The sequence below is a fragment of the Cetorhinus maximus genome, chromosome 14 (genome assembly GCF_964194155.1).
Source record: "Cetorhinus maximus chromosome 14, sCetMax3.hap1.1, whole genome shotgun sequence".
Taxonomy (NCBI): Eukaryota; Metazoa; Chordata; class Chondrichthyes; order Lamniformes; family Cetorhinidae; genus Cetorhinus; species Cetorhinus maximus.
Window position 1 is genome coordinate 108,847,442 of NC_135892.1, and position 250,597 is coordinate 109,098,038.

General features: G+C 45.4%; 6 protein-coding genes and 3 long non-coding RNA genes across 15 annotated transcripts in view; 5 read left to right on the forward strand and 4 right to left on the reverse strand.

Moving 5' to 3' along the window:
- Positions 1-3,206: 3,206 nt before the first annotated feature.
- On the reverse strand, positions 3,207-6,802 carry LOC144689944 (uncharacterized). The gene is made up of 2 exons (XR_013578737.1): positions 6,568-6,802; positions 3,207-3,844 (listed from the first exon to the last, which is right to left on the reverse strand). It is a non-coding gene; the product is annotated as an uncharacterized LOC144689944 (long non-coding RNA).
- Positions 6,803-6,837: 35 nt separating this feature from the next.
- ccdc28a (coiled-coil domain containing 28A) lies at positions 6,838-37,372 on the forward strand. 2 transcript variants are annotated; one of them, XM_078557466.1, is made up of 6 exons: positions 6,838-7,215; positions 15,302-15,483; positions 32,100-32,263; positions 33,038-33,192; positions 34,062-34,084; positions 35,073-37,372. In XM_078557466.1, the coding sequence occupies exons 2-6, from the start codon at positions 15,332-15,334 to the stop codon at positions 35,125-35,127; spliced, it is 549 nt and encodes a 182-aa protein (XP_078413592.1). In that variant the 5' UTR covers positions 6,838-7,215; positions 15,302-15,331; the 3' UTR covers positions 35,128-37,372. The 2 variants fall into 2 exon arrangements, with proteins under 2 accessions (XP_078413592.1, XP_078413591.1); XM_078557465.1 differs by having other exon boundaries at positions 6,863-7,215; positions 32,100-32,278.
- A 4,893-nt stretch (positions 37,373-42,265) lies between these two features.
- Positions 42,266-85,061, forward strand: ect2l (epithelial cell transforming 2 like). The gene is made up of 22 exons (XM_078557538.1): positions 42,266-42,383; positions 47,205-47,479; positions 47,862-47,974; positions 49,224-49,386; positions 52,472-52,724; positions 54,574-54,710; positions 54,859-54,971; positions 57,217-57,340; positions 58,685-58,853; positions 59,742-59,870; positions 60,590-60,682; positions 64,135-64,317; positions 65,606-65,709; positions 69,010-69,099; positions 72,592-72,806; positions 73,159-73,306; positions 77,845-77,918; positions 78,025-78,181; positions 78,939-79,004; positions 81,956-82,044; positions 83,155-83,327; positions 84,608-85,061. The coding sequence occupies exons 2-22, from the start codon at positions 47,288-47,290 to the stop codon at positions 84,736-84,738; spliced, it is 2,916 nt and encodes a 971-aa protein (XP_078413664.1). The 5' UTR covers positions 42,266-42,383; positions 47,205-47,287; the 3' UTR covers positions 84,739-85,061.
- A 3,664-nt stretch (positions 85,062-88,725) lies between these two features.
- Positions 88,726-149,992, reverse strand: reps1 (RALBP1 associated Eps domain containing 1). Of its 5 annotated transcripts, none has more exons than XM_078557471.1 (19): positions 149,915-149,992; positions 132,367-132,566; positions 131,753-131,843; positions 128,304-128,428; positions 127,306-127,468; positions 116,926-116,989; positions 113,066-113,220; positions 110,312-110,433; positions 105,402-105,482; positions 101,852-101,939; positions 99,038-99,139; positions 97,817-97,889; positions 97,476-97,609; positions 97,161-97,225; positions 96,455-96,637; positions 96,268-96,351; positions 95,219-95,367; positions 93,309-93,414; positions 88,726-91,176 (listed from the first exon to the last, which is right to left on the reverse strand). In XM_078557471.1, the coding sequence occupies exons 2-19, from the start codon at positions 132,502-132,504 to the stop codon at positions 91,108-91,110; spliced, it is 1,992 nt and encodes a 663-aa protein (XP_078413597.1). In that variant the 5' UTR covers positions 132,505-132,566; positions 149,915-149,992; the 3' UTR covers positions 88,726-91,107. The 5 variants fall into 5 exon arrangements, with proteins under 5 accessions (XP_078413597.1, XP_078413595.1, XP_078413594.1 ...); XM_078557469.1 differs by having other exon boundaries at positions 128,367-128,428; positions 149,800-149,944; XM_078557468.1 differs by having other exon boundaries at positions 105,402-105,479; positions 149,800-149,944.
- LOC144689950 (uncharacterized) lies at positions 147,618-148,750 on the reverse strand. The gene is made up of 2 exons (XR_013578738.1): positions 148,513-148,750; positions 147,618-148,030 (listed from the first exon to the last, which is right to left on the reverse strand). It is a non-coding gene; the product is annotated as an uncharacterized LOC144689950 (long non-coding RNA).
- Positions 149,993-157,691: 7,699 nt separating the features above from the next.
- Positions 157,692-160,102, forward strand: abracl (ABRA C-terminal like). Its single transcript, XM_078557474.1, has 2 exons — positions 157,692-158,562; positions 159,701-160,102. Exons 1-2 carry the CDS (start codon positions 158,502-158,504, stop codon positions 159,883-159,885), a joined length of 246 nt encoding a protein of 81 aa, XP_078413600.1. The 5' UTR covers positions 157,692-158,501; the 3' UTR covers positions 159,886-160,102.
- Positions 160,103-175,199: 15,097 nt separating this feature from the next.
- heca (hdc homolog, cell cycle regulator) lies at positions 175,200-212,829 on the forward strand. Its single transcript, XM_078557473.1, has 4 exons — positions 175,200-175,484; positions 178,959-180,017; positions 210,147-210,301; positions 211,982-212,829. Exons 1-4 carry the CDS (start codon positions 175,316-175,318, stop codon positions 212,144-212,146), a joined length of 1,548 nt encoding a protein of 515 aa, XP_078413599.1. The 5' UTR covers positions 175,200-175,315; the 3' UTR covers positions 212,147-212,829.
- Positions 212,830-221,258: 8,429 nt separating this feature from the next.
- On the forward strand, positions 221,259-222,396 carry LOC144689952 (uncharacterized). Its single transcript, XR_013578739.1, has 2 exons — positions 221,259-221,843; positions 221,902-222,396. It is a non-coding gene; the product is annotated as an uncharacterized LOC144689952 (long non-coding RNA).
- Positions 222,397-222,437: 41 nt separating this feature from the next.
- The window catches only part of txlnba (taxilin beta a), a 40,433-nt gene continuing 12,273 nt past the window's right edge, over positions 222,438-250,597 (reverse strand). For both annotated transcript variants that reach the window (XM_078557475.1, XM_078557476.1), the window contains exons 2-10: positions 248,197-248,714; positions 246,378-246,469; positions 238,122-238,292; positions 232,049-232,243; positions 231,287-231,406; positions 230,311-230,385; positions 227,056-227,148; positions 225,300-225,395; positions 222,438-223,157 (exon numbers count right to left, since the gene is read on the reverse strand). In XM_078557475.1, the coding sequence (XP_078413601.1) occupies positions 222,546-223,157; positions 225,300-225,395; positions 227,056-227,148; positions 230,311-230,385; positions 231,287-231,406; positions 232,049-232,243; positions 238,122-238,292; positions 246,378-246,469; positions 248,197-248,698 (1,956 nt within the window). In that variant the 5' untranslated portion in view covers positions 248,699-248,714 and the 3' untranslated portion in view covers positions 222,438-222,545. The remainder of the gene's footprint in view (positions 223,158-225,299; positions 225,396-227,055; positions 227,149-230,310; positions 230,386-231,286; positions 231,407-232,048; positions 232,244-238,121; positions 238,293-246,377; positions 246,470-248,196; positions 248,715-250,597) is intronic.

A 250,597-nucleotide genomic window follows, 5' to 3' on the forward strand; every position in this document is an offset into this window, starting at 1 on the left:
AGTTCTCCCCAGTGTCTTGGTCAATCTTTATTCCTCAACCAACAGCACTCAAGCATTTGGTCATAACATTGCAGTTTCTGGGACCTTACTGAGTGCACATTGGCTACCACGTTTCCCTATATTACAACAGTGACTACACTCCAAAAGTGCTTCATTGGCTTCCCCTTGGTCACAAAAGGCACTATATAAATGCTTTCTTTCTTTCTTTCAAAACTGCACCATTTACCAATACATCCTATCTGTGCACCCTGCAAATTTTGGCTTGTGTAGGTTATCTGGGGCTGAGCAGGGAGAATGCTTGTCCCCCCCAGTTGCAAGTCTATCTCTGCAGGTCCAACCAGTAAGCCAGGCTTGCTGATCAACCATCAGTTTTGGCCTGGAGCACTGCAAGGCACTAGCTTATCTATTGCATTACTCAGTCTGTCACAGAGGGCTGACATCATGAGAGAGTGGCAGAAAAGACAAGGTGGAAGGAATAGGAAAAATATCAAGATATCAATATATCAAAATATCATTGTCAAAAATGATGAAATCGGATGCCTGTAGCTGACTTTAGAGGAGGTCTTGTGGTGTCCCTGCCTCTGAGCCAGAATCGCTGGGTTTGAGTCCCACCCCAGGACTTGATGGCCAAGGAAGGTGTGTTTATAACGATGCCAAACAGGTTCAGTATCAACTTGTAAATCCTTCCAATACATGCCAATGGCAGGTGGTAAGAACTGGAGAGATTCCTGGTCAGACACATGATGGAAAGAAACTTGGAGCCTCTACTATCACTATCCATAGCTCCAGCTCACAACATGCATGTATAAGTGCATGTTGCCTCAGCAACACTGAGTGAACCGTAGCACATCACCACCAGCTGACGTTTTAGCAAAATACCTGGAGAAGTACACTCACGCTTCCAGCCAGAACAACAAAAATAAATGTTAATATTGAAAATTAATATGGACACAAATTAAGTGCTGGACAGAGGCTGGCTGTCTCACCACAGGGATAGAGGAAATCTCAGCAAATCACAAGGTAAATATAGATTTACAGAAATAAATTTACATTCCCAATCACACCACCTGTGGCTCAAATTAATTCAGAATGATGATTTATTTGCCTCCAATGCCTTCCTAAAATTCTATTCCAAATATTGATCTTTCTTTACATGATTGTAAATTATCCTCTACTCTCTTGTTTGTGTGTCTTGGCTTACCAGGAGGTAGAGTTCTGGAATAACCTCAAACACCATATGATTTAATTTATCCTTCTGTATGGTCTCCTTCCCAGTTAAGGAAGTGTCAGCTGTGGCTCAGTCCATAGCACCCTCGCCTTTGAATCAGAAGGTTGTGGGTTCATGTCCCACTCCCGGAAACCAAGAACTGTGATTGTACTCGAAAGAGTTGCAATCTGTGACTGTTGATAACTCGAAAGAATTTCCCAGTTAAGGACATAGGAATAAGAGTAGGTCATTTAGCTCAAGTCTTTCCCATGATCAGTGAGATCATGGCTGATCTGTGACTAACTCCATACACCTGTATTTGCCCCATATCCCTTAATATCTTTGGTTAACAGAAACCTATCAATCTCAGAAATAAAATTTACAATTGATCTGGCATCAATTGCCATTTGCGATAGAGGGTTCCAAACTTCTACTGCCCTTTGAGTGTGGAAATGTTTCCTAATTTTGCTCCTAAAATGTCTGGCTCTGATTTTTTGACTATGCTCCCTAGTCCTAGACTCCCCAACCAGCAGAAATAGTTCCTCTCTATCTATCCTATCTGATCCCCATAAAATCTTGAAAACTTCGATCAAATCACTCCTTTCCTTCGAAATTCCAGGGAATACAACACTAGTTTGTGTAATCTCTCCTCGTAATTTAACCCTTATTTAACAGGTATCATTCTGAAAAACCTACGCTGCACTCCCTCCGAGGTTGATATACTTGAAGGTGAAGTGCCCAAAAATGCTTACAGTACTCCAGGCGTGGTCTAATCAGGGCTTTGTAGAGCGAAGGCATGAGTTCTTCCCCCTCGTATTCGTGCTCTTCAGATATAAAGGCCTTTTGATCATTTTCTTTGCCTGTTCATGAGATTTTAATGATCTATGTACCTAGAACTCCCTTGCCCCTCACCTCCAAACAAGTCTCTTTGGACCTTCTCTGTTCCTAACTTTTCACCATTTAGAAAGTACCCTGTTCTATTTTTCTTAGTAGATGACCTTACTTTTGCCTACTTCTACTCAAGGATAAAGAACCCCAGTTTTTCCCATCTTTCCTCATAACTCAACCCTTCAATAGCAGACATCCACATCTCTCCTTTGTACCATCCCCAAGGCTTAAGATTTGCCCCATGTCTTCTTATTTCCCAAAACAAAGCACAGTACACGGGGTGCAATCTGATCAGGTCACTGATTCCATCTTTAGTTTGGCATCTAACTTCCACTCAATGATAGTAACATAATTAAACATTCTCTTCACGTTGTCTGTTGCTAAAGCACAAATATTTGACATGTTAACCGCTGAATCTACGAACAGATCCCTTTCCACTTTACCTTTAGCTGTTTGCATATTGTCGGTACCATTCTGATTGCACATCCACTTTTCAGCCTAGTGTCAGCAGGTACGCGCACGCACATAAGTAATCAGGAAATGTTTGTCTCTTTATATTTTGCTTGTAATACCATGCAGTGCAGTGTTTTCCCTCACTGACCAATTTTCCCCTTGCCCTCTTCTCCTGAATCACAATGCACTGCCTCATTACATGGTCATTGTTTACGTATGAATTTTGACAATGAGTGTCAGCAAGCTATTTAACTACTGCATCACAACCAATCCCAGTACTTCCCTTGCCCATCGTTTGCACAAGCAGGGAGGTGTCACCAGTCTGTGGTTACGAGTGGGAGCCTCAATTGATTTTTTTTCCTCCTGCCCATATCCAGTGCTGACAAGGCCAAATTGCACACTTTTTACATCCATATATTTGTAGTCAGAGGCTAATCACATTGGTTCATTGTAGTAGCTTACCTACATTTATGGTTCTGCATTGCCCAATATTTAACTGTAGAGTGAGTTCTTATATTTACTTACTGTAGTAAGTTACTGTATATTCGGCTACTGTACTGAAGTATCCTACATCTAGTTCCCGAAGGACATTACCCTATTTCGAGTTGCTATGGTGAGTTAACCTATAATTTAATGAATCAACATGTGTGGGGCATGGCACTCTCACCAACATTTATCCTTCATGCAATATCACAAAAACAGATTATCTGGTCCGTACCACGCTGCTGTTGGGAGGATCATGCTGTGCATAAATTGGTTGCCTACAACAGTAGCTACACTTTGAATGTTTTTTTTTCAGTCATTTGCAGAGTTTTACTTGGAACTGGTGTACTTGGTCACCGCCTTTTGTCCCTTCTGACACGTCGTGCTTGGCTAGTTCCCCGGGCAGTAGCAGGCACACGGCGGTCTGGATCTCCCGGGAGCTGATGGTGCTGCGCTTGTTGTAATGGGCCAGGCGGGAAGCCTCACCCACGATGCGCTCGAAAATATCGTTCGCAAACGAGTTCATGATGCTCATGGCCTTGGAGGAGATGCCGGTGTCAGGGTGAACCTGCTTCATCACTTTGTAGATGTAGATGGAGTAACTCTCCTTCCTTGACCTTCGCCACTTCTTGCCACCCTTTGCCTGCCAGTTTCTTTAAGACATTTTTAGCTCCCTTCTTGGGAGCTGGTTTCTTCTCATCAATCATCTTCAGTTTCAGACACAGAGAGGACTTCGTGGGCTGTATAGTATTTTGGGATGTCCTATGGTGTTGAAACGAGCGATGAAAATGTTGGAAGAGAGAGCAAGCGAGTCTGGAAGGCACAGAAATTATAGGCCAGTTAAGGCACAAGGCAGTTTGGCAAGGTTGGACGGTATTTATTTTAATGCAAGGAGTCTGACGACTAAGGCAGATGAGTTGAGGGCACAAATTAACACATGAAGGTACAATGTCATTGCTGTCACAGAGACATGGTTGAGAGAGGGGCAGGGTTGGCAGCTCAATATTCCAGGATATAGGGTCTTCAGGCGAGACAGGGAAGGAGGTAAAAGAGGAGGGGGTATTGCAATATTGATCAAGGAATCAATTACAGCAGTAAGGAGGGATGACATCTTAGAAGGCTCCTCAAATGAAGCCATATGGGTAGAACTTAAAAACAAAAAGGGAGCAATTACATTGCTGGGAGTGTACTATAGGTCCCCAAACAGTCAGAGAGAAATAGAAGAACAGATATGTAGGCAAATTTCAGAAAAGTGTAAAAATAATATGGTAGTAATAGTGGGGGATTTCAACTTTCCCGACATTAACTGGGTTAGTCATAGTGTGATAGGTTTAGAGGCAGCGGAATTCTTAAAATGCATCCAGGAGAGCTTTTTAAGCCAGTACGTAGAAAGTCCTACAAGAGAGGGGGTGGTCCTGGACTTAAGTTTAGGGAATGAAGCCGAGCAAGTGGTAGAGGTATCAGTGGGGGAGCATTTTGCAGATAGTGATCATAGCTCCATTAGATTCAAGGTTGTTATGGAAAAGGACATGGATGGGCCAGAAATCAGAGTTCTAAATTGGGGGAAGGCTGATTTTAATAAGACCAGACATGATTTGGCCAGAGTGGACTGGGAGCAGCTGGTTTTAGGTAAATCTGCGTCAGAGCAGTAGGACTCATTCAAGAAGGAAATAGGGAGAGTACAGGGCCAACATATTCCAGTAAAGATAAAGGGTGGGACCAACAAATCCAGGGAACCCTGGATGTCGAGGGATGTACAGGATTGGATAAAGAGAAAAAGGGAGGCTTATGGCAGATACCAAGGGCTCAAAACAGTGGAAGCCCTAGAGGAATATGGAATGTGTAGAGGGAAACTTAAAAAGGAAATTAGGAAAGCAAAAAGGGGTCATGAAAAAACATTGGCAGGTAAAATAAAGGAAAATCCAAAGTTATTTTACAAATACATTAAGAGTAAGAGGATAACTATGGAAAGAGTAGGGCCCATTAAGGACCATAGTGATAATTTGTGTGTGGAGCCGGAAGGTAGGGTTCGAAATGAATATTTTGTGTCAATGTTCACAAGTGAGAGGGACAACATGGGTATGGAAATCAGGCAAAAGGACTGTGATATAATTAAAGAAATTAGCATAGAAAGGGAGGAGGTTCTAAGTGATCTGGCAGACTTAAAAGTAGATAAATCTCCAGGCCCGGATGAAATGTATCCCAGGCGGGTCCCTTGCTGTTTGTGGTATATATAAACGATTTAGACTTGAATGTAAGAGGATTGATCAGTAAGTTCGCAGATGACATGAAAATTGGTGGGGTGGTAAATAGCGAGGAGGACAGCCTTAGATTACAGGAGGATACAGATCCGATAGGCTGATCAGTGGCAAATGAAATTTAATCTGGATAAGTGTGAGGTGATGCACTTGGGCAGGACAAACAGGGCACGGGAATACATGATGAATGACCCTGGGAAGTATCAAGGATCAGAGGGACCTTGGTGTGCATGTCCACCGGTCCCTTAAGGTAGCAGGACAGGTAGATAAGGTGGTTAAGAAGGCATATGGAATACTTGCCTTTATTAGCCGAGGCATAGAATACAAGAGCAGGGAGGCTATGCTGGAACTGTATAAAACGCTGGTTAGGCCACAGCTAGAGTATTGCGTGCCAGAGGTCAGAGGCGATTTACCAGGGTGTTACCTGCGCTGGAGAGTTTTAGTTATGAGGAGAGATTGGATAGACTGGGGTTATTTTTCCTGGAGCAGAGGAGATTGTGGGGGGACATGATTGAGGTGTATAAAATTATGAGGAGCATAGATAGGGTAGACAGGAAGGAACTTTTCCCCTTGGTGGAGGGATCAATAACCAGGGGGCATAGATTTAAGGTAAGGGGAAGGAGGTTTAGAAGGGATGTGAGGATGAATTTTTGCACCCAGAGGGTGGTGGGAATCTGGAACTCACTACCTGAAAGAGTGGTAGAGGCAGAAACCCTCATAACATTTAAGAAGTATTCAGGACAAAAATAAAAATACCTGGAAAAACTCAGCAGGTCTGGCAGCATCTGCGGGGGGGAACACAGTTAACGTTTCGAGTCCGCATGACTCTTCAACAGAACTGTTCTGTTGAAGAGTCATGCGGACTCGAAACGTTAACTGTGTTCCCCTCCGCAGATGCTGCCAGACCTGCTGAGTTTTCCCAGGTATTTTTACTTTTGTTTTGGCTTTCCAGCATCCGCAGTTTTTTGCTTTTAAGAAGTACTTGGGTGTGCACTTGCGATACCGTGGCATACAAGGCTCCGGGCCTAGTGCTGGAAAATGGGATTAGAATAGTTAAGTACTTGTTCCACCGGCACAGACTCGATATGCCGAAGGGCCTTTTTCTGTGCTGTAGACTTGTATGACTCTTAATTGCAAGTCTCTTTATTAACCTCTTTATTTAGCTGTTGTAGTGAATTGCTCCATATCTGGTTATTGTAGGGAGTTCCCCATATTGTTGCTGCAGTGAATTACCATATGTAGTCATTGATGCTCCTCCTAGTTGCTGTAATGAATTACCTTATATTTGCTTTGAAGAATGTGAAAGCTCTGGGCCTGTTTTCTAAGTGCAAGTTGTAGCAGTCTCTTTGGTCAGGTTGGCTGTCTCTCCTTCGCTCTCTCCCTCTCTCACCTGTACCTGTCCCTCCGTTGGTCCATGGCCGCCGCAGTGTTCTCCGGGGAATGTAGTTCCTCTCCTCAGGATTTGCCTCGGCGCCACGCAGGCGGAAACTACAACCCCCAGCATGCCTCTCGGCCTGCGGCAAACCCTTCCGGGGCAAAGGGCCCAACGGAACGGGGATGGGAGGCGGGGGAGGACTGCGAAGCGGGCGGCGCCATGGCAACCAGGGCCCTGCTCTGATAACTAAGGCCTGTAATTCAGGGTTTGACGTGAGGCTCCGGGAAGGTCCTCCGGGTCTGAGAGATTGAAGACAGGCTGGATCAGGAAGATGCTGCGGTGGAGGCGGGCTCTTTCACGCTCTGATACTGCGAGAAGCCTCTCGGCCTAGGCCCGACTCGACCCAGTCGCCTCTTTCCCCCCACCCCCCACAATGACCATCCCTCTTGTGACCGCTTAGGCAAGTGACCCAAGGCCTCGCAGAGCCGTCATGTCCTCAGCCCCAACGCCATCCTCTGCAGCATAGCGACCAGAAGGTGGGGGAAATCCTGGTAAGGAAAGAACCTGTGTTTATTATCGTACTTATAAGCACATCCCTCAAACCACCTCCCATTGCTTCTTCTCCAGGATAAAAGCAAAATACTGCAGATGCTGGAAATCTGAAACAAAAAGAGAAAATGCTGGGGAAAAACTCAGCAGGTTTGGCAGCGTCTGTGAAGAGAGAGAGAGAGAGAAACAGAGTTCATGTTTCGAGTCCCTACAACCTTTCTTCAGAGCTCAAGAGAAGTAGAAATGTGATGAAATTTATACTGTTTAAGGGGGGTGGAGCAGGTGAAGCTATGGGTCAGCGATAGGTGGGGGCAAAAGAAAGGTGAGATGGATAAAGATGTCATGGACAAAAAGACAAAAGGGAGTGTTAATGGCGGTGGTAAGGGTTATCAAAAAGGTGCTGATAGTGGCATAAAGGCGTGAAAGCAGAATGTGATCGTGGCAGAACGAGGGTAAGCGTTCTGTGAGAGAACAACGTGGAACAAGTTGAACAGATGGCCCTTGTGGGGGTGAGGAAAAAAGGATAGAAAATGGGATATAGTGGGTGGATAAAAAAGGAGATCAAACAATGAATAAAAATGGGGGGGAAAATGGATTAAAAAATAAAATTGAATTTTGAGAAAAGGGATGAAAATAGAGGGGAGAGTTCATGGTCTGAAGTTGCTGAACTCAATGTTAAGTCTGGAAGGCTGTAAAGTGCCGAATTGGAAGATGAGGTGCTGTTCCTCCAGTTTGCGTTGGGCTCCACTGGAACATTACAGCAGGCCAAGGATGGACATGTGGGCGAGAAAGCAGGATGGTATGTTGAAATGGCAAGCAACAGGAAGGCCTGGGTCATGCTTGTGGACAGATCAAAGGTGTTCCGCAAAGTAGTCACCCAGTCTGTGTTTGGTCTCCCCAATGTAGAGGAGACCACATTGGGAGCAGTGAACGAAGTAGACCAAATTGAAGGAGGTACAAGTGAAGCACTGCTTCACCTGAAAGGTGTGTTTGGGTCCTTGGATGGTGAGGAGGCAAAGGGGCAGGTGTTGCACCTTTTGTGATTGCATGGGAAGGTGCTTTGGAAAGGGGATGAGGTATTGGGAGTGATGGAGGTGTGGACCAAGGTGTCCCAGAGGTCCTTATGGAATGCTGACGGGGGGGTGAGGGGAAGATGTGTTTGGTGGTGACATTGTGCTGGAGTTGGCAGAAATGGCAAAGGATGATCCTTTGAATGCAGAGGCTGATGGGGTGAAAAGTGAGGACAAGGGGGACCCTATCATGGTTCTGGGAGGGAGAGGAAAGTGTGAGGGTAGAGGCACGGGAGATGGGTCGGACACGGTTGAGGGCCCTGTCAACCAGTGGGTGGGAAATTTCGCTGAAGGAAGATATGTCAAACACCGTTTTGGAAAGTGTCATCATTGGAACAGATGCAACAAAGGTCTGTCTGCAAGCATGACCCAGACCTTCCTGTTGCTTGCCATTTCAACACACCACCCTGCTCTCCTGCCCACATGTCCGTCCTTGGCCTGTTGCAATGTGCCAGTGAAGCCCAATGCAAACTGGAGGAACAGCACCTCCTCTTCCTATCAGGCATTCTGGATTTAACATTGAGTTCAACAACTTCAGACCATGAACTCTCCCCTCTATTTTCACCCCTTTTTTATCCCTTTTTTCAAAATTCATTTTTATTTTTCATTCACTTATTTTTATTTCTATTTATTTTAATTTTTATTCATTATTTTATCCCCCTTTTAAAATACTATTTTCTATCCTTTCCCCCCCCCCCCCACAAGGGCCATCAGTTACTTGTTCCATGATGTTCTTTCACAAAGTGCTTACTCTTGTTTGGCTATTATCAGACTCTGATTTCTTGCCTTTATGCCACTATAGGCACCTTTTCTAGCCCTTACCATCAACATTAACACTCTCTTTGTCCTTTTATTCATGACATCTTTGTCAATCTCTCCTTTGCCCCCATCTATCGCTGGCCTTCTATCCAGCTTCACCTGCTCCACCCCCCTTAAACAGTATAAATTTCATCACATTTCGACTTCTCTTTAGCTTTGAAGAAGGGTCATACAGACTCGAAACGTCAACTCTGTTTCTCTCTCCACAGATGTTGTTAGACCTGCTGAGTTTTTCCAGCATTTTCTGTTTTTGTTTCACATTGTTTCTCATTGGATTACTGTCTTCAAGATGGCCTTTTTCTTATTGGAGGAGCAACACAGTAAACTCTCACAAGCAGCGAATGAATGGCAAGCTGTTTGGTTGGAGGGGGAATGTTGGCTGGCACACCCTGCTCTTTTTCAAAGTGCTCTTCAAATGGTATTCGAGTGCTATTCAAAGTGCTCAGCAAAAAAAAAATAATAATTTGTATTTATTTGTAGCCTTTCACCACCTCAGGACGTCTCAAAGCGTTTTCCAGCCGATTAGGTACTTTTGGAAATGTGGAGCATTTGGACATGGCTTCCTTTGTTAGCTGAAAGACAGCATCTCTGGCAGTGTAGCACTTCCCCAGTACTGCACTGAATTGGTAGTTTAGTTTCTGTGTTCCAATTCACAGTGATGCTTCAACCAAGTACCTGAAGAGTTGATGAGTGCTACCGACTGAGCCAAGTTGGTACTGCATGCCCTCCGCTCTTGAACCCACAAGGCTAATCCACAACCCCCCCCCCCCAATTTTGATGAGGTAGATTCATGTTGTCAGTGAAAAGTGCCTTATTCAAACAATTTTTCTAACTCTACTCAGATGGAGTGCTTTACATAGTATACCAGATTGGAATAATCACCATTGTATAAATTAATTCTTCAATTGCCCATTTTCAGGTGTGAAGCAGTCTATATTTGCAGTCTAAGAGATAGTAGCTACAAGTTTTTCCTATTGGTTTTAAATTTTTGGTTAGAATTTGTTTCTACTTTATTTACTTCAATTCAACTGGCATACAGGACAAACAGAGCCACCAGATCTTTAACCAGCTATTTCTTGAATGAAGACAGTATCTTAGCCTCAGTGACCTTTTTTGGGGGTCCCTTTCCAGCTGTTGATCATTTCCTGGTAAACGAATAATTGACATATGTCTTGAATATTCCCTTCACAACCATGAACATGTGCGCTCTTATCCTAACCTATCTAAAAGAATTTTGAGTTCGCTTTTTCTACCCTGTTATCTCACAGTTTGAAAAGAACTGATCTGAGATATTTGGTCAAGGCTAAAGAACCTGAACTGAAACAGTTGTTTCTTATTGCCCTTCCGTCTCGATGTGGTACTGACTTCCGCATAATGGGAAGGTATCAGGATTTTGCTGAGTTATCTGATCTCGGCTTGGCTGGCAGTGGCGATGATATGTCTACCCTCTGTGACCCTGAGTGGGCTGGAGGGCAAAAGTCACCTCATCTTTTTATTGCTATCAAGTGACTCCTGCAGACCAGTGACAACAAGATCAACCGATCTGCTTGTTATGGTTTACGCATGGACAGGCCCCACTGTACAGAGTGGCTGCTAGTGCCCTGATATAAGATCTCAGCATTAATCAGGAGCGGGACAAAGAAAAAGAATATTTTAGAGAAATAAATGTCCAGATAGTCTCATGGCTTAGAAAACTGCTTAAAGGCCTCCTCTTAGACAATGGGTTCAGTCTACCCCAGAACTGAATTGTGTTAACATTACAGTGCAGTATTGAGGGAGTGCCTCATTACCAGAGATGCTACCTTTTGAAGGGGTGTTAAACAAAAGCTTCACTGTCTCTTTGGTTAAGGTGGATATTAAAGATGCTGTAGCACTTTTTCCAAAGACCAGGGAGTTCTTTTCGTATACTGACCAAAATTTCCTCCCTCAACAAAGGCCACCAGAATAAATTAACTTGTTACATGTAAATTGGCTGGTGTATTTTCCTGCACGATAACAGTAACTGCACATCAAAAGTAATTAATTGGTTACGAATTTGTGATGTCCTGATTGTGATAAGGTGCACATTCAATTCAGGCAGTGACTAGTGGGGTACCGCAGGGATTGGTGCTGGGACCCCAGCTATTCACAATATATATTAATGATTTAGATGAGGGAACTAAATGTAATATCTCCAAATTTGCAGATGACACAAAGCTGGGTGGGAGCGTGAGCTGTGAGGAGGATGCAGAGATGCTTCAGTGTGATTTGGACAAGCTGAGTGAGTGGGCAAATGCATGGCAGATTCAGTATAATGTGGATAAATGTGAGGTTATCCATTTTGGTAGCAAAAACAGGAAGGCAGATTATTATCTGAATGGCTATAAATTGAGAGAGGGGAATGTGCAACGAGACCTGAGTGTCCTCGTACACTAGTCGCTGAAGGTAAGCATGCAGGTGCAGCAGGCAGTAAAGAAGGCAAATGGTGTGTTGGCCTTCATAGCAAGAAGATTCGAGTATAGGAGCAGGGATGTCTTGCTACAATTATACAGGGCCTTGGTGAGACCACACCTGGAATGTTGTATGCAGTTTTGGTCTCCTTATCTGAGGAAGGATGCTCTTGCTTATAGAGGGAGTGCAGCGAAGGTTTACCAGACTGATTCCTGGGATGGCGGGACTGACATATGAGAAGAGATTGAATTGGTTAGGATTATATTCGCTGGAGTTCAGAAGAATGAGGGGAGATCTCGCAGAAACCAATAAAATCCTAACAGGACTAGACAGGGTAGATGCAGAAAGGATGTTCCCGATGGTGGGGGAGTCCAGAACCAGGGGTCACAGTCTGAGGATACGGGGTAGACCATTTAGGACTGAGATGAGGAGAAATTTCTTCACCCAGAGAGTGGTGAGCCTGTGGAATTCGCTACCACAGAAAGTGGTTGAGGCCAAAACATTGTATGTTTTCAAGGAGGAGTTAGATATAGCCCTAGGGGCAAAAGGGATCAAAGGATATGGGGAGAAAGTGGGTGCAGGCTATTGAGTTGGATGATCAACCATGATCATAATGAACGGAAGAGCAGGCTCAAAGGGCCAAATGGCCTACTCCTGCTCCTAGTTTCTATGTATGTTTCTATGTATGCTATAAACGAGCATCTATCTCTCTTTCACCTCCTCTTCCAAATCTTTACTCCTTTGTATACAACCTGCTCATGTTTAAGGACTGAAGTACAGTATCTGGGTTCTGGTGTCTATCACAGTGTATGCATAGTATGTGGAGGAGTAACCCATTGCACCACAGCATGTAAAGCCTTGGGAAATTGAGAAGATGTACTTTGGTGATGTCAGTCTTGGGAATTGTCATTTGCTTTAGAAACATTGATGCCTACTTGTTTCTTTCTGGTCTGTCCGATCTCATTAAATACGCAGAGCCACAGTGATTATGGGGTTAGAAATGTGTGCCAGGCTAAACCGTTGCAGATTGTGTGATGGAGTGAAAGTTGAGTCTGACTAGCTTCACCTACTGACAGCTCATAGAGCAACATTGGCACAAGGTCAAAGAAATATTTGTAGGTGGGTGTGAGAAGGCAGCAAGTCAGGAAAATGGGCTAAAAATAGTGACGTTCAAAATTTACATTGGCCTATGTCGCAATAGACCGGGGGCAATGTGATTAATGCAACTGACCTTTGATTGTCTGCCAACACCCAAAACGTGCTCACTTCATTCAAAGAGGATGTTAATATTATTGGTCTTTTGGCCCAACTAGTCTATCCAGATGCGTATGCTCCACATAAGCCTCCTCCCACTCTATTTCACCTAACCTTATTAACATATATTCTTTCTCCCTCATGTACTTATCTTGCTTCTCCTTAAATGTATCTATGCTATTGACCTCAACTATTCCTTGTGCTACCATGTTCCACGTTTTTAGAGAGAATTTCCAATATATATGCATATATTATATATGTGTGGTATATTAAGTCAGTAATGAAACAGCAGCAATGCAGTGGGTTTTTTTTCAAACAGTCAGTGTTAACTTTCTATGTTCATTTGAATTTTGGTTCTTGTTTCTGTTACTGGAGCTTTGCAAGAGAACCAAAAGCAAGTGAATACTTGTAATTGCGGCTGAATCGTCAGCCAGAACATGATTCTGAGTGATCCAAGTGTGAATTTTCCTTACGGTTTCCAACTGGAGTTCATGTCAAGTCATGCCTGCCAGGTCAGGAACATATTGCACATATTTATTTGTTTCCTGAAAAGAAGGTAAGAATAGACTGTCATCAGGAAACCATGTAATCTCATGGATTGTGTGCAAATACTTGACTCCAAGCTGTGCATATATTTGGACTTTCTTAAGAAAAATGACATATTAGCATAGTTAACATACGTTACCCTTTCCTTAAAAAATATCTTATATATCAGCCAGGACAGAGGATTGGTTAGCTAACAGGAAACGGGGAGTAGGCATAAATGGGTCATTTTCAAGTTGGCAAGATGTAACAAGTGGAGTGCCACAGGGATCAATGCTGGGGCTTCAACTATTTACAATGAATATTAATGATTTGGATGAAGGAACTGAATGTATAGTTGCTAACTCCGCTGATGACACGAGGATAGTTGGAAAGTAATTTGTGATATAGATAGGTTAAGTGACTGGGCGAAAATTTGGCAGATGGAGCATAATGTGGGAAAATGAGAACTTGTCCACTTTGACAGGAAGAATCAAAAAGCAGTATATTATCTGAATGGAGAGAGTTACAGAGGGATCTGGTGGACTGGTACATAACTCACAAAGTTAGTATGCAGGTACAGCAAGTGATTAGGAAGGCCAATAGAATGTAATCGTTTATTGCAAGGGGGATGGAATATAAAAGTAGAGATACTTTGCTACATTTGTACAGGGCGTTGGTGAAACCACCTCTAGAGTATTGTGTAGTTTTTGTCTCCTTATTTAAGAAAGAACATAAATTACATTAGAAGCAGTTTAGAGAAGGTTCACTTGACTGATTCCTGGGATGAGGGGTGTTATCTTGTCAGGAAAGACAGTTGAGTCTGTACCCATTGGAATTTAGAAGAATGAGAGATGACCTTATTGAAACACACAAGATCCTAAGGGGACTTGGCAGTGCGGATGCTGAGAGGATGTTTCCCCTTGTGGGAGAGATAAGTACTAGGGACACAGTTTTAAAACAAGGGGTCTCCCATTTAAGAGAGTTGAGGAGAAATATTTTCTCCGGGTGTCATGAGTCTGTGGAACTCTCTTTCCCAGAGAGTGGTGGAGGCAGGGTGGTTGAATATTTTTAAGGCAGAAGTAGATAGATCCTTGCCTAACAAGGAAGTCAAAGGGTATTGGTGGTAGGTAGGAAAGTGGTGTTGAGGTCACAATCAGATTAGCCTACTCCTGCTCCTAATTCATAAGTTCATACGTTCGCTAAAAGTTGCATTTTTAATACTTTTCATGATCTCAATAAGTCTCAAAATGCTTCAGATACAACAAAGTGATTTTGCAATATAATCACTGTTGTAATTAAAGAAAGAAAGAAGAACTTGCATTTATATAGCATCTTTCACGATTTCAGGACATGCCTTACAGCCAGTGAAGCACTGAACTTCAAAATTGCTGTATTATTGTAAATGCCAATTTTCCGAAAGCAATATCCCACAACAGCAACCTGATAACCAGATAATCCTATTTAATGGTGTTGATTTGAGGGATAAATATTGGCCAGGACACCAGAGATAACTCCCCACCTCTTCTTCAAAAATAGTGCCATGGGATCTTGTCTGAGAGGTAGGCACGGCTTCGGTTTAATATCTCATCCAAAAGATGGCATCTTGGACAGTGCAGCATTTCCTCTGTACTGCACTGGACTGTCAGCTCAGATTTTTGTGCTCAAGCCCTAGAGTGGAACTTGAACTGAACAACCTGGTGACTCAGAATGCTACCAACTACACTATGACTGGCAGACAAATGTGCCAACTAATTTGTGCACTGCCAATAATTGTTTTAAACCTTGTCCTTGTGTTAAAATTGCCACTGCCAATTGCAAGAACCTAATTATTGTTCCTATTTTTTCTATTCTTTTCCCTGTGGATCAATGACTTTTGCTAACTACACATTCTCCACAAACTTAATTTGAACCATTGTTCGGGGGAAATGAAGTTGGTATCTAGGTTTTTTTTTTAGGTGTTGTAACATTTATTTAAATTGTCTTCCTGCAGGCAGACTTTGGCTCCTGAATAGCAGACAGAATGGAGGAGAAGAAACTGAAGCGCAGGAGCCCCAAGGCCGCTACACATCAGCACATGCCTCCAGTAAGCAACAAAAAAAACACGGTACCGAGTAAGAGTGTGGGCTTGAACACTGGCACACAGACAGCTGCTCCAAAACAAAAGCTGAAAAGGTATAATACATTATTTTTTATTATTCATTCTTGGGATGTGGGCATTGCTGATGAGGCTGGCATTTATTACCCATCCCTAGCTGTCCTCAAGATGGTGGTAGTTGTGAGCCTTCTTCTGTAACAACTGCTGTTGAACTACCTCAGAGGCATATGAACATACGACATAGGTGCAGAAGTAAGCTATTCGGCCCCTCGAGCCTGCTCCGCCATTCAAAAGATCATGGCTGATCTATTTGTGTTTTGAGTTCTACATTCCCACCTATCCCCGGTAACCTTTGATTCCCCTGCCTAACAAAAATCTATCTACCTCTGCCTCGGGGGTAGGCAGGAATGTAGGGTTGAGGTTACCTTCAGATCAGCCATGATCTTATTGAATGACGGAGCAGGCTTGAGTGGCCTACTCCTGCTCCTAATTCGTATGTTCGTATTCAGTGGCCCCGTTCCCTATCTTCTGAGGCAGAGAGTTCCAAAGTCGCGCAACCCTCTGAGAGAGAAAAATTCTCTCCATTTCTGTACTAAGAGAGCAACCCCTAACTTTAAAACAGTGCCCCTTGTTCTGGACTGACCCACAAGAGGAAACATCCTTTCCACGTCCACTTTGTCAATACCGTTCAGGATCTTAGATGCTTCAATCAAGTCACCCCTCATTCTTCTACATTCTAGTGGAAACAAGCCCAGCCTGTCCAACACATCCTCATAAGACAATCTCGTAAACCTCCTCTGAACCATCTCCAATGCATTTACATCCTTCCTTAAATAATGAGACCAAAACTGCACACAGTATTTGACATGCAGTCTCACCAATGTCCTGTATAACTGAAGCATACCATCTTTACTTTTACGTTAAATTCCTCTCATAATAAAGGATAGCATTCCATTAACTACCTTGACTACATGCTGTACCTGCGTGCTAACTTTTTGTGACTCATGCACGAGAGCGCCTAGATCCCTCTGCTCCTCGCAATTCTGCAATCATTCTCCATTTAAGTAATACTCTGCTTTTTTTATTCTTCCTGACAAAGTGAACAACTTCACATTTTCCCACGTTATACTCCATCTGCCAGATTTTTGTCCATTCACTCAACTTACCTATATCCATCTGCAAACTTCTTATATAAAAATAAAATACTGCAGATGCTGGAAATCTGAAACAAAAACAAATATTGCTGGAAAAAACTCAGCAGGTCTGGCAGCATCTGTGGAGAGAAAGACAGAGCTAACGTTGCGAGCCCGTATGGAGCTGCAGGCTGGCAAGTCTCCGGGTCCTGATGGACTTCATCCTAGGGTCTTAAAAAAGGTGGCTAATGAGGTAGTAGATGGCTTGGTGTTAATTTTCCAAAATTCCCTAGATTCTGGAAAGGTTCTGAAGAAGAGTCATACGGACTCGCAACATTAACTGTCTTTCTCGGCAAACTTCTTATGTCTTCTTCACAATGTACTTTCCTACCTATCTTTGAGTCGTCTGCAAATTTAGCTACCATGCCTTCACTCCCCTCATCTAAGTCATTGATGTAAATTGTAAAAAGTTGATAAATTGGTTAAATGTGATTTCCCTTTCACAAAGCCATGCTGACTCTTCCTGATTACCTTACATTTTTCTAAGTGCCTGCTGTAAAATCTTTAATAATCCACTCTGACACCTTCACCACGTCAGACGTCAAGCTAACTGGCTTATAGTTTCTTGTTTTCTGCCTCCCTCCCTTCTTGAATACCGGGGTTATATTTGCTACTTTCCAGTCTGATGAAACCTTTCTAGAATCTAGGGAATTTTGGAAAATGAACACCAAGTCATCTACTACCTCATTAGCCACCTCCTTTAAGATGGGATGATGTCCACCAGGACACGGAGACTTGTCAGCCTGCAGCTCCGTCAGCTTGCTTAGTACCGCTTCGCTAGTGATTGTAATTTCACCAAGTTCCTCTCTTCCCTCCACTGATTTACAGCTATTATTTTTATATCCTCTATAATGAAGACAGAAGCAAAATATTTGTTCATTTCATCCACCATTTCCTAATTATCTACTATTAACTCCTCATTCTCACACTCCAGAGGACCAACACTCACTTTACTACTCTTTTCTTTTAAATACCTGTAGAAACTCTTGCTATCCGTTTTTACATTTCTGGCTAACTTCCCCATATTCTCTAATTTCTTTCTCCTGATTGACCTTTTAATCATTCTTTGCCGTTCTTTATATTCTGACCAATCATCTGACCTGCCACTCATCATTGTGCATTTATATGTCTTTTCTTTAAGTTTGATGCTTTCCTTAACTTCTTTAGTTAACCACGGATGGTGGGTCCTCCCTTTAGAATTTTTCTTTATAGTAGGAATATATTTATTCTGAAAAATCCCCTTAAATGTCTGCCACTGCTTCGCTTTTGATCTATCCCGTAGCCTAGTATCCCAGTTAACTTCAACTAGCCCAGCTTTCATGCCCGCACAGTTGCCCTTATTTAAGTTTAAAATACTAGTCTTAGACCCACTCTTCTCCTTTTCATACTGGATGTAAAATTCAATCATATTGTGGTCACTGCTACCTGGGGGTGCCTTTACCCTGAGGTCATTAGTTAATCCTGTCACGTTACATAATGCCAAGTCTAATATAACCTGCTCTCTGGTTGGTTCCAGAACGTGCTGCTTTAAGAAACTATCTCAAAAGCATTGTATGAACCCCTCATCCAGGCTAGCAACCTGATTTTTGCAGTTTTATATGTAGATTAAAGTCACCCATAATTATTGCCATCATGGTTCAAAGTGAACCATGTTGGCATGGGACTGGAATCGCAGATAGGTCAGGCTGAGTAAGGTTGGCAGATTTTTTTCCCTAAAGGATATTAATAAACCAGTTGTATTTTAATCCTATTAGTTCATTTCATTTACACATTGTAAAGTTTTCTAGCAGCATATCCTGCCAAAAATAATATTTTGATCTGTCTTTATATTTTAATTTGATATATATTGTCACTCATCGAGGTGAATGAGGAGCACCCCCCCCCCACCCCAAACTTTTGAACATCAAGAACTCTCAGATGAGGTAGAACAGAGTCAAAGTGCCCTTTACTCTACCAACATTTCAGAAGAACTCCCCTTAGTGCATCAGTGTTGGAAGCATTTTATAAAACCCTGTGCCATTAACTTCTTTCAAAGGGAATGCCTGCTCTAGGACATACAATCATAACAGTGCCATACAGGTTTTGCTGAGGCTGTACAATGCACTGGTCTGGCCACATTTGAGCATTGCTTCGAGTCTGGTGATCTCCCTGCACAAGAGTTATGCAAACATTGGGCAGGGCACATAAAAGAGCACCAGAGTGTAAAGGAATAAGGTGTGAGTGAGATTGCTAATTTCCGCTCAGTCACAGGCAGTTTTGTGCAAGGGAGGAATCGAATTGAGAAAGCTCCAAGCTAATTATAAGACTGAACAAAGGAGAGGAAAGACTTGCATGATATCAATCTGACTTGATGATAAGCCAAATCCCATCTTGAAAGAATACAAATTTCTTGCTCGCTGCGCCATCTGATCTCCTGTAGGCTGATCTCAATAAGCTTTTAGTAACTGAAACTGTTCAGTTTACAGCATTGGAAAAATCTATTGCTGTTGCTCTTTTCAATGTACTTGTTCTTTCTAAATACTCACAGCCTGTACAACATGTGCGTTAGCCCCAGAAGCTGATGGACCTGACTGAACTACACACTTTGTGCTTACGACAAAAAAATGTAGCCAAACAGCATGGACTTGGAGATATTCCAATGTAAAGCTGGGGAAATGCAGACTGGGCTCATTTTCTTTTAAAAGAAGAACAGTAGCTCAATGACATCAGATGCAGTTTTGGGTTGTCATCAGGATTTGAATAAAGCCTAATTGTGGGTGTGGAGCTTTTGTCCTATCTCTACTTGTAATGCCGTGGTACAGTTCAATAATAGACTTTGTCCTTTAGGACAGTTCTGTGTCCGGCCACAGTATTTTGAGCTGTATAACATTGCTACTGATGAACTAGTTTGCATCATATGCTGAGAGGATTTTTCCCATCATGGGCAATCTAGAACTAGGGGCCGCAGTTTGAAAAAAAAAATAAGGGATCTCCCATTTGAGACAGAGATGAGAGGGAATTTCTTCTGAGTGTCGTTAATCTTTAGAATTCGCTCCCCCAGGGAGCAGTGGAGGCTGGGTCATTGAGTATATTCAAGGCTGAGTTAGACAGATTTTTGATCGAGTCTCTTGTCGAAGGTTTATGGGGGGCAGGCAGGAAAGTAGAGTTAAGGCCACAATCAGATCAGCCATGATCTTATTGAATGGTGGTGCAGGCTCAATTGGCTGAATGGCATATACCAGTTCTTACTTTGTATGATCTTATATGGATTTTCTAACATTGGCATCAATGCATTGAGCCCGACCTTCAGCAACTGAAGGTGTTAGGATGCCTCATTCCTGTTCCATACAACATCCGTGCACTTTGCATTGAGAAATGCACCTTTTATAGGTTTATCAATACCATGGAACAGTGTTGGGGCATAGATTTGTCCTGTGAATTCCAACGTTTGGAGGTCTTGGGTTTTTTTTTTGGTGGTGATAAGAGAGGAAAATATTGAGAGAACATGGGAATACGAGTAGACCATTCAGCCACTTGAGTATGTTCTGCCATTCAGTTAAATTTTTTTCTTTATTCTTCCATGGGATGTGGGTGTCACTGGCAAGGCCAGCATTTGTTGCCCATCCCTAATTGCCTTTGAAATGAGTGACTTTGCAGAGGACAGTTAAGCGTCAGCCACATTGCTGTGGATCTGGAAGCATCTGGGTGGCAGATTCCCTTCCCCACTGATGAGTTTTCAAAATAAACAATAATAGCTGTCACGGTCTAGCTTTTTAGGACCAGATTTATTAATTGAATTTAAATTCCACTGGCTGCCATGGTGGGATTTGAACCCACATCTCCAGAGCATTAGCCTGGGTGTCTGGATTACTGACTGGTCCAGTGACATTACCACTAAGCTACTGTCTCCCCTCATTGATCATGGCTTATCTGTATCTTAACTCCATGTATTCGCCTTTGCTCCATAGGCAAATCTGTTTCCTGAGCATGTGTTCCAATGTGCTGTACATTGATAGGCTTGAGAGCATTTTACCTCCACTCCTTGGCCTCTTAACCAAGATAATAGATGTCAGTAGGCTCTTTGAATTTGGAGGGCATCATAAATTGTGCCTGATGTTCCTCATATTTAAATCCCATCATGGCTTCAGCCTTCCCTACCTCTCTAACCTACTCCAGTCCTATCCTCCCCATCCCCCAGAGCGGTCTATTCCTCGGACCCTGGCTTCTTGTCTATCTGGGTTGTGCGATTGGCTGCCACACTCTGGAGTTTTATCCTTCACCCTTCATCTCTCTCTCTTCATGCAAGACCTTCCTTAAAATTCATCTCTTTGACCTAGTTCATGGTCACCTCTCCTTCATAACACGGCATCCCTTTTCTCTGAATGGGCCTCTGTGAAGTGCCTTGGATGTTTCCCTGTATCAAAAGCTTTACATAAATGTAAATTGTTACAGCGACAGATGCTGAAGTCACTTAATCTATTTAAAAAATACTCTGTCAACTAGAATTTATTTAACTATTTAAAAACCTTATTCAATTCCTTATTTGTGACAAATAATGAGTAACTGTTTTCAGTAATGGAAGGGTCGGTAACCGGAGGACATTGATTTAGGGGAACTGGCAAAAGAACTAGAGAGGAGTTGAGTTTTTTTTACACAGCTAGTTATGATGATCTGAAATCCATTGTCTGAAAGGGCAGTGGAAGCAGATTCAACAGTGATTTTCAAAAGGGAATTGGATAAATACTTTAATGGAAAACATTTACAACATTACGGGGAAAGAGCAGGAAGAGTGGGACTAATTGAATAGCTCTTTCAAAGAGTCAGCATGTGAACAGTGGACCAAATGGCTGCCTTTTGTGCTGTTCCATTCTATGTAAATACTGAATCCATGTTTGCAATCTGTGATCACAAATTATGTTGTTCTTAAATAAACAAACTGGATGATTATTTGGGTGGAATGGATTAATAGAGGAGCATGAGTGAGATTCAACCCATGAATTCCACTGAGCACTGGAACTGTAAGAGGCATTCAGCAGTAAAAGTGCAAATGGTGCATTTCAAATATTTTGAATGTTCTGACGATAATAATTTCTGAAAATAAAAATGCTATTAGTAATTTGGTTTAAGGATCTGCTTGTCTTCATTGTGTGTGGAGGAGGAACTTTCCAATTAGAGTTATAAATCCTATATAGTGCAATCAAAATGCCAGAATCAACAATACTGTCCATTTAAATTGAAATTCAGGTGCTGGAAACTCTTTCGAGTTATCAACAGTCACAGATTGCAACTCTTTCAAGTACAATCACAGTTCTTGGTTTCCGGGAGTGGGACATGAACCCACAACCCTCTGATTCAAAGGCGAGGGTGCTATGAACTGAGCCACAGCTGACAGCAGTTCAGCCGGGCAGGAGGTGCTAATGAGTCCATCTCCCTCTTGTGGTAGGATATCAGTATTGTAGCTTACTGTTCTCTTTTCAGGAGTCATTTTAGATCTGTGTGCAATGTTTAACCCTTTTGCTCGGACAAACCTAAGTGGTCTATGTTAATCTCACAATTGTCCATTTTTTAAAAAACCCACAAGTCGATTTGTGTTGTGATCTATTACTACAGGCAGATGGGCAGATTGAACACAGTGAAAGTCTTTTCAAGCATCAGTTAAAAGTGAGAAGCTTTGTTTCATTTCTTCTATAACATTCTTGCTTTATTCTGACTCTTGCTGGTGCCTTGACTGTACAAGCCTGAATGGTGATTGCCAGTCAGCTATTTAACAGTATTACTTCCAAGCTGGGTCCAGTCCTATCTTCGCTCGACACCCACGCATCTCACTTTCTAAATCTGTCTGTTAAACACTGTCGCCTGTTGCGGGGGCATCTTGCCTCAGTGGCCAAATGAGAGTCAGTGTGCTAGAACTCTTAACAGCTGCTGTTCCAGACCTTGGCTTCCTGAGAACAACTTGCTGAGTTTGGAAACACCTCATTTAAGCTATGTTTGTTATTTATTATTACCATTAATATTAGATTAGGTTTTCTAGTTCCCTAGTTAAGCTTATTAATGCTCCTTTCCACCCTTCCCAAGAAAAAGGTTGCATGTTTTGTTTAGCCATTTGCATTAAGTTCTTCCACCCTCAGCCCGTTCCCTAAATCCTCGTGAATTGTTTTAAAATTTGCTCCCAGCCCTCTATTTATTGCTGTACCGAGTCCTCTTGTGTTATTTCCAGTCTTGCTCCCTAACCCGTGGCCCTTCTCGTGTACCTGAATCCATTTTCTGCCTGCTCCGTGTACTCCCTGCTCTTCAGCTCCTAAGAGTGTGAGGCTAAGACCAGTTTTCACCTCAGTTTTGCTTTTTTCAGAAAGAAAAATAAACCAGCAAAGCTGGTGCAACTGCAAAGTGTCCACGATGAATTTTCAAATAATCAAAAATAAACACCAAAAATCCTGGGAATGTCAGTGGTTTTTGCCGGAAGAAGGGATATTCATCTGGGTTCTGCCTCACTCTTTAACTAGATCTCTGGAATTTGCCTGAAGGCTCAGTGGGTAAGTGCAATGCCTGGCTTGGTACTGACCAGAACAGACCCATTTCCAGACTTCCCTAACTGCCTTATGCTGATTTAGCTGATCCAGGATTTGGTGTTCCTGATTTTCCCCCCTGTCCTCTAAGTTAACAAGCTTCACCCCACATGATGATAGGGGCAGTACAATTGGCCTCAATTTCCCTAGGCACAGAATTGGGAGACCTGGATGGGTGAGGGGGGGGTGGAGATCAAATGGTGCCCCTGCTTTTCATTAATATGAGCTGATAGTTGCGTGGCGGTGAGCATTAAGTGAAGAGAGGATCAGACCGAGCTGTGATTTCCTTCCTGCTTTCTATCTGTCCTCCCCACCCCCAATTCCCCCAACAACCTCTTGATGAAAATTGGCCATTTGTGCAAATGGCGGCTGAGATTGTGTAACTGTACAACATAGTTAGATGACTGATTTAGGGTGTTGTGATGGGCTATAAAAGTCTTCGTTTATACAGTATGGTGCTTCAGAGCATTATTAATGGGATCATAAATCTATTGTAATAGGCAGGGGTGTAACCTTACCAAAAACAAAATACTGCGGAGTACTGGAATTCTGAAATAAAAACACAAAATGCTGGAAACTCTCAGCAGGTCTGGCTGTTGGAAAAGGAAACGGAGGTAATGTTTGAGGTCAGTGAGCTTTCGTCAGAACTGGAAGAAGTTGATGATTTAACACTTTAAAGCAAGTGAAGAGGCAGAGAAAAGTTGGGGGGTGGTGGTGTGGAGTGTTGATGGGGAAGAAAGAACAAAAGGGAAGATCTGTGATAGGATGGTAAACAGGAGTGATTAAATGGCAAAATACTGCTGAAAAGAAAGACATCTTGCCAAAGCTTTTCATCTTGCGCTCATCAGGACAAATGCAAGAATGCCAAATTTCAAATGATCACAACTATTTATACTGCAGGAGAAAAGGGTGCTGATTGGCAAGTCGACTCTGGCTGAGACGTTGCCATGGAGAATATGTTCAAAGTTGTGATAGTAGGAGATTTTAACTTTCCACATATTGACTGGGACTCCCATACTGTAAAAGGGCTGGATGGCTTGGAGTTTGTCAAATGTGTTCAGGGAAGTTTTCTAAATCAATATATAGAGGTACCAATGAGAGAGGATGCAATACTTGATCTCCTATTAGGGAACCAGACAGGTCAGGTGACAGAAGTATGTGTAGGCGAACATTTTGGGTCCAGTGACCACAATGTCATTAGTTTTAAGCTAATTATGGATAAGGATAGGTCTGATCCTCGAGTTGAGATTCTAAATTGGAGAAAGGCCAATTTTGTGGAAATGAGAAAGGATCTAGGAAGAGTGGATTGGCAAACGTTGTTTTCTGGCAAGGATGTGTTCAGTAAGTGGAAGGCATTCAAAGGCGAAATTTTGAGAGTGCAGAGTTTGCATGTTCCTGTCAGGATTAAAGGCAAAGTTAACAGGCATAGGGAACCTTGGTTTTCAAGGGATATTGGCGATCTGGTTAAGAAGAAGAGGGAGGTAAATAGCAGGTATAGGCAACAAGAAGCAAATGAGGTACTTGTAGAGTATAGAAAATGTAAGAAAATACTAAAAGAAATCAGGAAGGCAAAAAGAAGACATGAGGTTGCTTTGGCAGATAATGTGAAGGTAAACCCGAAGGGTTTCTACAAGTATATTAAGAGTAAAAGGATAGTAAGGGACACAATTGGTCCCCTTGAAAATCAGAGTGGCTGTCTATGTGTGGAGCCTCACAAGATGGGGGAGATCTTAAACAGTTTTTTTGCATCAGTATTTACTCAGGAAACTGGCATAGTGTATAAGGAAGGAAGGGAATCAAGCAGTAGTTTCATGGAACATATAGAGATTAAAGAGGAGGAGGTGCTTGCTGCCTTACAGCGAATAAAGGCAGATAAATCCCCCGGGCCTGACATGATATTCCCTCGGACCTTGAGGGAGACTAGTGTAGAAATTGCAAGGGCCCTAGCAGAAATATTTAAAATGTCCTTAGCCACGGGTGAGGTGCCGGAGGATTGGAGGGTAGCTCATGTTGTTCCGTTGTTTAAAAAAGGCTCCAAAAGTAAACCAGGTAATTACAGACCAGTGAGCCTGTAGGCAAATTATTGCAAGGTGTTCTGAGAGATCGGATATATAATTATTTGGACAGCCAAGGGCTGATTAAGGATAGTCAGCGTGGCTTTGTGCGTGGTAGGTCGTGTTTAACGAACCTTGTAGAGTTTTTCGAGGAGGTTACCAAGAAAGTAGATGAAGGAAAGGCTGTGGAAGTTGTCTACATGGACTTTAGTAAGGCTTTTGACAAGGTCCCACGTGGGAGGTTAGTTCAGAAGGTTCAGACACTTGGTATCCATGGAGAGGTTGTAAACTGGATTTGAAATTGGCTGTGTGGGAGAAGACAGAGAGTGGTAGTTGATGATTGCTTCTCAGACTGGAGGTCTGTGACTAGTGGTGTGCCTCAGGGATCTGTACTGGGACCATTGTTGTTTGTTGTCTATATCAATGATTTGGATGATAATATGGTGAATTGGATCAGCAAGTTTGCTGATGACACTAAGATTGGAGGCGTTGTGGACAGCGAGGAAGGCTTTCAAAGCTTGCAGAGCGTTCTGGACCAACTGGAAAAATGGGCCAGAAAATGGCAGATGGAATTTAATGCGGAAAAGTGTGAGGTGTTACATTTTGGAAGGTCAAACCAAGGTAGGACATACACAGTAAATGGTAGGGCACTGAGGAGTGCAGAGGAACAAAGGGATCTGGGAGTTCAGATACATAATTCCCTGAAAGTGGCGTCACAGGTAGACAAGGTTTTAAAGAAAGCTTTTGGCATACTGGCCTTCATAAATCAAAGTATTGAGTATAGGAGTTGGGATGTTATGGTGAGGTTATATAAGACATTGGTGAGGCCAACTTTGGAGTATTGTGTGCAGTTCTGGTCACCTAACTACAGGAAGGATATCAGTAAGATTGAGAGTGCAGAGAAGATTTACTAGGATGTTGCCGGGTCTTAAGGAGTTGAGTTACAGGGAAAGATTAAACAGGTTAGGACTTTATTCCGTGGAGCGTAGAAGAATGAGGGGAGATTGATAGAAGTTTACAAAATTGTGAGGGGTATGGACAGAGTAAATGCGAGTAGGCTCTTTCCACTTAGATTAGGAGAAATAAACACGAGAGGACATGGCTTTAGGGTGAAAGGGGAAAGATTTAGGGGGAACTTCTTCACTCAGAGAGTGGTGAGAGTGTGGAACGAGCTACCATCTGATGTGGTAAATGCGGGCTCACTCTTAAGTTTTAAGAATAAATTAGATAGATACATGGATGGGAGAGGTCTGGAGGGTAATGGACTAGATGCAGGTCAATGGGACTAGCGGAATAATATTTCGGCACAGACTAAAAGGGCAGAATGGCCTGTTTTCTGTGCTGTAGTGTTCTATGGTTCTATGGTTCAAGCCTTGTGCCTTTTTTTGAATTACCTGAGTGCTTGCAGAGCCTATAGGTTCCCATTGCTTTCTCCAGGGCAGCACCTCAGCCAATCAGTCGACTTGCCAACCAGTCGACTTGCCAATCAGTCAGCACCCTCTTCTCCTGTAGTATAAGTTGTTGTGATTGTTTGAAATTTGGTAATCTTGTGTTTGTTCTGATGAGTGCAAGATGGAAAACTTTGACAACATGTCTCTGTTTGGCAAAGTTCAAGTTCTATAATACCAAGCGACTATTTATATGACAAGGGATGATGGTACAAGGAAAAGGGGAGGTTAAAGAAACCAAAGGAGGGTCTAGAGGAGCTGTGAATGGCAACAGAAGAACCACTACTAGCACCTGTTGCCTGAGAAAATGGAGCGCTGGTTGTGAGTTGAAGTTATTAAAATCAATGCTGAATCCAGAAGGCTGTAAAGTTCCTAATCGGAAGATGAGGAGTAATTTTATGTAGGGAAGAAAACTCCTGGCTTGTTCCTTCCTTACACTTCTAAGGCAAAGGGTCACAAAAAAGCCAAGTCACCAGTGAGTGACATCACAAGGCCTGATAGTTTAATGAAATGGGTGTTTATTTATGAACTGTACCAGAAATTCTCAACTGTCAGCCTGACTTGGAGCTGCTGTTGATTAAGAGAAGCAGAAAGCACATACTGCACAGAGTGCAGAAGGATTTACCAAGGTAAATTGGAAGCCTGCTGTAATAAAACACAGAGTGATGGAAAAATCAAAATATTTCCCGTGTTTTTATGATTGTGGAAATGAGACAGTCCCTGTGGTGACTGCCTGGGTAGATGGAATAACTGGACTATGAGTTTGTGATGCTGAAGTGTTATTAGTAACCTGAAGCTAGGCTATTTCAGTCCCTCATTTTAGGCACTAGGCTCTGCCCCTGCAGGTAATGTAGAGTTTAACCATGCAGCTGTCAGCTCAAGATTTTGTACAGTGCCCAGTGCAACGATTCCTATATCTTCGTAACCCTACACCCTAGCCCTTGGCAAGTCGTGTCCATGATATAAGTTGTCTCCAGGGTCAGTTTTCAATGTGGCAACATTACAGGCCACAGCAGTCAATAGTTGCTCCATTTTGGAAATATCACTCTTTGGGACGGTGTTAGCTATGTGGACGAAGTCGAGCAAGCCAATGAGTGAATGGCTCAGAGAACTTCCCTTTTTGGTAACTGCCATACAGAAAGCTTCATATTTACATTGGGATATATACTGACCTCGCTAATTGTAAGCAGGTTAATGGTGATGGAGTTATGATTCAGAAATAAAACAACACCCTGCGCTGACTTTGAACCTAACAGACAATCTGGTGCAACCTGCAAGCTTATTTTTTTCCATTAGGGACTGAATATTTCTCTGAAAAAGAGCCCAGCTAAGTCGTAAAATGCCCTCACGCCAAATGGGGAATATAGGAACAGGAGCAGGCCATTTATAAAAACATAAAAATTAGGAGCAGGAATAGGCCAATCAGGCCCTCGAGCCTGCTCCGCCAGTCAATAAGATGATGGCTGATCTGATGTGACTTCTACTCCACTTTCCTGTCTGTCTCCCATAACCCTCGACTCCCTTGTTAATCTAAAATCTGTCTAACTCAGCCTCGAGTATATACAATGAGCCAGCTTCCTCCTCTTCTGCGAGAGAGAATTCCAAACACTAACAACCCTCTGAGAGAAGAAGTTTCTCATCATCTCCACGTTAAATGGGAGCCCCCTGGTTTTGGAACTGTGTCCCCTTGTTCTAGATTCGCCCACGACGAGGGTCATCGAGTCTTTATGGCACATACAGTCTATGCCAGCATTCTGCGATGCAATCCACTCAGTCCCATTCCCTGCTTTAGCCCTGCAAGCTTATGGGAATCATCCTCTCAGCATCTGCCCATCAGCATCATTCAGCACCTTCAGCTTCTTCAGCCATTCAGTGAGATCATGGCTGATCTGCATCCTAACTCTTTGCATCCTACTTGGTTCAATATCTCTTAATACACTACACTGGCATAAATCTTATTGCAGATGTAAAGTTATTAGTTGAGAGAGAGAGAGTTCCACTCTTCTACCACCCTTGGCTGGAAGAATTGTTTCTTAACTTCTGTTCTGAATGACCTGGTTCTGATCTTAAGGATATGTCTCCTCATCCTAGAATACCCTAGCAGTGGAAAATGTTTTTATCTATCTACCCTATTGATTTCCTTCAAAAAGCTTAAATTTGCAACAAATCCCCTGAACCTTTGATGTTCCAGGGGCTATAAGTTTATGCAATCTCCCCTCATAATCAAATTCAAAATCCCCTTCTACTTCTGAATTGATGTTGCGGTCACTTATATTTGTCCGAATGTCCACCATTCCTGATCAGCTTCCGCATCTATTTGTTTATCCTTCTCTCACTAAAAGCCCCCTTTTTTTGTATCAGCTTGAAGTTTCATCCACTTCTGCTGGGAAGGGAGAGGTGTAGGGGAGTGAATCAGTCTTGTCCTCTGCTCTTGGCTCTTATACAGTGAATTATTTTGGAAACAAGCTTGTGTGGACTAGATTGGGCTTGGCTTTGATAGTTTGATTGACACGCATTGTCCACGATCAAACGTCAAGGATCAGAAGTTGGGCTAGGTTTTGGGTCAGCCTGTACATGTGAAAGTAACTATGACAGAAAATGACAGAGAAAATTGAAGATGGAGTGGTGGAGGGGAATGACCCCAGAGTTTAAGCAGCTCAGATAAGGGAAGGATTCAGCAATAATTGTAAGGTTCATGGCTCTCACGCATTTGCTGGGAAAGTGGTGTCACTCCTTCCAAACCTCAATTCACTTCAGAGTTAGTGTTGGAGACTGCATTGGGCCGATTGTACTTAACTTGAATCCCTACCACTCCTACTTGACTGTTGCCTGAATCCCTGCCTCTCCCTTCTTGGCTATTGCCTCCTGTTTTGTTAACCCTTGTCTTGCCCACAGGCGTGTGTCTATCCTGCACCAGGTTGCAGTTTAATCTGCTAATCCAGTGATCACTTTTACGACAGTTTCTTTTTGATTTGTTACCACAGGCCAGTGGTGGTAAGTGATGCAAGAAGTAGCAGAAGGACGTGGAACCATGGAAAAGTAGCTATTCCACTGCCCCAATCTTTTCTTCAGCAGAGTGACTCTACAGAAGCTAGCAGAAATGGATTCAAACACTGAGCTTGCATTGTGCATTGAGTCTCGATGTGTAAATGTGGCATAAACTAGCCATTACTGCTCTTTCTGAAGTCCAGCAATAAAGGTTATTGGTGTTTAAGTTCCTACAGGATTCATTAGTGTTTGGCAAGTTTTACAGCATTCTTGATTTGTTTTAATGCAAAGGACTGCAATGCTGGAACTCGCTGGGTAAATATATCTGTGGTGTGGAATGTGACATGCAAACTAGGAAGCTCCCAAGTTCATTCCTTGATCTATATTTAAATGAGTTGATCTCAGTTTAGAGGGGACATTACGATTTACATTATGTCACTTGCTAGGTAAGGGGAGAAATCATGCAGGGTACTTTGTTCACTGTTCATACAATTTTGTCTCATTTGGGATAATAGAGATAGCAAGTGTGTATGTCTATAAGTGTGCGTGTGTGTCTGTTTGTGTTTATCCCATATTTCTAGCAGTGGGTTTTAAAACTATGGGGCAGCCTTCCATATGGTTCCTTAAGACAAAAGTTTGCACTGTGGTTGTCAGCTGTGTAGAGTGTTAAAACCAATTCCAGTGCAAAGCATGAGGTAACTGGCATAACGCAGATTGTTGGAATAGGTTTAACTTGATGTGTGAACCGTAACCATACGGAAAGTACAGAGGTGATCTAAAAAAGGGAATAACAAGGGCAAAGAGAGAATATGCAAATCATTTAGCAGATGACATAAAAGGAAATCTAAACGCTGCTGATAAACTTAGAAATAGTGAAAAGTAGTCAAAGGAAGGGCTGGGTCAACTAGGGACCCAAAAGGAGATGGATATTCTTTTTGAGGCAGAAGTACTAAATGAGTGCTTTCCATCTCACTTCACTAGAGAAATGGATGCTGCCAATGTAGCAGTAAAGGAGGAGGCAGTAGTGATATTGGTTAGGATCAAAATAGGTAAAGAGGAGCTTCTTAAAAGATTAGCAGTTCTCAAAATAGATAAGTCACCTTGTCTAGATGGAATGCATCCTAGGTTACTGAAGGAAGTAAAGAATTGTAGAGGCTCCGGTCACAATTTTCCAGTCCTCCTTTGATGTCAGACTGGTGTCAGTGGACTAGAGGATTGAAAATGACACAAGTGTTTAAGAAAGGGAGGGGGATAAACCCTGCAACTATAGGCCAGTCAGCCTAACGTTGATGGTGGGGAGCTTTTAGAGATTGTAATCCAGGACAAATTAAAATCAGCACCCATTTGTTAAGGGAAAATGTTTGTTACGGTAGAGACGTTGATTTTGTGCGTCTGGACTTCATAAGGTTTTTGACAAAATACTACATGATAGACTTGCTAGCAAAGTTAAAACCCATAAGATTACAGAAATGGTGGCAGTGTGAATACACAATTGACGTGGGGACAGACAACAGACAGTAATGATGGAATAGTTTTTCAGGCTGGGGGGGAAGTATAAAGTGGTGTCCCCAGGGTTTGACTTTAGGAGCACTGCTCTTTTTGATAAATGTTAATGAACTTCGTTTGGCATAATGTCAAAGGTTACAGGTGACACAAAACTCAGAAATACAGTAAACAGCGAGGAGGACGCAGGGAGACTGAGGAAATGAGCAGACTCATGGCAGGTGAAGTTTAACACGGGTGTGAACGGATAAATGTTAGTAGTAAAAATGAAAGGCAATATGAACGAAATGGTGCAATTTTAAACGGGGGTGCAGGAACAGAAAGATCTCGGGGTGTACATACACAAATCTTTAGGTGGCAGGACAAGTTGAGAAAGCTGTTAAAAAGCATATGTGGATCCTTGGCTTTATTAATAGAAACATACGGTAGAAAAGCAAGGAAGTTTGGCTCATTTAGAGTATTGTGTTCAATTCTGAGCACCGTTATGTAGGGAGGATGTCAAGGCCTTGGAGAGAATGCAGAAAAGATTTACTAGAATGGTACCAGGGATGAGGGACTTCATTTATTTGGAGAGACTGGAGAATCTTGGGTTGTTCTCCTTCGAGCAAAGAAGATTAAGAGGAGATTTCATAGAGGTGTTCGATAGAGTGAATAAGGAGAAACTGCTTCCAGTGGGAGAAGGGTTGATAACCAAAGATTAGACGATTAAAGTGATTAGCAAAGGATTCGGAGATGAAGAAAAATTTTCTATCTTCTTTTGTATGTACTTATGTTGACAAATGGCTCTAGCAGCAGGCCTGAAACTAGGATCTGAACAGAGTGGAGTATTCAAGCTGACATCTCGCCAATCTGACAGCACAATTCGGTGCTCTTGACCTTACAGCCCTAGTTTTCCGCTCTTAAGAATTGCAGATTTTAATCTATGCTTGCTCTCATTCTCACTTTCCCTCTTTTGTCCTTAGGGTAGTTAAAGAGAAGCCCAAACCACAGAGTATAGCTGGAAAGAGCACCCAGTCGGCCCCTATTCAGCATTCCTTCCTCACCGATGTATCTGATGTGAAGGAGATGGAGAGAGGGTTGCTCAGCCTTCTAACCGACTTCCACTCTGGAAAGCTTCAAGCCTTTGGTAAAAGATTTTTTTGTGACATTACAAGATTCTCCTTCAAAGCACAAGCTGGGTTTCACTACTTGATTTTTAACTTGGCTTGTTCTTCCCAGCACTGAAAGTTATTACCTCCAAGTGGTGTTGAGCTCTGTTCAGCAAGAACCCAGCTGGAAACGCGCTACACCTGATCAGAAGATTGTATATGTGTGCAATAGTATGTCCAAAATACCCCATCCTACCTTTGTGGAGATTTCTCCCCCCACTACTCCTTGGTTTGTATCAGCGTATGGCCCCTCATACGCTCCATTTGTGGGTCTTGACAGTGAATGACAGTAGTCTATTTGCTGGTGAGCCACCATTAAGGCCACTTCCGTTTCCCTCCAGCATCCACACACATAGTGATTTTCCAGCTAGGTCTCTGGATGAATCTTGGAAGTACAGGCACTGTGGCTGAACAGCAGATGTAATATACTTGGATTTTCAAAAGGCCTTCGATATGGTACGCATAATAGGTTCCTGGCTAAGGAACTTTCGGGAAACAAGTAGCAAAATGGATAGCAAAAAGTAACTAGAGGACAGAGGTAAGGGTTAAAAGAAATTAGTTTATCTTGCAGAAGTTGGGAACCATTGTTCCACAGGGATTAGTGCTAGGATCACTCTTGTTCATCATTCACAATGAATTAATTTGGCCCCACTCATCATCCTGTTCCCAGCTTCCAATGTTTCTGTTTTTCTAATCGTTGCACTCCACCTCTCTGACTCTTGGGGGCTTGTTTGTTTTCTCTGTTGTCGCAGGCAACGAGTGTTCCATCGAACAGATGGAGCACGTGCGTGAGATGCAGGAGAAGCTAGCTCGCTTGCACTTTGACCTTTACAGCGACCTCGACGAGCCAGTGGAGGAACAGAGGAACATAGCTCGGGACATGCACCTGGACAAATTGCTAACTAACGTAAGTCACGCTCAAAAGTGGCCAACTCTGCCGGGTTTGAAATGTTGGGGTCAAGCGGGAGCAAGGAGAGGGATGAAAAGAAAGAAAGCCCCTGCTGCCACACTCTCCTAGTGGATTAGCTAATTGATCCAATGAGTGCCTGAATCACAGACCCTGCAAGGTCACAGGTTTAGTAGGGCTAATTGATCTCAGCGATTGGATTGCTACAATTGGCACTGGTGTCCTTGAACTAGGGAAGGGGGTAAATCTCACAGGGCACTTTTCCCTATGCAGCATGGAGGGGTGCTGCCTGAGTTGTTCACTTCATCCGCTTCCCAGTTTTTCTAGTACAGTGTAGATAATTAGGGTAAAAACCCAATTGGTTCATTCTTGGGGAAAGAAACCTCCTGTCCTGATCTAGTCTGGGCCTATATGTGACTACAGTCCCACAGCCATGCGATTGACTCTCATCTGCCCTCTGAAGTGTCCTAGCAAACCACTCACTTGTGTCAAACCCTCACAGTGCAGTGGTTGAAGATGGTGGCTCACCATTACCGCCACCTTCTCAGGGTGACTAGGGATGGGCAATAAATACCATTGTTACCAGTGGTGTCCACAATCAAAGAATTAATTTTTATAAAAAGACAAACCTCCACTCTTCTCCAGCCACAATTTCAGCTGCTGTCTCAATCACAACCATGTTTGTGTTTTGTGCTTTGAGATTCCCACCTGTGCTCAGACTGCGCTGGGAAATTGCCCAGTCCCTGCTGCATGCACTGAAGAGGTCACATTTCGCCTGCGCACTGAGACCTTTGCAGGGTTTAGCCAGTCAGGGTGTAGTAGTTCCAAGTCCTATGATCAGACATTTGTTTTCCTTTTCTCTCCTGCAGTTGGAGGAGCTGAGCTCTTCGATGTATCCTTCAGCATGTGTGTTGAGCTGTTTTGAGTTACAAGGCAGCAGAAATGAACAAGATGGTGCCCAGGGCAGGGGAAAGAAAAGCTTGCCTTTCTATAGCACCTTTCGTGACCTCAGGATGTCCCAGAGTATTTTCAGAGCTTTAACACTTCTTAAAGGGCAGTTGCTGTTGTAAGCTAGATCCCACAAACAGCCGTGTGATGATCACCCCAGGTAATCTGTGCTGTTTACAGGATAAACATTGGTCAGGGTACTGTACTCCCAAGTGCTTCCCTCCCCAAAAAAAGGATCTTTTCCTGATGTCAGCTTCTTTCCCCCCTCTTTTAGCGGTGTTTACTTTTTTTCTCTTTTCCTCTCTGCTGTGTGGTATTCCAGGTTAACGTGAGCAGGCAGTCTGCTCCCCAGCCCCGCTCTGTAATTCTGTAATGCAGCTAGATCAGCTCAATGGGAACCTTGCTGCAGATTTGAATCGGAGTGCTGGAATTCAGACTGCAGAGGTGGGTCAGGGGGACGTTTAAGATGGTGGGCATTGGATCAAGTCTGAAGAGGGGAGACTGCAGAATGGGGACTGGGCTGAAGACCTGGAGGCTGAACCAGATTGGGAAGGGTAGGGGGGTGGGAATGGGATATGGTTGAGTTATACACTTTGTCTTCATGCTGGATAATCATTAGACCCAATATTAACGGAGAAAGCAAATCCTGGAATCACAGCTGTATTGCTGCTTCCATTTGTATGGCCCTGGGATCTTAATGGAGTTAAGATCCGTGTGGTGGACCAGGTTCAAGGGATGAATAGCCTTCTCTCATTGGCTCCTCTTAAGCACATGACATGATATCAAATGGTTACCAAAGACCAATACAAAAACCAGGAAGAACTCTACATTCATATATAGTCGTCAAAGATGGGAGAGGGATGGCTGGGGAAGGTGAATGTGAAGCATTGAATTCTTGGTCATATTCATCCTTAACCCACCATTTATTTCAGTCAAAAACTAAATTTGGCAGATAATCAAGATGTCCCAAGAGCATCCACCTCCTGAAGAACAGGTGGGAAGTCTATGTATAACACCATGCAAATACCAATTCACAACAGCAGTTGATTAGGAAATTGCAGCATGGTGCTCCCTTATTATGGACATTGTTCTCTGGATCTGCCCTTTTGCACTTAATACTTCTCAGTGGACGTTCTGGAAGCCACTTTTGTGAAGAACAGAGCAGTTCCCACCGATTATTACTGCTGTTGCTGTGCTCATCTTCACCCGTCTGGTCAGCATTGCACCCAGAAAAGCAACTGTTCTCAAACATGAGTGTGTTTTGCAAGAGTGGGATGAATCAGTTGTATAATAGTTGATCGTTGTGTTTAACTGGCTGGTGTACTTGGCAATGGTCCTCCTTGATTTTCTTTTGGAGTGGCTGGTGGATGAAATCTGCTGCTGTGGGAGGATGTGTGCCTCCTAGGGGAGGTGCCGAGCAGGTCTCTGATAATAGCCATAACGAGCAACGTGTTGGCAGCGGCTTCCAGGGAAATTCGAGGCAAATTTATGACAGGAAAGTGAAGTAGCACCGGACGGTTTGGAATATTTTATATTGCTAATTGCGGAGATTTTCACTTGGGTTGAAACCACCATTCATTCTAACTTTGGAAGCCCCCGTTTGGAAGGATGCTGTTGGACTCCCATCATTGTGCTTTAAAACATTCCACAGAGCTCCACATCCAGTGGTCCCAATAATGGGAGCCAATTGGGGAACTGCCGCTTCCGTCAGACCACATCCCAACCTAATTGTAGCCTCTAGTGTGGCTGCTTTGCTGTTGTTGACCAGCAAATGTAGAGCAGCAGCCCAGCCATGTGGCCCAAGGATAGGAGCTGACTCCGAATGGAACCGCCGCTGGCTTCCTTGGCTTGTCCTGATTCACGTTGGCCGCAGTCATGGAGGCCTGGCCCCAGTTGAATTGTGGAAGCACAGTGCTCCAACACTGCATGGGTGAGGGTTCCCATGCTGTGACTGGGTGTGGGGGTGAGAAGGAGAAAGAAACCGTTTTGAGCAGTCAGTGAAAGGATTCTCGTAAACCCTGCTGCCAGAAACCAGACCAGTTCTCAGACCGCCACCAAAATCCTTGTCCTTTGTCAGGTAATTTACCAAGTACTAATTATGGGTTTAACGGACTGTGTAATTTAAGTAAGATGGCTGCTGCTTTAATGAAAAGATTCTGGTGGGGGTGGTAAAGAAATCAAAATTGTGAGATCCCTGATTGAAATGATTTAAACTCCCAACAAGTGGAAGGACCGTGTTTTTTTTTTAAAAAGACTGCCTTGTTTTAAAATGTCTTTTCTGTGTTATAGCGGCATTCCCAGCAAAGCCTCTCTAACAGTATCCTTCATCGTGCTGTTAAGCTGGAAGTCACTGTGTGTGGAAGTGAGAAGGTGCCTCGCCCTCTGCTTTTCTTTCCTCCACCACTTCCTGCCACCCACCCCCCACAAACAGGAGTTTGTGTGACTCTTGCGGGAAGCATCAGGGTACAGGAGAGGGGCGAGCCCCACGGGCAGGCTGGCTCATCACCCCGCTGGTGTTCGTTGGCATCCAACAGGGAATGGGCTGAATGAATCTGGTGATTGCTGGGGCCAGACATCCTAATTTTCTCTCACTCCATTCACCATAATGCTTTACTGAGCTTGGGCAGCCGATACATGCTGTTGGTGTACCAGTGAAATCCAAGTTTTATTGCACGCTACTGTGTTTACAATTCATGCAAGTGCAATTGTGGAAGAGTGCCAATTACTTACTCTGCCCTGGAGATTGTGAGTGAGCGTGTGTGTTTGTGCGTGTACCTATCTGCACGGATTTGTATAGTACCTTTCAAATGTGCCACCTATTTTATATCAAAAGTGCAGCGTGAATAGCGATTTTATTTTGATTTTCTGTAAGGTGGTCCTTTGAGTTGGGAGAGTTGTCTAATTACAAACGATCCTGAAGTTGGAATGGAGGTCACCTGGCAAATTGAGCACTGCTAACCTTAAACCCGGACAGCCCAATGAGAGGTTTAGCTCCTCAAACTGAACAAACTGAAGCACGGTGCTCGCTGCTCCCTCCTTGCAAGTTAGACATGAGGTGAGGGAATGATCGCCAGTCTGCTTGCTGGATGCAGCACAGGCAGGGGATGGGGTCTGATCCACGCAGCACTGCTCCCACTGGTTTGTTTCTTGTGTGTTCTGGCTGTCTGTATTCTATAGGCTCATATCAGATTATTGCATAATGAAGCATTAAAATTAAATGTGTTTGACTCTCCTTTTTGAGTTTTATCTTTGGTTCCCTGTGTCCGCACCCAGTGCATGAGACGAAACCATCACTCAGTTATTACCAGGTGCAGCATGTGGGTCAAACAACAACTTGCATTTATATGGTGCCTTTAATGTAACAACGTTAGGGAGGTCGTTGCTGGCATCCTGGCATGTAGAATGTATAACCAAAACGTCACAGTCTAGCTGTTTCTCATCCTGGCTGCTACCTGTTCTACTGTGTGTTTCCAGTATTTTCTCTTATTTCTGATTCTCTGCATGTTTATATTCTCCTAAACTGCAGTTAGGCTTCATGGTCTTAAAGGGACTTTGATCATGGAGCACTGCATTATTGTTCCATGTGGTCTTTACATGGTATCCTATGGCTTACCATGAGCAACAACAGGAGAAATTTGAAACTAATATGAGTAATATTGCTGAAGATTTTCATCTTGTACGCATCAGGACAAATGCAAGAATGACAAATTTCAAACAGTAAAAACAATTTATACAACAGGAGAAAAGGTTGTTAATTGGGACGTCGACCCTGGCTGAGATGTTGCCATTGAGAAAGCAACGGGGCAAGGGGACTATAGCCTCATCAAGCTCCCGAGTCATTTTAAAAAGGCACAAGGCTTGAACATATTCCTTTTGTTTGCAGAGAACGGGGCCCTGCATATGAATGTTTGTCGCTTCTGGCATAAATGAGCCACGTTGCAAACATGACTGCTTATCCTAAGTTGGTTGTTAGTGTAGCTATTAGCACACTCAGGATTGTTCAGCAAGTGCTGCCCGATCATGGAATCACATCTAACAGACATTTTGTTTTGGGTTTTGTGAGCCCGGGCTGTTTGATTACGTCCTGTACACTGCCTATTCTGAACAATCATAGGAGAACACTGTTTGATTCAATCAGCCAATTGCTGGTATGTATTAATAATGTATACATTAAAAAAAAATGTGAATGTTACACTATATGTATTACACTTTGCAATTTAATGTAGATTAATTTTGTTATGGATATTTACTGCATAACATGTTTTGGTAGAAAGAAGAAGCAATGAGAGTATAAGCTCAATGGAAAGGCACTCCCAAGTCCTAGAATCCTACAGTGTAGGAGATCATTCAGCATATTGTGTTTGTGTTGGCTTTCTGAGAGAGCTATCTGATTAGTCCCACTGCGCTACTCTTTCCCTGTAGCTCTGCAAATTTTCTCTTTTTAAACACATGGCTCTCTCACTTTGAGAACTGGCAGCTAAAGCAAAACAAAAAGCAAACTGTATTTTAGATTTTACAAATCGAAGAAGAGTAAGGAGGGAATCATCAGTCTTTGCATTGCAAGCAAGCAGTTTTGCATGCTTGATTACAAAAAGGAATTGACAACTTGCAACATAGATTGACCAGAAAGATGTTGGGGATGGGGAAACTATAGTTATAGGGGAGAGGATGCAATACTGGGACCATTTCACCTGAAGATGAAATCCCGTCCCCCGAAGTCCGCCCCCCCCCCCCTTCCAGCTCACTGATATCACCCAAGGTTTCCAGAAGTATTACAAAACTTGCCATATTTTGGAGTGCTGTCAACCCAGCTCTGGTTTCCATATTATAAAAAGGATATTGAGGTGCTGGAGAAAGTGCAAAAAGAAAGATTCGCAAGGGTCTTGTGAGTATCAAATCTGTGAGTTTATACCTTTCGGAAAAGACTGAACAAACTGGGGCTTTTTTCCTCTGGTAAATAGGAAACTGAGGGGAGACCTGATAGAGGCCTTTAAGAATGTGAAGCTGGATTTAGAGGATAGATGTAGAGAAGATGCATTAACTTGTGAAGGAGTCCAAATTTAGGGGTTGGAAATATGAGAGTCAACCAGTAAATCCAATGGGGAATTCAGGAGAAAGTTCTTCATCTGGAGAGTGGTGAGAATGTGGAAATCGCTACCACCAGGAGTGGCTGAGGTGAATAGTGTAGATGTTTCGAAAGGGAAGGTAGGTAAACAACAGGAACAAAAGGTTTTGCTGATGGGGTTAGATGAAGGGGAGGCTTGTGTAAACACGGGTGGGCTGAATGGCCTGCTGCTTTGATGTATAGCCTCTGTAATTTGTGAATAGTGAGAATGTCAGAGGACACAGAACAGATCCATGTAGAATTCCATCAACGAAGTCACTAAGTTGCCTAACCACTCATCATTTATGATCACTTTCTGCTATTTGTTTTGATCCTACATGCCATGTATCTACGATATAAGTGAATATTAAAATAACAAAACTGCTTCAGGTGCCACGAGTTTCTATGCAGTGGCTTGACCATTATGGTTGAATATTTGCCAGCCAATTTGAACACATCAAGGTCTCACAGACCGCATTCAGCTGAATGACCAAGTCCTGCCACAACTGGTGTTCATTTAAGGTGTGGCATGTTGACAGGAGGTTAGAAAAACCTCCCTGAGCAGCACCACAGGATCTTTCTAATCCGCTGGGTTGGGGCTTAGGTTGCTTTCAAATGAAATGTTAATTTCTAATAATAATATGCGGTTTATTTCTGTTCAGGCTCTATTGATCGGGGCTGGGTGGCATGGGGATGGTGTGATGGTGGTGTTGGGATGGTATGGGAATGGTTGGAAGTGATATGAGGGGGATAAAAGGAATGGGGTTGGGAATGACATGGGAAGATTGGGATGGGGATTGAAAGAGACCTTTGCAATAAAGATACTAATTTCACCCCAAATATTTTGTGGATGTCTGCTCATTTTAAATAAAAATGCAACGTAAAGTTTTTGTTTTCTTTATTTATTCTCCCATTTATTTCTTATTCCCTCTCCGGTTTGCACTGCCTGGCAAGATGGTGGAAGCAGATTCATTTGCAACTTTCAAAAGGGAATTAGATATATACTTAGAGGAAAAATTTGCAAGATTTTTGAGTGAGTAGCTGAGCCATGAAACTAATGGCCAGACAGCTTTCGCAGTCTTGGAATTATCCAGTCTCAGCTACGAAAGAAAGACTTGCGATTATATAGCGTGTTTCACAACCCTGTGACGCCCAATAAGCTTTCCAGCTATTGAAGTACTTTTTGAAATATACTCATTGGAAACACTGCAATCTCCCACGCACAGCAATGTGATAATGACCAGGTAATCTGTTTTAGTGATGCTAACTGAGGGATAACTTGGAAATAGTATCACGGGATCATTTTACATCCACCTGAGAGAACAGGCAGGGGCCTCGATTTAATGTCTCATCTAAGAGCTGTCACCTCCAACAATGTAGCACTCCCTTTATACAGCACTGGCACATTAGGCTAAATATTTGTGCTCAGGTCCTGGAGTGGGGTTTGAGCTCATCACCTGATTTAGAGCTGAGTTTGCTAACCAGTGCATCATGGCTGATGCTACACTTATGAAATCATTATAGACTGGAAGGGAGAAATTCACCAGGGTTCCTGCCCCTGTTAGAATGACCTTTGGGTGAAAAGGTGGTTGCGCTTGTTTGAATTACTTCCCTCCATAGGCAAGGAGGGTTCACGTCTCACATGTAAATAATGTGCTGGGGGACACCTGGTCCACAAGCAACTGAGACCCAGCAGGAAGGCAATGCATTCTTGAGAGGTTAAGCAGGAAGAAACACCAGCAATCAGGTTACAACGCCTCTCCAAATGGCCATCCAACACCACCAACAAAAGGTCCAGCATAAGGCCCTGCGGACCAGAACATCCTAGCTTGCTATCCAGTGGAAAATCTGACGTGCAAAGATCTCCCTTGATCTATACCTAATCCCACCCCCAGACAATCCAGGAGGATCAGCAGCCCTATTCAAGATGGAATACCCGGTTGGGATTCCCACTCCTGAACAGCATCCAGTGGTCCCCGCCAAAGACAATTCAAATTGCAGGGGGTGGTGAGGTTGAAAATTTCAATCGTGCCGTCCTCCATGGCCACAGGATTGAGGATGACTTGCTTCCACTCCACTTCGGTGCGTTCTGAGATGGCAAATAAGCCCAATGCAAGATCTGCAGACTTGGCCACATGCGGGGCAAATGGTGTTTGAAGGGTTGGGTAAATGGATTGCTTGGAGGTTTGTGCACTCCCTCCAATGACTTGACTTCACCTCCACACACCCCAGGTGAAGTCTCTCGATGTGTTGAGAAGCCTTCCTGAATGAGCCTTCTCTCCAGCACGTTGTGTCTCAATATTGATGTCGAGGTGTCTCAGTTCCCGAGCTATGATGGTGATGCGGCATTCAGATGTGTCGTTATTGGGATTGTTCATGAGGGCCCCTGAGGCTCTAGGTCCCAAACTTAATCTTGACGAGTGGAAGAGCCCTGTGCGCAATTATTTTTTAACAAGGGGCGATGATTGCGTGCTGACTATCACATGGTCTTGGCAGACAGGGCCTGGGTCCACTGGCAGAGTTGACTGGGGGCCAGGCTGTACTGTGAGACATGTCTGTGCATGATCATAACTGTGGAATGGATGAAATAGTACTGAAGGTACCCCATTACTGAGGAACCAAAGCCTAGCAAGGAATCAACACCATCGGGATAAGAAGGACCAACAGTATTCCACCAGAAAGTAACTTGCCTTTCACAGAATTGTACTGTATAGTGCAGAAGAAGGCCATTCGGCTCTCTATACCTGTGCTGGCTTTTGGAAAGAACTATTCCACTTAGTCCCATTTCCTCTACTCTTTTCACACAGTTCCACAAATCTTTCCTTTGCAATTATGTCTCCAAATCTCTTTCACTATTGAATCTGCCTCGACCGCCCTCTGAGGCAGCACATTCCGGATTGCAACAAAACAAACTGAAAATCAATGCCAGTGTTTATCTCTCCTGTTTGAATTTGGTAGAGAATTTGTTGCCCTTGAAGAGGCATCGCACTGCTCCAGGGAGGCAAGGAGTCGGCTGATAGAGTTTGCCAGGAAAATCACCTGCTGCATTGAGTTTCACTTGTGTTTAGTTGCCCTGGTGACAAAGCCTGCACACACACACAGAGAGGGCTTAAACTGCGGAGGACTAGCTGCAGAAAGGGTAAGAAATGGAAGTTTGTGGCTCAGCTTCCGGCTTCAAACTATCAACAAAGGCGCTGAGTTTCTTTTTGGGAGCCTTTTGTTGTTTGACAGGTTTACTGAAACATGCTGAATCCGAGAAAATTCCTCAATATGAGTTTGAGTGGGTGGAACTCGTAAACCAAATTCCTTATATGGCTCTCAGTTATTTTTGAGTTTGTGTGCTGAGTGAACTTCAATCAGAAACAAGGAGAAAATTAAGTTCTGGCTAATTTGTGGTGATTGATGTTATAAGAAAGACCTTTTTCCTCCTGTAAATCTACATGGCAAAGGGGGAGTGTTTTCTGTCAGGAGAGTCATTGAAACAGAGAAGGCCAAATCACCCTAGATGCAACAGGCTGTCGCTATCAGCCCACTTGCCTTAAACTTTAAATCCACATTTTAATATAAAACACTGGTTCGGCCCCAGCTGTAGTATTGTATCCAGTTCTGGGCTCTGCACTTTAGGAAGGGTGTGAAGGCATTAGAGCGGGTCCAGAAAAGGTTTACAAGAATAGTTCCAGGGATGAGGGACTTAGTTACTTTGATAGGTTGGAGAAGCTGGGCCTTAGAGAAGGTTGAGAGGAGATTGGAAAGAGGCATTCAAAAATCATGTGGAGTCTGCACAAAGTAGCTAGAGAGAAACTGTTCCCGTTGACAGAAGAGTCAAGAACCAAAGGACACAGATTTAAGATGGCTGGCAAAAGAGTCGAAGGCGACATGAGGAAAAGCTTTTTTCCGCAGCGAGTGGTTAGGATCTGGAACGCACTGCCTGAGAGTGTCGGAGGAGGCAGGTTCAATCATGGCTTCCAAACGGGAACTGGATCATTATCTGAAGAGAAATAATTGAAGGAGTACGGGGAGTGGGATTACGTGAATTGTTCTTTCAGGGGGCTGGCACAGATGCAATGGGCCAAATGGCCTCCTCCTGTGCTGTAAGCACTCTGTGATTAGATTCAAGCCCAAGAGCTGCTCCTGATGGCCGCCTTATTGAAGAGTTCATCTTATTGAAGCAAGATTCTGATGGGGTCTTTAAAATTCATTCAGGGGATGTGGGCATCGCTGGCTGGGCCAGCATTTATTGCTCATCCCTAGATGCCCTTGAAAAGGTGGTGGTGAGCTGCTGCCTTGAACCGCTGCAGTCTACAGTGCTGTTAGGGAGGGAGTTCCAGGATTTTGACCCAGCGACCGTGAAGGAACGGCGATATAGTTCCAAGTCGGAATGGTGAGTGACTTGGAGGGGAACTTCCAGGTGGTTGTGTTCCCATCTACCTGCTGCCCTTGTCCTTCTAGATGGTAGTGGTTGTGGGTTTGAAAGGTTTGATAGCGTGGGTGCTGAGAGATTGTTTCCCCCTGGCTGGGGAATCTAAAACACAGGGGGCACAGTCTCAGGATAAAGGGCTGATCAGTTAGGACTGAGACGGGGAGAAACTTCTCCACTAAAGGGTTGTGAATCTTTGCACTTCTTTGCCCTAGAGGGTTGTGTCTGTCAGGGAATTGAGGGATAGGAGTAACTAAGTGGAGCTGAGGCAGAAGATCAGCCCGGATCATATTGCATGGTGGAGCAGACTTGAGGGTCATATGGTCTCCTCCTGCTCCCATCTCTTATGCTTGTCATGTCTGGGATAACCCTGCTTGCTGCTGTACTAATACTCAGCAGGTCAGAAGGTTCTGCGTTTAGTCCCAGGCACTGGGGAGAGTGACCTGTCTCCCCAAAACATATTTGAGTGTGTGGAGAGATTGGACTTGTCGGTGATGCGACTGTGGTGGAATAACAGGTTGGCACCCACTGGCCTAGCACATTTGTGAAAAGCTGCCAGTTTGGAGAGTCTTGTGTCCAGGAGCAAAGTGACAGAACAAACAAACTTTGAAATTGTCCCATCTCTGGCTGCTATGGTAAGGGCTTCCTGGGAGACAGTGGTGGATTGGTAATGCCTTTAGACCAGAGCTCCAGGCTAATGCTCTGGGGACATGGGTTCAAATCCCACCATGGTAGCTGGTGGAATTTAAATTCAATTAATAAATCTGGAATATAAAGCTAGTCCCTGTAATGGTGACCATGAAGCTATCATTCCAGTGAAGCTTAACGGCAAACTGGAGGAACAGCACCTCATCTTTCGACCAGGCACTTTACAGTCTTCCGGACTTAATATTGAGTTCAACAATTTCAGATCATGAACTCTCTCCTCTATCCGATCCCCCTTTTTCCAATAACTTATAATCTTTTTTTATAAATGTATTTTTCTTTTCCCACCTATTTTTAAATTTATTTCGATCTATTGTTTTATCTCCACGTTTTAGCCCATTTCGATTCCTTCCCCCCATCCCACCCCCACTAGGGCCATCTGCCACTATCTTGCTACCCTTAATGTCACCATTAGCACATTCCTTAGATAATATCACCACCGTCAACACCCCTTTGTCCTTTTGTCTATGACATCTTTGGCAATCTCTTCTTTGCCTCCACCTATCACTGGCCCCCTATTGAGCTCTACCTGTCCCACCCCCCTCTACCAGCTTATATTTCACCTCATTTCTATATTTCTTAGTTCTGATGAAGGGTCATACGGACTCGAAACGTCAACTGTATTCCTCTCTGCAGATGCTGTCAGACCTGCTGAGTTTTTCCAGGTATTTTTGTTTTTGTTCTAGATTTCCAGCATCCGCAGTATCTTGCTTTTATCAAACTATCATTGATTGCCATAAGACCCCATCTGGTTCACTTAGGGAAGGAAATCTGCCATCCTTACCTGGTCTGGCCTACACATGACTCCAGACCCCACAGCAATGTCGTTGACTCTGAAATGACCTAGCAAGCCGCTCAGTTAGGGATGGGCAACAAATGCGAGAAGAGAGGCAGATCCCTTGAGTATGCTCCTGTTTCCCAATTCCACCCCACCCCACTTCCTCTCCTGCAGGGTTTGACTGGGATACGACCCCAAGGTGGTATATGAGCTCAGTAGAGCCAGAGCAAGGCTTATTGCTGGGTGATTTCCTCTCACAGAGAGCAGGTTCTTTCATAGCTCTCCCATTCTCTTCTGGAAGGTATTGATCCTGCTCAATATGATGAGGGTAATTATGACCCACATTAGCCCATCCACCCAGTAAAGACCTACAGCTACCAATCCTCCGAGAGTCAAGCTGGGCACCTCGCCCATGCTTCACCTGCGAGCCTCAGTTTCAATAAGCTATTCGACCCTGGGTTGTTTCACGTTATGGCCGAGCCTGACCTTTCTGCCCTTCCTGGGGGGTGGGGATAAGTTCTTGGGGCTCTTAAGCAAAGGTCACAATGGGGTCTTTTTAATTTCGCAGGGATGGGGAAGCTGGTTCTGTCACGTCAGCCCCTTGGTGTAAATGGGCAGGTCGCACCACACCATATTTTCGAGACCTGAGCCTTTTCGGCGGGCCGTGGGTTATTCCACCACAGGGGGGCATGGTGGGCACGTCCAGTCCTCACACGGCATCCACACGCTTCTTATTGAAGGCAGAAAAATAACCCGAATTGAATAAACGGTTTGATGGGGGGAAGGGGGTTGGGTGGGGTCCGGATGGAGAGACTAAGGGCGGCGAATAACCTTCCTCATCCAACGTCCATCTTGTCAGTCAAAGGCTTGGATTTTCCGGCCCTGCCAGGGTGTGATCGCTGTGGGGGGGGCGGGGTTTGCGGAGGCCCAGCCAAAACCCCATCGGCTTTCGGCAGGACCGGACCATCCCAGTGGCGGGCGGGGATAGAAAATCCCACCCAAATGTCTTGAGGGGGTTGAATTGAATTGAAGGGGTGTGAAGAGGAATTCCCTCCTCTCTGACAGACAATGGCCAGGCACTAGGCTCTGCTCTATTGCTGTCACATAGGAACAGGAGGAGGCCATTCAGCCCCTCGAGCCTGTTCCATGAGATTATGGATGATCGGTATCTTAACTCTATCCCAGCCACGTTGGTTCCATGATCTCTTAATGCCCAGGCCTAATGAAAAGCTATCAACCCAGCTTTAACATTGAACCTCCGCTCCAACAGCTGTTTTGGGGGAGAAAGTTCCGGATTTCCACGACCCATTGGGTGAAGAAGTTCTTCCTGGCATCACCCCTGAATGGCCTCGCTCTACTTTTGAGGCTATGCCTCTTTGTTCTGGACTCTACCCTCCCCGGTCCCCATCTCCCAACCCCAAGAGAAGAAATAGTTTCTCTCCACCAACTCCTTTGATCATCTTAAACAACTCCATTCTTTTTCCTCACTTGCAGGATGTGGGTGTCGCTGGCTGGGCCAGCATTTATTGCCCATCCCTAATTGCTCTTGAGAAGGTGGTGGTGAGCTGCCTTCTTGAACCGCTGCAGCCCATGTGGTGTAGGTATACCCACAGTGCTGTTAGGGAGGGAGTTCCAGGATTGTGACCCAGCGACAGTGAAGGAACGCCGATATATTTCCAAGTCAGGATGGTGAGTGGCTTGGAGGGGAATTTGGAAGGTATTGATCCTGCTCATGGATGAGGGTAATTATGACCCACATTAGCCCATCCACCCAGTAAAGACCTAGAGCTACCAATCCTCTGAGAGTCAAGCTGGGCACGGTGGTGTTCCCATGTGTCTGCTGCCCTTGTCCTTCTAGGTGGTAGACTGCTTTCTTTCTCTTATTGTCTTGAGGGTGGTAGCTCAGTCTGTCTGATATTCTTGACCAGCTTGAGCCACCATCTATAGCAGAGGAGGAGGAATCAGATAGCAACAGCAAAAGGCTTGTGGCCCCTGGGGATAGTTTTATACTTTGCTGTTGATCTCCTTGCCTGAAAGTATTGACGATCTGTTTCTCACAGGCTGTAAGTCCCCAAACACTGAGCGGGCTGCGGGGGTGAGGGGCTTGCGACAGGGGCTGGCATCACAGAAGGTGCCCAGTCCCATGAGGGCAATGCTCACCAGCTTGAGGCCCACCCTGCAGGGCATCAGAAGGTGGGAGACGGAGTCTATGGGTCCGCACCACAGTCAATCGCAAGCCTTCGGGAGAGGCCCCAGCTCGGAGCAGGCCGGGATTAGCCAGCAAACCAGACTCAGCACATGGACACCACTGATACACAAACAAGCAAACCAGCAGGTAAATTAGTGATTCAGTCACATGTTGTCATGTTGCCTTTGGCTTATTAATGAATTTGTTTTTACAACATTAGCAAATAAATTGTCTCCTTTGATTTTATATTTTTCCCTCCAATTTCAAATCTCCTCAGATCTGCTTGTCATATTCTGGCTTTTGATTATGAAGAGTGCCCCTAGTTTATGGTTAAGTCACTGTCAACTCAGATTGTGTATTTGTATTTTATACAAGAGCTCCTCCTGTAGGTCTGACCGCTCATTACACCCCCTGTGCTGTGAGCTCCCTCTACTGGTGCCAACCCTCACTACAACCATTGAATGCTGAATACTGTAAATTAAACGTCTTGCCAATAACACAGTGTACAGTGAATATTCTCCTCTTGCAGCTCTTTGATGAGAGGGTGACTCTTGTGAGTCATTGGTTTGACCTATGGACTGATAAGCAGAGGAGACGGTTTCTACGCAGTGTCCTAACACGTTGCAGTAAATCACAACTCAAGTAAGTGTGAACCAAAACACCCAAGTCAAAGCTGAGAACTCAATAGGAATCCAGGTGTCATTGCAGAGGTCGGTTGTTTAAATTGTTTTTGCTTTGAATATGTCGCTTCCGTCGTGTGTTTTATTTTCCTGGTTGTGTTCACACGAATCCCTGAGGCAGATGTTGTCAGAGAGGCAGCGCAGCCTGAAAATGTCCCGTTCGAACAGGCTTATCGCTGGCCCCAGTGAACTCCTTTTCCTTCTCTCCGGACTCGTCCGAGGTTGACAGGTGTCTCACCAGAACACGTGGAGCGAGAGAGACAAAAGGGACACTTAGCCCAATCCAATCTGTCCTCCCGCAGACGATGGACTTTAGTTGCTCATCCAGAGGCAGAGGAAGCACACGCTTACATCTGTTTCCATTGCTCATTTTCCCTGGAACAGCTCACCAGCCTGAAGCTATAGTTTGAGGGGCCCTACTCCACCTCAAGCACAACTGACCAGGAAACTCTCCTACTCTCACTGCCTGTCGGAGGCCTATTGGGCTGGTTTATAGTCAACCAGTTTGGCCACGTTATGAACGCACCTTCCATGACCATCAAGTCCTGGAGTGGGACGTGAACCCAAGGCAGAGGCAGGGACATTACCCACTGCACCACAAGGCCTCCTATAGACTTTGCTGGTCACTTTTAATCTACTGAGGGAAAGGCCTATATAATAACCAACAGAGATAATCAGTAAAATCTCCAGCCTGTTCACCTCATGGTACAGGTAAGCATTGTCCCCTGAGAGATATTTGATAAGCATAGTCTATAATATCAGCTCCCAATTCACCCTCAATCAGACTGAGGGGTGATCTAATTGAGGAGTTTAAATTAATCAAAGGATTCAATAGGATAAATACAGAGAAACTATTTCCTCTGGTTTGGGAGGTGTGTTGTGGGTGGAGGGGTGAGTCCAGAGCATAATCTTAAAACTAGAGCTAGGCTGTTCAGGAGTGACATCAGGAAACACTTCCTCACACAAAGGGCAGTGGAAATCTGGGATTCCCCAGGCTCTGGATGGTGAGGGTCAATTGGAGCTTTCAAGACTGAGATTGACAGGTAGGGGGAGTGAGGGATAGGGAATCAAGGCAGCTAAATGGAGTTAAGATGCAGATCAGTCATGGTTAATTAACCATGGGGGCGGAATAGTTTCCTTCTGCCCCTAGTGTTGTTACATTAATGCCTTGTTACCTATTGAGTGGTAATTGGGGCTTTGTGTCCACACAGGTTTATCCAGGACTGGTTTACCGAGACTGTCCCAGTTGCTAGACTGGATTTCACCACCATCCTGCCACGATTCCTGTCGCTTTACATCTTCTCGTTCCTGAATCCCAGAGAGCTGTGCTCCGGATCCCAGGTCAGCTGGTACTGGAGGTTCCTGTCAGAGCAGGTCAGCCATTCCACTCGATGTTTTCAGAAAGACTGCGCTCCCGTGGAATCTGGTGGGGGTGGGGAAGGGGGTGGGGGAGGGGGTGCGGGGTGAGGTGGTCATTTGCGAATGGTTATTCACACAGGAGATTCCACAAGTGTTAGTCCATAACCCTCCGGTTATCAGCTACGACATACTGAAGCTTGTTGTGAAGGGTCACCATATCCCAAATAGCGATCAAACTCCCTTGACCCTCTGAATAATGCGAAATGTGTGAGTGATGACTCATTTTGGGAAAGGAATCCTAGAACAGTTTTGGAGATGGCAGTGGAGGGGGACACCCTTTGACCCATTGTCTCACTCCAGCAGTCCCAGAGTAACAGCACAGCCCCTAAGCTCTTTGGTGCCACAGAAAGGGTGGTGGGGGTTGGGGTGGTGGGAGTCAGGGTGGGGAAGGGGGGAGGGTGGGAAAGAGGCTTCCAGCTAGTCTTTGTCAACATCCCACAGCCAAGGATGTCCAGAGAGAGAGAGGGGGTGGGGGGCAGTAAATCTGTTGTAAAGGCCACAGGAGGTGTGGAAATAGTCTACACCTGACTGTTTACCTGTGCTCAGGGAATCTTCCATTATAAGTTGTGGTTGTGCTTCACAAAGAGACAGCACCAAGTGATGCTTTAGAAAGTTACAGTCGATTGTCACTCAAAGTAATCTCTTCCTGACCCTATTTTGAAAATGGATGATGTAGACCATTTGCGTTCGTATGATTAAAGTGTCACATGGACAAATCATCAGCCCGCCTCCCACCCCCGCAAAAAGTATGAATTTTTGAACTCTTCCAAAGAGCTAGCACAGCCACAATGGGCTGAATGGCCTCCTGTGCTGTAGGATTCTGTAGTCCAAGTCGAAGGATTTCAGTGTGAAGGACTGTAAGTTTTAGATGAACAGTGAATAAACATTAATTGTACAGTAGACTGTCATCACAAACCCAGAGGGCTTCAGTACAACATACCAGGTGCTGTGAGGAAGGCTGGAGAATAAACCGGTTTATTGGTAACTCAGGGGAGCAAGCAGTTAGTATTGACTCCTGGAGTTGATGCCGGTCTTGCTGAATCTGGAGTACCCAGGATTGTGCCCTTGATTTGTAGACAACTATTTCGGCTGTGCCCTCACAAGGGGGCATTGATCAGGGACTGGATAACTGCTCACAAAGAGATTGAGAGATCTGAGGGACTGTCATGCTAGATCACTCATACACACATTCTACAGGCTGCATTTGTGGAGAGGGGTAAACAGCTTCTGGCCTGGGGGAGATTGGGTTTGTATCGTTTGTATGGACAGTGACATCATATACCACATCGGGCAGTATAGCTCCAATCAGAATCTGATCCTCGAAATATCATCAATAGGATGTAACATACTCTGTATCTCATATATGCAGGGACTCTCTCTCTTTCTCTCCCTGCTTCTTGTGCACTCTCTCAGTCTCTCACACACAATCTATCCATCTGATACCCTCAATTTCTTGCTCTCTAACTTGCTTAATACTCCCCCTTTCTCCCTACGCTCCACCTCTCACTTTCACACACTTCACACTTTTACCTCTCCTCCATGCCTCTGCACTCTCTCCTGATCAGCCTCACTCTCTTTCTTCCCTACAGTCTTACCTTCACTCTCTCCACTCTATTTCCCACACCTTCCCTTTCTTCCTCAACCTCTCGCTCTTTCTTCCCCATTCTCTCACACTCTCCCTCCCTTCCCCAACCTCTCTCGCTCTTTCCTTCCCACTCTCTCACACTCTCCCTCCCTTCCCCAACCTCTCTCGCTCTTTCCTTCCCACTCTCTCACACTCTTCCTCCCTTCCCCAGCCTCTCTCGCTCTTTCTTTCCCGCTCTCACACTCTCCCTCCCTTCCCCAACCTCTCTCGCTCTTTCTTTCCCGCTCTCTCACTCTCCCTCCCTTCCCCAACCTCTCTCGCTCTTTCCTTCCCATTCTCTCATACTCTCCCTCCATTCCCCAACCTCTCTCGCTCTTTCCTTCCCATTCTCTCACACTCTCCCTCCCTTCCCCAACCTCTCTCGCTCTTTCTTTCCCACTCTCTCACACTCTTCCTCCCTTCCCCAGCCTCTCTCGCTCTTTCTTTCCCACTCTCTCACTCTCCCTCCCTTCCCCAACCTCTCTCGCTCTTTCCTTCCCATTCTCTCACACTCTCCCTCCATTCCCCAACCTCTCTCGCTCTTTCTTTCCCGCTCTCTCACAGTCTCCCTCCCTTCCCCAGCCTCTCTCCCTGTCTTTCTCTTTCATTCTCTCATCCTGTGATTACAATAATGCAGATAATCCATCATCTTTAACTGTTTGAATTGCCTGAGCAAAGAAATGGTTTACATATCTTGGTTTATATATCAGTGCCATGTGCATTAACATTGTCGCAGTGTTTTGTGAAGATTTCCAATAAAACTGTAAATCTGAAGGGATTTACACCCACAGGGGTGACAGCTCTGCAAAGGCATTACCCCCGATAAGGCAAGTTCATGTGCTGGTGTTCCCAGTGTGAAAGAGGGTGCTCAAGGACAATGTGGGTGTGAGACAGGTTCCAATTCCCTCAAATGATCTTCCATTGACTCTGTCCCCTCCCTCAGCATTGAGGGATCACAGAATCTCCGGTTAGATTTGTGCTGTCAATGAACACAAGGATTAGGAACAGGAATAGACCATTCAGCCATTGTGCCTGGTCTGCCATTCGATAAGATCCTGGCTGATGGGATTGAGGCTTTAACTCCACTTTCCTGCCTGCCCCCCATAACCCCTGTCAATGAAAAATGTGTCTAACTCAGCCTTGAATAGATTCACTGCTCTCTGGGGAAGAGAATTTCAAAGGTTAATGACCTCCTGAGAGAAAAAGATTCTTCCCATCTCCGTCTTAAACATTATTTTTAAACTGCTTCTCCTAGTTCTGGTCTCCCCATCAAGGGGAAACATCCTCTCAACATCGACCCTGTCAAACCTCCCTCCCATATTGAAAAATATGTTTCAATATCATCTCTCATTCTTCTAAACTCCAATGAGCCATGGAATCATCATTACATGTGAACATCTCATTGTGTTTTGGCAGGATTGCCTGTGGATGCCCAAGTGTGTGAAGCAAGGTTGGTTTCTGCCCTACACACCCCCAGACCATGAATATGGTGCATGGAAACGCCATTATGTGGCGTGTGCCTGTAGCCTGGACTACCCCACACCCATGGAGACAGCCAAAATCTATGGAGTCCTTGAAGAACCCAAAGAGATCACAGAGGAACGGGAGGAGAGGTGGAATGAAAAGTTTCTGAGGAGACTAATCCAGGACAGACTGGCCCGACAGAAGAGTGAGTACAACTGAGGCATCGTGTGAACTTGACCCCTCAGCGGGTGCCTCTGACTTCCCCCTTCCCCTCCAGGCGAGGCTGAGTCATGTTGGAGTTTTGCTTCCTCCCCTACCTCACTCGAGTGACCTCCTCCGCATTTGAGCTGACTTCAGTGAGGAGGCCGTTAGGGTCAAATCTGCCAAATTGGATTGGTCGCTTGCTATGCATCTCCCCCAGTAGAAAACTGCTGCTGTTTGTAGCTACTCCTGCCAGGAGAGCTGCTATCATGGTTTGTCACGCTGGTCTGTCTTGCACCATCCCCACACACCCACAGTAGCTCGCCTGTAACTATTCTGTGACTTCTGTCATCCAACGACGCCTAGGTTGACCCCTCTTTCTGCTGCCCTCCACTTTGCCCTCTAGGAGAGATCGCTGTAGCTTTACGGCTTTGAGTAAATGGCTGAAATACTGACATTTTCTTTCCTGGATGTCACTTTTAGAGTGTTTTTTTAGCTCTTGCAATTTCAAGCACCTCTTCATTTGTCTTGTGTATGGATTTTTAAATATACATCTTAGCAGCCACGTTTCAAAGACCCCTGTTTTTTTCCACAGGTCTCTATTTATCACAAACTGTGGAAACAAAATGGAGAGAGCTGTAGAACAGGCAGCTGATCCAATAATCTTAACTTTACAGTATGGTCCAAAGCCAGAATTAGACACATGTGTGTTACCAAGCTGTTTGACCCACTGCAGACAATGCTGTCCCCTCCCTCAGCTGATACTAGACACACGGGTTTGCAGCAAGGGGTCAGTGGGTAGCAATTAGCGGCCGGAGCCCTGACAGATTTTACTTTCCCGCTCCAGGGTTAATTTCTCTCCGGAAAGCTCCACAGAGAGAGAGGAGTTAAACCTGTGATCTCAGGGCAGAAGGGAAGGAACTGGCCTCAATGTCTCTGGTCTGGGCTAAGGGAAAGGGAAGAAGCAGTGTTCTCCTGCTGGTTAGGCTGCTGGCACCTTCCAGATTGGCTGCAATACCTCCCGGGGCTCTCACTCACCCTCACTCAGCCGTGGGTGACATTGATACATGTTCTCTGTGTATTTGCAATGTAGCAACTAAACACGTTAGTAACCACAGAATAGATATATCCATCAATTGCAAAATATACTCCAGGCTTTACTTCAAACTGTTGCAGTTGCCTCATGGTGTTGAGGTGTTATTCAAAGAGACTATGTTATATATAAGTTCCAGCCTCCAAGAACTCTGTATTTCTCCAATTCTGGCCTCTCATGGATCCTCACTTACTTTAGCTCACTGGGTCATAAGCTCTGGATTTCCCTCCCTAAGCCTCTCCACTTCTCTCTCTCCTCCTTTAAGATGCACCTTAAGACCGACCTCTTTGACTAAGCTTTTGATCACCTGCCCTAATATCTCCTTATGTCAGATTTCTGTGGCTCAATTACACTTGCTAGAAGCTACATATATTCATATTCAGGGACCTGTCTTCTGCAGGCAAAAGGAACATGTCCAAGCATTGTTCCTTTTTTGCATTAAACAAAAGCATGGGGACAATAGCTCCCTGGTGCATTCTCCATCGCTATGCCTCGACCAGAGTTGATCTGCTAGCCAATCAGCACTCTTTTCTCATGCAGTATAAATTGTTGTTCACTGTGAACTTTGGTATTCTTGCATCTATCCTGATGAGTGCAAGGTGAAAAGCTTTGACAGCATGTCACTTTTGTCATCAATACTCAAGTGACTATTTGTCAAATTTCAGTTTGATGATGCTTTCTGTGCAGTGTCCCGGGAAGCTCTCATGCATCCAATTGCACTTTACAGCACTTTACAGCTTCTCACCTGTTAATCTTTCAGAGGAATCTCTGAGGACACGACCCCCTTGGTTGAGTGGGAGATGGAATTCTCCTCCGTGTGATACAAGACATCGCATCAGCAGGTCCCAGACAAGCCTGGAGGATCCTCGACTGAGCACCACATTACTGCAGCTCACGGTAACGCCAAGTAAAGTGGGAGTCCTCTTAAAGAGGCATTCCACAGTTCATCTAGGGTTTGGGTGGTGCAGTAAGCAATATGTTCATGGTCGACACATGTGCCATTGTTGAACTTACAGATAAGTTGTCCTCTGTTGTTTTACTGCAGGATAAAAAGCTCCAGATGAATGTGACCCTTTCCCAGCTCCTGAGGGAAGAGATCAAATCCTCAGCGCTGGAGAAACAGTGTGTCCTGCGATCACTCGGAGCACTACATACCAGGTCAGTAAAAGGAGCACTGAGCAGATTGACTGGGTTAGTTGTATTTCTCTGGAACCATGTTGGCTGTGTTGCACACTATCAAGAGGCTGGCTGCTATTGATGTAGGCCGTCAGGGTGGTGTGTGTGTGTGTGTGTGTTCCCGCGTCCGAGTGACAAAATCGTAGGTAAAGAGGTAATAATATCCTCTGAGGTCGAAGGGTAAACACACCCAAGTTAGGTAGGAAAGTAAGTTGTGAAGAGGACATAAGGAGTCTACAAAGGGACATAGATAGGTCAAGTGGGTGGGCCAAAATTTTGGCAGATGGGAGTAAAATGTGGCCACAAGAAGTTGGTATGTAGGTACAGTGAGAGATTAGGAAGGCAAATGGAATGTTGGTGTTTTTAATGTGAGGGGAGTGGAATATAAAAGTAGGGATGTTTTGCTGCAGTTGGTGAGACCACATCTAGAGTGCTGTTTACAATTTTGGTCTCCTTATTAAAGAAAGGATATGAATGAGTTGGAAGCAGTTCAGAGAAGATTCACTGAACTGATGTCTGGGATGAGGGGGTTGTCTTATGAAGAAAGGTTGGACAGGTTGGGCCTGTATCCATTGCAGTTTAGAAGAATGAGAGGTGATCTTATTGAAACATATAAGATCCTGAGGGGACTTGACAGGGTGGACGCTGAAAGGCTGTTTCCCCTAATGGAAGAGACTAGAACAAGGGAACATAGCTTAAAAATAAGGGGTCTCCCATTTAAGATGAGACGAGGAGAAATTTTTTCTCTCAGAGGTTTATGTGCCTGTGGAACTCTCTTCCCCAGAGAGCACTGGGGGCTGGGTCAATGAATATGTTTAAGGCTGAGTTATTTGGACTCTGGACTAACATGGGAATCAAAGGTTATTGGGGATAGGCAGAATATGGAGTTGAAGCCACATTCAGATCAGCCATGATCTTATTGAATGGCGGAGCAGGCTCAAGGGGCTGAATGGCCTACTCCTGCTCTGAATTTGTATGTTCGCATGTAAGTTCAAATGGAAAAGCAGAATCATAGAATGGGTACAGTACAGGAGGCCTTTTGGCCCATCACACCCATGCCAGCTCTCTACAAGAGCAACCCCTCTAATCCCACTCTCCTGTCTTCTCCCTGCAGTCTGTAATTATTTTCACTTCAGACAATTATCCAATTCCCTTTTGAAAGCCATGATTGAACCCACCTCCATCCCCGCTCTCAGGCAGTGCATTCCAGACCCTAAACACTCAGTGCGTGAAAAAGTTTTTTTGTTATGTCGCTTTTGGTTCAGATGCCAATCACCTTAAATCTCTGGTTCTCAACTCCTCTACCAGAGGAAACAGTTTCTCTCTACCTACCCTACCTCACGATTTTGAAAACCTCTATCAAATCTCCTCTCAACCTTCGCTTCTCCAAGGAGAACAGCCCCAGTTTCTCCAATCTATCCTCACAACCAAAGCCTCTCAACTCTGGAACCATTCTCCTGAATCTTTGCTGCACCCTCTCCAAAGCCTTCCCATACTCCCTAAAGTCTGGAGCCCAGAACTGGACACAATACTCCAGTTGAGGATGAACCAGTGTTTTTTATATAAAGGTTCATTGAAACTTCCTCGCTCTGTGCTTTTATTTATAAAGTACAAGAATGAAAAAGTTAAGGAAAATGTATGAATTTGGAATCACGAAGTATTACTGTGTACCAAAGCTCTCCTGATTACCTGATTGGTTGATTTTTTTAATTCAAGTTGTTTACTTAATTTAATTTATTTGTTTTTTAAAATTCTTAATCTTCAAAGGTCAGATAAACTGTCCAAGGCCAAAGCCTCACCTTGAGCTATACTATCCCCAACTCCCAGATTCCATTATCCACCTCTGCCTAAATATCTGATTTCATAGGAACAGGAGGAGGCCATTCAGCCCCTCGGGCTTGATCCACCATTTAATTAGATCATGGCTGATCTGGATCTTAACTCCATTTAAGCCTCCTCGGTTTGTATCTCTTAATACCCTTAGCTATCAAAATTCTATCGATCTCAGTTTTGACCAATTGGCCCCCATGTCTCCCTTCTGGAGGCGGGGAGAGAGTTCCAGATTTCCACCCCACACTGCCCCCCCCGGGCCTTGCCTGAAACAATGCTTTCTGACATCACCCCTGTCTCTAACTTTAAGTTCTGCCTCCTTTGTGTGGGGTGGGGGTACAGGGGTGAGGGCAGAAACTTAGTCTGTACAGCTGAGTCTTTCTCGATTTATTTGCAGGAAGAGCTTGGCTGGAGGTGGGTCCTATCCTGTACTACCTCACAGTGAAGCCGCACGACTAGTGAATAACAGCTCTGACCAACCGCGGGTTATCCTCATATCGTCTAGGATTCCAGCCTGGGAGGTAAAGGTTACAGTTTTGCCCGAATTGGGGAAATTCTGGAAGTGGTGAGGGGGGTGAGGTGGGGTGCGGAGAGGTGGTGGGGGAGGGGTGAGGTTTGTGGGTGAATGGAGATAGGAGGATCTGGCAATTGGGAATTGAATGTGGTGATAATTGTTCCTGAGGCCTGGATTGGGGGTTTGGATGCTGTGCAGGTGGGTGAGAGTCAGGAGCTCAGACAACCCCCTAAGAGCCGAGGGATCAGGAAAGTGAAAGCATTTCAAGTGCAGGCGTTTATATCGCAGCTTCCTCAACCTCAGGACGTCCCAAAGCACTTTACAGCCAATGGTGTGTAGCCACCGTTGTAATGTAGGATTTGCAAAGGGCAATTTGTGCACAGCAAGCTCCCACAAAGAGCAATGTTGTTTGAGTGACAAACATTGGCCAGGACATTGGGGAGAACTCTCCTACTCTTGGAGTCATAGTCATTACGGCACAAGAGACCATTCAGCCCATTGAATCCATGCCGGCTCTCAGTAGAGCAGTCCGATCAGCCCCATTCCCCTGGTCTATCCCCGTAGCCCTGCAAGTTTATTTCCCTCAAGTGCCCATCCAATTTCCTTTTAAAATCATTCATCCTCTTCACTTCCACCAACCTCGTACACAGCAAGTTCCAGCGCGTTACCATTTGCTGTGGGATATGTTTCTCATATCCCCCCTGCACCACTTGTCCAAAATCTTCAATGTGTGTCCTCCAGTCCTAGGGAACAGCCTCCCTTTGCCTGTCATAATCTGGTACATCGCTATTCAAATCTCCTTTCTCCAAGGAGACCAACCCCAGTTTCTCCAACTTAACCCTGTAGCTAAAATCCCTCATCCCTGGAACCATTCTGGTAAATCTCCTCTGCACCCCCTCAAGGACCCTCACATCCTTCCTAAAGTGTGGTGACCAGAACGGGACACAATACTCTAGTCGTGGCCTAACCAGAGCTTTATAAAGGCTCTTCTTTGAAATGCTGCCTTGGGATCTTTTACATTCACCTCCGAGGGCAGACAGGACCTCGATTTAACTGAAAGACAGCTCCTCTGACAGTTCAGTTCTCCCTCAGTACTGCACTAGAGTTTCAGCCTGGATTATGGGCTCAAGGTCCTGGATTGGGGTTTGATCCCACGAACTTCTGACTCAGAGGATGGAAGACCCATTAAAAACAATTGGGGGTGAGGGGTGTTTGAGCACCCTAAACACTGCCCACTCCTTCCACCCCCTCCGGACCACACCAATGCTGGAACATGCATGATGCAATTCGGGGAGGGGCGAGGGGAGCTGTTCTTGTGTGTGAATGAGATTTGAGCCTGTTCCACCTACAGATGGTTGTGGATTGTGTGAAAGTTGGCGTGATGTCCGTGGTGTATGAGCACAGCGGGACAACACTGGACAGTCTCCTGTACCGTGTGGAAAAGGTGCTGAGAGGCCAGAGAGCGAGGAGCATTGGAATCGTCGCTGAGGGAGACCCAACTGAGATCAACATGGTCCAAGGCAAGTGGAAATGGGCACCTTGGGTGATTAAACACTGGCTGAACGAGCCGTAGCTCAGGACAATGTTGTCATCCAGAAACAGAAGGTTGAGTAGGGACATACTTGCTCTGGAGGCAGTTCACAGAAGGTTCACTAGGCCGATGCCCGGTAGGAAGGGATTGTCCCAGGAGGAAAGGTTGAGCAGTTGGGCCTATACTCATTGGAGTTTAGAAGAACGAGAGGTGATCTTATTGAAACATATAAACTCCTGAGAGGGCTTGACAGGTTCGATGCTGAGAATGTTTCCCCTTGTGGGGGATCTAGATCTAGGGGGCAGAATTTAAAGTAAGGGATCTTCCATTTATAATGGAGATGAGGAGGAATTTCTTCTCTCAGAAGGTTGTTAATCTTTGGAGTTCTTCCCCACAGACAGCAGTGGAGGCTGGGTCATTGAATATGTTCAAGGCTGAACGAGACAGAACTTTGATTGACAAAGGACGCAAGAGTTATGGGGGACAGGCAGGAAAGTAGAGTTAAGACCACAATCAGATCAGCCAAAAATGGTGGAGCAGGCTCTGAGGGGCTGAGTGGTCTCCTCCTGTTTCTATTTTTTAGGTTCTGGTGAAGGCCTGTTAAAATGGACAGTGTCCAGCCACTATGACCTCCATGAGGCTGCCTTCCACTGGTGAACTTTCCAGGCCGGTGGAGGCCTCTGGCCTTTGCTGGTTGCCTGGAGACCTGGCCATCATTGAGTACAGGGAGAGGAGGCCTCCACTGAGAGTTAACTTGGCAGGGCCAGCAGGCCAGGGGATTGCCAACTCTCCAGGACTGTGGGAGGTTTTGCAGTAACATTACCGGCAGGAGTAGATTTTCTCCCTAATCTCTCCCCATTTTACCCCCTGGTTCCAGGCTGTAAAATCAGCTCAAAGAATCTTCCGGAGGCCAAGATAAGAAGATTCTGGGAGAATCTGAGTGGCTGTGTCCTACCGCAAGAAGATGGGGGTCACATCGATATCTTTGTCCCATTGGCTGGATCAGGTTAGTTTCTAATATTCGATAGATTAAGATGGATAGATTCAAAACCCATTTCTGCAGTCATCAGGTCAGAACCAGTACTGACTGCTCTGGGCCAGGAGATTGTTATACAAGTTTCTTTCTATGGCTTTCACTCTCACCGAGTACATAGTTTCTCAGCCAGAGACGGACCGCTGATTTTTTCCTAGTTTTTAGGTCTGTTTTAGTCTTGTCCAACTTTGGACTGGGAACCACCTGGAAGTTATCCTCCAAGTCACTCACCATCCTGACTTGGAAATATATCGCCGTTCCTTCACTGTCACTGGGTCAAAATCCGGGAACTCGCTCCCTAACAGCACTGTGGGTGTACCTACACCACATGGATTGCAGCGGTTCAGGAAGGCAGCTCACCACCACCTTCTCAAGGGCAATTAGGGATGGGTAATAAATGCTGACCCGGCCAGCGAAGCCCACATCCCATGAAAGAATTAAAAGGAACTGATGAACATCTGGATTTCCAATTCCCCACATGTGGCCAATGTATTTTTACAAAGCTAGATGGGATGCATTTCAGAAGAGAGAAAAAACATTAAGGAGAATGGTAAACAGGTGGGGAAGTAGGATTTGTATCTACCCGAGAGGGAGAGGGAGAGAGAGGCTTATTGGGCCTAAGGGCATCCCCCAGTTTTTAAAGGCCCCAAACAGTTTACTTCTAAATGTAACTCATCTTTCTCTGTGGCCAGAGGCAGGAATGGAGCTCCTTTCTCAGCTCTCTACACTGACTGCTGTGTACTACAGCTCACCGACTGGGGTAGTGACGGGATCGTACCAGCACAGTGAGTATTTTGTGTCTGTGTTATACCCTTGCAAAGGACGTGTTGCTGCATTTGGTTCCCAAATTGCAGCATCTCAACCTGGATAGGCTGCTCATTTTAGAGAAGGTATTGCGCTTCACTGACGAGGGTCCGCTCTCATGCTCCACCTCCTGCTCTTCCTACTCCCCCCCGCTCTCCCACAGCCCACTCTCCCCCCAGCACCCCCGCCCCCACCCCCCCAGCCTGTGGTATAAACCTGTGCGGGTTCCATCTTGTCTTTTCCACAATGCGTTGGATAAAACCGCCAAGCCTTCAAGTTCCTGTCTGATGGATCCTGGGCAAAGCCACCTGCGCTAACCAGTGGTAAACTCTACAATGGCGGGAGCTCAATCTCGGCATTCAATAGTCAGCCTGGATCCCGAGGCTGAAACATGGATGGGGCTCCGCTAAGCTGAATCCCCACCTGCGTTGTGCACTCTTAACATTTCCTCCTGTCGGAGGCGGGTGGCTGCGGGTGTGAAACAATCACCTCAAACAGCCAGTTAGTTGACAAGTCGACTCTGATTGGCCAAGGCGTTGCCATGGAGAAAGCAACAGGGAACTATAGGCTCCCAAGCTCTCGGGTAATTCAAAAAAGGTTTGAACATATTCCTTTTGTTTGTGGAGAACGGGTGCCTGCGTGTGAATGTATGTCACTTCTAGCAAGCATAAATGAGCTGATGATCTTAAATTGGTTGTTAGTGTAGCTATTAGCGCACTCAGGATTATTCAGTGAGGGCTGTCCAGTCACGGATTCACATCTCACAGTTTTGTTCTGGGTCTTGCAAGCCCAGGCCTTTCAGTATGGTCTGTACTCTGCCTATTATGAACAGCCGAAGGAACATTCTGTTTGATTCAATCAGTCAATTGCTGGGACCATAAGACCATAAGACATAGGAGCAAAAATTAGGCCATTTGGCCCTTCGAGTCTGCTCCGCCATTCAATCATGGCTGATAAGTTTCTCAACCCCATTCTCCCACCTTCTCCCCGTAACCTTTGATCCCCTTACCAATCAAGAACCTATCTATCTCGGTCTTAAATACGCTCAATGACCTGGCCTCCACAGCCTTCTGTGGCAATGAATTCCATAGATTCACCACTCTCTGGCTAAAGAAGTTTCTCCTCATCTCTGTTCTAAAAGGTCTTCCCTTTACTCTGAGGCTGTGCCCTCAGGTCCTAGTCTCGGGTCCTAGTAGATAATACGGCCTACACACCTGGCATCACACCGACACTGAAATTCACACACCACATGGTTCAATTGTGTGGTAGGCAGAATCTTTTACTCAAATTAGGCTGAAAACAACTCCTAGGCCAGGATTTTATGGCCCCCTCCCACCTGGCGGGATATTGCAGTCCCGCTGAACTGAGGTGGGGATTTGCCGGTGGGGGTGGGGGGGGGTTGGGGGTGGTGGGTGGACACGCAGTGGTGGGGCCATAAAATCCTGGCCCTAATGTTCATGCGTCCAGGCTGCTCCATGGTATTTACGCCCATGTCTAATGGTTGGTTCCAGGATTTACAAGGCAATTTGAAGGGGGCAGCAGTATCTTTCTGAGCGTTGCCAAGCCCACTTCGATTCTGTGGTAGTTAATTTTTTGCTTCCTCTATTCCCGACGGAACCATTGTTTCCAGCAATGGGCATTCTCTAACTAGACTTACAGGAAGTGGAAGATCATCAGAGGGACACTGATGGCGGGTTACAGTATATTGAACCTGTTAGGACCCTCACACCTGCAGCTACAGGAACAAGTTTACACCCTGGACCTGTGGCATCACCTGCGGCACATGGAGGCTGCACCATCAGACCTGTGGGTGTGTGAAGAACCTTCCTGCTGGAAGGTTCTGTTGAAGCATCCGGGCACAATACATCCTATATTCAGTGGTACAGGAAGAGAGAAGGCACATCTGGATGACCAAAGCTTCGGATACACCTGCCAAAGTGCCATTAGCCGCAACTGTAAGCATCGCGTCACATTAACTGGCGCCAAGCCTAGGGAATGAGTTTCGTGGGGACCAGGTCAGCAGAGAACCATATGCATCTGCTTGGCCTGCTTTCCATCCACCATCTTAAACATTCACTCCCTCCACCACCGATGCACAGTGGTAGCAGTGTGTACCAACTACAAGATGCACTGCAGCAACTCACCGAAGCTGTTTCAACAGCACCTTCCAAACCCGTGACCTCTACCACCTACATAGATGGGAACACCACCAACTGGAAATTCCCCTCCAAGCCACTCACCATCCTGACGTGGAAATATATCGCCGTCCCTTCACTGTCACTGGGTCAAAATCCTGGAACTCCCTCCCTAACAGCACTGTGGGTGTGCCAACACCACGTGGACAGCAGCGGCTCAAGAAGGCAGCTCACCACCGCCTTCTCAAGGGCAATTAAGGATGGGCAATAAATGGCGGCCTAGCCAGCAACTCCTGCGTCCTGCAAATTAAAAATAAAAGGGAAGAGCTGTGACATTCACTGTCAGGACATTTTCAGCTAACAAGCAGTGGAGGGCTCACATGGTGAGTGACTGTCCTGGTCAGGTGTCCCTCCAGCTTGTCTGCACTGCCTCCCAGTCATACTGCAATGCTGAATAGGAGTGTAAACATCTCAGTGCCACCAAATACAGCATCACCTCCAGCAGCTGTCAAGCTGGGGTTGGGCTTTTCACTCCCTCTCTTACCTTAGGCCTCCCTTTCACTCAATGGGTATAGTCTCCTTTTCCCCTTTCTGGCCTGGCAAAGGGAACAGTTGTGTTGAAAAGTCCATTTGACGTTACAGGGTCCACATGTTCCGACAGTCTGTCCGCACCTTGTGGACCCAGCCCCTTCAGCTTTGATTCTTCACCATGAAAACAATTGAACAGTATCAACAACAATCTGTATTTATGTAGCACCTTTAATGTGGTAAAATATCCCAAGGTACTTCACAGGAGCATTATCAAACACCAAGCCACATAAAGAGATACCAGGCCAGGTAATGGAAAGCTTGGTTGGCGAGGTAGGTTTTAAAGAGAATCTTCAAAGAGGTTGAAGAAATGGAGAATTGGGGAGATTTAGGGAGGGAATTCCAAAACCTGGGGCCCAGGCAGCTGAAGGCACGGCCGCCAATGGTGAAGCGGTTAAAATTGGGGGTGCCCGTGAGACCAGAGTCAGAGGAGCACAGATATCTCGGAGGGTTGTGGGGATGGAGGAGATTGCAGAGATAGGGGAGGAAGAGGCCATGGAGGGATTTGAAAAAAAAGATGAGGTTTTTAAAAGAGGGGCAATCGAGGGTCGAGCACAAGTGTAGGTCAGAGAGATCGGGGGTGATGGGTGAACGGAACTTGGTGCAAGTCAGGATATGCGAGCACACATTAAGTGCACGACTTCACATGTGTTAATAATCCTCGAGTTCCTCCTGGAGTAAACCTGAGTGTTTGCTCTGTTGGCTGTTAGTCCTCAGTGAGTGGCTGTGGAATGCTAAGGATCCGGCTCCCCCAGCCATATACTTCAACGAGGAGAAGCTGCAGGAATGGAGCAGGATGGCACAGGTACAGGAGGAGGTCCTGAGAACTGTCCGGAAGCAGATGAGGCTGTATTTCAGGCAATTACAGGGAGACGTCTGTGCAAGGACGATCGGTAAGATTTCAATCACATTTTATCCCTTGCTCTGTGCTAAATATTTAAAGACTCAAGTTTTGTATATTTGCCATAAGTTTTTTTTTAGCTGTCATGATGAGCTAATTTCCCCAGTGCAAACGTCGCCAGCTTCTCTAGAATATAAACACTGGACTCTTGCCCATCGGAAATCCTGGCATTCTCTGTTTAAAATCCAGCGGAGGTCTAAAAGGTATTATGGAAATGAATGTGGGAGATAAATGTTGAGATTTCCTACTTACTAAATCTTTGCACTTTCCTTCCTCTTTTCTTTCTCTTTTTCGACTTCTCTCTTCTTCCTGTTCTCCCTTTCTGATAGGTGGAAAAAACTCCGTCTGGACTTGGCTGCAAGACTCTTGAATCCCACCTCCCATTGTCACTCTCTCTTGCCACAAACACACAAAAGTAAACGTGCAATAGATTTAATGAGGAAAGACACCATTCCGCAAATAAAATATAGAACGAATAAACTAGGAGCCAGCCCAATCCCCTATTTTATAAAACTCATAAATACTATTTAAAGAATAGAAATTTAATGAACTCAATCTGACAACATATGATCGATGGACTTTAATACAAAATGCAGAATGCAACAAACCATTCATTTTTATTATATAAATTAAGGAGACTTACATTTTGCAACATACTGTAATTATTTGTATATTCAAATGATCATAATTGTGCAATCCTTTTATTGTTTTATACTTTATTCTTATTTTAATGATTTACTATAACTGTTAGGAATTATGATTACTTGTTTTATTTGTATCGTCGTCACAATTTGGAAACTGCCACCATGATGATCATCTGTTTGTCTGTCCGTGCATCCGTCCATCCGTTGTTCCATCCATCTGTCCATCTATCCATCCCTCCCTCCATCCATCCATCCCTCTGTCCATCTATACTCCCCACCATCTTCTCCTTTATCTTCCACCTTTCTCTCTGCAACTTACCGTCTCCTTCCACATTGCTTCATACTTGCCACCTCCTTGGTCGTTTTCAAGCCCTGTATTTCCTTTGTCCTTCTTTTGCTGCCCGGACACCTTTTTGTTTTTAGATCGTTCCTCCATTCTCTGTTTTGCTCAGTTCCTGCGTTCCCTTTATTCTCCTTTGCCCTGAGCGCATTTCCTGCAGCCAGTGTGTGCAATGTCTGAAACTGCAGTTACTTAAAGAGCCAATTATATCATTGTGGGTGAGAGATTTAGAAGCTGATGCAGGTTTAAGCCAGTCTTGCTGTGCAGTCTAACGTGTGCCATTTATTCCTATGAAGGACAGCTAATGTTTGACTCAATGAGTGCAACCGAGGTCCGGCAGAATCAGGAAGTTGCTCAAGCTTTAACCGAAGGACTGATCGCTATGACAAAGGAAGAACAGGTAAGTGATAGTCAGGAGCAACCTCATCTTCCCTCAGAGACTAGTAAAGATTGGGATGGTACCAGGGATGAGGTCCTTCAGTTACTGGGAGAAGATGGGGTTGTTCTCTTCAGAATAGAGAAAGTTAAAGGGGGTTTTAAAAGAGTCATTCAAAGCTATGGGGGGTTTTGACAGAGTAAGTAAGGGCAAACTGTTTTGTGATAGACAGGAGAGAGGCAAACTGAATTTCTTTATCCTCTCCCCGTCTGTCCACCAGCAGTGGCGTTTTTGAATTATTTTTAAAGTAGGCTATGGTGTTTCACCAAAGCTTTAGTTTGTGTGGTCCAGTGGTTGAGTCATGTGACCTTCTTTATCCACAATGATTTCAAAAGGTTTATGTAATGTCTGGAACTGGCTTTAGTTTCAGGACTGATAATGTCCCAGCCATTAGCTTTTGAAAGAGTTGCCATCCATGTTAAGGATCTTATGTCGGGAAGCCATTGTCTAGGCAGACCTTCTGATTCTGCTAGAGGGCTAAGCTTACCAAGATGCAAAAGGACTTCCACTGTCTCCTCAATGGGGCCCTTTTGAAAAGGACTGGACAGTCCCAGGTGTGAGATGAGTCTGTTAACAACTCTGCAGGAAGAACGAGTTTTTATCTGCGGGTCCCCGGTCTTGTGATTAGAATGTCCTTACAATTGGGCGTGAGATTCCACAATGATGAGAGGAGGATTCTTCTGTTCTTCTAGCTCCTGTTGGAAGCTTCCCAAACAGAAAGCCAATCCTGTAGTCATGTGACCTGTAGCAGCCATCTTGTTGGGTTCAGCAGAAAGTCCATTTTAAAAGAATAGCAAAAAAAAAGACAGGAAGTCTGATGTGGACAGTTTGGATTTCTTTCATGTCTTATTGACACAACAGTTTATACTGGTAGGAGGGTCGGTAACCAGGACACAGATTGGGAAAAGAGAGGGAGTTGAGAAGCAATTTTGTCTTTACGCAGTGAGTTATTATAATCTGGAATGCGCTGTCTGAATGGGTGCGGGAAGCAGATTCAATAATAAGTTTTAAAAGGATGTTTAACTATGTTAAGGGCGCTGTAGGAATTCTAGTGGTTGTTGCAGCTAAAGAAGCATTTCCAACTTCTCAATCGCTTTTCATTGGAGCTCCGTTATTTGAAGCTCGTTCCACTGCAAGACGTGCTCCATTAGATATTGTGCCCTGGGGTCTCCCGGGATGATGCAATGTGAATTGTTCCGCTTATATTTCAGGAGAAGCCTCTGGAATTTCTTGCTGGCTTCCTTAACAGCCGATCTGGGAAGAGCAAGTCATTAAAAGCTGCTGAAACATTTCTGACACAAGGGATTGAACTGACGAAGGTGCAGTGACCTGATTTTGTTTTCTCTAATCATTGAATCTTGGAATGATACAGCACAATTGGAGGCCCTTTCGGCCCATCATTGCCTGTGCTGGCTCTTTGAAAGATCTATTCAATTAGTCCCACTCCCCTGCTCGTTCCTCCATAGTTCTGCATTCTTCTTGCCTGCAAATTTTTCCACTGTCATTATTTATCCAATTTCCTTTGGAAGGGGGATTTTCATGGGAAATTGTAGAACTCAAGTAAGGATTTCCAGTTCAGGAAACATTGAACAATAGGAGAAGAACAATAAACAGATCTTAGTGGCTACATTACTCACCAAGTCTGGCACATACCTAGAGCTACGGGGTCCTGTAGAGACCAGGACGATTCCAGGCTTGATCTCAGATTTCTTGCAGAGTTCCCGACTCTTTGACAAGGAAAGGGTTTGCGGGGAAACAGTGAGTGTCAGACATGGCGCTGTGAGGTACCATCTGAGTCTCACTCTAGGGACTTGACCATAAAATCTAGGCTGACACACCCGGTGCAGTAGTGGGGGAGTGTGGCACTGTCAGAAGTGTCACCTTTCGGATGAGATGTTAAACCATCCACCCTCTCAGGTGAATGTGGGAGATCACCTGGTACGATTTTGAAAGGCGGTATGTCTGGAGTCCTGGTCAATTCCTCAACCAACATCACTAGAACAGATTCTCTGGTCAATATCACATTGCTGTTTGTGGGATGTTGCTGTGCACAAATTGGCAGCCGTGTTTCCTACATTACAACAGTGACTACTCGCCAAAATTGGCTGTAAAGTACTTTGGGACATCCTGCAGTTGTGAAAGGCAATAGAAATATAAGTCATTTTTTTCAAACAGCACAGTTCACCTGCACACTCCCTCCCTCTCCCATTCCCTTTCCCACTCCCTCTCCCACTGCCTCTCCCTCTCCCATTCCCTCTCCCATTCCCTCTCCTACTCCCTCTCCCACTCCCTCTCCTTCTCCCATTCCCTCTCCCATTCCCTCTCCTACTCCCTCTTCCTCTTCCTCTCCCACTCCCTCTCCTACTGCCTCTCCCACTGCCTCTCCCACTCCCTCTCACACTCCCTCTCACACTCCCTCTCACACTCCCTCTCCCTCTCCCACTCCCTCTCCCACTCCCTTTCACACTCCCACTACCTCTCCCTCTCACACTCCCTCTCCCACTGCCTCTCACACTCCCTCTCCCACTGCCTCTCACACTCCCTCTCACACGCCCTCACACACTCCCACTGCCTCTCCCACTGCCTCTCACACGCCCTCTCACACTCCCACTGCCTCTCCCACTGCCTCTCCCACTCCCTCTCACACTCCCTCACACACTCCCTCTCACACTCCCTCACACACTCCCCCTCACACTCCCTCTCACACTCCCACTGCCTCTCCCACTGCCTCTCCCACTCCCTCACACACTCCCACTGCCTCTCCCACTGCCTCTCCCACTCCCTCTCCCTCTCACACTCCCTCTCCCTCTCCGCACTCACTCACAAACCGTACAGTTTACCTGTACAAGATGTTCTCTGCCCACCCTGCACCTTTTTTTCTTCCTCCATCTCCACTCTCCCTCGGCTATAGAGTGGGAGTTGGGGGTGGGGGGGGGTGCTGTTAGGCGGGATGGGGTAGAGGTGGGGGGGTGGTGGGGGTGTGTTTCCCTTTTATGACAATCCAAGGACCCCTCACCCACTCCCACCCCACCACAGACAAGTGAGAATATGATTGGAGTCAGCAATGATTCTCCACACGGTTGGTCAAAGTAATACATGCTGCCGAACTCCAACATGAAGAGCGGCCACTCTGCTGTGGCACTGACGTCTCCAGGTGCCCCATGGACCAGCATCCTGGCACAAACATCCAGGACAGGAGGCGAGATTCCACCCTCCCCCTCACTCATCCATGTTGGTTTTCTCCCTGTGTTTTCTCCCCTGCAGGAAGGTGAAGTGGGAGAAGCTGTTAGGCAGGACTGTGACTCTCATCCACTTCACGGTCGTGAGGAGACCGACCAGGAGCTGATCGACCTGGTGAGTGCTCACACTGAGCAACATTGTGTGTGCGCGTGCGTGTGTGAGTATGAGTGTGAGAACAAGTGTGAGTGGAGTTTGAGAGGGTGAGGGAGCATGAGAGGGAGAGGGAGCGTGAGAGGGAGTGTGATAGGGAGTGTGAGAGGGAGTGTGAGAATGAATTTGAGAGCGAGTGTGAGAATGGATGTGAGAATGAGTGTGAGAACGAGTGTCAGAGGGGAAGGGAGTGGGAGACGGAGAGGAAGCGTGAGAGGGAGAGTGAGTGTGAGGATGGGTGTGAGAGTTTTAAGGAGCACCTCGCAGGAGGTGTGCAGTAGCAAGGTGAGAGGTTTAGGGAGGGAATTCTAGACCTCGGGGCCCAGGCAGTTGAAGTCTTGGCCGCCAATGGTGGAGCGACTAAAATCAGGGATGGGAGGGCAGAATTGGAAAAGCACCGAGATGATAGAGGTTTGTAGAGCAGGAAGAGAGTTGAGATAGGGAGGAGCGAGGCCATGTAGACATTTGAAAACCAAGGATGAGAATTGCAAAGTGAAAGCACAAGGTCAATTTCTCCACAAGTCTTAATGTTTTCCTGTGTTCCGAGAAGTGGGAATTGTTATCCCTCAATGTGCAGTAAACTAGAATCATACAGTATAGCAGGAGGCCATTCAGCCCATCGTGCCTCTGCCAGCTCATTGAAAGAGTTCTCCAATCAGTCCCACTCCCTGTGCTCTTTCTCTATAGCCATGTACTATTTTCCTTTTCAAGTATTTATATAATTCCCTTTGAAAGTTATGATTGAATCTAGTTCTACCGCCCTTTCAGACAGTGCATTCCATATCATAACAACTTGCTGCGTAAAAAGTATTCTCCTCATCATTTTTCCCTCATTCTTTTGCCAATTAATCTTAAATGTGTCCTCTGGTTACTGACCCTCCCACCAGTGCAAATGGCTTCTCCCTATTTACTCTATCAAAACCCTGTCTATTCAATCAAAACCAAGATTAAATAATGGAAGTGTGTGAGTTGCACAGAAGATTTAATTCACAACCTTTCTCCAAGAGTGAGAGAGGGAGAGAGAGAGAGAGGTAGGAAAGGTTAAGTGTTGAACTATGTGTAATGTTCAATTGTTCTGTGTTTGATTATGTGAGTCTACTTGCTATTGATGCTCACTGTGCTTGGTTGGTTAAGTCTGGGCACTCAGAGAAATGTAAACAAAGCTGTAGCCAGAGTTAGAATCATGGAGCAGACAATTTAAAGCACTGTGAATAAGATCTGTTACACACGTTGAAACTAATGTCATCTCTGCATAACTGTGAGGTATATAAAATATATAACAATGTGCCACAGAGTAGATTAGTTATAGACTGAGGAAGCTGGGAGTTTGGTGGGCTGATTGGGTTGTTGTGGTTTCCAATGTTAACATCCCATAATGCTGCTCCATCAGAAGGAATGATGACTGAGATTTCTAGGCACTGCTTCCAGGGCAGAATCTTGCTGACTGAGCGGGGGGTGGGGGGTGGAAGAATTCGGGGATGTTGTTACAGGCCAACCTCTGACCCTGTGCTGGGAGCAGAAGCCCCAGGTTTACCCCATGGTGACACAACCTATGAGGACCTTTGAACTTTAGACATCAAGTCATTTGCCTGCATGTGTGCGCAGCACTCAAGAAGCTCGACACCATTCAGCACAAAGCAGCTAGCTTGACCAGCAGTCTTCTCCTCTTTTCTAAGTAGCATCTTCGATTATTTGAGGATTGTCGAGCTATGGCTTATCTTGTGATTGTTACTATGGGGCAGGGCATGGAGGCAGGCCTCATATCTACCTCGGCAATGGGGATCATACCCCACAGGCTAGCCATCCAGCCAACTGAGCTAACCCCTCCCCCAGTCAGCAGCCTACCAACCACCTTAACCTTTCACTCCCTCCACCACTAGTGCATTGTGGACCATCTGCAGAATTCACTGCAGTAACTTGCCAAGACTTCTTTGACAGTACCTGCCCCCCTAAACCTGTAGCCTCAATGGATGTGGTGTATTTGGATTTTCAGAAGGCTTTTGATAAGGCCCGACATAGGAGGTTGATAAATAAAACTAGAGCACATGGGATTGGGGGAAATATGCTAGTTTGGATTGAGAATTGGTTATCAGATAGAAAACAGACAGTAGGGATAAACAGATCATTCTCAGGTTGGCAGGTTGTTACTAGTGGGGTACCGCAAGGATCAGTGCTTGGGCCACAGCTGTTCACAATATATATCAATGATTTGGATGTGGGGACCACTTGTAATATTTCCAAATTTGCTGATGATGCCAAACTGGGTGGGAATGTAAGTTGTGAGGAGGATGCAAGGAGGCTTCAAGAGGACTTGGGCAGGCTAAGTGAATGGATTAGAACATGGCAGATGGGATATAATGTGAATAAGTGTGAAGTTATTCACTTTGGTAGAAACAACAGAAAGGCAGAATATTTCTTAAATGGTGAGAGGTTGGGAAGTGTGGGTGTCCAAAAGGACCTGGGTATCCTTGTTCATGAGTCACTGAAAGCTAACATGCAGGTGCAGCAAGCAATTAGGAAGGCAAATGGTATGTTGGCCTTCATTGCAAAGGGATTTGAATACAGGAGTAAAGATGTCTTGCTGCAATTGGATAGGGCCTTGGTGAGACCTCACCTGGAATACTGTGTATAGTTTTGGTCCCCTTATCTAAGGAGGGATATACTTGCCATAGAGGGAATCCAATGGAGGTTCACCAGATTAATCCCTGGGATGGAGGGTGGGGTTGTCGTATGAGGAGAGATTGGGGAGACTGACTCTGTATTCCCTAGAGTTTCGAAGAAAGAGAGGTGATCTCATTGAAACCTACAAAATGCTTACAGGGTATGACAGGGTGGATGTAGATAAGATGTTTCCCCGGACTGGTGAGTCTAAAACAAGGGGACATAATCTCAGAATAAAGGGCAGGCCATTTAAGACTGAGATGAGGAGGGATTTCTTCATTCAGAGGTGAATTTTTGGAATTCTCTACCCCAGAGGGCTGTGGAATCTCAATCACTGAGCATGTTCAAGACAGAAATTGAAAGATTTCTGGAGACCAATGACACCAAGGGATATGAGGGTAGTGCGGGAAAGTGGCATTGAGGTAGATGATCAGCTGTAACCTAATTGAATGGTGGAGCAGGCTCGATGGGCTGAATGGCCTACTCCTGTTTCTTTGTTCCTAAGATCACCCTCTCTAGGCTCTCCTCCAAGTCATGCACATCCCAAACTGGACATATATTGCAAGTTCGTGCATTGTCGCTGGATCAAAACCCCAGAACGTATTGTTCGAAGAGCACTGTGGGTGTGCTCTCACCGCGCAGACTGCAGCTGTTCAAGAAGATGGCTCACCACCACCACCTTATCGAGGGCAATTAAGGATGGGCGGTACATTCACAGAATTCAAATTTGTAAAAATATGCCTTTATTTTCTGCTGGTCACTTAGTCTTTGACCTATCCTGCTCCTTTTTTTTAGAACAGAAGGCCAGGCGGTGAGTTTGTGGAGAAACGGACACAGTTTGCCAGGGAGACCTTGTCCAGCGAGCAGAGTTACGTGCAAACTCTGGAGATTGTGAAGGACATTTACTGTGCTCCGCTCAGAGCAGCGCTGGCTTCCAACCGAGCAATCCTGAGCATGGCCAACATCCACACCGTCTTTTCTGACATCCTGTCAATCCTGGAACTCAACAGGTTCACCTGGTACTTTATTTTTTTGGTGGGGGGGTGGGTAGCACAGCTTATCAAACTCACCATAAAGGGTGGGAGAGTGCGGAGGGAGGGTGCTGATGCCTTGGATGAGCTCTGGCAAGCCACACCCACCAAATGCACCATCTCACCTTCCGGATCATTCTATATACAAACCATCTGAACTCCTCAATTAGATTCCAGCCTGTAACTCACTCCCAGGTATCCATTATTCTAAATATAAACCACCTGAACCCCTCAGTTGGATGTTGCCCTCTAACTCCTAGTTATCTGTGTCCTGTTAGTCACATGGCTTTCCCATTCTAATACCCAGTGGTGGTTGTGTTGATTGTTGTAGGGATTTATTGAGGGACCTGAGAGACCGTCTCAGTGAGTGGGGTCCGTCGCAGTGTCTGGGAGACATCTTCATCAAGTTCAGCGCCAGACTGACAAACTACACCAACTTCTTCAACAACTACAGTGCCATCCTGAAGGTTATCGATAAGGTGCGAGTCCGTTTGGGGCTTGAGCTGGTGTTCCAGAGAACAGGTTCAGGAGCAACATCTCGCGTCAGCTATTCTCAGATGAAATTGGCATCCAGTCTTTTCAAATGCCCTGCGTGTAAGACTCAAGTCAGCCAGTGAGTTCAGAGTCAGCAGCTCCTGAAAAGGCAGGTTAGTTACCAGCCACCTAGGGACCTCCAGAACTGGCCAGAATTGGAGGCGTTCTGTGCTGGAGATGGACTGCTTTAATGAGTAAGACCAATCTTTTTAATTTGCCAAGACCCTCTGACGCTTTCAATCTGATTGGTTCCCTCTCCTCCTGGTGACCTTGTCTTCCTCATTCCACAGCCAGATGTTGCTTCACTGGGAACCCTGAAGCCAGGTGAAGGGGCACACGATGGGGAGCAGGAGATGGAGTCAGCTGAAAATGCTGTTTTTAAAATTCTCATCCTTGTTTTCAGATCCTTCACATCCTCGTCCCTCCCTATCCAGCTTTACGTAACTCCGAGATCCCTGAGCTCCTCCAATTCCAGCCTTGATTTCAATAACTCCACCGTTAGTGCTCATGCCTCCAGCTGCCACGGCCTAAGCTCTGGATTTGCCTCCTCAGCCTCTCCATCTTTAAGACGCTCCTTAAAACCAAGTTATTGACCGCCTGTCCTAATAGCTTCTTATATAGCCCAGTCTCACATTTTCTTTGAAGTGCATTGGAACGTTTCACTATATTAAAGGCACTTTATAAATGCAAGTTGTTGTTGCTGTCTTGTGCTCAGGGTCTGTGAGTCAACCAGGCTGTGTTCATCGGAGCATGTGAACAGAAGGAGGCCATTCAGCCCCTCAAGCACGTACCTTCATTCAGTTAGATCATGCACCGCAACTCCATTTACCCACCTTAGCTCCATGACCGCTACCATCTAGAAGGACAAGGGTAGCAGATGGATGGGAACACCACCACCTGGAAGTTCCCCTCCAAGCCACTCACCATTCTGACTTGGAATTATATTGCTGTTCCTTCAAAATCCTGGAACTCCCTCCCTAACAGCACTATGGCTGTACCTACACCACAGGGACTGCAGCGGTTCAAGTAGGCAGCTCACCACCACCTTCTCAAGGGCAATTAGGGATGGGCAATAAATGCTGGTGAGGCCCTCATCCTATGAGCTAATAATTAAAAAAATTAGGGGAGAGAGTTCCAGAGTTCCACTAATCTTTGTGTGGAAAAAGTGCTTCCTGATTTCTGTCCTAGAGGACTTTAGCTTTAACTTTAAGGTTCTGGACTCCTGAGGAAATCCTTTCTCTTTACCTCACCTATCAAATTCTTTGAACAGTTTCCAACAACTCGATCAGATCACTCCTCAATCTCAGCAGGTCTGGCAGCATCAGTGGAGAGAGAAACAGAGTTAAATCTTCCTGCCCGATGTGACTCTTCTTCAGAACTGAAGAGAGGTAGAAATGTGACGGGTTTTATACTGTTGAAAAAAAAGTGGGGAGGGGCAGGAGGAACAAAAGGGAAAGTCAGGGGTAGGTTAGAGGATGGGAGAGATTAAATAATAAAGACTTCACGGGACAAAAGGCAAAGTGAGTGGTCGTGGTTGTAGCCAAGAAACAAAGCATTGGCCTAGAGTCAGTGTTAATGGCAGAATAAAGGACAGCATTGTGTGAAAGCAAAACATGGAATCAAGATACTGACTGGCACTTTCGCAAAAAAAGCGAATCAAAATGGGGGACAGAGTTCACTGTCTGAAGTTGTTGGACTCGTTGTTGAGTCCAGAGGCTGTAAAGTGCCTAGTCGGAAGATGAGGTGCTGTTCCTCCAGTTTGTGTTGGGCTTCACCGGAACATTGCAGCAGGCCAAGGACAGAAATGTGAGGGAGAAATTGCTCTCCCTGACCCTCCCCACTTTTTCATCAGCATAAATCGCTTCACATTTCAGTTCTGAAGAGTCATGTTGGATTTGAAGCATTCACTCTGTTTCTCTCTCCACAGGCGCTGCAAGACCTGCTGAGTTTTTCCCAGCACTTTCTGTTTTTATTTCAGCTTTCCAGCATCCCCAGTATTTTGCTTTTATTTGACTCCTGAACCTCCTCTACTCAAGGCCAACGCAAGCCTTGGCTGAGGGGGGGAAATGAGCATGCCCTGTTTCTCAGCCTGAGTTCAGTCTAAAATGGTTCAGGCTCTTCCTGTGTCTGTTCAGCCTCTGTGCTGTTTGTCGCAAATGGGAAATGGCAGCAAAATGACCCAGGGTTTGATAAGATTAAAGTCAGACTCAGTGTTGCTGTTTCCTCCTAATGACTGCTGATAATAGACCCATTTCTCTAGGACAGGAAACAGCCTTCAGCCTTTCAATTCCTCCAATGTGTTACTTTATATTTGTGACAGATTCTCTGCTGATGAACGCTCATTGTCAGAGAGCAACAAATCCATTAAGCCACCGGCTCAGATCCCTGCTAACCTTGCTACCCTCAGCCAGGGACCGCGGTAGGGATCACTCCGATTGACCCCTGGACTAGGAAAGGAGACCATCAGTCTAGGTTTCCAACCCTGCTCACAGAAGAGGTTAGAGGGAGACCCGATGGAGATATTCAAGATAATGAGCGTTTTTAATCGAACAGAAACTGAGAGAAACTGTCTCGCCCTGAGTCCAGTGATTTGAGCCTAAAAATTAAGGCTGACTTCCAGCGCAGTACTGAGGGAGTGCTGTACTGTCGGAGGTGCCGTCTTTCGGAGGAGATGTTTGACCGAGGCTCTGTCTACCCCCTCCCCAGGTGGATCTAAAAGAAGATCCCATGGTATGATTTCAAAAAAGAGCAGGGGGAGTTCTCCCCGGTGTCCTGGCCAATATTTATCCCTCAACCAACATCACAAAAAACAGACTACCCACTCGTTATATTATTGCTGTTTGTGGGATCTTGCTGTGCACAAATTGGTTTCCCCGTTTCCTACATTGCAACAATGACCACGCGCCAAAAATACTTCACTGGCTGTAAAAAGCTTTGGAAAGCCACGAGGCTGTGAAAGGCGCTATAGAAATGCAAGTCTCTCTTTCCGGCAAAGTGGCAGGGAGGGGAAGGAAATAAGGGGAAATTGTTTTCACACAAAAGGGTTGTTTGGATCTGGAACACACTGGTTGACAAGGGTGGTGGAATCCGATTCCACAGCAACAGTCAAAAGGCAAGCGGACGTGTACTTGAAGACTGGTTTATGGGGAAAAAGCTGGGGTGTGGACAGCACCATTAAAGGGCCAGCATAGGCATGATGGGCTGAGCGTTCTCCTTCTGTGCTCTTAAACTCTATGATTCAGACTCACTGTACAGCCTGGAAAGTGTGCATGTGTGGATGTCCGCTGAGCACACTGAGATCTCCAAAGTCTTGTCCCCGGTGGCTTGTTTGTTGTAGTGATGTCTATCTCAAACACTCCCAATCCACACAACAACATCCTCCCGGGTAAGGAGAATATTTTTCCAGTCTCTCTCTCCCTGCCTCTTAGCCGCAGACTTAACTTGATAACCCCTCATCACTGAGTCCTCAGTTGAAATAATCTAATTGCGTTCACCCTGTAAAAAACCCTGCATCATTTGAAAGACCTCTATTAAATCGGATGCATTTTAAAGGAAGAATGAGGGGAGACAATGAAATAAACAAAGGGTACAAATTTAAATGGGATGCAGGAAAAGAGAGACCCGGAGGCGTGTATGTACACCAATCGAGGAAAGTGGCTGGTCAAATTGATTAAATGCTGTTGATGAAGTATATGATATCGCAATTTTATAATTAGAGGAATAAAACATGAAAGTCGGGAAGTTACGTTAAACCTTTAGAAATCGCTGGTTAGGCCTCAGCTGGAGTATTGTTCTGGGTACCAGACTTAAAGAAGGATGTCAAGACCTTGGAGAGGGTGTGGAGAGCATTCACTAGAATGGTAACCAGAGATTTCAGCTATATAGAGAGACTTAAAGAAACTGGAGTTGCTCTCTTTAGAGCAGAGAAGGCTAAAGGGAGATATAATCAAGTTGCTCAAAATTATGAAAGGTTTTGTTCAATTAAATAAGCCAGGAGGGCTGGTAGCTATAGGGCACTGATTCAATGCCATTGGCAAAAGAGCCAGATACGAGAGGGGAATTTTTTTGTTAAACACACAGCAAGTTGTGATCTGGAATACACTACCTGAAAGGGTGGTGGAAATAAGTGTAACTAATTTTCGAAAGGGAATTGGATATATGCTTGAAAAGAAAACATTTGAAAGGCTACAGGGAAAGGAACAAGTGGGGTGGGACTAATTGGATATCTCATCCATAGAGCCAGCAGAAGCATGATGGGCTGAATGGCCTCCATCTATCATTCTAGGATTCTACAAACCCCTCCTGTCTTCCCCTGCTGAGGACGCCCAGTAGGATGAGGTAGTTGATTACAGCTGGTGCTCATGAATTGTTGACCCAGTGGGGGAAGTTAATGCCTTCAGGAGAAAGGGTAATGGGGGGAGAGGCTGTACTTGTGTGTATGTTCTCACGAATTAACAGAAGCCTTACTTTACCGTTCTTCCAGTGTCGGAACACTACTCCAGGTTTCCGCGCTTTCCTAGCCAGGCACGATCGATCGGCGATGACTAAAATGTTGAGGTACGCCAGATGCTGACATTTATTTCTGACGTTTGTGAGCTTGCGTTAAGAGTGTGGTGGAGATTCCCAGCTCCCTCTGGTTTTTGTTTCTTTTTAACTGCTGCAGCCTCCAGGAAATCCTGCTGGGCCCCAGCAGTCGCTTTGAGGAGTATGTGACGCTGCTGAGCGCTCTGCGGCTGCACACTCCTGTCGAGCACGTGGACCGCCGCGACCTCAACACAGCCACCGCCCACCTGAAGGGCTTTCGGGATTACATCCGGCAGGTACTGTCAGTGGCTGGATTAGCCATTGCCAACTGAAGTAAATGAAGCTCACTGGCAGAGGCACGATGGGCTGAAAGGCCTCCTTCTGTGGCTGTATGATTGTGGACGTTCCCACATTAATGTGGAAGCGGGGCTGGGAGTGATAGTGGACACAGTACGTTAATAGGACACAAATTGTAGAATTTAGTCCATCCAGCCTCGTCGTTCCAATGGCCCATGTACCCATCCTCCACCTTAAACACCCAACCTCTCCACCAACCATGGCCGCCGTGTGTACCAGCTACATGATGCACTGCAGCGACTCACCAGGATATCTTCAGCGGCACCTTCCAAACCCACAACCTGCAGCGCTTACAAGGCTAGGGGGAAGCGGGTGCATGGGAACATGATCACCTCCAAGTTCCACTCCAAGCCACACCCAATCCTGACCTCAATGTACATTGTTGTGTATGTGTGCACGCACATGTATATATCCACATGTATGTATGTGTGTGTGTGCGTGTGTGCACAAGTGTTTATATAAGCGATCTGCCTGATTCCTGTCCGGTTGTGATTCTGTAATGTAGCAGATCTGTTTGGAACACTTTCTGGAACTAGCTCCTCTCTCAGCAGAGACACCCCCACCCACTGTCCCACTACACCAGCCCATCCCATGTAAACCTCTCCTCCAGTTTCTTTTTTTCCCATGAAGTGGTATTTGGTGAAAATGGTGATTTTTCCAGACAGGATTGGAACTTTCTGCCACTTTTTGTTCCAGCTGAAATTGCGCAGCGAGAGAGATCAGCAGATAACGGAAGCCCAGAGAAGCATAGCCGGCACTCCTGTAAGTCAGCAGTGATCATCTGTCCAGGAGTGGAGCTGCACCCGATTACAATGACAGACAACAGGAGCTGTATCTGTGCTCTAACTGTATTTAAACGCATCTTTTGCAGCATTAATGCAAAACCATTTTGGGGCCGGAAGTTGACTACATAATGTAATCTTTCAGAATTGATGCAGTCCTGCACCTTTTAGTTTCCAAGATGATTGAGCATTTAGCTTATCATTTATATATCAAAATTAAAGGCTTTGTTATTATTGTGTCTAACATAGAGATTGGACTTTACCATAATCTTTCTAATAGATTACAGTAGGAAAGTCGGTTTCTGAAAGGACAGATTAACGTTCTGGTGCTAACGCTTCAGGTGTAAGACCACTACCTCCACTTTCGTAACATCACCCATCTCCCAATCCTGCCTCAGTTCATCTTGTGAAACCTTCTCCCATCTTTATGCTGCCGCTAGACCCGGCTCTCCTGCTGGGCCTCCCACCTTATAAACTTCAACTCATCCAAAACTCTGCTGACCCGTATCCTTAACTCCACCAAGCACTGTTCATCCATCATTAACACTCTAGCTAAGTTGTGTGCTTGTTCGGCCATGCAGCAGCCTGAAGGTTACTGTGCTCGCGCATCATTTGTCCCCTTTAAGATATTGTGTGTGCATTGGGCGTGCAAAATATTTTTAAAGCTGCCACACACCTTTAAATGAATAAACTGTGCAAGGCAAAAATAAGCAAAAGGGAACATTGCCCATAACCCCTGTGCTCACTGAGCAACATTGGCTCCAGGCCCCCAGTGCTCCAAAATTACCGTCCTTGTGCTTAAATCATTCCCCTCCCTATCTCAGTAACCTACTTCAGTCCTACCACTGTTCCACTGGCCTCACTTTGTTCCACCAGTGGTGGCTGTACATTTAGCTATGCTCTGAGATGCTCTCTCCAAACCTCCCTGAGCCTCTCCACCTCAGCCTCCTGCTCTAAGACACTCCTTAAAATCCACCCTATTTTCGACTACAGGTGTAAATTGCCATTAATAAACCCAACAGTGAATTCTGGAGCAATTTCATTAAGTGGAGTGGCCAAGGAGAATAGTGTAGGTACACTTAAGAGGAAGCTAGATAAACCCATGAGGAAGAAGGGAACAGGTTGTGCTAATAAGGTGAAATGAAGTAAGGTGGGAGGCGGCTTGTATGGAGCATGGACTAGATGGGCTGAATGGCCTGTTTCTGGTTGGAAATACTTTGTCAGTTTTTGCTCCTGGTATCTATCTTTCTTTTGGCTCAGTGTTTATCTAAGTTCGCTCCTGTGTGCGTTTTTCTCATTAAGGGTGCTTTACGAATGAAAGTAGTGGTTATTTATATACAAATCATGAGGTTAGAAGTTTAACTGTTTTGCATCTACATGAGCCGTGTGCCATATTGGTTCGGATGTTCAGCATTTGCAAATCATTTGCTTCAAGCCCCCTTTGTGAAATGAGGTTGTGACTGGTTCGTTGCGGGCAAAAAACAGTCTTTAAAAAGGTCCACCCGAGGCCAAAACCAAAACGGCCAGGTTTTCAAGCATTTCCCACACCTCCATTTGGAGACAAGAGGAGCATTTGTGTTCCTCGCGCCAGGCTCCACATCAAAACCAGGAGGTGGGGGAGTGGGATCTGGCAGCCACCTCTCTTCCCCACCCCACCCCACCCTCATCCCAACCTCCAGACTCATCAGAGTCCCTCGGCCAATTTCTGAAGCGACTGAATTTCCTCCCTCTCTGCAGCAGAGCTCTGAGACCACGACTGGCTCCTATACCTTATCAGTGACAGGGATGACAGTCTGATGCACCGTGGATCATATTCCCATCTTGGCTGCCTACTGTGCATTCCTAGCATTTTTTATTAAATGCAAATTTCCATTGCTTGCAGTTGTTTTTCCTTCTTTGCACCGATTAACTGGCCTATCATCACAGGGACATTTGTGTATTTTTTGTGTAAATTGGCTGCCACAATTACCTAGGCAACAGCTGTAGCAGCACACCAGAGTAACCTTGTGCAATGTACACTCCTAATCTGGAATGCTTGATATTGATCCTTGGTGATAAAACAAAAGTAGCATTTCCATTTTGAGCATTGGGATCTGGATTAATAACAACCTGCATTTCTGCAGCACCTTTAACGTAGCAAAGTGCTTCACAGGAACATAATCGAGCTAAATTTGACACTGAGTCACATAGGGAGATATGAGGGAAGGGGACCAAAAATCTTGATCAAAGAGGAAGGCTTCCATGAGTGTCCTAAAGTAGGAGGGTTTCTTGTGACGGAAAAATCTGCACTGCTATGGGGAACCAGCAAGGGGGATGGGAGTGTTTGGAAAGCTATTTTCAAAGAGCTAGCACAGGCAGAATGGGCTGAATGGCTACCTTCTGCACTGTAAAATTCAATGATTTAACTATCTAATCAGCTGTCCTCGCCCCCTGCAAACGGACAAAGGGAAAAAAAAATTTGTAAGATAATGGACAAACTCTCACACAGTCCCACAAAACACTCCCATACCTTCGTTAAATGCACCACCCTCTACGGTACTGAGCCCTTGTTCAATCCTGTGTCAGTACGGAGGGAGTGCTCTTGGCTGGGTTGACAGTAGGTGCATCACACTTGGGTTCACCACCCAGAGCAAGTGTGCACAAAAAACTAGCTTGGGCTCCTCAATAATCACCCATTGATCAAATCACTCCAACCGTTTTGAGATTGTTACGCCCTGCTGTGATTAAGAGAGATTTCCAGCATCTGCAATACTTTGCTTTTATCTTAGAGAGAAAACCCTTGAGTGTTGATAGACCCACCCTCCTCCCCATTACGATCTTAGCAGTGCACGCCTGTTAGAGGGGTGGGGGTGGCTGGTGGTTATGAGGTTGAGCTCTGTTGCACTAGAATTGTTCTTGCTGTATTTTAAACTGGGTGTGATTGATTTACAGGTCCTGCTGGAGGCAAATAGGTACCTGATTCAGGTTCAGGAAGTGGCTCAGATGAGTTGTCTTGATGGAAAGATTTGTCCTTCCTTCAGGTATGCTCCGAGGTTCCAAACTTTTGCCATTCTTCACACATACACATACACACACACAAAGTGCTCCTGCTAAGATGTCTAGCTGTTTGCACTGGTGTAGAAGCTTTGTGCTGGAAGTGTCTTTTGCGATATGCATCACAATGACTTTCCCATCCCGTGGTTAAGGAAGCTTTGATGCTCGCTTGCTGGTACTGTCGAGATTGGAAACACTTCCATATCGGGAGCATGGGTCTTTTTTAAAAACAATCCTTTCATAGGTTTTGGGCGTCGATGGCAAGGCCAACATTTGTTGCTCTTCCCTAATTGCCCTTGATCTCAGTGGCTTGCCAGGCCATTTCAGAGGGCAGTTAAGAGTCAACTACATTACTGTGGCTTTGGAGTCAAATGTAGGCCAGACCAGGTAAGGACAGCAGATTTCAAATCATCAGCAAATTTTCTGGTAGGCACATTGCAATGTGACTTACTGAGCTGAGGTAAGGCCCAACAACAAAAAGCTGCATTTATATAGCACCTCAAATGTATTCATCCCATGTTGCTTCAGAGGAGGGAGTGCTGCGTGATTTCAGATGAGGTATTAAACTGAGGCCCCGTCTGTCCTCTCAGCTGGACATAATAGATCTCAAGGCATTATTTCAAAGAAAACTTGGGATGTTCTCCCCCAGTGTTCTGGCCAACATCTTCCCTCAACTAACACCTAAAAAGAAACACATTATCTGGCCATTTACACATTGCTATTTGTGGGACTTTGTAGTGCACAAATTGACTACTGTGTTTACAAACAATACTTCAAAAAAAGTACTTATTGGCTGTAAAGCACTTTGGAATGCCCTGAGGTCACGAAAGGTGCCTTATAAATGAAAGTTTGCTCTTCTTTGGAACTCAGCATAGGAGCAAACAGGGCAGAGTGACAAAAAGCTTGGCCAAAGAGGTGAGTTGTAAGCAGGGTCTTTAGATAGAGGGAGGTAGATATGGAGATGTTTGGGGGGTGGGGGGGAGGGGGGTAATTCCAGAACTTGGATTGTTTTGAACTTTTGGTTATGAGCTACAGACTCCCGGTATAAAATGCACAATTACATTATTCACTGTTAAACTCTGGTTTCTTCTCCCCAGGATTTATGAGCACATTAACGACATGAGTCTCTTTCTTTTCAACGACACCCTTGTTTTCACCTCACGGACCATCTCTCACCTGCCCTTTGAACGAAGTCCAAAGACATCTCTCCAGTTCTTGGCAGCCGTGGCCCTCCCCAGGCTTCTCATCGAAGACGTTCCGGACTCCAAATGTACAGCAACATTTTGTACAGCGTTACCTACTTGTATTAAAGTTTGCACGCATCGATTCATAGGATAGCGCAAACAATTGTTTTGGTTGCAGTCTTGAGCCCCTTCCTGCAGCTGAGAGTAGCTGCGCTGTCTCGCTCTGGTCGTGTGAGGGCTCATTTCCTTTTTGTTCCTAATTTTCTCACATGGTTCTAAAGCCTAATTTCCAGAGCCGATGCTACTAAAGAGGCAGCACAGCAAGCATTGACTACCTTTTTTTTTGGGGTCACAGGTAGCAGCCTCATTTGATCAGTGCACAATTTACCTTCCGCAGCAGGTTCAGTTGGTGGATTTCCCCCCCTTCCTCTTAACAAAAGGGATGTTCGTGTTAAGTGTATTTTGCCTTGCCCATGTCCCCAGCTGAGAGGTTACTGCAGTAATTCAGTTAAAGCTTGCCTCAGAGGAAAATTTGACCAGTAGCTCAATCCATCGTTCGTCAGGAAGCTTAAAATGAAACTGTCAAACTGGCTCATGGAGATTGGAACTCAATTGAACGGAAAAATCTGTACAGAATCAGCGTGCCGATGTATTAATGCACCTCACTAGCACACAACTCTCAGGTTGTTCATTCCAGATAAATGACCGGCTAACCTGAGAATTTTAGGATAAAAGTCCAAAAGGGGAAACCATTTCACTTCTAGAACTTAGAAAGAACTTAATTGATTATAACATAGTTCATGACTGCAGGACCTCCCACAGCGTGAATTTACTTTTTGAAGTGTGGTCACTGTTGAACTGTTAGGAGATGCAATAACAAATTTGCAGAACAGGAAGCTCCCATAAACTGCATTCAGACAAATGACCAGATACTGTGTTTTCTAATGGGATTGGTTGAGGGAGCATTTACACCTGTGGAACGCCTCTGTGATTCTCCAAAATTCTGCCATGGGGCCTTTTACGTCCACCTGAGGGGGCAGACAGGGCCTCTATTTAATGGTTGACAAATTTAACTGCGCAGCCGCAATTTTAAGCCAGAAAATGATGCTGAACAGTCCAAAAGAGCATGTGTACTCAGTATACATTCTACAGGTTAGGGTATCCACCCGAGACTGGGATGTTACGCCCACTGGCTGTGCAAACCAGACCCCGAGTGGTACCTTTCAGCTGGTTTACCAAGTTGGATCGCAGTTGGCCGCTGATTTCTCAGGCTCACAGCAGCCAGGCCATTTCCTGTTAGCTGTTTCCACAGCTCTCATTGCTAGAGAAAAGTTAACACTATCCAACAATCTTTCTTGGGTTTCAGACATCCAAAATGCATTTGTTCTGCAAGGACCAAAACGGCAATGGATTTGTGCCACAGACACTGAGGAAGACAAAGTCACCTGGCTCTCCGTGTTAGAAGGTGCTGTTCGTGCTGCAGTCAAAGAGACCTGATCTCAAGATGACGGTTATCAGTGGCTGAAAGTTTTCAGGTGGGATAAGAACGTACGAGACAGGAACACCAAAATGTACACATAATAGAGTTCTCAGGTTTTCCAATTCTAATCGTGTGGATTGTGTGCAATGTATATTTGTCTTATGATCAAAAGAAATGGTCTCCATTTCATGCTGAAGCTTCTAAGCCAATGGGCATGCAACTTCTGATGCACGTTCTTAATGAGCAACTGATAGGAACACCACTGTAGTGTTAATTAACTGTTACCACATGCACAGAGCTCAAAATCCAAAATTAAACCTGGCGTAATATTTCACATTTGACATATGTTGTGTATTTTTATTCATGCCAACTCACAGCAGTTCAGCCAACATTGTTGGTATTTTTAAAAGAAGCACTGCTGTCCAGTAAAGGATCTTAGGACACACGTTACTAGATTTGATGTGAAAGTTATTGAGTTTATTTATTTGAGTGTCCTGTACTTCCATTCACCAGTTAGTAGAAAAGCTACTGCACACTTTTTGTTGCAAAGTGCATCGATTGCCTGTGGTACACACCGGCCTAGAAGCCGAAGCAGCAGAAAATGGAGAGCTGGAAGGCAGCAGCTCAGATACTATTACACAGAATTGTTACAGCGCAGAAAGAGGCCGTTCAGCCCACCATGTTTACACTGGCCCTCCGAAAAGATTAAGGAGAATGGGAAGCTTCAGTTATGAAGATAGACTGGAGAACTTAGGACTGGTTTACCTTGGAGAAAAGAAGGCCGAGAGGAGGTTTGGTAGACATATTCAAATTCCTGAGGTTGGGACAGAGTTTTTTAAAAAATTCATTCATGGGATGTGGGCATCGCTGGCTCAGCCAGCATTTAGTGCTCACCCCTAATTTCCCTCGAGGTGGTGGTGGTGAGCTGCCTTCTTGAACCGCTTCAGTCCATGTGGTGTAGGTACGCCCATAGTGCTGTTAGGGAGGGAGTTCCAGGATTTTGGCCCAGCGACATTGAAGGATGGTGATATATTTTCAAGTCAGGTGAGTGGCTTGGAGGGGAGTTTCCAGGCGGTGGTGTTCCCATGTGTCTGCTGCCCTTGTCCTTCTAGGTGGTAGCAGTTGTGGGTTTGGAAGGTGCTAAGGAGACTTGGTAAGTGACTGCAGTGCATCTTGTAGATGGTACACACTGCTGCCACTGTGCGTCGGTGGTGGAGGGAGTGAATGTTTGTGGATGGGGTGTCCATCAAGCCAGCTGCTTTGTCCTGGATGGTGTCAAGCTTCTTGAGTGTCGTTGGAGCTGCTGCACTCATCCAGGCAAATGGAGAATATTCCATCACACACCAGACCCATGGCTTTGGGGAGTCAGATGGTGAGTTACTCACTACAGGATTCCTAGCCTCTGACCTGCTGTTGTAGCCACAGTATTTATATAGCTAGTCCAGTTCAGTTTCTGATCAATGGTAACTCCCAGGATGTTGATAGTGGGGGATTCAGCAGTGGTAATGCCATTGAATGTCAAGGGGTGATTAGATTCTACCTTGCTGGAGATGGTCATTGACTGGCACTTGTGTGGCACAAACGTTACTTGCCACATGTCAGCCCAAGCCTGAATAATGTCCAGGTCTTGCTGCATTTGGACATGGACTGCTTCAGTATCTGAGAGTAGATGAGATGAAAGGATCGAGAATGGGGGGGCACAGATTTAAAGTAATTGGCAAAAGCTACATAAGAAAATACTTTTTCACGCAGTGAGTGGTTAGGGTATGGAATGCACTGCCTGAGAGTGTGGTGGAGCCAGGTTCAATTGGAGCATTCAAAAGGGAATTGTCTGAAAATGAAGAATGTGCAGGATCACAGAGAGAAGGTGGCTACATGGCACTAAGTGAAATATTTACTGTTATTAAAGCCAACTAATATACTATTAGGGTGTGCTCAGTGAAAAATATACCAAGCAACTGTATTGCTTATTAGCTTAAAAACATAAGCCTGAAATGAATGTGTTATTTAGCTAGTAGCCATGACAATACCTATCGCCTGTTCATTCCACTTGACTAAGAACAAATCCTCCACTCGTTGATACTGTGCATGCGTAAAAAGAAAATGGCTTGCATTTAAATCGCACCTTTCATGACCGCAGGACATCCCAAAGCACTTGACAGCTTAACGAAGAACTTTAAGTGTAGTCACTGTTATAATGTGGGAACGACCAGGTCATGTTCTAGTGATGCTGATTGAGGGATACCCAGGAGAACTTCCTTGCTCTTCTTTGAAATAATGCTATGGGGTCTTTTTGCCTACCTGAGAGAGCAGATGGGGCTTCAGTTTAAAGTCTCATCCAAAAGACATCAGCAATAGCCAATGTTACAGTGATATGAAAAACACTGGGGACTATTCACAGCTGGGATTAGAATTGCCTGCCAACTTTCCTTCTGTTGGTTTCACCTGTTATTGAGCCACAGTGGAACCAGAAAGGGCAGTTTAGTTTTATTTGCATGCAACGTATTTGATACTAACGTGCCCTAACAAACACTGATGGCTCCCTGTAGATGATGTGTCAATGAAGGAGTAACTGACACACAGCCACTGCAAGTCTTAGAGATAGTGTGCAGTTAACTAAAGGGCAGTCGGGATACATTACATACTTATCAGTGACTATTCAATCCATCTAACGTGTCCTTCTACAGTAACTTATAACCCTAATACAACATTCAATTGTCTTTAGAATAACTTGAGCTGTTTTCTTCCACTACCGTACCCGAGGCATTCCGGGTGTTGATTACTCAGTGTGAAGTGCTTCCTGACTACAGTCCCAAACTTGTCTTTTACCAGTTAATATCCACATCTTCTTGTCCTGAAGTTCTGGTTCATCTCAAAATAGTACCCTGGATTAATCTCTTCTATGCAACTTAATATTTTGTTTATCATTTTGCAACTAATTTTGTTTCATACATTTTCAGGATACGGGCATCACTAACAAGGCCAGTTAATTGCCCATCCCCAATTTCCCTCAATAAGGTCCCCACTTGCTGTAGTCCATGTGATCAACGCGCTCCTGCAGTGCAATTAGGAGTAGGGAGTTTGGGGATTTTGATCCAGCGATGAGGAAGGAACAATGTCCATGTTGGGATGCTGTGTGAAATGTCTTTCATTTCAGTGGCATGATCTCATTACTTGACAGAATAGAGTTTGAGAGCAGATGAATGAGCTGGATTATGTTTCCTACTGCAGACCTCAGGCTCCATAGACATATTACGTTCGTTTTCTTTGAAAACAGTTGATTACAGTAACATTCACAATTCTCTTTTACTGTCACGCTCATGGATTATAGCTGTAATCTGCCTATTAGCAATTCTTTAGCAAACAGAGTCTAGAACTTTGCGTCAGTCTCAGGATAAGGGGTCAGCTATTTAGGACTTGGATGAGGAGCAAATGTCTTTGCTCAGGGGTTGTGAATCTTTGGAGTCCTCTGTCCTAGGGAGATGCGGATGCTCAGTTGATGATTTAATGGATAGTAAGGAAATCAACGGGATACAGGGATAAGGTGGGAAGACGAAGATGAGGTAGAAGTTTAGCCATGATCTTATTTTTTTGGTTTTGTGTTCATGGGGTGTGGGTGTCACTGGTTGGGCCAGCATTTATTGCCCATCCTTAATTGCCCTTGAGAAGGTGGTGGTGAGCTGCCTTCTTGAACCACTGCAGTCCATGTGGTGCAGGTACACCTGCAGTGCTGTTAGGGAGAGGGTTCCAGGATTTTGGTCCCGTGGCAGTGAAGGAATGGCAATATATTTCCAAGTCAGGGGCGGTAAGTGGCTTAGAAGGGAACTTCCAGGTGGTGGTGTTTCCATGTATCTGCTACCTTTGTCCTTCTAGATGGTAGTCGTTGTGGGTTTGGAAGGTGCAGTCTATGGAGGCTCGCTGAGCAGGCTGGTGGTCTTTTTATGGTTTACTCCTGCTCCTCTTTCTTAGGTTCTTACGAACAGAGAACGGGGCAAGCAGTCAAATAAAATATTGTGCTGTTTTATTTGTGTAAAAATCACAGTTGCTAGTTTGCTCTGCCAAGATACATCCATGCACTTTAACATCCAAGATCCCAGAGCTAGAATAAGCAATTAAATAGAGTTGCTGTTAGTCAGCAATTTAATGGAAATTTACATACAAGATCAAAAGTGTGTATAATACAATTTACATCATCCCCCTTATACAGTACATTGACCTGAACAACAAGGAGGCTCTGATTAGACCAGAACATGAAGTCTTTCCTCCCTGTCTGTCCCTCCTCTCTTTCAAAGTACAAAGCCAGAACAGTAAGGCTTGAAGCTACAGAAACCAAAGAAAATCCCAAATTGAAACAAAAAATCTTTTGTTCTTTAAACAGAGATGAGTATACATATTCAGACATAAGAAACTGCAAATCACATTAACCCTTAGAATACTGAACACTGAAGTCAAACTTAATTATAAAATCTTGCTCTTCGCATAATAATTTAAACAAATATTCTCTAGCTCTGTACAATTTTCGATTAAACTCCCAGTATTTAAATTTAAAGAGGATCACCTTTACCAGTGTCGGGGAGATGGACAGTGTGTATTCAGTACTCAGAAGGCTATTTTGGTGGAATGGAAATCAGTCAGTAACATGCAGATAGAGGCTGTGTTGTGAGAAATCACAGAGCCGCAAGTCATTTACACACGCGCACACACACACCACTTGTCTTTCCTAAATCATCACAATTTATCCCCACATACGCTGCTACTGCACAAACCCCACATATTAGTAAGCCATTTTGAGTGAGAATGGGGAAGAAGAGTATAGATTGACCTGCTTAATGTACAATCCATGCAAATTGCACACATATTCACCCCTTGAGCGGTGGCTTTTATATGTAAACTCAAGGTGCCACACACACATACCCCACCCCATGCACATGTGGCTTATGCCACACCTGTCATTCCCCCCCACCCACCCCCCACCTCCACCCCACCACCTCCCCCCACCCCACCACCTCCCCCCACCACGAATGCTTAAAAAAGTGACACATGGTGCAGCAACAGCATTTGTTTTTTCCCTTCTCGCAGGCAGGGCTTGCTGGTTAAGATCTGGTTACTTTTGATGGATACATCCTACGAGTGGACAGGCAGCAGAGATGGATTAGGATTACAAAGCCAAAAGCAAAACACTGCACCCCCCACCCCTCCCTTAACTGTGGGGGCATGTGCAGCAGTCAGGTTCATGTACTGTATGAAACAGTTAAGCCACTGGGATACGGCTACACAGCAGCTTCATTAGTGAGTTCAGTGCACTCAAGTTTAAAAAGGCCAGCTCACCACAAGCATCTTGACATACACAAACCAACAGACTGCTTTAACATAAACACAACAGGCTGTTAGTCCTTAACGACTTGACTGTCTTATATTTATTTTAAAAAATCTTAGCGGCTGTCTCTAAACTTTCACCCAGACTTTGAACATATATTATCATTTACCCCCTCCAATTAAAAAGTGGTTTTGAACCATGCTTACCAAATCATGAATACGCTTATACGTCAGTAGTGCAAAATATTTCATCACATATCCCCCACCCCCCGCCTCAAGGTTGCTCCAAATGTATGGGGACATTGCATTCTTGATGTTTTACTGCAGTAACGCAATGGGAACAATACTTTTTTTTGAATGATCTGAACGTAAAAAGGGCAAGACAAGCCATTTTCACACACAAAATGCTAGAACAAAAGCCAACTCCTCATCCAAAACGAAAGCTATACAGATTCAGGAGAGAAGCATTTTGAGACACTGACACGGACATTTTCCATTCAAGCACAGCTCTTCCATCCCCAACCTTTGCACGACCACAATAATTCTATCAAAATAACATTTCCCAAACTATATACCAGTTAAGGAGGTTGACTGACTGAGCATGGGTGCTTCAATGTTGCAGCTGGCTGGTAGCTTCCCTCTTTTCAACCACAGCAAGTCCGGAGGATTCAACAGGGCATCTCATTTAGGATCTCTGTCCCGCTGGTAAGCCAGCTCTGCTGTCTGTAATGTTTGGACTGATCTGGGAGGGGTTCTGAAATTATTCACTCTTCTGTAGAATCAACACTGTTGTAAATCCCTCCCCACCCAGGGCCTGAATGCCCAATAGCTTTACAACTTCCTCTTATTTCCCCCCACCTCCCCCCTCCTCCCACCCAACAACACCACCTCTTAAACACACTGCAGCCACATGTCAAGTGTGCAGTTTGATAAAATTAACCATGTAAACTACCGCTGCATTGTAGACCGGCGAAGCTGAACACAGGTAAGCTGTCTGCAGGGTGGAGGGTCCGGTGACACACTCAGACCAAACACGGTTTTTAGTCTCATCCAAGCGTCAGGAGGCTCTGTTACAAGTGCGAAAATGGCCGAAGCTGCTCTAGTTGGACCTCGAGAGAGATTCTCTCCTCAAGCACATCCTACAATGATTGCCCGGGATGGAGAGAGGGAGAGAGAGAGAGAGAAAAAAGAAAGGCCTTGATTAATTCTTTACACTTCACTTCACTTTTCTTGGAGCACGCACTCCCACTTGTCCTTGCACTTCTCCCCAGGAGCAGCACCAGCTAATTCTCACACTCCGCTCCCCCGATTTACCCTCAGTTCTCACAGACATCCCAGGGAAAGTGAGAAACTGGCCATTTCTCCCTTAGTACTGCACTGAAGTGTCAGTCCAGATTACATACGTACTCAAGTCCCTGATTGACACTTGAACCCACAAGCTTGTGAGTCAGAGGTGAGACCCACTGAGCCAAGGCTGATGCTCAGTTTTAAAATCAGGCCATAATGCATGAAGTGTTATATTTATTCTGTATGTGAAGACATAATGGACAAAGTCAGGCTGAGATTGTTTTTTTACTCATCCATGGGATATGGGCATTGCTGGCTAGGCCAGCATTTATTACCCATCCCTAATTGCCCTTGAGAAGGTGGTGGTGAGCTGCCTTCTTGAAGCACTGCTGTCCATGTGGTGTAGGTACACCCACAGTGCTGTTAGGGGAGTTCCAGGATTTTGACCCAGCAACAATGAAGGAACAGCGATATATTTCCAAGTCAGGGTGGTGAGCAGCTTGGAGGGGAACTTCCAGGTGGTGGTGTTCCATGCATCTGCTGCCCTTGTCTTTCTAGATGGTAGTGGTTGTGGGTTTGGTAGGTAGGGAGTGAATGTTTGTGGATGGGGTGCCAATCAAGCGGGCTGCTTTGTCCTGGATGGTGTCGAGCTTCTTGAGTGTTGTGGAGCTGCACTAACCCATACGAGTATACCGTCACACTCCTGACTTGCGCCTTGTAGATGGTGGACAGGCTTTGGAGAGTCAGGAGGTGAGTTAATCACCGCAGGATCCCTAGCCTCTGACCTGCTCTTGTAGCCACAGTATCTATATGAGATTAGCCAGATGCACACTTTGGAATAGAGATTTTGCAGCAGTCAACCCTAGGTCTGGGCTTGTTCGAAAAGTCTTCAAATGATTTCACAGAGGTTGGATGTTTTGAGAGTTTGAAAGCAGAGTTTACCAAAAACAATGATCTAAAACGTTGCACAGATAATGAGAGTTCTTTATATTTTCTGATTGCAATCATACTTAAGTGCACAGAAAACACTTCATGTCTCTCTTCATAGGCAGTTTTGCCGGTAACTGCAGTTTGGCTCTCTGCGGCTGTGTGCTAGCAAATATGGGCAAAATTAGTATGTATAATCCTGCCAATCAGAACTGAACATTTCTTTCACATGGGTAACTTGACAGCAAAAGCTGAAAAATAATATTTCCCACATTTTCTCTCAATTCTCAGTCAAAACTGACTCCATTCAGTCTCTATCCAGCCAAGGCTGATGCGCAGTTTTAACATCAGCCCCATAAAGCATTAAGTGCTACGTTTGTTCTGTATGTGAAGACATGATGGACAAAGTCAGGCTGAGCCTGCCTGTAGAGCTTAACGTCCAAATCCTGAAGGTTTTATTTTGCCTTTGCACTGTTGGCACATTCTAGGTGATTACGTATTCATGTAACATGAAGGGGAGTGTTAAATCAAAAGTCAATGTTGTAGGGCACATGCACGTGTCACATCTTCTCAGCAAGATTTACCGCACATGTCTTACAAAATAGCACAAATATATTGCCTATGAACTTTTCCACCATCTAATAAAATGACACTGAAAGTTTTTTTCATGCTAGGTATGAAATAAACAAACTCACTCAGGGATTCCTCCCTTGCCCAAGTTATTTGTAGAAAAGAATATTGAAGAACTTTTAATTGGGAGCCATAAAAAGGTTAATTAAACTAATTGAGAGGCACTGCTATGTCTTTTTTTTAAAAAAAACAACCACTTGGATTATTGAATCCTTTGGAATCTATCCAATTGATCTGATGCGCTCTCCATTTAAAGCACATCCTAATGGTCTTCAGTGTCACCTCTTCATTTGAGGTAATTTGAAGGAAGACATTGAAAGATTGAACAGCAAATTTAGCTTAGCCTAAGTGTCGCAAGGATCGATATTTGCAGTTTTGGTTGGCTTTATTGCACTGTAAGTAGACTCAGTGTCCAATCTCTCCCTACCTTCAGCTGCTGTTGTAATTCACTGTTGAGTCTGGCTAACACCGTGTTAGTTTCCTTATTTCTTCTGATCGAAGCCTGAATAGACTTTTTATCTTTGCCAAATGACCTATAATTAAAGAAGGTGCATTAATAATTTTCCCCCACTCATACCCCCAGCATTGTCACAGCTCGTTTCTGTTCCCCAGAATGAGGAAGGGAGGGTAGTAACTGCCACACAGATTGGCAACATGTAGTAGCACTCTGTGCAACAGAATTCAGTAAATCTGGTTCCACTTTACAGAGTGCACCTCCCCGCCCAGCCTAAGGTCCTGTAACTAGAAATCCACTTAAATTAGGTCTAATTCTCCTGGTGCAAGTAAAGGCAAGTGGGGGGGAAAATTGTCAACAAGGTCATGATCAACATCTTCCACAAGGCCCTTATTAGTGGCACTCCCAGGATCTGGCAATATAAAATGGGTTTGGTTGCAAAGTAAAGATCCTGTTCTGTCCCAACATAATTGAGATCCATCATCAGGTGACTGGAGTTAAGTCACTAACTCACGGATGCAACACTTCCCATTTTCCTTTGAACCATCCTGTTCCCGGCTTCCGCGAAATGCAACTAAGAAGAACATAAGAAATAGGAGGAGGAGTAGGCCATTCAGCCCTTCGAGCCCACTCCACTATTCAATGAAATTATGGCTGATCTTCTAACACCATTTTTCTGCACTATCCCTGTATCCCTTAATGTTTTTAATATCTAGAAATCTATCAATCTCAGTCTTGAACATACTCAATGACTAAGCCTCCAAAGTCCTCTGGGGCAGAGAATTCTAAAGATTCAACACCGTCTGAGTGAAGAAATTCCTCCTCATCTCAGTCGTAAATGGCCTGCCCCTTATTCTGAGACTGTGACCCCTGGTTCTAAATCCCCTCCAGCCAGAGGAAACATCTTTCCTGCATCTACTCTGTCGAGCCCTGTGGAAATTTTGTTTACCTGAAGGAGATCACCTCTCATTCTGCTAAACTCCAGAGAATAAAGGACCAGTCAATTCATCTTTCCTCATAGGACAATCCCTCCATCCCAGTAATTGGTGAACCTTCATTGCACTACCTTTATGGCAAGTATATCTTTCCTTAGGCAAGGAGACAAAAACTGCACACAATACTCCAGGTGTGGTCTCACCAAGGCTCTGCAGCAAGACATTCTTACTTAAATCTTCTTGTAATAAAAGCCGGCATACAATTTGCCTTCTTAATTACTTGATGTACCTGTGCATTAGCTTTCAGTGACTCATGAACAAGGACACCCAAATCCCTTTGAAGTTCAACACTTTGTATCGACCATTGTATACAATTAAGGCTTATCCCCAAACAGGAAATCTGTTTGAGATGATTTAATTAGAATCTTTCCAGCCAATGGAAGGGGTTGGGGTGGTGATGGGGAGAGACGACCTCTTCAGCTCACTGATTTGACTGAAACCCAAGTGTCCGATGAAAGGACAATGTTATTGACCAGCTACAGTTTCCAGCCCCTCTTTGTTGACATTACAGTTGCAGGGAAACCATCTGCTGAACTATCGTGGAGAAGTGCCAACCAGAGTACAGCCACTTTCCCTTCGGCGAGGTGGGGGCATGGAGGGTAGGGGGCGGGAGGGAAAATTTACAGCAAGCTGTCCCAGCGTGCTTTTGTTCATCCGGTCGTCAAATTATATTCCAGCAGGAGAGACTGCCTCCTTAATTGGGAGGAGTGCACAACAGAGGTAATACCAAATGGCCAAACTAAATATTGTTAGATAATCTCAGTGCGGATAACTTAAATGTCAATTGTTCTGACATACATCTAGATCTAACATGTTACGCTGATTGGTCACAGGAAAAAAAAAATCACAATCTGGATGGGTACAAGAATTAAACAGAATCATATCTACCTTGGAATTGATGACTGTGCAACCAGCACAGTATTAATTATACTAGTTTTTTGGGCAAGTTCGTCTGGTTCAGCACGAAGCTCGTCGTCAGACTTCAGTCTCCTGCGGACGGGCTTTGGAGGGGGGACAAGAGATGATGCACTTTTAACCTGTAATTTATAAAAAAAACGGTAAGATTGATAAAATTCCAGAATTATGTTAAATATCTAGTTCCATTTCAACTCAATAACGATTTGTAAGGTGTCTCTTGGATCAGATTTCCAACCCCACTCCTCCCCACCTCTGCACTGCAAGGTTCTGTGGTATCTCTGTAAACGTGCAGTATTGCAGAGGCATGGCTCTCTTTTGATGAACACTGCAAATGCTTTACTAAAGTAATTGGTGAAATCAGACTTTTCTTCTGATATCTAAATCTCCGCTGCCCATACTCCAACTCGCGCCGTGTCCCATTCACCCGGCACTCCTTATGCTCACTGACCTCCACTTGCTCTTAGCCTAATAAGCCCTCGATTTAAAAACTCTCATTCTTGTTCTTGAACCCTCCTTCCCTTCTCTCTGTAACCTCCTCCAACTCTGGCCTCTTGTGCACTCCCGATTTTGATGGCTCAACCATTGGCTTCAGTTACCCAAGCTCCTGAATTCACTGCCTAAACCTCTTTGCCACTGTGTCCTCCTCCTCCTTTAAGAGGAGCCTCAAAACCTACATCTCTGACCAAACTTCTGGTCGCCTGCCCTAATATGTCTTGGTGTCAAATACTGGCAGATTCAGCTCTTCTGAAGAGCCTTGACACTTTATGACATTAAAGATGCTGTATAGATGCAAATTGTTGGAAGACTTAGGAAAGATGGAAAACCTTCAACGTGAAAATGTAACCTAATAAAACTGGACATGGTCTCAAACTATTACAGTCCCCACAGCCAAGAAGGGCAGCCATCCACCTTCTTCCATGTGTAAAAGTCCTTCTGTAACCTCGAACTAGGGTTGCAAGGGCATCCTGAGGTGGCTCAATCACTTATTATAAATAAGCTTAATTAAGGACTCTACATACCGTGTTTCCAGTTGGCTTTTCATCACTAGAACCGTCTAGTTTTGCTGTTCTTAGGGTCCCTGCTGAATCTGGAGGTTTTTCAGCCTAAAGAGGTACATTGAAAATGTTGATTGAATACTAGTCACAAATATCTAGACCAATGACATTTCAGCCCTAATTGCTGTGACAAAGCTCAAACAATGCTCACTGGAATGGTTTCTGTGTGCTTGGCCGAGTCATCCATTTGTTGCTCTGTGCTCTTTGACACAAACGCTTCAAACTGCCGGAAATCAGCAAAGTTGGGCTGCTCTGGCATCTGGTGAGGAGAGGTGCTGGTGCGTGCTGCATGGCCATCAGCCTCTGCCGAGCGATGTAGTGGAGGCACAGTGACCTAGACGAAAGGCAGCACCAACAGGAGAGATGCATTTCAGCTTTTATGTTGCAATGAATGGCAGGGACATTGCACACCAATTTGAATTTAAGACCGCTAATAAAGGCACATACAATTGTCGTAAAATTGCCACCATTTGCTGAAAATACTGAAACACCACTTAAAAATTCTGAAACTTACAATGCAGTTTCTGTATCTTTAAATAAAGCATCATGATATCACAATGATTTGTACTAAAAAATTAAAAACTTGGATGATTGTATTTTATTAAAAATGCTGTGCCAAATGCACATAAATAATGCACATAGTTTGATGACATTAAACTGAGAAGGACTAACAGGAGGAACATGGCATAAATCTGGCGCTTTCCTCAAGTCCTGATTATTCACCCCGGCTCCCAATCATTCTACTTCAGTTTTCACATTCTGGCGCAGGCTAGCAGGAGTCTCAGGCAAGTTCAGCGTGCACCACACACCCAACATTATATCTTCAAAGCTCAGCTGCATTGAGCTAATTCATGTACCTGCGTAGGCTGGGGTCTTGGAGGAACTGCAGGGGGACAGGTGACAACTCCAGCTTGTGGTTGCCCTTCAGAGCAGTGGTTATGGAAAAAAAAAAATGCACAAAGCAAATCATGAGATATTCTCAAAAGTACATCACACTCGCCTTACAAATAGAACAAACTGACTTATCTTCACAGCAGCAGCTGATTCCTTCTGCACGCCACAACCAAAGTTTAAACTGCAATTTCTGCACTGATGACCATCTCCCCAAACAGCACTTTAAATATTTCGCATGATCTGACAAGAAGAAAATCTTTACGATAAAGGTTCCCCACCTGTGTTGCTGGCAGTAAAGGTTCTGTTCATATCTAGGGATGAAGATCTCGAATGTGAAGGCTGGGGTCTTGGTGGAGGTGGAGGAGGTGCAGCAGTCTTGAGGGTATTGTCTGGGGAAGTGCCTGAATGCGAACTGTGAAGAGCACAAACATGCCCGAGAGAGTGATGTATGCTTTCACCCTTGTGATCAGGTGCTTTCTCCAATGAATTAAGTCCATTACGTTTTTTTTTAAAAAAACTCTCCAGAGAACATATTAATCATAATATACTTCCTTCCACACGGTAATTTAATTCTATAAAACCACAAGCCTAGAAACTCCCCAGAGAAGCCTCCACTTACCGTTGCCGAGTTATGCTGTTTCCGATCTGATCAGACTCCGAAACAAACGAATCTGAACTACTGTATCCGTCAGCTGAGAGAGAAAAGGAATGAACGTTGAATCAAAAACATTTTTCAAAATCGCCTAAATATAATGCATAAATTCTAGCGAAGCCAATATCTAAAATATTTTGAGAGTAAATTCCAGCAAAGGTACTTGAATAGTAAGAATTGTGCCCATAATGGGAGGCCGAAGGGGAGAGAGAGAACAAAATAAAAGCAAGTAATTTGGTTAAGGTCAACAGGTTAATGCAAGTCAATGCAACAAAAGTGACCATCCTGGTTGGGGGGCATAAGCTGTTTGGACTGGAACAGTCCCAGTCCTCTAGAATAATCCAATGTCCGCCTAGTTTATTGCTGGACTGGGAGGAGAGCTAGGCCAGTTACTATGAGGACTGGGAATCTTCCTGACATTGCTCCAATGAAAGGACAATAGTCAAGCAGCTGGGAATTTATCAGTGCTCTCTACTGGTGAGCTACATGATTTTATGCAGTTAAATTTCTGCAGCAGCCTGCAGAGACTTGGATGATGTCTCAGCCTTGGCCTGAACCATCTGCCCCAAGCCCTTAGGGCTTTGCTAAGTAGGCTGCAACCCCCTGGGGGTTGGAACGTTCATTCTGTATTAGGCACAACAAAACTGTCGAGCAGGGCAACAGGTTTCTTCATGTGTCAGACACCGCGCTGACCAAAATAAAAGTTCGCCCTTGTACACTGCCCATTTCCCACCAGGCTCAACTGCTACCCAATACCATCCAGAGCCAGCAAAAGCATCCTGGCTTTGGGTTTCTCCACAGCTACTGATGCCACCTCACAATCTGCCCACCAGCTTTGCCCACTGAAGACCTCCACTGTCGTGCAATGTCAAATGATCCACCCAGAATCTAGGTGGAGGACTGACAAAAGCTCGCCTAGTAAAGCTAAATAATGCCCAATCGCATTAAAAGCTGGGCTTTGAACTAAAACACCATGGGGGCGGAGATAATGTACAATGGAAGCTGTCAACAACAAATGGATGATAAATGTTGCCCTCATCAGCAAATGAAGGAATAAGAAGGCCCAAAAATGGCTTTTATTTAAAGAAAAAAATAAAAAGTTCTCATGAAAAAACATACAAAAGTAATCGTACTGTCACTTCCGGGATGGGACAAAAATAAGTGCTACAAAACATATATTTCCCTTACCTACAGTATTTCCTGCAACAAATTTCACAGTGGTGGCTAATTTAGCCTCTTCTGAAAGCTCAGGCGAGTTTGTAAGCAGAGGGCTGGTTGGGTGTGTTAGTTCTGTAGAGCAACGATAGAAATCACTTGGGTTTCATCAACCATAATTCAAAATACGAAGAGAACAAATCCTTCCTATAATTAGGCCACAATTTCCTTGATTGCTACCGTCGGTTTCACAACAGATCCCTGGATGCGCGCTTAGCGGCAGCACGAGCATCCAGTGAGCAGCCGTCATTTTTCAGGCGGGATAGTGGTGGGCATGTGCAGAAATGCAGCAATCCATTAACCCACTTCGTTAAATGAAGTTCGTATGCATTCCATTCATCCCAGATACTGCAGAAGGCAGTGTCGTTACAAACAGTTCGTGTATCTTGGAGAAATCAAAATAAACAGGGGCGGAGAGAAAATATTGGCCGCCTAATTAGATTTCTAGTTGCAAACTCAAACATAAAATACAGTAACACAACTATAATGGAAAAGGCAATCAATGACGGCAGGGGCCAAGTACGAGTAAAACCACGAAGCGCTTCCCATAGCCAGCTTCGCACTGGGTCATCTCATCCATCAGTACTATATTGAAGGGATATTTTCAAGACCTGCGGTTCAATGTATAACGGTTATTAATATGAACAAGTTGGCAAACTCACATGTTTTTAAAAAGTTTCCCATTCGCCCCTTAAAATGGCTCCCGACGTAAACTAAGAAACGTCCATACAGGTATAATCAGTAATTCTGATTTGAAACACTGCACTTTACATAGTGATCTCTCACTCATTGCACCCACTGCCACAAACTGGCAAACCTACTTCATTTGATTTTCATGCCTCAGCATACTCCTTCAGTTTGAGAACCTGTTATGAGTCCTTTGAACTAACATAATTAAAAAGGACAATATATTTGTGTTCCTAAGGGATACAGAACCACTCAGTGTTTTTTTTTAAAAACCTAAATTAAAGATAATAGAGCAGGGGTTGGGTGGAGCGCTGGAGCTGTGAACTGTTTCATTCATCTCTGGGATCTGGGCTCGAATCCAGGCCACACATGATGTACTGAAGATACTCTGACTGATGCAATGTTTTGAGTAAACTGAGGTTCAGACATTCAATCCAGTCCCAAGCAAACGTAGGCTAACACTAAGCTAGCCAACACTTAGCTGGCAACTTCATGGCTGGAAAGGGAATGGTGGGAATGGGACAGATACAGTAGAGTGGTTCCTGAGGCTGGGTTATGGCATACTGTTGGAGATGGGTAGTGGAAATGTTTTTCCATATCTGCCACAACCGAACTGTGGGCACCTTACGCAGACAATGGATGCAAAAAGTGGAAGTTGTCCACTCTCCTGATACTACGATATCACAAAAGCTCTCATTAAAATCCTGTGTATGTCAGAAATAGATACTCTGCATCTATCCAAAATGAAGAAAATCAGAGTCTCTGCAGACAGCAGGTTGATTGCCATGAATGCATTTTGGTCAAGGGCTGACGACATGTCAATCCCAGTGCCTCACCTTTAGGCCTCTCTTCTCAGGATCCTACTCCTCAACCTCCCCAAGCCTCTAGTCATCCCCCTAGACCAGTGCCTCCGAAAGCAGCCCTGGTCCCACCAGACACATCCTCAAGAACAAGAAACAATGAGGATAACACCCAGGCCAGGCAGCTTTCAGATGACAACAGTAGATGAGGAAAGGCCATAACTTGCAGCAGTAACCAGACTAGGAAGTTAAGAGGAATAGGGAGCAGGTGCCATGAGGAGCAGGAATTTATGTATGTAATCCGAGAGGGAGGGTGGTACAGGTTTGTTAAGTGGGTGAGGGGTGCTGAACTTCTTTAGCAATTTCAAAGGAAATAAGTGTAATATCAAGTCAGTCAATCATTCCCCGGGCACCTTTTAATCAACCAGGAGAAAATGGCACACGTGCAATTTTGAGCAGGAGCCTCACCTTATGGATAGCGGTTTGGGGGGTGGGCGGAGGAACTCTGGTTAACAGTATCCCCTTCAAGGGTCCAGGATCACTGAAGCCTACTTGCTGGCCCAGCCAAGGTCACATAACGCAGCAGAGTCCAGGGAGTGGAGCAGGAGGGCTCTCTAGTCTGTATGGCTCAGCACAAGTCTGGGCTGTGTCGTTACTGTCTAAGCTGGGAGAACGGGAAAATGGATAATTCACCCAATTTACAAACCCTAAACCTGGCGGGTCCCGCCGTGGGCGAGGCGACGCCCCAGCCAGAAGCCCATTGACTCGTGGCAGGGCCAGGAAATCCTGCTCCTGGTCAGCCAATACCCGGAAGAGCGTTTATCCAATTTTGCCAGCCACAACTAAAACACAGGAATGTGTTAAAGCTAATCGGCTCACAATGGCAAATGGTAACCAAGGAGACAAATACTAGAGTTTTTTTTTGGAAACAACATAATTCAATCCACACACTTCTCAAAATCGGGAAACGGACCGCATCTCCAGGGAAGAGACGCTACTGCAATGCACCCACCCATCCCATCAAGAATCTAAGGCTGAACAAGTAGTCTTATTCCATGCCCCTGAGCAGAGAGGGTCTCCCATTTTATCAAGTGCTGCAAAAAAAGGGTACTGACAAATCATTTAGAAAAGACATTCTTCAGGAAGCTATGGTAGGTGAATAATATATATACATATGTAAAAAAATACATTTTCTTTGGAACTAAGGAAGATTATAGCTACACATCCAAAACCTTGATCGTCAGCCCCGAAATAAATGCTGAATGAGACAGACAGACATGGGAGCAGCCCTTTTCATTACCACTTCCAATTCTTTTCAGCTCCATCTCTTGCATGTGAATTTTACTTGGAGTCATGCGGATTGGAACAGGGTGAACGATAGCTGTGTCCTGCAAGTTAATTTTTTGGGCGGGGTAAAGAAAGAGGGGGGGTGGGGGGGGAAAAAAATACCGTTAGCAATTTGCAGAAGAGATTTATAATCAGATTATTCACAATTCTCGAGTGAAGAAAATTTTATAACGCATCCGATTAATATTCTCTGTGCCTGAATATGGAGAACGCAAAATGATTCTGATGACAGTGCATACAACAGCCATTATTAAACTGCTGTGATTGTAGAATTCGACAATTCTTAGGATCGGGAATTGAGTATTTGCCCAAAATTACTTCTGGAAGAAAAAGTGTGCTTCAACCCTTTCAAATATCAATTCTGTACAATTCCTTGTGGTTTCTGATACTTTTTAATGAAAACAAGATATTCTCCTTCTATAGTTATGGTTTCTTTAAAGCCAGTTCTAGCTCTTTGGTTTCCCCAGATACAATTCCTCTGTAATGGGATAGACAGACCAGTCCTCAGGGCTCTGCTTCTCCATACCCAGGCTGGCAGGGTAGGCAACAATAAAGCAATGGATCTTCCGGGGGGCCTCGCTGGAATTTACTTTCCAATCACACTGCTAGCAAAAGGCAAATGCAATCGCAAAACGCAAATAACAGATGTGGTATAATTGCATCAGGATATCAATTAAAGGCACCACAAATGCAGGAATACAGCGATATATTAGTAATCTCATCAGGGAGTTCTGCTTGCAACGCTTCTGCAGGTTATTTTGTCAGTGGCAGATGCCACATCTGGGGAGTGGGATGCGGGCAGGGGGGCTGTTGGTGGAGAATGGGTCCTCTAGGTTGGACTGAAAAAATCCTGTCAATTTTTCCATCATCTGGCCACAGAAATGAGCAATGGGAGAAGGTACATAAGTAGTAAAGCATATAACTTTCCCTTTGTGTCTCTCTTTTTGGCAAGGGGAAGGGGGGTGGTGGAATCTCAGATGTAAACCCACTGGTTAAGGCAGCATGATTCTATACTGTAGCAGAGGTCACTCGTTCCACTGCTGATAGGACGAAGGTGGGCACAGAGCTCTGCAAAATCAGACTTGCTCTTAAACAGCAATTCACATCCAAACAAGGGTATGGATCGAATTAACAAAATAGGCAAAAAAACACGACAGTGATGTATTGCCTATTAATTTAGTATAAAAAAAAATCCTTAATCTGCAATATATGCAAAAACAGCACTACAATCTTACTCCATTGTTAAATCAGTAAAGAGTTAACAGTAAAATAAAGCAGAAAGGTACAAATGTAAGTGACATTTTAGGGGGTGGGAAAGGAGGTGAAAAGAAGAGAAAAGGGAGCAGAAAGGTATCTATATTCAGCAGTAAGTGCATCACAAACATGTCAATTATTAAACTAGGAGGTTTATAAAACTAATAACTCGGAAGCCACTTGACTAAAATCAAGTCTGCTCCATTATGTTGCTACCCACAGCTGTTCTGTTTATTGGATCCAATTTCCTGTCCCTCATTTATACTTTTCAATCACTTCTTTTTCTGTGTGCCTACCTTCCTTTTAAAGACCTCGACTGATTCTGCAACTATGATCTCCTAGAACAGTGCTTTGGGCACTCGAAAATCCTTCCTAATGTGGTGTTCCAGAAATGGATCAGAATTCCAACTGAATTGGTCCAGCATTGTGTATAACTGCAGCAAGTTCTTTACCGTCATATTTTTTGTGATGAAGCCCAGCATCAACATAGCCTTTACCATAGCCAGCTTGCAGGTGTAACTGGTTTATGTACATGGACTCAAAAGTCCCTCTTTAAAAAAAAAAGAGAATATGGGAAACAGATTTTTAACCCACCCAAGTCAGTGATGGGACTAGAACCACAGTTCAAGTGGAAGTTAAACACCATGTGCCTTCATTCTGGTCTTTCAGCCACCCCTCTACCATTCCTTAAATATTATCATGGCTTCCATTTCAATTACCACTTCAGCAGTGTATTCCACAGTCTCACAATCCCAAAGTAAAAACATTTAAATGTTTCTCCTTTCTTGGTCCGGAACTCCCCGTATCTAATTTTGTTTCGATGCTTCATTGTCCCACATCCTTCAGTCATTGGTTTCGCCTGCCCTCCTCGCCCTTCCATCTAAAATATGAAAGCAACTGCGGCTGCAATTGTCACATCCACTCATGAGAAAGGGTAGTCTTGGGTGACATTCCCTCTTCCATTGTGGGTGGTAAGAGTGAGACAGCAACTGGCTAATCATTAAATAGGTGTCCCTGCACCCTGCGAATCAGTGGAGCACTAGTGTTGCATCATGACATGTCACTGGGTCATCTTCTATTTTAACAACTCTGGTGTGGTTAGCAGCTTATCTGGAGAAACCTGATGAATTAAAGAGCCTTGAATGTCCCCAATTACACAACAGCTAGTAATCTGGCTGAGACTAAATTCACTTCAGCTTAAAGACTTGCACAAGTAACAATCCTGACAAATTCTATATTGTTGTACTAACAAAAAAAAGGGCTACTGTACAATATAAGCCGTAAATACATTTCTTTCTCACACAGGCCTCCCAGCATACATATACCTGAGTAGCTTTATTTTGCACTGTGTGAGTAGTTGAATTGATTAACCTTCTATGAAACCTGATCATTAACTGCTCTTTATCACTAAGATTCCTATAGAAATAACACCACAGATTTCAGGTTGTCCGAATGGCACAGTACTATGAGATGCAACACCAAACTATTGAGATTAGGAAGTGTCCTGTGGTTAATGCCCAGAGTTAGCAGATTGTGCCAGGTCAGCAATGGGGTGTAACAACTGGTCTGGGAAGGGAAAATGAGACTTCAGTCAGTGCTCCTAATCCCAAATGCTGCTCAGTTACCCCAGCTGGTTAGCTCATATTTGGATACTGGGTAGACAGGGTTAAATTTGTCTGCTCCACAGGTAAACAGCCCAGGTCACTCAGTCTACACTCTCATATGAATGATGAATAAATCGGCTGCCAGCACCATATCTCAGGAGGGGGAAGTGAGAAAAAAGAGAGAGAGAGAGAGAGAGGTGAGGTGTAGGTATAAGAGAGAGAAAGGGTGGGGGTTGGTGGCAGAGGGGAAACAAGAATGGGGCTGAGAGTAGCAACAAAATAAATTTTCAATCTTCATACAGAATTTAGCCTCCTATCCAAGGACAGTGGTTATGCAGGTTTCCTACGCTTGCAACTGATATGCCAGTTACAACAAAAGGAAGACCATTTCATTACAGTAGGCTTTAGAATTAGAGACAGAACTTCAATTGTAAGCACATGCTGATTTGGATACAGCACAGCAAGAAGCAAACAGGATCTTAGTGTATCATTATCGGCAGCTTCTTCGAATAGAGTTGATTAGTATATACATACACTATTTCCAACTCTAGCACGTGCAAAAGCAGCAAGTTATTTTTTAAAAAGATCAGGGTTAATAAAACAAAAGCGTAACATCAGAAAGCCCACTCTACATGATTCACTTACAGGATCAGCTGGTGCAATGTTAGAATCAAACTGGGTCAGAGTTTGCGAGCTGGAGGAGCGTTCACTAAAAGTCTCCCACTGCTGGACAGACAGAGTAGAGACCAATCAGAATGAGAAAGGTCACACATCACAAAGCTTTTATAAAAGGTAATTTTGCAGAGAGAGTAAAATAGGAGAAGTTTCAAGTCAAGCATTTTAATTCACAACGCTTTTAACGGCTTGATGAGGTGGTACCCCTCCTGCTTCCCAGCATGCATTCAACTTATAAACAGAAATCAGTCCTCTAATTCACTAAGCTAAACAGGAATGTTGTACAGATGCGGGGGCTGGGTGTAGCGAAAATAAAAGTCCTCCATCCTGTTTGATAAAAGGCCCTCACTGCAAACAGGCCATTCCTATTCGGTCAAGTCCCTAGCAGATTTGTGGGAACCCACAACTTTGGTTAGTGAGAAAATGTTTAGATCTACACAGCTGGGTCCTCCTCTCTGTCTGTGAGTGAACGAGAGGGGCACAATTTGTATTCCTCTTGCACTAGCACGAGTCTGGAACGCTGGTGCAGAGTGTTTCGCTCGTGATCAAGTGTCAGACTTGGCATTCAGGGACACAAAGAATGTGCACACCCCACCCCCCCCCCGACTCAAACTCTACAGTGGCACAGAGAAAAGGCCGATAAGTAACCGAGCATTTTCTGGCCAGGCCACATGTTGAGAGTTTCCACAATGGTGCTGGGGCAAGACCAAATAGAAATCAATTGGAGGCTGAGCAAATGGAATGTTCCTGTTAGAGTGAGACTTGGCCAGATGGGATGGTGCAAGCAGGGCATTAAGATGGCAGGGGAGTGGGGCAAGGGATGGGGTTTTTTGCCTTTGTTTTAAGTCTCCCACTATTTTTAATGAGCTTGAAATCAGGCACGAGAAGTCTGCCCATCACAAAATGAGGGGCCCTGTTTTAAATGGCTAAGTCGGCTTCCAGTGACGCCAGAGTAGAACATGTAATTTTAACGGCGGGCCTGATTAAGGGCTGTATGGTCTAAACCCCATCAGCAGTAGCTGCTGGCAGTCAAGATTCAGGTCACAGCAGGCACAAGCAAGTTTAACCTTTTGAAGATTTTAAGAAGGTCCCTTAAAGGCCAGGAATGCTACTCCCGGCCCCAGAAGAGCCCCTTAGGCCCTTGGGCACATGGCAACATGCCACCCCCCCGCCACACCCTCAATTTCAGATTCCCAAACCTCCAATCTCCTTACTCACCTTGCCAGGGCTTTGGTTCCATGGATCGTGGCAGCGTCCCCACACCACACTCCCACCTTCCACCACAAACGTTAACTTCCAGCAATGTCACACCCATCGGCCGTGGATGGGAGTCAGCGCTGGGAAATATCAATGAAACCTAGGCATTAAGATATCCCCGGGCTTCGTGCTCCAGGAGTTTGCTGCCTGCTTCAGCCCCCACAACCCACCCCCATTTCCTGTCCTGAGTTAAAATTGGAGTTAAGCTATAGCAAAAAGGGGTTTTAAATTGGGATATTTGCACGGAGCGCTCTAAAGAATGGTTGTTGCAGCAAGATTTGAAATCAATGCATTTTCTAGTGAGCTTTGAGTTAGGGAACCTAATTCTACAAGTGTAGTTTATGCACCATGCAATGGCTATATGTATTAAATGATCAGTAATAGATGAGTTTCAAGGCAAAAAGAAAAATAACGTTCAGAATTTTGAATGCTCCAGCATCTGATTAAAATGTCAGAAGCATCTAGAGTTATAATAGAAGATGACTGCATTCAAAACAAAAAAGCACAACTGTATTCCCATTTTCAATCACCTCACACTTTCCCCTTCTACGCCTCAACATCTAGGAACTCAAACATGAGAGCAGTTGTTAAAAATCTCACCTACAGGGAGGAAAGACAACCTACCTAACAACAGTGTGCTGTGTCACATATGGAGGCAGTGGAGTTTCAGCTTCAGCTGACATTCGACTCCGCTGGCTTAACATGGAAGGAACTGACCGCACAGCAAAGAGCACTCTACCCTGTTGACTACAAAGTGGCACTAGCAACTTGCATTTCTATCGTGCCTTCAATGCAGTTAAATGTCCCAAGATGCTTCACAGGAGCAATAGCAAAGAAAATGTGACACTTGGGACAGGTGACTAAAATGGTCAGAGAGTCATAGAGGTCTACAGCACAGAGAAAGGCCCTTCAGCCCATCGAGTCTGCACCGGTCAAACAAGTACCTAACTATTCTAATCCCATTTTCCAGCACTCGACCCATAGCCTTGTATGCCATGGCATCGCAAGTGCACGTCCAAATAATTCTTAAATGTTATGAGGGTTTCTGCCTCTACCACCCTTTCAGACAGTGAGTTCCAGATTCCCACCACCCTCTGGGTGAAAAAATTCTTCCTCACATCCCCTCTAAACCTCCTGCCCCTTACCTTAAATCTATGCCCCCGGTTATTGATCCCTCCACCAAGGGGAAAAGTTCCACCCTGTCTACCCTATATATGCCCCTCATAATTTTATACACCTCACTCATGTCCCCCCACAATCTCCTCTGCTCCAGGGAAAATAACCCCAGTCTATCCAATCTCTCCTCATAACTAAAACTCTCCAGCTCCACTCTTTCTGGCGCAATCACATCCTTCCTATAATGCGGATTCCAGAACTGCACGCAATACTCTAGATGTGGCCTAACCAGTGTTTTATACAGTTCCAGCATAACCTCTCTGCTCTTATATTCTATGCCTCGGCTAATAAAGGCAAATATCCCAATCTGCCTTCTTAACCGCCTTATCTACCTGTCCCGTTACCTTAAGGGACTGGTGGACATGCACATCAAGGTCCCTCTGATCCTCGGTGCTTTCTAGGGTCCTACCATTCATCGTGTATTCCCCTGCCTTGTTTATCCTGCCCAAGTGCATCACCTCACACTTATCCGGATTAAATTCCATTTGCCACTGATTAGCCCATCTGACCAGCCCGTATGTATCCTCCTGTAATCTAAGGCCACCCTCCTCACTATTTACCACCCCACCAATTTTCGTGTCATCCACAAAATGGTCAATGCAGCAGATTTTTAAAGGAACCTCTTAGAGGAGGGAGATGGTACAAAGGTTTAGGAAATTCCAGAGCTTAGGACCTAGGCAGCTGAAGGTATGTCATCAAAATCAGGGATGGGCAATAGACCAGCAATGGAGGAGTTCAGAGATCTGAGAGAAGTTGCAGGGCTGGAGGAGGGCTAGAGTTAGGGAGGTCACAGAGGCTTTTGGGAACTAAGTAAGTAGAGAAAGAACATAATAAATGGGGGTAGGGGGTGTTGGCAGGCTGAGAATAAATAAAAGGAATTTGCGGAAATGAAAGCTTTTACAATCAGCCGCTACTATCACGGAAACCTGGCTGCTCCCCTATGAGCACAGACTACTCTTCACTGACCAAAGAATCCATTTTAAGAAACCAAGCCTGCCAGGTAAAGGTAATCCTTTCCCTGATATTTAGAGTGGTTGGTCCTGCTCTAGGTATCAGTAGGAGGCTTGATCAATGTACCCCTAGCTAATAAACAGAGAGATGGACAGAGGGAGAGAGAAAAAAAGGAATTATATTTCACCTGTTCAAGAATGCCCTTCTTCATTTACTCTCAACAGGCAATCATCAGGCGTCAGGACAGCTTCAATTAGTAGTTAAGTACAAGGACAATTTTGCTTTTAACATGCACAATCTAAGCACATTTAACAACTTTTACAAGGCTATGCTTTTGCATTCACTGCATATTTTTATATGCCCAGTAATTCAGCATATTACCAACTGGTTCAGACATTCCCCAAACACCCCACCACCTCTGTTTAATGTGCTGAATTTAAGTGTGTGACTGTGAATGAAAGGGAGCGTGACATATATTTTCCCCTTTTTCCAGCAAGGCTCAAGTCAAGAATATAGGAAACCAAAGTCCATTTAGCTCCATCACTTCTTAAACTCTCAAGTTCAAAACGCCCAACGTCAGAAGTGACCTTTCGAACAAATCATTTTACATTTGTGGAGTGTGTTTGGGGAAGAGGTAGAGGGAAGGGAATGTAACATCTTTATATACGGCCAACAATGGAGAGCTCAAACTTTGTGACAGAGTACCAAGTCATACTGATTGGAAAGGCACCAGATCCAAATTCCCACTCAATGCTGGGTTAGCCAAATCTTAGCCAGGGCTACAATGTTAACTTTAAAAAAGGGATTGGTGGGTCTGTAGTGGCTGCTACAAGCAGCCTCATTGCTGTCAGGTGAAGAGAGGAATGAACACACAAGGAAATCATCTGACAAAGTTTCCACCCCTGATGAATTTCCAGCTGTGTGTTCCACCATTGGGTCCTAGGATTAGACTGAACTGCAATGCTCCTAATGATCAAACAGTCCTCTAGTACTCTTATTTCAGGCTCATGTAAGAATGATCATTGGTACAAATTAGCACTGCCATGCCCAATCTTCAAAATGGAAGTCACTGCCTCCAAGAAAGAAACAGAGAGTGATGGGGAGGTGGGATAAGAGGAGCAAAAGAAACAAAATACATAAAACAAAACTGAAAATTGTATTTTGCACCAGACATAACCCATAAACTAGTAAATGCACAAGGCAAGTTGTGGCTATTTGGTCTGCAACTGGAATGGATTTCTGCAGCGTCATATGCCAAATAGCTTTATAACACAATACTACTTTAATTGAAAATAAACAAGTAATTTCTATATGCTTTTGTGCTTTAGTTTTGGGTAAGACACTTGCCTTGCAGTTCACCTCTCTGTTCTAATTACACGTCACATTGTATCCACCAATAATGAAAAGGAACATCTTGTCCGATTGCAAGAAATTGTGGATAACATGCAATAGGATGGATGCACAGCAATGGAATACAATAGAAACCAGTTACTAACCTCACTGCCCTGGTTCAGTTCTGGCCATGTCTGGTTTAGTGAGGGCATCGATGGCGATTTGCTAGGGGGCACCTCTGCTGGCGAGGTTGAGAAGCCAGTTTCAGAACCCCGGTCAGCAACTCCTAAAACAGAAGGTGGGCTATAATGAGAACTGTACAGCACTCATTTGCAAACAAGCCAAAGTAGGTACAGTATGAAGCAAATGAGCAACATCAAAGTTTAAGGATTAAAGTGATGACTTGTTCCAAAGAAGGTTTCACTTGATGATTCTTCCTCCAGCAACAGTTTAGGGAACAGACAAATGACCAGTGAGTGACCAGGCCATAGCTACTCTGAAATGGGATTACAGATGAAACAACATCCTAGCTTAGTGCAGTTACTCTTCTTTCCCTTTTGAAAATGGCTAAACTCCACTAGGTCCCTTTCCATAAACAGCACCACCAAGATTAGGAATTTGCATTCATAGAAAGTCATGGACTCAATCTAACACCCAATGGTCTCCAGATTGCATTAGCCCTCTGCAGCAAGATTTACCACTCACATTAAAAAAAAGTCTATACACACAGTTAGGAAATCATCACAAACCCTAAGCATTCCATTCCTGTTATTTTCCAGCTGCACTTTCAAGAGGACTCAAGGTTGACAATGAACCACAACGACGCCTTTGAGCAGTCAGGAAGTGGGCGACCTCCTGGAACCAAGAGTTTTAATGTCGGCTTTGCACAGTTAGTAACACTTGTGCCTACCAGAAGGTTGTGCACTTTCAGACGTCAGTAATGTACTTGAGTATCAGCCCGCATTAAGGAAATGCTGCATTGTTGATCTTTTAGATGAGAAGTTAAAGTGAAGCAAGGTCTACTCGATCAGGTGGGCATACAGGGTCCTATTTCATTATTTGAATAGCACAGTTCTATCGTTTCTTAGCTCATATTCAACCATCAAAAGAACAGACTGTCTAATCATTCATTAATTCGGTGTGGGAAGACTGCTGTGCATAACTGGCTGTTTGCCTACATAACAACGATTGCAATTCAGAATTAATTAATTGGTTGCGAAGTGCTTTAAGATGCCGAGAAAAAGATGCATTCAGTAAAAAGAGGATTTTTATTCACATTGCACTGTAATATGTCTCTTGGAAGCATCCCAAAGAGCCTCAGATCCAATTATTTTGGTGTGGTTACTGTGGCAGTCATTGTATATGCCAAAGTCCACAAACAGCAATGAAATGAGTGATCTGTAAATCTGTTCTCAGGTGGTGTTGGTTAAGGGAGCAATGTTGGTTACAATATAATGTGAACTCTTTAATTGCCTTCGAATAGTACCCATTTGGTGCTAAGTGTCCATTTGAAGTGACAGAATGCATAAGTGACTCAAAAATGTGAAAACTTTGATGTGCAGGTGGCTATCCTGTATGTTTGTACAAGTAGCATATACCTGGTCCAAAATGCATCATTTGTGGGGTTAGCAATTATGAAACAACTCGGTTAATTTTCCATAAGCCACCATTCCCTGATGCAATACCTCCTATCTGAAAATTTAAAGCATAAAAGAATCCAGGATTCTCTTAAGGTTAACTTGCAGGTTGAGTCGGTAGTTAGGAAGGCAAATGCAATGTTGGCATTTATTTTGAGAGGAATAGAATATAAAAGCAGGGATGTGCTGCTGAGGCTTTATAAGGCTCTGGTCAGACCACAGTTAGAATATTGAGAGCAATTTTGGGCCCCGTATCTCAGGAAGGATGTGCTGGCCCTGGAAAGGGTCCAGAGGAGGTTCACGAGAATGATCCCAGGAATGAAAGGCTTAACATATGAGGAACGTTTGAGGACTCTGGGTCTATACTCGGAGTTTAGAAGGATGAGGGGGGGATCTGATTGAAACTTACAGAATACTGAAAGGCCTGGATAGAGTGGACGTGGGGAAGATGTTTCCATTAGTAGGAGAGACTAGGACCCGAGGGCACAGCCTCAGAGTAAAGGGAAGACCTTTTAGAACAGAAGTGAGGAGAAACTTCTTTAGCCAGAGAGTGGTGAACCTATGGAATTCATTGCCACAGAAGGCTGTGGAGGCCAGGTCATTGAGGGTATTTAAGACCTTGATTGGTAAAGGGATCAAAGGTTACGGGGAGAAGGCAGGAGAATGGGGTTGAGAAACTTATCAGCCATGATTGAATGGCGGAGCAAATTTGATGGGCCGAACGGCCTAATTTCTGCTCCTATGTCTTATGGTCTAAAACTTTGTATGGGCTGACTGATAAAAATTACTACAAAAAGCCATATTTGGAATATTAGCTAAACGTAGTTTCAAAAACGTGGATCGTGGGTTAGGGGTCAGTATTCAGCTGTCTAATTGTACTCAGGCTACGGCTAGATTGATGAGCCAGTACAAGCAGCCTCATTGCTGTCAGGTGAAGAAAGGAAGAAACACACACAAGGAAATCATCTGATAAAGTTTCCACCACTGATGGATTTCCAGCTGTGTTCTCCTCAAAAACCACAAGTCATTACAAAACCGTTCAGTTTATCCTCGGTAATACTGAATGCCAACATCCAATGACAAACGTGGGCCGAAATACATCACATCTTAAAATCACACGGGACAGACAAAGCAGAAATTTAACTCCCTAGAATCATAACACTTATGCTATTAAATTAGGTTATAACAGCCAGAATGTCTCCCCACTGAAACCAAATATTTCTACATCCCAACTGTAACTTTTTATAACTCTGATTAGACGGGAAATCAAATGCTACTTACCTCCTGAATCATCAAGATCAATCAACTTTGGCATCAAACTTTCCGGTAGCTTTTCTGGCAAATCATAGCCATTTTTTCTGGCCACTACTAGGTGGAAGGCTGCACAAAACTCATCCAATGTCAATGCTCCATCTTTGTCAAAGTCTGACAGCTCCCTGAATCACAAAGCAAACATTGACAAATTCAACATTTCCCAAGTATTTGTTAGAAATCTCTTGTTCATTAAGGTGAGGGGGTTATAGTGTGTGGGAAATGAGATTCCACACCCCCTCCCATTTTGAGCACTCAAGCACCTCCCAAGTCAGTTTCTTAGAAACACCTCTCCTCTGCCTAACCCACTTATGTTTTCCCATTTCTCCACAGCCCCCATCCCACTGTGTGAGTGTAATTAATGTTGATTTAGGAACAATGCTGTACTGTGACAACTCTCTCTAGTAATTGGGTAAAAGTGCCCAAACATTTCCTGTTGGACAATAACAACCAAACGACATTCCAGTGTGGGCTGGATTTGAACCCACCTTTCAAATGTGAGAAGTCAGTACAATCTTTAAATACACAAATACTTTAGGGATTTGGAACACAGGAACTGCTAGATCGAGGTTCATATTCCCACAACCAGTGGTTTGGGAAGTAGAGATGCACAATGTTGTCTTAATTGAAGCTAACACTGGGAAGTTGTCTGAAAGACAGGAAGTGTGATGGGGAGTTCTGTGGTCGTGCTCTTTCCTTTTACTACCTCCCTAGGGTGTCTGGACAGAGAGCTACACTGTAGGTCTAGCTAAAGGTAGGCTCTCCATAGCAAACTGGAGACTAGTAATGCTAAAATCCAAAATCATAATTAGAGACTTTGGGAGGTAATCCACTCGTGGTAAAAATATTTGGACTTCGTGGCAGTGTATAAGGCAGTGATAATACAGTGATTAATCATAGTAATCAGTTAGTTTTCTAGACATCCAGTCATAATAATGAGAAAACCCTAGGGAAGGAGTACAAATTTTTTTTTTTTTTGGAGAATCATAGGTTCAAAGTCGTCTGTATCTCCCAATCATACTAAACTTAGCCCATGTCATGCCTTGTTGACTATATTCAAAAATGTTATTTCCTCAAAATTTATATTTGGATGAATCAATACTACTACCTCCTTTGTCTTCACAGACTGGACATTTTAGTCACAAAATAATCTTTCCACAGATTAGTTATGAATTTACCCACCTCCTAACAGAGCTAGTGTTCTCTGGTTCTACTCTTTTGGACAAGGTGAAACAATTTGCCCTGGTCTACCTCATCGGTTCCTTTTACAGCAGTCACATCACCTCTGAACCTTCTCTTTTCCAGTAAGAACATGCCCAATTTATACAGCTGCTCCTCATAATCTGATCCCTCCATCCCCTCAAATCAATCTGGCTGTTCTCTTCTGTATCCTTTCAATAGTTGTGAAGGAACATTTTTTTTTCATTCATGGGATGTGTGTGTCGCTGGCGTGGGCTTAGCATTTATTGCTCATCCCTAATTGTCCTTGAGGTGGTGGTGGTGAACCGCTGCAGTCCATGTGGTGTAGGTACACCCAGTGCTGTTAGGGAAGGAATTCTAGGATTTTGACCCAGCAACAATGAAGGAACAGCGATTTATTTCCAAGTCAGGATGGTGTTTGGCTTGAAGGGGAACTTCCAGGCGGTGGCGTTCCCATGTATCTGCTGCCCCTGTCCTTCCAAATGGTAGTGGTCATGGGTTTGAAAGGTGCTGTCTAGGGAGCCTTGGTAAGTCCCTGTAGTGCATCTTGTAGATGGTACACACTGCTGCCACTGTGCGTCAGTGGTGGAGCGAGTGAATGTTTATGGATGGGATGCCAATCAAGCGGGCTGCTTTGTCCTGAATGGTGTTGAGCTTCTTGAGTGTTGTTGGAGCTGCTCTCATCCAGGCAAGTGGGGAGTATTCCATCACACTCCTGACTTGTGCCTTGTAGATGGTGGACAGGCTTTGGAGAGTCAGGAGGTGAGTTACTCACCACAGGATTCCTAGCTGCAGGCCTGCTCTTGTAGCCACAGTATTTATATGGCTAGTCCAGTTCAATTTCTGGTCAATGGTAACCCCCAGGATGTTGGCAGTGGGGGGTTCAGCGATAGTAATTTCACTGACTGTCAAGGGGTGATGGTTAGATTCTACCTTGCTGGAGATGGTCATTGCTTGGCCCTTGTGTGGCACAAATGTTACTTGCCACTTGTAAGCCCTATGCCTGGATATTGTCCAGGTTTTGCTACATTTGGACATGGACTACTTCAGTAACAATTGCCAGGCTGAAAGAGATCATGACCCACTTCTATTCCCCTCATGCCAGCAAGATACGTGGACAGTATGAGTATTACATGCACAAGACTCGCCAATTGTAATATTTCATTCTCAAACAAATAATGGGAGGTGAAAGTGGTCTAGACCAGGTTTAATGGACCAAATGGCCTAAACCTGTTCTTATTTCTTATGATCTTTTCATGAATAGAGCAGAAAATCTATATGGGCATAGAACAAGCTGGTGATTAACAATGAGCCTTTTGCGTCCTACTGTCGTAGACTACTTTTAACTTTTTAGGGTGAAATTGTGGTAGTTGGGGGTAAGAAGGAGCTTAAAAACCCCAAGAGAGTGGGAATGTCACCAGTGAAAGTTCACAATACTGGCTCCCAAAATGGATTTAAAATGCAGCTAAATAGTTTTCTTAAAAGGGATAGATAAAGTGAGAAGTTGGGGCTAAGGTCAAACAAAAATCAGATGCACTGGTTTTGTTTCCTCTGCTAAAAATTAGATTTCTTTCAGTTTAACAAGCTAATTCTGTTGTAAGGGATGAGGATTAGGAATGAGAAAAAGCCACTTAAATTGTCTAAATGTGCCAGCATTCCTCCTGCACTGGTTACCTGCCCATATAGTTTTGGGTCATCAGTGAACATTACTATTAGAAGTATCCAACTCCACACTATGAAAAGAGTGAACAGCAGGGGACCCAGAACAGAGCTCCACTTGTCACTGATATTCAGAAAGGTCTTGTGGTGCAGCGGTAGTGTCCCTACCTCTGGGACAGAAGCTCCAGGTTCAAGTCCCACTTCAGGACTTGTGAACGCACCTTCCGTGGCCATTATTGCAGCAGAACAGGTTGAGTAACCTGTAAATCCTTCCAACATGCCTGATGGCAGGCGTTAAAGAAGGTGAGTGTTTCCTGGTCAGTCAAACCACTGCAGTACTTTGCCAAGCATAATCATGGACGAAGCCCATGGTTGCCAACACCCTCAAAGGGCATGGTACCAGGAGGAGGAGTGGCCAGTAAACTTTGTGCTTCAATGGTGAGCGGATTTTCAATCTAGTTAGCTAATTCACCATAAATTCTATGAGCTTTAAACTGTAAAAGCCTTACCTGTGGAACTTCAATTTAAGGATTCAAGTCATTTATGGCCAATTTGCTTTTAAAAGCATCTTTAGTTGAACACTGGACATAAAAAAGTCCAAATATTTTTGTCATGAAGTGATCCCAATGTCTCTCATTAAGATTATGAATTTCAGAATTAAACAAACTAATCTCTAGTTTGATATGGAGTTGTTACAATTAGGTAGACAATTGTCCATCACCAGGAAAATCCTACAGTGTAGCCTTTCTATAGATACTCTATAAAAAATTCTGAAAAGAAAGAGACTACAAGCAGTATTCTGCAGAGAGCATACTCTCCACATCACACTTCCTGTCTTTCAGAAAGTTTCTCAGTGCTTAGTTCAATGAAGTTATATTGTGAGTCTCTGCCCCCCTCCCAAGCCGCTGGTTATGGGAATGTTTGAAAGTGTCACACACTATGAATATCAATCATACCACATCAATACTTACCAAATATGAGAAAGCTCCAGAATTGGGAGTTTGGATTTTGTAAAAAATTCTTTAGCTGCAGATCCTGTAAGAAGAGAGCAAGTTGGTAACAGACTTGGTAAGAATTTTTTCAATGACTCACAACAAAATGCACTTTGTTCCTTTTTAGGATTGCTCATTAAGAAGGCGGGGGGTGGTTTGTGGCACCGTGGGTAGCGTCCCTACCCCTGGGCCAGAAACTCTGGGTTCCAGTCCCACTTCAGGACTTGATGCCCACGGAAGATGCACACATAATGTGGCCAAACAGGTCTATTATCAGCCGGTAAATACTTCCAATACACCTAATGGCAGGTGTAAGAGCAGGAGCATTTCCTGGTCAGCCATACAGCAGAAGGCAAAGCAAACCACTGCAGTACTTAGCCAAGCATAATCCAATGGAAGGGCATGGTGCCTGGAGGAGCAGGATTGCTCATGCGTCACCATAAAATATTGAAGATGTAGAAGCGAAGGATGTGGTGGCCTTGAGGCTGAAAGAAATTTCATTCTGATTTGGGTAACCTGAGGAGCTCCCTTTTCTGGTTTCATAGTTTAGCTGTGCATTGCTTACTGCCTCCAGTATTTGCTCTGATCTCCAGAATCTATACCATTTCTCATACCAAGGTAGCAGGCTGCACATCCGCTTGTACCCACTTGCTAACAGCACTTAGAAATTGGTCTCCAATAGTCCTGTAAGTGCAGACCAGGGTAGCGAGGGCAAGATCTTCCTTGCCTCACTCAGTGCTTCAGCATAAGTGACTAAAGGACCTCCTGACGGAGGGAATTTTCTCTCCTACTTTACCCCTTCACATGTTCTCTTGCTGATTTACATTCTTTGGGGTCAAATTATAGTTTTTCTTTACTCGGTTCAAATCTTATGTCAAAACATGAATTTGGTTCGTTACTTCTGGTCAATTTATGACAAAACAGCGGTTAATCTGGACGAGTTCTAAGAGAATATGCTCAAAAGGAATGTGAGCAATGTCAGACAATAGATCATTGCTGAATTTTACTTTGTCAGAGCCTATCATTCCAGCATGCAGCTGGCAGTTCATATCTGTGTCATCTCCAAGCGAGGAAGATGAGAGTATGAATCACTCAATAACATCTTGGACCATTTTGCACTCAGTTAAAGACCGGGGCAGAAATTTTAATTCGGCGGGCGCGCGCCTGACCCACTCGAGCGTGAAATGACGCGCGTTAGTTCGGTCGGTGGGCGCGCACCAGAGCCCTGCGGCATGCCCGCCGACAATTACAAGGCCTGTTAAAGGTCATTAAGTAATCAATGAAGCTAAACTTGTCACTGCCCGTCCAACCTAATGGTTGGCGGGGCAGGCGAATAGGCATTTTTTTTTTTGGAAGCCTCATCCACGGGCGGGATGAGGTTTCTAAAAGCAAATAATAATAAAATAAATACTTTAGAAATTTTTCATTAATAACATGTCCCTGCTCATGTGACAAAGTCACATGAGGGGACCTGTTTCATTACATTTTTTCCCCCCCATTTCTCTTCATCTCCCTGAGGCAGCTCTGTGCCTCAGGGAGGTTATGAAGTGCGTGTGTGTGTGAAGGTCGAGCCCCCGCCTGACTCGCACTCCTCCCCCTGCCCGCACAGGCAGAGCTGATCACTGCCACTGGTGTTTTACACTGGGCGGTTCCTAACTGGCCTGCCAGTGTGAAATTGCGGCGTGGCGCTGATTGCGGGCGGCAGTTGGCTTCCCAAAATTCTGCCCCCGGTGATTATTTAAAGAAAATCCAATACTCGGAACAGCTACCTGCCATTTTGTTTCAGATAGGATCCTGGTGTTTCTGCATATTTTTAAAATCTAAGCATTTTTGGGTTTAAAAAAAAAATTTCACCCATACATGACTTCAAAACTACTTGCCCTGGCTTTTTCTCTAGCCTCTTTCTGTAATTACCCTGCATCTCAAATTGCATACTCTGCTGTACCAAACCTGGTCAACTGTGCACTTACTCCCTGTAACTTCCACTTCGCAATCAGTGGCAGAGCCTTCAACCATTACGCTCTTGCAAAGTGGAACCCTCTACTTAAACCTACATTTCCCTGTATTCAAAAACCTCCTCAAAACCAGTTGACAGTTTCTTGCCCACTTTTGCCTGTTATCTACCCCCACCTACGTGAATCACCTTACAAGTGTGGGCATTTGCTGTTGTCCACCCTTCTAGTTGTTACAATGAAAGTATCTCCATCTTGTTTATCTGCCCACCTGACTACCTTTGGAGCCTCTTCCTCCAGTTACCCATTCATGCATTAGAATCTACTTTTTAAAAAATCTGTTCATGGGATGTGGGCGTCACTGGCTGGGCCAGCATTTGTTGCCCATCCCTAATTGCACTGAGTGGCTTGCTAGGCCATTACTGTGGACAGATTTCCTTCTCCAAAAGGACATTAGTGAACCAGATGGGTTTTAGTTCCAGATTTTTAAAAAAAAGCTGAATTCAAATTTCACCACCTGCCGTGGTGGGATTCGAACCCAGGTCCCCAGAGCATTACCCTCTGCAGAGTACTAGTCCAGGGACAATACTACTACTTCACCACCTCCCCTTCAGTAGTCCTTTCCTTCCTACTGTTGCCTGACCGCCCACAGTTACAGAGACACAAATCTACTCTTCCTTCGCATACATAACTCCTATTTCTTCATTATTAAATGATTTATATTCCAATCAAGATAAACATCAGAATTCATTGCAAATTACTTTATTTTAAGCTGTGCTGTACATAACATGAGTAACATGACCTTCATTGTAAACGTAAGCTTGGGGATTATAAATCTTTTCACTTTGACATTATAAATATTGCGATCAAATTATGCCCATTCATTCCTAAACAGAAGTAAATAAATGAATTTAGTGACATAAGATGCAACTATGTCTTGACTTTAATCATACTGCAGCTACAGTATAATTGAAGTGCCTAATTATTCAATTAAACAATTTATTTTATTTGCAATACAAATGTTATGAGTAATTCCAAGAGTGAATTGGGTAGCATGGAATAATCCCAATATTTTAATTACAGGCTCTTAAATATTCTACATTTGGTTTCAGATAAACTAAATGTGATTCAAGGTTAGTCACCATTAGATGTAGCTTTACAGGAAACAATGACAGGCGGCTAATGCACATAACCACATCCACCGACATTCAACGTGCTTCAGCTTGGTGTTTTGTTGGTGCCATTGTCAGCATTCAGAATTACCTGGGTCAAAGATTGCTTGGTAGCAAAACGAGCATCTCTTTGAATTGTTAATGTGCGAGAATCCAATTGGTGGGATCATTGCTGATGGCTGAACCATCAATGGGTATGCTTGAATGGAATCCAGGTGTTTAAAACATGGACAAAAAAGAAAGATGATAATTGGGCGGGGGTGAGGCATGTGGGTTGAACACCAGCAAATGTGGTAAATTTAATTGGAAATATAAGAGATTGGTCAAAGCCATACCACAGAGGTTTTGGGATTATAAAGGTAACGTATGCATTATACAAAACATTTATTTTTTAAAAAGTTACAGTCCACAATGGGGGCAACATGCAGACTGTACTGCATTAAACTATTGTTCTAGCTTGCTGAATCTTGCATGGCTTGGTCAAAGGAAGGGAGTGTGCATGTCTTATTTTATGCATCTCTTCATATGACTTCTGAGAGGCGGCCCTATGAAGGATAAGTTCAGGTGACTTTCACCCTGTATTTCATGTCCCTGGGATTCTGGCATTCAGACACTGGCTCCTTTCCGGGAAACTGTCTGCCTTTTTCATCCGATACAAAGGGCAGTTCAGTCAAATAGTCACTCAACTGGTGAAGTTATGAAGAGATTGCAAATTACTTGGCACTGTGAATCACTTGGAGCTTATGTGAAAAGATTACTGCATAAAATAATTGAGGCAGAAGAGGTCATCGGCCATTATACATGAACTACACTGTGTTATATACAGCAACACCAACATCCATTTAGAACCATAGAAAAGTTACAGCACAGAAGGAGGCCATTCGGCCCCTCTTGTCCATGCCAGCCCAAGGACACCCAGGTGCCCTTTCTAATCCCACCTTTCTGCAACCAGCCCATAGCCCTGCAGCTTACAGCACACAAGGTGCAGATCCAGGTACGTTTTAAAAGAGTTTAGAGTTTCTGCCTCTACCACCAACTTGGGCAGTGAATTCCAGACACCCACTACTCTCTGCGTAAAAAAGTTCTTCCTCATGTTCCCCTACACCTTCTGCCACTTATTTTGAATCTATATCCCCTGGTTCTAGAATTCTCCACCAAGGGAAACAATTTTATCCTGTCCACTCTGTCTATTCCCCTCAATTTTGTACACCTCAATCAAGTCACCTCTCAGCCTTCTTTGTTCTAAGGAAAATAACCCCAACCTATCCGATCTCTCCTCATAGCTACACTTTTCTAACCCTGGCAACATTCTTGTAAACCTCCTCTGCACTCTCTCCAGAGCTATTACGTCCTTCCTGTAATGTGGTGACCAGAACTGTACACAATACTCCAGTTGTGGCCTCACCAGTGTTTTATACAATTCCAACATTATATCATTACTTTTATATTCTATAACTCTGCCAATGAAGGAGAGCATTCCATATGCCTTCTTTACAACCTTGTCTACTTGAACTGCTGCCTTCAGGGATCTGTGTACTTGTACACCAAGATCTCTCACTTCATCTACCCCTCTTAGTATATTCCCATTTATTGTGTAATCCCTGTAACTGTTTGACTTCCCTAAATGTATGACCTCACACTTCTCTATGTTAAAATCCATCTGCCACTTTACCGCCCACTCCACCAACCCATCTATATCGTTTTGGAGATTATGTCTATCCTCTACACTATCCACTACTCGGCCAATCTTTGTGTCATCTGCAAATTTCCCAATCGTGCTCCCCCAACGTTCACGTCCAAATTGTTAGTATATAACACAAACAGCAAGGGTCCCAACACCGAGCCCTGTGGAACACCACTTGAGACAACTTTCCATTCGCAAGGGCATCTATCAACCATTATCCTATGTTTCCTGTTACAAAGCTAACCTTTTATCCAGTTTGCCACATTACCCTGAATCCCATGGGCTTTTACTTTCCTGACCAATCTGCCATGTGGGACCTTGTCAAATGCCTTGCTAAAAGCCATGTACACTACATCCACTACACAACCTTCATCAACCCTTGTCACTTCCTCAAAGAATTCAATTAAATTTGTGAGGCAAGACCTTCCTTTAACAAATCCATGCTCACCATCCCTAACTAGTCCATGCCTTTTCACATGACAGTTAATCCTATCTCTCAGGATTGATTCTACTAATTTGCTCACCACCGATGTAAGACTAACTGGCCTATAATTGTTTGGCATTTCCTTTGATCCCTTTTTAAACAATGGAACTACGTTTGCATTTCTCCAGTCCTCCGGTACCTCCCCTGTATCTAGTGAAGATTGGAAAATCATCCTCAGAGCATCTGCTATCTCCCCCCTGACTTCCTTCAGCAGCCTCGGAAACAATCCATCTGGCCCTGGTGACTTATCAACTTTCAAGGATTTCAACCCCTCGAGTACTTCCTCTCTCTTTATGACTATCCCGTCCAATATCTCGCAGTGTTCCTCCTGGACTACGACATCGACATTCTCCCTTTCCTTTGTAAACACGGAGACAAAATATTCATTCATAACCCTTCCCACAGCCTCTGCATCTACACACAAGTTTCCATCTTCATCTCTGATAGGTCCTACTTTTTCCTTAACTAACCTTTTAGCATTAATGTATTGGTAAAACATCTTTGGGTTATCTTTAACTTTACTTGCTAATCTTTTTTCATGCCCTCTCTTTGATTTCCTTTTTTACTTCGTCCCTGCACTTCCTATATTCGTCTAGACTATTTGCAGTGCTTAGTTCTTTGTGCCTATCGTACGCTTTCTTTTTCTGTTTGATCTTCCCCTGTATTCCTCTAGACAACCAGGGGGTCCAGATTTGGCAGTACCACTCTTATTTTTGTAGGGGACATGTCTACTTTGTATAATTGGGATCTCGCCTTTTAGTGCTTCCCACTGGTTTTCCACTGTTTTATCCTCCAGCAGTGCTGTCCAGTCCACCTCAGCCAAGTCCCTTCGCATTTCTGCAAAATTTGCCTTCCCCCAGTTCAAGACTTTTGCTCCTGCCTTATCTCTGTCCTTTTCCATGGTAATGCTAAATCTAACTGAATTGTGATCACTGTCCCCGATATGGTCACCAACTGTCACTTCACCCACTTGCCCTTCTTCGTTCCCCAAGACTAGGTCTAGAATTGCATCTCCTCTCGTTGCGTTTGTCACTAATTGGTTGAAAAATTTTTCCTGGGCACACTGCATGAATTTTTCTCCCTCAGTGCCCCTTATATTGTTTGAATCCCAGTTGATATTAGGATAGTTGAAGTCTCCTACTATTATTGCCCTCTTGTTCTTACAAGCAGAATTTTGCCTACATATTTGTTCTTCTATCTCCCTTTCACTATTTGGGGGTCTGCAGTATACTCCCAGTAGTGTGACTGCCCCCTTTTTATTTCTAAGCTCAATCCATAAAGCCTCGTTTGTTGACCCATTTAGTATATCATCCCTTCTCACAACTGGAATTGATTCTAGAACCATTAGTGCTACCCCCCCCTCTCTTTTTTACCTCCTACTCCATCGTGTTTGAAGTCTCTATAACCAGGGATATTAAGCTACCAGTTTTGTCCCTCCTTTAGCCAGGTCTCCGTTATAGCAATGACATCCTGCTGCCATGTGTCTACCTGATCCCTTAACTCATCTACCTTGTTTGTAATACTCCTTGCATTGAAGTATAAACAGTTTAACTCCGTCAATTTCCCTTGCTGGACACTTTGTAAACTTTGCTTCTCCTGTAACTCCATGTCTATCACAATGTCCCTAGCTAATGTTCTACCTCCATTTTTCTGATCTGCATCTGACCTATCCGATCCTACTCCTGGGATCCCCATCCCCCTGCCACACTAGTTTAAATACTCCCCAACAGAACTAGCAAAAGCCCCCGCAAGGACACTAGTCCCAGCTCTGCCTGGGTGCAGCCCGTCCGGTTTGTACAGGTCCCACCTTCCCCAGAATCGGTCCCAGTGCCTCAAGAATCTGAATCCCTCCCGGCTACACCATCTCTCCAGCCACGTGTTCATTTGGTCTATCTTAGCTCTGTGCGCGCGCACACACAGTATCAGAATGGGAAAATTGCTTGATGTGGCTTTCTCCTTGCTTACGCTTAAAAGATAGTGCCACTTTATTTAGAAGCAGTTATTTTTCTCTTGTGTCACATCCAGCCCTTCTTTTCAGGTTTTAATGCAGAATACATTTTCAAAATCAGCAAGATCTTCACATTCGTCTATCAAAACTGGCAGTAGTAAACAATATTATGTTGATACCCAGAAGTGGTTAATATGTAGCTCTTTCTGCAGGAATTGTAGCGTTCCTATTTTCCGTACTTCTGCTATGCATGTTCAGATGACCAAAGGTCAAGTGTCTCATTAACAGTTAGTGATAGTTTAACATAGATCTCCCATTACTTACCAGTAGATCTGTTTCTGCGGTTGGTAAATTAGCACAATGGACGGTGAACAATATCTTTCTTAAATCTTAGCTGCAGTTGCATCCCTCGTGTGTATTAACAGGCTGCCTGATTGCCCGCACACATTCCACAGCCCACTTAATGCATTACTTGGTATTTTGCTTGGGGGGGGGGGTGGGGTGGGGAGGAGAGAGCATGGGGGCAGCTAAAAAGCTTTATTGCCAACTAAGAAGTCCAGATCTAGGAAAGTCTTTGTTCGACCTCCAGTGGCAGGGTTGGGGTGGAGGGGAGAATGACATTTGGATACCATATTGTTTTGAAACATAAAAGGAACTCAAGATTTTGAGATTTTCTACCTAAAATTGACGCCAACAATCCAAGCAGCAAATTTTAAACTGAGGCCGCAGTCACTGAACTTACGAATGAGGAGGAGTAGGCCACTCGGCCCCACTCTTGCCATTCAAAATGATCCTAGCTGATCTGACTGTAGCCTCAACTCCACATTCCCACCTCCCCCAATAACCTTTCGCCTCCTTTTTTAAAATCAAGAATCTATCTGCCTCCTCTTAAAACATTCAAAGGCACTGCTTCCACCACCTTTTGAGGAACAGAGTGTTCCAAAGACACAGGAGCCCCAGAGGAAAACACTTCTCATCTGTCTTAAATGGGCGACCCCTTATTTTTAAACAGTGAGCCCTCATTCTAGATGCTCCCACAAGAGGAAAAAAATCCATGCCAATCTTGACCCTGTCAAGGCCACTCAGGATCTTATGTTTCAATCAAGTCGTTTCTTACTCTTCTAAACTCCAGCGGATACAAGTCTAGCCTGTCCAAATTTCCTCATAAGACAACCCGCTCTTTCCAGGTAGCTGTCTAGTAAACTTTCTCTGAACTGCTTCCAATGCTTTTACATCGTTCCTTAAATAAGGAGACCAATACGGTGCACAGTATTCCAGATGTGGTCGCACCAGTGCCCCGTGGAGCTGAAACATAACCTCCCTACCTTTGTATTCAACTCCCCTCACAATAAACCATACCATTCTTTTAGCTTTCCTAATTACTTGCTGGTACCTACATACTGACCTTTTGAGATTCATGCACTAGGACACCCAGATCCCTCTGAATCTCTCACTGTTTGGGTAACATGCTTCCCTTTTTATTCTTCCTGCCAAAATAGACAATTTCACATTTGCCCACATTATACTCCATTTGCCAGGTCTTTGTCCACTCACTTAACCTATCTATATCCCTTTGTAGCTTCCCTGTGTCCTCTTCATAACTCACCTTCCGGCCTATCTTGGTGTCATCAGAAAATTTAGCAACTCCATCTAAGTCATTTATATAAATTGTAACAAGTTGAGGCCTCAGCACCGATCCCTGTGGCACACCACTTGTTACGTCTTGCCAACCAGAAAATGACCCATTTATGCCTACTCTGTTTCCTGTTAGCTAGCCAATCTTCTATCCATGCCAATATGTTACCTCCTACACCACGAGCTTTTATTTTCTGTAACAGCCATTGAGGTGGCACTTTATCAAATGCCTTCTGGAAATCTAAGTTCAGTACATCCACCGCACATGTTACTTCTTCAAAGAACTCCAAAAAATTGGTCAAACATGATTTCCCTTTCACAAAACCATGTCGACTCTGCCTGACTGCCTAGATTTTTTCGAAGTGCCCTGCTATAACGTCTTTAATAATAGTTTCTAACATTTTCCCTATGACAGATGTTAAGCTAACTGGCCTGTAGTTTCTGCTTTCTGTCTCCCCTCCCTTTTTGAATAAAGAAGTCATTTTCCAATCTAATGGAACCTTCCCCAAATCTAGGGAATTTTGGAAAATTAAAACCAACGCATCAATTATCTCACTTGCTACTTCTTTTAAGACCCTAGGATGAAGTCCATTAGGACCCGTCAGCCTGCAGTTCCAACAACTTGCTCAGTACCACTTCCTTGGTGATTGTAATTTTCATGAATTTTACCCTCCCTTCCATTCCCTGATTTACAGCTATTTCTAGGATGTTACTTGCATCCTCTATAGTGAAGACCAATGCAAAATACCTGTTCAATTAATTTGCCATCTCCTTATTTTCATTATTATTATTGTTGTTGTAGCTCGCCAGGCCATTGCACCTTCGATTAAAGGCCATGAAAATACTGCCCCCTTGCATGTATTTAAACTCACATGAAATATGCTAGTGATGCAACACCAATGATGAGCTTTTTTCTAATACTGCCTGACCTGCTTTGCACACCTAGCAATTTTAACTTCAAAATCATCAGCATGTGCGCTAAGCTCACTTCTACTGTTCAAAACAGTGAGCATTTTTGCTAACTTTTGAATTGTGCTAGGTTTATCCTTACATTGATAAACAGTGGGATAACTTTGCAAAATGCCGGTAGAATTAATTGTATCAAATATCATCATAAAACATTGTTCAGCAGCAAATGTGCTTCTTAACGATAACACAGGAATATGATGAATTCAACAGACGGTCTTTGTGATATATTGCTGCTGTTATGGCAGCAGCAACTTACAAGATGGAGCCGAGTGGTTCCTTCTGAGGAAGCAAAATAGCTAGAAAGGATTGCAATCTACTTTAACTTTTACACTTCTTGGAAACTGTGAATTCATTTGTCAACGACTACTGATGAAGCCCCAGGGAGGAAAAAAAAAGTATTTCAATTAACTGAAGTTAAACAAAAGTTTAATGGCGACACTTCATCTCTAATGCAGAGATTATACAATTACTTCAGCAGGAAGTTGCAAAGGCTGGACACACAACTGCAAACATACCTGGAATAAAGCCATTCAAATCTGGTTGAATGTTTTTAAACTGGTTAATATAATATTGTCTCTGCTCATCTGTAATCTTCCAAGGATCATCGTAACCACTAGACTGTCTGCGAATTTCCATGGCATTTGTAGCGGATGCCACGGTCCTGACTGTTGTATGCTCCTGCAAAAACAATCACAAGGTGAGCATCATTTCGAGCCGCAGATCAAACTCTTGTCCGACATGGGACAATAATAGAGTCTGACTTAACCAATCTGACATGCTGGCTGAACCGAATCAAGAACGTGACTCGACAGCCTGACTCAGCAAGTCAAAGTTAACGTTTCCCTTTAAATGATGTATGCAAGGTCAGGGTTTCAGGTGCTAAGTTTTATTGCTACTAGAGATCTGAAAGATCCAGCCCTATTCATAGGGAAAACAAGATCTCTAACTTGTTGGGGCATTAAGTTTATATAAAGGGAAAACCAAATTATCTACAAATGTCTTATTTAGGTAGTGGACAAAAATATACTTGTGGCTGCAAACCTTTACCTTTCCTTTAGAAGAAAGGAATAATTAGGTCAATAAAAACAATTTGCTGGTAACTCAAGAATGCGATTTTGCAGTATTCGTCTGGAAACTCATTGCTGTAATTTTCATAACAGTACAGAGAGCTGGACCATTAATCCAGTGAATGCTACTAAGTCAATTTTAGAATTGGAATTTTAGCGTGGGGGGGGGGAATAGGTCATTCAGATTCATATGATAAAGTGTCATCGGACTTCCACCCATCCTGTACGCTCACGACTGAATCCCTGAACCCTGGGTTTGCTTCTTAAAGCAACACAGCAGGTGCTAGCATGAAATTCTTCTCTCCCTCTCCCCCGCTTCCCATCTGGTGTTCAAAAAGTGCCCACGTGTCCTCAATCAGTACAATTTATCGTGTAATTGACAGAAAACACCAACTTCAGTGGGTACAGCAAATAGCTTTCACAATGTGCTAAGGCTCTTTCCTTACCTGAATGGAGGCCGGGTGCATTGCAGGAAGCGTGCTGCTAGGGGGAGTGTCAGTGAAACTCACCCAGTTCTCTTGGTTGGGAGGGGGAGAGTGGGCAGGCCACATTCCATCCCCAGCAGCTGATCCTAGAATGCAAGAAGGACAAAAATGACATTGAAGAGCAAGATCTGAAGAAATTATATAGTAAATTATAGGAATAAAGTGAAAGCCTAGTGTAATCAAATGAAAGATTTCAAAAGTATACAAAGAGGTCAATCTTGCTCGAGAAAATAAGCAGAACAGCAGATATCATGAACAGCTGTGCAGGATCGGCATGCTGGGAACATACTGAATGCAGAGTTCAATATCACCTTCATGAATCATACATTTGTGTTAATTTCACAGAAATCAAGCACCACCCCTTTTTAATAATGGCAACCATTGCTATTAATTGCTTCACACCACGAGGCCACTGGTTTGTGGTTTTCACCAACCAAGCTGTAGCTAGTAAAAATTCCGGAATCCACTGCAATAAAGATGTAATTTGAGTCAGTGCCTCTGCCCCCAACATAAACAAACCCTGGTTAATCTAACAGCAGGGGATATAAACTTTCACTATGGAGTCTAGTACACAAACTCTGGGCTCCTTCAATGGGCAAAGGCACCAGGTCAGGGGTGATACTGAGCGACACAGAACCAGGATGGTGCCAGAGTCAATCTATGCTAACAACTAACTTCAGCTAGGTCATCAGGATTACTGCTACAATTGGCAAAGATGGGGGACAGTTTAGACAATGTGTTTGTGGACAACTGGTCTCCAGTGACCTCTGCTGGAAGGTACAGATATGCATTCAAGCTCGTAGACAGGTCAGTTATAATGCTATTCTACAATAACCTGCTACCATTCACTGTCCAGTTTCTTGTTGGAAGAGTGGCCAATTAGTTGAGGTAGAGTTACCAGCACCTGTGAAACAGCATCCCAACACAAGTCAGAGTCTTCAGGAAAGATGGGGAGAAAGAAAGAAAACTAGAGATGGGCAATATGTGGCTTCAACACAAGGCAAGTATTTTTTTCTCTTAGTAGAATCAGCTCGATACTTAAATAAGTCTGTTAAATTAGCAAATTGTTGGAAACTCCATTCAGGAACACTGGGGCCAGCTAAATATTCTAGTTTGCTGTAATGTAAATGGAGATTTAGTAAACCAAAGGGATTTGATGTACATATTCCACTAAGGCAGACAGCGACATTACATTTGCTTGCAGGTATTCTGCCCATTAAAAAAAAGCTAACTATTTTCATCCACGTTATTTTATTACACATTTAAACCGTTCACCGACAGCGACATCTGTACTCATCTCACATCAACCAAAATTACATTGGCTTACACGGAAGTAGGAAACTTGTAGTTTTGGGATTATGTGAACCAATGACTAATTCCCTTTAACAAACAACAACCACCGCAATAAAAACTTGTATTTAGAGCTTAAAATATGTTATGTAAAAGGTTAACTGGGTAGACAAAGAGAAGCTATTTCCACTTGTGGGCGAGATCTGTACTAAGTGCCATAAATTTAAGATGGCCATCAATAAATTCAACTGGGAAAAGAGACCTCTGAATTCCTTGAAAGTACCGAGAATGTGGAGCTCACTACCACAAGTAGTGAGGCAAATAGTAGAGATGCATTTGAGGGCAAGTTAGATAAGCACGAGGAGAAAGGGATAGAAGGATATATTGATAAGGTAAGGTGAAGTAGGGAGAGAGGAGATTTGTGTGGAGCATGGATCACTTGGGTCAAGTGGCCTGTCTCAGTGCTGTAAATTCTATGTATTATAGCATCTTTAATGTAAAACCTTCCACTGGGGTTTCACTGTAGTGTTATCAAACAACATTTGTCACTGAACCACCCAAGGAGATATTAGGGTAGATAGCCAAAAGCTTGGTCAAAGGAGGAGAGTGAGGTTAAGGGTTTAGGAAGAGAGTTCCACAGCTTAGGGTTTAAGCAGCTAAAGGCACAACTTCCAATGGTGAAGTGATTAAAATCAGGGATACTCAAGAGGCCAGAATTACTGGAATGCAGAGATCTCAAAGGGCTGTAGGACTGGAGGAGATTACAGAGATTGAAGGGGGTGAGGCTATGGAAGAATTTGAAAACAAGGAGGAGGAGAATTTTAAAATTGAACCATTGCTGGGCTGGGAGCCAATTTAGGTCAGTGAGCATAGGCAAGATCAAGGAACGAGACTGTGTGAGAATTAACATACAGAGAGTAAACCACAGAGCAAGGTCCTGTCTTATTCAAGGCACCTATGTAATCGCCATCCTCAGGGCCTGTGCTATTGATGGTGCCAATGGAGGCCAATATCCCAAAACAAGCACCCACCATCTCCAGGCTTTGGGAAGATAGCTTATCTATTACCCTACAATCAGGGCAATTAGGAATAGGCAATAAATGCTGGCCCAGCCAGTGCCATCCACATCCCGTGAAAGAATTAAAAAAAAGTGTTGAGGTCCAAAACAGAATTTTATCATGGCTTCATCCTCACCTCTTCCTGAATGACCTAGCAGTTGTGAAAGTTGCAGGTGACTGCAGCTTGTAACTAGTGACTAATCATTTAAAATTTTTTTTTTCATTCATGGGATGTGGGCGTCGCTGGCTAGGCCAACATTTATTTCCCATCCCTAACTGTATTGTTCAGAGGGCATTTAAGAGTCAACCACATTCCTGTGTATCTGAAGTCACATGTAGGTAGTCAGACCAGGTAAGATCAGCAGATTTCCTTCCCTAAAGGACATTAGTGAACCAGGAGGGGTTTTACAACAATCAACAATGGTCATCATTAGACTTTTAATTCCAGATTTTTACTGAATTCAAATTCCATCATCTGCCATGGCGGGATTCGAACCCCCATCCCCAGAGCATTACCCTGGGTTTCTGGATTACTAGTCCAGCAATAATACCACTACGCCATCACCTCCCCCATTAAAGATAGACATTTAATTCTAGTTCTTTTTTAATACTTAAACTGAACGTTTAGAAATCCATTGACATTGAAGCAAAAGAAATTAAGTTGCAGGAAGTATTAAAATTCAGTCTAAGTATAGAGGATTTAGTAGGCAGTTAAGGGAAAGAATGGTAATAAACCAGCATAAAAAGCAAGAAAATTACAAAGAAACTGAAGCTCTGAAATGTACTGACGTCATTCTTATTGTTCCAAGTGGCTTTGACTTTGCGGCTCAAGTTGCAAAAATGACACATTCTCTCTGCTCGCTGGAGAATGGCATTCTCCAATCTCCGTATGCAGAAGCATAGCGGGCATTTCCACCTACATCCACAGAAAACAACTGGATGCTTCAAGGGTTTTACTGAATGAATCAGCAGCTTCTACCTTCTATCACCCACAGCTTAACTGCTGCTCAATACCTAAACGCGCTTCTCCAAAGAAAGTCCAGTTCCCTGCTTGAGTATTACCTCCACTTGGACGCTGCTTGCTGTGTTTCCTCCAGGCAATTGGTGAAGATGGTGGCGACTGATGAGGAGAGATAACCGGGGATGTAGAATCCTGAGAGTGAAAAAGGGGGAGGGGGAAAAAAATTCAGACAAGTAATCCGTTGCATCACATATCAAGAAACATCTGCAGAAATTAACCAGTGCTGATTAATTTTAAATCACAATTTAGGTTTTATGTAACAACATTTTAATTGCCTTGGCACTGAGTATGTGGGCTCCTGTTCACAAAACAATGGAAAGCTTCATTGTACATTCCAACTCTGACCTTCTGCGCAGAGGGAGAGGGCTAACTGAAGAGAGCTTGAATCTTGTTGAAAAGAGAGACATGTTGCTGAAGCTTTTGGTCTTTCATCCATCAGGGCAAAGGCAAGCATGCCAAGTTTCAACGACTTGCCAACAAATCAGCACCCCTTTCTCCTGTAGCATAAATTGTCGTGACGGTTTGGAGATTGGGAATTCTTGTATTCGTCCTGATGAAGTGAAAGATGAAAAGGTTCAGCAACACGTCTCCCTTTTCAGCAAGATTCAAGTCCTGTACTACCTTGAAGAGAGAGAATTCTCCGGATTTGCAGTACCTGCCGTTCCGTTGATGTCACTCGCTGTGCTATCACATCATGAGGCGCACTGGTGGAGACCTTTTTGACTTGTGTCCTGCTGGGGGGTGGAGGGATGACACTGGTGTATGTGCCCTGACTGTCAGGATCAGAATACATAGATGCGTGCCTCAGCTGCTGCTTATTCTCAGAAACGGCAGAACAGGATAAAGGATCCTTCACTGTTAGGGAAAAGAAATGGTTAAACGGTACATAATGGTGAGGGTGGAACAGAACACTATATTGTATTTATTTGCTGAACTTAGCTCTAAATCATACAGTAGACAAAAGGCAAAATATTTTGTGGCACAGTTTTACCCATCAAAATTTCTGTCATTAAAAAGCTTTCAATAACTGAGCCGAAAGGTGTTATTGCATTAAACCTAATCTGGTTACTAGGCAGTTTAACGGCATGCTAATCTCTGCAAAATAAGAAAAAAAAGCCATGCTAACAGCGACAGAGCCTATTTAGATACATGTCCTTGATGCTGCAGGAGATGCAGGCTAGTGTTCCACTGGGAGCAGAAAGGCGGTTCCCCACAGAGGACAGAGTCAGTGACACCCTAGATACCACCCATTCCTGTGGCTGGTGCAACAGCTGGAAGCAGATTACTATCCCCACAAAATGATAAAATAGGGCAGAATAGATTTTCAGCGTCCACGGCTGTCTGCAGCTTATGAGCTGAGATAGTGTCCGTACCCAAACGTCCTAACTTAACAGATACTGTCTGACCTGCTGTGTATTTCTAGATTTTAATTGCCTGTCAGTGCTGTACCTATATACTGCAGTCCACACCAGTCACATACCTGTAGTTAGCCACCAGTTTCAGTAATGAATGACTGAAATTCCCTATCTTTCATTCCGACCCCCTCCAATTTATTTTCCCCTCCTTTACTCCTGTAACAACTATTACTAATTCACTTGGGACAGAGGTCATCACTGCTGTGTCAAGATGTCGCACGTGGTCATGGCAGTAAAGCCAGATGAGTTAGAGCTGCACGGAGGGTCTAGACAGTTTAAAGCTATTATTTCACTTTGTGACTGCTGGCAATTCATTAAGGCCCCAGCCTATGTAAATTCCTGAGATGTTCAATTGAATTAATACCGCCAAGATCCAATCCTGCATCAGCACACCCACACACAAATATAATAAAACCATCATTCATACAATCACCATATAGACAAAAAGTTAAAAACATATGGATTCAAAACCAGAGGGACAAGTTGGATTGCTGCCATGACTACATTTGTGGAGGTTGACATAATCGAATGTCTAAAACAGATTTGGTCTTTGACCTGATGCATTTGTTAAACATGAAGTGTAAAGAAACTGCAGCCTGGATTTCAGCCTGGTGACGAGTTCTGTGCAGGGGGAGGAATCTGTGGTGGGGGTCAGGAAACCTGGAATAACGTCCTGCAGAATTAAACCGAAGCGCTCCTTTAAACTGTTTCCTGTGGCGTGGTCACCGGTGGGAAGTCTGTTCACAAGGGCGAAACCTACAAGAGCAGGTAGGTGCATTGGCCGAGCGAGAGAGATGGTGCGTGATTGACTGGGTACCTTGCTGCCCCTGGAGGAAACACTCCTACTCCTGACCCACAAGCAATGGCGCAGGCATCATGGGCTCAGCCCCTCTCGCCGCCTTTGGCTACTAAGTTTCCCCGGAGGCCTGCGAAACCAGACTGTCTACGATTGTGGATAGAACGACTGTTAAAATGAATGCAAGCAGCCTCATTATAACTTTTAAATGCCCAACCCAACTCCTGCAAACAGGTCGGCCACCTAGCCCTCAGTTGAAGCCAGAAGTGGGCAGGTTTGGTCCCTGTCCCAGATTTTAACGCCTGACATGAAACTCACTTGTGAGTTAAGATTCAGCCCAATGTGTGGAAAAGGTTATTCATGCCACCATAACAGGAAGCCATGAGATTCCTCGCAAATATGCCTCAAAATTATCAGGAAAGTCTGATAAAAATCCCAATTAGTCCCAAGGGCCATGCTAGAATTCCATTTAGGAATCAAAGCCTGATTCCAAGATTAAACAACATGATTCAAACCTCCCTCCCAAATTAGACAACTTGCCAAGTTTTGTTTGCTTCCTGGCTTGGTGGACGGAGGTGGGGGCATTGACATCGGCGAGGTCATTCGTTGCTGCGTAAAACTCTTAGCAACACTAAGACAAAATTCATGACATATTCCATAAGGACTTCCTGCTGCTAGACTGTGTTGCCCTCTAGACCGGAGAGCAAAGAGGGGATATATGTGTGTGTGTGTGTGCGCGCGCGTGTGTGAGACAACTGGAGAACAGGGGGTGGGAAAGACAAATTCAGGAATTAAACACTAGAACCCGATGACTTGACACGTTTTGTGGATTGCTCATGATGAGTTACAGGATACACAGTTAAACCAGATAACAAAATATATTTTGGGCCTCCATATATAAATGGGCCATGATTGATGTTGCAAATAAAATGTTAGAATATTGAGCGTATTGGTAGAATTTTCAGCTTCAAATTCCACGAATGTGCACATAGTTCCTTCACTATCGCTGGGTCAAAATCCTGGAGCTCCCTCCCTAACAGCACTGTGGGTGTTCCTACACCACATGGGCTGCAGCGGTTCAAGAAGGCAGCTCACCACCGCCTTCTCAAGGGAAATTAGGGATGGGCAATAAATGCTGGCCCAGCCAGCGATGCCCACAGCCCATGAATGAACATAAAAAAAGTTGCACCTAATGTATGATCATATTGGTGTATGGTACATTTTCAGGTGGAGCTGGTAATTAAATTAATGTTAAAAATAAAGAAATGAATGTAAAAAGGGGAATGAAAAGTAAATTAATTGAAAAATAAAATGAAACTATATACCGGAAGATTTTACATAACTAACATGAATGAAGGCTAGAATAAATGTTCATTAAATAAAATTTCCATAAATATTTCAAGTACGCATTAAATATTTGTCAACACAGAGAATAAATATTACAGGTCATGTATCCTTTATCCGTAAAGCCGAAAACTGAACACATCCAGAAACCGTGCTTTTTTTTGAACCTCATCAACTTTTAGCGCGTGAAGTCTGTGACCTGAGCTGACATGAACTTTGCCTACCCGCACCCGTCTTTTAGCGCAGGAAGTCTAGTGGTTCGTCTGCACTGTTTGTCTGGCGAATCCTCTCCTACAAGCAGGATCGCAGATGGTGCCACGGTTGGAAACTTATTACAGGTACCCTGCATTTATTATTCAGTGGTGCATCTTTCTTTTCTAACCATTTTATTTACTTTAGACTACAGCCAGCCTAGGCTTTGGGCCACTGTCATGTAATTAGGCCTAGACCTACATGCGGTATCCAAAAACCGAAATCTGAAACGCAATGGACCCTGAGGGTTTCGGATAAAGGACACTCGGCCTATATGAAATTTGAGTGTAGCTTCTGAGCTGTGAAAAGTTGTGTTCACCTTAGCAAGCGCCTGGTCATGAAACAGACATGGGGGGCAGTGTTTAGTGAAAGACGCCACCTTCCTTAACATGGGTTCTAAAATATCTTCCTTTTCCCTTGGTGGAAGATTCTCTTCGGTCATAGTAGGCTGGAACCTGAAACAAGTCAGTCACAGCTCCCCTGCTTGTTTCCTCACAGAACGGCAGGAGGATTCCCCTCATCTTCACCTTCTATGCTATCAGCCTCCATATTCAAAGGGCCACCGTGCCTCATCTTCAACGTATTCTCACCAACAAACGCATCACCCCATCCCTCTTAGCATTCCTGGCGGAGGAGATGGGGATGCAGGGCCAAAGGAGGGGAGGGAGACCATACTCTTGACACCTTGGTACATTCTTCAATTAGTTTTTCTTGCTCCGCCACCTGCCTATTCATATACAGCAGATGCATCACCTTCTTTCTCACTGGTCTCTTCCCACACCTCTATCAAAGAATTTATTTCAGGTGAAACAGCAATTTACGTTTACTTCCAGCAACCTAGTGTGCTGCATCACCACTCATAGTGCTGGCCCCTCTGCATTTGGGAAGACAAATGCAAATAACACAACCCCTTTACTGAAGGTCTCCAGCTGTGAGTGTGACACCGAGCGTTATGTTGCTTGCCACTTCATTCTGACTTCTCTGGTACATGGTAAAAGGCCAAAGATAATGAAAGGCAACACAAGGGACAGCACCTTATCCACTAGGCACATTACAGCTGTGGGAGCATTACACAATAATTTGCAGACAGGATACCTTTATGCTTCACTGGGGAAATCCCCTATAAACTGCCTGGAATGTCACTAAAATGAAGCAGCCCACAAAATGGAGTTTAGCTGTTGAACTGAATGCAAGCCAGTGGCTGGCTATTTCAAGCAATCCATAAGGCTTTTAGCCATGGAGGCCCCAGTTAATTATTCAAATCAAAGCTAAAAGCCATAAACTAATTAAGCTACAAAATGCTCTAATGGGTCCAGAAATTACTTGTGTATAAACAAGGCATCTCTTAGTGAAAGTAATATTTTACTGCTCCCTGTATAAAACCACACTCGGGGGACAGAGATGGCTCATTCCCCCATTTGAGAGGGGGGGAAAAAAACCCCAAAACAAAAGATGAATAAATAGAGAGGTCATAAACCACAGATTTGCTTGGGTAAGAGCATGCTCCAATAGTCCGTGATATTCACAGGAATTTCACATTTATCAGGGGCAATTGGCAGGAAAGGCTGACCTGTTTTGATACTGGTCACATTGGTTAAATTGAATGAGAAGGGTTGGGGGTGTTCCTCTTTCCAATTAAGATATAAAAACTCCTCCAGTCAGTAAAAACAGTAGAAATCTGTAGTCAGTAGAGTAGCAAAGGTGACTTCTCAAAATCTCATTAGATGCAGTTTCTCTTTGAAGAACTGTTCTGTAAGAACTTTTATCCAGCAGATGCAAACTTCTGTCTATTAGATGCAAGCACAAATTTATTCAGGATATATAATGAGGTCATGAAGGTTAAATTAAGCGCCTATAACATCCAGAGATACACGCAGACAGAAGTGTGTCACTTAATCATACAAGTGTCTAAGATCAGGGAAGATGCAAGTGAAGCCAGCTCAGATATTGGATTCATTTGTGCATAAAGTGGGTTCAGCAGGAAGTGCAGATCCAAGTGGAACAGGCAACCCCATCACCAAAGCTTCTCATCAATTCAATACTTGAGAAGGTAACGCACATATCATGGAAGGAGTTCAACTTAACCATACCATTCACAAGGGCAAGGTGGTAAATGCTCTGGAACAATGCAAATGATGCACATTGACAAGTTAACAGTGTTAGTTAGCTAGTCATCGAGACAATAATTAACCTCATCCGTTGCAACAATCGCAGACTCTAAACTCTACTCCAATTATTCTCCAGCGTTCACGAATGGCGATTTACCTGTGTAACCTGTTATTCACTGGCTATATCACTCTGTTCATTAATGATTAGCTGTTCAGCCTACGAGATGACCTTGACATCTACTCATATCTCAAGAGTTTGTATATCCAATGTTTAACTTTAAGTTGTGACTGCATAGTTAATAGTTGTTAGTGCTTGACTTGTTTAACTCAATCTTTGATGATTTAGCAAAAAAAAAGCATTAACTTGCTTGTGTATTAGCTTGTGGGTGTCCTCATTGTCCTGAGGTCATGGCAGGGACAACTTGAGGTTGTGAAAGGTGTTACATTAAAAAATTATTTTCTCATCAAGTGCAAGTAAAATAAATTAATTTCAATCTGAGCTGGTTAACACAAAGTCAGTTTGGTGCCCTGTTCTCCATCTAAGCACAGATCTTTCTATTCATTCCCCGGGTGTGGGTCTGCTCGCCGCAGCCCCCACCCACCCCCAAATTTCTGTTCTTTAAAATGTCAGTCACCTGCCAGATTCTTCTCACTTCAGAGGAAGGGCAATAACTGAAACACTGATTTTTGTTCTCACTCCAGTCTCCAGATCTGCTAAGATTTCTAGCATTTTCTGTTATTACTTCAGGTTTCTTGTATTTTGCTCTTAATTGGAAACTTTGCTTTCAAAAGGAGATGGGGGTTATATTGGAATATCTTATGTGCAAGAATCTCAACAAACTAGCCATTCAGCCCATATCAGTTCCCATTGCTGTTTATCACCCACTGAGTAATAATTCCAATCCCACATGCCTGCTTTGTCAATCCCTTAATGCTCCTTTTAGCCACCTATCTAACTCATCCTTAATGTTGACAAGCTCTGCTTCAAATGACTCTAATACAGCTTTACAATCTTCTGCGTCTAAAAGGTTTTCCCTTGCTCTGTCGTAATCTCTTCTGGTTAATTAGATATCCATGTCCCCTTTTTCCATACCAATCCATTACCAGATACAGTCCCTTTCTATATACTCTGCCCCATCACTTCAGAATTTTAAACACGAATACCAAATCAGCCCATAAACTCTTTGTTCTAATTAAAACAGTCTCTTGTTTTTTTCTCAAGTCAATCTTTGTACTTGTACTTTGTCACATTATGCATCATCTGATCTAGTGCCTGATCATCCTTTCTATATTGCTGAGCTCAAAACGTCACAAACTGTGAAGTACTGTAAGTACTCCCAAACTGTGGTCTTACTGAGGTTTCAGAGATTTGCCTTTGTCATTGCATCTTAACTTTTATATCTGTTTCTTTCTCGCCTGCCACCACACTACATAATGAAACTGCGGTGCCAAACTGATTGAAAATGGCTTATCAGTAGATTGATGGAAGGGGTCATCAACAGTGCTATCAAGTGGCACTTGCTTAGCAATAACCTGCTCATTGACACTTGGTTTGGGTTCTTCCAGGGTCACTCAGCTCCTGACCTCATCACAGACTTTGGTTCAAACATGGACAGAAGAGCTGAACTCCAGAGGTGAGGTGAGAGTGACTGCCCTTGACACCAAGGGAACAGTTCACTGAATGGGACATCAAGGAGCGCTAGCAAAACTGAAGTCAATGGGAATCAGGGGGAAAACTCTCTACTGGTTGGAGTCATACCTAGCACAAAGGAAGATGGTTGTGGTTGCTGGAGGTCAATCATTTCAGTTCCAGGACATCACTGCAGGAGTTCCTCCAGGTAGTGTCCTAGGCCAAATCATCTTCAGCTGCTTCACCATTAACCTTCCTTCCATCATAAGGTCAGAAGTGGGGTGTTCGCTGATGATTACATAATGTTCAACACCATTCGTGACTCCTCAGATACTGAAGCAGTCCTTGTCCAAATGCAGCAAGACCTGGACAACATCCAAGCTTGGGCTGACAAGTGGCAAATAACATTCGCACCCCACAAGTGCCAGGCAATAACCATCTCCAACAAGAGAGAATCCAACCATCGCCCCTTGACATCCAATGGCATTACCATCACTGAATATAACAATATCCTGGACGTTACCATTGACCAGAACCTGAACTGGACTAGCCATATAAATACTGTGGCTACAAGAGCTGGTCAGAGGCTAGGAATCCTGCAACAAGTAACTCACCTCCTGACTCCCCAAAGCCTGTCCATCATCTACAAGGCACAAGTCAGGAGCGTGATGGAATACTCCCCACTTGCCTGGCTGAGTGCAGCTCCCACAACACTCAAGAAGCTTGACATCATCCAGCACAAAGCAGGCCGTATGATTGGCAGCTCATCCACAAATATTCACTCCCTCCACCACTGACACACAGTAGCATCTAATAGATGCAGTGCAGGAACTCATCAAGGCTCCTTCAACAGAACCTTCCAAACCCACAACCACTACCATCTAGAAGGACAAGGGCAGCAAATAGATAGAAACACCCCCGCCTGGAAGTTCCCCTCCAAGTCACTCACCATCCTGCCTTGGAAATATAGCATCGTTCCTTCACTGTCGCTGGGTCAAAATCCTGGAACTCCCTCCCTAACAGCACTGTGGCGTACCTACAGCACATGGACTGCAGCGGTTCAAGAAGGTGGCTCACCATCACCTTCTCAAGGGCAATTAGGGATGGGCAACAAATGCTGGCCTAGCCAGCGAAGCCCACATCCCGTGAATGAATTAAAAAATAAAGTGGTTGGTGATAAAAGGTGGTCCACACCCTCAATGGTCATCAACTGTATGTGTCTCCCAGGCAAATGTATAATAAACCCTGCAAAGATTGCTAGTCACTTCTGGAAGTGTAAAAAGACAGCTTTTTTCAAAGTCAAACTTTGTAATTCAAAACTCCAAAATCTGTCCTTAGTAGTTGAGAATGCAGATCAGTAAACAAGCCAGTGTTCATTATTTACTCACTTCTTTGCACAGGACATTTGACAATTACGTTCGTAGATTTCCAAACCTACGGACATGGCCTGAAGGCTGGGATGACAATATAAAACACCTAAGGTTCACAATTAGCTTCGATCGGAAAGCACTACACTTCAGCATGCTAACTCTACAACTGGTTGCTGCAGAGTAGATGCAATGGATTAAAGAAAATGTTGTTTCTTTGCAAATTGATAGTTACTGTACACTACCTATAATAGTCTACGCACCCACATGGTAATTCATCACCAGGAAGATGGATCATTCAGTTGTTAATTAGAATTATGCCACCTTATGTCAGTTTGGCTCAGCTGGCAGTGTTCTCAAACAAGGTGAGGAGGCAGTGGGTTCAATTCCCAATCCAGTACTTCAGCACGTAACCTCGGCTGACACTTCAGTGCAGCACTGAGGGAGTGCAACATTGGCAGAGGTGATGTCAAACTGAGGTCCCATCTGCCTCCTTAAGAGGATATAAAAGATCCCAAGCCACTATTTTGAAGAGGAGCGAGTGAGTTATCCCCAGTGTTCTGGCTAATATTTACCCTCAATCAACATCATGAAAACAGGCTACCTGATCATAATCACACTGCTGTTTGTGGGGGTCAGCTGTGCATAAATTGACTGCTGCGTTTCCTACATTACAACAGTAAAGAATCTTCCAAAGTACTTCATTGGTTATAAAGTGCTTTGAGCTTTCTGGTGGTTGTGAAAAGCATTATATAAATGTGTCTTTCTGCACATTTCAAAACTAATTCACTTTACATTAATTATGTTGGGCCATTTTAGAGATATGATAAGGAGAGTTAAAAGGGAAGTTCTTTTGAAAAAAAAACCCTTGATAAATGCATAGTAGTGTATGCAAAGAAAAATATGTCGAAAATAGCAATAGACCACAATGACAATACCACCACAGGTCAGGCTTCTTAGTTTATTTATAAACTTATTAATTGCTGACCCATATCCACTATACCCAGGGAGAAAAATTAAAACTACGATTCATGGATTGCAAGAGGCACAAGGACTTTTTCAAGAAAATGTGCCTTTACAATTATTTCTCTTCTTCACCACCTCCATCTTGCTTGAACAGCAGCCATTTAGAGAACACAAAACAATTCACAGGGATTATGTGCAGTCACACACCAGGCCTTATCAGTTATGATGAGTGTCCTATTAATTACACTCCAACAAAGAGGAAGCCTCAAACAATGCGGGAGGTATAGTGATAGACACTTGAGAGTTTTTTTGGTGGAGAGATTCGGACATTTATGATAGCATACTACTGTTTACACTGTCGAACATTAACAGACTTCCAAAAGTCGTTCCAGTGAAACTACTGCTCTGCTAGTTTATACGGGAGACAATTATACAGTTAAGACTACTTTCACATATACTGACACAAAGGAATAGAAACGGTGGTGGCTAGCTTAGGAAGTGCATGTTTAGAATGAATCGCTCTTTAAATAAATATGTAAAGATTGGCTTCAGTTCACAGATTTATAGAACAAGGATGTAAACATTCGCAATTCTCCAGCCCTCTGGCACAATCCCAGTATCGGAGGGGGACTGAAAGATTATGGACAACACCTCCACAATTTCTATCCTTACTTCCCTGAGGTGCATCCCATCAGGTCCTGTGACTCATCACGTTTAAGTACAGCCAGCCTTTCTAACACCTCCTCTTTATTCTATCCTTCAATCCTGGGCTTTCTGGAAAGGAACACTCAGCCATCATGTCAAAGCTTTTCAATTAACTCTAGGCGATAAGGGGCCATTTAGTCCACTCAGCTCATCTTTCCACAGGAATCTGCAGCATCCACCCATCGCAACATCAAACTCTCTCTTGAATGATTCAGGGGCTTTTTTTTGCCTTTAGCATCTACCTGGATGACCATCCAAAACATTGAGCACTCTTTGCGTGAAGCCTTCCATACATCAGTATGAACTTGCCTTTTGCTGGTCTATACGCATGTCTCTTCATTTTGAAATTGTAATTTACCGTAAAACAGCACTATCAATCTACCTTTTAAGGCAAAAGCTTTTCTTTACAATTCAGTCCTCCAGCACTACAGATCAACCCGTTGGTCTGTCTCTGCATCATTTTTTCAGGTGTGGATATTTCCTTGCAGTCACTGGATGTAATACTCTGATCACAGTACTTAAAGCATAGTAGCATCTAATTTAAAAAAAAAAATCTGCTTGATCAATAGCTCAGCAGTTAGCTTTGTATATGTCTGTTCCACAATAACTAGCGATGCTAATGGTGCATCTATAATCGCCACATTTAAATGTATTCTTCCTTTCAATGTGCAATATCATAGATGCAATCGTACCGACTTTCACCAACTATAATTTAATTGCATATCCATCTCCAAGTACTGTATTATCTAGCTACCCAGTCCAGTGCCATAAACTTGAGCAATGTCATTCTATGTGAACATTTATCAAAAGCAGCCCAAAAGTCTACTCATATACCTCAGGATTTCCCACTGTGAACTTGGGATGTTCATTTGCTAAAAATGCAAAATTGCCCCTTTTTAAAGACAGGTGGACTGTCAGTTACTCGACTCCTTTACTACAGACAATTTCCACTTGTGCTCTTGTTGACTGAGTCAGTTATTTTCAGTGTTACTGATGCAAAGCTAACGGATATATTAGTTAACAAAATTTGTTCTGTTGCATTTTTGAAAACAGATGCCCTGGTGTCTTATTTCCAATTTCAGTGGCTCCTCCTCATCTTTTGTCAATTCCCTGCATTATTATCAGCTTTACTTCACAGAGCTCCCCACTTCTTGTGACACCCTCCTCCTCACCCCCAGGCCCACTTTGCATCCCCACACGTCAGCCCCAAGAACGTGCGCTATGACTGGACTGAATCCTATAAACCGGTGCTGGACTTTCATGATTAAAATGGGTTTTGTTTTTCTAAACCTCCGATAACGTGCAGCTCAACTTTAATCTTTTCTTGTGAAAATTATGCCAATGGTCACAGAATTTCTGAAATAATAATCCAATAAGACAGTGACAAAAAAAAAGAAAATCTATAAGTGCCAAAATAAATGCTGGAGCGCATTAAAATTTTAATGCATTGTTTGGATTCAGGTCCCTTTGTCTTTGGAACTTCTATTATTAATCCTGTGTTATCGTATAAACGGAACTCTGCAGTTCAGTGGAACTTTTCAGAACACTGCTTGCCTATCAGTTGTATCACTGCGCTCATGATCTAGTATTTTCAAAAGAAGCACGTGCTCAGTCACAAGATACAAACCACAAGTCAATAAACAAAACAGAATATATCAACTGACAACAAAACTTGAATCAAACTCACTAAAAAACACAAAACTCAAGACTCTACAAACATTAAATCAGAAACTGCTGAAAACTGTCAGATGTTTAAGTTCTAGTTCTGATAAACATTCTACTTCAACGCCACAGAATGACGATAACTTAGGTTTCAAACTTGCAGTTCAAATTTCTGCGTACGTAGAGGTGCAGTGCTTCCTACTTTTTTTTTTGTTATAAACTTCAAGAATTGGCACATGCACGCTGCCGATGCGTCACACAGCAAGACTAGCAGTATAGCTGAGACAGAAAACAGTTGTATACGAAGCAGACACTCAAGCAGACAGTTAAATTAATATGGTAATGGAAAAGTGGTAATTTGGCAGACAGAACTCATTTACTAAAATGAGAATTTTTATTTGATGGGCCAAATAGCACAGAATAGAGCTGAAGAGTCAAAGGACAATCTAAAATCAGCATTATTTAAGCATCTCTGAAAAGTAACTCACGAGAGGGGGAAGTCTGCTGTCTAACTCCGGATTATAGTAGGTGCAAAAAATAATGGGATAAGTGATTAATTCCTGGAAATCTGGACTGGATCACAGTTAGGACTATGTATAATTGCCTCAAACGTGGATCATGTAACTGTAATCTACAAATATATTTTCATTAGAATCATGGGCTAACTCACAGCACGACATTTATTTACCCAAAGATTACAGATTTGAGGAACTCAACAGTGACTACAGATCAAACGTTTCAATGTTAACAAAATGATCTCCCATCCACTTGGCAAATTCAAACCGCAATTCCAATATTCTTAGCAAAGCCTCAAAAAATCTACGCAATGGTCTTCAGCAATGCAAGTCTATAATAGCCAGTCACGTTACTGTACAGTGTACAAAACTGCAGCTTCCTGGTAAATCAGCTGCAGATCAGTTCCTTGATAAAGATGTCTCAATACTAAATCATCTGGTGTGAATGTCAGTGATCAGGGACACAAAATACATAAACTGTCAGCGCAAAAGGAGAGCAGAAGCCCCCACAAAACTGCATCCATGTACACTATAAATTATTCTAGTGAATAATTAGATGGCCATAGCCTAATTTGAGGCTTCAGATGTGAAATCGTTCATGCGTCACTTAAAATTCATTTGAATAACTAGATGAGAATTATATTACTACCTTGCAATGATAGAGCAACCACCTGATTAATTACATCCCTCTATAACCCATTCTGAAGAGGATTTACTGGTGCATGAACACTTCGAATGAGAACAGATTTTTGAACAGGACAGCAGCAACTTCAACCACATCTGTCTCATACTACCTCCCTCTAGTATTTAAATTTAACAGCAGTCAATTTAATTGCTTCAATTCTTTTCTGCGTAGTATAGTGATTTTAGCTATAAACCACTTAGGAAGAGGGAAAACTATTGAAAATCGAGTATGATGAACACCAAGAGCCGCCTCTGAATGAGATCGCAAGTTTAACGTACTCACCACAGATCTATCAAAGTGGACGAAGACGGGGCAGACTAGTCAAAGGGATCTTAACTTCCAAAGACCACATTGTTCACGAGAACTCGTGTTTGAATCCAGCCAAAAGGTGAAAAGGGCAGGATTCTAAACCTACAGTGCCACATAGTCTCTCACGTCATGCACTGCAATAACCATGGCACTTAGAAAACTGCCTTGTCAACCTTTTGATGCAGCACATAGGTTTTAAAAGAAGAAGTCCTCTCTAAATGATTGGAGTCTAAGGCTAGAAAACAAATCTGTCAATCAAGGAGAAAAAAAATTACTCCCCAGCTCTGCTGAATTGAAACACACAGCAGCGTGCAACTGACATTCGTTTGTTTTAGCCCACCATTTTAAAATTCTTGTTTTATGTTTCTGCTTTCTTGCTTTGAGGAATACCTGGTAAATTGAACCCATTGCTCCAAGGTGTGACCCTGCTTTGCCCCCACTGACAGCGTCCCAACCTATAAAGAAGCGTCCCTTTTAACGTTTAGTTTGCTTGAGGCTTTAAACCAGAAAATAAATCTCACTGCCTGCAATAAAGCTAATTTTAAGTATATGCTGAAACAGCTTTTAAAATAATGTTTATTTGTCTCATACTGAAATATTACGTTCACAAGTGATTGCTAAAATGTCCTGATTACGGTGCAGGCAAAGGGAAGCAGTAAAACCAAACAAAGTAACTTCCCATCAAGGCGGAAAAGGGAGGTTTGCATCATTCATTGAAAACAGTAGGGGTCAAAGTGTGAAGACAAACATGCAATTCAGTCCCCACTCAGCCATGTTGTGCAGTGAGGGAAGGACTCCTCGGAGTCAATGTCAAGCGCCTCGAAAGAACAAACAGAAAAGGGACTGACAACAACAGTGCAAGAGGCTGCACACCCACTCCCTCTTGGCTGGGGAAAGATAAAAGGAAGACAAAGAAAAAGAAAGTAACCTGGTCTACTAATCCACAACCTGTAAACCAGTTGGAGCGCCCCACTGGCAGAAATCCAAGGGCAGATCTGCTGCCTGTGCATTCAGTCAGGGAACAGTGCGTGGGAACTTGGGAGAAATAGCTTTCTTAATGAGGATTACAGAAGGAGTACGTGGAAGGACGAGCAATTTACAGCCACTACAAGATCACCTCTGTGCGTCGTTAGCACCATAAGTGTAAGATGGTTACTGTAAAGCTCAACACCACAGATGTAACTTACTTTGTCAAAGCTTCTTTATTTACAAACTACGTTATTGAGCAAGGGATGCATTATATGCAGTTTTAAAACTAACTTGGCTTTTGATTTTTTTTTCGTCAACTATAGACTTACAAAGCAAAACTCAGGTCTGAATCTGCCACCTTATGAAGAGAGAGAAAAAGTTGGCTTTTGACTCATGCTGATAGGAACAATGCAGATGTCCCTTAGACCACAACACAATCAGGCACCGCATTTTAACTTGAGGATTTATTTTCTCGGAAGGATTTGAGAGACGTTCATGTAGGTCAAACTCATTTTGGCCACGACTGAATCTTTGACAAAAACAGAATTACCTGGAAAAACTCAGCAGGTCTGGCAGCATCGGTGGAGAAGAAATCCAACGTTTCGAGTCTTCATGACCCTTCGGCAGAACTGAAGCATAGTTAGGAGAAAGATGAAATATAAGCTGGTTTAAGGTGGGGGGCGGGGGGAGAGAGAGAAGTTGAGGGTGTGGTGATCTTTGAATCTTTGAGTTCACTGACTGAAGAGGTTGCATATAAAGAGAAAAGAAAAGTGTGGTGTTCAAGGTTTTGTTGCATGTAATGCAATCAAGCTCTGCTCTGAAGATTTGACATGGTCAACTGAAAAAAACATAGCTCTCTCACACACACACACACACACACACACTCATTGCAGCCTTTGAAGATATCATCGATATCGTTATCACAGTTTATAAATAAAATAATTCTGCAGTTACCACATCAATTCATCTTCAATTCCTCCATTTTACGTTTGAACTACCTCAATCAAGATTTATATCAGGAACAAAAAGAACAAAGATACCTGGAAAAACTCAGCAGGTCTGACAGCATCTGCGGAGAGGGATACAGTCGATGTTTCGGGTTCGTATGACCCTTCATCAGAACTAAGAACTATGTCAGGACACTAGCTCAGACAACCTGCTTAATCTTGTCATTTTTTCAAAAAAAAAACTTATCCTCAAATTCAAAAAGTAATTTATTTCATATTCAGTCAGGCTTATGAAAGCATCATTCATGGTTTGACAATGGAATGGTTTGTGAGCTTCATAGCCAAACTATGTAACAAGATGCAGTGGCATATTGATACTGAGCCCTTCAAACATCATGAAACAAACCAAATTGAAAGTGATGCACACAAAGTTCAGAACTAATCACAACCAGTCCTTTTCACTGCGAAAACAACTTTACAAAGTTTATGTGGGGGATCTCCTGATCATCCAGGGTAACTTCAGTGGAACGGCTGTTTGCATTACTTCGCCCAGGGTTTCCACTGATCCTTCGTTAAAGTTACAACCAATGATCAAGGGAGCCTGTGTGGAAATTCTATCCCAAAGCTTTCAGATGATCACCAGTCTAATCTGCCAGCCAAGCTAAGGGCAACATGATGCACAGACGTGGGAAAAAAAACTACAAGCAAACTGAAGCATGATGCATTTCCTGAAACCAAGTGCAAGCTCTAGGTCGAGTGTAAATAAATGAGTACACCACAATGACCACCTATGATACATAATCTTTTTCCTTCCAAGAATTTGGTGCACATTGCACAGGAAAGTCACTCAGCAACTTTAAAGGTTCAATGTCACTTTATTTGCTTTAGTTCAAGCAGCTTATGAATCACAATTTAAAAATCAACACGTTGATAATTCACATTGATTTTTTTCCCCCCAAACAATTTAATCAATCATCGTCTAATGTTTTAGACCTGCAAGCCACTTGGAACGATCACTAAAATGGAATCTGAGTTTCTCAGGAAAGCAAAGTAGAGGCCTGGTCAGTAAATTTAGGTCCTTTTGACGCGGGTTAAAAATTTAAAGAGCTTCCATCACATGTAACCAGGTACAGGAAAACCAACAGTAGTCGTCAGGATTGTCATCTTGTTTGGGACAAGCAGAAAAGGATGCATTCCAGCACAGCAGACCATCAATCCATTCTCAGTAATTAATGACAACGGGTTCATTCCTCATCATCAGAAACTGACAGTGGAATAAGTGTGCTGTTTTCCTCATTGGTGAGTTTTTTTTAGAAAAACTTTTATTGACAAGCGAATTACTGGAAGAAAATACAGACTTTCTGCAAATGGCTCATCAGTTTTGCTAATTTCCCCCCCATTTAACACATCGATGCTTAGATATGGTTACACTGGCATCATTTGTTACTTGCCCAAGAGGTCAATCATGATTAAATCTTTACAGCGATATCATGGAATATCCCCCTCCCACCACCCCCCCACTCTATCTTTACCCAGCATCAGACAAGATGTTAAACTGGGCAGCAATTAAGTGCGCAAATATTTCCCAATTCTAGAGTCCAACCACTACCCTGGCGGACAGCCAACTTAGCACACACCAGAAAAGATAAAATAGGACCACGCAAAAAAAAAAGCACGAAACACATTTAAAAATGCTTGCCAAACCACATGACATCCCAGTCCACATTCTCAAACAGCATTGATGCAAGAAGGGCCATTTATGTCACATTTGTCAACACAATTATTTCGAAACAAATGCAATAAAAAAAACTGAAACGTAACTACACTTGCTCCTAAAAGCCCAGGCTGGTTTACTGTAAATTGCCAGCTTGTTTATTGGAGACGCTTTCAGCTGAATTCCCAACCTCCATGCCACCCTTTAATTATAAAAAAAACACGATGCCGTCGCTGACAGGTAGAGGACTGAAGATGATACAGACCGAAGCAAAACCTAGTAGAAAACAGTATGCAGCCTGATTGTTGGGGAAACCTGAGCCATAGTCCTGAAAACCCAGAAGGTACCTAGGAAACTGCTACAAGACATGGGGAACAGGAGGAGGTCATTCGGCCTCTCCAGCTTATTGCACCATTTATTTAGTGTTTGACTAATTTGCACCCGGACTACATTTGCCCCATATCCACGCTAAAACTGACAAGAAGCTATAAATGCAATGGTCTCACCCTGATGTAATGCTGCAAGCGCAACTTTTTCCTCCCCGGGATCTGCGCTTGCGCGGGGACTGCGGTGGAGGCTGGGAGTTGTAGTTCCCTGGCCGCCCTTAAGGCCGCCATGTTGGCCCCGCTGCGCTCACATCTCAAACCCGCCACCGACCACTTCAACACCACCCCAGTCCACCCCCTCCTCATGCGGCAGATCACCTTCAGGGTCTTCCCACATCATCAGTGGCAGCTTCCCTTTTTCTCCACGCGTGTCTCTGAAGGAGTGTTCGCTCTGGTCGCTTTCCTCCCCCAACACCCCCCACCCTCCCCTTACCTCCTAAAGTCTTTCCAGCGTAATGGCCGCCCAGGTCCCGCGACCAGATCACTCGGCGGGAGTCGGAGTTGGTTGGGGGGGGGGGAGGGGGAGGGGTGCGGGTATCCTCTTCTCGCGAGAGTGAGGGCGCCGCCTCATCTCGCGAGGCCCGGAGCTCGAAATCCCGCGACCCTATTATCTCGCGAGACTACGGGACGGGGCTGCCAGCCAATAGCATCAACCCTTACCTCAAGATGCGGATGCGTGAGAATCCAACAGAAAGGGGCGTGGTCCAATGGGCCCGAGGCCTGCAGTGACTGGCCGGAGCAGGTCCCGTGACCTGAAAGCCGCCACGTGACCGTCCCGCCGTTAGGGCAGTTATTTATGGCGGGAAAGCCGCCATTTTGCATGGACAGCGCTCGCGGTTTGTCAGGAAGAATGGGATGTGGGTTAAAGCTTTTAACTTAAAAGATTTAGCTGATTAACATCGATGAATGGAAGGGATTTAAATTAGTACCTTTCCCACCCTGAGAGCGGGCCCAACAGTTTTGCAAATCAGTGAAGTCCTTTTTTGAAGTGGAGGTTACTATTTGTAATGTGGTGAATATCCTAACTGAAGATAGGACCTTGGATTGTATAGTACATGAAGTAGAACATATTACAGGATCCTTCCATCGCTGGTGCAGCAGTATGTACCGTCTACAAGATGCACTGCAGCAACTCACCAAGGCTCCTTTTGACCGCACCTTCCAAAACCAAGACCTCGACCACCTAGAAGGTCAAGGGCAGCAGATGCAAGAGAAGGTTCCCCTCCAAACCACATACCGTCCAGGCTTGGAACTATATCAGGTGCTCCTTCACTGTTGCTGGGTCAAAATCCTGGATCTGCCTTCCCAATAGCAACGTGGGTGTACCTGCACCGCAGGGACTGCACTAGGGTTGCCAACCCTCCTGGAATGGTTGGGAGACTACTAGATTCGCTCCCAGTCTCCTGGCAGCTTTTGAAAGCGGTCCGGGAGATTTTAACACGATAGGATTCCGTCGGTTGACTCCCGGTGGTCCACAGAGACCATTCAACTGAATGGGGAGAAACTGTTCCCAAAAGTAGTGGAAGGATCAAGAACCGGAGGGCACAGATTTAAAGTTCCCTGAGGGCACAGATTTAAGGTAATTGGCAAAAGAAGCAATGGCAAAATAAGGAAAAGCTCCTACACAGGGAGTGGTTAGGGTCTGGAATGCAATGCCTGAGAGTGTGGCGAAGGCATTTCCTATCATATTCAAAAAGGAATTGGATCATTATCTGAAAAGGAAAAATTTGCAGGGCTACGGCACAAATGCAGCGATTGGCTGTAGGTGAATTACTCTTATGGAAAGCCGGCACAGAAATGACAGGTCAAATGGCCACCTTTTGCCCTGTATTTATTCTCTGATTCAAAGATGCTGGAAATCTGAAACAGAATTCTGATGAAAGGTCATCGACCTGAAATATCAAACTTTTTCTCTTCACAGATGTTGCTTGATCTGAGTATTTCTAGCATTTTCTTATTTTCATTTAATTTAAGTTTCTCTTTAGGTTTTGTTTTTCTTACAATGGGTTAGTGATGCCTCTCTCAAATGGGGCACTTAGTTCCTCTTGACTGACAACCTTAAAGTTTGGTTCAAAAGAGGATTCATTTAAATCCATTTAAGTTTTAAAATCTCTACCCACTCCACCTTTGGCGAGAACCTGTTAACAGCTGCAAGTTTGGCAGGAGCTCACATTATTTGGTTATCGAATTTGCAAAATAACCTCTGTGTTGAGACTGCCCGTTTTGTTCATAGATGTTTCCATTACATTATGCTTGTCAAGATTGTTGTGAATGTCTAGTTCAGGCTTGGCAACCCATGGCCTGAGGGCCACAGTCCAGCCCCTTTATGGCTCTGTATCTGGCCCATGGAGCCAGCATTCAAACTACAGGAAAGTTCAATGAAAGATTCTGCAAGGAGCTGGTCCTCTCCTGCGTTTTCTGCAGATAGGCTCACTGTGAGCCTATCAGCAGCACATTCAGTAGAGAAACAGTCTCTGATTGGAGGAGCAGTGGGAGGATGTGGTTTCTCCTTGTTTCCACAGCATGCGCTCTCACCGCATTTGGCCGTGTGCACTCTCTCCTGCACTCATGCATAGGCGCCGGCCCCAGAAAGGAGCACAGCTGTCAAGATGGCGGAGCTGGCTGGGGAGGCCATGAGGAACAGCTGAGTTGCAGCAACAGTGCCCATCTGGCCCCCTGCCCGCCCAAGGCAATGGAGTCCCAGACAGGAAATAGTGAGGAAGTGCATCCCTTCACAGCGTCCTGAATACCTCCTGGGCCTGGGTGGGGTGGGAGTGAGTGAGTCTGGGTGAGCTTGGAGGAGTGAGTGGGTGAGAGTGAGAGCAAGAACCCTGAGACTGGGCATGAGCCTAGCACACACACCCTGTCCTCCTCCTTCCCCAAAAACCTATCCACGAAGCAGACTAGGAGAGAAGGAAAACCCAGGCTGAAAGGCAACCTGCTTCTGACCCCTACTTTTGTATAAATTCCACTGAGGCCAGCATGGAGCGTGTGCCAGGTTGGTGTAAGTTTAGCTCGGCCCTGGTCCCCACCCCTTTCCTGGTGACCAGAATTTGAGGCCTAGTCTATCTCTTTCTAGCTGTGCTTCTTAAGTGAAAAGGCAAACAGTTTTATTGGTTAACTGTACTGCTTGGCACTTTTTAATGGTCATTTTTATTAGTTTTTTAAAAAATTATAAATTTATTGCTTTGACATTGATTTTTTGAAAAGATTCATGTTTAATGTCGGCAAACCTTATCTTGCCGAAATTTGCTCATCGGCCCTTTGAGTGAGAAAAAAAATTAAAATGTGCCCCCCCCCAGTGAGAAGGTTGGACAAGCCTGTTGTCATGTATTTGGATTTCTAAGAGGCATTCAGTAAGGTGCCACATAAAAGTTACTACACAATATGAGAGCCCATAGCATTGGGGGTGATATAGGTAGATAGGTATACATGGATAGAGGATTGGTTAACTAACAAAAAATAGAGTCGGGATAAATGGGTCATTTTCAGGTTGGCAAACTGTAACTAGTGGAGTGCCACAGGGATCAGTACTGGGGCCTCAACTATTTATGATCTATATTAATGACTTAGATGAAGGGACAGACTGTATTGTAGCCAAATTTTGTTGATGATACAAAGATAGGTAGGAAAACAAGTTTTGAGGAAGATACAAAGAGTCTGCAAAGGGATATATATGGATTAAGCAAGTGGGCATAAGATTGCCATATGGAGTATAAAGGGGGAAATGTGAGGTTGTCCACTTTGGCAGGAAGTATGGAAAAGCAGAATATTATTTAAATAGAGAGAGTCTGCAGAATGCTGCAGGACAGAAGGATCTGGGTGGTCTGGTACATGAATCACAAAATACTAGCCTGTAGGTACAGCAATGGTTAGGAAGGCAAATGGAATGTTGGACATTTTTGCAGGGTGGATGGAGTATAAAAATTGGAAAGCCTTGCTATTGCTGTACAGGGCATTGGTGAGACTACACCTGGATGACTGTACAGTTCTGGCCTCCTTACTTAAGGAGAGATGCGCTTGAAAGCAGTTCAAAGAAGATTCACTAGGCTGATTCCTGGGGTGAAGGCATTGCCTTATGAAGAGAGGTTGAGCAGGTTGGGCCTGCACTCATTGGGGTTTAGAGGAGTGAGAGGTGACCTTATTGAAACATAATATTTTGAGGGGGCTTGACAGGGTAGATACTGGAAGGATGTTTCCTCTCGTGGGACATGTTGGAGGAGGTGGGAATAAGGAATGTGTCAATATTTAAGATGGAAATAAGGAGGAATTTCTTCTGAGGGTCATTCGTCTTTGGAATTCTCTTGCACAGAGAGAAGTGGAGGCTAGGTTATTGAATATATTCAGGTTGTGTTAGACTGATGTTTGGTCAACAAGGGATTCAAAGCTTATGGGGACAGGCAGGAAAGTGGAGTTAAGGCCATGGTCAGATGTGCCATGATCTTATCGAATGGTGGAGCAGGCTCAATGGGCCGAATGACTTGCTCTTGAACCTATTTCTTATAACCTTAAGTGTCAATATTTACAGCAGATTTCTGGGATCGTGTTATCGTTTGCAGGGGGTCCCTGGGATCGTGTCATCGTTTGCAGGGGGTCCCTGGGATCGTGTCGTCGTTTGCAGGGGGTCCCTGGGATCGTGTCATTGTGCTGGAGGATTCCCAAAAACCTGATTAACATCAATTGTTTCAGAAAACATTTTCATGCATTATAGAACAATAACTCTCTGGGACACAATTCGAGTCACTCAACAGGAAGGAGATGCAGTTCAGCACTGTTCTCACACACACACACACACGAGGATGTGAACAAAAGCCCTGGTGGAAGTCCGCTGAAACTCTCAGAAAGAGCTTCCTGACGTCAGCTCAGGGAGCCGGTCTTTTTCTGAACTTACTCGCCTTTAACACTTCCTGTACTTGAGCAGTTGCTTATTAATCACTTGTGACAAACCAACGAAAGCGGAGGCAGAAGGAAACCGAAGTATGTAGATTTATCCATCTTGCTTTCCCGATTTAGTGTGTTTCTCTGGGATAAGGTAGTTGGTACCTTGGGTGGGTGGGAGGGAGGGAGGGGGGGTGGGGTTAGAGAAATTGAATTGGATTTCGAGCGGAGGAGCGCCAGCAGCCTCTGCTATTAACAAATGGGTGGGTGGGTTGTTCCTTATTTTGCAGCAAGCGATCAGGTTTGGCTTTTCATCCTAACAGTGCGACTCGAGTGGGAGTGTTTTTTTTTATATAAGTGGACGCATGGATTCAGTGAGCGAGGCTGTTTTCGGGTAATGCAGTTCAGAGGAAGTGTTTTATTGTATAATGTAGAATACATGTCCGCTTGTGCTGTGTGCTGGGCGTTGGTAAAAGCGGGTTACTTCCGTGCTGCTGACTCACGTGTCGCTCCAGGGATGGATCGGAAACTGCGATCTCTCCAAATGTTGCAGCGCCCCAGTTCCCGGGGTCTCCGGGGAGCCGGGGGCTGCTCCAATTACAGGTTTCACTCCTTCACATCTTGCTTTGCGGAGTGAGGTGTTTTATGTGTTATTCCACCGCCAAGCTCCCCTCCTGCTCTAATTCTTCTTTCATTCTCGCCCCTACCCCACCCTTCGTCTCCCTCCCCCTTTCCCGCCCCCCTCGTGTGTGTGGGGTCCCTTTCCCGCCCCCCTCGTGTGTGTGGGGTCCCTTTCCCGCCCCCCTCGTGTGTGTGGGGTCCCTTTCCCGCCCCCTCCTGTGTGTGGGGTCCCTTTCCCGCCCCCCTCGTGTGTGTGGGGTCCCTTTCCCGCCCCCCTCGTGTGTGTGGGGTCCCTTTCCCGCCCCCCTCGTGTGTGTGGGGTCCCTTTCCCGCCCCCCTCGTGTGTGTGGGGTCCCTTTCCCGCCCCCCTCGTGTGTGTGGGGTCCCTTTCCCGCCCCCCTCGTGTGTGTGGGGTCCCTTTCCCGCCCCCCTCGTGTGTGTGGGGTCCCTTTCCCGCCCCCCTCGTGTGTGTGGGGTCCCTTTCCCGCCCCCCTCGTGTGTGTGGGGTCCCTTTCCCGCCCCCCTCGTGTGTGTGGGGTCCCTTTCCCGCCCCCCTCGTGTGTGTGGGGCCCCTTTCTTGCCCCCTCGTGTGTGTGTGTGTGGGGCCCCTTTCCTGCCCCCTCGTGTGTGTGTGTGGGGCCCCTTTCTTGCCCCCTCGTGTGTGTGGGGCCCCTTTCCTGCCCCCTCGTGTGTGTGTGTGTGTGGGGTCCCTTTCCCGCCCCCCTCGTGTGTGTGTGTGGGGTCCCTTTCCTGCCCCCCTCGTGTGTGTGTGTGGGGCCCCTTTCTTGCCCCCTCGTGTGTGTGTGTGTGGGGCCCCTTTCCTGCCCCCTCGTGTGTGTGTGTGGGGCCCCTTTCCCGCCCTCGAGTGTGTTGGGGGGGTCCCTTTCCCGCCCCCTCGAGTGTGTTTGGGGGGGGGGGGGGGGCCCTTTCCCCCCCCTCGAGTGTGTTTGGGGGGGGGGGGGCCCTTTCCCGCCCCCTCGTGTGTGTTGTGGGGGGGGCCCTTTCCCGCCCCCTCGTGTGTGTGGGGGGGGCCCTTTCCCGCCCCCCTTGTGTGGGGGCGGGGCCCTTTTCTCGCCCCCCTCGTGTGTGGTTGTGTCCCCTTTCCTGACCGCACCCCCCCTCCCCTTTCTCCATAGCATGTGCATCAGCATCATGTGGGGCGTATTTGGTGCTGCACTTCATAAGTTGTGTACTAGAAAACTTGCCCTGAAGCACTGACTTGCTCCATTCCTTCAAATAATGCAGGCTTTGTTTGAACATGTTCTAATTTATTTATGCAATTCCTTTTGCTAGTCTTGAGACCTCTCTAATGCACCTGTGTAGTTATTGAATGCATGTGCCAGGGTAAACTTCGGTTAGTGAGCGTCCCTTTCTTTAGGATGTATGTTTCCATCCACCCGACTCCCCCATATTCCAAGCAAGTTGACTTGTCCTGAATTACAATCAATCTACTACTGAGTTGTGGACCTTTACTCTGCATAAGCTGGGCAACATCTGACCTTGGATCACTTGACAAACTCACTTGGTGCTCAAAGTGGGAATCTTCTTTATTCAAAACTGACAATCCTCACTATCATGAACATCAATGTTTGTCAAGAATAAAATTCAACTCCTCCCCACCCCCAAAAGAAACATTCTTCCATTATTGATTTTTGCCATGTTGCAGTCAGCCATGTTACACCTCACCTCAATGACTGTTCGTTGTGTGTGAATGGAAAGTTGAGAGTTCTGCATCAGCATGTGCACATCCAATAGTTGTGGGATCACTGGATTGGACCCATTACCCCTCCCACTAACTCTACATTACCCAATGCTCAAACCTGGGACTACGAAAGTTAGTGTCAGCAGAATGGATGGTAGAGGGGTAGGCAGTGCATGGTTTAGCCTTATCCTATACTTGTCTGACATTCACTTGCACATATCCTGTAGGAGACAATTGGATAAACATAAGGGGCAAGTTGAGGAAACCCTGTTCATATTGCCCATTTTTCTCTTCCACCTTCACTGCATCCAATTACTGTAGATCCCATTACTGTTCGAGCACAGCTGATTATAGACCAGACATCAGGTTTGGAACCTTTGTTGTCTTTTGTGCAATGTCACAGCAAGAGGAGGATTTTCCAACTGTGCCAAAATAATCATTTAAAAACAGCCACAAGAACCTCTATATTCTCCAGCATTATGCTCAAACGGATGGGGAACCTTCAATTGCATACAATTTACATTCCAGAAACAGGCTATTTGGCTCAACAGCTCCATGCTTGTGTTTATGCTCCACTGGCTTTGCATTCTGAGCTAAATGTCAATTTTTAGTGAATATTTATTCCATGCTTAATTATTTAATACTGAAATTCACAGTCTGCTTCAAAGACTAAAGGTTCTAATTCTGCTCTGCTCAATGTAAAAGCTATCCACTTTATTGAATAGCTTAGTCTATTTCTTTACTGTTTATATTGCAGAATTACCAGCGTCCCGTGTAAGTTGTACAGGACTGTATCCTGAGGCAGGAAATTTCTATGAAACTGTTTACAAGCTCCTGAACAGGCAGAAAAGGGTGTTAGTTCAGTATTGCATGTGAAAGGCAGCATCTTTGAACATACCCTCAGGAGTGTCAGCCTAAATTAGGTGCTTTTCTTCAGTGGGGTGTGAATGCACAACCTTCTGATGCAGAGGTGAATGTGCTACCAACTGAGTCAAGCTAACATTGGATCCAGAATTATTTTATTTTATTTTCATTTTGTTTGTATGTCTCTGTGGTCGGGGCTGCAGGGTGAGAGATTTTGAACATTGGCAGAAACAGAGAACTTTACACTCCATCTAAGCATTGCTATGCTTAAGGTGAAACCCTCGGGGAAAATAGACGCGGATTTCCATTTCACCTCAGTGAGCACCACATTAAATCCCGGCCCTATGGTTCTCTATGGATGTGTCAGTGGATGTTTCCAGTGACTGTTGTTGACATGCTGGCGATGGGGGAGGAGACCCCTTTATTTTCCCCACGGACCATTTTTTTGGTCTTTTTTCCCCCTGATAACATGATGCAAGGTAAAAATAGTGGCTCTCTTTCCCCCCTCTCCGCCCAAACTTACAAATGTTTTGTTATTGTAATTCTCATCCTCAGTGACTTGAGTGCTCCATTTGTACAAGCCTTTTAGAATCATACAGCACAGAAAGAAGTGATTTGCTTGTGCTGGCTCTTTTGAAAGAGCAATCCAACTAGTCCAACTTCCCTGATCTTTCCTCATGCCCTTCAAATTCTTATTTTTCAACTGTAAATCCAATTCATAGCAAATCACTGAGTTAAAAAAAGAATCTCCTCTTGCCAGCAATGTTAAATCTGTCCTCTAGTGATCCTCTTGTCATTGGAAACGGTTTCTATCAAAACTCCTCTATCAAATTTCTCCATAACCTTCTCTGTCTAAGCCCTGCACAGATCTACAACCAATTCAGATGCATTGGCACAACACTCTTCACCATAGTCTTCAACATATTAATAAGAGATTAATTCCATTTAGGTGAGAATGAATACTGAGCATGAGGTCAATCTTCTGATTGAAGAAATTCGTCGCCTTGGATCTCCAGGTCAGTGAATTACAGAGCCTTCTAATTCCTGAGGAAGTTGAGTTTCTTTTCTTCATTTTATGTCTGGGACCTGATAATGTGGTTTTTAAGCCTAGGATAAGAACAAAAAGTGGTGAAAGTGCCCAGCAAATTGGTCAGTATCTGAAATAAATACATGGCAGGTGGGACCATCTTTGGTTTCTTTTTAGGCTGAAACGTGGCATATGGATGGGGTAGGGATATCTAGAAGTATGCCAAAGGAAATGGGATTGAAGTAAATTGTTTGAATGATGGGCTAGCATGAGCAAAGTGGAGCAAATGAGTTCCTCCTATACTGAAAGTAAAATGATGTAAGGCAGAAGACTAACACCAGGTAGAATTATGAAAACAAGATGGTTTGAGAAAAGGAAAGCTTATTGAGACTCTTAGCTAAGAGATATAGTAGAGCTTTCTAGGACCTTGTGGAGATCTCAGCTTATATATATGCATGTGCAAGTACTGTGCTGTTCCCTCCAAACTTTAGGCACATTTGTTGGCCTTGATTTCTCCCTTTATACTCGGACATTAAGTAGAGCTGAAAACTACATCTCACAGGACTCCGAAGAGAGAATTTAAAAAAATCTCAAAACCAGTAACAAAGCCACAGCTTTATTTCATTGCTTTTGCCAGTAGGTTGCATTGAATATGAGATAGAAGGATGATCCAATTGAAGTGTTTTAAGCTAATTAAAGGAGTTGATAGGGTACTTAGAGAAAATAAGAGGACCTAACCTTAGAATTAAAGCCTGGCTGTTCAGAGGTGACATCAGGAAACACTTCTTCACAAAGGGCAGTGGAAACCTGGAACACTCTTTTCCCCCAAAAAGCTGTTGAGGCTGGAGGGTCAATTGAAAATGTCGAAACTGAATAGATTTATGTTAGGCAAGGGTATTAAGGTAATGAGACCAAGACATGTGGATGGAGCTAAGGTACAGATAGGCTATGATCCAATTGAGTGGCAGAACAGAAGTGGCTGAATGGCCTGATTTTGAAGTTTCTGGTGGGGTCTGGATAGGATGGGTTCTGTCTTGCTAAACAATAAGCTGCAGAAAGCACTGTGTAGATTGGAGCACATGGTGTGGACTGGCACTGACATTCTGCTATCCTTGTACTGTGTCCAGGTGCAGATGGTAAAATTAGAGTGAAGTTTGGAGTGCTGTTCACCGACGATAAATGTGCCAATCTTTTCGAGGCTCTGGTTGGGACTCTGAAAGCTGCGAAAAAGAAGAAGAAGGTTAGCTTCACTGAAGAGCTGCTGCTTCAAGGAGTTCACGACAATGTTGACATTGTCTTAGAAGTTGATTGAAGACGGTCTGAATACTCCAGATTGCAACAGCAGGATGAGCAACATCTTGAATCTCTGGGATAGGTTTAAAACAGTACTGACCTTGAGTGTGCCTTGGAACCACAAGGTGGACTTTTTTAAAGATGTAATTTATCATAATATTGAAATTTTGGATTTCTAATTTGTGTATTTGGGTTGTGTGAAATTGGAAACTACAGCAATAAAGTAACGTCAGTCAGCCTGTTGGATGTGTGTTTTTAATTGACATTTTTAGAAAAAATGATTTTTTTCTTAATCTCTTTTGTAGCCCTGCATTGAAACATTATTTCAATTCATAGACATCAACAAAAGTTACAACACAAAAGTCCATTTGACCATCCAACCCGTGTCAGCATTTACCCTGCGTGTGAGCAAATATTCCTAATCACATTTACTCTCCTTGTTCCCAGATACCTTTATACCCATGCTCCTTCAGTCACATATCCAATCTAGTCTTTAAAGTTGACGTTGTGACTGAGGCAGAACTGCTCAGGTGAATTCCACAACTGAGTTCTTCTGCTCTTAATTTCTAATATTTCATTTGAACTTCAAGTCTTCCTTCTGCCAACTTTTAAGGGCTTAAGATGGGTTTTGTTTTACTGACCGAACTTGACCATAGGTTTTCTGCCTTTTGGTTTTGACCAGAAGAGGTTGGTGAGCAGTTCTATTGACTTTTTCCCCATTCAGTAATTCACTAGTGGGCCTATTACTAAAACTGGCTACCTACCCCAACCCACACCCCACCTCTCAGCAGGAGGTGGATTTTCAGCAGAGCCTTCGTGCTGGACTAAAATGAATAGGGATATCTCAATGAAAGATGTTCATGTTCATTAGCTTGTCTAAACTAGATTTTGTTGCCTGGTTCAGTCACTTTGTTTGCAGGGAAGGAGCGAAGTGGTTGGGGAAATGCAGCAGTACAGGTCTCCTGGACCTCGTGCAGGAGATCTTTTAATTTTATTTTTTGAAGGCCTCTTGCAGGAAAGCATCTTGATTGATGGGCTGCCCGCTTGGGGGGAAAGTGCAGGGCATCAGCTGAGGACAGGGAGGAAGAGATGGTTTTTGGTTGGTGGGGGGTGGTGGTGGTGCAGAAGAGATAATTGGAGGGGGTGGGTCATGACTCATGGTCAAGGTGGAGATTGTGGTTGCAGGAGAGAGATCAGTTGATTGGAAGTTTGATGACGTTTGGGCGGGACATACACCAGCTCCTTTTGGCCCACAGCAGTGCTGTAAATGGATCCAGTCCTTCTCACCTATTTTTACTTTCCAGATTTCATGAGGCCAGGGAATACTGGCTGAAATGGGATAAAATAAAAGCCTATGGGCTGGGATAGATGGATTTTTGATCTCTCGGAATCAAAAGATGTGGTTTGGGGGAGGGGGGAGGGAGAGTGGAGTTGGAACAAAAATCAGTCATGATCGAGTAGCCGTTTTGTCTGATCTGGTCCTATTTATGTCCTTACGTTCGAATGAGGTATTAAGAGTGCTGCATTGTCAGAGGTGTTGTCTTCAGATGAGATGTTAGACTGAATTCCTGTCTTCCCTCTCAGATCCCATAGCACTATTCAAAGGAGTGTAATGGAGTTACTCCCCAGTGTCCTGGCCAATATTTATCCCTCAACCAACATCACTAAAACAGATTATCTGATCATAATCACATTGCTGTTTGTGGGAGCTTGCTGTGCACAAATTGGCTGCAGTGTTTCCTACATTAAAGCAGTGACTACACTTCAGAAGCACCTCATCAGCTGTTAAGTGCTGTGGGACATTCTGGGGCACTGTATATAAGTGCAAGCCTATTTCTCAGCTGCAATATCCTATGAATGAAAGCTTTTGAGAGCCACATTTAACAATAGTAGCATTTTTAATATAAATTACAGCGTGATTTTCCCATGGAACCATGGTTAGCAATCGGAAATATGATATTGACTCTTGTCACTCAAACAACTGTGAAGATAAAACAGCCAGGATACTCCTGATTTTAAATATATATATGCGCTATACTTAATGATAGAGGGATTCAGCTTCTTAAACAACTCTATTATTCATCATAAAGCTGATGACATTTTGGCTGGTGCTTTGGACGCTGTCTCGTAGGTTTGGAATGTGAAGTGGTGACACTACAATAGAGCAGTATTAAAAAGCTCTGACAGCTTCACCTTTTAGTAGAGCAGCTATAACTGTCAGGAAAGACTGGATAGGCTGGGCCCTTTTTCTCCAGAGAAGAGAAAGCTGAAGTGGGTAACTGATAGAGATCTATTATTCTGAAACAGAGGTGATAGGGTACACACACACAGGTATTTTCACTTATGGGAGAGACCAAAACTAGGGTCCATAAATGGGAGATAGTCACTAATAAATTTAATAGGCAATTCAGGAGAAACCTCATTATCTGGACTTAATGGTATGTTAATTGTATTGTTAGGATACGCCAGTGAAGGGTGTTATTTAGTTAGGTAATTTGAGCATGTATAAATAGGGGATTGCCCCTTTAAGGGCTATCACTTTGATTTGTTTGTTAATTTGCCAGTTTATTAAAGGTGTACTCAAAAGAGTATAAACGGGATAGCCGGGACACTGGATTGTGTGGGAGGAGAGCTGCAAGACTGAACAAGTCAATAAACTTGATAAAGAAAAGTTCTGTGTCTTGGTTTCTGCTTCACCAGCCAGCTTGGATCCTATTAACACACAGCGTGGTGAGAATGTGGAACTTGCTACCAAAAGAGTAATTCAGGCAAATAGTTTAGATTTCATGTTAAGGGGAAGCTAGATAAACATGAGGGATAAAGGAATAGAAGAATAAATTGATGGGATTAGATGAAGGAGGGTGGGAAGAGGCTTGTATGAAGCATAAATGCCAGCACAGACCAGGCGGGCTGAATGCCTGCACTTGTTCTGTGCCTTCTATGCAATTTTTAGCATTCTCTCTGAGGCACCAAGGCCAGGGAGGGAAGCTCCTTCTGCATCGTGTGATGGTCAAACTGGCTGGCTACAAATCAAATCATGTGGCTGGGAGTGTGGCTGCATAGCCAGGGTGAAGAGAGAGCAGAAAAAAAATCTTTCCGCTCTTGATCACTGGCTGATATGTGCTGGTGATATCTGACGGAAATAATTATGTGTTGAAGGGCAGGTTCAGGCTGGTGGATTATGATACAAAAATTGCTGGAAAAAACTCAGGTCTGACAACTCTGTCTTTCTCTCCGCAGATGCTGTCAGACCTGCTGAGTTTCTTCCAGCGATTTTTGTTTTTGTTTCAGATTTCTAGCATCCGCAGTATTTTGCTTTTATCTTGGTGGATTGTGATGCCTTCCAAGGTGGGATAGCCTCTAGGCACTTCCTATGGCATAAAAAAAGAGTCATTAAAATGTGAGTTAGCTGCCTCATTAGCGTCTGTGGGCTGAAGAAAACTGCCACAGTGAAAAATAACACACCTTTATTTACAGAACATAATTTGGATTCAAAAATCACCAATGCCGAAGAGATGATTCAAAAGCATAACACCTGATGCTCAAAGGAACCTCGATTTAAACACTGAAGTAACTAACCTCACTTAAGGTTTACTTAACTCTCGGCGTTTGGGTGCTATGGTGACTGGGTGTTGTTATCTGGTGATGTGGTGATTGGGTGCTGTCATCTGGTGATTGGGTGCTGTGATCTGCTTACTCCAATAATACTTTCGTTACACTCTTGTTAACCCTAATACAAAACAGAATATTGTCTGAGCCACCCTGCGTAATGCTGAGGCATCCAAAATAAGTCCCACCCTTCAAAAAGACTTCCACTGAGACAAGGAATTATTTTGTACCGCAGGAATACCGAATAAATTAAGTCATTAAGGCTGCTTACAATAAGAAATCTTGCTGTGCAGCTTACTAAGCAGACGTTGCATTTGTTTTCAAAATAAATCGTACTCTTGGGCCAATCCAGGGATAAAACACAACCCAAGCTCATACTGAGCTGCTTCAGGAGGAGACATTACCTTTAGGCCAGGCTATTGCTGACAGCCTTAGGGAGAGTTATTCCCAGCCTGCCCTTGGGCCTCTCCCTGCAGAGAGTTAACAGTGCATTTGGAAGAGGAAACAGGGCAGAAGTTGCTCCCTCTTCTTCCCCTGGTCACAGACGATGGGAGGCAATGGCATAGTGGTATTGTCACTGGACTAGTAATCCAGAGACCCAGCGTAATGCGCTGGGACCCGGGTTTGAATCCCACCACGGCAGATGGTGGAATTTGAATTCAATAAAAATCTGGAATTAAAAGTCTAATGATGACCATTGTCGATTGTTGTAAAATCCCATTTGACCTACGTGTGACTCCAGACTCTCAGCAATGTGGTTGACTCTTAAATGCCCTCTGAAATGGCCTAGCAAGCCACTCAGTTGTATCAAACTGCTACAAAAGGAATGAAACTGGACAGACCACCCGGCACCGGAAACAACAACAAAAAACTCAGCCCTGTCGACCCTGCAAAGCCCTCCTTACTAACATCTGGGGGCTAGTGTTGCTTGACTAGCCTGTGAAAAACAATTCCCAAAATTGAGAGAGCTGTTTCACAGGCTAGTCAAGCAACAGCCTGACATAGTCATCGTCACAGAATCATATCTTATAGACAATGTTCCATACATCACCATCCCAGCAGAGGTGGTGGCACAGTGGTATACAGTCAGGAGGGAGTTGCCCTGGGAGTCCTCAACGTCGACTCCTGACCCATGAAGTCTCATGGCATCAGGTGAAACATGGGCAAGGAAACCTCCGGCTGATTACCACGTACCGTCCTCCCTCAGTGATGAATCAGTGCTCCTCCATGTTGAACACCACTTGGGCACAGAATGTACCCTGAGTTGGGGACTTTAATGTCCATCACCAAGAGTGGCTCGGTAGCACCACTACTGACCGAGCTGGCCGAGTCCCAAATGACATAGCTGCTAGACTGGGTCTGCGGCAGGTGGTGAGGGAACCAACAAGGAAACACCTACTTGACTTCATCCTCACCAACCTCCCTGCCGCAGCATCGGTATGAGTGACTACCGCATAGTTGTTGTGGAGATGAAGTCCCACCTTCAACATTGAGGATACCCTCCCTCGTATTGTGTGGCATTACCACCGTGCTAATTGGGATATATTTTGAACAGATCCAGCAAATCAAGACTGTGCATCCATGAGGCGCTGTGGGCCATCAGTAGCAGAATTGTACTCGAGCACAATCTGTAACCTCATGGCCCGATATATTCCCCACTCTATTACCATCAAGCCAGGGGATCAACCTTGGTTCAATGAAGAATGCAAGAGGGTATGCCAGGAGCAGCACCAGGCATACCTAAAAATGTGGTGTCAACCTGGTGGAGCTATAACACAGGACTACTTGCATGCCAAACAGCACAAGCAGCAAGTGATAGATAGAGCTAAGCAATCCCACAACCAATGGATCAGATCTATGCTTTGCAGTCCTGCCACATCCAGTCATGAATGGTGGTGGATAAATTAAACAACTCACTGGAGGAGGAGACTCCACAAATATCCCCAACCTCAATGATGGAGGAGCCCTGCATATCAGTGCACAAGACAAGGCTGAAGCATTTACTACAATCTCCAGCCAGAAATGCCAAGCGGATGATCCATCTTGGCCTCCTCCAGAGGTCTCCAGCATCACAGATGCCAGTCTTCAGCCAATTCGATTCACTCCACGTGATATCAAGAAACAGCTGAAGGCACTGGACACTGCAAAGGCTATGGCCCTGACAATATTCCGGCAATAGTACTGAAGACTTGTGCTCTAGAACTTGCCGTGCCCCTAGCCAAGCTGTTCCAGTACAGCTACAACACTGGCATCTACCTGGCTATGTGGAAAATTGCCCAGGTATGTCCTGTACACAAAAAGCAGGACAAATTCAACCTGGCCAATTACTGCCCCATCAGCCTACTCTTGATCATGAGTAAAGTAATGGAAGGGGTCATCAACAGTGCTATCAAGCTTGCTTAGCAATAGCCTGCTCACTGACACCCAGTTTGGGTTCTGCCAGGATCACTCAGCTCCTGGTTCAGACATGGACAAAAGAGCTGAACTCCAGAGGTGAGGTGAGAGTGACTGCCCTTGACATCAAGGCTGCATTTGACAGAGTGTGGCTTCAAGGAGCCCTCGCAAAACTGGAGTCAGTAGGAATCAGGCAAAAATTCTCTGCTGGTCGGACTCATACCTAGCACAAAGGCAGATGGTTGTGGTTGCTGGAGGTGAGTCGTCTCAGCTCCAGGACATCACTGCAGGAGTTCCTCAGGGTAGTGTCCAAGGCCCAAAATCTTCAGCTGCTTCATCAATAACCTTCCTATCGTCATAAAGAAGTGGGGATGTTCGCTGATGATTGCACAATGTTCTACACCATTCGCGACTCCTCAGATACAGAAGCAGTCCATGTCCAAATGCAGCAAGACCTGGGCAATACCCAGGCCTGGGCTGACAAGTGGCAAGTAACATTCATGCCACACAAGTGTCAGGCAATAACCATCTCCAACAAGAGAGAATCTAACCATCGCCCCTTGACGTTCAATGGCATTACCATCACTGACTCCCCTACTATCAACATCCTGGGGGGGTTACCGTTGACCAGAAACTGAACTAGACTAGCCATATAAATACTGTAGCTACTAGAGCAGGTCAGAGGCTAGGAATCCTGCAATGAGTTACTCACCCCCTGACTCCCCAAAGCCTGAGCACCATCTACAAAGGCACAAGTCAGGAATGTGATGGAATACTTTCCACTTGCCTGAATGGGTACAGCTCCCACAACATTCAAGAAGCTTCACAACGTCCAGGATAAAGCAACCTGCTTGATTGGCACCACATCCACAAACATTCACTCCTTCTATCACCGTCGCACAGTAGCAGCAGTGTGTACCATCGACAAGATGCACTACAAAAACTCATCAAGGCTCCTTTGACAGCATCTTCCAAACCCATGGCCACTACCATCAAAAAGGACAAAGGGCAGCAGATGGATGGGAACACCACCACCTGAAAGTTCCCCTCCAAGTCACTCACCATCCTGACTTGGAAATATATCACTGTTCCTTCACTGTCGCTTGGTCAAAATCCTGGAACTCTTCCTAACAGCACTGTGGGTGTACCTACACCACATGGACTGCAGCGGTTCAAAAAGGCAGCTCACCACCACCTTCTCCAGGGCAATTAGGGATGGGCAACAAATGCTGGCCCAGCCAGTGAAGCCCACATCCCATAAATGAATTTTAAAAAAATGTGTGGACCTGGATTTTGGAGGGCAGAGTTGGGGCGCGAGGGAAAATTATAACTTGGTGCATAAGTCAGTGTCCTTACAGCACAGGCCATTTGGCCCATCCTGTCCTTGCTGGCTCGCTAGAGCAATCCAGTTAGTCTCATAACCCATTCTATGCCTGTAACTCTGCAAGACTATTTCCCTCAAGTGCCCATCCAATTTGATTTTGAAATCATTGGTCGTCTCTGCTTCCATCACCTTCATAGGCAGTGAGTTCCAGGTCTTTACAACTTGCTGCGTAAAAACATTCTTCCTCACATTCCGACCTGTAACTCTTTCCCAAAACCTAAATCTAGTTCTTGTACTCTCAGCTAATGGGAAAAGTTTTTCTTTGTCTATTTTATCAAAATCTGTTATAACCTTGAATGCCTCTATCAAATCTCCCCTCAATGTCCTTTGCTCTAACGAAAACAACCCCAGTGTTTTGATGGTGCTGTCTTTCAGATGAGACATTAAACCAAAGCTGCACTCTCAAGTGTGTATGTGAAGGAGCTTATGGAATTATTTCAAAGAACAGCGGTAATTTGGCTAATATTTATTCCTCAACCAACATCGCTAAAATAGATTATCTGGTCATTCCTGTCTGTGGGACCTTGCTGTGTGCAAATTGGCTGCTGTGCTTCTGACATTACGACAGTGACTACACTTCAAAGTTATTTAATTGGCTGCAAAGTGCTTTGCAGTTTATTCTTTTTATTTACTTTGAAGCCTAAGCCAATTTTGTGGATATAGCAAATTTATGAATACTGCTGTGGCTGCACCTCCATATTCTCTATTGATGCCGAATTCCTCTATAAAATACAATCTAAAATGATGTTTGATACCTCTGTCTGCTGCCTGTGGATTCCTCTTCCAGGAGTGTCATCATCAGGAGCTTTGTCCCCTTCATTGAGTTTTTTTTTTTAAAAAAAGGTGAGAGATCAGTACATGTTGATATGCAGAAGGATTTGGGTGTTGTACCTGAATCACAAAGTTTACATGCAGGTATAGCAAGCAGTTAGGAAAGGAAATGTTACATCAGCCTTTATTGCAAGGAGGTTGGAGTACAAGAAGTCTTGCTACAATTATAAAGGCCTTGGTGAGACCACACCGGGAGTACAGTGTGCAGTTTAGACCTCCTTGCCTAAAGGATATGCCTTAAACAGAGTGCAAAGGTTCAATGGATGAAAGGGCTGTCCTATGAGCAGAGATTGAATAGAATGGGCCTATATTCTCTGGAGCTGAGAAGAATTGACAGGTGATCTCATTGAAATGTATAAAATTCTTAGAGGGCTTGACAAAGTAGATGCTGAGAGGCCGTTTCTCCTGGCTGCAGAGTTCTAATCTCAGGATAAGGGGTCGGCCATTTGGGAGAAATTTCTTCACTCCGAGGGTTGTGAATCTTTGGAATTCTCTACCCAAGACAGCTGCGGATACTCAGTAGCTGTGTATATTTAAAACTGAGATTGATGGATTTTTGGACACCGAGGGAATCAAGGGGTACGGGCAAAGGGTGGGAAAGGGGAGATGAGGTAGAAGACCAGCAATGATATTGTTAAATAGCAGAGCGGACCCAAGGGGCCTTGGTCTACTCCTGCTCCTATTTCTTATATTATGTTTGTAGGCGTGTGCTATTGGTTTCATGGAAATTTCTCAGCAACCACCAGTCCTTTTGCCCTAATACAGTTGTCCCACTTTTATTATATCACCTAATAGGTGTGAATAAAGCATCGGTTCTCTGATTCCTAATGTTTGATACATGGACCTGTCACCCATTCTTGGCCTTGGTCTACATCATGTGTTGACTCCTTAATGCCCTCTCAAGGCAAGCAATGAGTTGGAAGTCCAACTATCACTACCTAAGAGCTTAGAGAGATGCCAGCAATGCCCACATCTAGAGAACAATTGAAATTAAAGCCTTAGAACCTCTTGCTTCTGACTGAAAACAGATATATTCTGCTAGGAATCCATGTGGGTTATGCAAATTAAACAATGTACGGCACGCTTATCGAGCAGAAGGTTGCAATGTTCATGGACTGACCTGCAATCCTCTGACATTCGAATAAGGAACTGGAAAAGGAGAAACGGCAACTGGAAAGCTGGGTAGTGTTCTGACTGCGGATAAAAGAGATGGTGACTGAATGACAATCACGTGTAATAGTTGTCATGGCTGCAAGTACAAAGACTATATTAATTTGTTACTGTCAGATTGTTGCTGGCATTGTGGTTGCTTGCTGTGCGGTAAGTAGTTGAAGCAATAAACTGTTGCGTTTTATCAAAATGTTGTGCATTTGTTACACTCTCATATATAAAAAGGGACAGGAATGCATCTGAGGGAAGCTGTTGAAAATCTCCTTTCCCTCGGTGTCCAAAACAAGGATGACCATTTTAAAAAGCAAGATGTTGCTCGACTGGGAGCCAATGCAGATCAGCAAGTGCAGGGCTGATAGGGCAGCAGGATTTGGTGCAAGGTGAGACACAGCTAACCATTTTGGATTACAAAGGGTTGAATGTGGGAGATCTGCCGGGGATGTATTGGAATAGCCACGTCTGCAGATAAAGGCATGAATGAGAAGTCGCAGCATAAGGCGAGACAGGAGCAAAGTCAGGTGGAAGTGGAAACAGCGAATGTGGTCAGAAGCTCATTTCGTGATCAAATAGGAGACCAAACTCGCAAGCAGAATGGTTTCGTCTCAGGCAGCTGCAAGAGAGAAAGAATGGAGTTAGGAGCGGGGACCAGAAACAATTCGCTTCGCTTTTCCCAATATTTAATTGGAGGAAATTTCCGTTCATCCAGTACTGGCTTGTCAGATAAGCAGTGGAGTTGAGAGAGGTACTGGTGAGTGGAGCAGGATGTCGTCAGCGTACATGTGAAAACTAAGAGTGTGTTTTTGGATAACATCACTGAGGGACAGCACTTAGATAAGAAATAGGAGGGGGGGGTGGTCAACGATAAATCATTGGGGGACACCAGTTACAGGAGCAAGAAGAGAAGCCATTGCAGGTGATCCTCTCTGGCTATGATCATATAGATAACAGCAGTCCCATCCAGGTGAACAACAGCAGAGAGGAGTTGGGGGCGGGTGGGAAAGGATGGTGTGGTCTTTGCCTCAAACGTTTCCATGACAAGCATTCCATCCTTCAATAACACTCAAGAAATTCTGCATTATCTTAGAGACATTTATAAATTGATGTCCTTTTGTCATCCACACTGTAACCTAAGGAAAATAAATCTTTTTCACTATCAAAACTCTTTATAATTTTATACCTCTATTAAATCGCCTCTTTGCCTTCTCTGGTCTGGCGGCCCTGACGTTGCCCCTTTAATGCTTAACATTTTTCTCGCATTGCTGAACTGAAGTTCTTCTAACTCCACAGTTCCAAAAGTTTTTAAATCAACACCTTTGTGCAAACATCACACGCCTGCAGAAAACAATTTTATGTTACAGACATCCTTAAAAATCAATACAGGAAGAAAAATGTATAATTTCTTTAAAAAAAAAATCTCTGGAATCTGTAACTCTTTTTAAAGAATGTTTGAAAGTGACTTTTCATAGTTTGCATCAATTATAAGAGGATCAATTAAACCTTTCTTGGATAATAAGAAATACTTGTCCAAGTGACCTGGCGATCCTTGACCTGGAAACAGTATCAACAGGAAGGAAATTAAGATATGGATGCCATGTGGCCAGACACAAAGGTAAGCTACAGACACAAAGGAGAACTACAAGCAGAGGATCTGGAGGGTGAAGGCCCAAATGCAGACACAAAGAGGAACGCTCCAAATTCTTGTGAGGAGAAGTAGTAAATCTCCTTCAGGAGGAGGTCAGTTTTTCTGCTGGGCAGAAAAGGAGACAGGAGCTCTTGGAGGCAAATGTGCAAGCTGGCTGAAAAGGTCTAAAACATGGAAAACTGTAAGAATATCTCGGAGACATTAAAGGTTTGCTTTCCCCATAGGTGGGCAAACTGTTAACGAAGGTGTTATTGGTTGGAAAGGTACGCCGGGAAGCTACATTGTCAAGAATGTTGTGACCAGAGGGAGGGAGAGAATGTACATAGAAATGTGTCTTGCTGTTGATAATCATAGCCACAAAACTTGAAGGTAAAAACGGTTGTCGGATAGGACTCCTGACTTACGCTGCATGAATAAAGAATAGCATGTTGTGGAACTGTGTAGCTATGTAATGCTACACATGCAGAAGGGGAATGGTTGCAAGACTGTTGTGTATTCTACTTCAAGTGAAATTTACCTTTTTATTTGAAATATCATTTGCCTGTTAATTCATGTTTAAACTGCATTGGTTCCGATTAGTGTTAAAGCAAAAGATACAAAAAGTGGAATCTTGCTGATAATTTCTTAATTTGGGGCTCATTCAGTAAATTGGGTTATGGTTTCCCCGCAGGATTGTAACGCCCTTCTTCATGATTTGTATCCTCCGCCAGCCCTGGAAAATTCACTTTCCTCACTAGCCTGATATCTTCCTGAGCTAGCGATGTTTAAGACACTGTGATCCATAGGTGTTCCAATTTTACAAAAGCAAAATGCTCAGGACATGCAAATCTGAAATAAAAGCAGAAAAGTAAAAGCCCATGGGATACAGGGGAATGCGGTGAGTTGGATCCAAAATTGGCTCAGTGACAAGAAACAAAGGGTAATGATGGATGGATGTTTTTGCGAATGGAAAGTGGCTTCCAGTGGCGTTCCACAGTGCTCAAGTGTTGGGGCCCTTGCTGTTTGTTGCATGTATTAATGATTTAGACTTAAAATGTGGGAGGCATGATTGGGAAATTTGAAAAGGATACAAAAATTGGTCCTTTAGCTGATAGTGAAGAGGATAGCTGTTGTCTCCAGAATGATATCAATGGTTTGGTTGAGTGGTCGGAGAAGTCGCAAATGGAAGTGTGAGGTAATGCATTTGGGGAAGCCAAACAAAGCAAGGGAATGCACAATAAACAGGAGGATATTGGGACAGGTAGGGGAAGTAAGTAACCTTGAAGTGCATGTCCACAAGTCCCTGAAGGTGGCTGGACAGGTGGATAAGGTGGTAAAGAAAGCATATGGAACGCTTTATTGGGCAAGGCATTGAATAAAAAAGCAGGGATGCAATGCTGGAACTGTATAAAATGCTGGTTAGACCACAGCTGGAATTTTGTGTACAGTTCTAGTCAACACATTACAGGAAGGACATAAGTGCTCTGGAGAGAGTGCAGAGGAGAGTTACAAGAATGTTGCCAGGGTTGGAAAATTGCAGCTATGAGGAAAGATTGCATAGGCTAGGGCTGTTTCTTTCGAACAGGAGAAGGCTGAGGGGTGACTTGTACAAAATTATGAGGGGCCTAGATAAAGTAGACAGGGATGCCCTGATTGCCTTAGCGGAGAGGTTAATTACCAGGGGGCATAGATTGGTAGAAGGATTAGAGGGGACATGAGGAAAAACTTCTTCACCCAGAGGGTGGTGGGTGTTTGGATTCGCTGCCTAAACTGCTGGTGGAGGCAGAAACCCTCAATTCATTGAAAAGGATCAGCACCTGAAGTGCTGTAACCTGCAAGGCTATGGACTAGGTGCTGGAAGGCGGGGTTAGAAGGTGTGGCTAGTTATTTATTTTTCCGTTTTCAGTCGGCGTAGATACGATGGTTTGAATAGCCTCTTTCTGCACCGGAGCTTTTCTATGGTTCTAAAATGCTGGAAATACTGTGAATCTGGCAGCATCTGTGGAGAGAAACAGAGGTTGCAAGTTAGTGACCCAATTTTGTTTAATTTTGCAGCTCAGAAAGACACCCCCCCCCCCAAAATATACTTTTTTCATAAAATTTGTAAAAGTACATTGTGTTGTCAACTTTGAACTGTTATGTAAAGTGCAATACCGCAGTTTCTTTCAAGACAGTACATGAGGTGCCTCACCACAATTGCATTACAGCTTATATTTACAACGTACAATTGCATTTCATGTCAAATATTCTCTTGGTGCACATACAGCCTGAGGGATTTAGTTCAGCAGTGTTGTCGACTGGCACATTCCAAGTTCCAAGACGATGTACTTGTAATATAAAGGGCCTGGCACATACAGGGTTAATGTGGGACTGAGTACAGTACCACCCACAGTGATGTCAGAGATCACATGACCCACACCCAGGGGCAGTGGTGTGTTGGACAGAGCCAGGTGTACCAGCAAGCATGGAGACAGCTCCTAGTGTGTATCCTTTACTGATTTTTTGGAAATAGTTTTAAGAGTCAATAAAGACTTACAGTTAGCCTACATATGACTACAAAGAGTTTTTCAGACCTACCGAACTGTACCCAACACCCTACAACAACTCCACGTACTGAAGGACACACTAAAGCTTGGGGCAGCTGCAACAAAGGCTCAGTGAGGAAAGGCCATTGTCTAAGGCCCTTCATCCACAGTACACCCCAGGGGCAGGAAACAGTGAAAAATCCCTCAGGCTGCAAGTTTGACATCGAATGCGTATGGTAAATATTAACTGTAATTGTAAATGTAGCGAGTAACATACATTGTTGGAAGAAACTGATTTAATTTTCACCTTATGTAACATCAACTTTTAATGGTCCTGTAGTGTACTTTTATAAAATTTTATGAATAAAGTACATTGTTGGGCTAAAAAAAATGTCTTGCTGAGCTAAACCCCTCAGCAACCAAATAATTTTTGCATTAAAATGCAATTGTACATTGTAAATATTTCTCCCCCCCCCAAAAAAATATACGTTATTCATAAAAAGTGCAATAAAATTCAAATCGTCTCCATGCAGTACATTCCACTCTTGAGGTGCCTCAATACAATTGCAACACTCTTGATATTAACAATATACACATTCCATAAAAACAAAAAACTACTGCGGATGCTGGAAATCCCAAACAAAAACAGAATTACCATGTCAGGCATACAGCCAGAGGGCAAAATATTTCACATTGAAGCTTACAGTGCAATAAAATTTAACTTGTCTCCATGCAGCATGTTCCACTACCCTTGATAGTTACTGTATGCATTCCTTGTAAGGCATAGAGCCAAGACACGGTATCTAGCCCCTCAATGCATGATAGCTGAAAGGCCTCAGACAGCGACCTTTCCCCATCGTCCTGGGAGAACATTTTTTTTTCCCCCAAAAATATACTTTATCCATAAAACTTACAAAAGCACGTTACAAAACATTTCGACTTGAAAGCTACAGCAAAGTCAATAAAATTCAACTTGCCTCCTTACACGTTCAAAATTTAAAAAGCAACCACGGTAACAAATCCTCTTCCTCGCCAACATTCTGCGACTCCCGTGTTTACCTTCCGGCCCATTTTATGCACGGAGGGGGCGGTGCCATTTCGTGACACCCCCTTGACTGACAGCGGGAAAAATCAATCAGTGCACGGGGATGCGCTGACACGGCTCAAATCAATGGGGGATTGGGGAGGGAAAATGGATTGATTTCAGGCGGGGGGGAAACAAGCGCTAGCGTGACGTTTTGCGTTCCAGGAGCGAAGGCGCAGACACCGGGTTTTGGAAAACGTTGGCCCGGGAGCGAACGACGAGGATACATTGGGGTTTGGAACGTTGACCCGGGAGCGAACGACGAGGATACAGTGGGGTTTGGAACGTTGACCCGGGAACGAACGACGAGGATACATTGGGGTTTGGAACGTTGACCCGGGAACGAACGACGAGGATACATTGGGGTTTGGAACGTTGACCCGGGAGCGAACGACGAGGATACAGTGGGGTTTGGAACGTTGACCCGGGAACGAACGACGAGGATACAGTGGGGTTTGGAACGTTGACCCGGGAAGGAACGACGAGGATACAGTGGGGTTTGGAACGTTGACCCGGGAACGAACGACGAGGTTACATTGGGTTTGGAACGTTGACCTGGGAGCGTGTTGCATTCTTCGAACTCGAGATGGGAGATGCCGCTGGACACGCCTTCCCCGTGCACAGCGCGTAGGCGCTGCCCTGCACCGTGCAGGGGAGGGGAGGTGGAGAATCGCTGCTGTGACAGACAGCCGAACACACACACACATACATACATATATATTAATAGAGGCAGATAGAGACAAACAAGGGAAGAAGGTAGCAAAACCAAGCTTCCACAAGCCGAGCGGGGCGAATGAGCCGAGCCCCCCGAAGCGCCAGCAGCCCCGGATCATGCCGAACCAGAAGAACGTCAAGGGCAGGAAAAACAAGCGCACCAACAGCAGCGGAGACGAGCAGGACGCCGCGGCCGGGGCTGCCGCATTTACAGCGGGGGCCGGAGCAGCAGGAGCGGGGGCCGGAGGCGCTGCATCGGGCCAGTCGGAAACAGGCAACGATCACGGTGAGGGGCAGAGCCAGAACTATGCAATTTACTTACCAAACACACACACACACACACACACACAAACAAACACCCTCCACCGATTGCATATATTTCAGTGTTTCAAAACCAGTCGCTTTATATTTTGCAGTGGAGCAGAAAAGCTTATTTTCAAGTAGTTTTGATGCAAAATGTGCCAGCAAAACTGTGGGGTTTTTTTTTTTACTTGTGTAAAAAGCATACAAAGCATGTCAGCTGGGTTTCTGTTTCTTGTAGATGCCAGTGGAGGTTCGGGGCCCTCTGACAAGTGCTGACTATTTAAACTGAAAACACCATCCTGAAAGAGGATGTCACGTGTTTCTGTCCACTTCCTTTCCTTTCGTGATTAAAATACATCAATCAATGAATGCAATGGGCAGAATGTGTAATTCACCCGTCTTCATTTCCCCTTTAACCAATTTTTTTTAGCCATTTTTTTTCTTCCCTTCCCCTCCCCTTGAGGTCGGGTTCCCCTGGGTTTAACCCGAATGGCCATGGCATTGATGATCAGGCGAGTTGTCCCACAATGGGAGCCTGGCGCCCTGGTGTGTGAGAGCCACACTTTTTATTAACAGGAGAGGGTTCACTGACTAGTGTTGAGCAGGAGCCTCAAGTGCATTGTGTTTCTTGTGAGCCTGGGGAAGCTAGTAGTAACCCTACAGTCACCCTGCTCCCACACACCTGGATTCCCCAGCTGGAATCGGCAATCCGTGGGTTTCACGCTTTCCCTGCTCTGTTGACATATCCCTGCTGATACTAGCTCGACAGAAACCTTCTGAGAAAGCAGCCTTTAACCCGGGCGGTAGAGTAGCTGTTACTGTACAAAGTGTCGTTTCATATGGCAGACAGAGCTTATAGTTCAATAAGCATAGGAACGTGGGACCTTGGAGCAAGAGTAGCCCATTTGGCCCATCGAGCCTGCTCCACCATTCAGTGGCTGATCTGGTTGTGGTCTCAACTCACTTTCCCGTCTGCCCAGGCTCCCTCCATAACCCTTCACCCCCTTGTTAGTCAAGCACCTGTCTAACTCAGCCTTGAATGTATTCAGTGACCCAGCCTCCACTGCTCTCTGGGGAAGGAAAATGTCACAGACTCACGACCCTCTGAGAGAAAAATATTTCCCCTCGTCTCTGACATAAAGGGGCCTATAAAAGCTGTGTCCCCTATTTCTAGTCTTCCCCTACAAGAGGAAACATCCTCCTGGTATCCACCCTGTCAAGTCCCCTCCTGATCTTATATGTTTCAATAAGGTCACCTCCCATTCTTCTGAACTCCTAATGGGGGTAGGCCCAACCTGTTCAACCTTTTCTCATAAGACAAGCCCTTCATCTCATCCCTTCGTTAGAATGTCCCCAAGTGCTTAAAGCCATTGAATAATAATTTTTTTTTATTGTGTAGTCACAACACAGCGTCCAAAAGGTATAAAATTGTGAGGGGGCTTGACAGGGAGGATGTCCCCTTTCTTGGGGGAACCTAGAACTAGGGGGCATTGTTTCAAAATAAGGGGTCTCCCATTTAAGATGGAGATGAGAAATTTTTTCCCAGTGGGTCGTTAGTCTGTGGAGTTCTCTTCCCCAGAGAGCAATGGCGGCCGGGTCATTGAATGTATTCAAGGCTGAGTTGGCCAGATTTTTGATTGACAAGGGAGTCAAAAGTTATGGGAGACAGGCAGGAAAGTGGAGTTAAGGCCGTTGGCCAGGATCTTAACGCATAGCGGAGCAGCCTCGAGGGATCTTAGTCCTTATCTTCTTAAATAGTGCCTCGAACTCAGTAAAATGTCTCAACGCTTCACAGGACCTGTGACCTAAAGCTTGTTCGCAGAGGTAGGTTTTAAGCAGTGTCTTAAAGGAGGAGAGCGAGGTTGAGGGAGGAAAGTTGGATAGGCTAGGATTGTTTCTCTGGAGCTGAGGAGGGACCGAACTGAAGTGTTTCAGATGTTGAGGGATCTGGCTGAGTAGATTGGAAAGACCCTATTCCCCTTGGCTGAGGGTCCATAACCAGGGAGCGTAGATTTAAGGTAAGGGGAAGGAGGTTTAGAGGGAGCTTGAGGGGAAATCTGTTCGCCCAGAGGCAGGTGGGGCTCTGGAACTCACTGCCTGAAAGGTTGGTAGAGGCAGAAACCCTCATCACATTTAATAAGCACTTGGATGTGTAGCTGAAGTGCCGGAACCTATAGGGCCACGGACCAGGAGCTGGGAAGTGGGATTGGGCTGGGTGGCTCTTTGTCGGTCGATGCAGGAACAATGGGCCGAATGGCCTTGTTCCGCGAATCTATGAATTCTAGACTGTTGTAATGAAGGAAAAAGCCGCCCTTGCCGAAGTAGACACGGAAAACTGCCGGAATTCTTTGCTTCCTCGTTCTGAAATTGCTGCGACGCTCTGTATCTGTGGAGAGGTGCATTTGCTTGGCTTGTGTTTTGACCCACAGTGCAGTCGCTGGCACGAGACTCGAACCGTGTGCTCGTGGTGTTTTGGTAGGTGAGTGGTGGGTGTCTTGAGTTTGAGCAGGTGGTGTTGGCAACATTGGCAGGAGCTGGAAGGTAAGACGAGGCACGGTGGCGATGGATGGGCTGCTGAGGTCAGTGCTGGCAAACCCCAGGCTGAAGCTGGTGCTCGTCTGACCACCTCGCCCCAACGGTGGGGGGGAGACACATCCCCTCGGTTTTCTGCTCCTTGTTTTGCCGCTGCACGTGTTGCTGTCAGGAAACTGTCCGAATGAAACAGTGCAAAACAGTTTGGTGACTTGATGGTGATTACTGATATTAAGATGCTGCATTTATGTCGTCCATAGTGTAGTTCTCCTACCACCCCCCCCCCCACCCACCCACCACCACCCCCTTCTGGTACCTTCTGGGATTGCGAAGCCTATGCGCGGTATGTCAATTTGTCGGAGTCACAGTGTGCTAACAGAGGGCCGTGAGGTCAAGTCCCAGTCCAGCCACAAGAGCACATAATCTGGGTTGATTCCCCAGTCCTTGCAAATTGTTTCTCCTTCATCTATTTATTCAATTCCCTTTTCAAAGTTACTGTTGAATCTGTGCCCTACAGCCTATCAAACAGCGCGTTGCGAATCCTAACCCTCGTTGCAATTAAAAAAAATTCTTCCTCGTGTCGCCAATTGCCTTAAACTTGTGTCCTAGTTATTGACCCTTTGGACATTGGAAACAGTTTCTCTTTATTTACTTTACCAAACGCGATCGTGATGTTAAACATCCCTGTTAAATCTCCCCCACTCTAACAACCCCAGCTTCCCCAGGTCTATTCACATAACCGGAACCCCTAATCCCTGGAACCTCTTCTGTCCTGAGGCTGTGAAAGGCGCCATATAAATGCAAGTGTGATGTTCTTTAGCTCATTGAAGCCCTAAAATGTGAACCTTGTGACCGTCTGTAATTAGGTAAGTGCCCCTTTCTGCTGCTATCCCAGTAACCAGTTCTTGTCTGTTGCGTTCCACAGAAGCTCCCTGCGCCTCGCCACTGGTGTGCAGCTTTGGACAGCCAGTTGAGCTGGACAAGGACGACTATCAACGCGTGGTGTGTAACAACGAGCACTGCCCGTTCGGCAACTGGATGCACCTGCAGTGCTTCTACGAGTGGGAGAGCAGCATCCTGGTCCAGTTCAACTGCATCGGCCGGGCCCGCAGCTGGAACGAGAAGCAGTGCCGCCAGAACATGTGGACCAAGAAGGGCTACGACCTGGCCTTCCGCTTCTGCTCCTGCCGTTGTGGCCAGGGCCACCTGAAGAAGGACGTGGACTGGTACCAGGCTCGGCGGCGGCAGGACGACAAGAAGAAGAAGACGGCAGGCGGCGCCGTTGCCGGCGGCTCCGAGCGGGGCGGTGCCAAGAGCGGTGAGCCGTCCCCTGAGGACGGCAAGAAGTGCAAGCTCAACCGGGCGCCCAGGTCTCACGACGCCCAGCGCCGGCATTCCGTGGACCGGCAGAACTCTCAGGAGAAAGGAGCCGGCAACGGCGGCCAGGGCCCCGGGCACAAAGACCACTTCAGGTCTCCCTGCGGCTCCCCCCCGGAACAGTCTCCGCCGTCCTCGGCGCACCCCTACCTCTCCTTCTCGGCCAGCGTCCCCCGCGGCGCCCGGCACCTCGGCGAGTTCCTCAAGACGGCGCTGCATGCGGAGACCTGCCGGAAGCTGCTGCCCAGCGGCGCGCGGTTCGGCCAGCCCGACCTGGGCCCCTCGGCCGCCCGCCTGGGGCCGCTGGACTCGCCGGTGCAGTTCCTCCGACGGCTGGACCTGTCCGAGCTGCTGACCCACGTGCCCAAGCACAAAATGAACACCTACCACGTGCGGATGGAGGACGACGCCCAGGTGGGCCAGGGCGAGGAGCTGAGGAAGTTTATCCTGGCGGCACTGAGTGCCAGTCAGAGGAACGTGGTGAACTGTGCGCTGTGCCACAAAATCCTCCCGGTCTTTGAACTCTTCCCACTGGTGGATGGGACCCTCTTCCTCAGCCCTTCCAGACACGATGAGATTGAATACGACGTCCCCTGTCACCTCCAAGGTAGGTCCCACGTCCGGCTCACTGTAACACTCCTTTTGTGGAACAAAGAAATGCTGAACTCCATAAACAGCTCCTACTTAGATGGCGCCTTTTAATGTAATAAGACATCCCGAGGCGCTTCACAGGAGCGTTGCCAAGCAAAATTTGGCACTGAGGCATGTAAGGAGATGTTGGGACAAATGAACGAAAGCCCGGTCAAAGGGGTAGATTTTAAGAAGCGTTTCGAGGAAGGTAGGGAGAGGTTTAGGGAGGGAATTCCGGAGCTTAGGGCCCAGGCAGCTGAAGGCATGGCTGCCAATGATGTTATGATTAAACTCGGGAGTGCTCAAGAGGCCACAGTTGGAGGAGCGCAGATATCTTGAGAGGGGCTGGCGGAGGTCACAGAGATGGGGGGGCGGCGGGGTTGAGGGATGTGAAAGTAAGGATGTAAATTTGAGTCAAGGTGTTGCTGGGCTGGGAGCCAGTGTAGGTCAGAGAGCACAGGGTGACCGGGGAATGAGATTTTAAGCACTGAGAGAGGTCCATAGATTAATTCGCCTGTGCATTGGAGGTCCTCTTTGCTTCTCTCCCTATTACTTTATCCCTATAACATACACCACTGAATCTTCCTCATTGTCGCAGAAACTGATGCTAAACAAACCCAAGGAGGGGGCCATGGGGCCAGGGGCGAATCCCAATGTGTGGACCACCGGTAACGTTTTTAGACAAGTTTCCTGTGATGGCTGGGTCCCTGAGTGTGTGTGTGTGTGTGAAAAGAATCCCCAGCAGCAACATCCCAGCTACTGCGCACTCTGCTCCAGGCGTGTACTGCACCATTGACCGTGATAACCGCGTCACACCTAAAACTACACCTTGCTTCCGAGGCTGAACATAATTGCTTGCTCTCCTTTGGTTAAGGAGCAATCCATGATCTCTATGGGATTCCGTTATAACATTTTTACAAACACACCCCACACCACAACTGGAGGAAACTCTAAGGCTGGAATTTTCCAGCCCCTCACTCCGGCGGGATCTTCCCATCCCGCTGATGTGAACGGAGATTTCAATGGCTCACCGGCCCCGCCGCGGGGAAGGGGCTGAAAAATTCCGGCCTAAACGCCGGAGTGAGGACATTCACTGCGTTCAACTTTTAAAAAAAAATTACAGACGCGATGCAATGAATAATTCGACTTTTTAAAAATAAAAATGTGCCCACCTTCCAACGTGAAGCAAGTGTTAGTTGCGAAAGCGTACTGGAAAAAAGATAAAATAAAATAAAAAAGCGGAGGGCTTCAATTTCCCAGGGCCGAAAATGAACACAGCAAACGAGTGAGTGACTTACCCCACAGGCTGGACGCTGTGCACCTTATGCCCACTTTAAAGACATTAACTAGTTTGGGATAGTATTACACCTGACACCATGATGTTGGAGTAGAGGACCCCCCCCAACAGCGCAGGGCCTGGGGTGGTCACCCCCATTCACTGTACCCTAGGGATGGCTCTGAACCCCAGTTAGTGTGACTGAGTATGATAGTGTGGTGGTTATGTTATGGGACTAATAATCCAGCAGGGCAAGAAGTTCAAATCCCACCATAGGAGCCTTGAATTCACTTTTTCAAATGTCTGGAAATAAAAAACTGGTCTCTCAAAATGACCGTGAAGAAGTTGGATAGTCAGAAACACCTCAACTGGCTCAGTCACTCGTGTCCCTTAGCGGCTGCTCTTACCCAGTCTGGCTTATGTGTAACTCCAGCCCCACGACATTGCCTTTTAGGTCACAGAGTAAGGAGCCGGCCATTTGGGACTGAGATGAGGAGAAATTTCTTCACTTCAGAGGGTTGTGAATCTTTGAAATTCGCTACCCCCAGAGAGCTGCGGAGAGCTCAGTCGTTGAGTATATTCAAGACAGGCTTAATAGATTTTTGGGCACTAAGAGATATGGGTATAAGTGTGGGAAGATGTAACCCAGGTAGAAGATCAACTATGATCTGTTGGATGGCAGAGGAGAGCGAAGGGGCCGCAAGTCCTACTCCTGCTCCTGTTTCTTATTAACAGCCCCGGAGGTGGCTGACCGAGCCATTCAGCTCCATCAAACCAATAGAAAGATGCTCCACCACCACTTTATCCGGGCGGTGAGGGATGGGCAATAACTCCCAGCCTTGCCAGCGATGAACAGTTCCTGAGAATGAATTCAAACCACATGACTGAGCAACTCCTGTTGTAAGTTGTGACGTGACAACTAGGTGCCCCTCATAGCTGGCAGCAGCATGAGAAGAGTTGGTACTTTAACTTGTCATACGAAGCATGTCTCAGAACGCTTGCGGCTTGATCCTCCAAGACAATTTTTGCCCTGCCATGCCCCGATTTTTCCATTCATTGAGTGATACATAGCACGTGTCGGGCGGAAGTCCTGATCTATAATTTGTGTATTGTCAGTCGGAAGTGAGCACACAGTGACTGATGGACAGAGAGGCTTGGTAGGAATTAAATAGGATCTTTCAAGCTGACGGGTAGAATTGTTTCCACCAGTGTAAAATCCACTGTACTCTCCGGGCTGCACTTGTGAAGGGTGTTCATCAGCAAACTCCGAGTCTCGTTACTGACCACAGCAACTTGCATTCGTAAAGCGGCTTTTGTGTAGTAAATTACCCCCAAGGATATTCACAGGAGCATGGATGATGCAAATTTTGTCACTGAGACACAAAAGGAGGTCCTGAGTACAGATGCCCAAAAACTTGGTCAAAAGAGGTGGGTTTTAAAGAGTATCTTAAAGGGAGAGAGGCAGAAGGGTTTAGGAAGTGAATTCCAGAGATTAGGACCCAGGCACCTGAAGGCACTGGTGTAGTGATGAAAATTGGGGATGTGCGAACGGCTGGAACTGGAGGAGAGCAGACACCTCAGGGTTGGGGGGGCGGGGGTGGGGTGTTGTAGGACTGGAAGAGATTGCGGAGATATGGAGGGATGAAGCCATGGACGGATTTGAAAACAAGGATAAGCATTTTAAAATCGAAACTTTGGCTCTCGGCCCTGCAACGCGGTTCAGTGAGCGCGTGGAGGACTGGTGAACAGGCCTTGGTGCAGAGGGAAGAGTTTTGGATGACTTTAAGCTTGTGGAGGGTTGGAGATGGGAGACCAGCCAGGGATGCATTGGAGTGGTCAAGTCGAGAGGGTTGAGTTTAAGCAGCACCTACATCTGGTCTGCAGCGGTTCAAGAAGGGTTCGCTCATTTGAAACAGAGATGAGGAGAAATTTTCTCGCCACCACCTTCTCAGGGACAATTAGGGATGAGTAATAAATGCTGGCCCAGCCAGCGACGCCCACATCCCATGAATGAATAAAAATAAATAAATGAGCCATGACTGTGATCTTTTTGTTAGTAACTAATGGCCCTTGTTATACTTCTGCATGAGTTCAACGGCACTTTGTGCTTTCTTTGTATTTCTTTATGCATACAAACATACATGCATACAAACATACATGCATACGAACATACATGCATACGAACGTATATGCATACGAACGTACATGCATATGAACATACAAATTAGGAGCAGGAGTATAGCCATAGAGGTCTACAGCACAGAAAAAGGCCCTTCGGCCCACCGAGTCTGCGCTGGTCAAACAAGTGCCTAGCTATTCTAATCCCTGTTCTAAGCACTAGGCCCACAGCCTTGTATGCCATGGCATCGCAAGTGCACATCCAAATACTTCTTAAATGTTATGAGGGTTTCTGCCTCTACCACCCTTTCAGGCAGTGAGTTCCAGATTCCCACCACTCTCTGGGTGAAAAAATTCTTCCTCACATCCCCTCTAAACCTCCTTCCCCTTACCTTAAATCTATGCCCTCTGGTTATTGATCCCTCCACCAAGGGGAAAAGTTCCTTCCTGTCTACCCTATCTATGCCCCTCATAATTTTATACACCTCAATCATGTCCCCCCTCAATCTCCTCTGCTCGAGGGAAAATAACCCCAGTCTATCCAATCTCTCCTCATAACTAAAACTCTCCAGCCCAGGCAACATTCTGGTAAATCTCCCCTGTATTCTCTCTAGTGCCGCTGTAGAGAAGGCCAATCGGCCCCTCGAGCCTGCTCCACCATTCAATAAGGTCCTGGCTGATCTGATTGTAATCTTAACTCCACATTCCCCCCTACCCCAGATAACCTTTCACCCCTCCGCTTATCAAGAATCTATCTAGCTCTGCCTTAAATATGTTCAAAGACTCTGCTTCCACCGCCTTTTGAGGAAGAAAGTTCCAAAGACTCACGGCCGTCTGAGAGAGAAAATTTCTCTTCATCTCTGTTTTAAATGAGCAAACCCTTATTTTTAAGCAGTGACCCCTAGTTCTAGAATCTCCCACAAGAGGAAACATCCTTTCCACATCCACCCTGTCAAGTTCCCTCAGGATCTTATATGTTTCAATCAAGTTGCCTCTCACTCTTCTAAACTCCAGTTGATACAAGCCTAGCCTGCCTGTTCCTGGTATTAGTCTAGTAATGGCGTAGTGGTATTGTCGCTGAACTAGTGATCCAGAGGCCCAGGGTAATACTCTGGGGACCTAGTTTCAAATCCCACCACAGTGGAATTTGAATTCAATAAAAAATCTGGAATTAAAAGCCTAATCATCACCGTGAAGCCATTGCCGATTGTTGTAAAAACCCACCTGGTTCACTAATGCCCTTTAGGGAAGGAAATCTGCCATCCTTACCTGGTCTGGCCCACATGATGCCCTCTGAACAAGAGCAATTAGGGATGGGCAATAAATGCTGGGCCTAGCCAGCAACGCCCATATCCAATGAATAATAAGAAAAAAACCTTCTCTGAACTGCTTCTAATTAAATCCATCTGTGATGTTGCATTCAAATGAATGCGCCCCTGGTGTTTGATGCACTTGCCCTGCACGCTTGTTCTGGGTGGGCAATGTTGAGCTGCTTGCAGGCTGTTGCATTTGAGAATCAGTTCAACTGGGGCCTAGTGTCAACTGAGATTGATTGGTACAGACTGAGAACTACAGCTGTTAAGCCCAAGTTACAAGGCCTGGCTTCTGAATAGTTTTGTTGCCAGCTGCTAGATCTCCTGTAATAAAAGGAAAATACTGCGAATGCCGGAATTCTAAAATAAAAGCAAAGTGCTGGAAAATCCTTTTACCCGCCTCCAATATTCTCCCTCCACCTGGACCCCTCCCTTTGGATTCTTACCTTCTCTTGATCTTTTAATTGAGAACTGTCGGTGTGACATCAGTCGTCTCAATTTCTCTGCTCCTCTCACCCATTCTAACCTGTCTCTCTCTGAACTTGCTGCACTCCGTTCTCTCAGGTCCAACCCTGACATTGTCATCAAACCCGCCGACAAGGGTGGAGCTGTTGTCTGGCACACTGACCTCTACCTCGCCGAGGCTGAGCGTCAACTCGCAGACACTTCCTCCTACCTCCTCCTGGACCGTGACCCCACCACTGAACATCAAGCCATTGTTTCTAGGACTGTCACTGATCTCATCTCGTCTGGAGATCTTCCCTCCACAGCCTCCGACCTCATAGTCTCCCAACCTCAGATGGCCCACTTCTACCTCCTACCCAAAATCCACAAACAGGACTGTCCCGGCAGACCGATCGTGTCAGCCTGTTCCTGCCCCACGGAACTCATTTCTTGCTATCTTGACTCCATTCTCTCTCCCCTTGTCCAGTATCTTCCCACCTACATCTGTGATTCCTCTGACACCCTACATCATATCAACAATTTCCAGTTCCCTGGCCCCAACTGCAGCCTCTTCACCATGGACGTCCAATCCCTCTACACCTCCATCCCCCACCGGGATGGTCTGATCGCTCTCTACCTCTTCCTCGAACAGAGGCCCGAACAATCCCCATCCACCACTACTCTCCTCCGTCTAGCTGAACTTGTTCTCTCACTGAACAATTTCTCCTTAAACTCCTCTCACTTCCTCCAAATAAAAGGTGTGGCTATGGGTACCCAAATGGGCCCCAGTTATGCCTGTCTCTTTATGGGGTATGTGGAACATTCCTTGTTCCAGTCCTACTCAGGCCCCCTCTCACAACTCTTTCTCCGGTACATCGATGACTGCTTCAGTGCTGCTTCATGCTCTCATCTGGACCTGGAAAAAGTTATTAATTTTGCTTCCAATTTACACCCCTCCATCATTTTCACATGGTCCATCTCTGACACTTTCCTTCCCTTCCTTGACCTCTCTGTCTCAGTTTCTGGTGATAGGCTGTCCACCAATATTCAGTACAAGCCTACCGACTCCCACAGCTACCTCGACTACAGCTCCTCACGCCCTGCTTCCTGTAAGGACTCCATCCCATTCTCTCAGTTCCTTCGCCTCCGTCGCATCTGTTCTGATGATGCCACTTTCAAAAACAGTTCCTCTGACATGTCTTCATTCTTCTTTAACCCAGGTTTTCCACCCACGGTGGTTGACAGGGCCCTCAATCGTGTCCGGCCCATCTCCCAAGCATCTGCCCTCACACCACCTTCTCCCTCCCAGAACCACAATAGGGTCCCCCTTGTCCTCACTTATCACCCCACCAGCCTCTGCATTCAAAGGATCATCCTCCGCCATATCCGCCAACTCCAGCATGATGCCACCACCAAACACATCTTCCCTTCACCCCCCCTGGCGGCATTACACAGGGATCGTTCCCTCTGGGACACCCTGGTCCACTCCTCCATCACCCCCTACACCTCAACCCCTTCCCACGGCACCTTCCCATGCAACCGCAGAAGGTGCAACACCTGCCCCTTCACTTCCTCTCTCCTCACCGTCCAAGGGCCCAAACACTCCTTTCAAGTGAAGCAGCATTTCCCTCAATTTAGTCTACTGCATTTGCTATTCCCAATGCAGCCTCCTCTACATTGGAGAGACCAAACGCAGACTGGGTGACCGCTTTGCGGAACACCTTCAGTCTGTCCGCAAGCATGACCCAGACCTCCCTGTCGCTTGCCATTTCAACACTCCACCCTGCTCTCATGCTGCAATGTTCCAGTGAAGCTCAATGCAAACTGGAGGAACAGCACCTCATCTTCCGACTAGGCACTTTACAGCCTTTTGGACTTAATATTGCGTTCAGCAACTTTAGATCATGAACTCTCTTCTCCATCCCCACCCCCTTTCCGATCCTCCCTTTTCCAATAATTTATAATTTTTTATATATATATTTTTTAATCTATATTTTTCTTTTCCCACCTATTTCCATTATTTTAAAATGTATTTCCATGCATTGTTTTATCTCTACCTTTTAGCCTATTTTGATCCCTTCCCCCCCCATCCCACCCCCACTAGGGCTATCTCCGGATTACTACCCGAGCCACGTGCAAATTGGCATAGGGACACGAGAATAAGGGAAGTAAACATGTGGCTAAAGGGGTGGTGCGGAAAAGAGGGGTTCCATTTTGTGGGGCGCTGGCATGAGTATTGGAACAGGAGGGATCTGTACCGTTGGGACGGTCACCACCTGAACTGATCTGGGACCAATGTTCTAGCAAAAAGGGTAAATAGGGTGGTCAACAGAAAGTGTGGGGGGAGGGAAGGGTAAAACTCCAAGAAATATGACTAATGGGAAACAAAGCAGCAGGTTAGCGTGTGGGGGGGTGGTGGATTCAACTTCATGGAAAATTATGAAAAAACTGAAAAGAAAGGAGAGCCCAGGAGAGGCTATTAAAGTCCCCAGAACACAAAATAAGACAGCGTGTTTGGAAAGGGCTAGGAATCTAACTTTAAGCACATCAGATAAAGGGACGACAATGAGAAAGGGGATGGGAAATACAGGACTGAAGGTGTTGTATCTGAATGCACGCAGTATACGAAATAAGGTAAATGAGCTTGTGGCGCAGATTGAAATTGGCAGGTATGATGTGGTGGGCATCACGGAGACATGGCTGCAAGGGGATCAGGACTGGGAGCTAAATATCCAAGGATATACATCCTATCGAAAAGACAGGCAGGTTGGCAGAGTGGGTGGGGTTGCTTTGTTAGTAAGAAATGAAATTAAATCGATAGCAAGAAATAATGTAGGGTCAGATGATGTAGAATCTGTGTGGGTAGAGTTGAGGAACCGCAAAGGTGAAAAAACCATAATGGGAGTTATGTACAGGCCTCCGAACAGTAGTCAGGATGTGGGGCACAAGATACACCAGGAGATAGAAAAGGCGTGTAAGAAAGGCAAGGTTACAGTGATCATGGGGTATTTCAATATGCAGGTAGACTGGGAAAATCAGGTTGGTAGTGGATCCCAAGAAAAGGAATTTGTGGAATGTCTACGAGATGGCTTTTTGGAGCAGCTTGTGGTGGAGCCCACTAGGGAACAGGCAATTCTAGATTTAGTGATGTGTAATGAGGCAGATTTGTTAAGGGAGCTTAAGGTGAAGGAACCCTTAGGAGGAAGTGACCATAATATGATAGAATTTACCCTGCAACTTGAGAGGAAAAAGCTGGAATCAGATGTAACGGTATTACAGTTGAATGAAGGCAACTACAGAGGCATGAGGGAGGAGCTGGCCAGAATTGACTGGGAGATGAGCCTAGCAGGAAAGACAGTGGAACAGCAATGGCAGGAGTTTCTGGGAGTAATTTGGGAGACACAGCAAAAATTCATCCCTAGGAAGAAGAAGCATACTAAAGGGAGGACGAGGCAACCATGGCTGACAAGGGAAGTCAGGGACAGCATAAAAGCTAAAGAGAAAGCATACAATGCGGCGAAGAGCAGTGGGAAACCAGGGAATTGGGAAGCCTACAAAGACCAACAGAGGACAACTAAAAAAGAAATAAGGAGGGAGAAGATTAAATATGAGGGTAAACTAGCCAGTAATATAAAAGAAGATTGCAAGAGTTTTTTTAGATATATAAAGGGTAAGAGAGAGGCAAAAGTGGACATTGGGCCGCTGGAAAATGACGCTGGAGAAGTAGTAGTGGGGAACAAAGAAATGACGGAGGAACTGAATAGGTACTTTGCGTCAGTCTTCACAGTGGAAGACACGAGTGACATCCCCAAAGTTCAAGAGAGTCGGGGGGCAGAGGTGAGTATGTTGGCCATTACCAAGGAGAAGGTGCTAGGAAAACTAAAAGGTCTGAAGGTGGATAAATCACCTGGACCAGATGGATTACACCCCAGAGTTCTGAAGGAGATAGCTGAAGAGATAGTGGAGGCGTTAGTGGTGATCTTTCAGGAATCACTGGAGTCAGGGAGGGTCCCAGAGGACTGGAAAATCGCTAATGTAACCCCCCTGTTTAAGAAGGGAGTGAGGCAAAAGACGGGAAATTACAGGCCGATTAGCCTGACCTCGGTCGTTGGTAAGATTTTAGAATCCATTATTAAGGATGAGATTTCAGAATACTTGGAAGTGCATGGTAAAATCGGGCAAAGTCAGCATGGTTTCATCAAGGGGAGGTCATGCCTGACAAATCTGTTAGAATTCTTTGAGGAGGTAACGAGTAGGTTAGACAAAGGAGAGCCAATGGATGTTATCTACTTGGACTTCCAGAAGGCCTTTGACAAGGTGCTGCTCAGGAGGCTGCTCAGTACGAAAGGAGCCCATGGTGTTAGAGGCAAGGTACTAACATGGATAGAAGATTGGCAGTCTGGCAGGAGGCAGAGAATGGGGATAAGGGGGTCCTTCTCAGGATGGCGGCCGGTGACTAGTGGAGTTCCGCAGGGGTCACTGTTGGGACCATAACTTTTCACTTTGTACATTAATGATCTAGATGAAGGAACTGAGGGCATCCTGGCTAAGTTTGCAGATGATACAAAGATAGGTGGAGGGACAGGTAGTATTGAGGAGGCGGGGAGGCTGCAGAAGGATTTGGACAGGTTAGGAGAATGGGCAAAGAAGTGGCAGATGGAATACAACTTGGGGAAGTGTGAGGTCATGCACTTTGGTAGGAAGAATAGAGGCATAGACTATTTTCTAAATGGGGAGAGAATGCAGAAATTTGGAGTGCAAAGGGACTTGGGAGTCCTAGTCCAGGATTCTCTTAAGGTTAACTTGCAGGTTGAGTCGGTAGTTAGGAAGGCAAATGCAATGTTGGCATTTATTTCGAGAGGACTAGAATATAAAAGCAGGGATGTACTGCTGAGGCTTTATAAGGCTCTGGTCAGACCACATTTAGAATATTGTGAGCAATTTTGGGCCAGGTATCTCAGGAAGGATGTGCTGGCCCTGGAGAGGGTCCAGAGGAGGTTCACGAGAATGATCCCAGGAATGAAAGGCTTAACATATGAGGAAAGTTTGAGGACTCTGGATCTATACTCGATGGAGTTTAGAAGGATGAGGGGGGATCTGATTGAAACTTACAGAATACTGAAAGGCCTGGATAGAGTGGACGTGGGGAAGATGTTTCCATTAGTAGGAGAGACTAGGACCTGAGGGCACAGCCTCAGAGTAAAGGGAAGACCTTTTAGAACAGAGATGAGGAGAAACTTCTTCAGCCAGAGAGTGGTGAATCTATGGAATTCATTGCCATAGAAGGCTGTGGAGGCCAGGTCATTGAGTGTATTTAAGACCGAGATAGATAGGTTCTTGATTGGTATGGGGATCAAAGGTTATGGGGAGAAGGCGGGAGAATAGGGTTGAGAAACTTATCAGCCATGATTGAATGGTGGAGCAGACTCGATGGGCCGAATGGCCTAATTTCTGCTCCTATGTCTTATGATCTTATCTGTACCTTGCTCGTCCTGCTTTCTACTCTTAATGTCATCATTAGCACATTCCTTAGATAATATCACCACCGTCAACACCTCTTTGTCCTTTTGTCTATGACATCTTTGGCAATCTCTTCTTTGCCTCCACCTATCACTGGCCCTCTATCCAGCTCTACCTGTCCCACCCACCTTCAACCAGCTCATATTTCACCTCGTTTCTATATTTCTTAGTTCTGATGAAGAGTTACACGGACTCGAAACGTTAACTGTGTTCCTCTCCGCAGATGCTGTCAGACCTGCTGCGTTGTTCCAGGTATTTTTGTTTTTGCTGGATAACCTCAGCAGGCCTGGCAGCACCTGCGGAGAGAGAGTCAGAGTCCCCGCTTTGAGTCCAATATGACTCTTCTTCAGGACTGAAGAGGGGTAGCAATGTGATGGGTTTTATGCTGTTGAAAAAGGTGTGGAGGGACAGGAGGAGCAAAAGAGAAGGTCAGGGATAGATTTGAGAGCGGGGAAGATTAAATGACAAAGATGTCATGGAACACAAGGCAAAGGGAATGGTAATGATAGCATTAAAGACACAAAGCATTGGTCCAGTGAAGGCATTAATAGCAGAATAAAGGTCAGCACTGTCTGAAAGCAAAATAGCAGAATGTGCTAATTGCAGAATAAAGGATAGCATTTTCTGAAAGCAAAAACATGAGAACAAGATACAGACTGACATTTGTTGGGGGGGGTGGGGTGGGATGTGAAACAAAATGTAAAGTTCCTAATCGGAAGATGAGGTGCTGTTCTTCCAGTTTGCATTGGGCTTCACTGGAACATTGCAGTAGGACGAGGACAGAAATGTGAGCAAGATGGTGAATTGAGATGGCGAGCGACAGGAAGGTTGGGGGTCACGCTTGCGGACTGAGCGAAGGTATTCCGCAAAGCGGCCACCCAGTCTGTGTCTGGTCTCCCCAATGTAGAGGCCACCTCATTGTGAGCAGCGAATGCGGTAGATTGAATTGAAAGAAGTGCCAAAGAGGGAAGACATGTCAAAAGCGCCTCTTTGGAAGGTGGCATCATCAGAACAGTTGCAACGGAGACGGAGAAACCGGGAGAATGCGATGGAGTCCTTACAGGAAGTGGGGTGTGAGGAGGTGTAGTTGAGATAGCTGTTGGGGTTGGTGGGCTTGTAATGAATATTGGTAGACAGTCCATCCCCAGAAATGGAGACTGAGAAGTCAAGGAAGGAAAGGGACGTGTCAGAAATAGATTTTCTACGTTTGGCAAGTGCAAGCAGAATTGTCCACTTGCTCCAGACTTTTCTTCAAGCCCCTGCCATAAGGTTCTGAGGGTGAGGGGGTTTGTTATGGTAAATCACTGTTCTGTTGTAGAGTCAAATCAGGACTAGATTCAGGTCTTACATTGGCAATTTTGTGCACAAAACTGACAGTGTATTTAGAATCTCTTCTATAGTGAGCATGAATACCTTTCTAGGAAGGCCTTAAATATTGACACACTCATGGGGATGCCTGTAAAGATTGATATGTTCCCTGGGATCTCTTGCCGCTTGCCCCCTCTCGCCGCCCATTTTTTAAACTTTAACGAGTTAAGGTATAAATTTAATACAGCATTTATATCCCCTGACTGTTGTGAAACTACTGCCCTATTTCAGGTAAAAACTATAAAGCTAACCAATCACTTTCCTGCTCACCTGATTAATGGAACTAGACCTCGGTTCTCAAGTCTTGTTGTCTGTCTGTCTGTCTGTCTGTCTTTCATCCCTTGCTCTCTCTCTACCCCTTTCATCCCCCTCCTCCCCCCACCCTACTCACCAGCTCTTTTAAGAGATTCCCTGGTGTTTTGCTTTCCTCTGTTACCCCCCCCAACCCAGCTGACTCTTTTGAATCACAATTCCTTAATCACCATTCGATTTCTGAACTAAATTCAAAAAACGTGTGCCTTCAGTGCCATGCCTGGGTGCGGAGTGGCCCCTGGGTTATTTGACCATTGGCAGCTTTGCATACCGGAGGTCCCATTGTGTGTGCATTGCCGCAGGGATAGACATGGGGGCAGAGCCCTGGTTGATGCCCTCCCCGACAGCTTATCGGGCTGATGACAGCCGTGATGGTCCAACTGCTACGTTACATTTGGCTCCAGCGTCTTTGGGTGGCTATGCCTAACCCTGTGTACCAACTTTACCCATTGGAGTGGCTTGCCTCTGGTGGCGGTGGGGGTACTTTATGTCCCAGCTAATTAGTGATAGAAAGACAGCTGAACACAGAGGCACTTCACGGGCTATTGCTTTTAAGAAAGATCAAAAAAAGATAATTGCATTTAATTAGTGCTTTTTGTGGCTTCAGGATGTTCCAAACTGTTTTACAGACAACAAGGTGCTTTTTGAAGTGTTGTCCGTGTTGGATTGTAGGCAACACAGCAACCAATTTGCGCACAGCAAGCTCCCACAAACAGCAGTGCCTAGATAATGATCAGATCATCTGTTTCTGTGATGTTGATTGAGGGATTAGTGTTTCTCTGGACACCAGGGAGAGCTGCTTCAAAATACTGCTATGGGATGATCTTACGTCCACCAAAGACCTTGAGGGAGACTAGTGTAGAAATTGCAGGGGCCCTGGCAGAAATATTTAAAATGTCCTTAGCCACGGGTGAGGTGCTGGAGGGTTGAAGGGTAGCTCATGTTGTTCCGTTGTTTGAAAAAGGCTCCAAAAGTAAACCAGGTAATTACAGGCCAGTGATCCTGACGTCAGTAGTAGGTTAATTATTGGAAGGTGTTCTGAGAGATCGGATATATAATTATTTGGACAGCCAAGGGCTGATTAAGGATAGTCAGCATGGCTTTGTGCATGGTAGGTCGTGTTTAACGAACCTTGTAGAGTTTTTCGAGGAGGTTACCAAGAAAGTAGATGAAGGAAAGGCTGTGGATGTTGTCTACATGGACTTTAGTAAGGCCTTTGACAAGGTCCCACATGGGAGGTTAGTTCAGAAGGTTCAGACACTTGGTATCCATGGAGAGGTTGTAAACTGGATTCGAAATTGGCTGTGTGGGAGAAGACAGAGAGTGGTAGTGGATGATTGCTTCTCAGACTGGAGGTCTGTGACTAGTGGTGTGCCTCAGGGATCTGTACTGGGACCATTGTTGTTTGTTGTCTATATCAATGATTTGGATGATAATGTGGTGAATTGGATCAGCAAGTTTGCTGATGACACTAAGATTGGAGGCGTTGTGGACAGCGAGGAAGGCTTTCAAAGCTTGCAGAGAGATCTGGACCAACTGGAAAAATGGGCCAGAAAATGGCAGATGGAATTTAATGCGGAAAAGTGTGAGGTGTTACATTTTGGAAGGTCAAACCAAGGTAGGACATACACAGTAAATGGTAGGGCACTGAGGAGTGCAGAGGAACAAAGGGATCTGGGAGTTCAGATACATAATTCCCTGAAAGTGGCGTCACAGGTAGACAAGGTTGTAAAGAAAGCTTTTGGCATACTGGCCTTCATAAATCAAAGTATTGAGTATAGGAGTTTGGATATTATGGTGAGGTTGTATAAGACATTGGTGAGGCCAACTTTGGAGTATTGTGTGCAGTTCTGGTTGCCTAACTACGGGAAGGATATCAGTAAGATTGAGAGAGCGCAGAGAAGATTTACTAGGATGTTGCCGGGTCTTAAGGAGTTGAGTTACAGGGAAAGATTAAACAGGTTAGGACTTTATTCCTTGGAGCGTAGAAGAATGAGGGGAGATTTGAAAGAAGTTTACAAAATTGTGAGGGGTATAGACAGAGTAAATGCGAGTAGGCTCTTTCCACTTAGATTAGGAGAAATAAACACGAGAGGACATGGCTTTAGGGTGAAAGGGGAAAGGTTTAGGGAGAACATTAGGGGGAAAGTCTTCACTCAGAGAGTGGTGAGAGTGTGGAACGAGCTACCATCTGATGTGGTAAATGCGGGCTCACTCTTAAGCTTTAAGAATAAATTGGATAGATACATGGATGGGAGAGGTCTGGAGGGTTATGGACTAGGTGCAGGTCAATGGGACTAGTGGAATAATATTTCGGCACAGACTAGAAGGGCCGAATGGCCTGTTTTCTGTGCTGTAGTGTTCTATGGTTCTATGGTTCTAAGAGGGCAGATGGGGCCTCGGTATAATGTCCCATTCGAAAAGCGGTACCTCCAGTAGAGCAGCAATTCCTCAGTACTGCACTGGAGTGTCAGTCTCGATTATGCACTCAAGTCTCTGGAGTGGGACTTAAACCCACCAGCCTGTGACTCGGAGGCGAGAGTGCCACCCCCTGAGCCACAGCTGACACCTGATCTCCAGTGCGGCTGCTCATGGTGAGTGGGAGGATATGATATTTAACAAGGCAGTGCGGCAAAGTCTAAATGTGTATTTGAATAGAAAGCTAATGAAACTGAAAAGCCAACACAGGAAATTATTAAGGTGTCACTTTATTTCAGAAGCTGAGGTTATGGGTACAGTAATCAATAGCCCTGAGCAGTAAGTGTCACAGAGCTGATGGTATAACTGAGGGTCTGCTGCCTCCATTGGGATATGTCGTGCAGTGGGTAGCTCTAGGTTTGAATCCCACCCCAGGACCTGATGGCCAAGCAAGGTGTGTTCACAATGCAGCCAAACAGGTTGGTTATCAAAAAAAACAAAAACAGAATTACCTGGAAAAACTCAGCAGGTCTGGCAGCATCGGTGGAGAAGAAATCAGTTAACGTTTCGAGTCCTCACGACCCTTCGGCAGAACTGAGTATAGTTAGGAGAGGGGTGAAATATAAGCTGGTTTAAGGTGGGGGGGCGGGGGGGAGAGAGAAGTTGAGGGTGGGGTGATTGTGGGGATAAGCAAGCAGTGATAGGAGCAGATAATCAAAAGGTGTCACAGACAAAAGGATCAAAGAGGTGTTGAAGGTGGTGATATTATCTAAGAAAAGTGCTAATTAAGAATGGAAGGCAGGACACTCAAGGTACAGCTCTAGTGGGGGTGGGGTGGAAAGACTAACAAAGTTTTAGTTTTAGATTTAAAAATAATGGAAATAGGTGGGAAAAGAAGAATCTATATAAATTATTGACAAAAAAGGAAGGGGGAGGGGGGAGAAACCGGGTGGGGATGGGGGGAGGGGGAGTTTAAGATCTAAAGTTGTTGAATTCAATATTCAGCCCGGGTTATCAACCTTGCAAGTCCTTCCAATGTGCCTTTGGCAGTCGATTAGGGAGGGAGAGATTCCTGATCAGCCATTTGATGGAAAGAACGCTGGAGCCTCTACCATTACTATCCATGGTTCCAGGCTACAATATGCATGTAAAAGTGCATGTTGCCACAGCAACCCAGACTTCCACAGTATAACACATCACCACGACACTGTCTCCACAGCCTACTTCACGCAAACTAGGCTCGAATCATGTGCCTAGAGTACAGCAGCCCCCTCAGAATAGATGTCCCACCTTGGTGAGAATTCTCCTGTGTCTTAAGCTTATAAAATGACCTGGAATGCACTGCCTGAAAGGGCGGTGGAAGTTGGGTCAATAGGAAACTTGGATATTTACTTGGAAAGGAAGCATAAGCAGAGCTGTATGGCAATGCCTGTGTGAGTGTGACTAACTGGATAGTTCTGAGCTACAGGTCACACCAGAGGGGAGGGTGAGTTTGGAAAGCACTTGCACAGGACACAATGGAAATCGCCAAAAGAAAATCAGATAAAGCCTCATCCATAGAATTGTTGCAGCAAATTGTGAAAAAGCGGCCAACACAACTTCTCCACTCAGAGATTAACAGATGTTCGAACTAATCTACCAAGCAAGATGTCAACATTGGCTTTATTCAAATAAAATTGGATAGCAAGATGGAAGGGCCAATGGGCTGGAGGCATGGATTTTGAAGGGCTGAATGATCTTTTCTCTCTCTCTCTCTCTCGACTACTTCCTGCATCAGGGGTCAAAATATTTTTGTTTTTCCCGAGGGCTACTTCTTGATTTTCGTCTTGCACTTGTCAGGACTCTCCGCAACAATACCGACATAATGAGTCCACTTGCCAACCAGTCAGCACTCTCTTCACGTGCAGTGTAAATTGTTGTTTTCCCCTTAGATTGGTTTTCTGGCAAGGGCCCTGATGAGTGCGAGAGAGGCTTCAGCATGTCCCTTTCTTCGGCAGTATTCTGTAATTGTGTTGAATATATTTCGAGGGTTCCTTCTTTAGAGAGACGAACACAAATACCGAATGGGAAAAAGTCTGTAATATATAGGCAGCTCATTCAACCTCAAGCCAAACATTAATCAGATCAAAATAGTACGCTAGACATGTGTCAATGCTGAATTAACAAAAATAGCAAAGCATCGCCTTTATTTGGTAACATGTCCTGTGCAATAGTGGTTCAAAACCAGAACAGAGAAAACATCTAGAAGAGTCTCTCTCTGTTTGTCACCTTAATACAATTCCCAATTTACAATAATAAACTAAGATCAGATTCACCTCGAATTCTAACTATTGGGTACAATGAAACTGAAATCAGACAGTCTTAAGCAGTTTAAGTAAGTTAGTAAAAGGTCAGATGCATCTGCATTGTTGATCATTTCTCGTTTCCTGCCCAAGCCCCACTCACCGCCACCACCACCACATGGAATTAAAATACCATGGACCTTCTCTCCACCGGCTGTTCTCGCAACAGGCGGCCTCGTTTCTGGGTTTCCAGTCGCCTCCACCCTTGTTCTTTTCCGTTTTTCCTCCTGGACCTCATCCCAGTCCCAGAACACCCAGTTGAAAGTTCCAGTCGAATGCTTGGTCGTTTTGGGGTAATTTCTCCAGCTCCTCCAATCACAGGTTCCCTCCTTCCCACCCCCTGCTACTCCTCCAATCATAGCTCCGGCCTCTGGAGGAACAGCAAGAGTGGGAGCTGGGGGGATTTAGAGGACCTGGAGCAGCAGCATGGGGGACAGAATCTGTGACTGAAGGGAGCAGCTCCTCACAGATTCTGTCTCCCACACTCGCTCGCTGCTCCAATCAAACTGCATGTTGCTTTCCCGCTCCCTTCAACTGTCCAGCCTCGGACCAGAGGAGCCAGTTGTACGGAGGTGACCTTCCTTGAATTTGTGGCCCCCGTCTTTAACTTTATTGTGGGCTACTGGTGCCGTTTGCCTGCTGCTGACCACTCCACCTCTGTTTCTCCACCCCCCCCTCAATCCATATCGAACCCTGTCCTGTATGTTTTGCGGCATTACTGAGTCCGAATGTGGACCTCATAGCTTACAGCCGACCGCCGTTCCTTACCAGGCTGAGATGGTAGCTGTATCTTTTCATGTACCCTGCGCCTACACAGGGGAAGGGTGAGATGCTGTCAGATGGTTGATATGTAAGTTTGCATAGTGGCTGTTGGATTATCATGGTGTCCTAAAACTCTTCACAATCGCTGAAGCCATTCTGAAGAAGAGTCGTATTGGACTCGAAACATTAACTCTGAGAATTGGTTAACAGACAGGAAACAGAGAGTAGGAATAAATGGGTCTTTTTCGGTGTGGCAGGCGGTGACTAGTGGGGTACCGCAGGGATCAGTGCTTGGGCCCCAGCTATTCACAATATACATCAATGATTTGGATGAGGGAACCAGACATAATACTTCCAACGACATGAAACTTGGTGGGAATGTGAGCAGTGAGGAAGGATTAAGATGCTTCAAGGCGATTTAGACAGGTTGAGTGAGTGGGCAAATACATGGCGGATAAGTGTGAAGTTATCCATTTCGGTAGGAAAAACAGAATGGCAGAGTATTATTTAAATGGTGCTAGATTGGGAAATGTTGATGTAGAAAGATGTCCTTGTTCACCAAACACTGAAAGCAAGCATGCAGGTGCAGCAAGCAGTTAAGAAGCCAAATGGTATGTTGGCCTTCATTGCGAGAGGCTTTGAGTACAGGAGCAAGGATGTCTTACTGCAGCTGTACAGGCCCCTGGTGAGACCACACCTGGTATATTGTGTGCTGTTTTGGCCTCCTTACATTAGAAAGGATATACTTGCCATAGAGGGAGTACAGTGAATGTTCACCAAACTGATTCCTGGGATGGTAGGATTGTCGTGCAAGGAGAAATTGGGTCAACTAGGCCTGTATTCACTGGAGTTTAGAAGAATGAAAGGGGATCTCATTAAAACGTATAAAATTCTGACAGGCATGGACAGACAGGATGGTATTTCCTCTGGCTGATGGAGGTGGTCGGGGGTGGGGGGGGGGGTGGGTGGAGATGTGGGGGGTGGTTGCGGTTCTAGAACAAAAGGGTCACAGTCTCAGGATATGGAGTAGGCCATTTAGGCCTGAGATGAGGAGAAACATTTTCACTCAGAGGGTGGTGAACCTATGGAATTCTCTACCACAGAGGCTGTGGAGGCCAAGTCACAATATATTTAAGAAGAAAATAGATTTCTAGACTCTAAAGGCATCAAGGGGTATGGGGAGAGAGCGGGAGTACGGCGTTGAGATAGAGGATCAGCCATGATCATATTGAATGGTGAAGAAGGCTCGAGGGGCTGACTAGCCTACTCCTGCTCTTATTGTCTATGTTTCTCTCTCCACTATTTTCTGTTTTTCTCTCTCCACAGATGCTGTCAGACCTCATGAGTTTTTCCATCACTTTTTTTATTTCAGATCTCAAGCATCTGACATATTTTGCTTTTATTTTAGAATGTAAATGGGATATTGCCATGTGGCTTCATTTGCTCCTTCTCTATGCCCCACTGGGACCATGTTAGAGAGACTGAGAAGGTTTCTCCTCCCCCCCACCCCAACCAAAGGTTTCTCAGTCTCCCTGTAGTCTCGTGCTTGTTACTGGGAAGCCAGTGCTACATCACATTGGACTCACTGCCCCTCAACACCAGGTTCCCCTGCTCTCTGTCGATTGATGTGTTCTGCTTAACAGGACTAGTTATGAAGTGAGCAAGACCCTGAGCTTTCAGAGTAGAGGCATAATGTGTAAAAGTCAGAGAGTTACGCTAAACCTTTACTAAAAATAATAGTTCAGCCTCACCTGGAGTAGAGTCCAATTCTGGGCACCACACTTTGGAGAGGATGTGAAGCCTTTGGAGAGGGTACAGAAGAGATTTGTTACAATGTCTCCATGGATAAGGAAGAGACTGGAGAAGGATAAGAGGTGATTCAGCAGAGGTGTTCAAAATCATCAAGGGTTTAGACGGGACAAATGAAGAAAAACGGTTTTCCAAGCCTGTGGAGTCAATAGCCTGAGGGCACAGATCTAAGGTGATTGGAAAAAGAAGCAAAAAAGGAGAACAGCCTCAGCTTCTCCAACCTCTCCACGTAACTGAAGTCCCTCATCCCTGGAACCATTCTCGTAAACCTTTTCAGCACCCTCTCTCATGTCACATCCTTGTGGTCTGCAGGTTGGCCAATTAATCTTACAAACTTGAGCTGCAAGATGCTGTTTAACCATTCCTGGGTTTAGGAGCCCAGAATTAGACACAATACCCCAGTTGTGGCCGAACCAATGTTTTATACCATAACCCCCTTGCTTTTGCATTCTGTGCCCCTATTCATGGGGTTAGCCTTTTTTTATTGGGCTCTTGGATTGAACATAGAATGTGAACATACAAATTGGGAGCAAGAGTAGGCGATTTGGTTCCTTGAGCCAGCTCCGCCATTCAATAAGATCATGGCTGATCTGATGTGTGAATGAATGGACAGACAGAGATCTTCAACTTTTTGTGTGGATCATGTTGACCCCTGGGAGGTGAAATAATGACCTTTTTGTGGCAGCTTCCATCCATTTTTCTTATATGAGCCAACACTTAGCTGAAAGTGATTACTGCACCAGCCCGTTATAGAACTACACAGCACAGAAGGAGGCCATTTTCCCCGTTGTGCCTATCCTGGCTCTTTGAAAGAGCTATCCAATTAATGTGAACATTTCCCACCTCCCCAACACCCTGAAATTTCCCCGTAGCCCTTCAGATTTTTTCCTTTTCAAGTATTCATGCAAGTTCCTTATGAAAGTTAGTATTGAACCCACCACCCTTTGAGGCAGCACATTTCGCATCATAATTATGTCGAGCACCAGACACTGTTTGATGTCGACAAAGTGCCACTTGCTTTGACACTGGGCTGGTATTTAAATATAACTCGCCCGTCATCTCTTGAGACAAGAGGCAGACACCCAGTTGTATGGTTTTTATCCTGTCTTTACACTTTGGTGGAGTGGTAGGTTTCCAATTAACCCTCAAGCAAGACTTTGAATTAAGGACAGCGTGTCAGTTAATTGCTCCCAGTTCAGCAGCGATGAAGGTTCCCAGTGCTGTCTCCCCCAGTGCTAAATTTAACTTGCACTTCTAATTGAGCTTTTAAAGCTAGACCGACTGTAATATACACCCAACCCTTGCTAAAATCCTGCTGCCGCCCTCTTCCTTGTGGGTCAGAAACTAAGAGCCAAGCTTGACTCTTGTGGAAACTCTCATGTTGAGATAAGGTGGGTTTTTTGTGCCTTGGCAATTTTTGCAGGGGAGGCTGTTCCGATGACTGAAACTCGTAGGGCCTATTTTAGGCCTCGTTTGTCTTGCTGCATCGCCAAGTTGTTGACCTGCGCTTGACTCCATCCCCACACCAACGTGGTTGACTCTTAACCACCCTCTGAAGCATCCAAGAAAGCCGCAGGGGCAGCTAGGGATGGGCAATAAATGCCAGCGATGCCCGAAACCCAAGTAAGAGTTAACAAAAGCCTGCCACGTTTACTTCTGTGAAAACAACCATGTCCTTCAGCAGAAGTGAAATGCTTTAGGCCTGGCTGAATGATGTGTTCAGCCCTGTACAAAATCCAATTAATTCCCCCTTACAGTGGGGACAGCTTTACCGCCTGGTCCGAAAGACGACACCTCTGACAGTGCAGCACCCCCTCACGACTGCAAGGAAGAGAGAAATAAGTACGTGGCTCACTTTTTTGTCACCCATTTGGTTTTATTGCGATCTGCGTGTTTCAGTCACCCCAGAGGATCCAGAGGGCGATGGGACCACGGTAATGGATCTTTGAGTGGGCGTTGGGTCGAGCGAATGTGGCGCGAGGGACCCACGACTGCAAACTGATTCGAAACTTTGGATAGACTGCTGCCTTTCAAACAAATTCCTCCTCTTTCTGGCCCTGGTGTAGAACGAGGAAGGGACCCCGTGTCAGCCTCTCTCTTTTCCGATATGAGTAAGCAGGTTTAGCCTTTTGGCCTGCCCCTCCCTTCCGATGAGGAACTTGTATAGGAAATAGGGCACACATGATGTATGTCTGACTGCACAGCGTAGTGGTTATGTGAGCTCTTCTCTGTTTCTGCCAGCTGTGTGTTAAGCAGTGCTCTGAATAAAGAGGGGACTGTCCCAGTGTTTTATAAGGCAGTGACTGAGAGGAGCCCTTTAGCAGTGATTTGTGATAGAGATGATACCTATAAACTTGGGCCAGTTTGAGAGAGTTCTGCACATCCTGCATGCATCTTTCTTTATTTTCCCTTGTTCTTGTCTGTTTCTCTCTCTCTCTCGAGTGCACTCTCTCACTTTCCTCTTCGTCCTCACTATTGTGCCAGCAGGCAGTGAAGAGGTTTTGCTATTTTGCTTTGCCAGAGCTGGAGAGTGGGTGAGGGGCACTGTAAGCAAAGAGAAAAGAGGAAGACTTGCGTTTATATAGCGCTTTTCATGACCACAAAGGGATTGACAACCAGTGAACACTTTAGAAATGTAGTCACTGTTGTAATGCAGGAAAACCGTGTCAGTCTTTACCATACTTCTGGTAACCACTGGTGTTGGTGGTGGGGGGTCGGGGGGCTAGTGTAGAGAGACTCTTGACAGCAGGTTTAATATGTCTTTACAGCACAATTTTTAAAAAATGTATTCTTTCATGGGATGTGGGCATCATTGACAAGGCCGGCGTTTGTTGTGCGTCCCATATTGCTTGCTAGACCATTTCAGAGGGCAGTTGAGAGTCAACCAGATTACTGTGGGCCTGGAGTCACATGTAGGCCAGACCAGGTAAGGATGGCAGATTTCCTTCCCCCTTCCTTACACCAGATGGGTTTTTACGACAATCAACAATGGTCTTGTGGTCACCATGACTGAGACTAGCTTCCAATTCCAAATTTATTAATTGAATTGAAATTCCACCAACTGCCGTGTTGGGATTTGAACCGACGTCCCCAGAACAATTGCCTGGGCATCTGGATTACTGGTCTGGTGACACTACCATTATACCATTGTCTTCCCCCCCTAATCTGCAGTAACTCTTGTCAATGGCACTTCCTCCTCAGCTAGGGAGTGTGGTACTGCCTGTTGAAACCTGATGGGAACTTGTTGGCATTCACCCAGGTTCTTCGCTGCCAGCACCCCCAGCCAATCCTGGCAAGTTGCAAATTGCGGCAAATAATCCAGGAACGAGGGGGCCCCAATCGTAAAGTTAGAGCCAGATCATTTACGAGTGAGGCCAGGAAGCATTTCATCACACAAAGGGCGATGCAAATCTGGAACCCACCTGCGAAAACCTTTAAGACTGAGATCAGTAGATTCTCCTGTTGGGTTAAGGGTATTGAAGGGCATGGAGCTACGGTGGATAAAATAAGGGTTGAGATACAGGTCAACCATGATCTGAAAGAAAGACCTGCATTTATAAAGCTCCTTTCACAACCTCAGGGTATCCTCAAGCATTTTACAGCCAACAAAATACTTATACGATCATACAAACAAGGAGCAGGAGTAGGCCATTCGGCCCCTCGAGCCCGCTCCGTCATTTAATAAGATCGTGGCTGGTCTGATAGTAACCTGAAATCTGCATCCCACCTACCCTCAATAACCCATCACCCCCTTGCTTACCAAGAATCTGTCCACCTCTACCTTAAAAATATTCAAAGACTCTGTTTCCAGCACCTTTTCGGGAAAAGAGTTCCAAATACTCTCAACCAACTGAGGGGGAAAAAAATCGCCTCATCTCTTGTTTTAAATGGGTGACCCCTTATTTTTAAACAGTGACCCCCCTAGTTCTAGATTCTCCCACAAGAGGAAACATCCTCCCCACATCCACCCTGTCAAGTCCCCTCAGGATCTTGTATGTTTCCAGCAAGTGGTCCCCTATTCTTCTAAACCTAGTCTATCCAACCTTTCCTCATAAGACAACCCACCCATTCCAGGCATTAGTCTGGTGAACCTTCTCTGAACTGCTTCCAATGCATTTACATCCTTCCTTAAATAAGGTGACCAATATTGTACACAGTACTCCAAATGTGGTCTCACCAATGCCCTGTACAACTGAAGCATAACCTCCCTACTTTAGTATTCAATTCCCCTTGTAATGAATGATAACATTCTATTAGCTTTCCTAATTACTTGCTGTACTTGTATACTAGCCTTTTGAGATTCATGCACTAGGACACCCAGATCCCTCTGCACCTCAGAGCTCTGCAATCTCTCACTGTTTAGACAATATGCTTCCCTTTTATTCTTCCTGCCAAAATGGACAATTTCACATTTCCTCACTTTAAACTCCATTTGCCAGACCTTTGCCCATTCACTTAACCTATCTGTATCTGTTTGTAGCCTCCTTATGTCCTCTTCACAACTTACTTTCCTACCTATCTTTGTGCCATCAGCAAACTTGGCAACCATCCAATTCATCCCTTCATCCAAGTCATTTATATAAATTGTGAACAGTTGAGGTCCCAGCACTGATCCCTGTGGCACGTCACTCATTACATCGTGCCAACCCGAAAAAGGCCCATTTATGCCCACTCTGCTTCCTGTTAGCCAGCCAAACTTCTCTCCATGCCAATATGTTACCCCCTATACCATGAGCTTTTATTTTCCGCAATAACCTTTGATGTGGCACTTTATTAAATGCCTCCTAGAAGTCTAAGTACTGTACATCCTCCGGTTCCCCTTTATCCACAGCACATGTTACTTCCTCAAAGAACTCCAGTAAGTTGATTAAACACTATTTCCCTTTCACAAAACCATGTTGACTCCGCCTAATGATTTTGAGCTTATCCAAGTGCCCTGCTATAACTTGTTTAATAGCAGCTTCTAACATTTTCCCCCTGACAGATGTTAAGCTAACTGGCCTGTAGTGTCCTGCTTTCTGCCTTCCTCCCTTTTTGAATAATGGAGTTACATTTGCTATCTTCCAATCTATTGGGCCCTTCCCTGGGTCTAGGGAGTTTTGGAAAATTAAAACCAGTGCATCAGCTATCTCAGTAGACACTTCTCTTAAGTCCCTTCTTGAAGTGTAGTCACTGTCGTAATGTGCAACCAATCTGTGCGCAGCAAGATCCCGCAAGCAGCGCTGATGGTGACCAGACAATCTGTTTTAGTGGTGTTGATTGAAGGATAAATTTTGGCCAGGTCACCGGGGATAACTCCCCCGATCTTCTTTGAAATAGTGCCGTGGGATGTTTCACACTCGCTTGGTTTACCCTTGGTTCGGCATTCCCTCAGTACTGCTGTCGAGTGTCAGCCTGCTCAAGGCTCTGGAGTGGAATTTAAACTCCCAACATTCTGTATCAGACGGGAGTGAGCCAGGAATGACAACCTGATTGAATGGAGGAGCAGAATGGCCTCCTCCTGTCCCTGTGCTTCTATTGCAGTCGATTGACCCCGACCTGTGCTTCTGAAGCTCGGTGCCACCAGCTTAGTACGATCTCAAATCTGCACCTGTACCTTCCTGACCCAAACTGGCATCTCCCTGACTCTCCTCAAACCCTGCAAAGCCCATGGAGGGGACCACCTTGTGCCTTTACAATATACTTCAGTCTCCGTGCACCAACCCTTAATAGTTTTCAGTCATCCAATTGTCGATTGCTAATCTTACTAATGCATGTGTGAAAGCAATTGCAGCCAGCTGGTGTAGCTGGCTATGGCTTGATTCAGTAGCTGCCGGTCTTCGTCTTTTAGCATATTAGTGTTATACATTGGTATAAATGGCCCTATCAGAAATTTGAACACTTTTCCACATAGTCAGCGCTATATTTTATGTGACTTCATGTATGTACAATCTGTTCAGCTTACTGGAAAGGCTTTGAGCAGGAGTCAATGATGCGGGTTTTATTTTTGATGCACCTCTTTCGACTTGCAGTGTTTTAATTAGTATTTTTTAAACCGACTGCCATCTCTCTCTTTGCCCAGGAGACCGCCTACAGGTGGTAAGGGTGCAATGAATCGTGAAACTCAGTCTGTGCTTAAGTTTCAGGCCTGGGAGACTAGGGTTTGTTTGCGACATCGCTGTCAGTTTGTTGTGCGAAGACCAAGCTAATTGGACGAGACTGTACAGGGGATAAGTCAGCGACTGTCCACTTCACTTCCCATCTCCCCTTGCGATTTGGATTGAAGTCAACAACAACAACTTATGGTTATATAGCTCCTTTTAACATAACGAAACGATCACAGGAGCATTTTGAAACAAAGTAGGACACGGAGCCACATAAGGAAATATTAGGTCAGGTGACCGAAACCTTGGGTTTCAGAAGTGCCTTAAAGGAGGAAAGTGAGGTAGAGAGGTGGGGGTGGAAGTCCAGTGGAAATAAAGGCTGGGGGATGTAAAGCCGACTGTTGACTCATTTAACACTATTGCTGCTGACTTCTTACCGCTCTTTATACCCGCTCACATAGATAAATGTATTTTTTTTCCCTTAATCTTTCATGGGATGTGGGTGCCGTTGGCGAGGCCGGCGTTTAATGCCCACCCCTAATTGCCCTTGGACTGTGTGCCTTCCTAGGCCATTTCAGAGGGCAGTCAAGAGTCAACCACGTTGCTGTGGGTTTGGAATCACCTGTAGGCCAGACCAGGTAAGGTTGGCAGATTTTCTTCCCTAAAGGACATTTTTAAAATTCGTTCATGGGCTGAGGGTGTCGCTGGCTGGGTCAGCATTTATTGCCCATCCCTAATTGCCCTTCAGAAGGTGGCGGTGAGCCGCCTTTGTGAACTGCTGCAGATTCTGGAATTAAAAATCTAATGATGACCATGAAACCACTGTCGATTGTTGTAAAAACTCATCTGGTTCACTAATGTCCTTTCAAGGAAGGAAATCTGCTGTCCTTACCTGGCCTGGCCTACATGTGACTCCAGACCCACAGCAATGTGGTTGACTCTTAAATGCCCTCTGAACAAGGGCAATTAGGAATGGGCAATAAATGCTGGCCTAGCCAGTGACACCCGCCTCCCGTGAATGAATAAAAAAAAAGACAATGATGTGGTGTAGGTACACCCACAGTGCTGTTAGGGAGGGAGTTCCAAAAACTTGACCCAGCGACAGTGAAGGAACGGTCGATATATTTTCAAGTCAGGATGGTGAGTGACTTGGAGGGGAACTTACAGTTGGTGGTGTTCCCATGTATCTGCTGCCCTTATCTTTCTAGATGGTAGTGGTTGTGGGTTTGGAAGATGCTGTCGAAGGAGCCTTGGTGAATTCCTGCAATGCATCTTGTAGATGGTACACACTGCTGCTACTGTACATCGGTGTGTAGGGAATGAATGTTTGTGGATGGGGTGCCGATCAAGAGGGCTGTTTTGTCCTGGACGGTGTTGAACTTCTTGAGTGTTGTGGGAGCTGCACTCATCCAGGCATCTCAATCCTGACCAGTGCCTTGTAGATGGTGGACAGGCTTGGGGAGTCAGGAGGTGAGTTACTCGCTGCAGGATTCCTAGCCTCTGACCTGCTCTTGTAACCACAGAATTAAAATAGCTAGCCCAGTTCAGTTTCTGGTCAATGGTAACCCCCAGGGTGTTGATAGTGGCGGGTTCTGCGATGGTAATGCCATTGAATGTCAAGGGGCCATTGGAGATGGTCATTGCCAAGCACTTGTGTGGCTTGAATGTTACTTGCCACTTGTCAGCCCAAGCCTGGATGTTGTACAAGTCTTGCTGCATTTGGACGTGGACCACTTCAGTACCTGAGGAGTTACGAATGGTGCTGAACATTGTGCAATCATCAGCGAACATAGGAAGGTCATTGAAGCAGCTGAAGATGGTTGGACCAAGGACACTACCCTGAGGAACTCCTGCAGTGATATCCTGGAACTGAGATGATTGACCTCCAACAACCACAACCAGCTTCCTTTGTGCTAGGTATGACTCCAACCAGTGGAGAGTTTTCCCCCTGATTCCCATTGACTCCAGTTTTGCTAGGGCTCCTTGATGCCACACTCGGTCAAATGCTGCCTTGATGTCAAGGACAGTCACTCTCACCTCACCTCAGGAGTTCAGCTCTTTTGTCCATGTTTGAACCAAGGCTGTAATGAGGTCAGGAGCTGAGTGGACCTGGATGTTGCTAAGCAAGTGCCGCTTGTAACACTGCTAATGACCCCTTCCATCACTTTACTGATGATTGAGGGTAGACTGATGAGGCGGTAATTGGCTGGGTTGGATTTGTTCTGCTTTTTGTGTACAGGACAAACCCGGGCAATTATCCACATTGCCGGGCAAATGCCACGTTTGTAGACAGGTTTTTAACGGATAATCGATGGTAGCTTCACGGTCACCATTACTGAGACTCGCTTTATAGTCCAGATTTATGAATTGAATTCAAAATCCACCAGTTGCTGTGGTGGGATTTGAACCCATGTCCCCAGAGCATTAGCCTGGGCCCTTGGATTACCCCAAGTCCAGTGATGTTACCACGACGACACCATCTCTCCCTACTTCACTAGGTTTTAATGTTGTGCAATTTGCTTTCCCTCAGTGGTCTGCAAGCTCCCTGTAAGTGCCACAAATTCACCGCGGAGCCACGGGACCCAAGCTGCTCCCGCCTGACATAATGGAAGCTTGGCACCTGCCAATTCAACTGCTGCTGGGTATGGCGTTTGGGGAGGCGGGGGGGGGAAGGCCATATGAATATTTTGCAGCCCCTCCCCCCTACCCCCCACCTTCAACCTCTACCCCTCCCTGGAATCTAATGACCAAAGCAGTTTGCTACTGTTGCTCTCCGATGTCGGCCACGTGTGTCCTGGGTGGCTGGAGTGTTGGGGGTTTGTGGTGGTGGGGTGAGGGGGGCGGTAGGAGGATGAAAGGGGAGAGCAAAGCGATTAGAGGGAGGGGTTCATACAGGATGGGAGGGTGCGGAGAAATTCCCAATGTGAATAGCGTCACACCTGAAACCTGATCCTGTTAGCCAAATCATGGGCCTTTCCCACAAGGTTCTGCTGGATAGTGATCAGCCCCGATCCTCCTCAGTCAGAACCGCGCACTGCTCCTGTCACCTCCTTCCTGCTGCTCTGTCTGCAAACAGCCCCGACCCGGAAATCCCCACCTCCTGAGCCTTAGGAACATAACAGGGGAAAGGCTCTTACGTCAGTCACACTCCTTCCATTCGCAGTCTCCTTCACCGCACCTGGAGGAGCCTCCTGTGGAAACTTGGAAAAACCGAAATGGAATTTGTCTAAATCGAAATTTTAAAGAGCGGCAATTTCGTCCTCACAGCGGAGGCCGGGAGCTTGGTGAAGATTGGGAGCTGGGGCCACCCTGATGTGTAGGGGGGTGGGGTGGGGGTGGGTGGGTGGTGGGGGAATCAGGTCAGATGTTCACTCCTCACCTCAGGCAGACAGAAATACAGATTTAGAAAGAAGGACTTGCATTTATATGGCACCTTAAACAACCTCAGGACATTCCAAAGCACTTTATAGATAATTAAGTGTTTTTTAAAAAAATGTAGTCACTGTTGTAACATCGGAAACGTGGCAGCCAGTTTGCACACAGCAAGATCCCACCAACAGCAATGTGATAATGAGCGGATAATCTGTCTTTGTGATGTTGATTGGGTGGGGATAAATATTGGCCTGGACACCAGGGAGAACTTTTTAGGTTGTTCCCAGAATGTGAATGCTGCTGGCTGGGCCGGCATTTATTGCCCATCCCTAATTGCTCATGAGGAGGCGGTGGTGAGCCGAATTCTTCAACCACTGCAGCCTGCGTGGTGAGGGTACACCCACCAGTGTGGCGAGGAGAGATTCGTTCCAGGATTTGGACCCAGCAACAATGGAGGAATAGTGAAACATGTCCGACTGGAGCGTCAGCCTAGAATGTGGTCTGGAATCTTGAGTGGGCCGCGAACGCACAGCCCCCTCTCCGAGGCCAGAATGCTATCCATTGAACCATGGCTCACCTTATCCTCGTAATCTAATGAGAGTTAAAAACTTTGGTTTCAAGAGCTTATCCACATGCACGCTTGGTGGTGCTGTGATTTTTGGCCGCACTCTTTATGTCATTATTTAACTTCCCATGTAAACATTTAGAATGGAAATCCTGCATGTAGTCACGGTAGTTACAGGTTTTGCCCACTAGTTGGCACAGTGGAGTGAGTTTCTGAATGCTTGTCAAACACTCGCCAGTTTGTATGTAAAGTAACTGGTGTGCCGACCGTAAACAGCATCGCTGATAATTAACGAGGCGTATCTTAAATGTGCCTTAATTAAGAGCTAGGTTTTCTAGTTGTGGCAAATGACAATGTCTCTACTGTGGAACATGATCCAGACTCTGCCCGTGGTTTAATTGCAGGAAGGCTCATGCACCTATACGCCATCTGCGTGGACTGCCTAGAAGGGGTACATAAGATCATTTGCATCAAGTGCAAGTCGCGATGGGACGGGAGCTGGCATCAGCTGGGAACCATGTACACTTACGACATCCTGGCTGCCTCACCGTGCTGTCAGGTGGGTCTTGCACATCTGCCATTAGCCTGTCTCTCTCTCTAAGCGGTAGCTGTTGGACGGTCCTTTTTAAAGAGGGTTCCCAGCATTTTTGTGGTGTCTGTGTGTTTTAAAAAAAATAAATAAATTATCGGGCCATAACTTCCGAGCTCCCCAGCATTGGATTTGGAGGGGGGATTACCTCAAAGGGGATTCCCCTTTGGAAGTTCCCAGGTAATGCTTGCACAGCAATCGCCCAGAAGGTGCAAACTTCCCCTGGGCAAATGCCCTGCACTGGGAACCACTTCTGACTTCTGGGTAACTTTTTTTTTATTCATTCACGGGGTTCGCTAGTTGTACTATTGAACAGACCCAGACCGACCCCCTCCATGCGACTCCCCCACACAACCCCGACCCTCAAGGGGATTCCCCCACCCCTGACAACCCCCACAGGACTCCTTCCATACACCCCCCACCCCCCCACCCCCCACCCACCCCCTCCCCACCCCACGGCCTGGCTTGACTCCAGCCGACCCCCAAGACCCACCCCCAACCTCTGAGACCTCCGATTTCACCCCGCTGCTGGATCCCCTGTCGCCACCAACCCCAATTCTATCCACTTAACCTTAGACACGTACCTTCTCCCTGGCCTGTCAAGGATCTTTACATTTCGATGATCCTTTAAACTTACCTGGTTTACCGCAGGTAGTGTCGCTTTAAAAAAAATAAAGTGGTCGGTGCCCGGCCTGAGTTGGAAGGTTGGGTGAGTCCCGGATCGGAAAAAAATTGAGGTAAGAGAGTGGGCACAAAGTGGCAACCCGACACTGATTGTCACTCCCAGGGAGTTCAGGCTCATTGTTCTCTCAATCCTCTGTTCTCAAAGGCGACTTTTCACACTGGGATGCAGTTCTTTACTAGGCTGGGGTCCGTCTCTTAATGGGCATCCTTTACATCTGGCCTGGTCAAGGAGTGTCGGCCAACTGATTAACCATAGGGGCTGTCACAGCTGAACTCAACCCTGTTTCCACTCCCCCCCCACCTCCCCCGCAATTAACCTAATACATGCATTTTACAACAACAGTCAATAGATGTATTTTTCTTTCATGGGATGTGGACGTCACTGGTAAGGCCGGCATTTGTTACCCATCCCCAATTGCCCTTGAACTGAATATTTCAGAGGACAGTTAAGAGCCAGATGCAATACTGTGGGTCACATGTAGGCCAGTCCAGGTAAGGATGGCGGATTTCATGATTGTAACACCAGGTGTTGCATATCGAGTAGTCATTATGGCACGGAAGGAGGCCATTCATCCCATCCAGTCCATGCTGGCTCTCTGTAGAGCAATCCAGTCAGCCCCATTCTTGTTTAAAATGTCTTGAAAAGTTCAAAGTAGTAACTAAAAAAAAACAACAATGCCTTTCAACCCATTCTTCTCACTCACTTAATCATTCCATTCGTCCTCTGCTATTCATCCTTAGCTCAGTGCTTTCGCGCCTGGGGCTGAAGGCGGTGGCTTCAGGTCCCCACCAGAGGCGTGATCCCATGATCGAGGCTGACACACACCATTGGTGCCGTACTGAGGGAGTGCTGCCCTGCTGGGGATGCTGCTCCCTGGATGTGATGTTAAAACGATACGCTGATGATAAGTTAACTGCTGTATTTTCTCCCCCTTCTCTTAAACAAATGTTCTTGCTGTCTTTCAGGCCAGGCTGAACTGCAAACACTGTGGGAAACCAGTTATCGATGTGCGAGTTGGGATGCAGTATTTCTCCGAGTACAGCAATGTCCAGCAATGTCCACACTGTGGCAATCTAGACTACCATTTTGTAAAACCCTTTTCTTCATTCAAAGTGTTGGAAGCTTATTGACAAATGCTTTCTCTTCATTTTTTTCTAGAGTAATTAATATGTAGGATGTAGTACTTTGCTTGGGTTGCTTGTGTGTAAGTCTTTACGCAGTGTTAGCCAGTGACAGGGTTGGGGGTGGGTGGGCGTGGTAGGGAAGGGTGAAGGGTTAGACTAAGAGGGCAAGTCCCCTATTCTAAGCAAAAAAAAAAAGATTTGCATACAAGCAGCTGGTTTCAGATATTATCTGTGCAAAATGGTGAAAAGCATGTCCTGTTTCCACCCTTTTACGCTCCAAAGAATGGGAAAGGTTTTGTTTTTAATTATTATTTGGGGTTTGACGGTTGAATGTATCTGTACACCAGGCCGGAGGCCTTCCCTTTGGCCTGGACTATTTTTCTGTCTGCGTTGAGGCGTGAAGACTTGGCACGGTTCACGTTGGGTTGGGTTAAGTTGAAGAGAAGCTGGAGTCACTGGGCGAGTGTTGGAAGGAGGGGCGGTGGGGTGAGTAAGAGGCACCTGGCTTCTGACTTTTATCAGATGGGGGGAGGGGGGCGACGTTCACCTCAGTTTGTCCTCGATTGCATTGACCCTCTGGGAGTGGCAATCCGCTAAATTAAGCCTGCCCAGCCCCCTCCACCACCCTATCCTCAGGAACCCCGGAGAGAAAGCTTAGCGATTCGGTTGCTTTCCTGCATGGGCTTCATCCCCCCCCACCCCCTCCTTGCTCGTTGCCTCCACTTCCTTGTTTGCATTCCGGACCCCAGGGGCACTGGACGCCTTTCCAGTACCTTCTGTTGTTCAGTGAGAGTGCTGGCTGGACTGCATGAGGGGGAGAGGGGGGGTGGGGGAGAGGGGGGTGGGGGGTGGGTGGGGGAGGGGGTGGCGAAGGGGAAGGGGGGTTGTGGGCCAGAGCTGAACTGGATCTGATCGTTGTCTGATTGTTGGTGGGCCTCCACATGCATGTGTGCTTTTCAGCAGGATAGTGATGGGCAGCATGTGCCTCCCCCCACCCAAACCCCACGCCCCAAACCCCTTAATCGGCGGTGCTGAGGCTAGGTTGAGGTCAGCTGACTTGGCACGGGCCGGGGATTGAAGCTGGTTTGTACGGCTCCTCTGCTCACTTGAATATACTTGCTGAGGACAAAAAGAAAGACTTGCGTTTATATAGCGCCTTTCAGGATCTCAGGGCATCACAAAGCACTTCACAATGTAGCAGCCAGTTTGCCCACAGCAAGCTCCCACAAGCAGCAATGTTGAGGGATAAGTATTGGCCAGGGCATTGTATATATATATATATATATATATATATAAAAATATATATATATAAAAAAAAATTCCCTCGCTCTTCTTTGAAATAGTGCCATGGCTCTTTGATAGCCAGAGGGCAGATGCAGCTTTCATTTAACTGAAAGACGATATGCCTGACAGTATCGCCTCCCTGCTGCACTGAAGTGTTGGCCTAGATTTTGTGCTCAAGTCTTGGAGTGGGTCTTGAACCCACGACCTTCCGTCGCCTGAGCCACATTACAATCACGGCCACCGCTGACATCCTGGACCTTACTGAGGAACCAGGGTCAGTAACTAGAACACTATTCAAATGTTATTGGTACAGCCTGTGCTGGTCTCTCATTGCTTCTCTCTAAGTACCATGCCCGTGGTTAATGATGCTCATCAATACTGTAATCTTCAGTCTCTTTCTTAGACCTGATGTTTTATTTTATTCTTTCATAGGATGTGGGTGTTTGTGGCAGGGCCAGCATTTATTGCCCATCCCTAGCTGCCCTTGAACTGAGTGGCTTGCTAGGGCCATTACAGAGGGCATTTAAGAGCCAGCCACCTTGCTGTGGGGTCTGGAGTCACGTGTAGACCAGACCAGGTAAGGACGGCAGATTTCCTTCCCCTAAAGGTTATAATGAACCAGGTGGGTTTTTGTGACAATCGATGATAGACTCAAGGTCACCGTTACTGAGACTAGCTTTATATTCCAGGTTTTATTAATTGAATTTAAATTCCAACTGCCATGGGTGGGATTGGAACCCGTTTGCTAGCCCAGTGACACTACTGCTTTGCCACCGCCCCCCCCTCCCCCCACCCCCGTCGTGCCCAGTTGATCTGGTGAAGTCCAACCTCATGAACCCAGTGTCCAGTGAGATCCAATCTCATGAACCCAGTGTCCAGTGAGATCCAATCTCATGAACCTGTTGTTCCGTGAGGCCGCTGCCACATTACCTAAAGACCCTGCTTCTGGGTCCAAGGTGCAGTTTGCTGTGTCACAGCATTAACCCCGCGCTATCCACCAGAACTTTCTTGACGCCAGTTTCAGAAACTTCGGTTAGCTGCGTACTGGAGGGCGAATCTAGTTACTCGTGACGAGTTATGGCCCCCCGAGATCGTTTGACCGCTTTGTCAGACTGCTGGAAAATTGGTCCGTGTAGGGCACTATGCCAGTGTTACTTTGGAGAGGGCGCAGAGGAGATTCACAGGAATGGCAGCAGGAGTGACGGACTTGGGTTATGGGAGAAGCTGGGGTGGTTCTCAGTGGAGCGCAGGCGGTTAAGGGGCGATTTAATTAACAGAGGTGTTGAAAATGATGGCAGATTTTGATAGAGTAGGTGGGGAAAAGCCGTTTCTCCTGGGAGAAGGATCGGTCACCAGAGGGGACGGCTTGGCGGCGATTGGCAAAAGGGTCGGAAAGGAGATGAGAATTTTCTTTTTTTTCAACTTGTGGATCTGAAATGCGTTGCCTGAGAAGGTCGGGGGAAGGAGATTTAATAACGACATTTGTAAGAGATCTGGATAAATACTAGAATAGGAAATGATTGTAGGGCCATGGGAAAAGGAACAAAAACAGTGAGACTATCAAAGAGCCAGCACAGGCACAATGGGCCAAATGGCCTCGGGCTGTAAGATTCTGTGATCACTGCCATTATAGGAGCGTAGGAACTTTTTAATCTATAGTTCTGTGCAGGAAGAGTCTATTAAAAGGCAGAGGACCCTGGACCAGATACAGCTGGGTCTGATCTGGACAGGGGGACTGGATCTGCCCAACACTGTCAATTTGAGCCTCTGGGACCCCATGGGACCTTCCACGGGCAGTCTCGGAAGACCCCTGCCTCTGCCTATCCCTCATTCGATTTCTGTCCCTGTTGCTATACAAACCAGCCAGCTCACTGTGTATCAATAAAGGACGTAAAAGACGACACTTTGGCCGACAGATGCTGTTTCCAAGGGCTGAACCAAACATTAGTGTGAGGGGGAGCCCCCGAAAGCAGCAGCTGGAACCCACTCTGGCGGGACCCTGGATGAATTGGGCCAGCCCGGGCCCCAACCTAACCCTCAGGTCACTCCAGGAGGGCCATCCAAAAACCGGTGGTCAACTGAGAAACGGCTGTGGCCGCCTGTTTGCGTGGGCATCATGGGATGAAATAGTTGCCAGTCCCCAGAGAGGTTAGGGTTGGGTGCAGCCACCCATTTGGCTGTACCAGCCAGTTCTAAATTGGGGTACCCGCCTAGCCGAATTGCCAGTCCTCCATAAGGGGGTGGGGATGCGGGATTATAGCGTTATGCAGCCAGTAGGTTTTCCGGGCAGGGTAGAGATATTTCCTGGGATATGTCAGTGGGAAACTGCACCTTGCTTTGAAAGTGACTCCCTCTGCCCGCCTCCACTAAGTGGTGTATCATTTCCCCTTTAATTAATGATGGTTGAATGGTCTCATGTTGCTCATTCCAGCTCAGACTATATGGAATTTAAACTGTTTATTTGAAAAGTAGCGTTATTTTTGCATCAAGAAAGGTTTGTGCACCTGACTGTGACTTTGTGCGAGTGTGTTTGTGCGTGATGGTGTGTGTTGGAGTGTGTGAACGTGAGCCTGTCTGTATGGTGTGTGCGTTTTTGCTTGTGTGTTTGTACATGTGTGTGCGTGCATGTATGTTTTTGAGCACGTGTGTGTTTTCGAGAGTGCATGTGTTTGTGGCTATGTGTTTTTTTTTGTGTGTGTGTGCAGGAAGAGGTAGGACATTGCTTTACACACACACGCATTTGTAATAATTTAAAGCTGGAAGAACATGGCTGGTGGTGGAGGTGTGCCTGGTGTGTGCTTCGTGCCTCATGAGCTGCTTTATAATTGCACTTGTGAAAAGTAACTGGTGTCTTTGAGGGTTTGGAGTAGTGATCTGGTGGCGTGCAAAGTTTATTGTTTGGTTTGTGGAAGCCATTGGTTAAGAGCACATTTTTACCTTCAATAAATTATAATGAAGAAAAACCGTTTTAATGAGTGTCCGTGTGTACTTTGATTATAAATCTGATTTCAGCTTAGAGCAGACATAACTGAGCAGCAGAGTAACTCTGGATGCTGTTCTCCTTTATACCACATTGTGCTGACCATTATTTTAGTTGGTTAGTGCTCTTGTTAAAAGGAATGTTAGCTGAGCCTTTTAAGCACTCATCTACTGTCATTGACATGATTACCCTGATTAGCCTGGTGTTCATGGGGGTGCGATGTGACTGCCTTCTGGCCCTGAGTGGGGGATTTTTTTGAGGCGGGGGAATGTCATGTTTTTTGCTAACTTGGAAGTCCTATGCTCAGCGGTAACTGCAGCAAGACAATGTCCGTCTCTGGTGGTGCCCAACGCCACTACAGAGAACTGCGGCGGGCTTATCTGCAGCTGGGTGATGTGCGTCTCTCTCAGAGAGCTCCAGACCACAAGGCTTTTCCTAGAACATCTCATCCATTCTCCCAAGAATAGAAGTGAGTCCACTTCCTGTTGCAGCCCTGCTCAATCTATGTGATTCGTCCATTGCCTTTTGCCTTCCTTCAGTTGTCTTTTGCGTGGTGTAGTATATTACAGCTGCCTCTCCATGGCCCTCTCTGTTGGGGAGGTGGAAATAGTTCAACAATGGCTGCCAGTTGAGCATGTGTTAGCCTTAGCACAATAGACAACATGTAGTCAGGCAATATTCAGAATTACTGTGTTCACCACTGCTTTCATTACCAGGAGGTTGTGGGTTCGAGCCTCACTCCAGAGGCTTGAGCACAAAATCCAGGCTGAAATTCCCTGTGCAGTACTGTGGGAGTGCTGCATGGTCTGTGGTGTCATCTTTCAGATGAGCCATTAAGCCCAGCCCCCCACCTAATCCTGTCAAGTGGTAAAGGATCCCATGATTCTATTTGGAAGAAGGGCAGGGGAGTTCTCCCTGGTGTCTTTTGGCTGATATTTACCCCTCAGCCAACATCACTGACAAAACAGAAAATGTGGTCATTGCCACATAGCAGTTTGTACGAACAAACGCAGGATTCTGCCAAAATCTGAAATAAAAACAAAAGTGCTGTAAATGCTGAGGAGGCCCGGCAACACCTGTGAAGAGAGAAACAGAGTTAACGTTGAAGGCCGATGATGCTTTATCAGAAGGGTCTGATAAAATATTGACGGTGTCATCGACCTTTAACTCTGTCACTCTCTCCGCAGATGCTGCCAGACCTGCTGAGTATTTTCAGCATTTTCTGTTCTTAATTTCAGCTTTCCACTGTAAAAGGGACCATCTGAGCATCTCCAGCACTTTCACGTTCCCACCATTCTTTGGTGTCCTAGTGTAATGTTCCCTACGTTACAATGCAGTCTAGACTTCAAAAGGACTCAACTGGCTGTGTAAGGTGCTTTAGCATGTCCCGAGGTTGTGAAAAGTCCTGTTAAATGCTGGTCCTTCCTTTCATTAGAGGAATAAGGGAAGGTGCAATTCTCACCACTGAAACATCGGATGCTTGTTTTCACTGCACCCTCTTGGCTGACGAGGCAAGTTTATCAGATGGAGATTTTGGAGCAGAGGATGTGTAAAAATACCATCTGGAACAGTCAACTGGGATCTCCGTCAGTGCCTCGGAATAGAATTGCAGATCCTAGGGCTGGCTTATGTGACCCTAATGCCCCGTGATATCATTTAAAAATAACAATCATGAATGAGGGTTTATTTTATTTGTTTTGTGTGACTTTGTTAGCATATGCTGAGCAATATGAGGGACGTGGGCTTAATAAAACTCTTCTTGTAGACGTCATGTCAATGTGTTGGAGGAGGATTTGTCATCAGTGCTTCCTATCTTGAATGAAGGAACTTGTATTGATATAGCGCCTTGCTGGACCTCAGGATTCGCAAAGCACTTCACAGCCAATGTTTTGAAGTGTAGTCGTGGCAGGAGCTTTTTTTAATTCATTTGTGGGATGTGGGCTTCGCTGGCTGGACCAGCATTTATTGCCCACCCCAAGTTGCCCTTGAGAAGGTGGTGGTGAGCTGCCTTCTTGAACTGCTGCAGTCCATGTGGTGTAGGTACACCCACAGTGCTGTTAGGGAGGGAGTTCCAGGATTTTGACCCAGCGACAGTGAAGGAACAACGACATTTTTCCAAGTCAGGACGGTGAGTGGCTTGGAAGGGAACTTCTAGGTGGTGGTGTCCCCATCTATCTGCTGCCCTTGTCCTTCTAGGTGGTAATGGTCGTGGGTTTGGAAGGTGCTGTTGAAGGAGCCCTGGTGAATTCCTGTAGTGCATCTTGTAGATGGTATACACTGCTGCTACTGTGTGTCAGTAGTGGAGGGAGTGAATATTTGTGGATTTGTTGCCAATCAAGTGGGCTGCTTTGTCCTGGATGGTGTCGAGCTTCTTGAGTGTTGTGGGAGCTGCACTCATCCAGGCAAGTGGAGAGTATTCCATCACACTCCTGACTTGTGCCTTTTAGATGGTGGACAAGCTTTGGGGAGTCGGAAGGTGTGTAACTTGCCACAGGATTCCTAGCCTCTGACCTGTTCTTGTAGCCACAGTATTTATATGGCTAGCCCAATTTCTGGTCAATGGTAACCCCTAGGACGTTGATAGTGGGGGATTCAGTGATGGTAATGCCATTGAACGTTAAGCGGCGATGGTTGGATTCTCTCTTGTTGGAGATGGTCATTGCCTGACACTTGTGTGGTGTGAATGTTACTTGCCACTTGTCAGCCCAAGTCTCAATATTGTCCAGGTCTTGCTGCATTTGGACAGGGACTGCTTCAGTATCTGAGGAGTTGCGAATGGTGCTGAACATTGTGCAAACATCAGCAAACATACCCACTTCTGACCTTATGATGGAAGGAAGGTCATTGATGAAGCAGCTGAAGATGGTTGGGCTGAGGACTATGTTCCCAAGGGGAAAGTGTGTATCTGGTTTAAATTATACATTTCATGGGTCAATACGGTATTCTACCCCAGGATTAAACCATTGGGCTGAATTTTTCTGACCCTGGGGTGCCGGGCTTGGTGGTAGGTTTGGGGAAATAGTGGGGAGGCCACATGGGGGATGGATCTCCGATGCGTTACCACTTTCAGGAGCTTTTCTAGGGACAAGCAGAAAAGCGGATCAGCTGCCCATATCATAGACAAGGGCAGCTAACTGAAATAGATAAGACCCCGATTATGGGTGATTTTACTGTATAGCTGGCATTTTGGTGACAGCAAGTTCTGTACCACCCCACCCTGACCGATGCATGTGGAAGCTGCCAGCTCAATGGAGGTGGCCTCCCTGTGACAGACCTAGAGGCCATCGGACGGAGGTTCAATCCCCCAAGCAGAGAGCTGCAGGCAGAAAAGTCAGGCCCCTGCAGCCCAAATGTGCCATCTGGAAGGGTTTCGCCTCTGACCTGTGGGCCTGACTGGCTTCCACCCCACTCTGAGCGCTATATTTAATTTTAAGCCCCTTTCAAGGGTGACCCCATTTCGATGTCACCCACCCGCCTCAGCAGCACCCACCCCACCCCGGGTCGGGCTGCTGAAGCTGTTCTTACTCTGATTGGACCCCGCAGCGTTGGGCGACTGACGGTGAGACCACCCTTACCGGGACAGCGAGCTCGGAGGTGGCCAATCGGAGGCCGTCCCCGGGAATATCGCTGCGCCACTCTCGTTCCCGGCCAATCCCCAGGCCCGCAGGAGAACCCTGCCTAATGGCTCAGTGAGGGTGGGGAAGTTCTAAGTGCTCTTTGACGGAGGAGGTAAAAGAATGAATAAGCCAGGAATCAAACTGATCTTGAATTTAGGGGGAAAAAAATACTTTGTACAAGGCATTTTGAGAATGTGGAATGTACTAGGTGAAAATTTGGTATTCTTGCATTTTGTCCTGATGAGTACAAGACGATAAACTTCAGCAACATGTCTCTCTTCTCAGCAAGATTCAAGTTCTGTACTAACAAGCAGAATCAATTGAGATGCTTCAGCAAGGGGGATAGAAGCCTCTTTTTTTTACCCCTTACTGGGGCATGAGCCATGCCAAGTCACCCTTGAGAAGGTGCTGGTGAGTTGCCTTCCTGAATCTCTGCAGTCCATGTGGCACAGGTACACCCACAGTGCTTTCTGCCTCTAGTGGTCTGGTACACCTGAGTGGCTTGCTAGGCCATTTCAGACAGCAGTTAAGAGTCAAACATATTATTGTGGGTCTGGAGTCACATGTAGGCCAGGCCAGGTAAAGATGGCAGATTCCTTTCCCAGAAGGGGGCTAGTGAACCAGACAAGTTTTTTGACAATCAATTACTATTAATTGATTATACTTGTCTTTTAAAGCTAGGTTTATTTAATTAATTGAATTTGTCCTAGTTGCTGTGGTAGGATTTGAACACATGTCTCCAGAGCATTAATCTGGGCCACTATATTACAAGTCCAGTGACATTACCATTATGCTGCTGTCCTTCTCAGATAGGAAAGGTATTAAACTACATGGAGAAAGCATAGGGGATTGGAGTAAGGATATAGGGCTTCATGAGTAACACAATGTCAGAACAGGATCCGGGGATTGATAAATGAACTGTTCCTTTGTTAATGTACAGACAGACAGGAAGAATAGCCAGAGAACCTTCACATTCATTGGCAGTGACTATTTCTTAAATAGAAACGGGAAAACGATGGAAATGCTTTGCGGACAGAGACAGTTAATGGGTGCAATTTTAACTCATTCAAAACCCATCTACTTACACAAAGTTAAAATCGTTAGAACCTGTTAACATCGCAGGTTGGTGGCCTTTTGTCAGAAGCAGAAAAGTTAGGGATTTAAAAGTTCATAATCAAGTTAAATCTCTTAATTTCATCCAGCCATCAACCAGCGTTTCCTGCACTTTCTGTTTTGATTTCAGATTTTTGCAGCGTTTTGCTTTTCTGACTATTGCTTAGCTGCTTCTGGGATTGCTATTTCTTTTACAACAAATGAGAACATTCCTACATTTGACTGGAGGAAGAGAGAGAGAGAGAGAAATAAAGAGAGATGTAGAACGTAAATACAAGAAATGCTGGAAATGGGTAATCAGCATCTGACAGGGAAAACTCAAGCAATGTTACAGGCGCTGACCATCAGTCTAATTAACAAAGTGATAAATACATTGGCTGGGTACAGTTCCCTCCTTCATGGGACTGTCTCTGTCCTGCAGTGAAAAGCATGGATATGTGTGCGACCTGGTCTGAAGCAGGGTGTAGCTGTTCATGGCTGAGACTAGAGTGGGATAGTTACACACAGGCTCTGCATCAACCCATCTTCCCCTTCCTCTAGCAAGCCACAATGATGCCTTTGGGCCATTGACCTTGGCATCCAGAATGGAAGGGGAAAATTAGAAAACTAGCATTCTTCCACTCAGTGTGAAGAACTTTCACAACTATGACTTATGAGTGTATCACAGTGAGTGCTGAGTGTGTCACAGCAAGTTCTGAGTGTATAACAGGTCTGAGTGTGTCACCGTCAGTCTGAGTGTGTCACAGTGTGTTCTGTGTTACAGTGAGGCCCTAGTGTATCTCAGTGGGTCTCAGTGTATCACAGAGTTCTGTGTTACAGTGAGGTCTGAGTGTATCTCAGTGGGTCTGAGTGTATCTCAGAGTTCTGTGTTACAGTGAGGTCTGAGTGTATCACAGTCAGTCTGAGTGTGTCACAGTGTGTTGTGTGTTACAGTGAGGTCTGAGTGTATCTCAGTGGGTCTGAGTGTATCACAGAGTTCTGTGTTACAGTGATGCCTGAGTGTATCTCAGTGGGTCTGAGTGTATCTCAGTGAGTCTATCTCTGAGTCTGTGTATCGCAGTGAGTCTGTATGTGTCTGAGGGTCTGTGTGTGTCTGAGAGTCTGAGTGTGTCACAGTGAGTTCGGAGTATATTATTCTGTGCTGAGTGTATCACAGATGTGCAAGGTCTTCCTTCCTCATCACTGAGATGTATTCTATCTAAATGTTTGTGTTCATGTCTAGAATGCACTGGAGATAATAAAGTTTTTTTTCATACGGGTTAGTCTGACTCTATTGCTCTATGAAGAAAAAAATAACCAGGAATAAGGATATATTTTCATTTCATTGCACCCAATATTGGAAAACAAATCAATCCCTTAATGATGAGTTTTAAAAACTGATTGAGAAGTGTAGTTAGTTAGACACTGTCAATCAGTCAACTGCATCCATGTCCGTTTCTTCTATCCTGTCTGCAACTTCCCCCTGGCCAAGGCCCGGTTCCTCTTTGGAACCTCCTGTTTCCTGAGCAGTGTCTGGAACACAAGCTGGAATTGTAGGTGGAGTTGTAGCTTGAGGAGGAGTGGTATCCGGTACTGGAACAGGAGCTGGAGCTGGAGCAGGAACTGGAGTGGGTGGTTCTGCGGCAGTGCCTGTCTGGTTATCTTGTAATAGGGACCTTAGAGTCTCCGCGATGGACAGTGTGCTTTCTGGCTCGGACTCTGGAGAAGCATCGTCATCCCTTGTGCCATCCTCGTGAACGGCTTCTTCTCCGCAATGTACCACTTTGAACACCATGGCCAGGTCCTGCAGACGGTTCTCCCCCAAAGTGGAACCCACTGATGTCTCTGCACCTTTCCCCTGCTCCTGCTCTTCTTCAACACTCTCTCCTTCACCTGCCTGGGACTCTGGTTCATCTGCCTTGACGCGCACATTCATTATCCTCTTGTATAGCTCAGTCCTTTCCTCCTGAAGTGCTCTACAAAGGTTTTCCAACCTCTGGATCTTCAGTTGGAAGCACTCGTATTCCTTGGATCGTACTTCTCTCTGTAACAGAGGACATCATGGTAAGAATTATAGAACCATACAGCACAGAAGGAGGCCATTCAGCCCCTTGTGCCTGTGCTATCTCTTTGAAAGAACAATCCTGTTAGTCCAAAACCCTTCCTTTTTCCCAGAGCTCCTCAAGTTGTTACCTTTCAAGTATTTCTCCAATTTCCTTTTGAAAGTTATATTGAATCAGCTTCCATGACCTTTTCAGGCAATGCATTCCCGATCTCTTAATAAGCTTAATAAAAAGAAGCATTCTCACCTTGTACTGCAGTTACCTGGTTCGAGCCCAGTTTGAGCTAAGTATGGTATGGAGGCAGCAGACCTCAGTTATACCATCAGCTCTGTAACACCTACTGCTCAGAGCTATCAATCACTGCATACATAACCTGGCCACACCTCAGCTTCAAAGATAAAGTGATACCTTAATCATTTCCTTCATCAGCTTTTCAGTTTCATCAGCTTCCTATTCAAATACACATTTAGACTTTGCGTTGAATGTACTGCCTTGTTAGACATCATATCCTCCCACTCATCGCCAGCAGCTGCCCTGCAGGTCTGCTGTCAGCTGTGGCTCAGTGGGTGGCACTCTCACCTCCGAGTCACAAGCTGGTGGGTTCAAGTCCCACTCCAGAGACTTGTGTGCATAATTGCGACCGACATTCCAGTGCAGTACTGAGGGAGTGCTGCACTATTGGAGGTGCTGTCTTTCAGATGAGACATTAAACCTAGGTCCCATCTGCCCTCTCAGGTGGACATAAATCCCATGGCACTATCTTGAAGAGCAGGGGGAGTCATCCTCACCCACCCTACGGTGTCATCTACAGGGCCAGTCTGTGACTTATTCTTTTGCTTTGCTGTCAGAGGATGCTGACCCTTGTCCTGTTACTAACACATTTTGCTATCTGACCTTTATGCCACTATTAGCACCCGCCTTAGTCTTTAACACTATCGTTACCATTCCCTTTGTCTTGTGTCCGTGACATCTTTGTCAAATGTCTCCTGAGCTCCCACCTGTCCCTTACTTTCTATTTTGCTCCAACTGCTCCACTCCCCTCTCTTCAACAGTATAAAACCCATCACATTTCTACCTCTCTTCAGCTCTGAAGAAGAGTCTTACGGACTCGAAACGCTAACTCTCTTCCTCTCTCCACAGATGCTGCCAGAGCTGCTGAGTTTTTCCAGCATTTTCTGTTTTTGTCTGAGTCATCCTCAGTGTCCCGGTGAATATCCCTCAACATCACTTAAAAAAATCAAGTAATCGAGTCATTGCCTCCTCTGTTCCAAGGAGAACAACCCCAGCCTATCCAATCTTGCCTCATAGCTGCAATTTTCCAGTCCTGTAAACACCCCCCGTAAATCTCCTCTGTACCCTCTCTAGTGCGATGACATCCTTCCTGTAATGAGGTGACCAGAACTGCACACAGTATTCAAGTTGTGGCCTAACTAACGATTTATACAACTCCAGCATAACCTCAAAAATAAAAGCAAACTACTGGAAAGCTGAAATAAAAACAGAAAATGCTGGAAAAGCTCAGCCGGTCTGACAGCATCCGTGGAGAGAGAAACAGAGTTAACGTTTCGAGTCCGTATGACTCTTCTTCAGAACATAACTTCCCTGCTCTTATATTCTATGTCTTGGCTAATAAAGAAAAGGATTCCATATGCCTTCTTAACCACCTTATTGACTGGTCCTGCTACCTTCAGGGATGTGTGGACATTAACTCCAAGGTCCCCTCACTTCCCCTACACCTCTCAGCATTCAGTACTACGCCCCCTGGCCTGGGGGATCTCTGGGATTGTGGGCTACGTGTGCCTCAAGGTCCATAGGGCGGACACACCTGTGCTAGTATGTTCAAGAGAAAATTCCAGCCCTGGAACTTTGCAGGATAGGGGTTGCCGGGTTCTGGAGCAGTTCCGGCCACCTCCAAGCCTTTCCCACTGTAACCCTGGCCTGGAAATCCGCCCTCACCTTGCACCCGCCCCATCAGCCGAAGGGGAGATGATGGCAATGTGGTTCCAGTTGCCTTGGAAATGATGGAATTGGCCGCTTCATCAATGAGGCCAAGGCTTTCCAAGCTGGAAGCTGCGACTCCTGAGAAATAGGTGCCAACTTTCAATGGCTGTATAAATCCTCACCTCATCGATCATGTCCAGGAGAGCTTTGTTGCAGGATTCCCACTTGGTCTTCCACATTATAGTCTCCTTCTCCAGCTTCTTCATCCTCTTTGTCATCTAAAAGGGGCAATAGAATAGGGGTGTTACAGCCCGAGAAGCAAGTGTCAGCCCACAACAGCAGTCTCACTCCCCTGAACCAGATAGACTGTGGGTTTAAAGTTCCCGCTTCTGTGCTCTGAGCACATAAACTAGGCTGACACTTTACTACATGTTAATCCAAGCACCTTTAGGTGGGTGTAAATGATTCCGTGGTGCTACTTAGAGAACAGGGCAGTTGCCATCGCTGATTTTATCCTTCAACCAACTCCAATATTGACTAACCGGTCATTTTTCCCATGGCTGATACCTTGCAGAAGTAATTCATCGATTGTGAATCACTTTAGGATTTCCTGAAGCTGTGAAGCGTGTTGTATAGATGCAAGTTCTAACCTTTCAGAAGAACCAATTGGCCATTTAGTTGAGCAAATGCACTCCCTTTCGATAGATCAGACCTACCAATTCAACAGGTTCCCATATCCCTCGACTACTACATTACAGCAATGACTGGTCTTCAGAAAGCACTTCATTGTGTGCAAAATGCTTTGCCAAGTCAGGAGGCCGTGAAAAGTACTATATAATTATAAATCTGTCTTTTTTTTTAATACATTCTCTCTTTGGAAATGGGTCCAAATAACACTGCAGCCAGTCTGCTCCAATCCTTCTTTCATGTCTATTCATTCCGGAATGAGAAGAGTTCCTCCCGACTGCTTTCTCCTCCTCCATTTTATCTGGTACTTCAACACATCACCACAGTGGACAACAACGTTTCTGCTTCGAATCTCGGGGGCGATGCTACATTTTCTAAGCCATTAAGCAAAAGTCAACATAAACTGCACCACCCCCAACCTCCAACAAAATACGTAGTGGATGATGATGCTGGGGAATAAATTTACCACCGTGGTCAAACTGGTGGCAATTAAGGACAGTTAGCCATGGTTCAGTGGGTAGCACCCTCACCTCGGAGTTACTAGGTTATGGGTTTCAGTTCCACTCCAGGTATTTGAACTAATAACCTAGGCTGATGCTCCCAGCGCAGTACCGAGGGGGTTATTTTGATGAGACATTAAACTGAAGCCCCGTCTGCCCTCTCAGATGATGTAAAAGATCCCATGGCCCTATTTCAAAGAAAAAGCTGAGGGGTTCTCCCCCCAGTGTCCTGCCCAATATTCACCCCTCAATCAACGTCAAGAACATAGATCATCTGCTCATTATCACATTGCTGTATGTGGGATCTTGCTGTGCACAACCTGGCCGCTGTGAATCCCACGTTGCAACAGTGACTACACTTCAAAAAAAAACTTCATTGGTCTCGGTCCTGAGATTGTGAAATGCGCCGCAGAAACACAACTTACTTCTTTCTCTGTACGAACAACATTCACAATTATCCCAAGGGTTTAACCTGTCCGACAGGGCTCCAGGAAGAATTTGGGTGCAGCCACTGGCAAGTGAGCGAGGTGGTGGACGCAAGGCTGCACCAGTCTGACACTCTGTGCCCAGGCCCGCGTTCACTGCCGGAGAGAGACCTCACACCCGGAAGCCTCACAAAATGATCCCCCTCCCCTCCCACATCAAGGCAAGTGATGTTACTCCAAAGTCTACATGCACACACCGCGGCTCCCCCTTCACTCTCACAATGTCATCGCCCTGTAAATCGCTCGACTGGTTTCCAGTGTCTGACCTTTTCCATGTCCTGTTTGAAGCTGCTGAACATTTCATTGCTTTTTGTCAGCGTCTCCTGGAATTCCTCGAACTTCTCAGAGTAGAGTTTGAGCTGGAGAGAGATCAGCAGACACACATCAGCCCTGGAGAGGGAGTTCCTATTGAAAGCATCTATTGGTTCAATGATTAAAGCACCCTCACTCCTGAGTCAAGTCCCCACCGCTCCCCATATTCTAGGCTGACCCTTGAAATCAGCACCGAGGGAGTGCTGCATTGTCAGTGGATGAGACGTCAAACTGAGGATTTGTTCAGGTTGATGTAGAAGACCCTGTGGCCTTATAAGAAGAAGAATTGGAGAGCTCTCCAGCTGATCTCATATAACTCCACATTCACCTTTCCAACAATCAACGCGTTTGACCCAGAACTTGACCTCCTAAAGCCATGAGCGATTGATCCAGCTCTGAATTTTATAGGCTGTGCTGGGAACGAGGGTTGCTGGGAGTCTGTTCTATGATGTCTGGGGGCAAAACACTTTTACTGACCCGTGAGGCCAAACTTTTTAACACAGCGCGTGGCAATGAGCTGGAACTCGCTGCCCACGAGGGTGGTGGAAGAGGAGATGATGAACGATTTCAAAAGGAAATTAGACGGGCGCGCGAAGGAAATAAACTTGCAGGGCTCCAAGGACAGGCTGGATTCCTATTCAGAGAGCTGGCATGGACTCGATGGGCCAAATGGTCTCCTTCTGTGCTGTGATGACTGAGCCTCTAATCTCAAATCCTGCTTGACATTTCTTAATTGTGTCCCCTGGTTCTCTGTCAAAGTTTAATCCTTTCACGTTGTCTTTCAACAGTACGAACGTGATCACGTTCATTATATTTGATTAACATAGAGGCTAGGGGGAAGTTTTAAAAAAAATTTTTTTCAAGGCCAGCACCCTTAAAACTGAGTGGCTTGCTCGACCATTCCAGAGTCAACCACGTTACTGTGGGCCTGGAGTCACATGTAGGCCAGACCAGGTAAGGACGGCAGATTTCCTTCCCTGAAGGGCATTAGTGAACCAAATGGGTTTTTACAACAATCGATAGTTGTCAGGGTCACCATTACTGAGACGAGCTTCATCTTACACTTGTGCTAATTGAATAAGTACCACCAGCTGCCATGGTGGGATTCAAACCCATGTCCCCAGAGCATTAGCCTGGATTGCTAGTTAAGCGACAGTGCCCCACTACACCACCATTTCCAGCGGAGGTCCCCGTTGGGAGGCCCTCTATGGTGGTGTCCTCCCGCTTTCCATTGGGGACCTGGGGTGGAGGGTGTTGCACGCAGCAGTCCCCTATACTCGCAGAATGTGTAGATTCACGGACTCCCAGGATACCTGCCCTTTTTGTGGTCTTGTGGAGTCCGTGGACCACGTTTACATAGGGTGTGATAGGCTGCACTCCCTTTTCAGTTACTTAAAAAACCTTTTATTACTGTTTGGTTTGCACTTCAGTCCCACGCTCCTGATCTACGGACACCCGGTGCGGAGGGGGGGGCCGGGAGGGAGGAGGACCTCCTCGTGAACCTGCTCCTGGGCCTGGCCAAGTTGGCCATTAACAGGTCCAGGCAGCGGGCGGTCGAGGGGGTCGTCTCGCCCGACTGTTTGGCCCTCTTCCGCGGCTACGTTCGCTGCCGGGTGTCCCTGGAGAGGGAGCACGCGGTGTCGGCCGGCACCCTCGAGGCCTCCCCTGCCCGGTGGGCACCGCGGGGACTGGGGTGTTTTATCGACCCTCTTTAATCACATTTTGATTTGATGTTTGTAAGTTTCCTTTAAACTTTGTCCTTGGTTTTACAGCTGACCTGACTTAGGGGCTGTGTTTATTTTATCCCTCATTTTGTTAATTTAGTTTAATTGTTTGACTCAGAAAGAGTTACACCACCATTTTCCCATATTCTGGAGAGACTTAATCGCTCAGGAAGGTTTGGGCACTTTCCCTGAGAGACTGAATAAATTGGCTAAGCCATGCAGGCTGATGAAAGCTTGATAAGTTAAATAACAATATGGGGCTTTCTACATTTCAGGCTGAACCTGTGAGATGTTAGTGACAAACACATTTGCACACCAGGCTGCTACTCCTAGTGCAGCACTGAGGGAATACTGATCTGTTTGAGACAGTGTCTTTCAGATGAGATGTTAAACAACATCTGCCTTCCAATTAAAGATCCCACCGACCTATTTTGCAGAAAAACAGGGGAGCTCTTCCCCATGTCCTGGCCGATAATTATCCCTCCTGAACATCACTAAAACAGATTATTGGTTGTTGAGGGGCCTTGCTACTGTACTTTCAACATTGCAGCAGTTACTACACTTCAAAAACGTACAGAATTGCCTGTAAAATAATTTGGTTCAGCTTGAGGTTGTGAAAAACGCTATAGAAATGCAAGTTCTATTTTAAAAAAATATTTATGTATTTCATATGTCCAGAATATTGTAGTAAAGTGTTGCGGTAAACTCTCTGATATGTTGATCACAATCAGTGGATGAATATAATTTTCTTGTATAAGACATGTTAATAGAATTGTGACATGGATTTTAAAAACCTGCTCCCTTGAGCCACATAGTGGAAATAGCCTGTAACTACATTGTGACAGTTGACATAGCAAAATTGAATGGGATAACTCACAATGGTAAAAGGTGACACAAAAGAATGACCAACAATAGTGACAAGGCAAAATAAAGGAAAGTGTACCCTATGGAGAGAGTTGCAGTGTGCCTCAGTGGTAGTGAGCTTGCCTCAATGTTTGAAAGTTATGGGTTCGAGTCCCACTCCGGGCACTTGAGCTGACAACTCCCAGTGCAGTACTGAGGGAGTGCTACATTGTTGAAGGCACCATTTTTCAGACGCAGTGTTAAAATGGAGATCCCTTTCTGCCTGTTTGACTGAGATCCCATGGCATTATTTGCTGAAGTGTTCTCCCTGCTGTCCTGGCTGATAGTTATCTCTCAACCCACATCAGTCAAGCAGATTTCTGTACCATTCACCTCATTGCTGTTTGTTGGGGGGTGGGGGGGTGGGGGGGGTGGGGGGGGGAGGGCCCTGCTGCATGCAAATAGTCTACTGTGTCTCCCTACAAAACAACAGTGGTTACTTCATAATAATATTAAGCTGATTAAAGGATCCCAGTGTCTGTTAACGCTGTGTGCATTAGTACGGTTTCCCAGCAGTAAAATTTCCCCTAGCATGCAGATATAAGGAGCCTAAACCTCATTCAGCGGCCGTGCACCATTCACCTGGGCTTTGAGCAGGGTTTCTTGTTCCTTCATGATGTTGGTTTGCAGCTTCCACTCAGACGCTTGATTCAGTAGCTGTTCGAAGAGAGAGGGGGAGAAAGATCGAGCGATTGCAAACATTTTGGTACGAGCGTCAAAAGATAAGACTGCATTTCAATTAAGTTTTTTTGCACTCCTCAAGAACCCATATTTAGACCATAAGACATAGGAGCAGAAATTAGGCCAATCGGCCCATCGAATCTGCTCCGCCATTCAATCATGGCTGATAAGTTTCTCAACTCCATTCTCCTGCCTTCTCCCCGTAACCTTTGATCCCCTTACCAATCAAGAGCCTATTTAATGTGCACCAAGCCTGCACCACTCAGACCCCACGATGGCTGAAGCATAATGACCAGACATGCTTCTTTCGCCACAAAGACAGAAAACGCTGGGAAAAAACTGAGCAGGTCCGGCAGCGTCTGTGGAGAGAGAAACAGAGTTAACGTTTCGAGTCCTTGTGATCCTACAGACTCGAAACGTTAACTCTGTTCCTCTCTCCGCAGGCGCTGCTAGACCTGCTGAGTTTTTTTTTTCCAGCATTTTCTGTTTTTGTTTCAGATTTCCAGCGTCCGCAGCACATTGCTTTTATATTATGGTTTCTTTTGCCTCCTGTCCTTCCGCCCGCCTCCATTGCACCCCGTCGCAGATTGTGAGATGACATTGACGAGGATGTTTGTTTCAATGAAGCACATGGGTCAGTGGAACTGCCCAATATCCTGGTGGACTGGGTTACAGGTGCAGATTGAAAGAGGGGCTGTATTGCTGGCTCCGGTGCACAGCTCAGGTCAGCAATTCATAGAAAGGGGATGGGAAAGGCTGAATGTTCCATTCCTGTTTCTATGTCTCTTATGAGCCCATGGTTGCCTAACAGTTACCCACCACAGGGTGGACCAATAGGTACACTGTGTGCGTGAGCCAATCATTGGCCAATACTTACATATTCCTTCTCTCGCTGGTGGCGTTCCACAGCTTCTTTCATCAGCTCCTGTGCTTGTCCAAGTTTCGCATCCATCAGCTGTTGCTGCAGGTCCTTGTGTTTGAAGACCTTCTCAAAGTGCTGCAGAGAGGATTAGACACACACTCACACAAAATGGTGAATACCTGCCTCCTGGATAGGCTGTGACCAGCTCGGCAGCCATTTTACAAGCCAACCCTGGGTTCCCGCCATCCCCTGAGCCTTTGATCGGACTTAATTGGAACTCCTAGCGGTGGGGATCCGGCTGACAGCTGGCAAGGTTTGCCGATGAAATCCTGCCGGGCGTTACCAGCGTGTGAATGTCGAGCACCTTCCTCTGACTGTCAACGGAGTCAGGGCACCAGTCATAGTAAACCTTCTCTAAGGGCAATTAGGGATGGACAATAAGTACAGGGCCTTGTCATGAAGGAGTAAAAAAAAATGTAAACCCCCCCCATGCATTTGTGCCGTGTGGGAGAAATTCCACAGGTATTCCTGATCTCCGCTGTAACTTCAGGATTGCCCTTCAGACTCCAGGAATTAAAGATTAACCCCCTGGACACTGCAGTCAGCAATGCCCAGGAGAAAAATCATAGGAGAATTTAAAACAATGTTTCTATTCATTTTCTTTAAACCTTTTTATTTGTTTGGCCCTGGTTTGCAACTCCAGGAATATATCAAGTCGGTGCTGGGAAGTGGTTGCTGGCTGACCTTGGGGACAGCTGTCCTGTCAGTGTGTCTTACCTCCTCCCGTGTATCATACTGATCGATGATGCTTTTCAGTTTGTTGGCGAGCTCAGTGTTTTCCTCACACAGTTTGATATTCCGCTGGCTGTGCTGGTCTATCTGAGACTGGATGTCCAGCAGGGTGTCCTGGAAATGTTTGGTCACCTCTTTGCGTTTCTCCTCCTCCACCCTCGCTCGCTGCAGACTCTCCTCCTGCTCCGGGAACAAGAGACAGGTCACGTCGACTTCAAAGGCAAGGAGCGACGAGAAGGAAGACGCGTCTACAATTTTCCCACTCCGTGTATGATCCACTCTACCACCTGAGTGATCGACCCTCTCCTGTGCGATCCACCCTCCCACCGGTGCGATCCACCCTCCCACCGGTGCGATCCACCCTCCCACCGGTGCGATCCACCCTCCCACCGGTGCGATCCACCCTCCCACCGGTGCGATCCACCCTCCCACCGGTGCGATCCACCCTCCCACCGGTGCGATCCACCCTCCCACCGGTGCGATCCACCCTCCCACCGGTGCGATCCACCCTCCCACCGGTGCGATCCACCCTCCCACCGGTGCGATCCACCCTCCCACCGGTGCGATCCACCCTCCCACCGGTGCGATCCACCCTCCCACCGGTGCGATCCACCCTCCCACCGGTGCGATCCACCCTCCCACCGGTGCGATCCACCCTCCCACCGGTGCGATCCACCCTCCCACCGGTGCGATCCACCCTCCCACCGGTGCGATCCACCCTCCCACCGGTGCGATCCACCCTCCCACCGGTGCGATCCACCCTCCCACCGGTGCGATCCACCCTCCCACCGGTGCGATCCACCCTCCCACCGGTGCGATCCACCCTCCCACCGGTGCGATCCACCCTCCCACCGGTGCGATCCACCCTCCCACCGGTGCGATCCACCCTCCCACCGGTGCGATCCACCCTCCCACCGGTGCGATCCACCCTCCCACCGGTGCGATCCACCCTCCCACCGGTGCGATCCACCCTCCCACCGGTGCGATCCACCCTCCCACCGGTGCGATCCACCCTCCCACCGGTGCGATCCACCCTCCCACCGGTGCGATCCACCCTCCCACCGGTGCGATCCACCCTCCCACCTGTATAATCGGCCCTCTCATTTGTATGATCCACTCCCTCACCTGTATGATCCATTCTCTCACCTGTATGATCCATTCTCTCACCTGTACAAAAGAAAAATTCTGAGGGGAGGACCCACCATCCATGGTTAACTAGAGATGTTAAGGAAAGCATCAAACTTAAAGAAAAAGCATGCAACTCCGCAGAGATGAGTGGCAGGACAGATGATTGATCAAAATATAAAGAACGGCAAAGAATGACGAAAAGGTTAATCAGGAGAAAGAAATTAGAGTATGAGAGGAAGCTAGCTAGAAATGTAAAAACAGATAGCAAGAGTTTCTACAGGTATTTAAAAAGGAAAAGAGTAGGTAGAGTGAGTGTTGGTCCTCTAGAGAGTGATAGTGGGAAGTTAATAGTAGATAATAAGGAAATGGCAGAATAAATGAACAAATATTTTGCTTCTGTGTTCACTATAGAGGATACAAAAAACATTCCAGTAATAGCTGCAAATCAGGAGGTGAACGGGAGAAAGGAACTTGGTGAAATTGAAATCACTGGGAAATGGTACTGTGCAAATTGATAGAGTTGCAGGCTGGCAAGTCTCTGGGACTACTTGCTAGGGTCTTAAAAGAGGTGGCTAATGAGGTAGAGATGGAGCTGGTGTTAATTTTCCAAAATTCGCTAGATTCTGGAAAGGTTCCATCAGATCGGAAAGTAGCAAATATAACCCCTATATTCAAGAAGGGAGGGAGACAGAAAACAGGAAACTATAGGCCAAAACAAAAAGCTAAAAGCTACTGCGGATGCTGGAAATCCAAAACAAAAACAGAATTACCTGGAAAAACTCAGCAGGTCTGGCAGCATCGGTGGAGAAGAAATCAGTTAACGTTTCGAGTCTTCACGACCCTTCGGCAGAACTGAAGCATAGTTAGGAGAAAGGTGAAATATAAGCTGGTTTAAGGTGGGGGGGTGGGGGGAGAGAGAAGTTGAGGGTGTGGTGATTGTGGAGATAAGCAAGCAGTGATAGGAGCAGATAATCAAAAGATGGCACAGACAAAAGGATCAAAGAGGTGGTGATATTTGTCTAAGAAAAGTGCTAATTAAGAATGGAAGACAGGACACTCAAGGTACAGCTCTAGTGGGGGTGGGGTGGAAAGACTAACAAGGTTTTAGTTTTAGATTTAAAAATAATGGAAATAGGTGGGAAAAGAAGAATCTATATAAATTATTGAAAAAAAAGGAAGGGGGAGGGGGGAGAAACGGGGTGGGGATGGGGGAGGGAGTTCAAGATCTAAAGTTGTTGAATTCAATATTCAGCCCGGAAGGCTGTAAAGTGCCTAGTCGGAAGATGAGGTGCTGTTCCTCCAGTTTGCGTTGGGCTTCACTGGAACAATGCAGCAAGCCAAGGACAGACATGTGGGCAAGAGAACAGGGTGGAGTGTTAAAATGGCAAGCGACAGGGAGGTTTGGGTCTTTCTTGCGGACAGACCGCAGGTGTTCTGCAAAGCGGTCGCCCAGTTTGCGTTTGGTCTCTCCAATGTAGAGGAGACTGCATTGGGAGCAACGAATGCAGTAGACTAAGTTAGGGGAAATGCAAGTGAAATGCTGCTTCACTTGAAAGGAGTGTTTGGGCCCTTGGATGGTGAGGAGAGAGGAAGTGAAGGGGCAGGTGTTGCATCTTCTGCGTGGGCATGGGGAGGTGCCATAGGTGGGGGTTGAGGAGTAGGGGGTGATGGAGGAGTGGACCAGGGTGTCCCGGAGGGAACGATCCCTACGGAATGCCGTCAGGGGGGGTGAAGGGAAGATGTGTTTGGTGGTGGCATCATGCTGGAGTTGGCGGAAATGGCGGAGGATGATCCTTTGAATGCAGAGGCTGGTGGGGTGATAAGTGAGGACAAGGGGGACCCTATCATGTTTCTGGGAAGGAGGAGAAGGTGTGAGGGAGGCTGCACGGGATATGGGCCGGACACGGTTGAGGGCCCTGTCAACGACCGTGGGTGGAAAACCTCGGTTAAGGAAGAAGGAGGACATGTCAGAGGAGCTGTTTTTGAAGGTAGCGTCATCAGAACAGATGCGACGGAGGCGAAGGAACTGAGAGAATGGGATGGAGTCCTTACAGGAAGCGGGGTGTGAGGAGCTGTAGTCGAGGTAGCTGTGGGAGTCGGTAGGCTTGTAATGGATATTGGTGGACAGTCTATCATCAGAAATTGAGACAGAGAGGTCAAGGAAGGGAAGAGAAGTGTCAGAGATGGACCATGTGAAAATGATGGAGGGGTGGAGATTGGAAGCAAAATTAATAAATTTTTCCAGGTCCCGACGAGAGCATGAAGCAGCACCGAAGTAATCATCGATGTACCGGAGAAAGAGTTGTGGGAGGGGGCCGGAGTAGGACTGGAACAAGGAATGTTCCACATACCCCATAAAGAGACAGGCATAGCTGGGGCCCATGTGGGTACCCATAGCCACACCTTTTATTTGGAGGAAGTGAGAGGAGTTAAAGGAGAAATTGTTCAGTGTGAGAACAAGTTCAGCCAGACGGAGGAGAGTAGTGGTGGATGGGGATTGTTGGGGCCTCTGTTCAAGGAAGAAGCTAAGGGCCCTCAGACCATCCTGGTGGGGGATGGAGGTGTAGAGGGATTGGACATCCATGGTGAAGAGGAAGCGGTTGGGGCCAGGGAACTGGAAATTGTTGATGTGACGTAAGGTGTCAGAGGAATCACGGATGTAGGTGGGAAGGGACTGGACAAGGGGAGAGAGAAGGGAGTCAAGATAACGAGAAATGAGTTCCGTGGGGCAGGAACAAGCTGACACGATCGGTCTGCCAGGATAGTTCTGTTTGTGGATTTTGGGTAGGAGGTAGAAGCGGGCCGTCCGAGGTTGGGCGACTATCAAGTTGGAAGCTGTGGGAGGAAGATCTCCAGAGGAGATGAGGTCAGTGACAGTCCTGGAAACTATAGGCCAGTTAGCTTGATGCCTGTTGTGGGGAAGTTATTAGAAATCGTTCATTAAGGAGGTTATAGCTGGGCACTTAGAAGAGCTCAAGGCAATAGGGAAGAGTCAGCATGGTTTTGTGAAAGGAAAATCATGTTTAACCAATTTATTGGAGTATTTTGAAGGAGTAACATGTACTGTGGATAAAGGGGAGCCTGTAGATGTACTGTACTTGGATTTCCAGAAGGCACTTGATAAGGTGCTACATCAAAGGTTATTACAGAAAATGAAAGCTCAAGGTGTAGGTGGTAACACATTAGCATGGATAGAAGATTGGCTGACTGGCAGAAAGCAGAGAGTATGCATAAATGGGTCTTTTTCTGATTGGCAGAATGTGATGTGTGGAATCCCACAGGGGTCTGTACTGGGGTCTCAACTTTTTACCATTTACATCAATGACTTAGATGAGGGGAGTGAAGACATGATGGCTAAATTTGCAGATGACACAAAGATGGGTAGGAAAGTATGTTGTGAAGAGGACATGAGGAGGTTGCAGATGGATATAGATAGGCTGAGTGAGTGGGCAAAGATCTGGCAAATGGAGTTTAATGTGGGAAAAAGTGAAGTTGTTCATTTTGACAGGAAGAATAAAAAAGCAGAGTATTACTTAAATGGAGAACGGCTGCATAATTCTGAGATGCAGAGGGATCTAGTACATGAGTCACAAAAGTTAGTATGGAGGTACAGCAAGTAATTAAGAAGGCTAATGGAATGCTATCCTTTATTACGAGAGGGATTGAACATAAAAGTGAGGATGTTATGCTTCAGTTATTGGTGAGGGCATTGGTGAGACCACATCTCGAACACTGTGTGCAGTTTTGATTTCCTTATTTAAGGAAGGATGTAAATGCATTGGAGGTGGTTCAAAGGAGGTTTACTAGATTGATACCTGGAATGAGTGGGTTGTCTTATGAGGAAAGATTGGATAGACTGAAGTTTAGAAGAGTGATTTGATTGAAGTATACAAGATCCTGAACGGCCTTGACAAGGTGGATGTTGAAAGGATGTTTCCTCTTGTGGTTAAGTCCAGAACTAGGGGGCACTATTTTAAAATTAGGGGTCACCCTTTTAGGACAGAGATGAGGAGAATTTTTTTCCCTCAGAGGGTTGTGTGACTTTGGAATTCTCTGCCTCAGAAGGTGGTGGAGGGGGGGTCACTGAATATTTTTAAGGCAGAGGTAGATAGATTCTTGTTAGGCGAGGGAATCAAAGGTTATCGGGGTTAGATGGGAATGTGGAAATCAAAACACAAGAAGATCAGCCATGATCTTATTGAATGGCGGAGCAGGCTCGGGGGGCCGAATGGTCTACTCCTGTTCCTATTCCTTATGTTCTTACGATCCACTCCCTCACCTGTACGATCCACTCCCTCACCTGTACGATCCACTCCCTCACCTGTACGATCCACTCCCTCACCTGTACGATCCACTCCCTCACCTGTACGATCCACTCCCTCACCTGTACGATCCACTCCCTCACCTGTACGATCCACTCCCTCACCTGTACGATCCACTCCCTCACCTGTACGATCCAACACCTCATTTGTGTGGACCACTTTCTCAACTGCTCTGATGAGATTTACGCCTGTGTGTGTGAGAGTGTATGTGTGTGTGAGTGTATGTGTGTGTGAGTGTATGTGTGTGTGAGTGTATGTGTATGTGTGTGTATGTGTGAGAGAGTGTGTGTGTGTGTGTGTGTGTGTGATGTGAGTGTATGTGTGTGTGTGTATGTGTGTGTGTATGTGTATGTGTATGTGTGTGTGAGAGTGTGAGTGTGTGTGTGTCTGTGTGTGTGTGTGTGAGTGTGTGTGTGTCTGTGTGTGTGTGTGAGTGTGTGTGTCTGTGTGTGTGTGTGTGTGTGTGTGAGTGTGTGTGTGTCTGTGTGTGTGTGTGTGTATGTGAGAGTGTGTATGTGTGTTTTACAAAGTCCCTATTTAATTTGTTTACAGTTGCTTTTGGCGCACGGCCCCTTTCACCCTGGAACCCCTCCCCCTGTGCCACTAACCTTGAGTGTCTTGTTGTGTCTCTGGAGTTCCCGGCACAAGCTCTCGAGTTTGCTGCGAGCCAGTACGGCCCTGCTGTGCTCAGTCTGTAGCTGGTCCTTCTCTTTGCCGAGCTGGGCCTGTTTCTTCTGCAGCATCTTCCTCTGTTTCTGCTCTCCGCGATACTCCTCCAGCTGCACCCAGAGAACCGTCAATGAATACCTGGGAATGCTGGGGGGATCACAGGGGTACACGCCGAAAAACACTAGGGATTACTGGGGAATGCCAGGGACCACCAGGGAACATTGGGCATCACCGGGAAATGCTAGGGAATGCCGGAATGATTGGGCAACACTGAGGATCTCCATAAAAAAACTGGGGATCACTGGGGAATGCCGGGGTCCTTGTGAAGCTCCAGGCAACATTGAGGATCACCAGAGAACATTGTGGAACTCCAGGGAATGTTGGGGATGAGCAAGAAATGCCAGTGATTGATGGGGAACGATGATGATCGTGGGGAATAACCAGGGAAGGCTGGGGAATGCTGGCGCTCACTGTGGATCACCTGGGATCACTGGCAAAGGCTGAGTATCCCCCGAGGAGGTGAGGGAATGCGGGGAAATGCCAGGGAGTGCTGGAGGTTATTGGGAAAAGCTGGGGAATGCTAGAGGTCACCGTGGAACGCTGGGGAACACTGGAGAACACTGTGGAACTCCGGGGAATGCTAGGGATGACCAGGAAATGCCAGAGATCACTGGGGAATCCTGGGGAACGCTGGTGATTGGTGGGGAGCACCAGGAAATGCTGGAAAATTCCAGAGAACAATAGGGAATGCTGGGATCATCAGGAAGTGCCAGGGAAACGCCGATGATCACTTCCCCCTGGAGCAGATTGCTAATCACATGGGATCCACCAGTCGTCAATTGTTTAAACATGGCCTTCAATCCATAAACAAACTAAAAGTGCATCGGTCATATCCAAAAAGACATCCTTATAAAAGTGAATTGTTTAATCTTCAAGCTTTAAAACTATTTAGAACATCCCATAGAAAGAAAGAATCTGCATTGACATGTTGCGCCTTTCAGAGCCACCCAGGACATCCCGGGACATCCCAGGACATCCCGGGACATCCCAGATTGCCTCGCAGCCAATGGCCTAACTTTGAAGTGTAGTCACAGTGGGAATCTTAAGAAATGCAGCAGCCAATTTGCGCACAGCCAGCTCCCACAAACAGCAAAGCGATGACCTGATAACCTGAACGATATTGATTGAGGGATTAATATCTGCCAGGGCCACAGCAGGGACAATTCCCCCTGCTCTTCTCCGGAGTCGTACAATGGGATCTTTCACGTCCACCTGAGAGACCGGACGGAGCTTGGTTTAACGTCCCATCCCTTCTCTTTTAGCTTCCTTCCCCTAAAATTCTTCCCTCTCAGCGTTCACTTTTATGTTTTTCCCTGTACACTGCCTTCCGAGAATATTCTCTTTCGATGAACCTGGTGGAAATAAATGCAAGTTTCCACCATTGAGTTTTTTTGAATGGCAAACAAGCTGCAGTCCTGCCACACCCCTGATGGTGGCACCAGCGAGCTTTAGCAGTCACTGCGGCCACCCACCCCCAGGGATACCGCAGCCTCGATGGACATTGATTCAATACTGTTAGGAAATCCTTGGTGCTGTTCACTGCGCAAGCAAATTATTTTATAACAAAAAAAGCCACAGGCACTCCAATCTGAAAGGTAAAGTTTGTTTCTGATACACGGCATGGATTTGTTTTAAACTGGACATGCAGTTACCGAGGTCTGTCGGGGTGAGGGGGGGATTCTGTAGTTAAATCCCCTCAACATCACAAACCAGGCATCAGAACCCAACTCGCTTATAAGACAAATAAAGCAGCTGTCTCTCAAATGGAATTAAGTGTTTTTTTTTGCAAAGAGGAGGGGTGCATAGGAACTTGAGGAACTGGAGTAGGCTATTTAGCTCCTCATAGATGCATTAAAAAAAACTGCCTTTCGTTCTTATCTATTTGTTCCTGGGATGTGAGTGGTGCTGGCAAAGGCACCATTTATTGGCCATCCCCAATTACCCCGGAGAAGGTTTGTGGTGAGCGCGCCACGACTTTTTCTGTTGTGGTTAGATACGACCGAGTCTGTTACGAAGGGTCAACCTCATTGGCTGTGGGTCTGGAGTCAAAGTGTAGGTCAGACTGGGTAAGGATGGCAGATTCACTGCCCTGATCATCAAGGTGAGAATTTTAATTCCAGATTTGCTAATGAATGGAATTTCAGTCCTCTTAGCCGTCGTGGCGGGGTTCGAACTCGTGCCCATGGAGCATTAGGCTAGGCCTCTGGCTGACCAGCCGGACAACGTCACCATGGCTACCCTAGCCCTGTGCCCCCATAAGCACATTTAGAACAGGAGTTGACCATTCAGCCCTTTATAGGCACATAAAAAAAAACTGGGGTCATTCATTTAGCCCCTCGCAGTCAGATGAAGAACTGGAGTTGGCCATTCAGCCCCTCGGGCCTGCTCTGCCGTCCCTTAGAGTCCCGGCTGATCAAGGGAAGTGAGCCATTTGGAATCTGCCATCTCGCTCCCACTGGCACGGATTTTTATATGTCGGACACAACCCCTTGGTGCCTAATTTTATTTTTGGGTTCAGGCGGGACTGACCAGATAGTGAAAGGAGGTGGAAAGCAATTTCCTCCTTAAATTCGACACCACCAATTCCCAGCTGGGCCTGGGGTGGGTGTTTTTTTTTTTGGAGGGTCCCGGCAGAGAGAGGAAGGAGGTGGCATTTTAATATTGAAAGAAGGGGAGTGGAAACCTCTAGCCCGGTAACACCCTCCTCTCTAATTCGTGGCCTGTGGAAGTGTTAGACACCAGCCTCACAGCACAGCCAGATAACTGGTCATAGGGACCGGGCCTTCAGGTTGAAGGTTGCTTAAATGACACTAAACTTTATCGGCAAGTGTTTATTTGGCTTTTGTAATTGTTGTTCTGAATAATTCATGTTTCCAGTTATTCTTGACTCACTGGTGTGTCAGCTCTGGCTCCGCTGAATCACTCCCGCATCTGGGGCACAAAGATTGTGGGTTCGAAGACACGTCCGAGCACGTAGCCCCAGCTGACACTCCAGTGCAGCACTGAGAGAGCGCTGCACTGCCGGAGGTGCCTTTTTTCAGACGAGACGTTAAACTGAAGGCCCCCATCTATCCTCTCTGCTGGATGTACAGGGGACCACGAAGAAGAGTGGGAGTTTGCTCCTGTATCCTGCCCAAGCCTGGCCCAAACAACACCTACAACAGCCAGCGCAGAGCTGGCACACGCTGGGAGAGTGACATCCTGAAACCCGAGTACCACCGTGAGGACATGATCGGGGTGGGTGGTTCCATGTGTCACAGAGCCTGCAGGTATTGGAGATGTACACATTTGCTTTCCCCTCCCATTGCTGAGAGCATAGGATCAGGAGGAGGCCACTCAGCCCCTCGAGCCTGTTCTGTCGTGCACTGAGATCATGGCTGATCTGTGGCCTAATCCCATGTACCTGCCTGTGCCCCATATCCCTTAATACTTTAGGAGAACAAAAATCTATCAATCTCATTTTAAAATTAGCAATTTGATCTAGCGTCAATCGCCATTTGCAGAAGAGTGTTTCAAACTTCCACCAAAGAGCGTTTCCTATTCTCACTCCTGACTGGTCTAGTTTTTAGACAATGCCCCTTATCCCTAGACTCCACAGCCAGCACAAATAGTTTCTCTCTATCCAACCTATCGGATTCCCTTAACGTCTTGAAAACTTCGATCAAATTGCCGCTTAACTTCCTAAACACCAGGGAATACAAGCCTTGTTTGTGTAATATCCCCCTCATAATTTAACCCTTGGAGTCCAGGCATCGCATTGTTAGATCTACGCTGCACTCCCTCCAGGGCCAATAAATCCCTGCTAAAGTGGGGGCCCAGAACCTCTCACAGTAACTCCAGACATTGTCTAATCAGGGCCTTGTAGAGCCAAAGCCTGAGGCCTACCCTCCAGGTAGAAAGGCCCAGCATTCCAATAGCCCGTTTGATTATTTTCTGTACCTGTTCATGAGATTTTAATGATCTATCGACCTGCGCCTCCCCTGACACCTGTTTCTATGGAAACAGCTTTGCGGTATAGGTTTAGGTGCTATCAGCACTGGACCTTTTGCGTGGTGTTTGCACTCGTCCCTGACCATGTTGATTTGACTTAGGCCTGAAGCTGAAAATGGGCCCAGTGAATTGGATGCTAAGACACCTGTCGGTGCCATTTGCTTCCTTGCTTTTTACACACATGCTGCTGACCGTAAACATGAGCTGAGCCAAATACTCTGCTGCCTGGCGTATCCCAACTCACACCAAATCCTGTTCACCCGTCATCCCCAAGCTCACCGACCTACATGGGCCTCCAGCCCCATCTTTGTTTCAAATCCCTCCATGGCCTCGCCCCTTCCTATTTCTGCCACCCTTCTCCAGCCCTACAACTCTCAGCTATCTCTGCTTCTCAGTTTTGACCTCTTCAGCATCCTCAATTTTAATTGTTCCCTCCCATAGTGGCCGTGCCCTCAGCTGCCCCAGCCCTAAGTTCCAAGTTCCCCTCCCTAAACCTCGCCACCTACTTACCTCATTCTCCTCCTTTAAGGTGCACCTTAGAATCTACCTCTTTAAGGTACATCATCAGTACTAATACCTCCTTATGTGGCTTGCTGTCATACGAACATACATACATACAAAATAGGAGCAGGTGTAGGCCATTCGGCCCCTCGAGCTTGCTCCGCTATTCAATAAGATCATGGCTGATCTGTTTGTGTTTAGATTTCCACCTTCACATCTACTCTCGATAGCCTTTGATTCCCTTGCCTAACGAGAATCTATCTACCTCCGCCTTAAAAAATATTCAATGACCCCGTCTCCACCACCTTCTGAGGCAGAAAGTTCCAAAGTCGCACAACCCTCTGAGGGAAAAAATTCCCCTCATTTTTGTCCAAAATGGGCGACCCCTAATTTTAATGCAATGCCCCTTAGTTCTGGACTCGCCCACAAGAGGAAACATTTCCACATCCACCTTGTCTACTGTTCAGGATCTTGGACACTTCAATCAAGTCACCCCTCATGCTTCTAAACTCCAGTGGAAATTTGATAATGCCCCTGTGGAGCGGCTTGTGGACATTTTAGAACCATAGAACCATAGAAAAGTTACAGCGCAGAAGGAGGCCATTCGGCCCATCTTGTCCATACCAGCCCAAGGACACCCAGGTGCCCTTTCTAATCCCACCTTCCTGCACCCGGCCCATAGCCCTGCAGCTTACAGCACTTTGGGTGCAGATCCAGGTACTTTTTAAAAGAGTTTAGAGTTTCTGCCTCTATCACCAACTTGGGCAGCGAATTCCAGACACTCACTACCCTCTGCGTAAAAAAGTTCTTCCTCATGTCCCCACTACACCTTCTGCCACTTATCTTGAATCTATGTCCCCTGGTTCTAGAATTCTCCATCAAGGGAAACAATTTTATCCTGTCCACTATCTATTCCCCTCATAATTTTGTACACCTCAATCAAGTCACCTCTCAGCCTTCTTTGTTCTAAGAAAAATAACACCAACCTATCCAATCTCTCCTCATAGCTACACTTTTCTAACCCTGGCAACATTCTTGTAAACCTCCTCTGCACTCTCTCCAGAGCTATTACGTCCTTCCTGTAATGTGGTGACCAGAACTGCACACAATACTCCAGTTGTGGCCTCACCAGTGTTTTATACAATTCCAACATAATATACTTACTTTTATATTCTATACCTCTGCCAATGCAGGAGAGCATTCCATATGCCTTCTTTACAACCTTGTCTACCTGAACTGCTGCCTTCAGGGACCTGTGTACTTGTACACCAAGATCTCTCACTTCATCTACCCCTCTTAGTATATTCCACTTATTGTGTAATTCCTGTAACTGTTTGACCTCCCTAAATGTATGACCTCACACTTCTCTATGTTAAAATCCATCTGCCACTTTACCGCCCACTCCACCAACCCATCTATATCGTTTTGGAGATTATGGTTAACCTCTACACTATCCACTACTCGGCCAATCTTTGTGTCATCTGCAAATTTCCCAATCATGCCCCCCACGTACACGTCCAAATCATTAATATATAACACAAACAGCAAGGGTCCCAACACCGAGCCCTGTGGAACACCACTTGAGACAACTTTCCATTCGCAAGGGCATCCATCGACCATTACCCTTTGTTTCCTGTTACAAAGCCAACCTTTTATCCAGTTTGCCACATTACTCTGAATCCCATGGACTTTTACTTTCCTGACCAATCTGCCATGTGGGACCTTGTCCAATGCTTTGCTAAAATCCATGTACACAACATCCACTGCACTACCTTCATCAACCCTTCTTGTCATTTCCTCAAAGAATTCAATCAAATTTGTGAGGCAAGACCTTCCTTTAACAAATCCATGCTGACCATCCCTGACTAGTCCATGCCTTTCCACATGACAGTTAATCCTATCTCTCAGGATTGATTCTACTAATTTGCTCACCACCGATGTAAGACTAACTGGCCTATAATTGTTTGGCATTTCCTTTGATCCCTTTTTAAACAATGGAACTACGTTTGCATTTCTCCGGTCCTCTGGTACCTCCCCTGTATCTAGTGAAGACTGGAAAATCATCCTCGGAGCATCCGCTATCTCCTCCCTGACTTCCTTCAGCAGCCTCGGAAACAATCCATCTGGCCCTGGTGACTTATCAACTTTCAAGCATTTCAACCCTTCCAGTGCTTCCTCTCTTTATGACCAACCTGTCCAATATCTCGCAGTGTTCCTCCTGGACTATTATATCTACATCCTCCCTTTCCTTTGTAAACACAGAGACAAAATATTCATTCAAAACCCTTCCCACAGCCTCTGCATCTACACACAAGTTTCCATCTTCATCTCTGATAGGTCCTACTTTTTCCTTAACCTTTTAGCATTAATGTATTGGTAAAACATCTTTGGGTTATCTTTAACTTTACTTGCTAATCTTTTTTCATGCCCTCTCTTTGATTTCCTTATTTCCTTTTTTACTTTGTCCCTGCACTTCCTATATTCGTCTAGGCTATCTGCAGTGCTTAGTTCTTTGTGCCTATCGTACACTTTCTTTTTCTGTTTGATCTTCCCCTGTATTCCTCTAGACAACCAGAGGGGTCTAGATTTGGCAGTACCACTCTTATTTTTGTAGGGGACATGTCTACTTTGTACAATTGGGATCTCGCTTTTTAGTGCTTCCAACTGGTTTTCCACTGTTTTATCCTCCAGCAGTGCTGTCCAGTCCACCTCAGCCAAGTCCCTTCTCATTTCTGCAAAATTTGCCTTCCCCCAGTTCCAGACTTTTGCTCCTGCCTTATCTCTGTCCTTTTCCATGGTAATGCTAAATCTAACTGAATTGTGATCACTGGCCCCGATATGGTCGCCAACTGTCACTTCACCCACTTTCTCTCTTTGTTTTCAAATGCTACGTAAATGCAAACGTTGTTGTGTTTATTTAAAAATCTCTGGAACAGCATGGTGCACCAAGCCTCACAGAGGAGGAAGTTGAGAGCTTCAATCACTGGGTTTTATCAGGGCTACAATTGTGGTGGGAGGTGCTACAATCGACCTCAGCTTTTGGGTCTAGGCGGGAACGTAAGGAACACAACCCCTGTTCTGTGCTCACTATCCAGCCGTCCTCGCTGGGTCTTAAATTCGTTCATGGGATGTGGACATCGTCGGCAAGGCCAAAATTTGTTGCCCAATCCTTGGGAACAGTTAATGGTCAACCACATTGCTGTGGGTCTGGAGCCACATGTAGGCCAGACCAGGTACGGACATTAGCGAACCAGATGGGTTTTTATGACAATCGATGACCATTTTAAGGTCACCATTACTGAGACTAGCTTTAAGTTCAAGATTTTTGGATTTTAAACTCCACCAGCTCCCATGGTGGGATTTGACCCCATGTCCCCAAGGTATTAGCTTGAGCCACTGGATAACTAGGCCAGTGAGATGATCACTTCACCACACCACCACCACCACCGTGAATGTGGGGCCTCAGGTGAGAATGGGACCTGGGTTGCCCCTGAAGTACCTCATGGTCAAATAGCCCACAGACGCTGGTCAGCTAGAGTTGCTGGTTAAGAATTGGTAACTGGGGACCGTTTCCCGATTCTGTTTTGAGCCGTTTGGCAACAAGGAGAAGAGAGGAACATGAAGACAAAATTCCGTCTACTCACCAGCTCAGCATACTTGCCGATCAGAGCGTCCTGCCTCTCCTCGGCCGAGCTGGTTTTACTCAGGTTCTGCATCAAGACGGCAACTTCCTTCCCTGCGTTTGAAAACAAAGAGACAACTGGAATGTTAACCCACAGGAAGGTGACAGCAACGACATATCCAATGGGCCTCATGTTCTGTGGGCTGGCATTGAGAAAATGGTCACGCAAAATGACCAGATGGGCCTATTTAAAAAAAAATAAATCGCCGATGTCATGGAATCGAAAATAGATTGGTTGCAGCACAGGAGGTGGCCTTGCCCAGTCCAGCTCTTGGAAAGAACCATCCGACTAGGCATGGTCTCCCATCGCTGCTTCTCCGTAACCCTGTTCATTGTTCCGTTTCAAGCATAGATTGGAGGTTTTGCCTAGACATCATTTGTGCAGCAAAAGCTTCTTCCCTGTCGTAAATTGACTGCACTGGAGCGTCGACCTGGGCTTTGGACTCAAACCTCAGGGGCGGGAATTGAACTCACTGATGCTTTGGCTCAGGGGTGAGTGTTGCCCATTGAACCAGAGTTGACGGTGTAATGGCTGGTGAATATGCGGCTGTGAAATATCAAATTAAATTTTAAAAATCTCCTAAAGGAATAGATGTTTTTTTAAAAAAATTCATTTTACGGGATGTGGGTTTCGCTGGCTGGGCCCAGCATTTATTGCCCACCCCTAGTTGCCCTTGAGAAGGTGGTGGTGAGCTGCCTTCTTGAACTGCTGCAGTCCATGTGGTGTAGGTACACCCACAGTGCTGTTAGGGAGGGAGTTGCAGGATTTTGACCCAGAAATCTTACAGGAAAAGGCATTTAACGAACACTTGACCCTAAATCATATCAAGAAACATTGCTATGACATTTGTTTGAGGTATTTTAACAATGGTAAACAGTATTTGCTTAGGCAACCTTCATGAGATGAAAGGCTCCAAGTTACACGCAACAGGAGCTCAGAGCATTGAGCAGGAGAGACTTTAGGGGGGGAAATCACTGAAGGCACAGTCAAAGGAGCATGTGAACAGGAGGAGAGCATGCAATCCCTTGATCATGTTGCACCATTCAGTTAGATCACAGCTGACCTGTATCTCAACTCCATTTACCCTGGGGCGATGACAATCATCATCTGAGTCAGGTTATTCTTTCATGGGGATGTGGCCATTGTATTTGTTGCCAAGCCTAATTGCCCTTGAACTGGGCAGCTTGCTAGGCCATGTCAGAGGGAAGTTAAGAACATTGCTGTGGGTCTGGAGTCACTTGTAGTTCCAGACCAGGTAAGGACAGCAGATTTCCTTCCCTATAGGGGCATTAGTGAACCAGATGGGTTTTTACAACTATCGATGATCATTTCATGGTCACCATGACTGAGACTAGCTTTAGACTCCAGATTTATTAACTAAACCAGCTGCTATGGTGGGATTCGAACACATGTTCCCAGAGCATGAACCTGGGTCTCTGGATTCCCAAACCAGTGACATTACCGCTACACCACTGCCTCGCAGAAACTGGAGCTGTTTTCCTGAGAGAAGATGAAGAGGAGATTTGCTGGAGGTCAAAAATCACAAGGTGTCTGCACACGGTGGATAGGGAGAAGGGTCAAGAACCAGGGGACACTGAGTTAAGGTGATTGGCAAAAGGGTCAACAGTGACATGAGGAAAAACGTTTTAATGCAGCGAGCGGTTAGGATCTGGAATGCACTGCCCGAGCGTTTGGTGGAGACAGATTCAGTCGAGGGTTCAAAATGGAATTGGACACATTGGCCAACTTCAACAAGTGTGAAAAGTGAATTTGTACTCACCCAGTCCTTTCAGCTTCTTCTTGTCCAGTTTCTGTTCCTTACCCATCTCCTTGTTTGCTTCACCAGGCGCCGCAAGCTCCGATTGCTCTATCTCAGCCTCCCCATTGCAGTCTTCAGATTCCCCCTCTCCGAGGGTGAAGACCTCGCTTCTCCCGGCTTCGTCCTCAGCCTCCTCGCTCGCTGGGCTTTCCCCAGAGCCGTAGGTTTTGAGGATGTCCTCCAGCTGCCTGTCCAGTTCCTCCGCAAAGTCAGGGACGGCCGAGTCACTCTGAACAGGGTCCACCTCCTTCGCGTTGAGGGAGGCCGTCTCCGCTGGTGCCTGGTCGGGCACGCTGACAGCTTTTGGGCTCTCCTCTGGTGGCTGTGGCAATGCCGGGGCGATGCCAGCGGGCTCTGATTGATCGGCATTGGGCGTCGATGTTGGTGATTGGACAGGTTGCTGTGTCCCAATTCCATCAGGAGGGACTTGAGTGTTATCATTGATGGTACCCTGGCATTCCATTGTTGATTAGTAAGGCCTAGACGAGAAACAACGATAGGAATATCATATCATCAGGCAACTTACACTGCACATTGTGACCCACATAATGTCAAAGCTTTAATGGCACCTATTTTACATTTGGTTTTCATTTGTTCCCAATGACAGGCGATAGTCCTCATTCAAAAAGGGATCCTCCCCAGGTCTTCATAAATCGCACTCTTAAACTCAGCAGCAAGTAGGTGAAGAGCGTTCTCCAATGGTTGGCCTCCCATTTTCTCTTTCATTCTTAACCAAGGTATCTTCAAAGTTGGTAGCTCCTTACTGAGTGTTCCTCTCCTCTGCAACTTTATCATGTTGTGGGTGTAGCATGTTTGTGTGGAACAAGTGACTTTGGACCAATAATAAGACCCTGATCTGTTCCTGCTCTGGATTCTGTCCCTTTGCTGCTGAATAACTTTTGCTCTCTCACTTCCTGCTTTCTTTGTGCCGTGGTTGGCTCCATTCATCCCTCCACTGCTCTACTGGATCTGTTGATGGGCATTTACTAATCATCATGGTCACTGCTCACCCCCACTGGATCCCTGGATCAACCTAAGCTGCATCCCATGGATGGTTCTCTAAACTACCTTGACTCTCCATGGGGAACCTCTAACTCTTTTACTCTACCCCTCACATTGCTGCTGGACTCTCTTGCCCTCAACACTGAATTTAGGCATTAGTTCATCTATGCTTCAATCTGCCTCCGCTGTACCTACCGGTCAACGTGGGACCTCTGACTGACTTTGGGTGCCCTCATTGGTTCCTCTCTTGGAGCTGCTCCTTTAAGATCTTCCTTTAAAGTTCTCTTCCACCCACTGGAGCCTCACCCCAGGTTTCTCAGTGACATATTCTCAGCCCTTGCCTTCTTGAATCTCTGCGAATGACCTTTCCCTGCACATAAACTCTCCCACCCAAGTTTCCAGCCATCTTCTCTACCTTGCCACTCATCGTCAGTGACCTCAGCCTCCATTTTAACTCACTTTGCCCTGTCTCTTCTGGTTCACTGCCCTCATGTCCTCCCTTAACTCCTCCGCCCATATGAACTCTCCTCACGTTCAGGGCCACCTCTCGACCATGCCGTCATGAGTGGCCTCAATTACCGTTGTCTCAATCACAGACCAGGCCTCTGCTGACAGCTTCCTTCTATCCCTCACCATTCATACCACCCCCCACCCCCGAATCCCCCCCATCCAACCCCATTTCCTTGTCCATCCTTTCCTGGAAACCCTCTTCCCCCCTCCCCCCCAGCCGCCGCCGAGTTGCTTTCAACAGCATCCCCTCATTTCGCCATGATACCTCAGTAACAGCCAGCCTGCTCAGTCACTCCCTCACCTCCGCTTTTGATGCCTTTGCACCAGTTAAACTCTTTGTTCGCTGTCACTTTAGACCATTTCCCCAGTACCTGCTCCCCTCCTGCCCCCCTAACCAATCCTCTCAAGTCAAAAGAGGGCGCTGATCTAGAGCAAAGCTGGTTTAGCCAGAACTGTCCAGACTACATCAAGCACAATTGGGCCTAGCGTTCCTCTGCCAGAATAGCCCGCTACCCCATCATCATCCCGGAAGGCACAGATAACCCCTGGCTTCTATTTTCCACAACTGACTGCCTTCATCAACCCCTCTCCACCCTCAACAACGACCGGGAATTTCCTGCGCTGGCGTGATGGGACCCGTCGTTGGAGGTTCAGCGGCCCAGCCAGAAGTCCATCGGCTTTCGGCGGGACGGGACAATCTGGTGGTGGGAGGAGCTGGAAAATCCTGCCCAATATGCACGAGAAGCCCTTGGACTTTGTTGTCACTAAGATTGAGACTATTCATTCCACGGCCTCGCTGAGTATCTCTCCAGTTGAGCTATGGATCAGTCACCCGGTGGTGCAGAACTTG

What these genes read in the sequence shown, in the direction of transcription:
- heca (XM_078557473.1), top strand. Translation starts at nt 175,316, where the DNA reads ATGCCGAACCAGAAGAACGTCAAGGGCAGGAAAAACAAGCGCACCAAC. An exon ending in GGAAACAGGCAACGATCACG is followed by an intron (nt 175,485 to 178,958) that starts GTGAGGGGCAGA and finishes TGCGTTCCACAG; the next exon opens with AAGCTCCCTGCGCCTCGCCA. An exon ending in CGTCCCCTGTCACCTCCAAG is followed by an intron (nt 180,018 to 210,146) that starts GTAGGTCCCACG and finishes GTTTAATTGCAG; the next exon opens with GAAGGCTCATGCACCTATAC.
- reps1 (XM_078557467.1), bottom strand. Translation starts at nt 149,821, where the DNA reads ATGATGTGGGAAGACCCTGAAG. An exon ending in CTGGAGCTTTCTCATATTTG is followed by an intron (nt 113,221 to 116,925) that starts GTAAGTATTGAT and finishes TTTGTGATTCAG; the next exon opens with GGAGCTGTCAGACTTTGACA. An exon ending in ACATTGCACCAGCTGATCCT is followed by an intron (nt 101,940 to 105,401) that starts GTAAGTGAATCA and finishes ATTAACTTGCAG; the next exon opens with GACACAGCTATCGTTCACCC.
- ect2l (XM_078557538.1), top strand. Translation starts at nt 47,288, where the DNA reads ATGAGGGCAATGCTCACCAGCTTGAGGCCCACCCTGCAGGGCATCAGA. An exon ending in CTAGGATTCCAGCCTGGGAG is followed by an intron (nt 57,341 to 58,684) that starts GTAAAGGTTACA and finishes TTCCACCTACAG; the next exon opens with ATGGTTGTGGATTGTGTGAA. An exon ending in GAAGCATAGCCGGCACTCCT is followed by an intron (nt 79,005 to 81,955) that starts GTAAGTCAGCAG and finishes ATTGATTTACAG; the next exon opens with GTCCTGCTGGAGGCAAATAG.
- abracl (XM_078557474.1), top strand. Translation starts at nt 158,502, where the DNA reads ATGAATACTGAGCATGAGGTCAATCTTCTGATTGAAGAAATTCGTCGC. An exon ending in TCGTCGCCTTGGATCTCCAG is followed by an intron (nt 158,563 to 159,700) that starts GTCAGTGAATTA and finishes TACTGTGTCCAG; the next exon opens with GTGCAGATGGTAAAATTAGA.
- ccdc28a (XM_078557465.1), top strand. Translation starts at nt 15,332, where the DNA reads ATGGAGGAGAAGAAACTGAAGCGCAGGAGCCCCAAGGCCGCTACACAT. An exon ending in TGGACAAATTGCTAACTAAC is followed by an intron (nt 33,193 to 34,061) that starts GTAAGTCACGCT and finishes TCTCTCCTGCAG; the next exon opens with TTGGAGGAGCTGAGCTCTTC. An exon ending in GAGGAGCTGAGCTCTTCGAT is followed by an intron (nt 34,085 to 35,072) that starts GTATCCTTCAGC and finishes CATTTATTTCAG; the next exon opens with TCAAAAACTAAATTTGGCAG.